Here is a 230,726-nt window from a genome sequence, read left to right on the forward strand (position 1 = left end):
AATTAAAGACACTTATTCATTCACACGTCTTTGAATGTCTTCACATCCACAACACCAACGGTTTGCCTGGCAAAGAATGTATTGTTCATAGACAAATTTTCTTTGAAGTCTTTATTGATCAATTTATATTTAACAGTCACAAAATACATTCTTACATTTTTTAACATTTTATATTAAAAATAAGGGTTTAAATTTAGACTTGAATGATTTTTTTTTATCAATCTTATCAATGTATTTCATTAATATTTGTCTATTTGTGCATTTATAGATCTCATTTACAACTTCAATTGCAATGAAATTTTACAAATTATATATTTTTTATTTCATATTAAAAAAAAATAAAGGGCCGATAATGTCTCTGTTGAAAATCAGAAAGGGGCCGAAACGTTTCCAGTCAATTAAATTAAGTAGGCCGATTTGGTAAGGGGCCGATTTGTCTCGCTCCCCTTTAACACATTATGAAGTAAAAAAAGCAATTAATTTCAAAGATTGAAATCAAATTAAGATATTGTTCTAATGCTTAATCTTTTGTGTTTTCTTCATCCTTATATATTGTGAAACTATAAAGATATTTTTCTAGTAAGTTATACCTCCTTTTTCTATTGTTTTCTCTTTTTTGCTCATGTATTATCATCTATGTTAAATCATACAGTTTCAAGGCCAGACACCTTTCTTTTTAAGCCAGAATTGGATGGAATGTATACCTTGTTCGGAGAAAACATATGCAGGTTCCGATTAAATGTAAAAACGATCGGGTGTAAGGGGTAATTATAAATATTTGGAATAAACATCATGTTTATGTCGAGTTATGTTTCATGTTAATGTTGTATTCTGCAAACTCTGATTATAGTATTTTATGACCTAAAACATATTGAACAAAGTGCTCCGTGTTCAAACCCTTAGTTTCCCTTAGCAACGTTCACAAGAATGCGATATTGTCATGTATACACAATATGTATGTTTTATATGTTCCAAAATATGTGACCCTTATCTTCGAAGTTTACAAACAATCCTTATATAACATTAGGGTCTCTGTGTGGAAAAAAAGAACAATCTTTCGGACTAAAGAGACCACATGGCCATAACCGATTTTCTGTAAAACAAAGCAAATCTGACTTCGGCGGAACCAATTCTTAAAATCCCTTAAGGGCCAAGCATATCGATGGGGTCACCTTCAAAGGCAGCATAAAAGTGGGCTTCGTTAGAAGGAACCTGGAGGATTGTTCTACAAGAGTACGGGCAGCTATTTACATCATGCTACTGGAACTCATTATTATGGTGTAAAAATATGTCCGTATATTTTGGGGGAAAAATCCATGGGACACGAATGTGCAGCCACCATCTGGAATCCTCATATAAAGGCTTCACGGTGAAGAAATTTGCTCTGGCTGGAACAGATATATAAAGGCGTGCCGCTCGTCTTGATGCAGAGACTTTCTAGATCCAGAATCCCAAGTGTTGCGACTCATGTGATGATAAGCCAGGTTGGGAGCACAGCAGTTTGAGAATCGGTAAGCTATTCGGGGTGTTCATTGTACTCTTGGAAAACGATTTAAATCATATTTTGTATTTACTCGTGACACATAAATCATAACTAAGATGCATTCCACTACTAAACTGAACATGCTTTTTGATCTAGTCCAATAACCCGAAACTGTAATACGAGACTCCATATGACAATATCAATTAAGTCTGCGAGCTTAGTTTTTCTGATGATATTTTTGAAGAAACACTTATTACGCTGAGTCCAACTTGGTCCTCGTTAACTGTGCGTCATAAATTAAAATATGACGGAGTTTCAACGCTTAAAATATAATTATTACAATTTCTGATAATTTTAGACTCGATCATATTGCATATTGTTTTCTTTAATAATGCACTCTACTGATCTCGTTATGATTTGTCAAGACATATAAAACATAATTTGATACTCAACCAAAGAGTTTCATAGAGGTTCCAAGTTACTCACCTTTCCTCAGATAACTGTGGATGGGGGTGGTTAATACAACGCAGGTAAGAGTTACTACTTACGGTTTATGAACTTCCGTTATATATATATAGTCTATATATATAGTCTCGTGGGCATCGGTAATAGAGAGGCTCCCCAGAAAAGTGACAATGCGTATGACGGTTTCTTCCGAAATTGCGTTATAAAACTGTGAGGTCTTCATAAACTCTTTTCACCCAGATCCATGTGAGTAGTATAATAATTGGTATTTCGCGGCCATTTTGTTTGGTGGTGCGGTGGTTCTGTCGGTGGTTCCATTGTTTGCGCATGCGCAAGTTTGAAATTGACTTTCGCGGCCATTTTGTTTGGTGGTGCGGTGGTTCTGTCGGTGGTTCCATTGTCTACGCATGCGTACGTATATGTTTTGGCGGACAATTTTCAAAGTTAGTTTAACTCAACCAACATTGAGCGGGAAGACAATGGTATCGATTTCGCGCGTTAGCGGTCATATTTGGCGATTTTCCGCTTTTAGCGGTTATGTTTAACCATTGTTTAAAATCCAAGACAAAGGGTCATTGTTTAACTGGGTCTCCATTGATTATCAGTATTAATCTTTTTGCGATTGAAGTTGGCAGCCATTGTTTTACCGGCTAATATGAGTTATAATTTGACACCATATGACTCAAACAGGAGAATGTTTGATTCCTTTTGGGATGAGAATGGTAATATGTTACCCTGGAACGATAGTGAAGCTCGTTGTATATATTTGTGGGTTAAGGAGAGTCATCAGAAAATGGTATTTCTTTTAAGACAAACTAACAATTTTCAAACCATAGTTGATCAGTACAATAGCCATCAAGAGATTGAAGAATATCCGGATAGATGTAAATTCATTCCCTTTTTTAACCGCATATACAGGACTTAAAGACGAGTCCATAGTACGTGAATAATCAACGTCCAAGACATTTTTTTTTTTTGATTGTCAATAGTGGTATATAACAAACCGAACAAATTGGATATTGTAAGTCTGTGCTTTAACAGTTGTCTAAAGTGTTTAAAAAATACAAAAAATGGCTCAAGCTCAGATACGTTTTTCTAACGAGTTGCAGACATATTTGAGAGGTTTTGGTTTTGAAAATGTCTCTTGGTCACCAATAAGAAGGGAAATTACATGCACACTTGGTGACAAATTTGTCATAGTTGTAAAAGAGAGACAGCGACGCATTAAAATAATATTTAAAAAGGGTCACCAAAGTTTTCAATTACCATTTGATATTTTTGAAACTCTCTGTGATATGAAGGAAAGTGTTCAGTTATTGGCTTCATTCTTACACGGACAGTCGAAATGACAACTTCAAAACTATTAGAGTTTGAATATAGTTCTCCAAGCATGCTATTCTTTCAAGACAGACTTAAAACGTTCGACATGTGGCCACCTCAAATAGAACCAAACAAGTTCCAATTATCTTCAGCAGGATTTTATTATACTGGCAGAAATGACACAGTAGAGTGTTTTTCTTGCGGTTTGCGATTACATCAGTGGCAGAAAGGAGACGAGTCGTTGTTAGAACATAAAACACATTCTCCAAGTTGTTTATTTTTGAACATAATTGGACATCATAAAAACGACATTTCATGGCAGCATAAGGACACCCGATCTTCGTCCTCCAATGACTCATCCCGAGCACCATGGACGTGGACCGAACCTCTGGCGGGTTTTCAATATGGCGATATCCCCGGATGATCTGAAAATTCAAATTTGAATTTTTCCGTTACCATATGTAACTATAAAAGACATACAACACAGCACAAACATTCAGTGTTTCATCGACATTTGGTGTGATCATATCGCAGCAGAAAAACTTAACATGGATTGCAGTGAACTATCTCAAGATATTTATGAAAATGAACATTGTGACTCCAAAACGAATGTTATGGACACTACAGAGATTTATACTCCAGTTTCTACAAGTGTCGCGCTAATGAATTCATACTTTGACTTTGTATATGCGAAGGCACTGTGTGAGGTTATGGGTATGGTGACTAAACAACTTTGCTATGGTTGCCAGATGGATCTCCCATCTCAAAAAGATCACGATTGTATCATGGATACAGACCCTGATGATGATGAGTATAAAATAGAACGTTACTTTAGTGACATGCTAAACGCAGTTAATGAAAAAAATATACTACAAAGTTGGGAAGAAATTGTGCGCATTTCAAACATTTCCTCTGAAATGATTGATTTACACAAACATTTGCTAGAGAGCAATGACTATCTGCAGATAATGAAAACCGAGCGGTGGTGTGAAAAAATGAAAAGAATGGTGTTGACAATCAATCGCATTGAAGATCGACTGTTTCGTCCATCACGTTGAGCAAAAGAATATATACAACACAACAAAATGGACATATTATGCAATGTTGTATGTGTTTTACTGCATTTTTCTTCAAAAAAAGAATTCATGAGAAATTAAGAACTCTGGCATTGTGTGGCGTAAAATGATTTGTTATATTTATTACTTCACGAATTTCCTTTTTTGCATGTTTCAAATAAATATTTAATTCACTTTATGTACATGTATGTCATTGTATGTATATGCTTGTATGATCATATGCTGACTTATTTTATACATGTTTAGTTTCAAATAAATGTATTTATATCTATACATGTTTTCATTTCCTTGCTTTAGTTTAATTAACAACCCATGTGTCCCATAATATAAACTACTAACAACGATGATCATGTTTAATCATGGATAAAACGCAGAAGGAACATATCCTATCACAATATTATTTCGATTCTAAAAACGCAGGCAGCTTTTTGGGTGCAAAAAAGTTACACAGGATATTAAACCAAAACTATCCAAGAGTATTTACTACTTATTTCATACAGAAATGGCTCAACAATCAAGATTCGTATGCCATTCAACGTCAGGCGAGACATACATATAAAAGACCACGTGTTGAAGTGGCGGGTATGAACGATCAGGGTGATATGGATTTAATGGCAGTTGATAACATTGCTAAATACAATGATGGAGTTAAATACCTACTCATTGTTATAGATATATTTTCACGTTTTCTATCCGTTCGACCCTTAGTTAATAAAAAATCTAACACGGTATTGTTAGCAATCAAGGATATTCTTAGTGTTCATAACTTTAAAAAGTTAAGAACGGACCGAGGTTCTGAATTTATCAATCGTGAATTAAAAGCGTTTATGCAAAAGAAGAGAGTTTACTTGTTTAATACACAAAGCACCGCTAAAGCAAACTATGCAGAGCGAGTCATTCGTACCCTTCGTGGTATGATATTTAGAATGTTAAGATATCAGCGAAATTATAGATATATAGATCACCTTCAAGATATTGTAAATAGTTACAATAATTCCCCTCATCGGAGTTTGGATGGATTAGCACCAAGTGATGTTACAAAGAAAAACGAGACACAACTTTGGAGTAAAATGTATCTAAAACCTAAAAAAATCCCCAAAACGCCTCCTCGCTTTAAATATAAAATTGGTGATTTGGTTAGATTAAGTTACACGAAACATCCCTTTAGAAGAGCTTATCAACAACAATATACTACAGAAGTTTTTAAAATAAAGAGCAAGATTTTCAAACAAGGTTTTCCATTATATAAGATCATAGACTTGAATAAAGAACCAATATCAGGTTATGTGAATCAAAATGAAATAATTCCTGTTGATAAAGATGCAGACAGTCTTTGGTATGTTGATAAAGTTTTAAAAAAGAGAAAAGTCAAAGGGAAATTAGAGTATTTTGTTCGATGGGAAGGATTTCCAAAATCATTTGATAGCTGGATTGATGCAGATCAAGTTCAAGAACAATAATAATGGAACGATATGTGTTTGTGAGAGACAGTGAAAGTAATCACATCTTCACCGAGAACAAACCCTATAACTTCAAAGTGCAGTTAAAATTACCTCTATCTTTTAATGGTTACTGGAAGGTTGCTTTGTGTGAAATAAGTATAAAAACTGATCCTAAAGCAAGAAGAAAAACTGTAGATAATACCTTATTTATTTACTCAAACGTTTGCAAAGAAAGCGTTGTTGACGGAGGTGAACGTCCCTTATTGAGAAGAATAGAGAAAAACGAAGAAAATGGTTGGAATTATGTGTTAGAATCTCCTTTTTATTTACCCTTAAACCGATCAGAATTCCAAGAGATTGATTTCAGTATAAAAACTGTGGAAAACGAGTATGCTTCATTCGTAAGTTCACCAGTGCATCTCACACTTCATTTTAAGCGATATCCATTTTACCCCAAATATGAATCAATCTAAGTTGTATGTACCGAACCCACAAATGTGGATAGACTATTTCAAAAATAACAAACCTCAAGTTGGGAGGGGATTTGCCATTCCACACAAGTCGAAGATGGGAAGTAATGGTATGACAATCAGCACAGTTTCCCCATCGGAACAGACAGTAAACCAGGCGAAATGTGAGCTGAAACGAGATGGTTTAAATACTTCAGAAATGTCAACTCTTGTTCATAAATTATCCAAACCTTCAGAAGTAACACATCGTGTAAACAGCGCGAGAAAAAAACAGTTCAGAAACAGGAGTAAACAAACTAAACCGAAAAAAGGACAGAAGTCTACAAGAAAAAATAAACAAACTGAAAATAAACCTGTAAAAAACAATCAAAAATCAAGAAAAGGTGTAAAAGCAAGCAAAAAAGTGGACAATAAATGGAAAATTGATAAGAAAGCGAGAAATAATTCGAAGAAATCTATAACAACGTGGGATATATTTGGTTCATAAAATGTCTTATTTCACAAAAGACGGATTTTCTGAAGGTGTTCCGAATGAATTACTACTATTTGACTTACCTCCTACACAAGTTGCGGTGAATGATGTCCATTATCAAGAGATTCGTCCAATATCCCAAGTGTCGGATGATACTCCCATTGAGTTTCAAATCAGTGGTCAGAATTCGATGGACTATCTCGATCTGAAAGATACACAGTTATGTGTGAAACTAAAAGTAACTAATCCAGATGGATCTAACTTAAAATCGGGTGAGAAGGTGGGACCTGTGAATTTGTTCTTGCAGGCATTATTTTCAATTATAGAAGTGACTCTACAAAACAAGGCGGTTATATCATCTAATTACAATCCATATATAGCCATGTTTAATACTTTACTATGTAATGGAAAAGATGCTTCATTTTCTCAATTGTCTTCTCAACTATTCATAAAAGATGACAATGATCACCCAGAAGACTGTGATCCTAGTGGAGCAAACAATGGATTGTTTTTACGGGCAAAATATATAACAAAATCAAAAACTTTAGAGTTGCAAGGGCCTATATATCACAGTTTATTTACTATTAAACGGTACCTGTTAAACCAAGTGGATGTTAATGTGAAGTTGTATCGTAGTTCTCCAGCATTCTGTCTAAGTTCTGGCGAGACATCCCCAAGCTATAAAGTAAACATTACAGATAGTTATCTTTTAGTAAAAAAAGTTAGAGTCAATCCAGCTCTCATTGTTGCTCACTCTGAGATGTTAAAGATCAACACAGCAAAGTATCCATTTGATAGACTTGAATGTCGGTTACAAACCATTGCTGCAGGTAGTACGGTGTTTACGTGGGATAACTTATTTCAAGGACAAAAACCAAATACAATTGTCGTAGCCTTTGTCAGATCAGCAGCAATTTCGGGAGATTATAAATCAAATCCATTTCATTTCCTAAACTGTGACATTAGGAGTATTTGCCTTTATGCTGATGGGGTTCCAGTGTGGGGTAATCCACTAAAAACAAATTTTAATAATTTAAATGGAGAAAGTTTTATGAGAGTATACGCAAATATGTTTCTAACAAATGGAATGTGGAATAAAGATGCTGGACTTGATATAAACAGAGAAGACTTTGCACGCACATCCTGTATTTTTACATTTCAATTAGAGCCAAAGTTTTCTGATGAAGCATTTCTATCTCTAATAAAAACAGGAAATGTGCGATTAGAGGTTCAATTTGGAACGGCTTTATCTACCGCAACAAGCTGTATTGTGTATAATAGTTCTCCTGGATTTTTTCAAATTAACGCTCAGAGAGACATAATAACAGAATGAATACATCACAGCTTCAGTGTTGTATAGACTGTGATCCAATGTTGCAAAAAACAATTTTGGGGGTGTTTGCGGCTGATCAACTACCAAACGACTTGGTATTTTCATGTGGTTTTATTGCCAATACAGACAATCATTTCATGGAAGGAAGACATTGGTGTACATTTTACTTCCCAAATTCAACCACTATCGAATATTTTGACAGTTATGGGAAACCAATTGACTATTTTAACACTTATTTTCTGAAATATGCTTCTTATTTTTCAACTGTTATCACAAATTCGAGACAGCTACAAAGTAATTACAGTGATGTTTGTGGGATGTATTGTTTGTTTTTCTTACTACAACGAACAAATGGTGTATCTTTTTATGACATTGTACATAGTTTTTTCAATGATTATGACTGTAATGATTTACTTGTATATAACTTCGTTAGAAATATGTTTCCATATTGTTCGCAAAATGGTTGTTTCAAAAACCAAACATGTAGATCACTAATAAAGTAGTGTATTTAAATGGTTTTTGTTTGTATTCTATTTATTGTGTTCTCTGTTATCAACAAGTGTAGATCATGTTGGATGCATTAATTAAATTTGAATGCCCTGCCACTTGTATTGTGGCAGGAACAAGTGGAAGTGGAAAGTCAACCTTTCTATTTGAGTTGTTTAAAAATGCAAACTCTATGTTTACCATGATTCCGAAAAAGATTATATATTGTTATTCTACCTATCAATCCTTATTTGATGATATGAAAGAACATGTGGAAAATATTGAATTTTTTGAAGGTTTACCAACTAAAGACGATATGGACATGTGGACTATGGAAACTGACTTCAAAATATTAGTGATTGATGATTTAGCACAAAAAGCTTCACAAAGTGTAGATATTGTCAACTTATTCACCATTTATAGTCATCACCATAATTTTTCAGTCTTTTTCGTAGTGCAAAATTTATTTACAGGAGGAAAATATTTTCGAACTATTAGTCTAAACAGTCATTATTTTGTGTTGTTTAACAATCAGAGAGATAAATTACAAATTCAAGCATTAGCCAAACAAATGTTTCCCGGTGAAACGCATTATTTTATGGATGCCTATAGAAAAGCCACAAACAAGAAATATAGTTACCTTCTGGTGGATGTAAGTCCACATTCTAACCCGTTATATAAACTTCGTACAGACATCTTTCCACATCAAACCCCCATTGTATTTCTACCTGAAAAGGAGAAAAATGGAAGATAAACTACAGAAGGAGAGACATTTTTTAAAATTTATGATCAACACCAATGAAAAACAACAAAAAATGTTGATAAAAAACTTAACAAAATCTCAATTGGCTGCACTTATAGAGGTGATTTACAATGCTATCAGGGGAAATCTTGTCATTCCAGAAAAGGATAAAAAGAACTTGAAACGATATAGACATGTCATACGTAAAGTAATATCCAAAAGACTCTCTCAAAAAAGGAGGAAAGCCATTCTGTTAAAATATTTCAAACAGTTTTTAGCGTTAATTAAACCCAGTGAATCATGGCTCAAGAATTAGTGTTAATTCCTAAATCAAAGTGTGAATACTTACTCTCTAAATGTGATGGAAGTTTACAAAACAGTCAACCTTCTAAAAACAATAACATGGTATTACAACAAAATGGTAAGAATTCACAGAAAAGGTTGACTCAAAATGGCGGGAAGATACAGAAAAAATCAATTCAAAATGACGGAAATTTACAGAAAAGACTAGTCGTGAAACGTTTAAACAAGTTTTTTGAAAAACCTAAAAAAAATAAGAAAAAAAATGAGAATCTCAAAGAAATAAAGTCAAAACAAAACAAAAGGGGAAAAACAAAGATAATTAACAAATTGAAATGGATTCCCTATAGTATTTGAAATTCAAATGTTTAAAATTCAAATGTTTGGCGAACTTTTTTACCGCCAAATTCACATTTTGGTGGAATATTTTCCCACCAAAACATTTGACAAACTAGTTCATTTACTATTGAGTTTCCGAGTTAGTAACATTCTTTAAGTTTTTACAGAAGGAAGAAATTGATACTTTTGAACCTGAAAAAATACCAGAGGATGGATCTAAGGGGTATATTCTAGAAGTAGATCTAGAATATCCAAAACATTTACATGACAGTCATAACGACTACCCATTAGCTCCGGAACGTAAATTCACACCCAATGAAAAATTATCTCCTTATGCTCAACATGTGTTGAAACATTTACACAACAGTGAGGAACTTCAACCCAGAGCAAAGGTGGAAAAATTACTCACCACTTTAGAAAACAAACAGAATTATGTACTTCACTATCGCAACCTGCAACTGTATCTCCAACTCGGTCTAAAATTGAAAAAATACATAAAGTATTAGAGTTCCAACAAGAGGCTTTCATGAAACCCTACGTTGAGTTCAACACCAAAATGCGACAACAAGCCAAGACTGCTTACGAGAAGAACTTCTTCAAACTCATGAACAACTCGGTCTTCGGTAAGGTTGTTGTTGTTGTTTTTTTTGGGGGGTTCGTGTTAATTTATAACATTGTTATCATTTTTGTATGATCTGCCCGTATGTAATTTATACAATTTATTTATTGTCACTTCCATACCACTAATACTTATCTACAAGAACAACTGTTCAATAATTGTCAGGCGTAGTTTCACTTTTTGGTATTTCATTCATCTTCAATCAGACGCTTACAAGTGCTCATGTACAATTAGGAACCTAAAGTAAAACTGACCAAAACTAACTACCGGCAAGTAAAAAGTGTATTTTTCGGTCCCATTTTCATATCCCTCATCCAAAACACAGGTATCTAAGATAACGACGGATACCATCATAAAAACATATATTGAGCAGTTCAGAGTAAAGATTAACATGATGAAAAGTTACTAACCAAAAATTTTGTTTACTTTCAGGAAAAACCATGGAAAATCTTCGGAAGCATCGGTCCGTAGAACTTGTTCATACAGAAAAACGACTACAGAAGGTGTCATCCAAACCCACTTATAAGATGCACCGGATTTTTTCTGAAGACCATGTTGGTGTTGAATTAAGTCGCAAAAAAATTAAATTAAATAAACCAATTTTTGTTGGAATGAGTATCCTTGATTTGTCAAAATATACCATGTACGATTTTTATTATAATCATTTGAAAAATGTGTATGGTAGCAACGTTGAGCTAGAATTAACGGACACAGATTCATTTTTAGTATCATGTACAACACCGGACATTTTCCAAGATATGTTGGCCTATTCACATTTGTTTGACACTTCAGATTTCCCTAAAGATCATTTTTTATATAGTGACTTCAACAAAAAAGTAATGGGAAAAATGAAAAGTGAAACAAATGAGAAATGTATTAGTGAATATTGCGTTTGCGATCGAAAATGTATGCATTTAAGTGTGATGATATAGACGAGAAAAGAGCAAAAGGGATATCAAAAGCGGTTGTTAAAAAATCATTGACTCTTAATGATTATAAACATGTATTATTTAATAATTCTCAAATGCACTCAACAATGCATTCATTAAGTCATAACCATAAAATTTATCTGGAAACAATCAGCAAAGTAGGATTATCTAGTTTTGATGACAAAAGATTTTTATTAGAAGATGGAATTAAATCATATGCTTATGGACATTATAAGATACAAGAGATATAATTTCTATGTTTTATACCAAATTACATCTAATTTCATGTAATTTCATGTGATGTTATCTACTGCTCTACTGTTGAAATGTAACCTAAAAAAATAAAAAAAAAATAAATAAAAATGTATGATCTTTGTTAAACAAATTGTTTGAATTCAATTATAATCAACTTTATTTGTATTTGCATTGTATTGTATTTATAAGAAAATAAATATTAAAATCTTGTCTGATATTTTATTTATTGATACAACATACCGGAATGGTATAAAATAGCTTGTCAGACATGTCCTCAACTTATAAATCTCAATTTGGTCTTGTTAAATTTTAAAATATTGTATTAATGGAATGAAATAGTTATACACAAAAATAAATAATAAAAAACATTCACGTTTTCATTACAATAAGATCGAACACATTTTAACATTTCTGTAGGGTTGATTTAATGAAATGTAAACGATACATCATACCTTTAAGGTATGAGGTTATTTGATAAAGAAATTGTGTGAATCCTTTACCGATTTAATAAAAATAGTGAAACTCAAAAGAAGCTAAGAGAGGACAAAACTGTTATATCTTCAAAACCTACTTTTGGTGGTCAAAATAAAAGATTATTTAGTAAGTTGTTTGAAAAACTTTCATGTCATTGTAAGGTTCAACGGAGGTGTTCATAATGATAAACAGAGTCCAGTGAATCGAGCGCTGGCATTTGACAATGGTTTAATAAGTGATTTATTGTGATAGCTCACCACAGTGGAAGAGCTTTAGTCACCCTGAATGATAAACTAGATATATGATAACGACAATCTCGTCTTTTGAGCCATCAGCAGCTCATTTAACTGTCTTCACTTTTAAGTTATTACAATGGGTACGTCGGAGAGTAATTGAGTGGCTATTAGATATGGTGTTGTTGTACGAATTGACACTAAACGGTCAGGTTTTAGTCATTCAATTTCTTGAAATCACTTTCGATCACGCGATGGCTGGGTTCTGATGAACTTTTGTTTGTCAATGACCTGTGATCTTACATATAAAAGAATCCGTTTGATCACATATAAAGATGGTGGAGGTTATGATAAGTCCATCGTCTGATGAGGGAAAACAATACCATTAAATAGATCCTAGGTCGATGACCCTATGTTAGAAACGTTGGATGAGTTGTCCTTTGACATACAATACACTGATGTGGTTAGTGTGACAATGCTATTGTTTATATCCCTTCTATTGAAATGAATACTGTTAATCAATGGAGACCCAGTTAAACAATGACCCTTTGTCTTGGATTTCAAACAATGGTTAAATATGGCCGCTAACGCGGGAAACCGCCAAAGATGGCCGCGAGAGTCAATTTCAAACGCACATCCAATTAAAAGACACATGCTAAATTTATAAGTTTAATGATGTATATTAATGTGTGATCAGTTCGTCCTCCACCTCCTTGTCTGTCTGGAGCGTACATCTGACAGGATCCAATTGTCCTATCCACCTAATGTACAGTAGCAATACTGAATTTTATCACCACACTTGCTAAAATGTATAACAATGTTGTTAAATTAGATGAGTTTGACTTGTAATTGCTGAAAGTATAGCTTTCATATCAAATATCTGCTGTATGTTTTAAATTAGAGTATGTCTTGCTATACCTATTTCAGGGACTAGAATTTGTCATTAATGCCATCGCGGATAAAATCATTTGCAAGTGAATAATTGCTTTTTTTTCTAGAACGGGCATAAGTACAATTTTCAATGTTCGTTGAATGCACAAGACTATAGGTACTCACATTACAATAACATAGTTGTTAAATGTTTTTCTCAAGAAGCAAATATTACATGGAACAATTTGAACACCTGCTGAAGGAAAGTCATTTCCCCCTTTCTCCTCTTTAGCCAATATATCATTCGTCATAAATCTGTCAAAACCAGGGTACAAAATCAAGTACTAGTAATACGAAGGTTATTAAGGTACCTCTTTGTAAATTATTGGATCAACCAATCATGATTACAAGTAAACATTTAATATAAAGTATATAATACTGCAAAAGTTTCATGAAATCAAACCTGTGAAAAAGATGATGTTATAAATCTGTTTAATATCAATATGTACAGGATTGCTTGGTGACAGTTAATTAAACTATATACAATAACAATGATTAATTACAAACTAGTTTAATAACATACAAAACAAAATATCGCATGGGGCTTTCTGATTCTAACCAAAGATTAAAACAACACAGTAATGACTAATATTGATCTCAAAAAGAGATTTTTAAAGAGGAAAATTATCATTATCTTCTCACACAAAGGAGTGTGTAATAAATCGAGCGTTGGACAACGGTTTAATTAGTGACCTTCTGTGATAGATCACCTCATTGTACTAGATTTAGTTAGCCTGGATGATAAACTAAATGTATGATAACGATAATAGTGACAGTCCCGTCTTTTGGACTTTCAACACATCATTTAACCGACTTTTCACTTTAATGGTATTACAATGCGTCAATGACATGTGCTTTTTCACCTTAAATAATCAGAAGTTTGATCACTTAAAAAGATAGAGAGGGTTATAATTAGTACATCGTGTGATAAGGGGATAACAATTAAAGGCAATACTATTAAACAAATGATGCGTTAATCATTGTTAGAAACTTTGGAGCGTTGTCCTTTGGCATACATAACCCTGATCTGATAAAGACGATAGTGCTATCTTCGTGTCGTACCATAAACTACATTGAAATGAATACTCTCAATCAAACAATGCACCCGTCAACATTCCGCGGACCTGCCTGTGATGGGACCCGCCAGATTCGTCAAAGATGACCGCGAGTTACCTTCTTTTACCCTATAACCTAGTGATAACTATGGGTTTTTTCCTTTGTAAAAATGGAAAACATTATTATTTTTTTGAACAGAGACATTATAAATCTTTGTGGTAATGAAAAAACTGTATCTGCTGATGAACAAGGACAACAAACGTCTTTTCAAAGTTTTAAAATGAACATTTTGAAACCTTTGTCTTAAACTTTCTTCCAAAACATTCGTGTATGAATCGTTATTCTTTGAAACAAAGAAATCATATAAAATCATTAAAGGGAAAAAAACGTTGTAATTTTCCTAACTAGTGAGATCAAATTTTGTTTATTACTTGTAAAAGGGATTGAAAAAAAACTTTTGAAAAATTTGATGATTGTAGAAAACAATAGTTGTTATCATAACCTCTCAACTGTTAGGTCAGCTCAATATAACCTTTATCAATATTTTATGTAAAATGATCATGAGCCCCTTTTAAAAGGTATCAAGTACAATCATTATAACAATCGTGACCATTTCTATGATAAATGTTATTGTTAACATGTTAAGATTGTTCTCCCTATCGCTCCTTTTGGGAGTTGAATTGATATATAAAAATATTGTATTGATGGTGATAACGGAACTCATCTTGGCTAATGTTATGTTAACGGAAAAATGAGTATGGTTTTGCAAGGTGAAAAGTTCATATCACCGTTCATTAAATTTGAATGTCTTTCACTGTTAACAATGACCCTTTGTCTTGGATTTTAAACAATGGTTAAACATAACCGCTAAAAGCGGGAAATCGCCAAATATGACCGCTAACGCGCGAAATCGCTAAATATGGCCGCGAAAGTCAATTTCAAACTTGCGCATGCGTAAACAATGGAACCACCGACAGAACCACCGCACCACCAAACAAAATGGCCGCGAAAGTCAATTTCAAACTTGCGCATGCGCAAACAATGAAACCACCGACAAAACCACCAAACCACCAAACAAAATGGCCGCGAAATACCAATTATTATACTACTCATGTGACGACTTATATCCGACCGATAGTTTATAGGGGACATCACTGCGTGGGAGAAGGCGTAAATAATTCAAACTTATAGTTTATGTTAACCTATGACGTCGTTTACGCTAGAATGCGTTCCTACTTTCGTTTTAGAAACGAACTTCAGTGAAATTCGTCGCCGTAAAAACTAATTTAGAATATAATCACTATTGAGCAAGACATCATTCTCCAAGAACGTGAGTGATGTTTCAGTTTTACATCTTATCAAATGTATACCCTTAAAATAGTTATATTTATACATAATTACTGTATAATAGTTTTTTTTTTTTATGAATTCTACTTTCGTTTTTAAATTTCAGAAAATTATCAGATTACGATATCTGTATGTAAACTGATGACAGCGCATTTATGTTATCAGTATGCGCTTGTATCGTTTTCCAAAAATGCAATCATTTCTTTATGATTGTGTAACGCAATAGACGAGTAGTCGCCCACACTGCAATCTATTTAGGAGTGATGTGAATTATATTCTTATTTTAGAAATAATTATTAACAGAATAGTTCAATAACATGAAAATTAACTGGATTTTAAACAGGTATGATATCCAAATTATTTTGACTTATATACGTACCAGTCTTTGTCGTAAACGATAGGGCGAAATCAGGAGCTAATAAATAGCTTTTTTAATGGCAGAAATTGACGGAACCTAGTCTAAAATAATAGATGTGTTAAACCGGATTCTTCAAACCCCTAACGTCTAATGCACCAGTCATTTGTAACCACGGCCCCCCAGGTCCTGGGAAAAGCGGGGACTTTGACAAGCCCGGGCAAAATCTCCGCCCTGCTGGGACGATCTGCTGGTAAAACCCCCGCCAAATGACCCCGCACCCAAGAGACCCTAGATAATGCCAATTTCCCGCTTTATTTTGGCGTGAAGACAAAACCTGGAAGGTAAAACACGGCCCATTTCCCCGGCTATCCCCGGTATACCCCCGGACCTTGGGGGCGGTGGTTACAACTGACTGGTGCATAAACGGGTTTGTGCAAAAAATGTGGGGTTTTGAAAGATATTGAAATTGTATTTAGAGAAGTATTTTATGTTTGAAATAGATAATAAAGGCTTATATTCAGAATTTACTATGTAAGTGCAAAGATATTTTGCACAAAACAAGCTTTACAGCTGCACTCTCACAGATTAAACGTTTTGACATTTTTTTATTTTTTGTCTTCGAATGAGCCATTTTTTGTGAAAACCATGGAAACTAGTTATGTAACACTGCTGACAAAAATTAGATCGGAGATTTTTGTTTATTTCAGTTAAAAAATTGATGTTTTTTGCATTTTTCTTAAACCGTTAGTAACAGTTTAAGCCATAAAACATTAATTTTCTAATGGAAAAATGAAAATCTAGGATCTGATTTTTTGTAAGAAATCTTATAACATTGGTTTGCAGATATTTAGGCAAAAATTTGCTTTTTCCAAGACCAAAAATAAAAGTTGTAAAAATGGTAAAACTGTGAGAGTGCAGCTTTAAATGCATTAAAACATGGCCCTCTTGGTTAAGGGGTCATTGGGTCAAAGGTCCAGGTCATAGTGACCTTGAAGGCAAAAAGCTAGTCTGTCTGATTAACAGTCTCGACAATTCCTGCACTCTTGGCTCTCAAACTTGACATTGAGGTATGGGTTGACCAGTAGCAGGGGGTCCAATGTGTTTTGTGTTTGCCAGATTTTAAGTGAGGGAATTGTGTGAAGGGTTTACCCTCCCCCTCCCCCCACACACCAACCCCAGCAGTTGTCTGACAATGGTTCTTTTGGCAACACGCTATATAACAAAGACTACCACTGTTTTAAGACATATTTTCGTGGTAAAATAGTATCAGACTGATAATGTTTGCATTCATTTTTTTCTGTATTGCAAGATGTTTGTGCTGCATCAAGAGTTCTTACATTGATAAAGAGTAATAATTTAATGAGCAAATAAATGAATTGAAATGAGTATACATATGTAATTGGTAATTACTGCATAACACAGTGCTTATTGGCTCATAGGTTGCATTTTGTTATAAATAATAACCGGGTAGGCATATTTATATTGCGAGAAAAGTGATAACACTTACTTACCAGGTGAAAATATTCTCCCAAAACACCAAAATATCTTCAAACACCACCATTTTATTCCGCTTCACACAATTCCTTCACTTAAAATTCAGAAAACACAAAATGCGTTGGACCCCCTGAGTAGATGACCCTGGATTTTGAGTTCATAGAGTCAAAGGTCAAGGTCACAACTCAAATAGGTCATTAAAATTTACGTCATATTTACTTATTCCCTGATACATGTTTATCGGCATATATCAGTCATCATCTGAACATGATTAAAAACTGTACCTACTATTCTCACACTTTGAATGTTCATAATCTTAAGACTGCCTCAAAGGCATCAAATGTCAATGATAAATCAGCTGTCATTTCAGTCTATGCACAGTCATAGAAACTAAAATCTAAAATCATAAGCAAGTTAGGCTAGTAAATCCTAAAAATTTTCTAGCTCTAATGAAAATTCACTAGCCCGAATATTTTTCTGATGCAGATGTCTTAAATCACTGATAATCATGCGTTGTAAACTCACTTTTAACATGGACAAATAATAAAACACAATATTAATTTTGGTTTTAACAATTAATTAATCTCTGGAATACAAAAATATCAGCCTATTAATGGCTCCCTCCTACCCCGTTTTTCCTCATATTTCTCTTTTGGAGCCTGTCTTCCAGCCACCTCCATTTTTTCCTGGCTGAGGGCCTTCCTCAAATTTAACTAGGCCACCATTATTCTTGCGTATGTTTTTTAATTTGAATATATAGTATGATTTCGGGAACCAAATTAATTTGCATTGTAGTTCTCCGACTTGAACTTTATTGCTGCTTTTACTTGCAATAATTTTCATGATTTTTCTTTTATAAAATGTGAATTCCGGGCTATATATATTTATGTCTGTTATACATGTGTATGTATTGATTTTGAATAAGAGTGTGAGAAATGGTCTTAATGGCAGTTAATTGATGAAAAAGAGTATACCATGTTTTTTTGGAAAGTGCAGCCGAACATGCATTTCCTTTATAACTAAACAAACAATATTTTGTACTTTGAAATATAACAACTGGAATTTAGCAGTGTTGATGTGACTTATTAATAGATTATTCTTGATTCTTCTGGTAAGATTAAAGTGCCTTTCTTTTTTATGCCAAAAATATTTAGATCAATGAATTTGTATTTATGGAATTTTGTTTTAAAGATAAATTTATTTTTAATTTTGTTGGGTGATTACTTATTATGAAATATTTTAAGCACTGTCCAGAATTAAGTAAGTGCAAAAATACCATATTTTGGGAAGGGTTCCAGATTTTGCTGATAAGAAAAAATTGTGATAGGGTGATTGTCTGTTTTCTGTTGTTCCCCGATTGTCAAGTCTGTCAATAAGTCTGTCATCAACATTTTCCTTAAAACATTTCCTCCTAAACTGCTCAGACAATTTGAACCAAACTTCAAAGGAATGTTCTTTGGGTGGTTCTTCTTGATTTCTTCAATAAAAGTGGTTTAATGCAGAACTCTGTTTGCCATGCCAACCGAAAGGAAAATCTTTGAAACTCTTCTGTCCAGAAACCGCTGGCCCCATTTCCAAATAATTTCACAGAAATGTACCTAAGGTTACCCTATATCTAATTCCTTCACCCAATATTGTTTCGTTAAAAGATATGGGCACCAGTGGTCAGGCTACTTTTAACCATATATCTGTATGGAAAACTTTGAAAATCTTCACCTTAGAATGCGCTGGCCTGATTTTCAAACGAATCACAGAAATGTTGATTCACAATTAACATGGCCGCCAGGGGTGTAGCTACTAAACTCATAATTTGAAAAGAATAAAAATATATAGATAAATGTTTTTAATTTTTTTTTATAATTACATATATTTTTTTCTTAGCAGGATTTTTCGTAAAAAAATTATACATCATAGAATTGCAAAACCAGGGATGGCGGGCAGGCAATTAAAGAGGCAGGAGAGCTTTAACAATTCTGCGTTAAAGTTTTTATTCCCGTTCATAGAGTCAACAGTTTTTATCAACATGTTATGAAAGTTTTTAAGAATACTTTTCGGCGTGTTGTCTTAATCATTTGTGAAAATGGGTCACCTCAGGTAAAAAAACTAGGTTACTAGGTCAAATGTTAGGACATACTCTCTGATGTCATAATTTCATTTTTTAGCTCACCGAAGCACAAAGTGCTCAAGGTGAACTATTGTGATCGGTCTATGTCTGGCGTCTGTCGTCCGTCGTCTGTCGTCCATCATCTGTCGTTCGGCGTCATCAACTGGTTATAATCATCATCTTCTGCTAAACCGCTTGGACAATTTTAATGAAACTTCATAGGAGTGATCCTTGGTTGGTGTTTTTCCAAAATTGTTCAAAGAAATGAATTCCATGCAGAACTCTTGTTGCCATGGCAACCTAAAGGAAAAATTACAAAAGTTTTTTTGGGAAAAACTATGAGGCCTAGTGCTTAACTATTTGGTGTGTAACATTGTCTATTGGTTATCTACCGGTTTATTCAAAGTATGCCCCTGTAGAAAAATTGGCCTGACCCCGTGGGTAACAAGTTCATTACAAATACATTTTGTTAAAATCTGATAGTTATGTAAAGTTTACTCTTGAAGCAAGGGCAGCAAGTCTTGCTATATGGTCTCCCTTTTTGTTGGAGATTCCACTACTTTCTATTTTTAGTAACAAGGGAATAGATTTTAAATTTTATTAAGTCTTCAACATAGTCACTTCTGACGTAATTATTGTTCTTTTTTTGGTTCATAGATTCAAATAATTATTATACACTTTATTCTTTAGAAGAAACTTCAGTTTTACTTAATGATAAATTAAATAATCAGACTTTTCCATTGAACTTCATATAGATTACTGTAAACTTCATGTAGATTATTCTAAGCTACAATCTTTTCTTCTGTGTGGAGAGTGAATAAGCCTTATATATAAAGAAAAAATTGATCTTTAACATTTGAAGGAAGGTGATGTTGTCCTAGATTGAAAAAGTGATAATATTAGTTGAAGGTGTTGAATGTGATCTGATATTTGATTTTTAGAGCTTAAGGCAGTTTATTGATTTTATTGGATGGTGTTTGTTGTTTGTGTAGCTTTACTAAAAGTTCTTTCAGTGTGCAAGCAATTTAACATAGTTTTGTCAGTGTGCAGGCAATTGAACAAAGTCCTGTCAGTGTGCATACAATTGAACAAAGTCCTGTCAGTGTGCAGGCAATTGAACGAAGTCCTGTCAGTGTGCAGGAAACAGTGACATGTCCTGTCAGTGTGCAGGAAACTGTGACAAGTCCTGTCAGTGTGCAGGAAACTGTGACAAGTCCTGTCAGTGTGCAGGAAACTGTGACAAGTCCTGTCAGTGTGCAGGAAACTGTGACAAGTCCTGTCAGTGTGCAGGCAACAGTGACAAGTCCTGTGAGTGATTATCTAGGGAACATGTTTGACCAGTATGTTTTTCAATATTCTTTGAGAACAAATATCAAGCTATATTGATTACAAAGGTTAAACTCTTTTACTCAGGTGAGTGATTTAGGACCATCATGGCCCTCTTGTTTTATGTAACATTAAGTATAAATATGGTTGTTCTTGGTTAAATATCTAGGTCACTAGCTTAATTCTTAGACTTTCAGAATTGCATCATCAATAAATGTCTGCCGCATTGGCATCATGTTATGAAGCTCCAATTCAAAAATTGTAAGAGTTTTGCCCTTTGTACTTTTTAAACCAATACACATTTTTCATTTTTTAATAATTTTATAAATTGGGAAGTATGATAGTTGGAGGCATCCAGGGTGCTGTTTAATCAGTAACTTAAAAAACTTAAGAAACCTTTGTCCAATCAGCTGAGCAATATAGAGTCATCTGTGCCCTCTTGTTAAAGCTTTTTACTAGCTTGACAATTGAAAGAGTTAGAAGACCTATACTATACTACTCACCCTTGTGTCAGCATGAGCTTAATGCTTGGCCTAAGGTTTTGCATATAAGCCCAGGTCAATATCTCTTGAAATTCTTGTATTGAATTGACATTTTAGGCAAATGATCCCAACCATCCAACCTACTTAATCAATCAAATAAGATAACTCTATCATACATATAATACAACTTATGGCCAATTATTATTCAACATAAAACTTCTGGTTAAGGTGGTGCCTGTAAACACAGACATATCATCAACTCCTTGATATGTTGCATTGTAACTTTTTTATATAATAATTATCTTGCATACTGCAAATTATGTTCCTTTATTATTTGATTTAGATTTTCTGGTTAAAAGCAGTGAATAGTTTCTGTGACAGCTCTTGTTTATACCAATATTTAGCACAGACAAAATTACAGTCTTAGTTATTTCCAATTAAGTGATCAATTAGGATTGTCCGTTTTGATTTGATTATCAATTATGAAATTTGTCCCCTTATCCAATACTTATGTCCTGTCACTGTCTTTTTATGTAGGTCATTGAGTATGTGAGTTATCAGGGCCATTGAGCTCCCTTGGTCTTGCATGTCCTGAAATTCAAGATGTAGAATTAGTTGATTTACCTTCTTGAAGCATTTCATGAGACCCCTCATATATTAATGCGACAAAAGTCGAAGATACTAATGGTCTACTGAAATTGTTTATTTTAAGCTCTACTGGCCGTGCGTCAATAAACGTTTGTTTGTAAGCATTATTAAGTCTCCAGTTTTGATTGTATCTCAATCAAACTTTCACAGTAGTTTGACATACATAAGAGTTCTATTCCTTTTATAAACCAGCTAGATCTGCCCATGCATGACTGGATGATTGCACTTGAAATTGTCAAAATTGCTATTATACAGCTTGTGAAGTTAGTGTTTGCCCTACATTGTCAGCCAATCAGGGGCGCTAGATTTATAATGTTCAGTTTCTTATTTGTGAGGAATTGTTACTTATTGCTGAAGAAAACTCTTGATGAATAAGTAAATTGCTATAACTGCTCGTGTGCATATAGTCACGCCTAATGTTTGTATATGGCTTGATTTAAATGACGTCACACTATCTTGCCGTGATTGACATATATATCTTTTTGACAGCTGCACGGATTCATTTTAAAGCTGATGCAATTTTGGAGGGGCTAACACTAAGTCGGTTAGAATTTATTAAGTAATTTCTTCGTGAATAAGAAACCACGGTGGCTTCGCTTTGCTACGCTCCGCTTCCTTAGGTTACCTATTTACAAAGAAATTACTAAATAAACACTAACCTATACATATAGAGCCTCCATTATTGGATCTTCCAAAACTTGCTAGTTTATATATTAATGAGACCTGGGTTTCTTTTGAAAACAAGCCAGATCTGGCTGTGCATGACTGGATAATTGCCCTTGAAGTTGTCAAAATTGCTACAGTTGAGCTTGTGAACACAATAGAGCCCCCATTTATTACTGGATGTTTGCTAAACTTATACAGTAGTTAGATATTGACTTCATCATGGTTCCTTTTGAAAACAATTGTGAACATAATAGAGTCTCAAGTTTTTATTACTTACATGGAATGTTCCAAGTTAACAGTATGTCGCTTGTAACGTACCTGATCTGGGTAGAAAATTTCCAAACAAGCAATACCAGCAAAGCATAGACCCTCGTGGGCCTTTTGTTATAGGAATCTACCATTTAAAAATAGCATTGTTGTTAATACACTCTATTTATCATCTTTTAACATAAAAAAATAATATTTTTTTGTATTTGTAAAAAATGCAGATTAAATCACAACAATGAACGTCCCATTTTTCAATAAAATTAATGGAGAATATGTTCCTCAACTTACATTTAGACACTTTTGAGAAAGAAATCACATGAAAGGTGCTCATTAAAACAAGCAAGACAATATATATTGACATTCAAAAATAAGGTCTGCATGACCACAATTATACTCCAGTTTTTAGCTCACCAGAGCACGATGTGCTCAAGATGAGCTATTGTGATCGGTCTTTGTCCTGCGTCCGTCCATCCGCCAGTCCGTGCTGTCACGTAACGCCAACGCTCACTTAACTTTCGTGATAGTTTGTTCAGTAACCAACCAACAACTGTTCAAGTGTTCTAAGTCTTTATTGTTCAACGTTCTTTCTAAGTATAATAATCAGTATATAATACAGCATGACATTTAAGGTAATCCCACATCCTAACTGCCGTCCATTAAGGACCCAAGGCCGCGTTGCTTGCCTGGCCTAAGCCAACTCTGTTTTCCCATCCCAAATCATCTCTTTTATACTGATTTGTTGTCTACATATGACAGCTTTACAACCACAGGAATACACGTTTTTGTAATTAACATGACCATTTTGTACATTTGTACCAGGTCGGCTGTCAACCATTTTCATATTCAAATGTCAATCAAATATGCCCTACATTACTAAACATACAGTATGTAGACACATATCCATTTAATTAAATCTTAATTATATCTTAAATATAACGTATTACGTCACATTCTATTCTGTTACGTGACATTCGTCCTTTTTTTATCAAGATTTTTAAGAAAATCTTTGCGTCAACCCCAAACAATGGTTATAATTGAATAGATAAATAAAATCGTAAGTAAATATGTTTCTCAACCCCAAACAGGTAAATAATAATAAAAAAATAAAAAAGTAATTCCGACAAAAAAAAGATACGCAAAAGAAAATCTGTGCCTAAATCCCAAACAATGATGATCAAGTTGTATTTTCGACAAAAAATACGCAAAAGAAAATCTGTGCCTAAATCCCAAACAATGATATCAAATTGTATAGATACGTATAGATACCGTCCCTTTTTAATGCAAGATTTTCTTTTCGTAAGCAATAGAAAGTAAACTGACACGTTATTTGTCAAAATGTCTGACTTAATATAGACTAATTGGTAATTAGCCCTCAGGTTATTAATAAACATAGTTAACAATTAGAAAATAACACTGCAGATTGAGTACAAGTAATTAACACTGACAGAACTGTTGTCAAATTTGGTATTTAGTCAATGTTTGATGTAGCACTGCTTTTCATGTTATCATTCTGAAGACATGGAATCATCGTTGTTGTTGTTGCTGCTGCCTTGTTGTTGTAGATGTAGAGTTTATAGCCAAGGGGTTGTTTGATTGTAGAATGTACCCACCGACTCGAAATGTTCTGCCATTATACGACTGCTAATTCTTGAAGTGTACTTAGATATATGTGTGCAAGTGTTCATGTTATTGAAGATGCTAACGATATCAAGTTGGTGTTGTCCATCACACAGGAATCATCACGGTCCTAAAGACTTGATCATGTGACGTCAAGCCGAGCACAGGTCATACGAGAATGTGTGCTTAGCTCCTCTGGATATTCCGAAGTGTAACCAATTGGTTAGCACATCACATACGCAATACCAGAATATAGTTCGATCCTTTATGAACACCGATGACCACTTAACACAATATCACCACTAGGTATATTATCTCGATATCCGCTGAAGAAGTATGTTGACATTGACTGTTCGTATCACGTGACATATTACCTGTACTTCTAAAAACCTTTCATTGACATAGGTGTTGCTATTACCATGAAATTTTATGTTGATATTTTCAAGCAGGCTTATATTTTGAAAGTGGCCCCATTTATAATTAATTACTGTATCTGCGCGTAAGTGTTCGTATGTTTGATTTAATGAATGTTTGACCTTAGTTTTTTTTTTTTTGTGAAACGTTTTGTTTTCATGAACAACCTTTTATTTTATTAAGAACCTTTTTTATGCAATAGTTTACAAAGCTTATATGTTAGCTTTACCACACTAAAACACCCATTCAACATGTGCATTAAGTTCGTTCTGTCCTGCATGCTTATCAGCTGATAACTAACACAGATATTTAGAACAAGATTGATGATCCGTTATGTTTATCATTTGACAACTTTTAATCTCATAATTAGTCCACTATTTTAAGAAAACTAATACATAAGTGATTCAATTAATTTATTAAATAACTCACACCCTAATGTGACTTCACAGGAGTCCAACAATTTTGTTGAAATTCAATATCTTGAACGTATCATCTCCAATCACTTTTTAAGAAACCTGGTCTTTCTTGACCACTATCTTTGTTTATCTTTGTACAACTTTGTACATCTTCATAGTTATAAGAAAGCTAAACTCTAGCTTAACATGTTACCATCATGCTTATCATCGGATAACTTACAACTTTATAATTGATTCATTAGTTTTACCAAACTAATCTGTGAGTAACTTAAATAATTTAATTAGATTACTTACTACCTAACAAACAATTTAATTAGTGATTTCGAAATTGAAAATTACTTGCCGTATTCAGGCGATACACTGATATAATGACATCTAAGAAATTACTTTTCGTTTTGCACGCTTTCTCTCTCAGACCTTACTGTGATCCAAACAATGATGTATTTATATGATTTTTACGACTTTAAAACCATCACCAATTTACTCAAAATTATATAAAATGATATATTGACAAAATACTACAATTATTTACAAGACTATAAACTTACTTAATTTTAATGATTTCATATCATTAAGGTCAAGTTAATTACAGGTAACATTGCATTCATTTACCTATCTGATGTGTTTGACAATTATTTACAGTTTCATGACAACTGAAGTAATGAAACCTGCCATTTGTCTCCTTCTTCGACATAAAAAATATTTCATTTTGTATTATCTTCAGTGTTTGCACTAAACCCTGAGTATAAGTCATTATTTTTTTGTATTTATGCAACTTTCATTAATGTTAGACCTGCTAAATAAGTTTACTCAAAGTTCTTTTAATTACATTTCTTTCCATGTTAATTATTCAATTAATGTCCTTAAATGACTTAGTTTTCTTTTTCATAGTTATTCAATAATGTACTTAAATGATTCTTCGTTTGCATTTAACAACGTTTTTTTTCACACCTGTTTTACTTTTTTTTTATCGAATTTCTCAATATCTTTATCTTTGTTACCTTAAATACTCATTCTTCAGTTTATTCTTATTTAAATCAAATGGTTTTATTGTACTAAATAATATGGAACGTTGTTAAGTCAGAAATTAGATTGCTTAGGGGTTCTTTCAAAAGAACAGCTTTGCTCTGATTGCATTTATTATCCAAAACTTTAAAATTTTGCCCCGTTAAATATCCCAAAATTATAGCAACACATGTCATATCTAGGCAAGAAATACAAAGTAATAAAACGTCACTAACTTTTGTCCCGTGGCCTGGTCGCGCTGCAATGTCCATAGTCACTCGAACCGCAGTTGTCATCATGTACCTTTTTCTTTCTCATTTCAAATGTGATCCAATAGTTATAAGTACTCCCCCGTTGTGTTCCACGTCAACCCTGTTCTTGAATATCTTCGGTCAGCAGGCGCCAAACTTTTACGTGTCACGTAACGCCAACGCTCACTTAACTTTCGTGATAGTTCGTTCAGTAACCAACCAACAACTGTTCAAGTGTTCTAAGTCTTTATTGTTCAACGTTCTTTCTAAGTATAATAATCAGTATATAATACAGCATGATATTTAAGGTAATCCCACATCCTAACTGCCGTCCATTAAGGACCCAAGGCCGCGTTGCTTGCCTGGCCTAAGCCAACTCTGTTTTCCCATCCCAAATCATCTCTTTTATACTGATTTGTTGTCTACATATGACAGCTTTACAACCACAGGAATACACGTTTTTGTAATTAACATGACCATTTTGTACATTTGTACCAGGTCGGCTGTCAACCATTTTCATATTCAAATGTCAATCAAATATGCCCTACATTACTAAACATACAGTATGTAGACACATATCCATTTAATTAAATCTTAATTATATCTTAAATATAACGTATTACGTCACATTCTATTCTGTTATGTGACAGTGCGTTAATAATTGCTTTAAAACATCTCCTCTGAAACTATCTGGCCAAATTCAATGAAACTTCACAGGAAGCTTCCTTGGGTGTCCCTCTACAAAAATACAACAAGGGGTCACGATTGACAACAACAACAAAAACAACAAAATTGCCGACTTCCTGTTTCGCTTTAAAAAACATCTCCTCTGAAAATACCAGTACAAATTCAATGAAACTTTACAGTTAGCTTCTTTGGGTGGTCTTCTACAAAAATATAAGGGGTCACGATTGATCAACTACAACAACAACAGCAGCAACAAAATGGCTGATTTCCTGTTTTGCTTTCAAAAACATCTCCTCCAAATCTGCCAGTACAAATTCAATGAAACTTTACAGTTAGCTTCCTTGGGTGGTCCTCTACAAAAATATAAGGGGTCACGATTGATCATTTACAACAACAACAGCAACAACAAAATGGCTGATTTCCTGTTTTGCTTTCAAAAACATCTCCTCTAAAACTACTAGTCCAAATTCAATGAAACTTTACAGGAAGCTTCCTTGGATAACCTTGTACAAAAATACAACAAAGGGTCGCGATTAATCAACAACAACAACAACAACAATCTGGTGTTAAAATCTTGACAGTTGCTTCAAGAGTAAACTTTAAACAACTGTCAAGATTTTAACACCAGATTGTTGTTGTTGTTGTTGTTGATTAATCGCGACCCTTTGTTGTATTTTTGTACAAGGTTATCCAAGGAAGCTTCCTGTAAAGTTTCATTGAATTTGGACTAGTAGTTTTAGAGGAGATGTTTTTGAAAGCAAAACAGGAAATCAGCCATTTTGTTGTTGCTGTTGTTGTTGTAAATGATCAATCGTGACCCCTTAAAACGTTGCTCTATGGTCAAATCTTGCTCCTTTCTGTTGAACAGTGCATTGTCTATTTTTAGTTTTCCTATTTTAGTAACAAGGAATTATATGTCCGTTCCGTCCGTCCGTCCGGGCTGTAACTTTCCCTTGTATGGACAGATTTTAAAATAACTTGCGACATGTGTTCCACATACCAAGACAACGTGTCGCATGCAAGACTCGTGTCCCTACCTCTAAGGTCAAGGTCACACTTAGGTGTTTATTTACAATGGAATGCTGCGTATATGGACATAGAGTATAGGTTGTCATGTCCCGTCATAACTTTCTCTTGTACAGACATATTTTAAAATAACTTGCCACATGTGTTCCACATACCATGACGACGTGTCACGTGCAAGACCCGTGTCCCTACCTCTAAGGTCACACTTTTGTGTTATTTACAATGGAATGCTGTATATATAAGGACATAGAGTATAGGTTGTGGTGTCCGGGCTGTAACTTTCTCTTGTATGGACAGATTTTAAAATAACTTGCCACATGCGTTTGACATACCAAGACAACGTGTCGCGTGCAAGACCCGTTTCCCTACCTCTTAGGTCAAGGTCACACTTAGGTGTTTATTCACAATGGAATGCTGCATATAAGGACATAGAGTATAGGTTGTCATGTCTGGGCTGTAACTTTTTCTTGTATTGACAGATTTTAAAATAACTTGCCACATGTGTTCGACATACCAATACGACATGTCGTGTGCAAGACCCATGTCCCTACCTCTAAGGTGAAATATACACTTTGTGGTTATTCACAATGGAATGCTGAATATAATGACATAAGAGTGTAGGTTGTCAAATATGGGTGGTATTTTTATGTTTAGAGGCAATTTAAAATAACTTGCCATATGTATTTGACACGTAAAGGCAAGATCAACTAGGTCAATGTCACATTCGGGGGCATTCGTCACATACTGTGACAGCTCTTGTTTTTCATAGGTTTATATGTTAGGAAATATAATATCTCTTTATTTTCTAGAAGAATTTCATATTTACTCAGTGTTGAATTAAATGATCAGACTTTTCCATGTAGACCATTGTAATTGTACAATCTTATCTTTTACATGGTTAGTGAATACACCTGATACAAACAAGACTGTAACTCACACACATAGATGGGAAGTCATGCTGTGTTGGATTAAGATTGAGACAATGTTACTGTAGGTTCTTCATAAGTATTTTTATCAAATCCCCATAATTTATAGTAGTTATATATTATATTGGATGGTGCGATTTCCGTCGTTCCTGTGTCTTACACAATTGCTTGTGGAAATCAAATTATGCCTCTGGGGTCAAAACTCGCTATGCCATGAGGTTTTCTGTGGACTTATCGAAAATCTTCTTGTCTGACACTGCTAGGCCGAGACCTTTAATAATTTGTTATGAGCATCATATAGTGGTCCTCTACCAAGATTGTGCAAATTACGCCCCTTGGTTCAAATTTGGTTCCACCCTTTTTGACCTACTGTCTTCTTTTTAAAACTAAAGCGAAGAAATTTTGACCATGTTTACAATTCTGTAAACAAATAACAATGGGCATTTTTGTTGGTAATGAACTGGTTTTGGTTTTATTTCGGTTTCACAAACTGTGTATTTGTTGTTACAGTGTCCAAATAACCGAAACCAGTTATATCGTGTTTTTTTTAAGAAAAACCAAAACCAGTTTTTGAAACCATCGAAACCCCTACTGGTGGGGGTTTCATCGGGTTCATCGGTTCCTTCCATCCCAAAACTAGTTTACTTTGAAAACTATATGGCGGTAATTGATCAACCATGTTTGTTGAAACTCAAATGTTTTGAGCTCACCTGTCACATAGTGACAAGGTGAGCTTTTGTGATCACAATTTGTCCGGCGTCCGTCTGTCGTCCGTCCGTCCGTCCGTAAACTTTTACTTTAAACGACATCTCCTCATAAACCGCTTAGCCAATTTCATCCAAACTTCACAGGAATGTTCCTTGGGTGGTCCCCTTTGAAAATTGTTCAAAGAATTGAAATCCAAGCAGAACTCTGGTTGCCATGGCAATGGAAAGGAAAAACTTTAAAAATCTTCTTCTCCCAAACCACAAGGCTTAGGCCGTTGATATATGGTAGGTAGGATCACCAAATGGTCCTCTACCAAGATTGTTCAAATTATGGCCCTTGGGTCAAAATTGGCCCCGCCCCGGGGGGTCATGGGTTTTCTCAAAAAAAAAACTTAAAAAATCTTCTATTCTGAATTTACTTGGCCTAGAGCTTAGATATTTGTCATGATTCATCGTCTAGTGGACCTCTACAAAGTTTGTTCAAATTATGGCCCTGGGGTCAAAATTGGCCCCGCCCCGGGGGGTCATGGGTATGCTCTATATGTTTATAGTTAAAACTTCAAAAATCTTCTCCTCTGAACTTACTTGGACTAGAGCTTAGATATTTGGCATGATTCATCGTCTAGTGGACCTTTACAAAGATTGTTCAAATTATGGCCTTGGGGTCAAAATTGGCCCCGCCCCGGGGGGTCATGGGTTTTCTCTATATGTTTGTAGTGAAAACTTCAAAAATCTTCTCCTTTGAACTTACTTGGACTAGAGCTTAGATATTTGGCATGATTCATCGTCTAGTGGACCTCTACAAAGATTGTTCAAATTATGGCCTTGGGGTCAAAATTGGCCCCGCCCCCCTGGGGGTCATGGGTATACTTGATATGTTTATAGTTAAAACTTCAAAAATCTTCTCCTCTTAACTTACTTGGACTAGAGCTTAGATATTTGGCATGATTCATCGTGTAGTGGACCTCTACAAAGATTGTTCAAATTATGGCCTTGGGGTGAAAATTGGCCACGCCCCGGGGGTTAGGGTATTCTCTATATGTTTATAGTGAAAACTTCAAAAATCTTCTCCTTTGAACTTACGTGGACTAGAGCTTAGATATTTGGCATGATTCATCGTCAAGTGGACCTCTACAAAGATTGTTCAAATTATGGCCTTGGGGTCAAAATTGGCCCCGCCCCGGGGGGTCATGGGTATACTTGATATGTTTATAGTTAAAACTTCAGAAATCTTCTCCTCTTAACTTACTTGGACTAGAGCTTTGATATTTGGCATGATTCATCGTCTAGTGGACCTCTACAAAGATTGTTCAAATTTTGGCCCTGGGGTCAAAATTGGCCCCGCCCCTGGGTGGTCATGGGTTTTCTCTATATGTTTATATTAAAAAAAATCAAAAGTCTCCTCTGAACTTACGTTGCTTAGAGCTTAGATATTTGGCTTGATTCATGGTCTAGTGGACCTCTACAAATATTGTTCAAATTATGGCCTTGGGGTCAAAATTGGCCCCGCCCCGGGGGGTTAGGGTATTCTCTATATGTTTATAGTTAAAACTTCAAAAATCTTCTCCTCTGAACTTACTTGGACTAGAGCTTAGATATTTGGCATGATTTATCGTCTAGTGGACCTCTACAAAGTTTGTTCAAATTATGGCCCTGGGGTCAAAATTGGCCCGCCCCGGGGGGTCATGGGTATGCTCTATATGTTTATAGTTAAAACTTCAAAAATCTTCTCCTCTGAACTTACTTGGACTAGAGCTTAGATATTTGGCATGATTCATCGTCTAGTGGACCTTTACAAAGATTGTTCAAATTATGGCTTTGGGGTCAAAATTGGCCCCGCCCCCTTGGGGGGTCATGGGTTTTCTCTATATGTTTGTAGTGAAAACTTCAAAAATCTTCTCCTTTTTACTTACTTGGACTAGAGCTTAGATATTTGGCATGATTCATCGTCTAGTGGACCTCTACAAAGATTGTTCAAATTATGGCCCTGGGGTCAAAATTAGCCATCCCCGGGGGGTCATGGGTATGCTCTATATGTTTATAGTTAAAACTTCAAAAATCTTCTCCTCTGAACTTACTTGGACTAGAGCTTAGATATTTGGCCTGATTCATCGTCTAGTTGACCTCTACAAAGTTTGTTCAAATTATGGCCCTGGGGTCAAAATTGGCCCGCCCCGGGGGGTCATGGGTATGCTCTATATGTTTATAGTTAAAACTTCAAAAATCTTCTCCTCTGAACTTACTTGGACTAGAGCTTAGATATTTGGCATGATTCATCGTCTAGTGGACCTTTACAAAGATTGTTCAAATTATGACCTTGGGGTCAAAATTGGCCCCGCCCCCTTGGGGGGTCATGGGTTTTCTCTATATGTTTGTAGTGAAAAGTTCAAAAATCTTCTCCTTTTTACTTACTTGGACTAGAGCTTAGATATTTGGCATGATTCATCGTCTAGTGGACCTCTACAAAGATTGTTCAAATTATGGCCTTGGGGTCAAAATTGGCCCCGCCCCGGTGGGTCATGGGTTTTCTCAAAAAAACTTCAAAAATATTCTCCTCTGAACTTACTTGGCCTAGAGCTTAGATATTTGTCATGATTCATCGTCTAGTGGACCTCTACAAAGTCTGTTCAAATTATGGCCCTGTGGTCAAAATTGGCCCGCCCCGGGGGTCATGGGTATGCTCTATATGTTTATAGTTAAAACTTCAAAAATCTTCTCCTCTGAACTTACTTGGCCTAGAGCTTAGATATTTGGCATGATTCATCGTCTAGTGGACCTCTACAAAGTTTGTTCAAATTATGGCCCTGGGGTCAAAATTGGCCCGCCCCGGGGGGTCATGGGTATGCTCTATATGTTTATAGTTAAAACTTCAAAAATCTTCTCCTCTGAACTTACTTGGACTAGAGCTTAGATATTTGGCATGATTCATCGTCTAGTGGACCTCTACAAAGATTGTTCAAATTATGGCCTTGGGGTCAAAATTGGCCCCGCCCCCTTGGGGGGTCATGGGTTTTCTCTATATGTTTGTAGTGAAAACTTCAAAAATCATCTCCTTTGAACTTACTTGGACTAGAGCTTAGATATTTGGCGTGATTCATCGTCTAGTGGACCTCTACAAAGATTGTTCAAATTATGGCCTTGGGGTCAAAATTGGCCCGGCCCCGGGTGTCATGGGTATACTTGATATGTTTATAGTTAAAACTTCAAAAATCTTCTCTTAACTTACTTGGACTAGAGCTTAGATATTTGGCATGATTCATCGTCTAGTGGACCTCTACAAAGATTGTTCAAATTATGGCCTTTGGGTCAAAATTGGCCACGCCCCGCGGGGGTTAGGGTATTCTCTATATGTTTATAGTTAAAACTTCAAAAATCTTCTCCTCTGAACTTACTTGGCCTAGAGCTTAGATATTTGGCATGATTTATCGTCTAGTGGACCTCTACAAAGTTTGTTCAAATTATGGCCCTGGGGTCAAAATTGGCCCCGCCCCGGGGGGTCATGGGTATGCTCTATATGTTTATAGTTAAAACTTCAAAAATCTTCTCCTCTGAACTTACTTGGACTAGAGCTTAGATATTTGGCATGATTCATCGTCTAGTGGACCTTTACAAAGATTGTTCAAATTATGGCCTTGGGGTCAAAATTGGCCCCGCCCCCTTGGGGGGTCATGGGTTTTCTCTATATGTTTGTAGTGAAAACTTCAAAAATCTTCCCCTTTTTACTTACTTGGACTAGAGCTTAGATATTTGGCATGATTCATCGTCTAGTGGACCTCTACAAAGATTGTTCAAATTATGGCCCTTGGGTCAAAATTGGCCCCGCCCCGGGGGGTCATGGGTTTTCTCAAAAAAACTTCAAAAATCTTCTCCTCTGAACTTACTTGGCCTAGAGCTTAGATATTTGTCATGATTCATCGTCTAGTGGACCTCTACAAAGTTTGTTCAAATTATGGCCCTGGGGTCAAAATTGGCCCGCCCCGGGGGGTCATGGGTATGCTCTATATGTTTATAGTTAAAACTTCAAAAATCTTCTCCTCTGAACTTACTTGGACTAGAGCTTAGATATTTGGCCTGATTCATCGTCTAGTGGACCTCTACAAAGTTTGTTCAAATTATGGCCCTGGGGTCAAAATTGGCCCGCCCCGGGGGGTCATGGGTATTCTCTATATGTTTATAGTTAAAACTTCAAAAATCTTCTCCTCTGAACTTACTTGGACTAGAGCTTAGATATTTGGCATGATTCATCGTCTAGTGGACCTTTACAAAGATTGTTCAAATTATGACCTTGGGGTCAAAATTGGCCCCGCCCCCTTGGGGGGTCATGGGTTTTCTCTATATGTTTGTAGTGAAAACTTCAAAAATCTTCTCTTAACTTACTTGGACTAGAGCTTAGATATTTGGCATGATTCATCGTCTAGTGGACCTCTACAAAGATTGTTCAAATTATGGCCTTGGGGTCAAAATTGGCCACGCCCCGCGGGGGTTAGGGTATTCTCTATATGTTTATAGTTAAAACTTCAAAAATCTTCTCCTCTGAACTTACTTGGCCTAGAGCTTAGATATTTGGCATGATTTATCGTCTAGTGGACCTCTACAAAGTTTGTTCAAATTATGGCCCTGGGGTCAAAATTGGCCCCGCCCCGGGGGGTCATGGGTATGCTCTATATGTTTATAGTTAAAACTTCAAAAATCTTCTCCTCTGAACTTACTTGGACTAGAGCTTAGATATTTGGCATGATTCATCGTCTAGTGGACCTCTACAAAGTTTGTTCAAATTATGGCCTTGGGGTCAAAATTGGCCCGCCCCCTTGGGGGGTCATGGGTTTTCTCTATATGTTTGTAGTGAAAACTTCAAAAATCTTCCCCTTTTTACTTACTTGGACTAGAGCTTAGATATTTGGCATGATTCATCGTCTAGTGGACCTCTACAAAGATTGTTCAAATTATGGCCCTTGGGTCAAAATTGGCCCCGCCCCGGGGGGTCATGGGTTTTCTCAAAAAAACTTCAAAAATCTTCTCCTCTGAACTTACTTGGACTAGAGCTTAGATATTTGGCATGATTCATCGTCTAGTGGACCTCTACAAAGATTGTTCAAATTATGGCCTTGGGGTCAAAATTGGCCACGCCCCGCGGGGGTTAGGGTATTCTCTATATGTTTATAGTTAAAACTTCAAAAATCTTCTCCTCTGAACTTACTTGGCCTAGAGCTTAGATATTTGGCATGATTTATCGTCTAGTGGACCTCTACAAAGTTTGTTCAAATTATGGCCCTGGGGTCAAAATTGGCCCGCCCCGGGGGGTCATGGGTATTCTCTTTATGTTTATAGTTAAAACTTCAAAAATCTTCTTCTCTGAACTTACTTGGACTAGAGCTTAGATATTTGGCATGATTCATCGTCTAGTGGACCTTTACAAAGATTGTTCAAATTATGGCCTTGGGGTCAAAATTGGCCCCGCCCCCTTGGGGGGTCATGGGTTTTCTCTATATGTTTGTTGTGAAAACTTCAAAAATCTTCCCCTTTTTACTTACTTGGACTAGAGCTTAGATATTTGGCATGATTCATCGTCTAGTGGACCTCTACAAAGATTGTTCAAATTATGGCCCTTGGGTCAAAATTGGCCCCGCCCCGGGGGGTCATGGGTTTTCTCAAAAAAACTTCAAAAATCTTCTCCTCTGAACTTACTTGGCCTAGAGCTTAGATATTTGTCATGATTCATCGTCTAGTGGACCTCTACAAAGTTTGTTCAAATTATGGCCCTGGGGTCAAAATTGGCCCGCCCCGGGGGGTCATGGGTATGCTCTATATGTTTATAGTTAAAACTTCAAAAATCTTCTCCTCTGAACTTACTTGGACTAGAGCTTAGATATTTGGCCTGATTCATCGTCTAGTGGACCTCTACAAAGTTTGTTCAAATTATGGCCCTGGGGTCAAAATTGGCCCGCCCCGGGGGGTCATGGGTATTCTCTATATGTTTATAGTTAAAACTTCAAAAATCTTCTCCTCTGAACTTACTTGGACTAGAGCTTAGATATTTGGCATGATTCATCGTCTAGTGGACCTTTACAAAGATTGTTCAAATTATGACCTTGGGGTCAAAATTGGCCCCGCCCCTTTGGGGGGTCATGGGTTTTCTCTATATGTTTGTAGTGAAAACTTCAAAAATCTTCTCCTTTTTACTTACTTGGACTAGAGCTTAGATATTTGGCATGATTCATCGTCTAGTGGACCTCTACAAAGATTGTTCAAATTATGGCCTTGGGGTCAAAATTGGCCCCGCCCCGGGGGTCATGGGTTTTCTCAAAAAAACTTCAAAAACTTCTCCTCTGAACTTACTTGGCCTAGAGCTTAGATATTTGTCATGATTCATCGTCTAGTGGACCTCTACAAAGTTTGTTCAAATTATGGCCCTGGGGTCAAAATTGGCCCGCCCCGGGGGTCATGGGTATGCTCTATATGTTTATAGTTAAAACTTCAAAAATCTTCTCCTCTGAACTTACTTGGCCTAGAGCTTAGATATTTGGCATGATTCATTGTCTAGTGGACCTCTACAAAGATTGTTCAAATTATGGCCTTGGGGTCAAAATTGGCCCGCCCCAGGGGGTCATGGGTATGCTCTATATGTTTATAGTTAGGCCAAAAAAAAATAGGTTCGTTTCCGGTCTCCTTCCCAAAAAAAAGAGGGTAGGTAGGTAAGCATTTTTTTTTTTTTTTTTTTTTTTTTGGGGGGGGGGGGGAAGTGATCTAGAATAGAAGGCGGCTGACTTTTATTAAAAAACAACCATATTAACTGCGTATGAGACAATTTTAAAAGGTACTAAAGCATAAAATGTAAATACAAGTCCATTCATTTATTAAGAACTGTATAATGTGTATTAATTATAATGTATAGATATACATTTTCTAGAATATAAATGCATGTATTGTTGAACATGTTTGTCTGTATGATAGATGTCGAAAAAGAGTGCCTCAGATTTGTCAATTTTTCATATTTACCAATTTCACATTTGTGCTATAATGCTATTCTTATATTTGATAGAATATTAAAATTCCAAACATTGTCAGAAGCTGTTTTTGTCACTTCAATGATCTCCGAAGTACACCTGACCCGTGTTCACAAAGCGTTTCCATTCTCAACTGAATTAAGAGTATGAAACTTAATTTCTTATTTAAATCTCAAAAATATGTTTAGTACTAAATTTAAGACACTAACTATTTGAAAGTGATAATTAGGTACTGGTTATCTGACTTATTTGGAGTTTAAACCTGAGGTTTGGTAACACTGATATCAAAATTTCATACTCAAACTCAATTGAGATCCATAAATGTTTTGTGAACAGTTATTCCAAAATTCTGTACTAGGGTCCCAACTGTCATACTACCTTTATAAAAGCAACATTAAAAACTTGTTTATTTTTAATTCCTTTTAAGTGGAACTCCTTTAAAAATTGTACCAAGGAAATTTAATACAATTTGGGAATTATTTTAAATTTTATATTAAATAAAAGTCCTTCTACAAGTGTTTTCAGGCCGAATAATTTCCTACCGAAGCTCATTCCAACGAAGTACCAGAACAAACTTATTTTCACAAGCTTTGCAGAATTAACATTAATAGCAGAATATGACAGTGACAAAAAGACAAATACAAGTTTAGTTGATAAGACACAGTAATTCATTGCAGGTGATATCTTAAAAACATGGCCATTATTTTGAAATTTGAACGAAAAATATATGGTTTGCCAAAATACAAACACTATACCTTCAACATCAAAGTTTGTTGCACCCGACATTTCCGTAGAGCATTTTATCGTCACGCTCGATTTACCAACGTTCGTATCATGGTAGATATGCCAAACATCTTCAATATTTTTATTGTTTGGCAGGCTTACTAAAATATTTTTATCGGTTTTATTGTGGGAGCAACGTTTCAATTTCAGTCCCAACACTGACGAACTCCACATGGGTGCCGCCATTTTAATAGACTGCTTATCAAATTACCGAATTCGAAATGAGACCAAAGATAAGAAAATTAACGGAAAGAAAGTACCGAAAAGTACTAAATATGCGCGCAGTTAACTTTTACACCAATAAAAAGTATAGGGTCGGCGCGGAAATAAGAGGGTCGGTCGGGCGACCGGAAACAGACCTATTTTTTTTTTGGCCTTAAAACTTCAAAAATCTTCTCCTTTGAACTTACTTGGACTAGAGCTTAGATATTTGGCATGATTCATCGTCTAGTGGACCTTTACAAAGATTGTTCAAATTATGGCCTTGGGGTCAAAATTGGCCCCGCCCCCTTGGGGGGTCATGGGTTTTCTCTATATGTTTGTAGTGAAAACTTCAAAAATCTTCTCCTTTGAACTTACTTGGACTAGAGCTTAGATATTTGGCATGATTCATCGTCTAGTGGACCTCTACAAAGATTGTTCAAATTATGGCCTTGGGGTCAAAATTGGCCCCGCCCCGGGGGTCATGGGTATACTTGATATGTTTATAGTTAAAACTTCAAAAATCTTCTCTTAACTTACTTGGACTAGAGCTTAGATATTTGGCATGATTCATCGTCTAGTGGACCTCTACAAAGATTGTTCAAATTATGGCCTTGGGGTCAAAATTGGCCACGCCCCGGGGGGGTTAGGGTATTCTCTATATGTTTATAGTGAAAACTTCAAAAATCTTCTCCTTTGAACTTACTTGGACTAGAGCTTAGATATTTGGCATGATTCATCGTCTAGTGGACCTCTACAAAGATTGTTCAAATTATGGCCCTGGGGTCAAAATTGGCCCCGCCCCTGGGTGGTCATGGGTTTTCTCTATATGTTTATATTAAAAAAAAATCAAAAGTCTCCTCTGAACTTAGGTTGCTTAGAGCTTAGATATTTGGCTTGATTCATCGTCTAGTGGACCTCTACAAAGATTGTTCAAATTATGGCCTTGGGGTCAAAATTGGCCCCGCCCCGGGGATTTAGGGTATTCTCTATATGTTTAAAGTTAAAACTTCAAAAATCTTCTCCTCTGAACTTACTTGGACTAGAGCTTAGATATTTGGCATGATTCATCGTCTAGTGGACCTCTACAAAGATTGTTCAAATTATGGCCCTTTGGGTCAAAATTGGCCCCGCCCCCTTGGGGGGTCATGGGTTTTCTCTATATATGTTTATAGTGAAAACTTCAAAAATCATCTCCTCTGAACTTACGTGGCTTAGAGCTTAGATATTTTGCATGATTCATGGTCTAGTGGACCTCTACAAAGTTTGTTCAAATTATGGCCCTGGGGTCAAATTGGCCACACCCCGGGGCCTTAGATATTTGGCATGATTCATCGTCTAGTGGACCTCTACAAAGTTTGTTCAAATTATGGCCCTGGGGTCAAAATTGGCCACACCCCGGGGCTGATGGGTTTTTATGCCCCCACAAAGTGGCGGCATATAGGGTTGCCCTTGTCCGTACGTACGTCTGTCCGTACGTACGTACGTACGTACGTCCCGAAGATTGTTTCCGATCTAATTCTTGAAAACCGTTTGTCCAATCCTCACCAAACTTTAAACACATGTTTGTGATTATAATATCTTGATCAAGTTCGATAGTCATGGAAATCGCTTTAGTCATTTAGGAGTTACGGCCCTTTTTTGCCAAAAATACTTCAAAAATATATGTTTCCAATCTAATTCTTGAAAAGTATGTGTCCAATCCTCACCAAACTTTACATACATGATTGTGACCATAATATCTTGATCAAGTTCGATAGCCATGGAAATCGCTTTTGTCATTTGCCCTTTTTTGCCAAAAATACTTCAAAAATATATGTTTCCAATCTAATTCTTGAAAACTGTTTGTCCAATCCTCACCAAACTTTAAACACATGTTTGTGACCATAATATCTTGATCAAGTTCGATAGTCATGGAAATCGCTTTAGTCATTTAGGAGTTACGGCCCTTTTTTGCCAAAAATACTTCAAAAATCATTATGGCTTATTTTCTGTGACAAAAAACCGAAGTGGGGGCATCCGTGTCCTATGGACACATTTCTAGTCTCTATATGTGTTATAGTGAAAACTTATAAAATCTTCTCCGAACTCACAAAGACAAGTAACGTCTTAATTTAAACTGGATAACATATTTAGTACACATACCAATTTTCAATATGGGCCACATACAACAATTAATAACAAATATACATATATAGATACACACGTAAAATCAAGTAGTGACAAGAGCTTAGATATTTGGCATGATATATCATCTAGTTGACTTGTACCAATATTGTTCAATCTTTGGCCCTGGGGTCAAAAAATGGCCCCACCCGGGCGGTCATGGGTTTCCTTATATATGTATATGATGAAAACTTATAAAATCTTCTTCTCCGAAACCAAAAGGCGAAGGCCTTAGATATTTGGTATGAAGCATTGTTTATCGGACCACTATTAAGATTGTTCAAACTTTAGCCCTGGGGTCAAAATTGGCCAAGCCCCGTGTTCATAGGCTTAGGTTTTCAATATTTTTATATAGTCTTATATAATAAAACTTTAAAAATCCTCTTCTCCAAAATATAAGACCTAGAGCTTTCATATTTGGTATATAGTGTTACCTAGTGGACCTACACCAAAGGTATTCAAAGTATTGTCCTGGGGTCAAATTGGCCTTGCTCAGGGGTCATTTGTTTTTACATTGTCTTGTCACTTAAACGTCTTTTCCTCTGAAAGTAAAGGTCAGAATGACTCCATACTTGATATGTAGCATCCTTACATGGTCCTCTCTCAACTTTGTTCAAATGGTTTTGTTTGGCCCCTTTTAGGGGTCACCAGAGCAAAAAATAGAAAAACCTTTAAACAACTTGATCTTATTAACTGCTTGATGGATCTTCAAGTCTGAAGCATCCTAGCATGGGCCTCTGTCAGGTCTTTTCAAATAATTTTGTTTGGCCCCTTTAAAGGGCCACCAGAGCTAAAATTAGTAAAAAAAAACTTAACATTTTCTTCGCATGAACCCCTTGATAGATCTTCAGCAAATTTGGTTTGAAGTGTCCTTGCATGGACCTCTCTTAAATTTGTTCACATAATTTTGTTTGGCCCGGTTGCCATGGCAACCTAAAGGAAAATGTCAACAATTGGTTATAATCATCTTCTTCTCCTAAACCGCTTTGACAATTTTGATGAAACTTCATAGGAATGATCCTTGGTTGGTGCTTTTTCAAAATTGTTCAAAGAATTTAATTCCATATAGAACTCTGGTTGACATGGCAACCTAAAGGAAAAGTGTCAACAATTGGTTACAATCATCTTCTCCTAAACCGCTTGGACAATTTTGATGAAACTTCATAGGAATGATCCTTGGTTGGTGCTTTTTCAAAATTGTTCAAAAAAATTAATTCCATGCAGAACTCTGGTTGCCATGGCAACCTGAAGGAAAATATAGGCTGTCGTGTCCGCGCTGTGACTTTCTCTTATATGCACAGATTTTAAAATGACTTGCCATATGTTTTCGACATACCAAGACAACGTGTCGTGTGCAAGACCCATGTCCCTACCTCTAAGGTGAAAGATACACTTAGTGTTTATTCACAATGGAATGCTGAATATGAGGACATAAAGAGTGTTGGCTGTCATTTAGTATGATTGTTTTTTTTTCTATGCTCAGAGGCAATTTAATATAACTTGCAACATGTATTTGACACATAAAGGCAAGATCAAGTTTGGTATCAACAAAATGCCAAATGTTGTGGTTAAATAACCTTGACTGTGACTGCCTACTTTCTTATCTATGAAGCTACAGCAATGAAATTTGGATCATGTGTAGAGTTTTGAAGACAAATATCAATATTGTCGTCGGATTACCTTGACTGTGACTTTTTGACCTACTTCCTTTTTTTTAAGGTGCAGCAACAACATTTTGACCATATGTACAGTTTTGAAAAGAAATATCAATGCTGTGGATTAACTTTATTGTACCTTTTTGACATCTTATTTTTGAAGCTACAGTTTTGAAATTTGGATCATATGTACAGCTTTGAGAACAAATATCAAGCTATATGGATTACAAAGGTTACACTCTTTTACTCGGGTGAGCGATTTAAGGCCATCATGGCCCTCTTACTCATATGTGTCTTGATTCGAAAAAAAAATGTTGCAATTTTTATTGGATAAGAATGAACGTATTTATTTCTTGAGTTTGGGTTCAGTATTTACATATATATGTATTTGAAAATGATTGCATTGAACTAAAGGTGAGTGTAGAAGCTTTGTTTGGCTGAAACTGGGTGGGGGGGGGGTCATGCAGACAGTTAGGAGAGGCGGGCAGATGTTGTTTACATTTCTGTATTTTTTGGACAATAATGAATATGGTCACCTCTGGTAGAAAACTAGGTTAAAAGGTCAAATCTTAGAAAAATTATTTCCCCGAAACTTGGTCAGAATTCTTGATTGCATGTTGTCCCGTTTTAAAATTATTTTACAACGTTTTGCTAGATTGTCTCTCTCCTAATTCAGGATGTAACAGTGCTTGTACATGATGAAGAAGTGTTCCAACCCGGTGTGTGGGTTGGAGGGGGAGTGGAAGTTGTGTCAAGAATGTGGAGACAAAATGATTGATCCTCCTACGAAACCTATCTTGTCATCAATCGTCATCATTTGTGATGGAGAGGATGAAAGCGGCTCTCCTTGTGGGGAGGAACTGAAATCAACACAGAAGTTCTGCAGCAGTTGTGGAAAACAGGTTGATATCAAGTTGTTTGAAGTCCAAACACCTGATATAGAGAGATGTGGGGGCTGTGGAGCTGTGTGTACACCAGGCAAAAAATTCTGCCCTGAGTGTGGATTCAAGGTCAAACCAATGGCAAAGCAAGGTATGAATTAACTTTTTGCAGCTTCTTGAGTAGAATTTAAATAGTTGCTACAATATGACCAATTTGAAGCTAATCAGTCAATATGTCTTCTCATGAAAATGTGATATTTGATTAAAATAAAATATTGTTTTCAGCTACTGATACTCCACCATCTCTAGAAAATCAGGCAAGTGTTGTTGACAAGTCTGACCCTGTCTCTATGGCAACAACTGGTGCTGGGGAAAGTCAAAAATATGTTCAACATGATCAAATAGCCTCTAATCAATCACCACCTTCCAACCCACAACAGGCAGAAGGATCAGATTTATATGTTGAAGTTCAAGAGTCAGCTACTGGGGTTGAACATTTAGATGTCAAAGATCCAGATCCAAAAGACACATTACAAGATAATACTAGGTCAAGAGAGAAGCAGCAAGAGCCAGATACAGATAAACCAAGTGCAGCAGATGTTCAACAAGGTGAAGCGTCACGTCCCGAACCAATGGAGGAACATTCCAAACCCAGTAAACTAACAGAGGAAGAAGACACAAAGACTAATAAACCAGAAGCTAAAGAAAGTCAGAGTCGAGAACAGGTTAATTTGGTCGGTTCAGAAACAACTCACAATATTGAACATGATGCAATGGACACATCTGATCTTCCAAGGAACAATAAATTATGTGTTGTCAACATGGATGATGGAAACGATGAAAGAAAACAGGAAACACTAATGCAAGTTGATCCTTGTAGAAATATAGATGACGCAAATGCAACAGCTAACATAAATAATAATAACTATGTGTCATCAGATGTTTCCCAAGGGGGAGATTCGGTACAACACTCACTTATTTTCGAAGAAAATGGTTCAGCTGAAGTTGGGCATGAAAAAGCAGGAAATGCTACAACTGAAAGTCAGTTGGAAAAGTCTATAAAGGATATAAACATTACTAATGATGAAACAACGAACAAGGCTTCAAATGGTGAAACATTAAAAAACGATTTATCAGATAAGGATGGAAATGGCTCTGAAGATGACTCTGCTGATTCAGACAGTAGTGAATCAGAGGTTAATGATGATGACAAAGAAGAGACGAAATATGGTGGAAAGAGATCTAAAAAGAACCATAAGGGAGGGACTAAAGCAAAAAAGGCTAAAAAGAGGGAAAGGAAGAAAGAAAAACAGAGAGAAAAGCAACAGAGTTTGCATTCTGATCCCAAGGAAGAAGATGATAAATCTGAAAGCATAACAAAGTCAAGGACAATTGAAGAGAAACAGAAGTCAGGACAAGTTGATATGAATTCTAAAGAAAACTCTTTAAATCAACAAGATAAAGGCACTCCAGAACAGGAAGGATTTGTTTTTGGGCAACGTAAAATGAAGTCTGACAGCGAGAAGGGATTTGAATCATCAGAGCGGACTACATCTAGTTTATTTCCAGACAATACATACAGCAGAAATTCTGCAGAGCAGAACAATCTGGGCAGTTCTGCCAGTGAGAAGGTTGGAAATCCTGACAAAACTTATAATACTAGAAGCAATGATGCAGCGTTCAAATCAACTTCTTCGTCGGCAAACACACAGACAGGTGTGAACACTTCCTCACATGAAAAGTCCAAAACAAAAGATAAGGTAGGAGGATTCAATTTTATGAACTGACTTGAATATTTTTAGAAATATTAAGTTAAGAAATTATTATTATTATAATTATTATTATTAATTTATTTACTATTTTATTTTCATTTAATACTTTCATAAATTGGATACGCATAATTGAAAGTTGGAAAATATTTGTTTTAGCATTTAACCACACCAAAAACTCAATTATTCTTATTTGTTAGTGTTTTAACTTGAAATCGATTTAAATGACAAACATGGGCATTTATAGTCTTACTCAATATGTTTTTGGTATGCAAGGCATAGTTATAAATGATTGAAGTTTGTAATGCAATCCACTGACTTACAAGTATTTCAATAACCACTACAAGACAATGAACTAACTCTTTAACTTTGTATTTTATTGAAGCAATGTGATGCACTTAAGGCCAGAGTTTTTTTATTTTTCATTATACTGGAGCACTGTACCTAAATATTGCAAAACCCAAATAAGAAAAAGATTCAAATTTTATTTTTATTTTTTCCGCCCCCGTTTCTTCGATATATAATAAAATAAATTTTTATGCTAATGTCACAACAACGAAAAATTTACATGCACAATTTTCAAGATGGGTCATACCGTTGCTTATTGCTTATTTATCATCATCTAAGCATTTTTAAGGAAAATTGCCACCCCTTACGAAATTTTAAAGTTGCTTTTATTTAAAGACTGATATTGTTGTGCATAAAATTGTGGCGTTTGTCATTTTGTGATATTTTGAAATGGAATTGTATTTTCTTTACACTGAAGCATACAATCACTAAAATATTTCTGTGTGTAGACATGTTTACACAGGGACACATTGAACTGGAATTTGCTGTCCAGTTTCCGACGACAGAAAAAAACGAGAATGGGACATTGATTTTGTCTTGTTTGTCTGAAGACAATATAGTTATACCAACATATCGCATACCATTTTAAAGGGCATTGACTCCTTTTTTGATATCACCGTTTTTTGAAATGGATTGTTTGTGAAAAAATAAAACTATGTTGATTTAAATAAACTTTAAAAACAACTGGACTCTACCGTGAAATCTGGTAAGACATTAAATTTGTTCATGTGTGTTGTTTATCTCATTATTTGTACCCAAAAGATATTAATGAACATTTCAGACACAAACAATAAGCCAGATGTCACTGGTTTTGACAGTGGGAGTTTCAGTGAATATTGAAAGCACTACAAAAGTATAGAAGCTAATATTAAAATCATGCATATATAAAAAAATATACAGAATTGATTTAATAATCATATTGTGAAAATGACAGTTTGTTTTGCCTTTATAATACGGAACTATTATACAACAGGCAGCATTGAGAACAAAACAAGTGTGCACAACTTCAAAACATACATTCTATAAAGGTTTCTGAAAAAAAACCCCGAAAATCCATCTTATTTTTATTATTTTTCGACGCTCATTTTTCGACTCCTTTTTTATTTTTATTCCCCCCTCCATACTTTTGAAAAAACAAAACAATCGTAAAACAAAAAATAAAAAAAAACTCTGGCCTAAGTGGTTTGCTTTAATTTCAATACCAATTGACAGAACAAGTGACTATTTGAGCCTGCTTTCTTTGGTATCATTTGTAATGTATAATGTCTGTTTGCAGAACAATCAGGGCAACAAGGATCAGAAAACTAAGTATGAACTTTAAATATAAGTATGTGTTATTATTTTGAGTGTAATTGTTTCAGTCATGATTTCACTATATGTCTCCAAGGATATCAAAATTACTATGAAATAATCAAATACATTTAAAAGCTTCTAGTTGATATAATTGAATTATGAATACCATTAACGATGGTCTTGCTTTAAAAACTGTAATCTTTTTCGTTTGTAGGCAACAGATAGTTATTGTTTTCCATGTGTTAGTGGCAAAGGACTGTTTTACCAGTGGAAAGGACTTGCTGATTTTAAAAATGCCAGACAAATCTGGAAGGTGGGATTCCAATCAGCACCAACTCAGGTAATTGTTCAGTTGGGAACTGTTTTTTTTTCCACTAAAGTTGCATTTGTAGAAAATTTGGGTTAATTGGTCATCTCATTTTTATAATTTTTCAGAAATTATTGTCAAAACAAAGTCAACCTTCTCTAGGTGCCTTCAAAGCAGGTCATCCTTATGGCACTATTGTTATCACGGCAAGAAGAATAAACGTCCTCAAATTATTTTCCTGTTGGAAATCACTCAGTCACTGCCATTATGGTTTCTTAGGCAATTCATTTGTTTTTGTAATTAAACATACCTGAAGTTATGGAATGCTCCCCTTGTATATATGTGGACTGGAATTGTCAATGTTGTTTGATGATGACTTTGTCTGTGACCTTTTGACATACTTTCTTATTTTAAAAGTAACAGCAAAGAAATTTGCAGACTGTACAGTTTTGTAAACAGATATCAATGTTGTCCTTGGATGACCTTGACTGTGACCTTTTGACCTACTGTTTTTTAAGCTAAAACAAAGCAATTTGGACCATGTTAAATTTTGAATACAAATAGCAATGTAGTGCATGGATGACCTTGACTGCGACCTTTCAACCTACTTACTTTTGAAGCTATTGCAGTACAAATTTGGTTATGTGTAGAGTTTTGAAAACAAATACCAATATTTTCCAGTTTTGGATGAACTTGTCTGCAACCTTTTAACTTACTTTTTTTTTGTTGAAGCTAATGACATTTTGACCATGCGTACAGTTCTGAAAACAAATATCAATGCTGTGTTTGGATGACCTTAATTTTAACTTTTTGTCCTACTTTCTTATTTTTGATGTCTCTGTTATGTATTTTACATTACGAAAACTGATTTAGTAAACTGAAAATTAATACCGGAAATGAATAACAACAGTGCGTCCTGCAAAATATTCCCGACAAAAAAGACTGTCAACAAATATCAGCTGTTTTGCAGTTAATCGGACCTGATTTTGTGCTGACACGGGGGCATGTTGCTCGCGAAGAATGTTAAGCATGGAAATACCTTCAAAAAAATCCGACGAACAAATAATCAATTTGTTGTGGCTAGCTGAGATGAATTTTTTGCGTAGTGTTTTTTTCTCATTTTTAACTGCTTGTATCTTTTCAAATTGCGAATTGATAAGGCCAAATGGGACATTTATAACATGGCCATTTTGCTTATGAAAGATTTTATTTACAAATGATATTATTTATAGAATATGTGTAAATACAAACTATTTCAAAAACATGCACGATAGAAATTAGAAGCTGGTCTGACTTTTTTATGTGTTTATAACACTTATGATTAATATGAATTTCATTTTTGAATTAGTAAAAAAACACCAAAAAACTCATGACATCATGTTTGAAATGGTTGTTACTGTGTGTCAATGTATTTGAAGATAAGTGTTGCACTCAAATTAGTCATTATTTAGAGTACAAAACATTGAAATACTTAAATAATTGTAAGTGAAAGAAATTCACGAAGTTTGGGATAATCAATTTATCTTTTTTGAAAAAATGTGGATCCTTTTTTGAAAAAAAAGGTGGTTTTTGTGGGGGGGGGGGGGGGTGGAGGGAAATGGAGGCTCTTTGACAAGGGGAAGGAGTCGATATTCGGCCTTAAAATTAGCCAAAAAATTCACTTTGTTGGAACAGAACTTGGCTGTCTGGCTGATGAAACATGGATTTCTTCAAAAATAACAGTGCAAAATTTTAAAGCGAGTGAATTTACTTAGGAGAAACATAACATACCTTTTTTATTGTATGGTTGTCTTATACATGAAACACTAATAATGGATTTTTTTCCAATCTAAAGTGTGTCTGTTTGCTTTAAAATGAATAGGGAAATTTATTTAGTAGTGTATGACCCTTATAACAACCTTTTAAGAAAGATTGTAAATTGTGAAATAATTTATTAAATAGAAAAATGACTCTCTCCACATTTTCCCTTGTGTTGCCTTTTTATTATGCCCCCCTTTGATGAAGAGGGGTATATTGCTTTGCACATGTCAGTCGGTAGGTCGGTTAGTCGGTAGGTCGGTCGGTCCGTCAGTAGACCAAAGCTTGTCCGAGTGATAACTCAACAATTCCTTGATGTATGGTCATCAAACTTTACATGAAGGTTGGGCCTGACCAGTGGATGACCCCTACTGATTTTAGGGCTCATTGGGTCAAAGGTCAAGGTCACAGTGACCTTTAATTGTAAAATAATTTTACAGCTTTTCCGATTGATAACTCACCAATGCCTTGACCTATGCTCATCAAACATGATATGGAAGTTTGGCCTGACCAGTAGATGACCCCTGTTGTTTTTGGGGATCAACAGGCCAAAGGTCAAGGTAACAGTGACCTTGAATGGTAAAAGGTTATCCGTGTGATAACTTGACAATGCCTGTACCCATGGCCCTCATACTTGACGTGGAGGTTGGGCCTTCCCAATAGATGAACCCTATTGTTTTGGGTGGTCGTTGGGCCAAAGGTCAAGGTCACAGTGACCTTGAATGATTAAAGGTTGTCCGTGTGATAACTGGACAATACCTGCACCCATGGCCCTCAAACTTGAGTTGGAGGTTGGGCCTGACCAGTAGTATACCCCTTTTGTTTTAAGGGGTCTTAGGCCAAAGATCAAGGTCACAGTGACCTTGAATGGTTAAAGGTTGTCCGAGTGATAACTCGACAATGCCTACACCCATGGCCCTCTAACTTGACCTGGAGGTTGGGCATGACCCATATTGTTTTGGGGGGTCATCGGGCCAAAGGTCAAAGTCACGGTGACCTTGAATGGTAAAAGGTTGTCTGAGTGATAACTTGACATTGCCTGCACCCATGGCCCTCATATTTGACTTGGAGGTTGGGCCCGACCAGTAGATGACCCCTACAATTTTGTCGGGTTATCGCTCAAAACATTATCACATTCAATGTCACTGTGAACTTGACCTTACACTTGATGACTCCTAAAATCAATAAGGGTCATCAACTGGTCAGGCCCAACTTCAATGTCAAGTTTGATGATCATAGGTTCAGGCATTGTTGAGATATCACTGGGAGAAGATTTGTTAACTTTTTTGCATTAAAGGTTACTGTGACCTTCGCCAGGTCAAGGTCACAGTTACCTTTAATGGTGAAAGGTTGTCCGTGTGATAACTACCTGCACCTATGGCCCTCAAACTATAGCTGGGGGTTGGGCCTGACCAGTAGATGAACCCTATTGATTTTAGGGGTCAAAGGGCAAGTTCAAAGTGACTTTGAAAGCAAACTCGACAATTCCTGGACCTATGCCCATCAAACTTAACATGAAGGTTGGGCCTGACCAGTAGATGACCCCACTTGACTTTTGGGGTCATCTGGCGAAGGTCACAGTAACCTTTAATGCAAAAAAGTTAACAAATCTTCTCCCAGTGATATCTCAACAATGCCTGAACCTATGATCATCAAACTTGACATTGAAGTTGGGCCTGACCAGTTGATGACCCTTATTGATTTTAGGAGTCATCAAGTGTAAGGTCAAGTTCACAGTGACATTGAATGTGATAATGTTTTGAGCGATAACTCGACAATACCTGCACCCATGGCCCTCGAACTTGACTTGGAATTGCGTCTGACCTGTTAATGATCCCTTATGATTTTAGGTGTCACCGGGTCAAAGGTCAAGGTCACAGTGAACTTGAACGTAAAAGCTTTTCTGTGTGATAACTTGTCAATGCTGCACCCATGGCCTTCAAACTTGACATTTTGATTTTTGGTGACCAGCTGATGACTCCTATTGATTTAGAGTTCATAGAGTCTAAGGTCATGGTCATAACACACACTATCCTCACACTTTGAATGGTCATAATCTTAAAACTGCCTCAACGGCATCCAATGTCAGTGACAAATCAGCTGTCATTTCTGTCCATGCATATTTCATTCAATTGTCCATATAATCCTGACAACATGGCGCTCAGGGGGGGCATAATGTTTGACAAACATCTCTTGTTAAATAAGAGATTCCTAGCACTGTAATTACATAGAGTGGACTATTTACAACACATCAGGTTGTTAAGATGTGTTGTAAAAAGGGATATTTCTGAAGATTTTAAGTGTTATCTTGTTAATCAATTAATCATAATTTAAAGACCGATTTGACTATTAACATTAATTGGATCACTACGCGGATATCCATGACAACCACGTGCTATCGCATATCCATACGCAATTATTTTCACTAAGCACAAAAGAGTTCAAGCAAAAAATACATTTTTACTTAATTTTGTTTAACTGAGGTGGGAGACAAAGCATCTACCATAGCCGCTCTTGTAAGATAGGTTCATCCCGACCCTCGCGCAGGGTGTTTTGTGGAAACTCTGTAAACCTCTTTTCCGCAAAACACCCTACGCTCGGGTCGGAATGAACCTATCTTACACTCTCGGCCATGGAAGATACTTATAATCTTACACGAGCGGCCATGGTAGATTCTTTTTCTCCCACCTCAGTTAAAAAAAAAATAAGTAAAAATGTATTTTTTGCTGGAACTCCAAGATGGCGTCAAAAATGCTATTTTTTATTGTGATAAAGATGACTTTTCACATGAATATTATTTCTGTCTAATTGTACTTCAAACTTACATACAACATTGACCACTATAAGGCCTGGGTAATGGTCATGTCAAGCAAGACCAGAGTAGGAAAAATACATCAAAATTTTCCCGAAATCCTTGTATTTTTGGGGTCTTTTTATTTTTAGTTTTTGTCAGATAGTATTTTCCTTCAATTGGAATAATACCTAGGGTAAAAAAAAATATATATTTTTTTAAAAGCCAGGGTTTCACAGCATTACAGCATGCCAAAGGTGGTGTCAACATTGCTATTTCTGTAAGAGTCTTATGGGAAATTGTGCTGGTGTCAATTAAAAGAAAATCTAAATAAATGGTAGCTATCTATTTCATACTGTTTTTCATGTTAACATAAATAACTGACATCTTCAAAATCAAGGTCAAGGTCAATGCAAAAAGGCAAACTACTGAAATTTTTGTTCATTTGATTACTCGAGGGTCTGTAGAAACTGACAAGTTATGATGTTCTGTACATTATTCTATATTCGGTTAATTTTAAATGAAATGAAAAAAAGTGTTATCCATATAGATCCCAGGCGAAAATGATGGATCCAGGGACCATGGACTACCATGTTTTGTTAAATGGCATCATGGTTTAAGACCATGTTAGACCGTGGTCCCTGACCATGAAAGACCATGCTACCTGACCATGTTAGACCATGGTACCTGACCATGTTAGACCATGGTAGTAAACCATGGTGGACCATGTTCATATGCCATGGTTAACCATGGTCTTCAATTATTTTATTAAACAAAAAAAGTAATCCATGGTTGTTCATGATTAACCATTGTAGTTCATGATACACCATGGTTAAACATGAAATACCATGGTTTGTGGCATAAAATCACTGTTAACCATGGGCCATGATGGCTCCTGTAAAAAGGATAGCACACCAAATGGTAACAAACAATTTTTTCAAAAACAATAAAGATTTATTTACCTAACGAAACATACATGAAATAGGGTTAACCTATTTAGAGTGAAAGATAAACAGTTCAAAACATTTTCAGTATAAAATCATTTTTAGTTCAACTAATTAATCAATGAAGATGTGATCTCAATTCCTACATAATTGCAAATGACAAGAACTGTCATATTTCTTACTGCTTGGTACCCTTAATAGCTAAGGGCTTCTTTTACCATAAACTTCATGAGTACAATCCAATATGAAAAGGTAAGAAACAAAAGACTGAATGAATAGTGTTGCGGCAAACCAACAAATTTTACCAAAAATGTAATCATAAGTAAAACAACACTTTAACAAGTAAAACCCCAGATCATTTATACTAAAACCATCACATTAATTATGTACACATAATAACAAAAATATAAGGCCATAGCTTTGCACTAACTCAGCCCAGCCAAACATGAAACCCTAAAAGCACAATTTCACAAACTTATATATGTTTTCCTGGAAACTGTTTTGACTCTTAGCTCATACACTTTCGGAGACATGCGCAACACGGGATTAAACACACCATATGCTTCATTTCAGTGGGTAAGATCTGCCTTTTATGCTCCAACTGTCACTTTCAGCTCTTGTTTGAGCATGTACATGATCTCCATCGGCATTGAATAGGAAAGTCATCTATAAGTATTTTAAAAAGATTAACATACACATTTTTTTTTATTAAAACCCATAATTTCACTGTCAGACTTGTCACTAACAGTTTCTGAAGATGATAGTAATTTAAATACTTAAATGTTCATTATTCAATGTGATGCATGTGCATTTATAGGGCTAAATATGATACACTCAATTTAAACATTGCTCTTTCGAAATACATTGTAATATTATGATCATGTTTTCAACACAGTCCAATCTGAAATACCTTGTGTCATGAAATGTGTAGGAAAAGGCATTATTTTACTTATCTATAATATCATAACCTTTTAAATAACTCATAATGTAACAAATACAATGAATGACATATAATTCAAGATACATTTTGAAATATGTGTTTACCTTCAAACCATGAGAGATACTGATTATATCCAGCAAAAGAATTAAGGAATCTTCAAATCTACATGGCTGTGTTTACACCAAGAAAACCGCCTGAATATTTGAAATCCACAGATTGTATTGGCTATTGAGCCTCGATTCTCTGCATACTCACTGAAATGTTCTGCCTGACCTGAGATTAGCTGATAAGCCCAGGCAATGTGTAAAAGATAAAGCTTGGTCAGTAAACTCAGAGCACACTGATAACGATGTGTATTTCTAATGAATACAAAACTGAATTGATGTTCATGTTTTGCTTAAGAAAAGTGTAAAGTGTAGAAGGAAGAACAAAATTATTAATATTCATATGTTAAAACAATATTTTTTATATTTTTGTATTTTCTTAAACTTATCAATTAAATAATAATAATAATAATAATAATAATAATAATAATAATAATAATAATAATAAACATGCAATTATGATTATACAATTGATACAAGATGATAATTTCATAACAAACAGATTGATATAATAATTAAATAATCAAAAGTATACTTCATCTAATTTACTCTTAAATTTTTTGCTCGCACTTGGTTTACCATGGTTCAATTTTTATCATGACATAGAAAATTATTAAATACAGTTTTGACCATGGTTGAGACCATGGTCATAATAATTGTCCATGATATACCATGGTCAATTCCTTAACTGACCATGGTAATTCATGTTTGACCATCAAAATCCATTTTGACCATGGTTGGCCATGGTTATCATTGTTCCTGACCATGGTCTACCATGGTCGAGACCATAACTGACCATGGTCTAGGTCAGGGTTTTTGATTGCCTACCATGGTAATTCAAGTTTGACCGTCAAAATCCATTTTGACCATGGTTGGCCATGGTTATCATTATTCCTGACCATGGTCTACCATGGTCGAGACCATAACTGACCATGGTCAAGGTCAGGGTTTTTCATCATCAATCATGGTAATTCGTGATTGACAGTCAAAAACCATGGTGACCATGGCTGACCATGGTCTTCATTTCGCCTGGGTATGATACACAAGACCATCACAAAAAAGCGTTGTTTTCAAGAGATTTAGATAAAATTATAATACTGTGTGACTCTAAAGTAAAACAAAAATTGTTACATTTATACCAGTGGATACAAACATTTTATTGTGTGTATTTTTTATATTTTGCATGGGTTTACAGTAGAATAGTAAAGAAGGAAATTAATATTAATATAATTTTGTTTACCCTGTAAAACCTTTTTTAATTTTCTCAGAAGACAGTTTCTACAAGTACTGAAATATCGTGTTAATTTTTTGTTTAAATATATTGTTTTCAAGTTAAGCTATTTGGTATTTCTTGGAGACTCAAATTGAAACTTTCAAATATATTTATTGCTAAACGCTATTGTACTCCTATTTCAGCTGATACTACTAAAGTTACCAACTAAACACATTCTTGATTTTCTTTTAGAATAAAATAAACATGAATACGTGCAGTAAAAATAGTATGTCATTTCTGTTTTTGAAAACAGATATATTTTTTGCTTTCCTTTTTTGCTTTCGTTGATCTGTATCTGCTTTTTTTAGCAAGTGGATTTTTTTACAGACTGAATGTCAACAATGACATAGTTTCCTAACTGGGTATTATGTTACACAGTTCACCTTATGCTAAACTTGCACTGACACACACCTTAAACAGTTCCAAAACGTTAGTTTAAACTTATTAATATTACAACGATTGTGAAAGATATAACAACACTATATAGATAACTCTTGTTGGCACGATTTTGTGTGGTCTTGTGTTGTGGGGCAAACTAGAGTTCCCCGAGGAAACTTAGTAGTTCGGCTTGGTGACCACAACCCAAACTTACATATCCCCAGGTTGGAAATCGAACACATGACACCTTGGTGAGAAGTGAGTGCGCTAACCACTGGGCTAACCAGATAACTAGATGATCAAAAATATTACTTTTTGCAACTTATTTTGAGTTGTCCTAAAAGAGAAGACAAAACTATTTTAAACAATTTAGCCAGCATCCTATTTCTTTCATCTCATTAAACACTTTATATGGATTTCTTTTCTTATTTAGTTCTGTGAACAAGGTGTTCAACGATTACATCGAGTATGAATATCGGATGACCTTTGACCGTAACCTGCTTTGTACAAGAAGCACAGAATACAAATATTGTGTGCTAAGAGAAGATGGGAAGTACAAGTATGAGCATTATGAAGATGGCCAGTACCAAGGAAACCATAATAGAAGACTTTTTGTGGATAAACACTTGATTGTAAAAAAGGGTAAGTCTTTTATGATTCATAATTTTGGCAAGTCCTCGTGCACAGGTCATTTTAATTTATTCTCAGTGTGGCAAATACAAAAGGTTTAATTAATATCAGTTGAATGTCTAAATACTTTTACCCCTTGCCTATTGTTAGCTCATGCATTGGGATTCAACATTCTAAATCACATGCAGTGATAGCTCTTGTTATCCCCCGCCTATGAAATAGGGAGGGGGATATTGAAATGGCGTTGTCCGTCCGTCCTTCCGTCCATCTTTCCTTCCGTCCGTCCTTCCTTCCGTCTGTCCGTCACCTGCGTTTTCTCAGTAACTAGCCGGTAGAATTTCATGAAACTTAAAATAAATATGAACCACTATACTGGAATGATGCTTGTCCAAAAATAAATTTGATTGGTCAATTGTCCTTGGAGTTATTGCCCTTCATTTTTTGAAAAATGCACATTCACAGCCATTTCTCAGTCACTAGTTGGCAGAATTTCATGAAACTTAAAATAAATATGAATTACTATACTGGGATGATGCCTGTTCATTTTTTTTTTGGATTGGTCAATTGTACTTGGAGTTATTGCCCTTGATTTTTTGAAAACTCTCATTTACAGCCATTTCTCAGTAACTAGTTTGTAGAAATTCTTGAAACTTGAAATAAATATGAACCAACATACTGTGATGATGCCTGTTTATTTATATTTTGGATTGTGTAATGTCTATATGAGTTAATGTCCTTGATTTATTAAAAGATCCATGTTTGCAGCCTTTTCTATGCAACTAGGTGGTAGAATTTCATGACACTTGGAATAAATAAGAACCAACATACTGTGATGATGCCTGTCTATTTTTCTTTTGGATTGGTCAATTTTCCTTAGAGTTATTGCCCTTGATTTATTAAAAAATCATTGTTTGCAGCCGTTTCTCAGTAACTAGCTGCTAGAATTTAATGAACCAATGTGCTTATCTTATTCTTTCTGAGATTTTTTTTAACCTTCAAGCACAAACAAGCCATCAAGCACAAACAAGCCATCGTTGGCGGGGGATATCTTTTCACTGAAAATGCTTGTTTAATATTGATCAATTATGACCACATTGCTTTCAGTTTTGAAAGAGTTCTTTCTTTCTATATGTTTGACAAATGAGTAACTCAAAAGGGATTTATTATAATTTATCTGTCCCTTAGAATGAGTGTTCCAGCCATAATTAAACCGTTTTCATTTATCCGTTCCTCAATGTTCAACTTCCCGAAAGGATTATAAAGTATTGTTTTGTCTTTGGTTATACCTAACCTGAACAGTTGTACAATATCGGTTAACCATAATTTAATGATTAATTATTATTTGTAAATTTGCATAGTTTAATTGATTTACTCAGCCGGTTATGGTTAACATTTCAGATGAATGGCATCAGTATGATGGGATGGTACTTCCAAGACCAAAGGATAGTCTTCTACGACGAGGATTCGATTATTTCAGGGGTACTGGAAAGAAAGAAACTGAAAAAAGGGCTTATGAATTTGCTGTTGCATTTGTCCCTTACTGGTTTCAACCTTCATTTCATTTAGAAGACTTGAAAGAAAATTTTCAGACATCACTAGATCACTTGGACATGCTGATAACCGGTCTAAGAAAGGTCTACCAACGAGATGCTAAGTGCTGGGGTGGAATTGAACAGTATAAATACCAGGTACGATACATGGAAAAAATGGTTCGAACCATAGGTTCTGATAGCGGAATCTTTTTTTAAATTGATATATAGTTAACTCACTTTTTGACTGTAAGTGTATTTGTTTTCAGCTGTGTGGATACTTGTTTCATCCTCTGATTGAACAGCTGTCTAGTGAAAAGTATGGTTCAAAGTCGATTAGGTTTGTTAGAGCTCTGGCAATAATCATTGCCTGCAACAGACTTCAAGTCGGCTTGGACCAGAGGGCATGTCAGATTCTTTGTTCAAATCTGATGGTAACACCAGATCCGACAAACAAGACATATGCTGAAGTGCATGAAATAAGGAACTTTCCTGACATTAGGTATGTCTGTAAATTACTATTTTGGTATTCATTTTAACATTGATGTTGTCGCAGTAGAAGGTATCATTTACATCAAATTAAGTTGAAAACTATATACAAGGATGTCGAAATTGGATCTTTTTATCAATGTTATCTTTTAATAAACCAAGCAATCAGTAACAATTTTGTTTTTAAAAAAACAAAGCTATTTCTTTAAAAGTCCTTAAAACACTACATTAAATGCTTGTATATATCGATACTTGCAAATTGTTTTGAGAGAGTCATTATTTGTATTAATGTTTCAGTGTCTTGATACCAGCCCTCATCAGTATCATAAAGAATGTTGTGATTTTTGACAAAGATCCCTCCTGGATGTTTTGCTTGCCATTGCTGCATTTTGCTTCCAAACTGTGTGAACCGTTTGAGGAAATGGGGGCAGATTTGTCACATGCAGCAAAGAAACCAAAGTGGTGGGGAACTGAAGATATTGAATCTGAAGTGACAGCATTTCAGAAGAACACTTACAAATGGGCACTGTAAGAAACTTGTTCATTTTCATAATTGAGATGTGGGCATGTGTGTCCATTGTATATCAGTCGGAATACTTTTATGTTGACCTAATTATAAGATTAAGAACAATTAGTACACAATTTTTATGGAAATAAATGTGACTATGTGTTTGCCAGCCAGGATTAAAGCCATGTTTTGGTTCCAGAATACTTGTGAAGCCAATGGTTTCAAAGTGTCATGTCTCATAGTCAGTTCATGTTTATTTTTCACTTTATTATATTGTCATAGTCTTTGTTAAATTCTTCAATAAATATTTCACCAATAGTAAAATTTTGAATTTTATTTTACAAATTACGATCCATTGTAAAGAAATAGCCGATATTGTGCGCTTTAAGCCGTGGATGAAAATTAAAGTTTTTTTTGTTTGTTATACTTTTCCAAGTTTAAAACAATATGACTACTTCAAACATGTTTTACATGTCAATGCAATGTTTATCGGTATCTTTGACCTCTACCGTATTTCTTTTCTAACTAAAAAACTATTGTTTTCTTCCATTCTTCAGGCAATTGGAATACATGTTTCAAAGGCTTGGACCACTTTTTGAAATGGACTTCTACCTGCCTAGGAGTATAGTTGCATCACTGACTGTTGAGGAAATTTATTTTGTAATTAATTATGAAGGTATTCCAGTGGAGGTCTGTTGTGCAACCCTACTTCATTGGATGAAAGCTTCAAATCCTGACAATAACCGAAATTATGCATACAGTTACTTGGAGGAAGAAGGATCAGGTAGAGAACAGGTAAACTCTTTGTTAATAATTTTGGTGTAAGATGAACAATATTTAAAAGATTTTTTAGGCCAAACCAAATGATTTTTTTTTGTTTTCACAGATTTCTGAATTTTTATTGACGTAAGCTCTTTATATACACAAAACTGAGCGAAGAGCGGAAATATTAAATTAAAGAGGATATTTTAACATATTACACTTTAACTCATTTCATCACAATCTATTTATTCAATACTTTTCAGTAAGCACAGAAATGGATCTACCAAATTCTTATTTTAAGTCGAATCTACCTGAATGTATGACTGAGCATTCATTACAACCCTGATTTTGATTAATTGTGGATATTTAAAAAAAATGTAAGCCTGTTTTAACGGAGGTTGCATAGACATATTTAGGTTTCATTTCTTGATTGTATTTTTGTTTTGAATATCACTGTAATGGCAATGGCTTCTGCCTACCGAAATTGACAGTATGATCCGAATACATGATGGTCAGAGAGTGGATATATATTTAACCCCGATTACATTGTTAATGTAAGCAGATATCAGAATTTTGGTATGTCTGAACAAGTGTTTCTTTCTATAATTTTCGCTATTAATGGCGAGATAATTGTTGTTTATTTGGCTATTATTATAAAAAATAACTAAGGGTAAGGGCTAATAAAACAATAGCCTTTGAGCAAAAAAGACAAGAAAAATCTTGCATAAGAGGCAGCTTGTCAACTGATAGACCACAACATTTTACTTTAGTTTAAAATCATAAAACATATTTACTGGAAGTCGACATTTTGTTGGTAATGATTGATACCAGTGCTGAACCGGTTTCATGCCAACCTGCAAGTAAAGAGAGTTGATGTTTAAAATTGATCTTTCTTCATGTCCTTATACAATTGAATTTTGCACTGCTCAATTGTAAAACAGGTCATTGCTATTTTAAGACAATTTTAACTATACTCATTAATTTCATTACTTGCTGCAAAATGTTAAAACCTGTATGATATCTCCCTTTGAATCACTACATTTCAACTTTTTTTTCAACTTTTTGCACATTATACTGGTCCTCGTTTTAGTTTAATTTAATTGAGACACAAACAAACACAAGCATAGTATATGCCGCTTTAGTTTATATCTTAAGAGATGCTCTTCGTAGAAATCCCCTGCAGACTTGAAGATTTATCCAAAATGACCTCCACTTTGAGAGCAATCAAAATTTAATCTAGACAGTTTCAAAGATTAACATTACAAGGGTAGAACGCTTAGGAACACTTTTTATAGAAAATGACCTCTTTGAATTAACAATGTGTTCTTCATCTGAAAATAAAGCATCATTAATATTAGACAACAACAATTTACATTTTCAGATGGTGACACAATGCTTGGCAAAACTTCTGAAACGTCTCCAAACAATGAACGATTCTACACAAAATCTCAGGTATGTTATAAAGTTCCTTGAAATGGTTTCAGTTGACATATACCTTTAATACCTTCAAAACATTGACTCGAAATCAAACTATTTCAAAAGTATTTATTATAATCTTAAAGCGTTGTGTCCAGTGTATATAGGATGTCAAGTTTGGTAAAAACTTAGGTCACTTGGTTCGATGAAAGAAATATTTCTTTTGATTTAGTCAATTATGGATGAATATAAAGTTTGTAGAATATTCAATTTCGAATTCAATTATCTAAGTAATCATATATTGTTAAACATAAAACATTTTTACAAATGTGTTATTTCAGATTACATTTGAACTTTTAAATCAACTTTGCACGTTGTTGTTTTTTAAATCAATTAAATGCAATCTTTAATTCTAAATTCTAAAAAAAATACACTGGGTCAGTTTCCAGCACTGGTTTACACATTATTTCGGTTAATGATGAATGGATTTGATAAACTCGACGTCGTAATAGATATTGCTCTAAACGAATTCATAAACTCAATTTGTTCGAATCGTATCAAAATAAAATGCCATAATTCAGTAATGATATAATCAAACAAGAGAATAAATCAAGGTCTGAAATCCATGATCAATTAAAACTGCATTCTTTGGTAATTCTCGAGTTCGGAGAGAACACATGCTTTCAACAGCTGTTAAACTAGGTCATGTCACATTTGATTTAATTATAATCCGGGTATTCATAACAAAATACTAACATTTTTGAAAACAGAAGTGACAGGTGACATGTGTAAGTACAAGCAAGACTGTTTACACCATCGTAAATCTGCCATTTTGACTTGGTTCTGAACCATGACCTGTGACGTCATTTGTGCTTGATCATAAGGATAAACAAGTTTTATATGACACTTAATATTGGTAGTTAAATCTTAAAATAGTAACATAGTTTCTAGATATATGTAAATAAATGACCCTAAACAATGATGGCACATTTTGGCGCAATTATGTGGTTATGGTTAAAAGGGCCATGCAGGATGATAAAAGTGTATTATCAAGCAATTTTGCGGTAAAAGGTTAATCTTGGATTTTTGCACATTAAGTATTATGGTGCTCGTGTCCGAACTTAGTCATGCAACAAGGGATTTTCAAATTACAAGGCACATATGTTCTGCAAATATTGTCATGTACAACACGCAGGTCCTTATCTCTGGATATTTCGCTTTGCAAGTCCCATGACCTTGCTTCACAGCTAAATGCTCCGCCACACTCGAAGTTAAGAATCATGGGATCATGCATATGAGCTTAAAGTTTATGTTAGCTCTTCCTGAATATGCCATTGTTATGGCGGGCTTTTGTCATTTACAGTGACAGCTCTTGATTTATTCTTTTGTTGCTTTTTAGAACAAAAACCAGCAGAAGTAGTGAAAATTAGAAGTCAACAATTTGATAATATTCCAGTATAGATGTCGATTTTTGGTCCAAAGTTAGTATGGTTAAACAATGATCATTACGTAATTTAATTTAGTCTGTTAAAGAACAATCGTATTGAAAATATACCAAAAACCACTGTTGCTGACGATTGGATGAATGATATCCTTAACTGTCTGGTTTGCAGTTTTGTTGACCACTCTTAGGGATGACGGATCTTTTTCAAGTTTCAAAAATAGCAAAAAGCAGTTGGATGAATGTGAGAAGCGAAAAAACAAGAACAAAAGCAAAACTCCTTATGAAGAATTTCAAAAGTTACAAAATAGTACCTGTGTGCGAGTTGTTTAAAAATAGCCTACTAATTCTTAAAAATATTCATTTTGCAATATGATATACTTCTGTAACTTTCAAAAGGTAGTTAACATCACTCGTCGCTGTAAAAATACATTCCTTATGAGTAAATGTTTAAAATATAATTTTGCTAATAGTGTGTATATTTTTGGATTACCTACATATACTACAGAATATATAAATTTAACATTTCTTAACTCATTTAAAAAAGGAAGCATTATAATATGTATACAGTCGAAGTACAACCAATTTTGTGCCACACATGCCAAAATAAATTAACACATCAATTATGTTTTTCTGAAAATATTTTTTGAGTTATATCAAAAGGTTTTTGAAAAGGGGATTTATTTTTGCTACTGTTTTTTTTTTTTGGGGGGGGGAATTGTAGAAATTGTTTTAATTTGTTTGAAAAAAGACAAATGCAGTGATGGAAATGTTCAAAACTTAAGTTTATTGCCCTATTCTTTATCAAACATGGTAAAAAACAAAGTTAAGCATGTTATACATGTGATCAATTAATGGCTATGGCATTGCCTTCTTGTTGTTCATACATTGATTCATTCTTGCAGAAATCATCGGCATTGTTTTAACTTGCAAAACACGATTTCATATTGAATGAATGCGAAATGGATTTGTTTTGTTCTTATTTGGATTTTTCAGGCAACAAACAAGTTTGGAAATGGCTCTCTGCATAGCAAAACAACTGGTTGAAAATGCTGCATCAAAAAATAGAACCCTGAAGCTGATGTACTCTGTGCACATTTTCCTACAGTGTGTATCATCTTACAGCAAACTTGGAATCAAAGGCAGTAAGACTGAAAGTGACGTAAAGAATGCCATTGAAACTGTTGGAAACAAGGTTCTCAATTGGCTTCAAAGCTATGCCAATTCTTCCTGGAATATGAAAATGCTGAAGAACCTGAAGGCAAGTGTTTTCCTAATAAGATTTTTACGAAAAAGCTTTATTCAAATTGGTGAGAAATTATTTATCTTCTACTGACACAGGTTTTAATAGTACATTTGTCTGATCATGCATTGCATCCATTTCTCTGCAAAAAAGTTCAGTTGCTCTTTTTTGTTGCAATTCATAAACATGCTGTTTAGGAACTTTATTTGAACACATAATTTGTGATTGCTTTTGGGGTCAGTAGGGCCACTAACGTTAAAATAGTATCCTCTCAATAACTAAGATATAATTGATGTAAAGTGATATATAATGCTGTACCTTGGTGTGTTGGAAGCTTGTTAACAATGTCTTCAAAAAGTGATAGCAAGTTATAAGAATGACAAACATCGGGCGGGATGGTAGGCAGCGTAAACACATATACAGCATTGGATCACATTGGTTAAGGTTGACATATTGTCACCGAACTTGGTATGTAGATAGAGGTTATGGAGACCATTCGTTGTATTGCCTTTGGAGCCCCTAGGGTTAAGGTCAAGGTCACTATGACTAAAATTAGAAAAATGGTTGAAACTGAATGACTTTAGTTAGGGTTGACACACATTTGTAGTAGGACCAGACTTATTGTATAGAAATAATTTATGGAAACCACTCATAGGTGTGCTTTTGGGGCCCTTGAGTCAATATCAAGGTCACTGTTAATTCAGAAAGATGAAAAATGGTTGAAACTGAATGATTTTAGTTACAGTTGGCATATTGTGACCAAATTTGGTATAACATTATGGATACCTTTCATGATAATGTAATTGCGGCCCCAAGGATCAAGGTCAAGGTCACTGTTTTTATAAATAGAAAAATGGTTGAAACTGAATATCTTTAGTTAGGGTTGACATATAGTGACCAAACATGGTATATAGGAAGAGTTCATGGAGACCTTTCATGTGATTGTGTTTAAGGCCCCTAAGGGCGTGGTCAAGTTCACTGCAACTATAGATAGAAGAACAGTTGGAACTGAATATCTTTAGTTGTGGTTGACATATTGTCACTAAACCTGCTTTCTAGGAAGAGTTTATGCAGACCTTTGATGGTATTATGTTTGGAGCTTTTGGGGTCAAGGTCAAGGTCACTGATACTTAAAATAGAAAGATGGTTGAATGTGGATAACTTTAGTTGGGGTTGACATTTTATGAACAGACATAGTGTATAGATAGAGTTCATGAAGACCTTTCACGGGTTTGCATTTGGGGTCCTAGGGTCAAGGTCATTGTTACTTGAAAAATGAAAAACGGTTCAACTTTTGATATGGTTGACATATTATGACCAAACTTGGTATATATTTATGGAGACTTTTCATGGGATCGCGTTTAAGGCCCCTAGGGTCAAAGTCAAGTTCACTGCTACTTAGAATATAATAATGGTGGATCATCTTAGGTTGGGTTGACATATTGTGACAAAACTTGGTATATAGGAAGAATTTGTGGAGACCTTTCATGAGATTGCATTTTGGGCCCCTAGTATCAAGGTCAGGGTCACAAAATATCACAATCATTTAAAGACTAGGAGGATGAAATCATCATTTGGATCAGATCTAAATTTGAACTTTTTGAAGCCAGTGATAAAATTGTTATGACTTGGACATGGCAGATGTTGAAAAATGTTAATAAAAAAGAACATGACACTATGGATTGAATCAAGAACAATATATTGTAGCAGTATCAAACATCTGCAGATGTGGCAACAGTCATAATATTAACTGCAGTTAATGGAATTCCATTTCAAGACCTCGCCTTGACAAAGATTAACATGAAGGCTGCCATTGGTCCAATGCCTTTATGTACAATAAACAAACAGACAACTTTAATACTAATTGATCAGTGATTTATATTTAAACATAATTTTACTGCCTGTGGCTTTTCAATTAAGAAAATTTAAAAATTATTATAGAATATTTTGAAAATCTTTTCCTCAGAAACTATAAGCCTGATTTCAAAATAATTTCACAGAAATATTCCGTAGGTGACCGTGTATCAAGTTTCTTCAACCCATATTGGTTGATTCATAATAAAATTGCTGCCAGCGGGCAGGCTACTTTTCTCTATATGTCTATTTTGAAATTCTTCTGCTCAGAATGCACATGTATGCCTGATTTTAAAATATTTTCACAAAAATGTTCCTAATATGGTGACCCTCTTATCAAATTCCTTCACCCATGTTAATACTTAAAAACACATGGCCAGTGGCCAGTGGGAAACTTTCGAAAATCTTCTCTTCAGAAACTGTTTGCCCCATTTCAAAATATTAACACAAAAATGTTCCTTATGTGACCATTTTATTGCAAATATTGATAAATATGTAATATATTTAAATTTCTTTATTGTTTTACAATCTTTGAAGATACCAACTACAAACTTCATGAGCTTATTCACAGTAACAATGTTCTCTTTTGTGACAAGTTGTATCACTTCAAGTTAAAATATAATTAGAATTCTATGTCTTTGGCATTTACCCAGTGCCATTAAACCGGGTATATGTTTAAACTTTTTGCTACTGAGCTTGTTTCTGTAGTTTTTCGCATATATATTACGACCCTTAGTAAGTTTTTAAACAAATATAAATTTCATGTTTCAAAATGCCCATTTAAAAAAGGGAAGTATTATAGTTTCACCTGCGGCGTACAGTCGGGAGGCTTCCAGTATGTTATCCGATCAATAACTTTATTATGCCCCTCTTCCAAGAAGAGGGGTATATTGCTTTGCACATGTCGCTCGGTCGGTCGGTCTGTCTGTAGATCAAAGCTTGTCCGAGTGATAAACTCAAAAATTCCTGGACATATGGTCATCAAACTTGAAATGAATGTTGGGCCTGACCAGTAGATGACCCCTATTGATTTAAGGGCTCACCGGGTCAAAGGTCAAGGTCAGTAAAATAAATTCAAAGCTTGTCCAAGTGATAACTCGACAATGCCTGCACCCATGGTTCTTATACTTGACTTGGAGGTTGGGCCTGACCAGTAGATGATCCCTATTACTTTTGGGGGTCACCGGGCCAAAGGTCAAGGTCACAGTGACCTTGAATGGTAAAAGGTTGTCCATGTGATAACTTGTCAATGCCTGCACCCATGGCCCTCAAACTTGACTTGGAGGATGGGTCTGACCAGTAGATGACCCCTATTGTTTTTGGGGGTCAAAGGGCCAAAAGTCAAGGTCACAGTGACCTTGAATGGTAAAAGGTTGTCCGAGTGATAACTCAACAATGCCTGCACCCATGGCCCTCAAACTTGACTTGGAGGATGGGCCTGACCAGTAGATGACCCCTATAGATTTTGAGGGGTCATTGGACCAAAGGTCAAGGTCACAGTGATCTTTAATGATAGAATGTTGTCCGAGTGATAACTCAACAATGCTTGCATCCATGGCCCTCAAACTTCACTTGGAGGTTGGGCCTGACCAGTAGATGACCTCTATTGATTTTAGGGGTCAAAGGTCAAAGTCATAGTGAACTTGAAAGCAAACTTGACAATTCCTGGATCTATGGTCATCAAACTTGACATGAAGGTTTGGCCTGACCAGTAGATGACCCCTCTTTACTTTGGGGGTCATTTGGCCAAGGTCAAGGACACAGTAACCTTTAACGCATAAATGTTTCGAGTGATAACTCGACAATGCCTGCACCCATGGCCCTTGACTTGGAGTTGCATCTGACCTGTAGATGACCCCTTATCATTTTAGGGGTCATCGGATGAAAGGTCAAGGTCAAAGTGACCTTGAACGAAAAATGCTTGTCTGTGTGATAACTTGTCAATGCCTGCATCCATGGCCCTTTAACTTGACATTAAGGGTTTTGGTGCCCAGCTGATGACTCCTATGGATTTTGAGGTCATAGAGTCAAAGGTCATCGTCATAACACACTCTATCCTCACACTCTGGATGGTAATAATCTTAAAACTGCCTCAACGGGATCCAATGTCAGTGACAAATCAGCTGTCATTTCGGAACATGCATATCTCATTCAATATTCAATATAATCCTGACAACATGGCGCTCAGGGGGGGGGGGGGGGGCATAATGTTTGACAAACATCTCTTGTTACCCATTGTCCACTCAGGTGAGCGATAGAGGGCCATCTTGGTCCTCTTGTTTCTTTGGGGAAATTCCTCTGAAGCACCACTTACGAATCGCCACATAGTGAAAAATTAGACATTGTGAAAATGTTCTCGGTAATTGGCCGAACGGAACCGGTCTATTTTATTTTATTGGAAATAGTGTCATTATTCATTAATTATTCATAAAGTTAAGGCCTGACAGTGATCTTAAACACCTTACTATCACGGCAAATTTAGCGAAGACTGGCTTTCTGTATGCACTTAATTAACCAAATACTGCAGAAAGTGCTGACCGTGTCCCGTTTTCACTTGTCTGGGGCATATCTTGTAACCTATATGTGGTATTAACTTGATATTTCATATGTAGATAGATCTCATTGAGGGAAAGTACAGAGTACAAGAACTGTTTCTCTTGCTTCCATATTTTCAGAGTTATTGCCCTTTGTAAATTTTCATGCTTAAAGTTTTGTCCGGGGCATATCTTGTAGAATATAAGAGTTATAAACTTGAAACTTCATAAGTAGGTAGATCTCATGGAGGGCAAGTGCAGTGCACAATAACAGTAACTCTTGCTATCTTAGTTTTAGAGAAATTGCCCTTTGTTAATTTTCATGCTTAAATTTTTGTCCGGGGCATATCTTAAAGAATATAAGAGGTATCAACTTAAAACTTCATACATGTAGCTAGATAGATCTTATTGAGGGCAAATGCAGTGCACAAGAACCATAACTCTTGCATCTATATGTTTATGAGTTATTGCCCTTTGTTAATTTTCAAGCTTAAATTTTGTCAGGGGCATATATCTCTGACAGTGAGAGTGATTTAATATCTAAGTTTCATGAAGCAATGTATCAATTAACAAACTTTAATTTAACAAACCATTGATTGACCAGCGACTTCCTGCTCCTGAAACAAAAACTATGACTAGGCTATCAAGGCCATAAGATTCTATGAGTAGGTATCAGCATTGGCACTGAAAAAAATAATTCTGTTTGCTATGAATTTGTTACAACTTTTTCAGGTTTGGGAAAGTGCCATTACAGAAAAACTGAGTTGTGATGACATAGCCTCCCAGTGGAATGAGCGAATCATGAGTTCTTTGCAATTGAGCATTGAGAACGAAGTAGGTTGATGATCAACTAAAGATTGATAAACGATTTATGACATGATGAGTGCATATTATGATACCAAGAGTTCAAATGCTTAATTTCTGATATGGCAAATATTCAATAATTGTCTCTTATATTGGCATGTTTTACCCATTTTTTCAACGAAAACCAGGTAATTAACACAGGGATGTTATTACTTGGGCGTGCGGTAGGGCAGGCATCAAACATTGGTTTCCACACAATAACTTAAGCCAGCATTGATGGATGGTGATGATGTTGGTGTGAAGGTAGCTTATGGGAAGAGCAAGCTTGGGATTGTTTTTGAGGAGGGTGGGGTCAAGGTCACTGTTATTAAAAATTGTTATTTCCGCCCGATAACTAAAGTGAAAATTGATTAATTGTAATGAAAGTTGGTGTGTTGGTAACTTATGTGGAGAGCTAGCTTGGGATTGCTCTTAATGGGGTGGGGGTCAAGGTGAGGGTCACTTTTACTAAAATTAGAAAAATGATTTCTGCCCAAAGTAAGAATTGATGGATAGTAATTGCATTTGAGGGGGTTGGGATCAAGGTCACTGCTACTGTTTTTAAAAATGGAAAAAATGGTTTCCGCCAAATAACTTTAGTAAGAATTGATGCATAGTTGGTGTGAAGGAAGCTTGTGTGAAGAGATAGCTTTGGATTGCTTTTGAGGGGGTCTGAGTCGAGGTCAAGGTCACTAGAACTTTAAATGGAATAATGGTTTCCACCCAAAAACTAAAGTGAGAATTGATGGATAGTAATGAGTGTTAATATGTAGATAACTTATGTAAACAGCTAGCTTTGGGTTGCTTTTGAGGGGTATGGGGTCAAGATCAAGATCACTTTTACTTAAAATAGAAATATGGTTTAATAACTTAAGTAACTTTGATAAAATAATGGATAGTGATAAAGGTTGGTGTGTAGGTAGCTTATGTGAAGAGCTAGCTTGGAATTTCATTTGAGGGAGGTGGGGTTACGGTCAAAGTCACTGTTACCTAAAATAGAAAAAGTTTCTGCCCAATAACTTCATTAATAATGGATGGATTGTGATTAAAGTTGGTTTGTATGTAGCTAATGTGAAGAGCTTACTTGGGACTGCTTTGGAAGGGGGGAGTCTAAGGTCAAGGTCACTGTTACTAAAAATAGAAAAATATTTTTTGCCCACTGACTTAAGTAAAAATTGATCTTTAGTGATGACAGTTGGTGTGAAGGTTGCTTTAGTGATGACAGTTGGTGTGAAGGTTGCTCATGCGAAGAGCTAGCTTGGGATTGCCTTTGAGAAAGTAGAGGTCAAGGTCAATATCACTATTACTTTAAATAAAAAAAAATCCACCAAATAACTGATAATAACTGATGGATGGTGATGACAAATTATGTGTAAGTAACTTATGTGAAAAGCTAGTTTTGGAATGCTTTTGAGGAGGTCAGTGTCATGGTCTCTGCTACTCAAAACAGACAAATGGTTTAATAACTTCTGTAAGAACTGATGGATGGTGATGAAAATTGTTGTGTATGTAGCTTGTGAAAAGAGCTAGCTTGGGTTTGTTGCTGATGTGGTGAAGTTAATGTCAAGGTCACTTTTACTTAAAATAGAAAAATGGTTTTTGCCCAATCACTTAAATAAGAATTGATGGATAGTACTGAAGGTTGGTGTGTATAGGTAGCTTTTGTGAAGAACCAGCTTGGTATTGCTTTTGAGAGGTCAGGGTCAATGTCACTCTTACTAATAAAGAAAACTGTTTTTGCCAAATAAATAAGGTAATAATTGATGCATAGTGATGAAAGTTGGTGTGATGGTAGCATTTGTGAAGAGCTAGTTTGGGATTGCATATGAGAGGGTGGATGTAATGGTCTCTATTACTTTAAACAGAAAAAATGTTCTAATATCTTAAGTTGGAATTAATGAAAAGTGATAAAAGTTGGTGTGTTGGTAGCTTGTGTAAAGAGCTAGCTTGGGATTGGGAATGCTTTTGAGGGTTGTGGTCAAGGCCGAGGTCACTGTTACTTAATATTGAAAAATGGTTGTCACCAAAGTATTTAAGTGAGAATTGATGAATAGTAATGAAAGTTTGTGTAATGGTAGCTTATGTCAAGAGCTGGGTTTTGATTGCTTTTAAGGGGGGGGGGTCATGGTCAAGGTCACTGTTATTCAAGATAAAGGTTTCCGCCAAATAACTGAAGTCAGAATTTATGGAGAGTGAAGAAAGTTTGTGTGTAGGTAGCTTATCTGAAGAGCTAGCTTGGAATTGCTTTTGAGAAAGATGGGAGATATACTTTCTGATTGCCAATATTTTTATTCAATTGTATTATTCAATAAATATTATATATTCATGAACAGTATCTATGCGCACTAAAAGACATCTTTCATAATTGCTTTTATATGCATGTTTAGAAAAGCTGGACTTTAAATAAAAGACAGTCAAGATAATTCGCCTGCTATTGCTGCTACTAAATACTTCTACTCCCCTGTACACTTTTAACAATCACCAGTGTTTAATAAGACTTAAACATGGGACCCCTATTTAATGTCCCTCACGATGACAGTAATTTTATGTAGCCTGCATAGCATTGCAGACAAATAGAGATCATGTTGTCATGCAGCAATTTCACACTTTTATGTCTGCTTTTCGACTTACGTATTGACTGAATAACTTATGCATTTGTTATTAAATCTTAATCTAACTTTGGAAAATGTTAACTGGCATAAATTTTGACCATGTTCCATCAACAGACAAACCTTTAATTTGTCAAAATTTAATCAAATTCACTTTGGCCGCTCTCTTACTTGAGAGCATTTCTTATCCAATCTTTACCAACCTTGGTTACAATGTTTATGGGCCTAACTTTTTCCACTCTCTGACTATTTCTTTTCCAATCATTTAAATGCTTAACTAGGCTATACTGTTTATGAGTGAAATAGATCAATAGCTGTATAATGCATGGATGTGTGGATAAAAGTCCTGAGGCAACTCACAATGAAAGTTTTTAAAGTTTTAAAAATCTCCATGATGTAAACACATGTATGCAGTTCTATGCATGTATGGAACACCAATAGAAATAAATCATACAAAGTTATCAAAATTGTCTTGTAATACAAGTGTATTTAAGTATTATAAATTTGTAACACAAATTTAATGCCTAATTAAACTGTTACTAATAAAAATATATTAGTTACACAAATTAAATGTCCATACTTTGGTAACACACAAAGTCTAAATTAATGTAAATGGAACACCATACAATTCAAAGTCTTTTTTTAATAAAAGTGACCCTTAAAAAGGCTTTTATATTCAACATATTGTTGTTTTAAAAAGTTAAGAAATAACAGGAATCTTTGAAATGTCTCACTCAGGCTTAGCTATCCAAACCTGTCTAGCTAAGCCTGAATAAAAGATTATCTAGAGCATAATATAATAAAGGTGCTAAAATCATAGGAAACATAAAGACACAAGAAATAACAGTTTGCTTAAGAATAAAAAAAACATTATGAAACCCTTCAGATGGAAAAATAAATAACGAAAATGTATCTAATACTGCATATAATTTAAAGGTACAATATTATAAAGAATATTAATGAAATCCTTAAAAGATGACAATCATTTTCATACTAAATATGATGGGTTTATCCAAAATTTTAGAAGTTAAGATACTTATATACTAAAGACATTTTTATTATTCAATATTTTGCAATAAAATATATGCAAAAAGAATGATCATAATAGCTTGATCATGATATTAACTTTGGCTCTTGAATCAAATCCACTTACTTGTTCGAGCGTTTGTTATTCAATTATACCGTGGGTCACAATGTTTAAAGGCTTGATATCTGAGTCAAGTCAGAACATACTATTCACTCTGAAGTTTTGGTCTTTTTATGGTAAAAATTTGACAAAATTCACTTAGATTTCTTTGTGTTTTTAAGCATAAGCAGATTGCATTATTTATTTTAGAGTTATAGCCCATCAAATTGTTAAAACTTGACCGAATTCACTGGGTTAATTTTAGTAGGCATTGCCATGCCGTCAGTTAGTCCCTGATTCGATTAGATCAGGTGATTTGGTTTCGCATGAATGACCTACCAAAGACAAAATAACTATATATTTTAAGTGTTGTACTTGCTTTTCTTGAAATATCTGGGGAATAAAAAACAATCTGTCATTGATTTAAAGTAATACTGGTCTATATTTAGCATATGCAATAAAACAATTATTGATTAAATATGAAAATATCCAATTTGTGGAATTCTAGTTAATGTATTAGGCTGGGAAATTAATTGAACTTGGGAACCCTGGGCTGACATTAACTGTCTTACCATTAGATTGCTACTATGAGTGGTATTACTGCTACTGATCCTACTTCTACTTTGTCTTAAATGATGAGACTTTCTTCAACACAACCTCCTTAAAAGTTGATAAACCCATCAATTATCTCTGATAGCATTACACCAGAATACATGTTTTGTACATTTTGTTCTTCAATTATTTCTAACAGAAAGCAATTTATAATGTTTTTTATTTCATTTATGTTTATTTTTAGCTTAGCACATACAGTCATCGGAAGAAGGAGTTCATACATATCTACTGCGCTGAAGTTGAAAAGTTTAACACGACAATGAAAGGATGTCTTACCAACATTGCTATGAAGGTATTTAAACTTTTCTAAGTGAAGAATGAAATACTTCATTTAAAGTTTAAGGCATATATTAGTGTCCTATTAAATTCATAGCTGATAAAAGCTTAGGGCATGTTTTCTTACATGATTAGGCCATAGATGGTGGATATATGATTGAATACTGGCACCTGGGCTTGACAGAAAAGGAAAGGTTTCGATATCTCCTCTCCGACTTGTTTCGACGACAGTGGCAAACTCACGTCACCAATGGACCACAAGAAGAAGAATTCATGCGTATTTTCAAGATGGCTATATCTTGGCCTCCCATTCAACTTTTTGTTCGAAACCTAAGTAAGCCAATAGTAATTTTTTTCTAATTTGTCCAATTAAGTGAATTTGCTTGTTTTAAGGACTGGTTGCTTTAATATGTGTGTATATTAGTGTTTGTATTTACACTTTATTTGGAGATTTCTGTTAGATATTCTTAAATTATAAATTTAATGTTAAGTCCTGCATAATTCAAGAAAGGGTTTCCCTTTTTAGCACCTTCCATTCAAAGAATAAAGAGGCTTTACTACTTGCCCCAGCTCCGGCGTTGGCGTTGGCGTCCGGTTAAAGTTTTATGGCAGGTTGGCATCTTCACTTATAACTCCCAATACCCTTCACTTAATTCACTTAAAACTTCACACAGTTGTTAAGGAGATCATTCTATGAGGTTACATAACTCCATAATATCCTAGATACAAATCATGGCCCCTGATTGATTAGGTTTTAGGGCATATTGAGGCAGGTTGTTTGGGGGCAAGTTGGGATTTTTACTAATTTACTTCTTAACCCTTCATTCAATTGACTTATACTTCACACACTTATTGACGACTATCTAACAATTAGGTAATATATCACCATTTCATCTATATACAACTTATGGCCCCTAATTGACTTAGGAACTTAGTGGAGTTTTTTTGGCACATTGTGTCAGATTAAAGTTTAAGAGCAGGTTGGGGTTTTCACATATTTCTTCTATACTTTTCATTCAATTGATTTGATACTTCACACTTTTGTTTCCGACCACCAAACAATTAGGTAGCTCCAAATTAAATACCTTAAATAGAAATTTGGCACTTGATTGAATTTATTCTCTTCTTTCTTTTTTTATTGTGTTTGACAGGCACATCTTTTTATATTATCAACCAAAGTCAAACCTGGTTATTAGTGTGATGTTCGCCATTGGTCAGGCGCGGTGGCATGAAGGCAGCATCAAATTCAAATATGGTATAGAATAATTTTACTTAGGGTTGATTTATTGCAACCAGACTTATTATATAGGTAGAGTTTATGGAGACCTTTCATGGAATTGTGAATGGGGCATCTAGGGTCAGGGTCAAGATCACTTTAACTGAAAAAAGATAACCGTTTGGTACTAAATAACTTTAGTTTGGGGTTACATATTGCAACCAAACTTGATATATAGGAAGAGTTTATAGGGATCCTTCATGGTATTGTGTTTGGAGCTCCGAGAGATATGGTCAACGTCAAGGTCACTGTTACCAAAAATAGAAAATGGTAAATACTGAATTAATGATTTGCATCAATAACTTTTTTAAACATAGAGAAACATGCACACTTATTGCAAAAATGAAAAGAGGAGAATGATTTGAAAATTTCAATCCTATATCTTATTTTTTTTTTAAATATATATGACAAAATAGCTAATAAAGATTACAAAAAATGTTCCCCGACGTGTCAAACCGAATAAGTGCTTTTTGCATGAAAATATACCAACAAAATTATGTCCATAATTCCGAACTTTAAAATTCCATAACTTTATTTCAGTTAAGATATTTTCACAATTAAAACGGTTCTGTAAAAAAAAAATCAAACTCTTTCTGTATGTGTTATTTTCTGTCATGTAAATTAACTTTTAAACAAAGACTGATGTTGCTACTGAAAAACTTTAGAACGGGTTGACATATTGTGACCAAACTTAGTATATAGGAAGAGTTTATGGAGACCTTTCATGGAATTGCAATTGGGGCCCCTAGGGTCAATGTCACTGGTACTTAACCCTTTAGCGCATGTATAGGAGATTGGCCGACATAGCTCATTAGTAGATGTATACTAATCTGGCGGACTGTATCCATTACTGGATGTAAACATATCGGCCGCATATTTCAATTGGTTCATTTCAATATAATAATTTCAATTTTGCATCTTTCTTTTTGTAAACATGATATCCCGGATGTTTATAAAAGTAAAGTTGAACCTTTTGTGTATTGATTTTTCCTTGAAAATATCGTCTGCTAAAATCAGAAGGTAATTATACTGCCAAGCGCAGGTGTGATATTCCATTGTGACGTAATAAGACCAGAGGCCGAGTACTGTATGGCAAATCCCCCATATTCATTAATGCCTAAATCATTAAATATATTACATCAGTTCAATTTACCATTAAAATCAATAAAGATTATAATTAAAATCAATAAAGATTATAATTATTTGAAGATAATACTTTGTTTACAAACAATAGAAACAATAAGTAGCTCAGAAAAAGGATGAGTAAATGATGAGTAAATTTTCTGTGGAGCTGATTAATGTCTAGCATGGTTCCGGCCGTAAAAAAGGCCAGGTAAACACATTTGTGCAAGCATTTGGAAGATCTAGGTCTTTTTATTCAAACCGGAAAAACATTGATCATCTTTCTTTTGGTAAACAGTTTTATTAGGGGGTAATAAATTTAAACAGACACCCTGGACTTGATCTCTCAGCAGGATGACACTGGATATTCCTGCCATATTTCTGTGTATTTTACACAAGAACATCAATTGTCGGCTTTTTAATCCAAATGGGTCTTTTTTAAGATGGGTATTACAATCATCCCAGCATTTTTTTAGCCTTTGATTAAATGCAATTATGACATTTCAAAGAAATGTTAAAATTCCATCTTGGAAATGCATTCACAGATGAAATAAAATAATTTAAAATTTCATCATTGACACCATTTATTAGACAATTTAATTATCTATAAAAAATGTATTCACATAAAAGAGATTTGGCCACAATTACTTGGAGTAATATTGATTTTAAGGTCATACTGCTGTATAAATTTGCTCATTTTCATAACCCCTAAAAATGCCTATACAGATAAGGACTGCTTATCAGTAAGTTGGCTATGACTGGGAGGTGTAATCTGGCCACTTAGCCTAAGGGTTAAAATAGAAAAAAAAAACTTTGGAACTGAGTAACTTTAGTTAGGGTTGACATATTATGACCAAACTTAGTATGTTTCCCAAGTTGTTTCTATGCATGCAGCTTTAAGCCCCTCCCCCCGAAACAAAATTGTCACAGTGGTGGTTTCCTTGTATGTGCATGTGTCAGTGTCCGTCCGCCCGTCTGAATACATTTAGACATCCTATAATAAGTTTGAGCCAACTGATTTAATTGCAAAATTAAAAATTATCTGGTATTTATGAATGTTGATAATAGTTTATTTAGAACCAAATTAAGAAATGATTTTTCAGTACATGTGGTAGGTAGAATTTAATACTTTATGTACAAAAGGATTGAGCACTGAGGACAAAAACTGATTGACCTTTTTGTGAGTTGGTTTTACCGCAAACAAGTAATTTTTCCATTTAGGCAATATCAATGATCATTAATATTAGTTAACGCACTTAACTGCTTCCTTTTCATAATTATAACATAGCGGTCATATATATATATTTTACATCTTTTTTATATAAAATAAAAAATGTGCAACATTAATTAGTACAATTGCATGATTTTTCCCAGTTACTTTTTTTAAGAATTGTTATGCTTATGTGTAATAATAAAATCATATTACTGAGACAGAAAAAGGAAACTTAGGACTTAGAGCAAAGCCTTTAAGTGTTACATTTTAGAACTTTTATGTAAGCCTGCATTATTGAACAGAAATTAAGCTCGTAAAATAAATAGCCCACAAATGTCAAATGTTGGTCCGTCTGCCCATCTGTCCGCCAATTCGTCCTTCCTTCCATCCATCCATCCATCTGTCTGTATATTGAACATGCATTACAGATTTTTTTAAAAAGAACTTGCCATGAAGGTTCGCCATGATGGGGTTGCATGTCATGGACAAGACTAATATTTTTCCTCAAAGGTCAGGGTCCCGCTTTGAGGTAAAAAGTTGAAAAGACCCATGTTTGGTCTGTATTTTTACGATACATTCTAGAATTTTCAAAAAACTTTCCATACAGGCTCACCATGATTAGGGGCAGTGTCAAGGGCTACAAGTTCGTCCGTCAGTGTGTCCATCCGTACTGCATCGTTACCATCAATGCAATAATAATAATAATCTCCTTATTGTTGAACTCCATGTTATGCTGTGTTTCAATTGCATGAAAGAGCATTATGTCCGTGTCAAACATGTCACAATTTAGCGTCTAGTGTTAATAGAAATAAGTATTTGTACCCATCTCCCAAAAACTACACTATCTTTATTGTATAGACAAGAGATACAACACAAATTGTACAATCATGACAAGGGTTCACAAAGTGAAACAGCATATGTAAAAGTACCTGTATAAAAAAGATGAATAGTAAATGCTGTAAATCGTTGAAAATTAAAATAACATAAATTATTGCGTACGCATTTCCAGGCCGTCAACCAATTCCTATATTCCTATATTTTCCTATATTTTTGAGAAATTTCCTATATATTTCAAAACCTCCTATATTTCCTATATTTTCCTATATTTTGGATTTTTTTCCTATAGGTTTCTTAAAAAGTGGTGCTGGGATATATTTGAAATCATTCAAAGGATTGATACTGCCTTAAGATATATATTACAGTTTAATACTGTCTTTATCCTCTTAACCATCACCATCATTCAGAATTGCTGTTGTACACACATGGTTATCCATCTGAACAACTTTGATGAAGAGTATGACGAACATCAAATCTTAAAGGTGTCCACATTGGTGACCACAGTTGTGTTGCTGCAGCATAGTCTGCCTTGATGGAGAGGTTTAAAGGGGCAGTACTCCGTATGATGAAATAGCGAAAAAAAGAGAAGAAAATTGTCGAAAACTGACATAAACTTGGTATTGATGGGTACAATGCATTGAAACTTACTAACTGAAGTACCAAATAGTTTACAATTAATTTATTTTTCGCAGTTTATTGGTATTTTTCCATTAAAAAAGATTACTAGGTATGTCTTCCTAGTAGAATTCATTCCTTATGCGTGATTGGCTAGTCGATGTTATCACGTGATATAATCATGTTAGGTATATAGCTGAAATATTCCACCGTTAAGGGTAAGTCTTCTTAGCACAGTGAATACAACACTGGACTGCAATTTCGAGGACCCTGGTTCGAAACCAGAGGCCAAAGGCCAGAAAAGCTTATGCGATAGTAATGTGTTAGTATGTTTGCTGTGCGTCTGTAAACAATTTCTTGTTAACACGATACAGTCTTCAGTTTTGATTGTATTTCGGTGAAACCTGTACAGTAGTTAGATATCCATTAGAGCTCAGTTCCATCTGTAAACCAGCCAGATCCGCCCATGCATGCCTAGATAATGGGCCTTGAAAGTATAAAAAATCAGTGCTTCTGTAAGCAATTGCTTGTGGAAAACATACAGTCTTCAATTTCGATTGCATCTCGATGAAACTTGTACAGTATCTAGATATCCATTGGAGCATGGTTCCCTTCGAAAGCCAGATCCGCCCATGCATGCCTAGATTATGGGCCTTGAAAGTATAAAAAAAGTTTTTGCTTCTGTAAAGAATTGCTTGTGAACATGATACAGTCTTCAGTTTTGATTGTACATGTATCTCAATGAAACTTGTACAGTATTTAGATATCCATTAAAGCTTGGTACTTTTTGAATTTCTATTTTTAGCCAAGTTTACATGTAAAGTTACAATTGCTTGTAAATGTTTGTTCAAATTATGCCCCTGGGGTCATAACTGGCTATACCCAGGGTTCACAGGTTTGGTATACTGAAATTGGGAAATGTTAAAAACCTTTTTGTCTAAAACAGCTATGCAGATCCTTGCTATTTTGAACATGGCTTTATTTCGTGGTCCACTACCATGGTTGTTCAAATTATGCTCATTGGGTCAAAACTGGCACAGCCCAGGGGTCACAAGTTTCCTAGAGACTTTCAAGAAATATTTTCTAAATCTTCTTGTTTCAAACCACCAGGCCCATACCTTTGACATTTGTTGTGGAGCATCAACTGACTACCGTCTAGCAAAACATTTGAAATTATGCATCTTGGGCAAAAGCTGGCCCCACCTTTTTTACTTACTTCTTATTTTTTCAATTAACAGCAATGAAATTTTGACCATGTGCATCAATGTTGTCCTCAGATATCCTTGACTTTGAGCTTTTGCCCAACTTTTTTTTATTTTTTTAAGCTACTGAAATTAAATTTTGACCATGAGTACAGTTTTAAAAGCAAATATGTTTTACCCTAAGATTACCTTAACATGGCACGTATTAAAATATTCATGCAACTAATCTGCTTACAACTCTTTCTGTCCTCAGATGTTGAACATGCAGCATTTTTTAGCCTTACCAAAACACAAAAAGTGAGCTATATATTTGTTACCTATTACTCATATGTACATGCTCTGGATTGAAAATGACCACAAGAGCCATGCCAGTAGAGCATAGGCCCTCTTGGGCCTCTTGTTTTTATAATTATGATATTGAAGAGTAAAAAAAAAATTAAATAATTGTCCTGAGATTTGTTACAGAAAAAAACTTTTTTGGTGTCAATCTGGTGTACAGTCTTTTTAAGGAATGTGGATTAAGTGAAACACAGATTTTATGATTATAGCCAAAAATCAAGTGAGTAATTATGTTCACTTAACATACCTCTTAATGTCGATTTTTCAACCTTAAAATTCCTATATTTTGCCCAGAGAATGCCAAAACCTCCTATATTTTTGGGCAAAATTTCCTATATTATTTCCTATATTTTCACTAAAACTTGGTTGACGGCCTGCATTTCTTACCATTGCATTCCGAAAAAGAACACAATGCCCGAATTGTTCACACAGCACTATTAGTTTGTCAAACTTGCCATTTTCTGTGTATGCAGTCATCAGCCAATAAAATCGCACAATACAACGAGTCTGCTTTGAAAACCAAATGGCCAATGAAAAAAAACTGGCTTTCCCCAATGCTAGTGATGAACTTTGCACACAACATGATTTTACTAAGGTATAATTTCATAATTTGATATTTTAGATTTTTGCAAATGTTTGTCCAAATGTCATCATATTTTATTTATTTATAACTCAATAGTGGTGTTTTCGGTCATTCAAAAGTCTTCTGTTGTTTTAATTGTTTTAACTCTTATACATTTTTATTCGTTCTTTTAAGAATTGAACAAATATTGTCGTAATCCTTGTCCATACAATACGTTTAGAGTAATTTTGTTTGCGAGAAACCCCTTTAATTGCAAGTTGTCATTTAATACACACTTTTATTTAACCAGAATAGGAAAATTTTAAGTAAGTGAGCATCAGGAATCAGAACATAAACAATATCTTTGAATGAAACTGCTTTTATTTAAATGATGATGTAACATCCTGTTTAAACACAGAAAATGGTTTTTAGAACGTTTTTTTTATATGAAATCAAGAGGAAATGCAGTTAAACTGCGGTTGTTCGAACAAGCGGTCGTTCGAGAACCGGCGGTCCCTCAAGGTGTCAGACCTTGGTCCCGAAAAATTTTCCTTCTTATTTCATATATAATATAACTATGCTACATCGAAACCTAAATAAGTCGAGGAGTCGAGCACAATAGTCGGTCCCAAGTGCATAAATCATGCACAAAATTTCACACCTTTTCCGGAATGCGTGTTCCAAAATTAACAAACAATTGCTAGGTGTAAAATATTTCGCAAGTTGTAAAAATTGCAATGACAGTTGAAAGGTAAGGTGTTAAAAACTGTTTATCACTGTTTACGCATGACCGATAGAAGTTGATAAGGGCATTTAAGAAGATAATTATGAGAAGGTAATGAAGCTCTTTGTAAAAATAAACATTTCTATTTATATACGGCACCCCTTGAACATATGAGCAAATTCCACAACGCAACACATAATCGGTGTCTTAGTAAACAGTCGGTTTGACGACTTCAAACTAAAAATACACTGATACCAGATATTTCATAACAGACTGGAAAATTGAAACTCGGGTCGTTCGAAACATCGGTTCCCTCGAGGATTTGGCTCCGTCCCCGGCGTCCTCGAGTGATCGCAGTTTTACTGTATTATGTTTTCCTCTTACGATTTAAAAGAAAAATTAACTACTGCGCTCAAATAAACCATTACATAAAACAAAGTGAGCAATAATGTTCGTCATATTACCAATTAAGCAACTACTGTTTTCAATTAAATTGTTTACAAACATGCGGTTTGTTTTATTACCTTTGTATAAAACATACATTTATGTGACGGCTTTAATATATTAAACCAGAAATAAGGCATAGCATGATAAAAATAAATACAATAACAGAATGTAGCATTTTGTATTGCATCTCCCCACTTTATTTTAAACTTAACCTTCAAATCTACTCTATCTGTCATAGATCCAGATGCTATAATTCGGGGTCCTTACCACCTCCTATTATGAAATGTGTCTAGTTTAAGTAGTATCTGAGTTATTCTGAAGATATATAAATCAGAATGCAAACTTTCACTTAATATACAGTTTTTAGTGAGCAATTTTGATCGTTTTTTGTCGGTCTTCCGTCCGTCCGTCCATCCGTCTGTCCGTCTGTCCGTCCGATCATCTCCTCTGATTGATCAACAACAACAACGTCAACAAAATGGCCAACTTTCTGTTTTGCTTTAAAAAAACATCTTCTCTAAAAGTACCAGTCCAAATTCAGTGAAACTTAACAGGAAGCTTCCTTGGGTAACCTTGTACAAAAAATACAACAAGGGGTCAAGATTCATTAACAACAACAACAACAAAAAGGCCGACTTCCTGTTTTGCTTTAAAAAAACATCTCTGAAACTACCAGTCCAAATTCAATGAAACTTTACAGGAAGCTTCCTTGGGTGACCCTCTACGAAAATATTACAAGGGGTCACGATTGATCAATAACAACAACTACAACAACAACAAAACGGTCAACTTCCTGTTTTGCTTTAAAAAAAAAATCTCTAAAACTACCAGTTCAAATTCAATGCAACTTCACAGAAAGCTTCATTGGGTAACCTTGTACAAAAATACAACAAGGGGTCAGGATTGATCAACAACAAGAACAACAACAGCAACAATAACAAAATGGCTGACATCCTGTTTTGCTTTAAAAATACATCTCCTCTGAAACTACCACTCCAAATTCAATGAAACTTTATAGGGAGCTTCCTTGGCTTATCCTTTACAGAAATACAATAAGGGGTCACGATTGATCAACAACAACAACAACAACAAAATGGCCAACTTCCTGTTTTGCTTTTAAAAAAACATCTCCTCTAAAACTACCAATCCAAATTCAATGAAACTGTACAGGAAACTTTCTTGGGTAACCATCTACAACGCGATTGATCAACAACAACAACAAACTTCCTGTTTTGCTTTAAAAACACATCTCCTCTGAAACTACCAGGCCAAATTCACTGAAACTTTACAGGAAGCTTCATTGCATGACCCTTTTCAAAAATACAACAAGGCATTGAGATTGATCAACAACAACAACAACAACAAAATGGCCGACTTACTGTTTTGCTTTAAAAAAAATCTGAAACTACCAGGTCGAATTCAATGAAACTTTACAGGTAGCTTCATTGCATGACCCTTTACAAATATAAAACAAGGCATCGTCATCAGTAAAGATATGTTTAAATTGCAACATTTTTATTAATAAGCTTTATCACAGACTTGTGGCCCTTTGCTTAGGTGAGCGTTTTAGGGCCATCATGGCCCTCTTGTTTTGAATTCCTTTGATTGTGATAATGGTGTCCAAACAGCCCTATAAGAAGTATTACACGAGAAAAAGTAGTGCACCCTGCTTGATGCTAGCTCTTGCCAGACATAGCTTTTACTCTACAATTCAGCTGAAAATACTGGTATATCATTGCTGATGGACGATTGTAAGGAAAATCTCCTGATTGCAACATCGATGCTTGAAAGTCACTTGGATACACTAGAAACCGGGAAAATTGAAATCGGCATTTTACAAGTGATCAGTGGTCATTCCGAAGGATTCTCGGAAACACTTTCTCTAATCCGACCAAAGGAGAGTGGATTGAAGGACAAAGTGTTATTGACTATCAAGATTCGAATGCTTGAACTAGAAGCGTTCAAGAACCAAAGTAGACAGATGACAGTGTTTGTGAATCTTTGTCAGCATTTGGAATCAGGTAAGGCTTAATATTTAAGCACCTTTTTTAAGATGGTTCATGTGGATTAGCAAAAATTGATGAGGTATTCAATCTGTTGGATGGTCTGTCTGTCAGTATGTTAATTAACCAATTTTAAGCTCTACTAGCTATTCGAAGAATAATGAGAGCTATTCTACTCACCCCAAAAATCAGTGTCAAACATAGGTTAAGGTTTTGCATGTAAGCACCTTAAGAAATGTATTCCTAACTATCCAACCTACATGTTAAACCAAGTAAGATAACTATATCTTGCATATAATGTTAATTACTGGCCTATTATTTGACTTAGAACTTCTGGTTATGGTTGTGCATGTGAGCTCATTTAACATTTAAGTGAATATCATCAACTACTTGATGAATTGCATTGAGATTTGGCACAATGGTACTCAACTATCCAACCTACTTGAATAACCAAGTTAAATAACAGTATGTTGCTTATAAAGCAAATAATGACCCTTTATTATTAGACTTAGAACTTCTGGTTATGGTTTTGCATGTAACCACATTTAGATCAATATCTCAAAAAAATCATCACGTATTGCATTGAAATTTTAGACATGTGTTCCCAACTATTCAACCTTCTAAATCAATGCAAATTGTTGCCCTTAATTCTGGTTAAGGTATTGCATGTAAGCATACATAGTTTAATATCTCGGGAACTACTTGATGTCTTGCATTGAGCCTTTATACAGCGGTACCCAACTATCCGTCTTACTTGAATAACTCAGAAAGATACTTGTTTTTTGAATATAATGCGAATAATGGCCCTTTATAATCTGACTTAAAAATTTCTGGTTAAAATTTTGCATGTCACCACATTTAAGTCAATATCTCAGCAAATGCATCATTTAGTGCATTGAAAATTGTACACAAGGGCTCCCAAACATCCTTCCTTATTAATCAAGTTTGATAACTCTATCATGCATTTAATTGCCCCTTTATATTTCAACTTTATGGTCAAAGTTGCATGTATGCAATAAGCAAGTCAATAAGGCAGCAAAGTCTTGATGTATTGCATTGAAACTTTCTATCAAGAATGATTACCTTTTCTTGCATATAATGCAAATTTTTAGCTCGACTATTCGAAGAATAGGTGGGCAATACTACTCGCCCCGGTGTCGGCGTCGGCGTCTGGTTAAAGTTTTATTGCAAGTTGGGAATTTCACTTATAAGTCCAATACCTTTTATTCAATTGAGTTAATACTTCACACAGTTGTTCATGGACATCACATGATGAGGTTAGATAACTCCATATTATTCTTTACACAGATTATGGCCCCTGATTGACCATGGAACTTAGGTTAAAGTTTAAGGGCAAGCTGGAATATTTATTAATAACTTCTATATCCTTTGTTCAATTGAGTTAATACTTCACACAGTTGTTCATGGACATCACACAATGAGGTTACATTACTCCATATTATCCTTAATACAAGTTATGGCCCCTGATTGGCTTAGGTTAAAGTTTTAGGGCAGGTTAAAGTTTAAGGGCAAGTTGGGATTTTCACTTAAAACTCCAATACCATTCATTCATTTACTTCACACAGTTGTTCAGAGCCATCACATAATGAGGTTAGGTAACTCCATATTATCTTTTATACAAATTTTGGCCCCTGATTGACTATGGAACTTAGGTTTAAGTTTTAGGGCAGGTTGGGATATTTATTAATAACTTCTTTACCCTTCATTCAATTGACTTAATACTTCACACAATTGTTCAGGACCATCACCCAATGAGGTTACATAACTCCATATCCTTAATACAAGTTATGGCCCCTGTTTGACTTAGGTTAAAGTTTTAGGCAAGTAAAAGTTAAGGGCAAGTTGGGATTTTAATAAAAAAAACTTCTATACCTTTCATTCAATGCACTTAATAAAATTCAAAATTATTTATGACCATCTTACAACAAGAAACATAACTCCATTTTAACCCTAAATACAAATTATGTCCCTTGAATATATATATATATATTAATTTCTTTTGACAGGCACATTTTTACACTCTTACCCAGTTTTTTACCAAGGAAAACAAGGAGGGCTATACTATATGGCCCTTGATTTTTTTTTTGATTTTTTTTTAATTTCTTTTGAATGGCATATTTGTATATTCTTAACCACATTTTCATAATGGGAAATGAAGTTATTTGAATGACTTGCGTCATTTTTCGGTTGGTGGGAGGGCAGCATCAAAGTCACCTTTTGTATTTAATAGTTTTAGTTAGGTTTGACATAAATAGACCAAACTTGGTAATATTACATTGTTATTGTATTCACTTCTATGTCAAAGCGGCGAAGTCGAGCGCGCTGTCTTACGACAGCTCTTGTTACTCTTTATTGTCTTTGAAATTCTGGTTAAGGTTTTGCATTTAATCTAATTTACAGTGATCCATGCATGTTTCACCAAACTGTCAATCATTAATTTTAAATGTGGCGTAATATTTGAGCGCGCTGTCTCTGTGACAGCTCTTGTTGTATGCACAATAGCTTGAAAATGGGTTGACCTAGTAGCATTAAACTGCAATGCTAGGTTAATGTTGAACACTAGATCCCACTTAATAATTTTGGTCGAAGTCACATTTCATGTATATCTTCTTAAAAAATATGAATGGCGTCTAGCATATGTTATAATTTATTAAATTAAAAATGTATTAAAATTGATTCAACAACAAACAGGTATTATCATTTTGTTTAATGGTTGCAGAATAACATTTTGTTTACAGTTGATACCAGAGCCATTGATGAAGTTCTGCAGAAAACTTCTAAGCTGGAAAAGCATTCACTGGTGGAATTCTGTGAACCAATCATAGTGAAAGACTTGGATAAAACCAGTAAACCAGATCTAAGAGCATTCAATGTTGAATCTGATGTTTTGGATATTCTACCAAAACTTGAAGGCTTGACTGAAGGACAGGTGTTCAAAAAGATATGGAAAGACACCTGTTCGGGTACAACAGGTGGTTGTAAGACTCCTCTTGATGTTATCAATGTGGTGTGGAAGCCTGCTTTTAAAAGGTTATTGAAAACTTTGTACAATGCGTAGTTAGTAACTTCAATGTTGAGTTCTTGTTAGATGTTTTGATAAATGTCTTAACTTCTAGATCAAATTGATATACCCACGCAAACCAAAATTTGAGGGTTAATGTTGGACAACGATCATGTGTTTTAGCTCAACTATTCGAAGAATAAGGAGAGCTATACTACTCACCCTGGCGTCGGCGTTGGCGTCGGCGTTGGCGTCACACCTTGGTTAAGGTATTGCATGTAAGCACCTTTAAGTCATTAGCTCAGTAAATACATCAGTTATTGCATTGAAACTTTGGATATGTATTCCCAACTATCTTACATACTAAATTAATGAAGTTAGATAACAATTATTAGAATATGATGCAAATAATAGGCATTTATTATTCGACTTAGAAATTCTGGTTAAGGTTTTGCGTGTAAGCACACATAGGTTAATATCTCAGCAACTACTTGAGGTATTGCATTGATACTTGATACAATGGTACTCAACCATCCAACCTACTAAATTAACCAAATTAGCTAACTCTAGTTTGCATTTAATGCAAATAATTGCCCTTCATTATTCGACTTAGAAATTCTGGTTAAGGTTTTGCGTGTAAGCACACATAGGTTAATATCTCAGCAACTACTTGAGGTATTGCATTGAGATTTTATACAAGGGTAGTCAACCATCCAACCTACTTAAATTATCAAGTAAGATCAATCTAGTTTGCATTTAATGCAAAATAATTGCCCTTTATTATTATACTTAAAAAATCTGGTTAAGGTTTTGCATGTAACCACATTTAAGTCAATATCTCAGCAAATATATCATGTATTGCATAGAAACATTAGATATGTTATCACAGATAACACTTTTTTGAATATAATGCAAATTATTGGCCTTTATTATTTGACTTAAAAATTCTGGTTAAGGTTTTGCATGTAAGCACACATAGGTTAATATCTCAGCAATTACTTGATGGATTGCATTGAGACTTTATACAATGGTACTCAACCATCTACTTAAATAACCAAGTAAGATAACTCAAGTTTGCATTAAATTAAAATAATGGCCCCTTTTTTATTTGACAGAAATTCTGGTTAAGGTTTTGCATGTAACCACTTTTAAGTCAATACCTCAGCGAATACATCATGAATTGCATTGAAACTTTACACACAGGCTCCCATCTATTTAACCTTCCTATTTAATCAAGTAAGATAACTCTATCTTTTATAATATATAATATTTGCCCCTTTATTATGCGGCTTAGAAATTCTGGTTAAGGTCTTGCATGTTAGCACACATAGGATAATATCTCAGGAACTGTTTGATGTATTGCATTGAGACTTTATACAATGGTATTCAACCACCCAACTTAATTGCATAACCAAGTAAGATAACTGTATTTTGCAAATAATGGCCCATAATTATTAGACTTAGAAATTCTCTCGTTAATATTTTGCAAGGAACCACATTTATATTTATATCTCAGCACACCATGTATTTCATTGAAATCTAATCTAACAGTGATCCTTGCATGTTTCGCCAAAACTTTTCAATCCTTACATTGCAAAGCGGCAGAATAGTCGAGCGCGCTGTCTCTGTGACAGCTCTTGTTTAGTTTGGCGGTCTGTTGGCAAACGTTTGCTGAGCTCATAGTTTAAGAGATATCTATCTGTCCACATTGCCTCCTTGATAAAAGGTAATGCCTGTTGTAATTTGTGTTACCCACGACCATCATATCTTTGAGCTACATGCACTTGATAATGTTATTTTGTCCAACCACATGCAGTCAGGGAGACATTTTCATCACAATGGCGGACCTATTATTGTGGGTGCGTGTCAGACACAAATCCCAGGTCTGTACCTCAGGTCAAGGTCATGCTTAGAAGTCAATGGTTAAAATAATCCTTGTCAGGCTGTATCTTGACTATGCATTATAATATTTAAAATTTGCAATGAAGGTTCACCATGACCAGATGGTTTTCCGTGCAATACACCGAGATCTGTAACTCAAAGGTCAAGGTCACTCTAAGAGGTCAAAGGTTGAAACGATAATTGTTGATAGAACTGTACCTTTTCCGGGCCAGTTAGTTTCCAAGCATTGAAGAATTTCCTGAAAATTTGAATGTTCATCGTGATAAGGTGGTGAGTAGGGCACAAGTCCAAGGTCTGTACTTCAAAGGTCAAGGGTACACTTAATCTAACTTTACTATACATTGATTGAGAATCAAGTTATAACCAGATTATATTAATAACTCTTGTCGGCTCGATGTGAGGCGAGAGTGTGGTCATGTGTGATGAGGGAGGCATGAGTTCGCTTCGCGGAGGAAACCCACTTGTCCGACTTGGTGACCACACACCAGTCTCACATGCTGGGAATCAAACCGGGGCCACCTTAATGAGAAGCAAGTTTGTTTATTACTGTGCCAACCAAGTAACCAATGAAAGTCACACTTAGATTCTAAAGTCATAACGAGACTTATTCATAGTACAGGTCCGGACTGAACTTTGTCCGGGCCGTATCTTTATAATTCATTATAGGATTTAAAGACACTTACCATGAATGTTGACTATGATGGGGAGGTGTTACCAAAATCAGTACCTCAAAGGTCACCCTAAGAGATCAAGGGCTGAAATGATAACTGCTGATAGAAATGTTCCCTCTCTGGGCCTTATATTTCAAGCCTGTGTGCAGTGAGTAAGTCATAGCTGTCACAATGGCAGTTCTGTGTATGTTCGTGCATGCGACAGTGTGTCCGTTTGTACAGACTGAACCTTTTCTAGGCTGTTTCTTGACCATGAATTAAAGGACTTTCAAAACTATTACCATGAAGGTTCACCATGATGAGATGGCATATTGCACAAAAAAACCAGGTCTGTACCTTAAAGGTCAAGGTCATCGGTAGAGGTCACAGGTTGAAATATATTTGTGTCAAAGGCTCGTTGGATGGGCTCTACATATCGTCTGTTTTTTTCTAGTTAAACTTCTAACTATATTGCATTTTGTGTAGCAAGCTACTACGGCAGAGCTATCACTCTGATACTCTGATACTTGGTACACATAGCTCCCATGATTGGTAGTAGTTCTTGGCTTTTTTATCAGCCAATCCAGATTTTTGGAGCACACTATCACCATAAAGTGGACTAGTGTTTGACAAATGTGCCCTTGCCTTGTAGTCTTAAGAGTTTTTTTCCTTTGACTTATCCTTAAGCACCTATTATACCTTATATAATGTATTATAATGTCTGCCTTTTAAAGATACAACCTGTGTCAAGGCAGCATGCTGGGGATGTCATTGCTCATGTGCTAGTTCTTATTATAGTTATCCTTAAACCTAAAACTAATAGAAACAAATATATTGCAGTTATTTATTATTCTTGCAGATGGAAAGAATTCTGCGAACAACTGAAGACAGGAGAATTGATGTTTGAAGATGCAGAAAGAATGTTTGGGATTTTCAAAAATGACGATGACAGACTTTTGTGGGAAATGATGCATTTGGAGATACCGAGCAAAACAGCTAATGAAAGGATCAAACAAATAAAGCAGAACAGGCAGCTGTCTGATTGTGTCACAGGCGCAAAAGTTATTTTGAAATTTCAGCAACAGTACCGGCTACAGGGAGATTATCAGGCTATCAAGACTATTGTCTCAGTATGTTAAATTAGAATTTTTTGTGCTTTTAACATAAATCAACAACACATACTGACATTTCCTTGATATCTTCATCCTTGTCATTGTACTTGTCCATGCAGATGTGGGAGTCTCACATTCACTTTATTATTGGTCTTACAAAAAACTGTAAAAGATATGAAAAGGTCAAACTCGCCTATGAAACTGAATAATTTCAGTAAAGGTTGACATACCTTGACCAAACTTGGTCTATAGTAAGAGTTTATGGATACCTTTCATGGGATTGCGTTTGGGGTCCCTAGGGTCAAGGTCAAGGTCACTGTTACTAAAAATAGAAAAACGGTTGAAACTGAATAACTTTAGTTAGGGTTGACATATCTTGACCAAACTTAGTATAGAGGAAGAGTTGATGGAGACCTCTTATGGTATTGTGTTTGGGGTCCCTAGGATCAAGGTCACTGTTACTAAAAATAGAAAAATGGTTGAAACTGAATAACTTTAGTCAGGGTTCACATATCTTGACCAAACTTGGTCTTTATGAAGGGTTTATGGATACCTTTCATTGGAATGCGTTTGGGGTCCCTAGAGTCAAGGCCAAGGTCACTTTACTAAAAATAGAAAAACGGTTGAAACTGAATAACTTTAGTTAGGGTTGACATATCTTGACCAAAATTGGTATAAAGGAAGAGTTTATCGATACCTTTCATGTGATTGCGTTTGGGGTCCCTAGGGTCAAGATCACTGTTACAAAAAATAGAAAAACAGACACAGGCTGAAGTTCTTCTGTGAATCATTGAAAACCTGGTTTCGTCGCATTGCCGCGTTTCTTGCTTTTTTTTGTTACAAAAACCAATGTTGCTGTTTTCTATACTAGGTGATGGCCTTGGTGTCATTCATGGCAAAGAAGTCAGAGTCACTGTCCAAATGTATAATTGATGTTTTGCTTGTTGTTACAGCATTCTGAAAGAAACTTCAAACTTCGAGAATTTGACAAACATTTGATGAAAACCTGCGAGATTTTAAAGGAAATCACAAAAAAGCAATCAAATTGCCTGGATGCTTTTGTTAAGTCTGCTAATCTTGTTAAATGGCTGAAGGAATCCATGCAAACATGTATGTATTTGTCATATATGACATGTCTTTAAAACAGCTAAATTTAATATATATATTATTTTTATAGTTATCTTTTTGAATACTTTTTGCATATTGTATACAATAACAAGGATATCAAGTCTTTTTTTCACAAGTAAATACATCTGTTTAAGCAAATTCTTTCTTTCAGCGGGTCAAAAAGAGTTGAAAGTGTTTGTTGACCTTGCGATGATGTCTGCTGGGGAAGAACCATTGAATATTGCCAAAGTCCAGTGCTTGCATTCAGCCGTTCTTGGATACTCTCCCCTCATATTTGATTTGGATGAGACAGATTGTAACTACATACGTCTTTTGGACATGTGTAAAGTGGTCTGGAAGGAACTTGCTGCAAATCCAAATTTGCCAAAACAGCTTGTAAGTTGATTTTCCAGTGTTTCTGTGAAAAAATATGAGGTAGAAATATTATACGGTAATTAATTAGGAATTAAGATCACATATTTTATTTAAATATGAAATAGCTATTACATTTGTCCAATATGTTGTCTGACTGTCCTTCAGAAATGAATCAATAAACTCCTTAATTGTTAAAGCTGCACTCTCACAGATTTACCGTTTTTACAACTTTTTTTTATTTTTTGTCGTGGAAAGAGGAAATTTTTGCGTAAATAGATGGAAACCAATGATAAAATATTGCTGACAAAAGATCATAGCGCAGATTTGCATATTTCCATTCAAAAATTAATGTTTTATGGCTTAAACTGTTACTAACGGTTTAAGAAAAATGCATAAAACATAAATTGAACTTAAATATGATCTAATTTTCTGTCAGCAGTCTTATATCACTGGTTTCCACAGAGTGAAGCTTTAAACACATTTTATGTTTTGTATTTCAATTTCCTTTTCCATATCCAACTGTATAAATACAACTCGCTGTAGTAAAAGTCTGTATCACCATGCTGTTGTTTTTTGTGATTCCGTTATCATGCTAGGTCAGTGTGTAGTCTAGGAATTACTTTTGTGGCAGTAAAACAAGCGTGTCAAAAATACCTGGTAAATCCTGTCCTATATTAGATACATAACATTACACATTTACTCACAACACCAGTAGCATATAAATAAAAGTGTCCTGTAATGGTATTCCCTATGTACATACAATATCTTCACATGTGATCAACTTGTTTTTGATACAGCTGGATACAAACCGTGAGATAGAATGGCTGAAGGATATCAAGAAAGCGCACGGTTCGGTCGAAGTGACTTCTCTCATGCAAGCTGAGGCCATCAATACAGATGGTATTTACACGGTGGGGAAAGGAGCATGGAAAGGTTCAGAGTTGTCCGACATGGTAATTATTGATATTTTCACGCAAGGTTTTAAAAATGGAAGACACCTGTGTGAGAAGTTATTTATTGCGTGTTTAGAGATATACATGTGTTATGAAGTTAGAAAGTACTAGTAACCTTTTGTTATGATTTTGCGTTCATTTTAATTTAAAGAAAGTATTTCATGTCATATTTTGTATGTGAATTTTGAGAATCTCTAGTACCGAGAACCAAAGATGTTTTTATTTTGTAAGGCATATGTCCTGAGTACAGCCTTATAAAGACCTAAATTCAAGGTGGTTAGGGGTCACCAAAATACATGTAGTCAGTGATAATACACATGCATAGCAAGGCCCATAACTATAGCTACAGTAATTGTCAAATTATGTTCCCAAATCAAGTTAGAAAAATGAATGAGTGTTGACATCCATTTGAAGTGCTCTGATTAGTTCAAACTATTTTGTTTCTTTTCTGGAAGATGGTTAAAGATATGATAAAGCTCACAGTGCCTGGAAAAGATGGCCAGCGTCATCAGAAGCACTATACATTTGACCAGCTCCAGGATTTACAGAGCCGATTGATGCTTGTTGCTGGCAAATCTGACTCATCCACCGTCAAGTCCACGGACAAAAAGAGTGAAGTTAATGTTGACAGGTTTACAATGGTTTGTATTCATTTTTCTGAGGGCTGCTTGTCTTATGAGTTAAAGTTAATAAAGTTTTATCAAGGTTTTCATCAGAAATATTTATTTGAACAAAGATGTTGTTGGATGGGTAGGCAGGCATCAGACTGGTGATTTCTGCTCCATACCATTACTGCATATTATTGAAATATGGTTTGAAGTGTTGTATGCAGATGCATTAGGTTTGATGGAGTCATGGTCAAGGTCTGATTTATAAAAGGTTCCTCAAAATAACTCTAGGATGGATGTATTATTGTAAAACTAGGTATCTAGCTCATGTTGAAATGTACCTTAAGATCATATTTGGGATCAAGCTAAAAGTTGCTATTTCTAGAAATAGAAAGGCTTTCTTTCAGTGGCATCAGTTTGGAATGATGTAAAATGAGGAACCTTATAAAATGATGAACCTTGATATAAAGCTCATGTATAGATTTACATTTGGCTTTTATGGGCAAGGTTGCTGTTATTTGAATTAAACATTTATGAGAAGCATAAAATGAAGACTCTTGTATATAGTGTATATATAGAAAGGACATGTTGTTATTTCTGAAAATGGAAATAAATGGTTTTGCTGAAGATCTGCAGTTAGGATTGATGTAGTGTGATAAAGATATCTTGGGTTTACATTTAGGATTAATGGGGTCAAGGTTTATGTACATAAAAATAGAAAAAAATGGTTTTGTACACTTTAGTTGTGAAAAATAGCGAATAAAAGTTGTAATAATATGCCTTCTTGTCATTGGGATTTTTTTTTATGTTTCTTTTATCTATTGTTCAGATCTTTGACAGCATAACACGTTTGGGCTCTGTTTATCTGAAACTGTGCTCATCTGGATGTGTACTGTTTAACGGCTGGAATGCAAACTTCATCTGTTCCTTGGTACAAGAAAGACCAGTGTGTGCGACACTGGAATTCGGGAAGGGAGAAGATATTCCAAAACTGAAAGTATGTTTCAAATAAACAAATGCCTATAAAAGCTGTTTGTTTTTTAGCTCAACTGAGTACAAAGCGCTCTGCATGAGCTATTGTGATTGGGTGATTGTCTGCCATCTGTCGACGTCCGTCGTCATTATTTTTCATCAAACAACTTCTGTTGATACCTGTTGAGTCACTTTTGAATTATGTCTAATCAATCACTTAATAAGCATTTGTACAATCATCAACACATTTGGTCAAAAAGAATATGGGCATAATACCTCAGATGAATTCGCTAACTAGCCAAATTGCTGTAGTCACCTTAGAATTATTGCCCTTTTATCATAGAAATATTTATAGCACCATTTAATTATACTCAGGTGAAAGATATAGGGGTATCTTGGACATCTTGTTTAACTTGCTATTTTCCACACTTGCATTTTGCCTTCTTTTAGTAATGAAGTTTTTGAGACATGTATTTACTTATGTACCAGGGTCGGAAGTCTGATACAGAAGGGCTTGAAGATATGGTTCCAAAGATTGCTGACTTTATGGAGAAGTGTTATGGTGAATGGCTTGATTTCATCAAACAGAAGAGGAAGGATTATCTTTACCTGAACTTCTTCACAATAGATCAGCTTGTGATTCTGCAACGAGAGCTCGTAAAAATGGGGACAGACGAGGAACCATCACTGAGAATTTACCACCTCTTGTCTGCTGTGAAAGAAAACTGCATGCAAGGTTCGAGGCCATAATTTTTTTGTTATCAATTCTTTTAATTGTCATGTTTTGGGTAAAACAACTAATTAATTAGGAAAAAAAATGGCATTTTCTGATTGAAAAATTAACATTATTTGCCTTGTTCTGATTAATTTAAAATTATTTAGAAACTATCATTGTTATCATTTCTAAACATTTATTGACATGTTCTTGAGAAATATAAAAAAGAAAAAGAAAATATGTTTGTAAAATCCTAGTGGCTTAGATGTGAAATTATTTATAATGACATTCCATGTGTTTTAGCTCACCTGAGCAGTGGCTTAGGTGAGCTTTTTTACTCACCCACCTTCCGGCATCCGTCAAACGACATACCCTTCTAAACCATCTGTCCAATTTAGATAAAAACTTCACTTGGATGTTCCTTGGATGGTGCCCTTTCAAAATGGCTATTAGAAATTAATTCCCTGCAGAACTCCGAAGTTTGTTAAAAGTGCCCCTGGGGTTGAAGCTTGCTATGCCCTGGGTCTCACATGTTTCTTACATACTTATATAGGGAAAAACTTATTGCTTGGCCGAGACCCTTGATACTGTGCATGTAGCATTGTACAGAAGTATTCTATCAAGTTTGTTCAAATCGTCTCCTGTGGTCAAAACTCGCCCAGCCCCCGGGGTCACAAGTTTCCTTCAGACTTATATTAGAAAAGCTTTTAAAATATTCTTGTTTTAAACCGCTAGGCCCAGACCTAAATATTGTTTATGAAGCATCATACAGTGATCCTTCACCAAGTTTGGTCAAATTATGTACAGTTTTGAAAACAAATATCAATGTTGTTCTTGGATGACCTGACTGTGACCTTTTGTCCTTCTTTCTTATTTTTGAAGCTACAGCAATAAAATTTGGACCATGTGTACGGTTTTAATACTCGATCAAAGTTTAATTCTTAGTTGCATTGCCATACACCAAGAAACTCATTTATTATCATACAAAGGTTTAAAACATTATCTCAGGTGAGTGATTTAGGGCCATCATGGTGCCCTTATTATTATGAACTAAACATCTTTTATTATGAACTAAACAGCTTAACCTGATACTACTTCATCTACAGACGATGTAGTACTGGCCATGGAGAAAGCCAAAAAGGAGTTATCTGTGATTGAAGAAGAACCTGGAGAGACCTCTGTTGAAATTGATGATGAAGAAGAAGAAATAGGTGACCAAGCGGAGGAGAAGATTGCTCTATTTATTCATGAGTTGATGGAGGCTGGCTGTGATGAAGTAGTGGCCAGGCAATCTGTTGGTCATGTGAAACAGGAAGATATTGACGATTGTGATGTGACTGAAGGTAACAAATATTCAGCAAATTTGATATGTTTAGAAACACCTTTTAACTGGTACTAGATCAAAAAGAAATAAGCAAGATTTTGAGGATGAAATTATTAAACAAAAATATATATGGACATTAGCTGGTAATTGGAAATAAAATCATATTTCACCAGCTATTACTTCTTATGCTTTGATATTTTATTATTGTCATTATTTTCTCCAGCCATGCTCTGGTGCATGGACCAGACAGGGGAAGAAAATGAAGATGCTGAGATGAATCAAGACGATGTAGAAGGGACAGAAGATATTGGTCCTAGGTTTTCTGGGTGGAGCCAATCCACGACATCAATCAGCTCACTTATCAAGCAATCTGTGACCAGTGTTGGACACAAAGGGTAAGCAGTGTAATGATCTATAACAACTGATTTTAAACTGCATAGCTTGCATTCAGGCAAATACCACTTTACAATGTTTACAAATTGCTGTGTCAAAGGGTGGGAATGCTAGATTCTTGGTACAGTATTAATTTGAAAGCACACATGAGTTTGTTACACGTCCTTTTTAATATACTCGTTTGAACACATTTTAACCCTAAATAGGTATTGTTTTGACGTTGAAAAGCAACAGAGGGGCCATATTTCGCAAACCTCTAATACTCAATGATTTTAAAGTTAAACCCTCAGCTTTTAATGATTGGTTAGTTATTTTATATGCCAATAAATGTGCCATAACCTGGTGGGGAGCTAAGTGACAACCTAGTATTTCCAAACAGCACGCATTTACCGATATACCATCTCAACTCTTTCTGTTTTTGATAAAATAGGCAAAGTTCAAGATGTTATCGAATGGTACATAACTTTCAACTCGTCAATACATATGTAAATTATAGATTGTTTAAAGAACATTTCGAATTTGAAAGATATCTTGTTAAAACACCGCCAAAACTTTTTGGTTATATTGTCATATACATGTATATGTCTTTGTTGAAATTTGGAATTGTCTCCTCATTGTATGGTTGAATTTCATACTATCGCTCATACTTGTTAATCCATACATAACCTGATACTTAGAGTTGGAGTTGAAGTAATTATTTACTAAAGCTTTTCTAAAGTAATGCTTGTTAACAGTAAATTGATTTAGTCATTCCTGAAGTTGTCAAGAAACTGTCATCTTCACTGTATTGTTTAAATTGGAAACTGCAAAGTGCATCGTGATACATTATTGTAATTTCAAAACATGAACGTTATTTCCAGAGTCTATTGAAAATAAATATAAAACTATATATAATAAATATTTATATGAAAAACTACAGAAACAAGTCCAGTAGTCGAAAGTTTAAATATAAACTCTGTTTAATGGCACAGAATCAATGCCAATGACAAAAAACACAAAAACAAACAATCTCAAACCAGAAACATGGTACAACAACACAAAACGCCACAAACAATACACAACATAATTATATAATATGTAAAAGTAGTTTTTTTTTCAAGGATATGATAGGTTCCGTCTTGGAACGGTCAGTGAAATGTAAATTTTCTGGAGGGCTGGGGTTAACTAGTTTGAATATATTGTCTTTTAAGTATGCTACGAATCCTGAATGAAACTTGTGTGTAGGTTATTGTTAGCCAATTTTACTTCAGAATATAACATACTCCTCTTCATGATATGATGCTAGGAGTGATATTTCATAAGTATGATATGCTCGTTGCTCATATGTATGATATGTGTTAACTGAATAAACTTTAAACTTGGAAGACGATTTTACCTGTGTTATAGATTTGGATGTTTTTGGATTTTCAGGAATATCGGTGTGAAACCTCTGATAAATGATCTCAAAGAATTGTGGATAAACTTCCTTGGCTCGATCTCATCGAACATCAGTGATTATTTAAGTCTTGAACATTTAGGAATCATCCTCAATGTGCTTGCAAAGACAGGTGAGTAACCAACATGACAAAATTAAGTTACACCTGAGGTAGCGTAAACAAATTGCAAAATAAACTGTAATATATATATATATATAGGAGCAGATATTAACAAGCATTAAAGGTTGACTGTTGATGAAAACGCGCTAGTTATGCAAACATCCTAATACCATGCGATTTTTTATTATTAATTGTGTTTTATTTCACTGACAACTAACGTCGATCATACCGAATTTGAGATATATTTCGCCATTACTAAATTCTTCTTTATTTATTATGTCATTGTCATAACATTGTCATCTGCGTGACTTTTCGGACGTCGTCACTCATGACTGTGAACGATAGCAGATTTATTTAAACTTTGTGTCCAGTAATGGGACGGTATAGATCCCTTTTGCCATGACGTTCAACCAACTCGTATCATGGTATCCCGTGCTTGTATATCGATACGTACCGCCGACTGCACGTATCGATACAGTAACTATACTGTACAGTATCGTCTCACCTCTAAAAAGTAAGGTTACTATGGCTTATCGATGCATAGATGGAATCACGCATGCTTCGGCTATAAAACTATCACAGTTTACATCATATCGAATTTGGAAAATTGAAACGAAACAAAAACACTGGGGTCGAAAAAACATGGGTCTAGTGGATATCGCCATGTAGAGTCGCGTTGTCCAGAAATACAGATTCTTTTCTTTAGGTTTCATTTTTCAAGTTACAGATGAGCGAAATATCAGGAGAAACATGCCGCCAGTATATGTGGAAGAGGAACCAAACCTCGTGGTTTGTCCAAGTGGTAATACTTCTTTCTATGTATCTAAGATGCCTTACATCTGTACAAATTGCCGTTGTTAAAAGTTATCTACCTGTCTGTCTGTCTGTTTACTTATCAGGTCTTCATGAATTAATATTATATTGTTATTTATACTGTATGTTTATTATTGATCAAATTTGACCTTTGCCTAAATTAAAAGTGGTTTGTAACAGAATTAAAAAAACAACTTACAAAGTAAATGTACTTGGAATTGGTTTATGGCGCAAACAATAGCGAAATAAAGCTTAAACTGCAAATATGTAACAGGCGTTCAATCCCCATATAAAGCATCGTATTTTTATATTTAATATAGATGAAGTTCTTAGTGTCGCACTGTCAATCTACATGTACGATCCTGACCAACCCCTGCCGCAGTCGGATGAAGTCCTCGTGTGTACTTCAGATACAACTGCTGATGAGGTAAAATGCATGTAGTGGCATAAACTTAATATTATGAATATATAAAAAATAAAGATGTTTACATTCCTTGTGAAGTAAGACTAAAAAAAAGAGGATGATACGTAAATTAACATTTGTTTAACATGGAACTTATGTTTGTTAAGGTGATTTATTTGCGTATTTATATGAATAGTTAGCATAACTGTAAAATGATCTCGTTTTGGCATTTACCTTTCAAATGTTTTTAATCATCAGGTGTGCATATTTTGGCGAAGGGCGATATATGACAACACTGGTAAAATTCACTGCCTCCTCCACGCAGACCTGCTGGATTTTGACGTCAGCGAAACAGCAGAACAGTGCCTTGAAGAACTATTGTTGGACATTAGGCACTATGATGGTAACTACGGAACACTTGATAGAAAGTTACAGTACTTTTAAGTGGTTGTCTGGAAATGTTACCATTGGAGTAATCATTGCAATATGGACCATCTAAATGTCATCAAAAGCATTCAATAAATTGCTTTAAAGTATAAAACACATGTTAGATTTGTTGAAATCAATGTTTGGTATTGAATTATTAAAACTTATAAAACATTTTACTAGATATCAAATACCGCCTGTTTGTGATATGCGGATCAGACAATGAATATCGTTCAACGATTGTATCATCTTTGGAGAAGTATGTGCGTCAAGTTGGCCCGGTCAATGGACTCCAATTGAAGAAATACGTGACTCGTCATCTGGAGGCTCCGGTGTTCCCTGGCAAATCATATGCAGCAATGGTTGATTTCAAAAGGTATTAAAGACTCAAAATATCGTATTTGATTGTGCTGAAATGATGTTAATTCCAAAAGGTAATACAATCTTAAAATACATATGGAATGTATATTATTAATTCCACCGTTTAAATGCTTCTGGTAATTATAATATTTTGAAAATGATTCAAACAATCGCAAAAATCTTTAATAACGACTAAGAAAATAATTCATAAAATTTGCATACTTTTAGATCAACAGTACGTGTAATAAAATCAACAAGAGCTGGTGTTGGGAAAACATTGTTTGTGCACCGAAAAGATGAGGCAGTTCAAGCGCAAATACATCGTAAAAACAAGTCAATTGACACGCAAAAAGTGTCAATACCACTGCAAGAAAAAGTAATCAACTTGCATAGTTTCATACAGAGACTTTTGGAGCATACGCCCGACCCACGCAAACAGTCCGCACGAATATTCCATCTGAATATGAACCATGAGGTATGGCAAAAAATATGTATGCCATAATATGTTGTATGATTTTCACTAGAATATGAACGAAGCATGGCGTAAGGTTACATGAAAGGTGCAAAGTATTGATGGTTCAAATGTTTGTATGTATGCAAGAAATGTTTTATGTACATTAATTCCAATATCAAATTAATAAAATTCCTGTTTAGATAAGGTAACATTCTGAACCATAAATATACTTATAATGTCTACCTTACCACAACATAATGATACTTTTTAAGTGTATCCGTTGGTGCATTGTACATGTCGTTCTAAATTGCAGGTCCAGGAAGGTGTGGACTACCTGTTGTTCAACTTGCTGATACTCAACTGTTTGGTGGACAGGTCGGGATACGTCTGGCGGAGATCCGAGCATGATTTGTATCTCATAGAAGCAATGCCGATTATGGTTCAAGCAACAGATGCAAATGTATGTACAAAATAGGTTATTGAAAGTAACAAACATTGAGAGTGGGTTTATTGTGATGCGAAATTTAAAAATGTGTATATTAAAACAACTGATAATGTGTAAAAATAAATAATTTTTACATTGATTTACTATGTTTTTAGGAAGAGGCACGCTTCGTACATCCGGTGTTCACATTATTTCCGGATTCAACCTGTCGCTCTCCTGATGAAAGCCTGCAAATATATTCTGACAGAAATTCTGTCCATGGTTGGTTCCTTTCAAACCATGTGTAGTAAAATAGATAAGTAATCATATTACACTAGAAATATTTAAGAACACAAATATTTTTCTGTGAATATAACCCAGCGTGTTATATTGCTTTAGAATATATTATAGTGAGTCTAAAGCTTGTCTTGGTTTTAGAAAGAGACGGTATTGTTCACAATAACACTTTCTAAAGATATATAAGCTATTTTATTTTGAACGCAATTTCAGATTTTATGCCGACTGACCAATTATTCGATGAACAGCAGTTTCGGAGTCCTGTATTCCAGCGAACATTCCAGTACCTGTTAAGGCTTGATCAGCGGCAAACACTGGAATCTGTCAGACCATCTGAGCCGGAAGGCGATCCTAAAAACTGCCTGGATGTCCTGCTAAGGTAGGTAGTGCTTGTCTTAAGTTTAATACATGATTTAGGCCAAAGTTACAGTCTTCTATATTCAGTATTTGTTGGCTAGTACCTTTTGGCATTAACCTTCCAAATTAAAAAAAATCTTTATTGAACCAGTCATTGGTTATTTTTTGTTAAATGAATCTGTACTGAACCAATCATTAACCATTTTGATATGTGAATCTTGTTTTGAACCAATTATTGACCAATTCTGTTAATTGAATCTTCATTCAACCAATCATTGATAACTTTTTGGACGTAAATCTTTATTGAACAAATCATTGCCCATTTCTGTATTGGCGATGTTCTTTATCAACGACTAAATAAATAATGTTGATTCAAATTTACCAGGGGTGATATCACTAGAGATGACACAAATATATTTACTGTTTAATGCTGATGATATTTATCTTTTTGCAAAATCGCCTGAATCATTAAGTCTAATGCTTAAAGACGTGGATAATTATTGATTGTATGTAATATGTGGGGTCTAAATATTAATGTAGCTTGACAAAGGCTATGATCTTTTAAAATGGTAGATAAACGCACATAAACTTAAAATTTACAACCAGGCATTTATTGAGAATTAATTTGTTCCAGAACTGTAACTTAAATAGGTCCCAAAAACATCTCGCTTAACATGCATCCTTATGAAATAAACTATACCATATATTAAACAACACTGAACGTCTTATTTATCAGAAAAAACAACACTGAACGTCTTATTCATCAGAAAATATAACTTTAACGCCTTAGTGGGCTCATTACTAAATTTCTGCTCAGGGTATGCATCAAGTCACTGACATAGAAATGATTGATGTAAGATTTCTGCGCTATTAAGTCAGCGTAAAACAAATCGACAAACCTAAATTCTTTGTATGGTGAACTTGTGGAGTATCAATGTCAACACAATGGAAAATCAATCTTATTTAGTACTGGAAAAAGAAAGTTACTTCAAAAGATAACAGTCTTATCAAAATGACCTATCAAGTATTAGGAGCAGATGATTCAAATAATAAAACATATAGAAATAAAACTTGTGCCTCTCAAGTCAAAACTATTTTAAATGACCATGGTTTTCTCGGATATTTGCTTAACAGAAGCTATTTATAATTACACGTTGGATATAATAAAATGAGAATATTAGATACATATTATCAAAGCTGTTACGCAGGCATCAACAATTCTACAATTTTAAGAACATACGCCTTATCTTAACACACTAACAATAGAGAAATATACTTACATATTATCCATGAAAATAAATTTCGTATTGCTCTCTCAAGATTTCGAGTTTCTGCTCATAAACTAGCGATTGAGATGGATAGATGTGCTTAATACATATATAAATGAAACAATTCGTGTCACATGCAACATGAATCAAGTATAATCTGAGTTCCACTTTCTTTTTGTATGCACAAAATATAGGGAACTTTAAGGTGCAAGTTCTTTAAGTCATACTTCTGCCATTGGCCAACATTGAAAAATTCGGATACCTTCTCAATTCCTCCCCCCAAAAGATCCTTTACAATCTAGCAAAGTATATTTTCTTTGCTAGCTCCAGATAAGAGAGGCTGATCTGAATTGATTTCGAAATTACGTTATTTATATTGATTAATGCAAAAACAATTGATATAATCATGAAGATTTGTTGATACATTTACCTGAATACGCATACTGACTATAATAGGATGTTAAAACAATGAATTCAACCATTAGCTTTAGAAAATGTGTTTGTGTACCTTTTCTCCATTTATTGATTAATTTGTTTATAATGTTTGTTTAATAGTTTTATGCAATAAACATATCGTATTGTGAATCTTTACTGAACCAATTCTGTTAATTGAATCCTTATTAAAACAATTAACTTTCATGTATTTTTGTAGAAACGTGTGATATTGGGATTTTCAGCATATAAATGAACAAGTATATTGCATCTTGAAGATTTCATTAATATTTGGACTATGATTAATATTTTGTTATTCCTAAACCACGTAGTGCTGTTGGCTATCAAGAATCACTTAGTCCCTACCATCCATCCCGTAGGTCTGTCCAACTGACCGTCCTAAGACAAGTCTACTTTCCTCAATAACTCCATTTGTTTTTGAGGTATTGACTTCATACACAAATAAACTGTGTTTCGGAAAAGTTGTGTGCAAAAGTAACATTACTTGTGTATTATATATTGAGTATTGCCCTTTGATTATGTGAATACTTATTTTTTCATTTCTCTCTACCGGTTCTTGACAGGAGAAGAACTTGAAAGGTCTTTGAAATATTTGTACCCGTGACAAACGAAGGGGTTGTAGGGAACCATAATTGTGACTGCAGTTATTTCTTAGTCTTTACCCTTTGTTTATTTTAAAATCATCTGACTGCTCAGCGTTGGCTATTGTGATTGGTTGTTTGTTCGGCGTTTGTCTGTCCGTCGTCAACATTTTCCTTTAAAAATGTTCTCCTAAAAAATTTGGTCAATTTCACCCAAACTTCACATGAATATTCCTTAAGTGATCTTCTTACAGAATATTTCATTAAAAATTGTTTAATGTTGATCTCTGCATGCTTGCCATGGCAACTGGCGCGATTTCGAAAAAAATCACTATGAATGAATAAAAATGAAAATCTTCTCTTCAGAAACTATTGTCCTGATTACAAATTAATTTCATTGACCCTTTGTCAAATTTCTTCATTAACAAAAACATGAAAGCCTGGGGCAGGGCTAGTTATAATTATATATATATTCTTGTTATTTTTTTTCTATTCTTAATGTTAGTCCAGATTATAACTTGAAAAGTCTTTGAGGGTTTAACGTCAAACTCGATATACAGATAAATCTACTTGAGGAAAGTACACTGCTTATAAATCGTAACCCTGGCTGCAATATGATTTTCATACTGCCCTTTGTTAATTTGCGTATTTTTTCATTTTTGTCCGGAGCTTAGCTTGAATATTTGTTGTGGTATTTACTGATTTACTTATAGGTCTCATTTAAGAAGAATGCAGTGCATACGACCCAGAGCTCGGGTGCAGTATTTGCTGTCCATTGTTTAATTGTAATTTTTTGTCATTAGGCGAAGTTGATACTGTTCTAATTAGGCGGGAGATATGGCAGTCTGTGGCTGCCCTTGTTGTGCTATTGGTCTTACTTTCCTCAATAACTTTATATGTGTTGAGGGTAGTGAGTGAAACTGTAGATAAGAATCGATATTTTGTGATTGGTCAATAAATAAAAAGTACGCAATGCTTTTAAAATCTAAAAAGAAAATTTCATGACTTATTCCCCAGTGTTCATATTTATATATAAAAGAAGCATTACTTTAATTGATGCGTTCTCACCGTCATATGGCATTCAATCAGCATACATCACTCCCAGTGATACTTCTAATAACAGGAATATGGTGTAGTGGGGTATAATCACATCCATTGATAACTCTAACTAACTCTAACTTGTCTTAAATTGTGTCAGTTATTTTAACTTTACTGTGCAGGCATTGCGGGGTGCGGGACCCGTCCTGGTCGGAGTTGCATCACTTTGTCTGGTTCCTGAACACCCAGCTGGTGGACTTTGAACAGAACCAGTTTGTTTCTGTTGCTGCAGCCGAGGACCTTCCTGGATTTGCAACATTTGTCTTGAGGTTTCTGATTCAGATGTCTCGGGTAAGTTGAGAGATACATGTACTACTAATAAATGGCCTAAATTGTACAATTATAAACTTTAAACTACTTGCACTTGCACTTACAGTCATGTGTTGATGTTGCATTTGTATTCGATCATGTGACTTTTATAACCAATTTTGAAACATGAATGCTTAGGACTTTTCCACACGATCATTGAACATGAGTGAGGAATCCCCAGGAATGATTCCTCAAGGTGCCATGGAAGCTGAGGATGAAGATCAGCTGGAGCTATATCAAATGCGTCGAACTTGGGAGTCTAGGTAACAAATTGATAGCATTTAAGGCTAATGTTATTATTCAGATGTCTGTTTTTAAGTTTGATCATATTCATGTGATCACTAAAAAATAGCCAAAATTAAAATTCATTTCAATATATAAACAAGAAATTTAGTGCACACAGTTTCAATGACTATGAAATTATGATAAGCAAGTTTGATTAAAGGTTCCTTGAATTATGCCATTTGACCAACAAAGAAAAACAAAGTATTTGTGCTACTGTTATTTTAAAACTCATGTTATCATGTACAGCACACGAATCTTAGTTGGAACAAAATAAACATAACTTTACCAATCTTATTATGTTTCAGCCCTCATCCATACTTGTTCTTCAATTCGGACCGTTTCTCTTTCACGTTCCTTGGGTTCTATATCGACCGGAACACTGGCAACCTTGTTGACCAACAAACAAACCGCATACTGGAGCAGGGGATCATGGGCCAGAACCTGTACGATTCCTTGGTACGAAATCAAGCACCAATCAGGGAAGACTTTGATGCATTGCCAAGGTAATTATGTGATTCGTATATAAAATGTACAGCTAGACTGGGGTTCAAATCCGGGATCCTGGCTGACAAGTGAGTGCTCTTCCGCCTGGGTTACCGGGTCGCTTACACACCTTCACAACACCTGTTTAGGTACCGAAACCTTGACATACTCCCATGCCAAGTTGGAATTCGCCCATGAATTTCTAGGACAGGAAACAAGGAGAACATGATCTTGATAGAAACACAGGTAGGATATTGAGTACATATACAGTCACGTTCCCTTGTTTGGCCTAGACTGGGGCTCGAATCACTGACCCTCGCTATCAGGGTAAGTGCTCTTACTACCAGGCCTAACACACCTTCTGAACACATGAATGTGTTATGATACTGTGGCATGTGCAAAGCTTTTAGAAACATGTTTGAATTCTTTTTTCAGAGACCAGAAAATCATGAAGCTGTGCAGCATTATGGGCGTAGATTTTCCTCATGACCCGGATTCCACGTACGAACTGACCACGGACAATGTGAAAAAAATCATGGCAATCTTTATGAGATTCAGGTAACACCAAACTGTCGTTTAACTGATAAATTTTATTAATAAAAATACATGGTCCGATGCGCTGTTTAATATTTTAAACAAATTATCACCTGACTATGTTATTCATTGCAGATGTGACATCCCTGTGATAATCATGGGTGAGACAGGTTGTGGGAAAACACGCCTCATCAAGTTTATGTGTGAACTACAGTCACCGCCAGGTGTAGATGTAAAGAACATGATACTCATGAAGGTATTTTTCATATAAATTTGCAGACTGCAATTTTACCCCATTTCGCTACTTTTGTTCTCCAAATTACTGTTTGTTGTATTTTACTGTGGTTGTGTGTGATTAAATTGAGTTTTGTTTGTTTTATAGGTGCATGGAGGTACAACAAATGCAGATATTAAACGAAAGGTGAACGACGCGGAGATCGCTGCAAGAGTGAATATTGAAAAATATGGCCGCCATATGTACACAGTATTGTTTTTTGACGAGGCTAACACAACGGAAGCTATCGGACTTATCAAGGAAATCATGTGTGACAAATCGATTGCAGGAAAGCGTCTGACTCTATGTGAAAATTTGAAAATTGTGGCTGCATGCAATCCTTACAGAAAGTAAGATCGAGGTTACAATTGTTTACCATTTAATTAATTATACCCCCGACAAACGAAGTTTGAAGGGGATATATTGGAGTCACCCTGTGGTCGGTTTGTCGGTCGGTCCGTCGCAATTTACCTTGTCCGGAGCATAACTTAAAAACTACTGGATGGAATTGGATTAAACTTCATACAATGGTAGAGCATAATGAGAGGAAGTGCAGTGTACAATAACCATAACTCTCTTCTTGCTAATTACTGAGTTATTGCCCTTTGTTACTTTTTTTGTCCTGAGTATAACTTGAAAAGTACTCGATGGAATTCATTGGAACTTCATACAATTATAAAGCACAATGAGAGGAAGTGCAGTGTTCAAGAACCAAATTAACTAAATTACTGAGTTATTGCCCTTTATTTGTTTTTTTTGCTGTAATTTTTTTTTCAAGCATTAACTTGCAAACTAAATGGAATTTATTAAAACTTCATACAATGGTAAAGCACGATGAGAGGAAGTGCAGTTCATTGGAACTTCATACAATTATAAAGCACAATGAGAGGAAGTGCAGTGTTCAAGAACCATTATTCTTCTTTAGCTAATTACTGAGTTATTGCCCTTTATTTGTTTTTTTGCTGTAATTTTTTTTTCAAGCATTAACTTGCAAACTAAATGGAATTTATTAAAACTTCATACAATGGTAAAGCACGATGAGAGGAAGTGCAGTGCACAAGAACCATAATTCTATTTTAGCTAATTACAGAGTTATGGCCTTTAATACTTTTTTCTTGTCCCGAGCATAACTTGAAAACTATTGGATGGAATTTAAGAAAGCTTCATACAGTGATAGATCATAATGAGAGGAAGTGCAGTGTACAGAAACCGCAACTCTATTTCAGCTAATTACAGAGTTACTGGCCTTTGTTACTTTTTCTTGTCTGGAGCATAACTTGAAAACTATTTGATAGAATTTAATAAAACTTCATACAGTGATAGATCATAGTGAGAGGAAGTGCAGTGTACAGGAACCGCAATTCTATTTCAGCAAATTACAGAGTTATTGCCCTTTGTTATTTTTTTCTTGTCTGGAGCATAACTTGAAAACTACCGGATGGAATGTTATAAAACTTAATACAATGGTACAGCACTATGAGGAGGAGTTCAGTGTGCATGAATCATTACACTATTTTAGCAAATTACAGTGACGATAGTCCATAAGATAAAGTCATTTATAGGTTGGCTTTCCAAATAGTTGACTGCAATTTCATATTAGGGCGGCGTTCGGGGGTATTAATCACCTTCAGTGATAGCTCTTGTTTCACTGGCCTTGTGCTACAGATATAAAGTTAAGTGTGTTTCATATTTAAGTTAAAAAGCATACACATATTTGCCATATTGTATGTGCCGTATCAGAAGAAATAAGTTATTGAATAATTAATTTGTTGTAACAAATCTTCACACAAGTTCATACAAAAAGAGAAATATTTGAAAAAGTGTAATATTTTTGCAGGCATTCCGATGAACTGATAAGAAAGTTGGAGCAAGCTGGCCTTGGATATCATGTTGATGCAGATGAGACGACTGACAGACTAGGGCGTGTACCGATGAGGAGACTTGTAAGACCTCTTGTTATATTTATAGTAATTAAAGTATTCATTCTCAGGTCATAATTGTCTATTAATTGTTTGCTAAATTATGATCAGTATCATTTTCACGTTGTTAAAAGTCTTGCTAGTGTCGTCAATTATGCAAACTTCAACAGCAGTTCTTTAAATTCAAAGTCCTCATTAACTGGGATTTGGGATGGCCCTATTGTTTAACTAGGGATACAACTTTCCAAAGCCAATCCACACTGTTTTGTACGGCTCCAATCAATGAAATGTCTTCCTTAAACTTTTTAGGTGTATCGTGTGCAACCACTCCCACAAAGTTTACTGCCCCTGGTCTGGGACTTCGGACAACTCAACACACAGATCGAGGAATTGTACATCAGGCAGATGGTCCGGAGATACGTACGTGCCTACTGTCATTGCTAAATTATTTATTAGCTTCATAACAGACTGATATTGCGCTGGTTTTAATATAAGTGGCATCATTGTTGTTTGTTGTACCATTTAACATTAACTTTAATTTTGCACTTACAGATAAATGATGACAGACTTCCAAACATTCCAAACTTGATCGAGGTCGTCAGCCGCGTTTTGACAGTGTCTCAAGACTATATGAGGGCGCAAAGGGTAATTACTTCATAAGATTGATTGTGATGTCAACGTGTCATTTCACAACTTCTTTGTGTCGCATCATCAATAGGTCACGGATATATGATTGACATACACAATGGCCTATTAATTTGTATTGATCTTTTGCTTAACAATTATTTTCAGGTGACATCTCCCAATATACATTTTAACATTCCCTCTTCTGTAGGATGAGTGCAGTTTTGTGTCACTGCGGGACGTAGAGAGAGTATTGACAGTGATGGCGTGGTTCTATGATCAGGGTAAGGATAGGGGCTGGCTGTTCGGGGAAATGGACAGGAAGGTGGTCGGGGTTGAAGAACGCCAACAGGATGACAGTGATGAGGAGGAAGAAAATGAGGAGATATATATAGTGCAGGTAATTTGGCTACTTATCATTGAATTTTGAACAAATTGAGAAGAGATTTAGCCAATCGTTGTTTGATGGAATATTGGAATGTTTTTAGGAGTAGTGTTAATCTTAAACCTCTAATTTGAAAAATGTACAAGTATGTATTTTGCCTACATATTACATTATCAACAAAGCTTAACATACCATACATTTTAGGGACTTAATAATATCACGAGAGCTCTCATCCTGGCCATTGGTGTGTGTTACCATGCCTGCTTGAAAACGAGACAACAGTACAGACAGGCTGTTGCAGGGCATTTCCGCCAGCCATGCAACCTACAGGGCGGAGAAGCTCAGATATTGGACGAAATTGAACGGTAGTATCTACATTGAATTAATTTTCAGACCATACTGCCATAATACAAACTTTAAGAAAGAAGCAAAACGAATATTGAAGACATTGGCTTCGTTGGAGTACCAAATTCTTTGGAATAAGTTTGGGATTATAGCGTGATTTGTTGTACTTTTAACTGTAATTGAGTGTTTCACTTTATAGATGCCAGGAGATTTTTTTGGACAATGTGTCTTTGGAGGACAACATTGCACGAAATACTGCTCTGAAGGAGAATGTCTTCATGATGGTTGTTTGTATCGAGCTCAGAATACCCCTGTTTCTTGTCGGGAAACCTGGAAGTTCAAAGTCATTGGCAAAGACGATAGTCTCAGATGCCATGCAAGGGAACAGCGCTAAACATGATTTGTTCAAATTGCTAAAGCAGGTGGTTTACCATTTTAAGTTAATATCAGTAATTAAACTTAATTACATCTCAAACAGAAAAGTTTCAACATATTAATGTAATGCAAGAAAGTGCTTATGTGTTGGTAATATGCATACAAAACTAACTTAATTAGGGCGTGATTATTCAATTTTCTATTGCAGGTTCAGATGGTATCGTTCCAATGTAGCCCTCTGTCGACCCCAGATGGCATTGTTGGAACGTTTCGACAATGCGCGCAGTTCCAGAAGGATAAAGATCTGCAGACATTTGTGTCAGCTGTTGTTTTGGATGAGGTTGGGCTTGCTGAGGATAGCCCAAGAATGCCATTGAAGGTACATGATATTTAAAAATAGATTGCCTCAGCGGTTCTGAATTGTGGCAAAACCTTTTTGTCCATAGCTCCTGAATCGTTCAAGGGCTGAGTTGTGCCCCTTGGACAACCAAGGAAAGCATGTGCATATATTTAGGGAAGCAATAGGACCACCACAAAGTGTTTTGGAAACAACTCAGCAATTTTACTGTTTAGATTGCTTAACGTTTTGTTCAGTATTAGACAACTTTCTACCACTCAGAGTCATGTTATTATTTTATGCATTCTTAAAGGAATTCCTTGGTGCAGAAATAATTTCGTCAAAAATCTGACCAAATAGAAATATAATTGGAATTAAGATCGAAGAAACTGAAAATAATTTTTCTCAGTTTGCTCAGATTGGTCAGAAAAGTTACTTAACTGTGATTTTGGTATGTAATATTCCATCTCCATTTCTTTAGGCTTATAATTTAAAGAAATTGTTTTTTGGTAAGGGTGTTACAAAAATAGTACATGTACAAGGGAAATTAAACAAAATGAAAATGAGGAACATGTTCAACTTCTATGATTCTTTAAAAAAAAAGCAAAACAAATATCACAAACCTGAAAAAAAATGGAATCTCACTCCTAAAGGAAAAATTAAAGTATTAAAAACTCTTCTTTGACCTTTATTTACTAACATATATACAAATTTATCAAATCCACATGATATGATATTACAAAACATTAAAAAGTGTTATATTTTTGTCGGATTTTGAAAAATAACGTATAAGCTTGATAAAAATATACCCTGAGTATGGATTTAAGATGGTAGATTAAGCGGCATCTATGGAGAAATGAGCGGATTGTTGGATTGAACATATCTTGAAAGTATAATAATCTCAATTTGTGGATGACACGTCACTTCTGCTAGATGGGTAAAAAAGTCACTCAATTGGGACCTTTATAAACTCAATGGAAGAATAACACCATAAATGTTGCCGTCTTGTTTTTAGACACTCCACCCACTTCTTGAAGACGGTTGCCAGGGAGATGAGGATCCAGAACCATTTATGAAGGTTGGTTGTAAAATTCAGCATCCCTCTTATATGCTGGATCAACCTTTGAGCATTTGAATTTTCATTGGAATAACTCCTTTACTATCTGAGCCGCATTGCGCGACTTTAGGCCTTTGGACATATGTTTGCATTAATTGTGTTTTGAGTGTTTTATAGTTAAAGGATTATTTCAGGAAGCAAAACTGAACTTTTATGATGAATTATATATAATTATTATTGTAGGATACATGTTTACAAGTAGGACGATGGGTTGCACATTTAGTATACTAAATTTCACTTCACCAATACGACGTCTTAACAAAAGTACCTGATTGTACCTGACACGATGTTTAATTAATCAATTTTCCAAATAGCGTATCATTTCATAATACAACGGAACCCTTATTGAACTCAAACATTTAGCAAAGTTTAATGATTCACACTATGAATGCAGTGAATGAAAAGAAAGAAAATGATGCACCTATGACAAACCCTTTATGATGGAAAGTTTTAAATATTTGGCAATTCAAATCAATGATTATATTATTTTGTAATAATAATGTTTGTATTCCAAAAATCGTGCGATATGGTGCATATTGGAATTATGACAAACAATTGTCACTGTGGCCCAACATAGCTTTGATGAGTAAACACAATTGTAAATATCTTTATGTATATTATACCAGACACTTTTCATTACAAGACAACATTTTTAAAGCGATTTAAATGTGTTTTATTTAACAAACCTGATAATGTTTACTAGCGACAAATTTTCGCCATTGTGAAAATAGCAAGCCGCACTAACCAATCTATGATGTCAGTGGTCCATATTACATTTTTTGGCGAGGTCCGGACCGGCCAAAATTATAATATGGACCGCTGACGTCATAAAACTGGATTTTCATCAAAATACAGTGATATAAGGACTGATCGAGATTATATATATAAAGAAGGGACAAATTTATGTGAGGCATAATATTATGAAACACTTGCTGAAAAGTTTGTGGCCTCAGGCAACGTTCACGTCTGGTGTTTCCCAAACCTAGGAAAACATGTTAGGGCTGTTGACTGACAAGCCATACAATAACTGTATTTTGTTGTCGCAAGGTTGCCTTCATTGGGATATCTAACTGGGCATTAGATCCAGCCAAAATGAACCGTGGAATTCTCGTCCAGCGAGAGGTCCCAGACCTGGAGGAACTCCAGAACAGTGCTCGGTACTCTAATATTTCTTAAATAGTTTTGTTTCTTATATTTATTTTACAACCAGTTTTGTTCTTTTGTATTTTATCAAGTATTTGAAAGTTGACCGTTTTATAAATAACATTATGTGTAACATTTTGTGTAATGATATCATCTTCACATATAATTATGACAATTGCTATTTATTTATAAGCACCATATTTATATTTTCCTTCTGCTTGAGTCTTTGTTGAAAAGTGTTTTGTTTCTGCAACTCCAGTGGTATCTGCGGGAGTTCTGAAGACTTAGGACACTTGATGGAGCCTTTGATAGAACCTTTGTCGATATCTTACCTTGAAGTGTTTGCACAGGCAACACAGGAAATGAGAGAGTTTTTTGGATTAAGGGACTTCTATAGGTAAATACTTTAACACTAAATACAAATCTTATGTCTCTGCCAGTCTGTTTCTGATTGAGTTAAGAATGAAAACATTTTTTCTGTCATCACTAGTGAATTAAGATATTTATATTCACAAAAACTCAACAAAAATGTTTCTTTTTATGTAAATATTTAAGAAAAATGTCCTATTAATTGGTGTCGCATGAGCACATATGGTTATGACTTCTTTTGGGCAACTTTCTTTACACAAACTTGAACCAGGCATACCAGGTATTGAAGTCTACTTTGCTTTTATTGAGCAATATGGGATCCCAAATTCAGCAGTGAAAATACCACATATTTCACCCGAAAGCATGTAAGAAAATGGGTACATATAATTTCACTTGTTAAGGGATTTAATTAACAATTTCAGCTTGGTAAAAATGGTGTACAGCTTTGTAGAGAATTCTCACCAGCCACCAACATGGTATGAAATGCTGCATGCTATACGACGCAATTTCGGTGGATTGGAACAAGTAAAACCAGAGGAACTCTTCAGAAAGAATTTGACACGCGTGCTTACATGCACGACGGGGGTATATTTCCATTTTTAAGTTGACTTATGTAATCGCGTTACTCGTGTCAATAACCAGAAGACAATTGTGATTAATGAATTATCACTCGCTGACATAAATTGGCGAGTTTGGCATTTACTTGCATTTTTCTTGCCTCAAGTTCTTGAACAATCTAACGTACCTATAACAGGTTTAAGCTTACCTCACTATTTTCCGTTTGGTAGAATTTTTTTTTTTTCTCATTTTGTTTTAAGAGTTTGGGGACTATTTCAAAAAGTCATCCTATAGATTATCATGATAGACTTCATTTTTGTTATGTAAAATCAAGTATAAGCAAGTCATTTGTCTAAATAAATTAAGAGACTTGAACCTGTTATGCTTAAAACCATGAACTAATTTATAAGCACTTTTCTACATATGACCTTTACATTATCTTTAAAGAGACGCAGAACAAGAGACCCCGACTGTTCACCTGATGGTCTTATTCGGGCCTGTTTATTCGACACGCACAAAACAAAAAGGTGATTGACTCTTTATGTTCATTTTGGTTTAAATAGTAAAGGCACATGTAGTGTTTATTGGATAGGAGCAACCCGAAGCTAGCGCAGTCGGTAGATTGTCATGCTGGTGTTAAATTGCTTGAGGATCTGAGCATTCCGCTGGACACACTTAATGCCAAATTTACTTATGTAACTGCTATTCTATTCACTTTGCAGTGAAAGTCGATACATGCTTCTGCTGACCGAAAACTTTGGAGCGCTGTCTATCATCCAGCAGCTCCTCCAAACTAAGGGCAATGAGATACGACCAATCACAATCTTTGGGAGCAGTTTCAGGAGTGATCAAGAATATACACAGGTATTGGGATTGTAGTTATTTAAAGTCCCATATGTTTAAGTGATGTAAGCTTAACTTTTTGAATGTATATCCAAATGACTTCGTTCAACCTTTTTTTCTTTACATTTGTAACCCCCCAAAAATGCATTTATCGCAATTACAAAATGCATCAAAACTGAAAGTTTCTTATGTATAAAATAAATTAAGCGCGCACAAAGTCATTACAAAAGTTACATATCACGTGACTTTCTGAATTCTTAAAATTATATGTAGCTTTATACATATTTTGGGTTTAAATAGTTTCCCCAGTTATGCATCTGAATACACTCATTTTATCATTATTTTACTCTATGATATCGACATTGCAGAAACATAACAGTTGTAGTATAAATAAGTATATTGGTTTTAGTGGAATGCGAACCCACGTCAGTAAAGTCAAGAAAAAATAATCCTAGTTTATCAACACCTGACTCTCTAGATGACCAGGACTTTTATTACATCTTCAGATATTTTGACATCTTAACCATACATTGATAAAATCACATGATAATGCCAATTAACCAATAACGCTACAACAAAGCTGCTTACGCTTGTATGAAAAATGTAGTATTAAAAAACGATACTTGAGCAAATATCAACATTGCTGAAGGTTTCCAGCTTTTGGTATTTTAGTTTTAACAATCCCAATGATTTGCCACACTTTATTTCGTCATACACAAAAAGTGCAATTTACAAAATACATAAGCGAGTACAAATCTGCGATTTTTCACTTAACAACATCTTTTCATTTGAAATTACTTCCATCACATTTATTTTAGAAATAGGAGCTTTATTTGTTTATGTGAAATTCAATTTGAAAATGTTCGGTATTGCTCTAGTTATTTATCCGGCATCTCCTAAGGTATTGTTTGCAAAGCGTTATGTTCCGCCCACTTATCTACCTCATCAGCGTGTAGTGAGTTAATGATCCAGTTCGGAATTTCCTTGGTATTTTGCACACATATCTTTTTACTAAAACATTGCGTGGACCTCGAAAATTTATCAGACATGAGACTCTATCTATGATATACTCACCCTTTTCTCTAGTTATTATGCCCCCCTGCGAAGAAGAGGGGTATATTGCTTTGCACATGTCGGTCGGTATGCCGGTCGGTCGGTCGGTCGCTAGACCAAAGCTTGTCTGAGTGATAACTCAACAAATCCTGGAAGTATGGACATCGAACTTGACATGAAGGTTGGGACTGACCAGTAGATGACCCCTATTGATTTTAGGGTTCATCAGGTCAAAGGTCAAGGTCACAGTGACCTTTAATGGTAAAATATTTTTAAAGCTTGTCCGAATGATAACTCAACAATGCCTACACCTATGATCATCAAACTTGACATTGAGGCTGGGCCTGACCAGTAGATGACCCCTATTGTTTTGGGGGTCATCAGGCCGAAGGTCAAAGTCACAATGACCTTGAATGATAAAAAAGTGTCCGAGTGATAACTCTTCAATGCCTGTACCCATGGCCTTCAAACTGGACTAGGAAGTTGGGCCTGACTAGTAGATGACCCCTATTGATTTTGGGGGTAATCGGGCCAAAGGTCAAGGTCACAGTGATATTGAATGGTAAAAAGGTTGTCCGAGTGATAACTCAACAATGCCTCAACCCATGGCCCTCAAACTGGACTAGGAAGTTAGGCCTGACCAGTAGATGACCCCTATTGTTTTGGGGGGTTACGGGCCAAAGGTCAAGGTCACAGTGACCTTGAATGGTAATAGGTTGTCCATGTGATAACTGGACAATGCCTGCACCCATGGCCCTCAAACTTGACTTGTAGGTTGGGCCTGACCAGTAGATGGCCCCTATTGTTTTTGGGGGTCATTGGGCCAAAGGTCACAGTGACCTTGAAAGCAAACTTGACAATTCCTGGACCTATGGTCATCAAACTTGACATGAGTGTTGGGCCTGACCAGTAGATGACCCCTCTTGATTTTGGGGGGTCATCGGGCCAAGGACAAGGTCACAGTAACCTTTAAAGCAAAAAAAATAACAAATCTTCTCCCGTTGATATCTCAACAATGCCTGAATCTATGATCATCAAACTTGACATGGAAGTTGGGCCTTACCAGGAGATGACCCGTATTGATTTAAGGAGTCATTGGGTCAAATGTCAAGTTCACAGTGACCTTGAATGCGAAAATGTTTCGAGTGATAACTCGACAATGCCTGCACCCATGGCCCTAAAACTTGACTTGGAGTTGTGTCTTCCCTGTATATGACCCCTTTTGATTTTAGGGTCATTGGGTCAAAGGTCAAGGTCACAGTGACCTTGAGCTAAAAAAAGCTTGTCTGTGTGATAACTTGTCAATGCCTGCACCCATGGCCCTCAAACTTGACATTTAGATTTTTGGTGACCAGCTGATGACTCCTTTGTATTTTGAGGTCATAGAGTCAAAGGTCTTGGTCATAACACACTCTCTCCTCACACTTTGAATGGTCATAATCTTAAAACTGCCTCTACGGCATCTAATGTAAGTGACAAATCAGCTGTCATTTCGGTCCATGCAAATCCATGCGCTCGGAGGGAGGGGGGCAAAATGTTTGACAAACATCTCTTGTTTAATCCTGAGGCTTTAGGCATACGGGTATATAATTATTCAAGATTATTTTCTGATGTTGTTTTTAAGAAAAGAGATTTATCATTGGCTATTACCTTTAGAAATTATTCAAGGTCTTCAAATATTACTAAGTATACATATTGCCAAAAAAGAAGAAGCACTCGCTCAGCAAGTTTTATACTTTGGCTTTAATTTTTTTTGAGTAATGACCCTAGTGCATATGAGAGAACTCAAACAACTTTTGAGGGTTGGCGTTTGCCGTCTTGTTGTATTATTTTGGTATATCATATTTGAAACCTGTTGAAAAGTTGTCACTGATATGTTTGAGAGATTTTAAAAGATTTTCAATTATATATCTCATTATTGGTCAACTGTTTTGGTGTTGACAATTAAGACTTTTGTTTATAGATTTGCTATTTGTATTTTATTGTCTAGTTTAACATTTTCTTGATTAATATTTTAGGTGTGTAGAAACATCAACAAGATCAAGGTCTGTATGGAAACGGGGAACACCGTTGTTCTGCTCAACCTTGACAACCTATACGAGAGTTTGTATGATGCCCTCAACCAGTACTATGTCTACTTTGGCGGTGAGAGATACGTCGACCTTGGACTCGGGACACACAGAGTAAAGTGTCCTGTTCATAGAAACTTCAGGTAACATTCTTAATTGTGGATCAATATTTGGGTCTTGTCATGTTAATAATGATTTTTTAAACAACTATTTTGTTCTTTAACATAAATTATTAAAGTGACCATTCTCATCACGCTGTTGGCAACAAGTCAGACATTACAAAAAAATGACAACTTTGACAGATTCCTTCTGCTAACAAAATTGGTTTAAACGATAGAGGAAGACGCTTAAAGTTAATTTGTTTTCAGGCTGATCGTGGTTGCTGAAAAACAGACGGTGTACAAAAAATTCCCGATCCCGTTAATAAACCGCCTGGAAAAGCATTTCCTTACAGTGAACACCATTTTGAATGACATACAGCAACAGCTTGTTTTAGAGCTGGAAGAGTGGGCCAACGACTTCGCCAGTCAGAATGATGGCAACAGTTTCAATCGAAGGTAAACCTTCATTGTAGTCTTATGGTTTTTTTTACTGAATTTGTAAGGTAAACATGATAAAAGGTTAATGTGTGCACACATAGTTCGGCCTTTGGCGTAATTTAATAAGGAACAAACTTTCAAGTATACGGTAGTTTCATTTATTTAGTATGAGGTTTGTCCGTAAAATTAGAGGAAAATTTAATAAAATCACACAAAGATGTATCAAACTTCAAAAGATAAACAGCCTCATGACTTTATTCCAATACATACAGGCAGGTCTTATTCCAATACATACAGGCAGGTCTCAATGTACATTCATCACTCTGTTAAATCGGACACTTATTTTTTTTTTATAAGCATATTTGAGCACAAAGTGCTCAAGGATGTGCAAAATGTGGTAGATGGGTTACCCGCTCGAGGTCATCCGTTTGTCGTCAAAAATTGATACAAATGATGTTTCCTTTTATACCTCGGTCAAACTTTCCATGAATGATCCTTAGGTTGCACAATTTCAAAAAATCATGTTTTCAATTCAGGATTTGTTCCCATGAATGTGAAAGCACTTCGAAATTACAAGGCCCAGAGCTTTTACATATATCATGCATTGTCCAGTGGGTCAAGATCATTTAGTGTTTGCCTCAGGGGTCAAACTTGGCCTCGCCCTTGTGGTCACTTGATATACATTGACTTCTATAAGGAATATATTTACAAATAGTCCTCCTTAAAAATGACAAGTTCTATAGATGTAAGATATTAGGGATGTAGGAGTGTCTAAAGTGTGTCTATTAACATTGATCATATCATGCAAATGAAGAAAACATGTTCAAGTTGTGTTCTGGGGTCAAATGTTTTGAGTAACCACCGACCATTAATTTTCATGGTTATTTCGCTTAGATGAACTCCTTTCATAAAGTGCTAAAAATTCACTTAAGAAATTTTACCAATTGCACTATTCAAATGCTAAATTAGTTTTGGACTTCATTTCAAAGTATATCAAAAACATGAAATCTGCCACAACTAATCCATATAATTATGTTATATATTATAATGATTTCGTTTGTTGTATTATTACGTTAACATTAATATATTTCAACAACTTTACGGACACGCCTAGTATTGTGTTATTTTCAGAAGCTCCAACCGTGTAATGAAAGTAGAAGACGTTTTCATTGGTTTCCACAAGGATACATGTTCAGCTATTATACTTGATGTGTCACAAAAATACCCAGATAAAGAAGGAGACGAGGTCAGTAAGACGTCAATTAAGTCTTGTTCAACAATCGATTGTATTCTTAAGAATTTTTGTTACTGGACGTTTGATACAATTTTGGTTCAATTTCTTTCCGTTTTCAAGTTCTCAAAGACATTAACATTGCTTTTTAAAAGAATTAAGGCACAAACGATAATTGTAAGTGTGTGTAAAGTTTATTTTTAAAGTTTTGACTATTGAGCTTGTTTCTGTAGTTTTTCTTATAAATATCTATACATTCATTAATGGTACGGTTTTCATTTTTCAAAACTGGATAATAGATTTGGTCTAATTAGTCTAATTATAATTCGTTAAAAAGAAAGCAATGTGAGAGTACTGATAGTAGTACGATGAACTTACTTTCGGTCAATTGGCTAACAATAAAACATTTGTGTAATACATATTTATAATTGATAACATTATTATATAATTATATGCTAACTTTCGTTCTCATTGTTAAAGCTTTTAGAAGCCGGCAAACTGCTGCTACTTTGGTGTGCAACTCCGGAGAGTGTAGTCCGAAGAAACAAATTGGACAAACGTCAACAACAGAGGTTTCAGACATACTACCATGAACGACAAGCACATGGGAGCCTGATTTCATACCTACAAATGAAGCTGAAGCAAGAGAAAGTTGAACAAATATTTGCACAGGTATGATTGCTCTTCAACTTAATCAGAGACTCAGTGATTTTTTTTCTCTTTTTTGTGAAACAGCTCATGCCTTTTCTTTTGTGAAATTTTAGCGCGTTTAAGTTCCAAATTGTGAAAAATTAAAACCTTAAAATTCTAATTCTAAAATACAATAGTGTTATACTCGTACATACAGTCTGATTTAGTGTCTGTATTGACAATAAAATGAAAATAGACAACAGTGAAATTTTGATAATTGCATATTTATTAAAGTGACACTCTTATTCAAAATCGATAAATACACGTGTATAACAAAGTTCAGTTTTGACTGATAAACCTTAAACTACTTACTAGAATAGATAATGCACTAATGGAAAAGACTTAATTGATAACAGGATAGTAACCGTGTATTTAAAAGCAGAAAGTGATTGATGAATGCTAAAAGATTTACGGTGGTCTACTATATGTTAATAAGGTAGAAATGCCATGTTTTATGCTTATTTCTATCAAATTAAACTCGGTATCCTTCATAAAAAACATTGTTTTAGACATTAATTCGCCTTTACATCTCAAATTGTTTAAAAATTTGGCTGAGTCATTTTGCTCCGCGTGACTGAGCGCTTTACGGCCAGCGCTTTACATTAGGCCTGTGTCTACTTGATCGGTATCAATAAAAGCCGTCATTCGGTATTCAATATGTATGCGAATTCGCAATCGCCGATTTCCACGTAAATCTTCAAAGTTTTACACAATTTTTACGAGTTTTGACGCCGATTTAATAAAAAAAAACACTTTGTTCACAAGTAGCTATTGGGAATTGTGAATTTTTATTCACATTTTTGGGAATTTTAGCGTTTTTTGGCGATTGTGAAAAGGCCGATATTCGGTGTCAAATTGTTAGTAAAAAAAATCAATGCAGAGTAGTTTGTTAATCCCCACCGATTAGAAGTTTTCAGAAAGAGGGATATTATTTTTGCCTTGTCCTTCCGTCGGTACTTCACATTTTTCTTCTGGAACCATATCATGCTACGGATTGGTCAGATGATATTCAATCTTAGACAGAATGTCCCCCTTCATAAAATCTACCCCTTGTAAATGTAAATCACATGGGGTTAAAAACTAGTTCACTATGTCAAATTTTATGAAAATGTTTGGAACACACTAGTAACATTATATTTTGTCCAATACTCATGAAACTGTCAGAATATTATCGATGAAACTAGGTAATTTGATATCAACTAGGTCACTAGGTCAAATCTTAGAAAATATGTCTGGTGATATATTTATGAAACTTAATCAGAATGTTTTCCTTGATAAAATCAATGACTAGTTTGACACACGAAGTCAAAAACTAGGTCACTATTTAAGTTATAATTTGTTTTAGACATTCACCTAAACTTTAATGTTACCCTGGAAAATACGCAAATGTGTAGGTACATAAAACTTGCCGTAAATTTTGATGAGTTGTGCAAGGCGACAATTGTTTTTCTGCATACAATTCCCCTGCTGTAAATATTTTAAAAAATACGACAACATGTATTTAATGAATACTAGATAATTTCTTTACACAGGTGACAACTCACAACAAGCTACTTGCGTCAGTTCATAAGCAAGATATCAGCTTAGAACTTGGCATAGATGTTGACAGAATAATCCTTCTGGAGACTCTTTCCTCCTTTGATACAGAGCAACAGTTTACAAACAGAGTTCAGTAAGTACATGCAATGATCAAAACGATGGAGTTTGTGTATTAAAAAATGTTATTGTATTGAATAACAATGAATATCACATTAAATAAATCTAAATGTCACAGTGAGTTTTTTTGCTCATTAATTAATTGAAGCATGTAACGAATGTACGTTGCGTTTTATCGTGCACATTTCAGGCAACACTTGCAGACAGCCGGAACTGGCGAGAGCTTAATGTTGGTTCAATGTGATTCCGGTGATGTTCATTCAAACCTGATCGCTTGTGCCCGTTACATTGTTATGGCTGAATATGAAAAAGCACGAGAAATTTTACAAGCTCCAGTGCATGTCATCTTCATTCTACAGTTACCTCGAAAGGCGGGTGGATGCTTCACAGGATTTCAGGTAAAGTTGTGAAAATCTTCTGTAGCGGATAGTTTTCACTAGGTTTTCAGTATCTTTATGCGTATAAGAAAATATTTTCTTGCATACATGTATCTAAAACTTTAACTATGAGGGCAAATTGACGTTCTAAATGCTTTTTGTATACATTTCACTAAACAGTGCATGCATGTATGTTTACCGACGTTACCGCCATGGTGCGCAGTTATTTGAAGTCAATGTCAATTAATCCCCGAGAAATGTTGCCGTTTATTCCTTGTTTTACGATTTTAAATTAATATATCTTATATCGACTGTGCTCTAAAACACCTCACTTATAATGCTTATTATTATCTATTAAAAAAGTATTCTGAAATGGCGCATTGTTGCACTTAAAGTGTTTTAAAAGGGTTGGGAAGAATTTTCCAGGACTAATTTATGGCAACGCATGTTTATAATATAAGAATTATTTGTATTTTCAAATTAGAACTGATTTCTGACACATAAATTGCAGGTAATGTATTTATTAAAGCATAATAACTTTAAAATATCAATTTATTTTATTGATTCAAAAACATCTTTGATTTATTCAAATATATATTAATTTGTTTAAAATCTACACTACAGTGCGGCCGTTGGCATTCAGTCCACATAGATGATTTATGGCCGGAGAATACCCAGATGCCGGATATCCAAGACCTGCAGGGGAAAACTGTCAGCGGCATCTTCCACAGCGTGGTCAGGAAACATAGTCCACCTAGTGACATAGAGGAGTATGTTTATTTTGTGGATAAAATAATGGCCGCATTTTTCTGCTCGATTGTTATTGAAAAGAATTCGCAATAAAACAATATTCATTCACTTCACTTGAAGAATATTTACTTGCATACACATATTTAACTCAGATTTGCAGTTGTACATGTTTTAGAGTGTTTGCCGACGAAGTTATGGGTCATTGGTTAGAAACCCACAAGATGCCATAGCTACTAGTGCATTCAGTTACTTGCACATGTAAATGACATTTATTTACAAGTTGGTAGTCTTGCCAAATGTCAGGACGGAGAGATAAAAGAAAAAAATGTAACATGCCGTAATATTGCAACGGCGGCAATTGCTGTTCTATTAACGACTCGCTTGATAAGTCAGTTTGAATTGTATTCCTTCGTCTGCAGATAGAGTAGGGGTCCATAATCATTGAAGTTCTTGGGGTGAACCTATTTGTTAGTTTTTGTGTTCTATACTTATGTGAAAAGCTACAGAAACAAGCTCAGTAGCCAAACGTTTGAACATAAACCCCTTTTAATTGAACAGGGTAAACGCCAAAGACATAGAAACACCTGGAAATTTGGTTTAGTTAAAAAATTCGTTATTATTTTATTCGGGATTGTTGGGATAAGAGTGAGGTTGTGCATACTAACTGTTTGAAACCCCCAGTAAATTTATATTTTTACTGACCGTTCCAAGGCGGTAGCTAACAATCCTTGACAAACATACCTAGTTTTTCATATACTAGCATATATGCACTGTGTTGTTTGTGGAGTTTTGTGCTATTCTATGTTTCTTGTTTGTGATTATTTTTGTGTGTTCTATGAGTTTTGCGTTTACCCTTTGGTATTAAACATGGTTTATGTTTAAAACGTTTGGCTACTGAGCTTGTTTCTGTAGCTTTTCATAGAAATATTGGTTCAATCTCTTAACTTCGAAATATTTCAATTAAGACATTCGTTGTGTTTCATAATATAGGGGACAAGGAGAAGAAATGGATTGGACTGAAAATGGAGGAAATGGCAGGCAACAAAAGTATCTAGATCCGCATACGGTTGACGGAGTAAATGAAGAAGTGGATATGATGGACATAGATGCCGAATTTAACACACCAATTCCGGATGTGCAAAAAGACCTGGCTGAACATCAAAGACAACCAGTTTTGAAGGTTACTTTATGCTTCATATGTATATTTTGGTCTCTTCTAATTACGACTTATAATTTTGAACTGATAAATTCATGGAAAGAAAATGTAGAGTTCATGTTATCGCCTTAAAGGCAGTCCTTTAGGCATTGACGTCCTGCAAAAAAGTAATATTGGAAACTGCTCAAGATAATCATAGATTTAAATCATGGTACATATTTGTTTATTGCCACTTTGCATGTGTTTCGATTTAAATGACTATGAGTGAAATCATTTTCCGGTCCTGCCCTTAAACAACTAAGAGGAATTGATGAGCCCTGGCCTTCAGTTACCATGCTCTGATTCCTGTAATGATTCCTCTATAATGTTTCAGCTTGATGGGCTAATCATGCAGTGTGTTCAGTCGGCCCTTGCGATGGTCAAAGACAAGGAGGGTTATACACACAGAGAAACAGAGAGAGTCGATATCGTATTGAAATGTTTAAGACATGACAATAAATCAGAACAGGGTATACATACACATGCACTAACATAAAACAATTGTATACTCATACTTGCTTAAATTAGTGTACACATGTTATGTTATATTTGTCATACAAACGTGATTTCAGGTGAGATGTCAAAACATATTCTGATTAAGAAAAACTACTGAACATTGTCACAGAACAACTGCCTTTTTCACTTTTCATAGTCTACATGTTTCCATTTAAATGGTACACTTGTACGAAAGCCAGAAATATACATTTGTGTTGATATCTGAGATTGTCAATGATTAATGCAATGAGAAAAATATACATTAAGGTACTTGTTATAATTGCAGGGGCAGACACTTTCTTAACAGGGTTACAAATACTTATTGGACAATTGTTGAAGGAGAAAGAGAAGACGACAGAAGGAGACGACATTGCTCGTTTGTGGATGACACGTGAGGCTGCAGCAGCCGAAAGCATTAACAAGGCTGGCACATTTAGGTAATCAAATTATCTTGCTTGCTTCGTGGTGTATAAAGAAATATGCTTTTTGGGATAATGTTTCTAGGTTGCATTTTATATAATTATAATATTGCATTAAAGGGTACCAAAAAAAATCGATAGTAACGATCTCAAGCATCCATAAATATTCATCATTATTCTGTGAATTAACAGGGATGATGCATAATTATTAACCACGTTAAAAAAGAAATACCCACCAGGCTAGAAGCATTCTAACATTTTACACTCTTCCTAGGCGGTCTTGTCTGCAGACTATTATCTCAAAAGTGTCCCCGATCCTGGCTGGAATCATTGCATACCTCGATACCAACAGGAATCTTGACCTCATTCACAGTGATGTAGGTTGGAAACAGATACTGTGGAAATCGGTCCTCAATACTGAAGGAGCTGTTCAACTACAGGTTGTTATGTTTGTAGGGTCAACAAGCATACATCAAGTTAAAATTGAATTAAAATTTTGACATGCCAATATACTGGGTCTGACATTTCTAGAATTTATTCAAAATATATTTGATTACAGATTATATTGGATTATGACCAGAATAAACAATTACAAAAATCTACAAAAATAATTAATAATTTCTTACATATTGTTTTACAACTGTATGTCTTAATTTTAAATTGCCATGTCAATTGTCTGTCTGTCCATCCGTCTCTCTGTCCATCCGTCCGTCTTTCGTATATTTGCGACGCCATTTTCTTCACTTTGATAAACTTTAAAGCTATAATACTATGAAAGGATTTAAAATAACGATATTTGTGAAATCAAGATTCCCTTGTAAATTGAGCAATAATGATCAATGATCAAATTTTGTGAAAATATATGGTTAGTTTGTTGAGAAAGGATTAACACACAACAAAGAACCAGTAAAAGGCTGTTGGATATTATTTGAGCATTCTTGTATGTAGTTGTATACTTGTTATTTCTGTTCACACAGTACTCAGATCTCCAATCTCCAAAGAGACGCAGTGACCTTGGTGAGATGCTTGTTATGACGACCGGTCGTGAAGGTCACATGTTCTCCGCATGTCTGCCCTTCTCCTGGACGATGATCCAGATGATTGCGGAAATACTACGTAACATTTTACCCTCTGATGAAGGTTTGTCGAATATCTTAATAACGTTAAAGTACAATATTCGAAATTTTAAATCACTTGACAATATGTGACTTTATTTATGTGTTTGCAAAGGTCGCTTGACCATATCTTTGTATTCTTGCTATTTTTGTCTGTTAAGTATTATTATAAGAAAATGTCCAATTAATTTATCTTAACAGAATTAGAGGATGAACAAAGCAGAATAGTGGATGAACAAAACCGGAAAGTAGTACTATGTTCAAAGATAGTTGCTGCAAGGCCGATAGGAAAGATATTGAATCAACTGGTGGATGGTATCCAGGAAGGAAGTGCAGAACAGAAGCATGCCATTGTTTTGGAAATCATAGATGAGTACATACAGGACTTCGTGCATACGATGTATTATCATGGACAAGATGATGAATTCAAGGTAAGAATTGTTAGCTAGTACAAGATAAGCAGATGCCTAAGTATTATTCTTGTTATAAACCGCCTATGTTTGATAATAAAATGAAGTATATTTATCTTGCCCTGAAGCAATACAATGTTTACATTGGTTAACTTCTGCAATGTGTATGTTATGCTGTATATGACTTGATTCTATGTTTGTTTGTTTTTTCGTTGAGACTCATTTCATTCTGGAACTAGTAAAACAAAAATCTTTTTGCAGCTTGTGTGTCAGACAGTGTATTACAAGACAGTGGAAATATGTGAGACTTCAAATTCTAAGGGATGCTTGATTGAAAATCTTACTTGTGTACACATTGCATACGAGAGTCTCGCACTGAGACTTGCCTACTTCAGAAGTATGAATGGAGTATGGCCACAGTGTAGCTCGGCCATACTGGAGGTCAAGAAAACCAACCCGGATCATTTCATGTTCAAGGAACGAGAGTTTGTAGGTTTTTCTTTACTTTTAAGCTTGACTATTCAAAGAATAAGGAGGGCTATACTACTCGCCCCAGCGTCGGCGTCCGGTTAATGTTTTAGGGCAAGTTGGCATTTTCACTTATAAGTCCAATATCCATTATTCAATTCACTTAATACTTCACACAGTAGTTCAGGCCATCACATTATGAGGTTCATTTTAACCCTTAATATAAATTATGGCCCTTGATTGACATTTCTTATTTCTCTCAACATGCACATTTTTATACTCTTTATCAGGTTTTCACAAGGGAAAACAAGTTATTTAAATTGCTTGTGTCATTGGTCGGGCGGGATGGTTTGAGGGCAACGTCAAAAGCACCGTATGTATCGAATAATTTTAGCTAGGTTTGACATTTAGTGGCCAAACTTGGTATATAGGAAGGGTTTATGAAGACCTTTCATGGGATTGCGTTCGAGGCCCCTAGGATCAAGGTCAAGGTTTACGTTACTATTAATAGAAAAATGGTTGGTATTAAATAACTTAAGTAAGGGTTGACGTATTGCGAGCAAACTTGGTATATATAACGAGTTTGTATAGACCTTTCATGAGATTGAGTTTTGGGCCCGCGAGTTATGGGCACTTTTTAATATATTTTTTATTGTTTTTGACAGGCACATACATCATTATTGTTTTTACTTCTAAGTCAAAGCGGCCTAGTCGAGTGCGCTGTCTTACGACTGTTGTATCATATATAGTTACGTTTTTAAGCAGAGAGTAACAGATATATTAATACAAAATTGGTGCTGAGAATTATTAGAGTTTACCAGAGTTAGATCCAGGATGTTACTTGTAGATTTTAACTTAACAACTTATTTAGAAGATGTATCAATGTATTCATTGACTATAGATGTATAGAATTGTATTGTCAAGATTAAGAATGTCTATGCACAGATTACAAGTAGAGGCTGGTATATGGTATTATCAAGCTGCTATACCTTATCAAGAAAGGAAATGTCATTTAAATGAAGTACTAGAAGATGAATATCATTTTTGTTCTTGAATGTAAATTATAAACTGATATTAGAAAAGCTTACAAAGATCGTTGATACTATGATGAAAGATCGAATATGATTAAATTGATATAATTATTCAAGTCTCAATATACCACTGTAGATAGAAAATTATCGATGTATGTATTCAAAGCTTTTGAGTTGAGAAAGACCTACTATATTCATTACGGATCACATTTATGTATTCCTCTCGCCATGTTTATTTTGTGCTATGGTGTATTCTGTAAGTGTATGATTTATATGTTGAATGACCATTAATATTATATGCATAAATCTATTTTACTTTGTGTACTCATGGACATGTATTGCATTTTGTATTCAGAAATAAACACTTAACACTTTGTAAGATTTTATGTAAAGATTTGTGTGGACATTAAACTTTTTTGTAGAAAAACTGTGGATGAAAAATGAAATTTAATGTAAAATGACAAAACAATGTACGTATTTACCATTTCAGACATTCTCTGCGTTGTGTCTGTTGATTGAGAATTTAAACCCAAAACCTCAAGAATTAAATGAAGAAGTACAGAGAGGGAAATGGCTTCATAAAGTCCATTTGTATAGACCTGTGGTCGAGAAAGTGCTCAATCTTCATTCAGAAGACCCGGCTCTGTATGGAATTCACAGTGAACCATCTGTACGAAAGGCCAAGTATGTTGATTTTCTTTCGGTTTAAAAATATAATCCTTTACAATTTATATATATATATATATATATATATATATATATATATATATATATATATATTTTGTATGTGTGTTGTAATGTTGAATACAGGTAAATTTTGAAATCTTACTTCCTCGATTATTATAGATCAACCTGGGGTCGTGTGATCGTAATGAAGCTTTTTATCGAGCATGTGTGCATCAAGGATGAAAGAGAAGCAATCACCATCAAATATTGTATGCCACTTTGGAAGGTAGGTGATATTTATACCCCCGACAAACGAAATTTGAAGGGGGTATATTGGAGTCACCCTGTGGTCGGTCGGTCGGTCGGTTTGTCGGTTGGTCTGTTGCAATTTACCTTGTCCGGAGCATAACTAAAAAATTACTAGACGGAATTTGATTCAACTTCAGACAATGGTACAGCATAATGAGAGAAAGTGCAGTGTACAATAACCATAACTCTATTCTTGCTTATTACTGAGTTATTGCCCTTTGTTACTTTTTTTGTCCGGAGTATAACTTACTGGATGGAATTCATTGGAACTTCATACAATGGTAAAGCACAATGGGAGGAAGTGCAGTGTTCAAGAACCATAACTCTACTTTGGCTAATTACTGAGTTATTGGCCTTTATTTTTGATTGTTTTGCTGTATTTTTTTCCCCAGACATTAACTTGCAAACTACTTGATGGAATTTATTAAAACTTAATACAATGGTAAAGCACAATGAGAGGAGTACAGAGTAACTGCCCTTTGTTACTTTTTTCTTGTCCGGGGCATATCTTGAAAACTATTGGATGGAATTTAATAAAACTTCATACAGTGATAGATCATAATGAGAGGGAGTGCAGTGTACAGGAACCGCAATTCTATTTCAGCATATTACAGAGTTACTGCCCTTTGTTACTTTTTCTTGTCCGGAGCATAACTTGAAAAGTATTGGATGGAATTTAATAAAACTTCATACAGTGATAGATCATTATGAGAGGAAATGTAGAGTACAGGAACCGCAATTCTATTTCAGCTAATTACAGAGTTACTGCCCTTTGTTATTTTTTCTTGTCCGGAGCATAACTTGAAAACTATTGGATGGAATTTAATAAAACTTCATACAGTAATAGATCATTATGAGAGGGAGTGCAGTGTACAGGAACCGCAATTCTATTTCAGCTAATTACCGAGTTACTGCCCTTTGTTACTTTTTCTTGTCCGGAGCAGAACTTGAAAACTATTGGATGGAATTTAATAAAACTTCATACGGTGATAGATCATAATGAGAGGGAGTGCAATGTACAGGAACCGCAATTCTATTTCAGCTAATTACAGAGTTACTGCCCTTTGTTACTTTTTCTTGTCCGGAGCATATCTTGAAAAGTATTGGATGGAATTTAATAAAACTTCATACAGTGATAGGTCATAATGAGAGGGAGTGCAATGTACAGGAACCACAATTTTATTTCAGCTAATTACAGAGTAACTGCCCTTTGTTATTTTTTCTTGTCCGTAGCATATCTTGAAAACTATTCGATGGAATTTAAAAAGACTTCATACATTGATAGATCATAATGAGAGGGAGTGCAGTGTACAGGAACCGCAATTCTATTTCACCTTATTACAGAGTTACTGCCCTTTGTTACTTTTTCTTGTCCGGAGCATAACTTGAAAACTACAAAACTTCATACAGTGATAGATCATAATGAGAGGGAGTGCAGTGTACAGGAACCGCAATTCTATTTCAGCTAATTACAGAGTTATTGCCCTTTGTTACTTTTTCTTGTCCAGAGCATAACTTGAGAACTTTTGGATGGAATTTAATAAAACTCATACAGTGATAGATCATAATGAGAGGAAGTGCAGTGTACAGGAACTGCAATTCTTTTTCAGCCAATTACAGAGTAATTGCTCTTTGTTACTTTTTTCTTGTCTGGAGCATAACTTGAAAACTATTGGATGAAATTTAATAAAACTTCATACAGTGATAGATCATAATGAGAGGGAGTGTAGTGTACAGGACCCGCAATTCTATTTCAGCTAATTACAGAGTTATTGCTCTTTGTTACTTTTTCTTGTCCGGAGCATAACTTGAAAACTATTTGATGGAATTAAATAAATCTTCATACAGTGATTGATCATAATGAGAGTAGATCATAATGAGAGGAAGTGTAGTGTACAGGAATTGCAATTCTATTTCAGCCAATTACAGAGTCATTGCCCTTTGTTACGTTTTTCTTGTCTGGAACATAACTTGAAAACTACCAGATGGAATGTTATAAAACTTTATACAAAGGTTCAGCACAATGAGAAGGAGTTCAGTGTACATGAATCACTACACTTTTTTAGCAAATTACAGAGTTATTGCCTTTTTCTGTGTTTTTTGTTGTCAAACTTTTTGTCTGGACAGTAACATGAAAACAACTAGATGGACTAGCATAAAACTTCATACAATGATAAATCATAATGAGAGGCGGCGTTCGGGGGTATTAATCACCTTCAGTGATAGCTCTAGTTCTACTGTTATCAATTTTTTTACTTATTTTGAAAATCATGTTAACCTTGTGAAAGAAATGGTGTATTAGATGACGAAGTTGTGCAAAAAGTGCATGGGCGCTCGTGTTGGCTTGTTGTGTTCTTGTTGTGCTCTTCTTTTATTAACCATACCTTGCCTTTCCGAATGCAGATACTGGGAGAAGAAGTTGACATGAAAGAACAAAAATCCTTAGAAGGCGTTGAGAAATTTTTAAAAGCGTGCAACCAAAATGCATTGAAGACATTTAATGGGTAATTTATAAAGATAATGAATAATACCACCATTCACATAAAATGCATATGCTTATAAACAGGGTTGTGCCTAATGTTTCTTTAAAAAACACCTTTGTTTATGAATACTGGATATCTTTTCTTTGCAAACTGCATTGAGGTTCTCAACGCTGTTTCTGAGAGCATTTTACTATTGGCTTGTCAATTTCCAGAGCGGAGATTAAATGCTGTAGATGTGAACAGAAGCTAGAAGGCCCGCCAGTTACCTTACCTTGCAAGAACAAAGATGTACTTTGTGATGCCTGCCTTCGAGAAATGAAAGCTCTCGACCATGATGTGTGCCCTAAATGTCACGAAAATTTAGGGCAAGAGTGGCAACCGTTACATATGAAAGAGAAAAGGTAAAATAGATGTGTAGTTTTACAGTTTTTAGCTACAGTTTAATGCGTAAAGTTATGATAATAACTTAAAGTGAAACAGTCGAGTTTCAACATGCAAATTATGGCTAGATTTATGACTTACCATTTTATAATTCATATAGGGGATGTCATGCATTAATATCATGCATACATTTGTCAATTGTTATGGCCTCTTTTTAGTTTAAATTTGAAAGTGCGTGTTTGTTATTCTTTTGAATGCAATGTTCTTTGGCTGAGAGTGAAGAATAATTGTTGTTTGTTGCTGTAATCCAATGCCAATGGTAATGGAAGTTAAACATGCATATGGAAATTAAAACACCCAACAGCTGTTTCCAATCATGTTCTTTTAAACAATAATTTATTTCTATTATGACAGCAAAGAAAGAGGGCAGCTCATCCAATACCAGAAGAGGTGTAACACCTTCTTCATGGATGTTGTCGCTCAACTCTGTTTTTCTGACGGACAACCACCGTCACGCAATGTGTTGGACAAGTTGCTTGGATACGTCACCTGCTCGGCAAGAGATAGTCCTCTGCGGTTTACAAAGAACATGACTATTTTTGAGACGGGACTGGACCCTAACCCAGTCTTTAGATCATTCCTTCTACAGTTGATGCTGAAATCTAGGTAAAGCAAAACGTTTCTCATATATTCGACTCAAAAGTAATATTTCTATACATCTGGGATCGTATTTATGAAGCATTTTAGTAAACATTTTCAACCGATTGCAAAGGTCTTTTTTATACTCCTCGTTTACCTCTTGTTGATTCATAGTAGTAAGCTTGTTCTTCGGTTTGCCAAAATATCACACACGTTTTACAACGCAGTAGGCATATCTTTGTGTTAAGATTCACTATGTTTTGATTGGGGGAAATGTATAACGGTTTTCAGAGGTATAGGCGTTCCCTTCTTAGATTGTCTCGGAGTTGTGGTGAGATGTTTGATCAAATTACGGGTACGCAAAGGACATCAATCTTTCAGTGTTTTCAATTCTATTTTAATTTTAAGTGTGTACCGGATCCTCTATAACAACATTGCTTCTTGTGAAACCAATTTCCTGACAAGTAGTTTTGTTGTTCAATGGCCGTTTGACCCGAAAATATATGTTTATTTTCTTCGCATTTTTGCATGTTATTTTTTCCTCTTAGTTTTTGAAGGAGTTCTAGTTGTGTTTTGACTATTTATAACTTAAAAAATGATATTATGTATTTACAGTGAAGAAGAGTTTGTGAATGAAAGCCTGAAAATATACATCAAGCAGGCTCAAATTTTTTTCCGAAAAGAACCAACCGTACAACAGAATCTGGTTGACCTTAGTCTACTAATTATTCAGTGTTTAGAGGTATGAGCACAGATAAAATACTGTTTTGGATATTTACAGGAACGTTTATGTCATGCATATCTGATCCATTATGGCACATTCACAAATCACTTAAACCTATTAGTTTCTTGTACTACAATAAACTTTCAGGATACAATGCTTCAAAAATGGCTCGGACAACACATGCATAGTTGGTCTTATGTTATCCATCTTCTGGAAACTGCTGGCGACAGCCTTGTTGACAATCAACTTACGATCGAGAAACTGTATAGTATCGCCAGAACACGTGTTGGCCTTTCCCAAGCTGCGAGAGTGATTGCCGACATTGTGAACGCAGGAACTGAGCTTCAGACACTTACCAATGAACAGCGAAATGTGATTGACTCTGCGAAACAACTTTGCACAGCTTCTCAGTTGAAGTGGCCAAAGTAATTGTTAAATTTACGTTAAATAAATATATCAATTGGGCAACACTTAAAAGGTCTAAGTGATGCTCGTGTTACTTAATGTATTTATGTTTTTATGGTATGGACCAACTTTTTCAAGTAACATTGCGATTTATAATTAAGAATTTGTATGTTCTGATGTCCCATCTTCAGGATATTTCTTGCGAAGCACCTGTGTCGCTACTACGGTATTGACGTTTACCAGTCCATATGTCGACATCGTACCACGCTGCTGAGGTGGATCGTGATTGAGGAGTTGGAAAGAGATCAGGTAACAAAGACATTATATATAAATAATCAGCTGGCCTTTTTCGAAAATACTGTCATAGCCATTATGTTGTCTTTGTCGTTCTGCTTGTTGGTGTAATGCAGAAACTGGAATGTCGCACACAACCAGAGACGTAAGCGCAGGTACATTACAAGACCCGTCACTGGCTTAAATGTGCGTCGTTATATAAAAAAAATGGATAATAATTTACATGTCTTCGTGCTGATGTGTAGCATTGTTGATAATTATAAAGTTCTATAAGTATGAAATACAATAAGGTAGTTGGGAGACATTTGTTTTTTCTATCCACTCCTTGAAATGTCACAATGTTTTTTTTTGTAGACGCAAGAGGTGTCAGACCGCTATGTTGTGTGTGGAGATGGCTATGTTGAGATCAGGGAGGCACTGTCACAAGTTATCCTGGGAGAGGACATCGGCATCCTGGAAGATCAACTACAGGTACATGATGGTTGTAGCTATATGTTATGGAGTTGTTTGGGTTTGGTTTAGTCTCAATAGTATGGCTTACATTGTTGACTGTATATGCGATTATGTGTAGCCCAGTAGTGACTACTGAGACTGAGTCAGTTTACTACTTAGACGGAGTCATTTGTCTACTTGACTACTTTGACTGAGTCTGTTGACCACTAATACTAAGCTAGGCATTTCGTGCTTGTGATTATTTTATATGAAGCTTAGAAATTAGCAGATTTTAGCATAAATCCAGATTGTCATTACAAGTATGCCTATTATAATTACAAGTGTGACTATTATTACTATTAAACATGGTTGTTTTATAGGAGCTGCGCACCACAGGAGGTCGTGTCGATACATATCTACAGCTAGCTGTACATAGAGAGATATCATGCTCATATGTCCGTTCAATAGAGAAAAGAACGGCCACTCCAAAGGTAGAAGTTGCAAGATATAATTTAAATTAATATATGATATTTGTCTAATAGAATGAGAATTTTGTACAATACAGGTAATATATAATCGCTTTTTGTTAGATGACTTCGACTCATAGACCTTTTATTTTGATAAAGGTACATCTTAAGTTAATCAAAATTTAATACTATGTTTTATTTATGCATATGGAAATGAATTATTTAAATGTTTGGTTGTGTTATGTTAAATATTATATAAATCTAAACTGCCTTTTAATACAAGTCTTCTATACCATGTATGATAAATAAAAGAAATAATAACCAAATACTTGTGACTTTTTCGTTTAAATATTTTAGTCACTCCAAAAGATCGCAACGTTTCTTGAAGCAACGCAAAGTCAACGAAATAAGGTAAGTTTGGTTCAGTCGCAATACTTCTTGTGTCATAAGACATGTCAAACAAGGTTATTCATCTCCACACAATAACCAACATGCTTTAATGCTGAAACTCTAGCGCAGTATGTAAAAAACATAACCTGTTGCCAAAGTGGTTAATTCTATAATGTTATTTAGTTGTGAATATCCTATTCTACAGCCAATATTACGCCTCATGATGAGTAATGAACTTGAACCCCGACACTTGGTGACAGTTCAAGGATCTGATACAAGACGACAAGGCCTTCAATGTTTGATCGTACATTTTATGACGGTGTTGTCACAACTGAATGGAGCCAGAACCCTTCTTCATCTGCTTCTTGCAATGAGTAAAGGGGATCAGTCTATACGGGTATAGTTTCAGATTTTGCTCAGTACTTAATGCTGTCAATGCATCCAAATTTATCGTCAACAAAAGCAAAACGATGTATTTTGAAAATAATTGTAGAAGCCATGTTGTACAACTGTTTAAAATCTCTCAAAGGTACGGAAACGCTTTTATGAATGTTGAAAAGATAATACCCTGTTCTAAAAAATGCATATCTTTTTTAGTTCCTGGGCATAATAAATGACTAAGTTTCAACGTTTATCATAATGGTGAATGTCCGTGTTACTCAACGAATAAAAATGTTTGCCGATATAACTTATTTACTATTTTCTATAAGGGTATGTTTCTGCCGACAATGCCACAAGATGATTTTGCTGAAATCCAGGAAGTTATAATGGCCAATCCTGGAGGAGAAAATCCAGTATTTTATCGTATGTATATTGCTTGGTTTATGTGAAACATAATTACCTCCTTTTTCTAATTAGAATTAGGTTTGCAACTTCGGATTAATGTTTAGGATTAACCCTGAAATCAGGATTGAAAGGTTAAACTTCAGACCATCGTACAGTTGTAGATATTGTTGTTTGCTTACACAATTCCATAAAAAAAGTAAAAAGTACCTTGAAATGAATATGATACAATTAAGAAAGGGATCTAAGTCCCTTAACCCTGATTTGTTCATGAATCCTTCATATTCAAACAGACTCCACTATCTATCAAGATGGACAATTATCCACTGTTAGAACCTCTATGAAACAAAGTTTTGTGTCTTGGTCGTTAATAGGATGACAACTTAGGGACATGTTCAGTAGTCGAAATTTAAAAAAAATAAACCCTTTTTAAGGCAACAGTAATGAACACTCTGTCTTTGTCATGCCATAATAGCCTTTAATATTGTTTTTTATGTTTTCTTTCTGTTTTCAGGTTGTCCAAATGGACACCCGTATGTGATTGGAAATGTGAGTAAAGTCATTCGTAATGGTACTTGACAGAAATCTATCGTTTAGAAGGTTATACATATATTATTTATTCCTGTCAAAGAGGCAACACTTCTTCATTTTCAAATTAAATTGTTGATGAAAATTTGAAAACCATAGTGCAATCTTTTGCATTCTGGGCGTTCTGGGCGTGCTTTATTTAGTACTGGAAAATGGGCAGTTTTAGGATCATGAAGTCAAGTATGCATACTGCAACTTTGGCTGATTATCTGGATTTTTTAGTCAGTATCATGTAGATTCAAACGCATACTCGCGTAAAGGGAGCTACCCGCTTGTATGTGATAAATAAATGGTGTTAAATTTAGGTAAATGCCAATGGTTATTGCTATTTTTTTAAAAGCAAGTATTTATGTTTGGTATATTTTGTATTGGCAAAGCCATAGTTAGTTCGTTTGTTGCTCTTACCACAAGACCTCCATTATTATGTCCCCTTCGAATAGGTGGTGGTATATGTGCTTTGCACATGTTGGTCGGTCGGTCGGAAGGCCGGTCGTCGGTTGGTCCGTCGGTAGACCAAAGCTTGTCCGAGTGATACCTCAACGGTTCCTGGAAATTGAACGCAAAAAGCTTGTAAGTGTGATAACTCAACAATGCCTGCACCCATGGCCCTCAAACTTGACAATTAGGTTGGAGGTGACCAGAAGATGGCCCCTATGGATTTTGAGGTCGTAGAGTCAAAGGTCATATTTACTTATTCCCTGCTACTAAGAGGAAACATTTTTATCTGCAAATATAAGTCATCATCTGAACATGATTAAAGACTTTATCTACTATTCTCACACTGAGGTTCCTGTGTCTAAACATTTTACAGTGATTGAACAAAAACAGAATTTCATTACCACGTTCTTGAATCTTGACCCACTGACTTTAAAATCAATAGGTGTCATCTGCTGGTCATTACTAACCTGCTTACCCAATTCAGGGGCCTCAAAATTAAAAGGGTTAATATGCAGATCATTGCCAACCTGGCCTTGAACGTATCTTAGCCTAAGTTTTATTCAGTTATTGCACTTCGGTCCGCGGGGACGGACGGATTGATAGACGGTATGAGTACTATATGCCGACCTTCTGGGGCATAAACGTTCAAGATATGTTACTGGTCCCCCTTTTTAGTGAAGAAAAAACAGATGAGGAACAGTCTTGTTTTTATGATGATGTAAAAGCATTTTTAAAAAATATATTTAAGCTTATTTGAAGCATTTCCAATCATTTGATGTATTTTAGTGCGGGAGACCATATCAAGTTGCAAAATGTAAAGATTGCGGTGCTGATATCGGCGGTCAAGGTCACGTGGCTTTACCAGGGAATGCTGTACATGCCGGGTATTGAACATCAGTATCATATTTTATAAGATATTGAGACATGAATCGTGTAAATTTGATTGCAAATATGCAACATAATTATAACATTTATTTAGATGATTTTTTTTATTTGATATTTTATAAGTGATTCCTGTGTTACAACAATAGGGTTTAGATAGGAAATCTTATATTTTGAATAATCATCTGTCAGCCATTATAAATATGTTTGTACTTGAACATTAATGTCTTGCTTTCCACATCATTGTAGTGGAGACAACACAATGCATGGCCACATTTTGGGTCGGGCGGTACCCAATGCACCCCTACGACCAGAGAGGGAGCTGTCAGCTCTACACTGCTGTGTGATCCGATTGTTGCTACACATGTCCATGCTCATCGGTCCTCCTCAACACGTTCGTTTTTCAGTTTACTAATAACTTTTTGTATCTATTCAGATTATAAATTTAAAAAAAAAAAAAAAAAATAGGCCACATTGTCATCATGGTTTGCCTAATCCAGAGGATGTGATGCTAATTGAATACTTAGTCTCCCCAAATGCTATGCTGTGGGTACATTTTGTTTTTACGTGTGTATCTGGTGTCAATCCGTATGTCCGTCGTTTTGGGTGTCCACCCCTTGACAGATTTTCATGAAACACTGGTCGAATATTCACTACATCCAGACGACTTTCGGAACCTATATTCAAGGCAAGCCTGGTCAAGATCAAAATTTCAGACCATATATTTGGTGTCTGCTCCGTTTCTCCTTAACCCCTTGAGGGATTTTCATGCAACACTGAACAAATATATGAGATCGTTGGAACTACAGTCCTCCTTGGTGGAGAGGTTGGCTTTGACATTAGATTACCACTCATTTATTCATTAAACACTGGATAAATTGGCTGCTATTAGTAGGCTTATATGTTTACAGTTTGTGGTCTTATAATGGTTACTCGACCGACAAGGCCCAAGGCCTGACATATCTTGTCAAACTTTGTTCATAGATGGTTCCGATTGTCCGCCCGGACATTGAGGAAGACAAAATCCGGCATTTCTTTTGGGAGCACATTGAAACCAGCATCGGTGACCTACAGCGAGCTCTAAATAGGAGTGTAGATGACGTCCTACTGCTCATGCATTGTGTCATCCAGAATATCATGGTCAAACATAATGAAGGTAAATAACTGTCAAGAAGGTTCATTATGCTATAAATGTTTAATATCATGAAACATGCATAATATTAATTTAATGACGAATATTTAGATACTGATTTACGTAGGCTTTGTTACCATTGGTTGAATTATTTATAACTGATCTTTAAAGAAACCACTGTTGGCGGACACATCACTCACCTTCAAACCAAACAAGGGAGACAAGCATGGGAAAAACAGTTTGCTGCGGTTTACTTGCAGGATGTTTTTCAGGTGAAAATAAGTTTGATTTAAAGATCATTAGATTTTAGCTAAAAAGGTAAGAGTAAGGTCATAGCCTTAGGTATCGTTGTCGGTTTCTTCGTATTCGGCATCGGCGTTATTGTGCAGAAGTTGAATCTTGAACACAACTAAAAACAACGTTCAAAGTATCCATATAAAACTTGATGCACATGCTGTAGGAAATAATGCACACGTAGAAACGCACATAACTGTGGATTAAATATGTTTTCAGCTATGCCCCTGTTCGACTACTATCGTACTATTGTGTGAATGCCAACTCTCCTCTTCGATAATTATGTGAATATTTATTATTTAAATGAGACTTTAACTGTTTGAATCTTAAATGGCTAATTTCTACACATTAGGCACATTTGCGAATAAGTGTACAAAAGCAGTGGCAACAATGGCTAGTTTATTGACAATTGATGCTTTTAAATTTTCAGGGACTTGATCACCACCTGAAGCGTTTCAACCAAGTTATTGCTACTGATCAGAGACTAGGTGAGTGTTAATTACAATACAATATGTATACACAAACTAACTGCTACAATGGGCAAATAAATAGTCCTTAAACTATGGCTAACATATAAGGCGAATGATGTCCCTTGATCGATTGAGAAAAAGGGGCATGCATTGGCATCCGCCTGCTTAGCTTTTGGTCAGTTAGTTAAAAAAAAATGTTCTGTATTAGATTAACATTAAATTCTTAAACTCTTCCAAAATATGATTTCAGGTTCCAATCCCTTGATGTGCATTCTATATGAGACGGATACACAGCAGCAGGCCGAGGATCCCCAGCAGCTGGAGGACATTCCACGTGTATGGCGATACAGAACGCCGATATCCATAGAGCATATGAGACAAGACCTTGAAACTAGGAGTTCGTCAGGAAAGGACAGACTTTTAGTGCTGAGATTGTTCTTGAAACAGGTATTTATATTTAATGCTGAATATAGTTTACCGCAATTTATGCGTTTGTTTGTCCTTTTTTCATGCAATGGGAACATGTATGGTGCTAAAGTCTAATATATCTGAGTAAATATCAGGCATTGAAAGTTGTGTGTTTTTATTATTTTGTGAAAAATAGGTATGTGACCTTCATAACTACATAATCAATTAATTAATCAAATGAACAAACCAATTTTCATTAAAAAGAAACTGCACTGCTGCACAGGAAAACAAATATCATGGATTGTTACACAATTTCAACTGCATGTGCATACTTCATTATATATATACTTTCATTTCAGGACCACATTCTTCAGGCAATACAATACATTCCAAGCATTCTAAGTCTGCAGAGGATATTGCTGCAGAAATTCCAAAAGAAACTTGACAAAGCTGAAGCAAACACAATCCTTATGAAAGACATGATAAAAGGTTTGTTTTTCTTTTTTAAAAGGTAATAGGTAAAAGGCAGGTACATGTATATATTATTTGTTTCATTGATATCAGAAAAAAAACAATATGTTTTTTTTATGAATATGTAAAATAGATCATGTTCTAGAACTTTTCATTCATCCATCTGTGTTTCTCCATGGGATTAAAACCAAGGTTTGATGTAAAACAAATGCAGGAACTTGACTAATAATGCTTTATATTTAATTACAGAGCAACATGCCGGACCTGACACTGAAAAATGGTTGCAAGACTTTGCTCAAGCTTGGAATATAACTCGCAAGCTACTTGAACTCTACGGTTAGTCTCTCTTATGGACATATCTTGACCAAACTTGGTCTATAGGAAGAGTTTATGGATACCTTTCATGGGATTGTGTTTGGGGGTCCTAGGGTCAAGATCAAGGTCACTGTTACTTAAAAAAGAAAAACGGTTGATACTGAATAACTTTAGTTATGGTTGACATATCTTGACAAAACTTTGTATATAGGAAGAGTTTATGGATACCTTTCATGGGATTGTGTTTGGGGTCATATGGTTACGGTCAATGTCACTGTTACTAAAAATAGAAAAACGGTTAAAACTGAATAACTTTAGTTAGGGTTGACATATCTTGACCAAACATGGTCTATAGGAAGAGTTTATGGATACCTTTTTGGGATTGCGTTTGGAGTCCCTAGGGTCAAGGTCAAGGTCACTGTTACTAACAGTAGAAAAACAGTTGAAACTGAATAACTTTTGTTATGATCCACATATCCTGACTAAACTTGGTATAAAGGAAGCGTTTATAGAGATATTTCATGGGAATGCGTTCAGGGTCCATAGGTTCAAGGACAAGGTCACTGTAACTAAAATTAGAAAAAAAAACAGTTGAAACTGAATAACTTTAGTCAGGGTCCACATATCTTGACCAAACTTGGTATAAAGAAAGAGTTTATGGAGACCTGTCACGGGATTGTGTCAAGGCCAATGTCACTTTACTAAAAATAGAAAAACGGTTGAAACTGAATAACTTTAGTAAGGATGGACATATCATAACCCAACTTGTTTCTATTTTGAGCGCATGGAATTTGTTTGTGATTGTGACATTAGAAAAATCTTATCATTACATGTCAACAAGCAACAAGTGAATAGTATAAAATAAGATAATTATTTACCTATGTTTACTGTTTGTTGCAGTCTGTACAACAGAATTTGGAAGTATTGTGGTTCCAAAGCATCAGTGTGTTGAGCCAGTTTCCATGAAAACGCCTTTGTCAGTTTTCCTCCCAGCAAGCACTGAAAATGGACTTTGCTCATATGCAATGCTAGATTTGTTATTCAGAAAACAGAATGAATTCTTAGACAGCTATATGAAGGAATCTGGGAGGTAATTACATTTGATATCTATAAGGGACTGGAAATTGTTGGCACTTGCAACTTATGTTAATTAATACATATTGATACATTTGGAACTATATTTTACAAGTTTGCTTTATACTTCTATAAATGCATGTCTGCTTGAGACTGCTACTGGTATGTATGACTGCTTTGTTGTCGTATATTTAAAAACATATTAACATTAAATTATTCTGTTTTGAGGAAGCGCAACTCAATCCAGACAGTGGCTCCGATGGAGGTAACGTCGGCCCACCTGATCAGCTACAACAACGAGCAGGATATCCTACCCCTCGTCCTAGCCAACTGTCAGTACACTTTTGAGATGGGTAAGGGTACAAAGATAGAGTACGACTTTGCTGGGCTCGAACGTCAGATCATGGACAGGTTCCTCTTCTCAAAGTCCAGAATAGACATTGGATATTACTTGCAGGTATATTTTCATGCAGTATGATAACAGTGTATTATGTGTTTATTAGCGGTTGTTACTTGCTCATATTGAAAATTACTAGCAAGATTTTAAATGCATCTTGTATTTATTAATAAATTTGATAAATATTTAATATTTGTTGATAATTACTTTGGTAGTAACTTTTAACAGTTGACTATTAAGCTGATTTCTGTTATATAATTGTTTATGCATGTCGTTTGTGCTTTTTAGATTGACCAAATGGTATATCGGACAGAGTTTACAAATGCTGCAGTATTCGAAAAGTTGGAAGAAAAAATTCCACAGGTAACAGTTACTTTTATTTGTATTACATGTACAACTCAAACATTATTTTGTAACGTTATCTGACTGGTGAAGAGCAGAAACAGGTATAGTTTCATATCTGTCTGCCTTAGTTTATGCTTATATACTAGTATTTTCAAAAATTATTGTATTACATAAGTATTTCATTTATCTGTTCCCTAATTTCTCAGCAAACTTTGGGATTAGCTGTAAAGACACAGATAAGCGAAGAGATAAAGAGACTACCAGACTTGTGCCGATTTCTTGACAACCTCGACATAGCCATTAGTTTCCTCAAAACTGCAGGCGGACAGCAATCAGAAAATCTGAGCACCTTTATGGTCGAGACACTGCAGATGGAACATGCAATGACAAGTCAGAAGGTTTGTATGAGTTTTATACATTTTTTATTTGAATCGTGAAGACAGCTTTAAGATGACGTTAATTTGAAGCTGAAGTGATCGATTTACCTATGTTAAATTTACCTGTGTTGCAAGTGAAAGTAGAAAAGTTCTTTTTAAAATGATTTTTTTAGAAGTCTGGTTTGTCAATCTTAAAGAATATGACAAGACATTAAAACAAAAGATGTAAAACCTTACGAAAAAATAGAAAGAAATCTAATATCAGAATGTGTGCAAAGAATCAAATAGAAAATTCCGTCAAAACAAAGCAAGGCTCCTAAAAACAAAACCCCTTCTTAGCAGGTTATTGTTTTTTTATACCCCAATTCAAAACGGGACATACAGTGCTACCTGCGTCGGGCGGGTGGCGCTTAAGAAGCAGTTCTTAATTCAACACCAATTTCGTCACAATATGTATGGGCATAATGTCTTGGACAACATCAATAACAGCCATATCGATAGTCACTCCAAAGTATCGCCCCAAAATTATTGAAATTACCTAAAATGGGTCTTGTCCGATCAATAACTTTAGAAGCCTTTGTCCAATCATCACCAAATATGGTCAGAATGTGTATGGGAAAACTGTCTGTCAGACTCGTTGATCAGCCATATTACTAGAGTCACACAAGAGTTATCGCCCTAAAATTATTGAAATAACCTAAAATGGGTCTTGTCCGATCAATAACATAAGATGTAATGAACAAGTTTGATAAACAGCCATTTTGCTATAGTAACTCTATAGTAGGTGCCCTTAAATTATGGACATTGCATAAACTATGTATTGTCCGATCGATAACCTTAGAAGCCTTTGTTCAGTCATCACCAATTTTAATCAGAATATGTATTGGCATAATATCTTGTTATGTCTCCCCCAATAGGTCGCGAAAACATATTGTTTTTGCCCTATCCGTCAGTCCGTACGTTGCACTTCGTTTTCGCTCAGTAACTAATGAACGTTTGGGTCCTGAAGCTTCATACTTGGTATACAGGTGGTCATGTCAAGTAGAAGACCCCTATACAATAATGATTTTGAGATCAGTACGTTAAAGGTCAAGTTCGCGATGACCTTGAGGTGAAAAAACGGCTCAGTAACTAAAAGTTTCAGTTTATTTTATGAATGACATCACAATGCATCTGTCAGATAATTTCTTCCAACAAAAGTAAATCCAAGCCTAAAATACTTCAACTTTTATAGGCGTTTCTAATGCTTTTTTTGCAGAGTATATCGTCTTATGTTACAATGTAGGTTTAAAATAATTATTACTTATTAGCAGTAGTGCTCTAATTTGCAGTTTTGATGATGATATGTTATTGAATTAAGAATTTTCTTCACATTTCACTCTTAAATAAAACTTTTCGATAGCTGACCTTTAAAAAATGTGAACAAGTCCCTAAAGGCTGATATGAGCTACGCCAATGTTCGATTTCGTGATAGGAACAGGTGTCATGTTGTGAAGATTGAGATCTTAATCCCGATGGAGATGAAACCCACGACCTGTTTGGTGAGAAACGAACAAAAGATGAATATTATGAGTGACAAAATACCTGTATGTGGTTCTATAAAATAAGCATCGTTTCGCAAGAGCTGTACGCGTAAATCACTTAAATGTTTGCTGAAATTGTTCAAGTATGAATATTACATAGAACGGGATGTGAAAATTTTGACAAGAAGCGTTACAAATAGAATTTAGTTTTGTTGATCAAGAAAGGATATTTAGGGTGTACCTTTTTGGGCAAATGTATTCAACTATAAGAAGACTAATGATAACAGTTCCAAATGGTATATTGTTTCAGTCCATATTAACCATTTTTATATTTCCAGGCCCGACAGGCGTGTGAGTTCCAGCATGCCAAGTCTCTGTGGTTACTGTTGTCATACTTGAAGTCCAAGTTTATGGTCGAACATTTCACGTCAAAACAGGTACACTTTCACAATGTATAGTACTTGGGGTTCTATTGGTCAGGATTAATCTTGAAATCTGGATCGCGAGCTTTAAACTTCAGACTAGTGTTCAGATGTAAATATTGATTTTTGCTCGGACATTGGCATAAAACCGTAGGACGTTAAGAAGAAACTGATATAAATGTCATTGGAAAATTCAACGGGGCTTACGTCCCTTAACCCTGTTTTACCCGCGGCTATTTTGAATATTGTGGCTATTTTCAATACTGTTTGAACCCCTTTAGTTCTTTTTTAAAGAAAACACTTGTTAAATACAACTTATATAAATTTTGTCTGTGTTTGTGGGGTTTCCAAGGAGCAAACTATAAGAAGTTTGAAGACTAAGTATTAGACCAATTGTTACATGGTGGTTTCTGTGACCATCCTGCGTTTAACAGATGGTGTGTTTCGCTATTTTTGTCACATGGACAGCTATTTAAAATATTGGCATAATCATTTCTTTACTAAATCCTGATATTGTCATTATTTGAGTCATACAAACCTAGAGTTAATTATGAAACTAAATTATTAACTGAAAAATGGTTAACGACTGTAGCTTAATCCGCTTAAGTGCATATGCACTTACGTAAAATGAGAACAAATATGTAGGCGCAGTTCTAATGGACCTCTCAAAAGCATTCGACAGCCTGCCCCATGATCTCATCTTAGATAAGCTTAATGCATACGGTCTCTCAGCCCCAGCATGTAAACTTATGCACAGCTATCTTACAAACAAAAAGCAACGTGTCAAACTTGGTCAAATTAACAGTGAGTGGGACTCCATCCTGAAAGGCGTACCATAAGGATCAATATTAGGGCCTTTGGTTTTCAACATCTTCCTAAACGACATCTTCTACTTTATCAATAATGCAGCTTTGTATAATTATGCAGATGACAGTACTCTTTCGGTCTGTGATAAAAATCCTGATGTTGTTAAGACCACTCTTGAAAAAGAAAGTAACATTTGATAAACTGGTTTACTTCCAATCAAATGCAGGCTAACCCTGACAAATTTCGGGCAATTTCAGTTGGCTCAAGGTCTGTTAAAGAAATCAAACAATTCAATAAACTTAATCACACCATTGTTTGTGAAGAGCAAGTGAAACATTTAGTAGTTTATTGTGTCGCCTGAAAAGACGACATATAGGGGTTACTTTTGTCGGCTGCGTCGGCGGCGTCCGCGTCCCATTTTCGCTTGTCCGGGGTATATCTCCTAAACTATTAGTGGTATCAACTTTAAATTTCATATGTAGATATATCTAATTGAGTGCAAGTGCAGTGCACAAGAACTGTTACTTTTGCTTCCATATTTTTAGAGTTATTGCCCTTTGTTATTTTTCATGCTTAAAGTTTTGTCCGGGGCATATCTTGTAAAATATAAGAGTTATCAACTTGAAACTTCATATGTAGATAGATCTCATGGATGGCAAGTGCAGTGCACAATAACAGTAACTCCTGCTTTTTTAGTTTTAAAGTAATTGCCCTTTGTTAATTTTTATGCTTAAAGTTTTGTCCGCGCATATCTTGAAGAATATAAAAGGTATCAACTTGAAACTCCATAGCTAGATAGATCTCATTGAGGGCAAGTGCAGTGCATAAGAACCGTTACTCTTGCTGCCATATTTTTAGAGTTATTGCCCTTTGTTAATTTTCTTGCTTAGGTTTTGTCCGGGGCATATCTCGTAAATTATAGGAGGTATCAACCTGAAACTTATTCCGTAGGTATATCTGATTGAGGGAAAGTGCAGTGCACAAAAACCGTAACTCTTGCATCTATATGTTTAGAGTTATTGCCCTTTGTTAATTTTCATGCTTAAAGTTTTGTCTGGGGCATATCTTGAAGAATATAAGAGTTATCAACTTGAAACTTCATAGCTAGATAGATCTCATTGAGGGCCAGTGCAGTGCACAAGAACCGTAACTCTTGCTGCCATATTTTTAGAGTTATTGCCCTTTGTCAGTTTTGTCCGGGGCATATCTTGAAGAATATAAGAGGTATCAACTTAAAAACTTAATAGCTAGATAGATCTCATTGAGGGCAAGTGCAGTGCACAAGAACCGTTACTCTTGCTGCCATATTTTTAGAGTTATTGCCCTTTGTTAATTTTCTTGCTTAGGTTTTGTCCCTGGCATATCTCGTAAACTATCAAATGCCACCTACACTTGAAAGTTAAATGGCAACATCATTGTCTATAAATGAATAAAATGCCAATCTAACAGCTATAATGTCGACAGTAAATAATTCGTCAGGCGACACATCCGACTCGCGGAGTTCTAGTTAAATTTTAATGCCAAGATTTCTAAAATGTGCAAAAAAGCTGCTAAGCAATTGAATATTCTTCAAAGATTAAGCAATTTTTTGACAACCAATACTTTAGCTTATTATCTTTAAATCTTTTATCTGATCCAATTTTAACTACTGTCCTGTCGTTTGGCATTTTTGTAGCAAGACCAACACAGAAAAATTGGAAAAAAAATCAATACAGAGCTTTAAAAGTTGTTTTAAATGATTACACCTCAACTTACGAAACTCTTCTTCATAGAGTTCAGTTGCCAACATTACATTTGAGCAGGGTAAGATACATTGCTATTGAAACCTACAAATATCTGTATGGTATCTCACCAGAATATGTTCAAAACCATGTAACTTTTAAGACATGTAATTTTAATAATGAGATACGAAAACTGTGTAGACGTTCCATCAGTAAGAACTACTGAATATGGGAAAAAACACATTCCACTTTGAGGCCAATCAGGTATGGAACAGCCTCCCAAAGGAAAAAAGGGTCTTCCAAAACTACCTGGAATTTAGAAGGCTGATCCGCACCTGGACAGGTCCCTCTTGTAAATGTTTAATGTGTAAATAATACCTTTTTGCTTTAATTTTTTTTAGAAGAAATTGAGAAATATAAGATGTTTCACTGAATATCTTTTATCCTTTGTCTTAACGGAAAAGGAGTTTCGTTTTCAATGGGATGGCTTACACCCACTGGACAAGATATGGCATTCAAATACCAGAAAAGATTTCAGCGTACTTCTTGGACTAAAATAACAACTTATTAAATTAAATTACATGGGCACATATCTAATTATGATTGTTCAAATTTATATAACATCTGTCGAACACATACAACTACTTGTGTTTTTCTTTCGGCAAGTATTTTGTTTAGGTGTTATGACTTTACTTTTTTCAATTAACATTCTTTTACAGTGATTGGTGTAATATCAAAATAACATGATACATATCATACCTCTTCTAAGCAATACTTTTAAAGGATTTTTCCTATCATACTAGATTAATTATAAGGTGTTTTTTTACAAACTACACATTGATGTACAAAGCTTATATTCCCTTTAATATTTTGCTACTTACAATTTTGCTACTTCAATGTATATGATTACCCTTTAAGTTATACTTTTGAAATAACTAACCATTTTACAGTGGTATATCAACTAGTGGAATTGTGCGTGTGTGGACTGGTCGTACAGCCGGGAAAACTAGTTGGTGTTATCACTGTTCTTGATGCTCTAATCCTATTTTCCTATTTGTATTTGTTAATGCATGCTCCAATATGTGTTCATTTTAACATACATGTATATACTTTTATTTCCAGGTCACAAGCTCATTGTTATTTTATTTGATATGTTATGTATGTCTGTTATTCATGTCGGAAAATAGCTCATTGAGCTAATGTTTCTTGTTAACACATACCCGACTTCAAATAATGATTCTTGTATCTTGTAACCAATAATTTATCTTTTAGGAAGTGTTTGAGACTCTTCTGGAGCCTTACCATGACGAGCTGTCCGAAGAGCTGCAGAAATCACTCGGTGGCTACATGAAAACTCTGAGTGTTGATAAGCTTTCTGGCATTCTAGAAATATTGCACGAATTCATGCTCCTACGGATTGCAAGACGAGAAAACACCAGTGACGAAGATTACATTGACAATACGGAGAACAGGTTTGTTATTGCAGTCTGTTTGATATTTTACCGTTGTTAGAATATTACTACATTTCCATCAAAATGAAATTGCCTTTTAGCATACTTAATCATAAAGAATTTTATAAATACACCATCATTATTTTGATTGCAACTGATGGAAGACATGTTAAATTTGCTTTTCTTTATAATTACAATAATTAGGATTACATATATTATGTTCAAACTATTTGTAGAAGTTAAATGGTTTTGTCAGAGATGTTCATAAAAACATATGTTGTAATATAATATTTTTCTCTTTTCATTATCAATAGTATATTAACTATTGATTGCTACTTTTTTTACATCATATCTGTTTTGCAGGCTTGGTGAAGAGCTTTTAGCCTTTGTAGAATTAATGGAAACTACATGCCTAGACACAGCAGTTTTGGTGGAATTCCCACAGGAAATACACTTCAAACATAGCGTGTGTACATGGATTATGGGATATACGACTCTTCGAAAGAAAATGGGACGAAGGCGACACTGATAAAGAGTTGTATATGAAACATTATAGATCAAAGACAAACTTGTCTGTGCTTTATGCGACTCTAATAAATGAAACCCCCTTTTAGAGGTACAAACTTTGCAAACTGCTACATTTTCATGGTTTTTGTATACTAGATATCTTGTTCTTAATGTACATGCCATAATACTGTTTAACGAAATGATTAATTTGAGACTGTTCAAATAACTGATATATTTGACCTTCAATCCGTTTTGTGTTGTTTTGCATTTCTAAAACTCTTTTAGTCTGTGCATGGTGGTTGTTTCATATGTGTTATGGTATCAGTTGTTGTTTATTTGTCATTGAATATTGTTACTGATTTGAAGGATTCTATTAGTTCTTGTGTTATTGAGATGTATTTTCGTTTCTGTCCTCAGCAAAAACTTGAATTCAAAGCTTTGAATGTGATGTTTGCTTTGGAGTATTAATTGAGGTTTATTTTATAGCATTTTTTTGCGTTAATCTATAGATGTTTAGTATGCATGAAAGTTGAACATGTATGTCTACAATTTATTTTATGTTTTATGTTTATTTTTTTCAGTTACAAAACCCATAATGATATTGTACTGTATATACATTCCTTAATTTATTTATTAATAGTATGGTGTTCATTACTACTGAAATATTTTTGTTCCAAATAGTCCCATTTATTTATCATGTATGTGAATAATACAGCTTAACGTGTTATAACTCTCACTGGACCAAAGCATAGTTTTTCCAAGAAACTCTATTTCTTATTTTAGTTTCAATACTGATCATATCAAAAACACAGTTTAATGGTTTGTGCTTTGTTATGTACATGCATTCTCAAACCGTGTTTTAAGTATGCATGTGCACGTGCACAATATATGCACATGTGCCTGCTATTTACCAATGACCTTATTTCAAGGATCATGGTAAGCTTATGACGATAAGCTTTATCTTAATGACCATATGTCTATATGTGTGTGCTACTGTGAAATTTATTTGGTTTATTTTTGTTACTGCTTATTTTGTATGATTCTCCTGATCTAAGTAGTATGCGATTATTTGTGACAATGTTCTTATAGCTGTCATTGTGTTTGTATGACTACAAAAAGCATTATTCTATAGATGAAAGTTGTATTAAGTGTAATGTGTTTTTTTATGATTTATGATGTATTTAAACAGTACTAGTGTTGATGTTTTTAAGTCTGAATATGCATGTTCTATTAATTTATGTACATAATATTATTTTTGGCAATATGTGTATCTGTGATGTTTTATGCAATATTGTTACCTTAGTCTTTTTAAATAGTGTTTTGTTTCCTATGTAGAAGAACAGCATGCAAACATGCTTTTCCTATTATAAATAGTGGGAATGGTAGTAAGATTGTTGGCAAAAATGAGACTGTTACTTGGACGATTTGGGCACTTTGTGTTTATATTTATCCTTACTTTTTTAAAATGGAGAATGTCGGCTGTAAACCCTCTGTAAGTCTACATAACAGTAGTATACATAATGTGTGTGTACATTTATTTGTTACGGCTCACTTACACCCTCTTGACAATCATGTCTGTTTTATTCATATAATACAATATGGTAAGTATAATATGCTACTCTATATATGTGCACATTTAATGTATATTTGTATAATGTTTAATCAATGCATAATTGCATATTTTAATGATTAAATTACACACTTTATTTACGTACCAAGGGAGTACCTTGTGTTTTACATTGGACGGCGGCCCTTTAAATATGTTTAAACTAGTACATGTAATTAAACTAATACTAAATATGTTATGATTTTTTATGTTTCTTTCATCTTAATGTTGATTATTAATAATTTTGTTTGGACAGGTTAAGAAATCACATGAGCTTAATTCAGTCATATATCTCATTGTGTGTGTACCACGTGATAAATAACGTCAAACATGCTACGTCGGAAGGCAGCATTTTCCTTCGGATGGAGATTAAAACAAAGATAACTGTTCTTTTTCTTCCCTATTTTAAATGAGACAAATGTCTCAAACTGTCACGTTGTATAGACACACTGTACCTGCAGATACATTTATTGTTAATCTTTTATCAATATATTGAATGAAGCCTTACTATGAGTAGGTTTGTTTACCATTCCGTAAGTGTGAACAAATACTACTCATGTACGTGAAAGTCATCACATACATTCTGTTTGTGATCTTGCTTCTATATAAGATTGGTTTAGTTCTATTATGCTTTCTAAATTCAGAAACATTTTTTTTTGTATTTTGTTAATATGCATATATGTCTAATTGAATGCATGCACATGTATGTGTGATTTGTTTGTTTGGTTTCAGACGAAACTGTTTATGGATGCAAAATGCTTGTTGTATGTGTGAATAAACCATATATCAGACACATTCATCTTCGTTTTCTGTTTTTGATGTATACAGTACGCGTATACTGTTAGATGACGAAACGTTGCCAGACGGTTGGTTTTAATTGGAACGCCCACTATAAATGCTCCCTTTAAACACTTCTTGTCATTTGCCTGTATACGGCGAACTAGTTCAGAAGAATCCAGGTAGGGTGTCGGGTGAGCTTTCTTCGGGTAAATGCCATTCCCCCGGCATTATTTAGAATACGACAGTGAAATCTACCAAACAGGTGCGAGCTGGGGGTGGGGTGAAGTTGTGTATGTCCTATAAACGGTTAAAGCGATATTGGGCATGGCCACTAAAACTGAAAACGTAAAAGACGGTCTTCGAGTTGACCCAGATGTCGTTCAGGGTCATTATATAACAACGTATAATTGTTATGATATGCCTCTTCATGTGGTGATTATTTTATGAAATACATGTAAGGCAAACATTCTGAACAAGAGTCTTACAATACGACAAATAAAATTATTTGGAGTGATTTTTTCTAGTGTTTCATCCAGTGACCCATTTGTTGACCCCTTATATCAACTTATCCGAATTCACCGATACAAACGTGCATTAATTTTCTTTATAGCTAAGTCTCCCGTTCGTTGTGTTTGGCAATAGACAATAAACACTCATATGGTGTGAAATTATTTTACTTATCATGTGCCTGTTGTGAATGTATTCCGTTCTTGCACCAGTCTTATGTCATTATTTTACCGAGGCCCCTGCTCTTCCTGACGAACGTAAACGATATATCCATAAAGACATTAAGATAAACTTCGCTGGCGATTGCTTGCTCTACAGACTTGGCCAGGCACATGACTGATATTTGGCATTCGATCCTGATAAGTGTAAAGTGATTCATACATCGCCAACACGCAAACTACTTCAGCCTTGATACTTAATCGAAAACGCAAAATACCTTGAAATAACCAAAGTTCCTGGAACAAATGTCAACATCATTACAATTACAAAACAGCAAACTCAATATCATTTATAAGGAGGAAACATCTAGCCAACTACACGCCAAAGCTGAAGCATACAATACCTGTATTCATCTTATCTAAATGGCCTCCTAAGCTGCCAGGTGTGTGAAGAAGGAAACATATGGTGAACTCACTGACGGTTAATTTGTCAACCAATAGTAACCTGATGCTGAAATGTAACTGTCCCATGTGTCCACGTAGCCACATTTATTTGTTGTATATTTTGGGAAGATTTCTCTCATAACGTTGTTGACGCTCCTGTTGACATTGCTCTAAATATATATAATTCGTGATATTTGACAATTATTTTATCAATACGTGCGTAGCATATGCTAAAACATTGTACGTGTAAATGGGAAGTTAAAAACCAATGTAGTTGACAGGCAGTTTCTTGTTATTTTTACTAGAATGAATCTCAGGTCTATGAGATAAATCAGATATGAGCTGACCAAAAAGCATTTTGGACGGTTATAACTTCGCTGACTTTGTATTAATGGTTAACTCACACGCAAAGGTGCAAATTCTATTCACGGCCTGTAAAGCATTTTACCCTTATAAACACGAGACCTTCCATAATGTCAAACTGGTCTCTGTAATATATAATATTAAATACAAAAAGTATTAATTTTTACTTCTGTGACAAATTAAATATGTTATTTCATGCAATATGACAGTCTTTATATATGTTAATAGATTTATAATGAAAATTCCGCTGATCTTAAAGAGAACATAATGTATTTTTTCACACTACGTTACCTACTGATTTACAATGCATGAGAACCATAATCACGCCGGCTATATTGTAAGGGTCGACCAGCAGCGCCTCCTACAGGGCCTTCGGCGGTATGTGTCGATGCCTTCTGCTCCAGGATCTCATCAAGCGCCATCACATCCAGTTACTTCCCCTAAAATCGGACATGCACAGAACGCATTTCCTGGTGTTTGTTTAATATATGAGTATGATAGAATTGATATGTCTGAACTAAACATACATAGCTACATACAGGTTTCATGTTTTAAAATAAATCTGAATTTAAGTTCACATATAAATATAAAGTATGCAAAGAGAAAAAACACACAAAAGGAGCTTGTGCTCTAATTTACATGAACTAAAACATTATTAAAGAGATTAAAAGTGTCTTAAGTTCATGACAATCTAGCAGGTCAGATTTTTATCTAGGGATTTTGTCTCCGTATTTCAGAATTGCAAAATTGGTTTCAATGGTAAACAGCAGTGTCATGACGTATTCATTACATTTGTTGTAATTTCTTGAAATAAGTATTGTTTGTGGCTTACATATTAAGTAATTTAGGTTCTGGGAACCTGATAATGGCGGCATTCAGGCTGGGTACCGGAGCCAGGCGGCAACCCGGCCGGTTTCCGGAGACATGCGGCATCCAGGCAGGATACCGGATTAAGGCGGCATCCAGGCTTGTTATCGGAGCAAGGCGGTATTCAGGCTGGGTACCGGAGAAAGGCGCTATCTTAGCTGTGTACCGGTGTCAGGCAGTATTCAGGCTGGAAACCGGAGTGAGGCGGTATTCAGGCTTGGTACCGGAGACAGGCGGCATTAAGATTGGGAACCGGAGTAAGGCGATATTCAGGCTGATTACTAGATAAAGGCGGCATTCAGGCTGGGTATCGAAGTAAGGCGGTATTCAGGCTGCGTACCGGAGTAAGGCGGTATTCAGGCTGGGTACCGGAGTCAGGCGGCATTAAAGTTGGGAACCGGAGTAAGGCGGTATTCTGGCTGAGTACTATATAAAGGCGGCATTCAGGCTGGGTACCGGAGTAAGGCAGCATACAGACTGGGTATCGAAGTAAGGCGGTATTCAGGCTGGGTACCGGAGTAAGGCAGTATTCAGGCTGGGTACCGAAGTAAGGTGGTATTCAGGCTGGGTACCGGAGACAGGCGATATTTAGGTTGGGTACGGGAGAGGGATGGCATATATGCTGGGAACCGGGGAAAAGAGATATTAAGCATCGTCAGATGCCCAGGTTAAACTTTTTAATTTATTGCTGAATCGCGTTAAGCACGAACTAGAAGGTTACTGTTTTAAAGTCATACAACAACGTTGATTTAAACAAAATAAAAATATCAGAGAAGATTATTAAAATCTCACCAATACAACGTACAGTCGAGCCTCGTTATATCGACTTTTTCGGGACCTAGTGAAAAAGGTCGAGATAACGAAAAGTCGACTCATCCGAATTACAAAAAAATATCACCAATCCCAACACGTTTGAGTTGGATTGTATGGTGTTTACATCCACAATTGAACGGTCTTGTTAAATATTTTCGTCGTGGAAACAGCAAACTTATTATTGAAAAATAAAGTGAAACAAAAGAAGAATTATTTGTGTCAAATGTATTTCTTTTACGTTTATGGATCACACAAAACACATAAAACCACAATTGCATACATTTTTACATTGTAAGATTTTATACCGGGTCCTTCTCTGAAATGGTCGACCAGAACAGTGGAACTAACATTTGACATTTTGAAGTTATTCTTTCTTTTCCCATTCGGGATTGATATCTAATCAATAAATTGTTCATGTTTTATACAATACCAAAGAGGTTGAGCAATAAATGTCTCTTTAATTAAATACATAAACAAACAACTTTAATTATTCGCACTTACCAATTACATTTTTGTATCCCCCAATTATGACAGTTTGTTATATTGACACGCACGGTATTTTATGACATGACGCAAACGGTCATGAATATTTTCACACCTACGTCTCGATCTACAGTTCTACATAAAGAACATAGGAAATGTGTGAAATTCGACCACTGGGACTGAAAAACGAGGTCGACATAGCGAAAAAGTCGATATAAAAAATCGACACAAACAGATTTATTTCATATAGAATTAGAAGGAATAACTTCGGGACCGGAATAAAAAGTCGACATAACCGGAAAGTCGACTTATCCGACGTCGACATAGCGAGATTCGACTGTATATATATTCCATAAAAAACAATAATAGCAATTATGTTTGCATAAATATAATTCAAATTATTTGCTAAGAAATAGTTTTACTTAGCTACATGATGCCGTTTCTAAGGCATTCGGATACATTTGCATGTCACCGTTATCAAGGTCACGTGATTTTATTCATCACGTGACGAGATCTCGCGATAGTTCTTTCTCTTTGGCGATACTGTAGCGGCCGCTACAATTCAAAAACTCTTAACAATATCTAAATTAATCGTAGTATTTTGACAAGCATTCAGCGATGCCGGGACGCGGAAGAGGTGTGAAGAGAAGACGGCACCAGGTCGACCCGGACAGGACAGCTGACGTGCCTGAACAACGCGATGACGGAGGTAAAGATATCAATGTAACCGCCCCAAGGATCATTGATTTTGAATCCATTATAAGGGAATCTAACATAATAAATGGGTGTGGTGAGGCAGTTTGTAACGTACAACCATTACAGGACACTGTGTCTAACATTACCAGTAGCGTCGCGCAATTAGCACAGCAAACGAACGTCCCTACTATCATACGCCTGGCGGGCGACGATGTCGCCGCACATGTGCCAGAATCACTTAAACGCCAAATTATCAACGGCGACTATGTAAACCTTGCGCTTCTGTTGAAAGGCTCAGTCGAGCTTTCTGACCTTTGTGGCGGAGCCACTTTACATCTTTCTAATGACGGCCGGCTTGAGACGCGCCCGAAAGAATGTAAGGATAAGGTAACGAATATCGAGAAATAGACTGACGCGTTCATCATATATAGTGCAGTGTACATATCGGCCCATAAAGATGCAACACAGGGTTTGTTCAAATATATGCGCGACATAAGAGAATGCGCCGCACGCCAAGGCGGCTTCGCGTGGCGCGCGTACGATGAGCAATTTCGGATACGGCAAGCAATCGAACCAGCCTCTTGGGCACGTATCAACAACGATCTCTGGTGGCGTTGTCTGTTAGTCCGCGATACCGCAACTCCCACAAATCCCACCCGCAAAACTCTTGTGTGCAATTATTTTAATGCGGGTCATTGTCACTGGGCGAACTGCAAATACTTACACTCATGTGCTAAATGCGGGGAAGACCACCCGGCGGCCCATTGCCCTAGGCCACACACGATACAAAATATCCCCCGTTACCCTGCGGGAGCGACATTTCGTGCCCCTCGACCGAGGCGACCAGATCAGGCCCAATATAACGGTGGTCGACACCAGATTCGGTATTCTTCCATGTAATTTGAATGCGACTGAAATTGCCCCATCCCCCATCAACCTTAACACACTGTCAAAACTTCTTTTAAATTACAACGAGTCTGAGGCCGAATATTTGTTAAAAGGTTTCACACAAGGTTTTAGCCTACATTATCAAGGCCCTAGACAGGAGCGTATGTCAAAAAATCTAAAATCAGCAATGTCAAATCCGCATATAATACAGCAAAAAATTAACAAGGAAATCACGGAAGGACGAGTCGCGGGACCGTTTACATATCAGCCACTGCCAGACTTTATAGTGTGCCTATCGGTTTGGTTCCCAAAAAAGCCCCGAATGAGTTCAGAATGATCCACCATTTATCTCACCCTCATGGCACCTCGGTTAATGATTTCATAGATCGTAATCTGACATCTGTGCATTATACCAATTTTGATAAGGCGGTGGAGCTAATACAAGAGCTTGGCCAAGGTTGTCACTTGTTTAAGATGGACATAAAAAACGCATTCAAGCTCATTCCAATAGAACCTCAAGATTTTCCGCTATTAGGTTTTCATTTTCAGGACTTCTTTTATTTTGATAAAACTTTGCCTTTTGGTGCGTCGATCAGCTGTGCAACATTTGAACGTTTCTCAACGTTTTTAGAACATTGTGTTAAAAGTCGTTTATCATCGGGTTCGTTGATACACTACCTAGATGATTTCCTGGGTGGTGATAGTTCAAAATCCGCTTGTTCGCAGGTGATGAACACATTTGAAAAGATCATGCATCAACTTAATGTACCCATGGCTTCGGATAAGACGGAAGGCCCAGCGGAAGTTCTGGTTTTTCTTGGTCTGGAATTAGACACTAGGCAAATGGTGGTTAGGATCCCAGGGGATAAAGTCAAGGAGGTCATATCCAAAATCCAGGCTATACTACAGAAAGATAAGGCAAATGTAAAGGAAATTCAATCCCTCATTGGCTCTCTCAATTTTTGTTGCAGGGCCATTGTGGCCGGGCGCCCTTTTTGCAGACGTCTCATCAAAGCGATCTGTGGTTTCTCCAAGCCATTTTATTATGTCCGAATTAAAAAAGCAGTGAGGTTAGATCTGGCGATATGGCTCTGGTTCTTTGAGAGATTTAACGGCGTATCGGTTTTTCACGACCGTTTTTGGTTGTCGAATGAGGACGTTCAGTTTTTCTCTGATAGCGCAGGAGGGCCAGGGCGTGGTTTTGGTTTGTTTTTTCAGGGTCAATGGTTATCAGCGGCTTGGCCTGAAGAATGGCATAACGAGGGTATAACAAAAGACATCACAGTCCTGGAAATATTTCCTATTTTAGTAGCTACATGTATCTGGGGCCCACGCCTTAGGAATAAGCGCATTAGGTTTAATTGCGATAACTCGGCCGTGGTACACATTTTAAACACGCTAACATCGAAATCTGACAGAGTTATGTCCATTGTTAGAACGATTACTCTGAAATCCCTCCAGTTTAACCTTCTTATTAGGTCCCAGCATGTAGCCGGCAATAACAACGGAATATGCGATGCTTTATCCCGGTTTCAGATGGACAGGTTCAGACGCCTAGCTCCGGAAGCAGACCTGGAACCGCAGCTTCTTCCGGTACATCTGTGGAACGTCTTCAGCGTGGAGCCGTCGACCTTTTGCGACATGCCATTGCCCCTAACAAACAATCAACATATAGAACAGGGTTAAATGCACTAAGGGGTTTCCGTCGGAAACTCAATTTCGACGATGTATGGCCAATTCCCGAACATCATATAGTAATGTTTATAACATACTGTTTTCAAAACAACTGCAGTGCAAGTACGATCAGGACATACATGGCCGGCATTAATTACTTTCATAAGGTGCAGAATTTTAAGGATTTTTCTACAGTTTTTGTTGTAAACAAACTGTTAGAGGGATGTAGCAGGGCAGGTCGACACCCGGAAGAAGCCGACAAAAGGCGCCCAATCACACTCTGTATTCTCATTTCAATAACGGAGGCACTTCCTTTGGTGTGTTATGATGCATTCGAATCTAAATTATTCAAAGCTATTTTTTACGTTGGCATACTTTGGGCTTTTCCGCATTAGCGAGCTAGTCGCCCCTGCAAACGCATGCGCAGGTAACCAAATACGCGGGGGTGATTTGTTCTTATTTGAGGACGGAATAAGAATAGGCGTACGCTTGGTCAGATCCAAAACTAGTCAACGCGGTCCGCCTATCACCTTTAAAATACCCAAACAAAGCATTGGGCCATGCCCGGTTAAAGCCGTTACTGATTACCTGGCTGTAGCGCCAATGTCCCATACTGCCTTTTGTCACATGGACGCCGCACCCGTTACTAGGCAACAAGTTACTGCAGTCTTAGAAAAATGTATTAAACGCGCGGGACTTGACACAAGCGTTTACAAAACGCATAGCTTCCGTATAGGTAGGGCTACTGATCTCGCGGCACATGGGTGTCCTCATGATATGATAATGAGACTTGGTCGGTGGTCGTCGGATTCGTTCAAGCGATACATAAGAATATAGACACGCCGAACTGAATATGCCATTGAGGTCATTACTTGAGTATATGTATTTAATAGTATGAGGATTAGGCAACGTTGAATTAGACGGCCCGGGGAAATAGGTTAGGAGATAAAACCTCATATACATAAATAACATTACGGATACATATATAAATATATATATATATATATAGAGAGAGAGAGAGAGATAAATATATTTCGCAGACATATGGGTCCTGGGAGATTCAATCCCGCGTCGGGCCGGCGAGAGAGCACGATCGAGGGGTATACCAGATCTGAAGCTTCCCGCGTCAATTTCCTGGTGGGGAGTCGGCGGCCTCACCTGGCCTAAATTCAGGAGGTCGTTCGAAACGCAGGTTCTCTTGTGTTCTCCACCTAAGATCATAGTCATACATCTCGGGGGAAATGACTTAACCCAGGCTCCCTGTAACGTAATTTCAAACCAAATCGCAAAAGAAATCCGGTATCTTAGAGTGGCCTTTCCAAACGTAATAATAATTTGGGTTGACATTTTGGACCGCATGGACTGGCGCACACAGTCTTACCCCCAAAAAATAATTAAAGCCAAAAGAAACCGCTTAAACAGACATGGTAGGAGCTGGGTTAGGCTTACGGGCGCGTTCGATGTTCTGTCGATCGATATTGACTCTACTACACCGGGGTTTTATCTGTCCGACGGGGTACATCTCTCGGACGTCGTACTAGAGTTTTATTTAGATTCAATGAAGGACATCCTTAAAAAAACATTTCTAAAAACAACCGATCATTTGCGTGGCCTAGGCATCAGAATTTTGGAGGATAAATTTATTTCATTAAATTTATTGTGGCGTAAAATTCTGTCGGTTGGTTGACCGTTGGCACATAAATATTAATAAGTTTAATATAATAAATCATTTATTGTCTATAAAATAATGACTACTGGATTTTTGACCTCTACCAGCGTTTAGCGTGGCTCCGGTCTCATGTCCTTTACAATGGTTTAGAGGTTACAGTCCACCAATTTTTAAATATAGTTAGGAAACATGTTGTACAAGTTAGTTTAGTCTTGCATGGCCGTCGGGAAGGTCATTCCTGATATTGTACCATGTGTCAAGGCTAAAGTTGTTTTGTCAGAGCCAGTGCCGGCTACCGAGCTAGTGCCAGCTCGCATAATTATTAGTTTGAGCTAGTGCCAGCTCGTGTACAACTGTTAGGTTTAACATCTGTGAACAGTTTTTCTTATTTTACATTTACAAGCATTTAGGATGCTTCAACCGGCGGTCTTACGACCGACGGGATTTTACGTCACGCTGCGGCCAAAACTTGCCACTACTTAGGTTTTTGATAAATATGGTTCATACATATGTATATATGTATATGTCTAAAGGTTTCCATCAATAAAAGTAAACATATACCCACGTTTTGTTAGTTTTTATTTCGCATGATATAAAAAATAGCATGTTATTGCCACTGAAAGCATAAGTTGTTGAAGACTTTAAAACACAATTATCGATACTATTACAACAAACGAGTGATACACAAAAACATGTGGAAATGTACTTATTTTGTGATATATTGAGTAAGTTTACACAATTATACGCTAGGAACGAATGGTGATCTTGGTATACAAATATATTAAATGCATTTGGAACATTTGAAAACATTGCGTTTTATGATGGATGTAGAGTGAAAGCCAATATCTCATTATATTATACTTTTAATGTTTTGTTTCAGTTACATGACGGTCATTTTACCACAGCACTAGGTCATTTTACCACAGCACTATAATTATATTCTTTTCGAAGGTATGTACATTGTTAAAACAGAAATCATATATAACACTTTAGTTAAGGTAAAGAAAAAACGTTATAACTTCGATCCCGACTATGCCATCAGTTCTACCAAGATTGCAATTTAATTCCAATGGTTAAAGATTCCTTTTTTAATATGCCCATTTTATAAAGAAATTAAGAGTAAAAACAAGAATAGTAAGTATAACCATATATGTACCCATATCTTATAATGAAGTAGAGAGATGGCAGATAATCACATTTAAATTTAAGCGACATCAGTACCAGCGTGCCTAATTCATAGTTAGTAAATTAATGTACTTAAAAGTCGTATCACTTTTTGTTTCATTTTCGCTTAAAAGCTGTATTTTTGAAAACACTTGAATGTTTCACTTATGGGGAAATGCCGCTATTTTTTAAACATCTTATAGTTTTAATCAATTAAAACGGTTTGTTGTAAGTGTAAATCATGTATTTGATTGAACGTTGGTATCTTTTAATTATACAAGAAATAGGGATTTCCTTTTAAAATGTGAACAAGTCGCTAAAGGCTGATATGAGCCATGCTAATGTTCGATTTCTGGATAGAAACTGGTGTCATTTTTGTAAAGCGTTGAGAACATTATCCCGATAGGTATCAAACCCACGACCTGTTTTGTGAGAAGCGAACAAAAGACACATATTATGCATTACATTAAGTATTAGAAACTTAACATAAGACTGAAAAATATCTGTATATGTTTATATAAAATCAGCATTAGCTCGCGAGAGCTGTGCGTCACTAAAATGTTTGCTGACTTTGTTTAAGTATGAATTTTACATAGAACGGGATGTGACAATTTTTACAAGAAGCGTTACAAGTTGAATTTAGTTTTGTCGATCAAGAAAGGATATTTTTGGTGTACCTTTATTGAAAAATCAATTTAACTAGAAGAAGAATAATGATAACAGTTCCAAATGGTAAATTGTTTCAGTCCATTATGATGCCATTTTGACAACCATTTGCATATTTCCAGGCTCGACAGTCGTGTGAGTTCCAGCATGCCAAGTCTTTATGGTTACTGTTGTCATACTTGAAGTCCAAGTTTATGGTCGAACATTTCACGTCAAAACAGGTACACTTTCACAATGTCTAGTACTAAGGGTTCTGTTGTTCAGGATTAATCTTGAAATCTGGATCGCGAGCTTTTAACTTGAGACAAGTGTACAGATGTAAAGATTGGTTTTTGCTCGGACATTGGCATTAAAACTGTATGACATAAAGGAGAAACTCATATAAATGATATTGGAAACAAATTCAAAGGGGGCATACGCACGTTAACCCTGTTTAATGCATGAGTCTCTCGTACTTATACCCCGGCTATTTTCAATATTGTTAGAACCCCTTTAGTTCTTTTTTTTTTATCAACTTATACAAATTTGGTCTGTGTTTGTGCAGTTGCCAACGGAAGCATCCCAAGGTTAGATATTAGTCCAATTGTTACATGGTGGTTTCTGTGACCATCCTGTTTTTTTGCAGATGGTGTGCTTACCTATTTCTATGGACATTTTATTATTTTCAATATTGACATAATAATATATTTTTTAATAAATCCTGATATTGTCATTATTTGAGACTGCATACAAAACCTAGTGTTAATTATGAAACTAATATTTAAAAAAATGGTTTACGACTGTAGCTTAGTCCGCTTAAGTGCATTACGCGTAAGTAAAATGATAACCGACATTTTATCATTCAGGTGTTTGAGACTCTGCTGGAGCCGTACCATGACGAGCTGCCCGAGGAGCTACAGAAATCACTTGGTGGCTATATGAAAACTCTGAGTGTTGATAAGCTTTCTGGCATTCTAGAAATATTGCATGAATTTATGCTCCTGCGGATTGCCAGACGAGAAAACACCAGTGATGAGGATTACATTGACAATACTGAGAACAGGTTTGTTACTGCTTTCCGTTTTATATATAACCGTTGTTAGATTATTACTTCATTTCCATCCAAATAAAATTGCCTTTCAGCATACTTAATCATGAATAATTCTATAATTTCCCTTACTCAATTATTTTGATTGCAACTTATGGAAGACATGTTTAATTTGCTCTTCTTAATAATTACGATAATTAAGATTATGTACAGTATGTTCAAGCTACATGTATTAGTTAAATGTTTTTGTCAGAGATTTTCATAAAAACATAAATTGTAATCTAATTTTTTTCTCTTTTCATTATCAATAGTATATTTACTATAAATTGCTAAATTTTAGCATCATATCTCTTTTTCAGGCTTGGTGAAGAGCTTCTAGCCTTTGTAGAATTAATGGAAACTCCATGCCTAGACACGGCAGTTTTGGTGGATTTCCCACAGGAAATACACTTCAAAATTGTGTGTGTACATGGATTATGGGATATACGACGCTTCGAAAGAAAATGGGACGAAGGCGACACTGAAAAAGAGTTGTATATGGAACATTTTAGATCAAAGACAAACTTGTGTGTGCCTTATATGACTCTAATAAATGAAACCCCCTGTTAGAGGTACAAACTTTGCAAACTGCTACATGTTCACGGTTTTTGTATACTAGATATCGAGATAGTTGTTCTTAATGTAAATGCCATAATACTGTTTAACAAAATGATTAACTTTAAGAATGTTGAAATAACTGATATATATTTGACCTTCAATCCGTTTTGTGTTGTTTTGAATTTCTAAAACTCTTTTAGTTTGTTAGTGCATGGTGGTTGTTTCACATGTGTAATGGTATTAGTTATTGTTTATTTGTCATTGAATATTGTTTCCTAATTGATAGATACAACTATTTCTTGTGTTATTGAGATGTATTTTCGTTTCCCTCCTCAACAAAAACCAGAATTCATAGCTTTGAATGTGATGTTTGCTTTGGAGTATTAATTGTTTTGAAGTATATTTTATAGCATTTTTTGTGTAAATCTATAGATGTATAGTATGCATGCCAGTTGAACATGTATGTCTACAATTCTGTTTATTTTTTTCAGTTACAAAACCCATAATGATATTGTACTGTATATACATGTGCATTCCTTAATTTATTTATTAATAGTATGGTGTTCATTACTACTGAAATATTTCTGTTCCAAATAGTCCCATTTATTTATCATGTATGTGAATAATACAGCTTAACGTGTTATAACTCTCACTGGACCAAAGCATAGTTTTTCCAAGAATCCTTATTTCTTATTTAAGTTTCAACACTGATCATATCAAAAACACAGTTTAATGGTTTGTGCTTTGTTATGTACATGCATTCTCAAACCGTGTTTTAAGTATGCATGTGCACGTGCACAAAATATGTGCATGTTCCTGCTATTGACCAATGACCTATTTTATAGAATCATGATAAGCTTATGACGATGAGCTTCATCTTAATGCCCATTTGCTAAAGATTCAAAAGTAAAATGATTTACACATATTTGTGATGTAGCTGCAGGTGTGTCTGTATGTGTGTGTTACTGTGAAATCGTTTGGTGTATTTTTGTTACTGCTTATTTTGTATGATTTTCCTGATCTAAGTAGTATGCGGTCATTTGTGAAGTTGTTCTTATTGTTGTCATTGTGTTTGTATCACTACAAAAATATTATTGTATAGATGAAAGTTGTATTAAGTGTATTTTTTTTTGATGATTTGTGATGTATTTAAACAGTACTAGTGTTGATGTTTTTAAGTCTGAATATGCATGTTCTATTCATTTATGTACATAATATTAATCTTGGTAATATGTGTATCCGTGATGTTTTATGCAATATTGTTACCTTAGTCTTGTTAAATATTGTTTTGTTTCCTTTACTATGTAGAAGAACAGCATGCAAACATGCTTCTCCAATTATAAATAGTGGGAATGGTAGTAAGCTTGTTGGCAAAAATGAGACTGTAACTTGGACGATTTGCGCACTTTGTGTTATTAATTCTTACTTTTTAAAATGGAGAATGTCGGCTGTAAACCCTCTGTAGGTCTACATTATTGTACATGTAGTATACATAATGTGTGTGTACATTTATTTGTTACGGCTCACTTACACCCTCTTGACAATCATGTCTGTTTTATTCATATAATACAATATGGTAAGTATAATATGCTACTCTATATATGTGCACATTTAATGTATATTTGTATAATGTTTAATCAATGCATAATTGCATATGTTAATGATTAAATTACACACTTTATTTATGTACCAAGGGAGTACCCAGTGTTTTGCATTGGACGGAGGCCCTTTAAATATCTTTAAACTAGTACATGTAATTAAACTGATACTAGATATGGTATGATTTCTTTATGTTTTTTTTTTTCATCTTAATGTTCATTATTAATAGTTTTGTTTGGACTGTGATTTCGGTTTGACAGGTTAAGAAATCGCATGAGCTTAATTCAGTCATATATCTTATTGTATGTATACCACGTGATAAATAAAAACTACGTCAGAAGGCAGCATTTTCTTTCGGACTGAGATTAAAAACAAAGATAACTGTTCTTTTTCATCACTATTTTAAATGAGACAAATGTCTCAAACTATCACGTGGTATAGACACACTGTACCTGCAGATACACTTATTGTTAATCTTTAGTTAATATATTAAATGAAGCCTTACTATGAGTAGGTTTGTTTACCATTCCGTAAGTGTGAACAAATACCACTCAGGTACGTGAAAGTCATCACATACATTCTGTTTGTGATCTTGCTTCTGTATAAGATTGGTTTAGTTCTATTATGCTTTCTAAATTCAGAATCATTTTTATTTTTTATTTTGTTAATATTCATATATGTTTAATTGAATGCACGCACATGTATGTGTGATTTCTTTGTTTGGTTTGAGACGAAACTGTTTATGAATGCAAAATGCTTGTATGTGTGAATAAACCATATACCAGACACATTAATCTTCGTTTTCTGTTTTTAACGTATACAGTACGTGTATACTGTTAGATGACGAAACGTTGCCAGATGGTTGGTTTTAATTGGAACGCCCATTATAAATGCTCCCCTTAAACACTTTTTGTCATTTGCCTGTATACGGCGAACTAGTTCAGTAGAATCCAGGTAGGGTGTTGGGTGAGCTTTCTTCGGGTAAATGCCATTCTCCCGGCATAATTTAGAATACGACAGTGAAATCTACCAAACAGGTGCGAGCGGGGGGAGGGGGGAAGTTGTGTATGTCCTATAAACGGTTAAAGCGATACTGGGCATGGTTACTTAAACTGAAAACATAAAAGACGGTCTTCTAGTTGACCCAGATGTCGTTCCGAGTCTTCATATAACAACGTATAACTGTTATGATATGCCTCTTCATGTGGTGATTATTTTATGAAATACATGTAAGGCAAACATTTTAAACAAGAGTCTTACAATACGACAAACAAAATTATTTGGAGTGATCTTTTCTAGTGTTTCATCAAGTGACCCATTGGTTGACCCCATATATCAACTTATCCGAATTCACCGATACAAACATGCTTTAATTTTCTTTATAGCTAAGTCTCCCGTTCGTTGTGTTTGACAATAGACAGTAAACACATATAGTGTGGAATTATTTTACTTATCATGTGCCTGTTGTGAATGTATTCCGTTCTTGCACCAGTCTTATGTTAGCAGTTTACCGAGGCCCCAGCTCTTCCTGACGAACGTAAACGATATATCCATAAAGACAAAAAGATAAACTTGGCTGGCGATTGCTTTCTCTACAGACTTGGCCAGGAACATGACTGATATTTGGCATTCGATCCTGATAAGTGTAAAGTGAATCATACATCGCCAACACGCAAACTACTTCAACCTTAATACTTAACCGAAAACGCAAAATACCTTAAACTAACCAAAGTTCCTGGAACAAATGTCTACATCATTACCATTACAAATCAGTAAACTCAATATCATTTATAAGGAGGAAAAATCTAGCCAACTACACGCCATTTTGCACCCAAATTCAGTAATAGGACACAAATAAGTGTAACAAAACTGAAAAATATAAACTTTAAGTTAATGAAAAACAAGGTTTACCACTTGAAAGTATAGTCATTTCTTATTAAGGTATATTAATAATAAACAGCACCATAGTTTTCGCTTTTTCGGTATAAACAGCAAAACAACAGCTGTCACAGTAACGAAATATCCTGTTAATACATACGTTATTATGATACTTGTGTCTTATTATCACGGGTTAATAAAAGTATAATTTGCCCCAAACTTATGTTTTTATCTGTTTTCCAAAAAAATAGATATTTACCATGAATATTTATCTATGACAAAGCATTTAACGTACAACAGATCCAAACAAGGGTATATGCAGAAAAAAACAATTTTAACGTTTTATGACAACTTTATTTGGCAACTAAGAAACGTACTGACAACTTTATCAAACATACTTATTATAGTCAAATTTATATTATTTGTTTTACAACTTTAATTGATATGATCTATATTGCTTTATATAAACTAAAGTATCAGTTAGTCAAACATTGTTTTTATAAGGTAAAAATCACATTTTCTACGAATGTTTAAATGTAACGTAAGTATCAGTGTAATGTTATATTACACAAATGATGGAGACATGTTAATAAACAGTTAGATAATACTGGTATAACGTTTTTAACGTGGGATATTTGTTTTAAATTATTTATCATTCTTTTGTTGACACATGTTTAGCATTACTAGCATTTTATTTCATGAAAATATCTTAGTTTTGATAACAATAATTGTACAAAACATTGTAAACGAAGAGTTAAACTAGGTATTTAAAAAAAAACTGTGATTAAACTATGAAAGTGAAACACTGAAACAACTGCAAAAGACGAGGTTGAATCTAATATTAACACAAAATCAAAATAAACTTGCTTAAATGAGCATATACAATGTAACGTATGTATCATAAGAACCTTCACTTAATACTTAAATGAAGTGCATATGTTATGAATCGCCAATAATTCATTCCTATTTCATGAAAAACTTCACATTAGCTGATCAATACTGTTGATATGTTTTAAACGTGCAGAGTTGCACATGGTAAGCCATAGCTAACAGTCACGTTTGGTGGTAACGTATGTATTGTTCTGTAAGTCACTCTTATCAGTTTACATGAAAACATATCCTGTATCTTCTCTGCTTCTTCTGTGGAAAGTCTGAACAGTCTTTCCGATTTCCCGGAAAGAGAAAGAGACTGTACACGGCAAATTATGTCATTTGGTTCAATCCAGATACAGTCTTCATGCTTTGGCCATTTGTACATTTGCTTCGCGCGTGTCATAAAATTGATTTCTAACTCAGCGTTGTCAATATCATTATCAACGACCTGGCCGATGTACCATTTGCTCTCGTATAATACAGCAACAAAGTCGCCCACTTTAACAGCAGGAACTGTTTCTTCATTTTGAACTGCTTTTTTCCGATTGATCTGTTTCTACAGTTGTTTACCTTACCCCTACTGTGGTTTTGGTCTCTGGTTCATTATCTTGCGTGACACAATCTATGGCATTGTCCTCGTTATCATTCTTCGTATGATCATGTGTATCTGCGGTTGTATGTGCGAATATTTGTTTTTGCCATGTGGAACAGTAGTTGCCTGAGAGTCAAATATGACAATAACATGATGTTTCCCTTGTCATTATTATGTTTGCTTCTTTGGACATACCGACTGCATGCATTTTCATGGTCCCTTTCACTGGTTTTGCAGTGATTAATCCCATTGCATTTTGTTTTTTCTGTGTCTCTGTCTTTGAAACATATATAAATTTGACACCTTTCATGCTTGACATTATCCCCCATTTGAAGAATTCTTCAGCGTCTTGTATGACAGTGTGTCTTGTTTTATGGCATCGTCTGCCATACGCTTGACTGTGCCGCCTAATCCGTCACAGGGGCCCTTACCATGACCTACCTCAAAGTAGTTCCACCTTGCCCCTGACTGGTATATGCTTAGATGGTTTACTATGGTGTAAAAAATGAACCTATTTCTGTATTGGCTTGATGGGGAATCTGTCCAATAATGAATGGTAGTCAAGTTCGGTTTCATCAATTTAAGTAATGGCATCAATTGGTCAAGGAAAGCACACACTGTGCTTGCTGAGTGGGACATCTCATCATTGACAACGACGAAACTTTGATGTTTGAGGTCACCGGAAGCCTTGTAGTAAGCCACTATTGGATGTAGTGTAACAGTTGCTTGGTTCCAATAGGCTGTTTGAACCTCATTCAGTGATCGGCAGGCAAAATTTTCTGCGAAATCCATTTGAAGCATGATTTCGTCATCACCTAGGTTTTCCTTGCTTGTACTGTTCCTTGACACGTGCTCAACAAATGCCTTTAGCTGCTGTTTAATGTCCTGTCTGAATGTATTGCAATCAATGTTTTGTTCGATCACTTTCATTCTCATCTTTCCTTCGCTCTCAACCTTTTTCCAGGTTTTAAAATTGACATTTTCTGGCAAATTCTCGAGAATATTATCTAATTCATCTAGTCGGGCAATAAGGTGTTCTGGATTTTGTCCAATTTTGATATCAAGTTTACGGAGAGACTGGATCTTTAACGCCATATTTTGATGATGGACACACTGGCATGTATTTCTTGATATGAAAGATGTGAGCAAAATATTCTTTGGGCGCAGACGTTGAAATGTTGTTTTGTTCCAGGGTTTTCTGACAAGAACTTGTCATACAGATTCCCAACATAATCTGTCAAAACTCTTGTTTGCTTCTTTTCTCCTGACTCTGTCTTCTTAGCATCGGCCTTTCCTGGTTGGGAACGGCTGTTATCATCCCGACTTAGAAACTCGATTACCTGACTTTTCAGATTTCTCGCTATGCACAGACGACTTTCACTGTGCGTGATATTGACCAATTTTTTGTCCATCACTTTAGCCAATGATTTTCTAGAAAGACCTGTCTGTCGCTGTATTTGATTCAGACACCTATATTTTCTTGCTATTCTACCGGATACAATACAATACAGCCCTTGTCGCCTTTTTGCTGATGTTGATTCTTGTGCTGATTTAATTTCAGACATGACAGTGTTACTTAACAATAATTTTCTTCTAATAGCTTGTTTGCTTTTAGGTGTAAGTTTCAAACTTTGGAGGTCTGCTTCTGTCCGTTTCTTTGGTGTACTATTCACAGTTGTATTGTGTTTCACTTCATTTAGTTTCTTGCTTATGCGTGATATCTTGCGATTCCGGACTTTAAGTTTCTTTCTCAGACTCGCATTCAATTCCTTAAGTTGTCTTACTTTCTTGTTAGACCTTGCAAGCGCTCTGGCTTTCACTGTTTTTATACCCCTTGACTTATTACTATATGTTGGTAACCTAACGATAAGTCGACTTAGTTCTTGTAGCTCTTGTTGTGTTCCTTGAGGAGTACCGCTTTCGTATCCACTAGTTTCGTTCACTTGAGATAAAACATCATGTTGTTGTTGTTTACGCATTCTGGATAATCGGTTCCTTAATTTGTTTTTTGAGTTTCTTTCAACCCCTTTTCTCTCTAATAGTGTGAATGCAGGTTTATAGTAACCGCGCTGTCGAACCTTTTCTTTCTCTAAAAACGCTGACCCTTTAGCCTTTTGTCTCTCTCTATACGCCTTTTGTATTTCACTCCTTGATTTCGCCATTCTGAAAGACCAATATAAAAGTAACGTAAGTATCGATACATACGTTACCAACATGTTTGGCCAAAAGTGCCGCCTGTAAACCTTTCTTTGAAAGTTTTACTTATTCTAATATGATGTCAGCAGGTTTAATAAAAATACTAAAACTAGGTGTGTGATAAAGAAATGCAAACAATTAGAAAAATGGGCTCGATCTGTCAATATTGTACTTCACATATTTCTGTACAAACTACTATCAATGAAACAATCAAATTTAATTCAATTATAATCAATGACGTACGTTTTTTCATCACTACTGCATATATCAATATGTATATACAATAAGTATTACTAAAAATAAAATAAATCACTATTTTATTACTTATATCAGTGCTTTAACATAATGATACATACGTTACTACTGGTCACGTATGTATCACTATATTGTCATGCTTAGCTCCCCTTTCCTGTAAGCTTTAGACTCCACGTGAGTTGAAATCATGAAATATCATTGTTTTCACATTTAAAAGACAGTTTTTATATAAACTAAATTTTAAAAACAACAAAATAGTTCATACCTGCAAATCAGCCTCTCTGCTTCAAATTATGTTAAGACAAGAAACGTCCGAAAAACATACAGCTAGTAAATATGACCTTCCATATTTAAATCATGGCGGTCTACAAACTTCAAATCGAGTAAAGCTAGGTGATATTATGTTTTATCGATTGTTTCGAATTAGTTTCGAATTATTTGGTATCGTAACCCAGCAGACATTTTATATGGGACCCATATGGGTCCTATATGGGCACCTATATGGGACCCATATGGGTTGCCCATATGGGACCCATCTGGAAAGTGCAACCGGGCCCCGTGTGGGTCCCATATGGGCAAACCCATATACATTCATATGGGACCCATGTGGGTCCTATATGGGCAGCCCTTATGACCCATATGGGTCCCATATGAAGTAAATGGGCTACCCATATAGGACCCACATGGGTCCCATATGAATGTATATGGGCTTGCCCATATGGGACCCACACAGGCCATTTAGGCAATATTGGTCCTACATATGGGACCCATATAGGTACTATATGGGCAGTCCTTTCAATCCATATTGGCAGTCCATTCAAGTAATATTATACCCATGTTGGTCCAATATGAGCAGCCCTTCCTTGTGAGTTTGATGTATTGTTCGAAGGGTCGAGGTCTGAAATACTTCGGCAAGTCTGAACTTTTTGGACTACAACCTGAAAGCATCCACTATTTAATCAAGTTACAAACCAGTACATACAAGGCATGGGTCACTTGTTTGAAAACTAATGACCAAGCATTGTGTACGGTGATCCTAGGAAGATGTCATTCCTTTGTGATATATAAGCTTATCTTTGACAAAGCCACACTGATTGAATTACATGTATTAACTAGAAATGTTAGACACAATGTCCTTTTGAATTTGGATAAGCCAAACAAATAACATACAGGTTCTGTAAAAATTAATTCATACAAAATCACTATGGCTTAGTCAAATTCTAACAACAATTTCATAAAACAACAAAATCTCATCAAAGGTTTCAATCCCTGCCAATTTATTCAAATTATCTGACTAGATTAGGTATACGACTGCATAAAAAACATGTAAAAATGCATTAACAAAGTTAAAAGGTATTAAAAAACAGAAAAATGAAAATGTGTTTCACCACGCAAAAGGGGACCTTATGGATGAACGCCATTGCGATAAATGAACTCGCTAAGTTTGTTGTCATTTTGACGTCATTGTATTTTCTACATTGCCTTCATATATAGGATGTTTTTTGTAATTCTCTGTCATAATGGTTGAAGTTGTTGAAAGTAAATGTTTTAACCACAGAACAGGCACTATTCTTATATGATTTTAAGAAACAGGTATGTCATAAATCCACCCACAAGGTCCCTTTTTGGGTGTATACAATTGGTATAAGATATTCTTTATCAAACAATGCAGGAGTAAATAAAATAAAACAGCTCATCATTGTTTGCAAAAAGCAACAAAACAAAAACAATGGACAAATATTTACAATAGCCAAATTTTGAATCAGTTTATGTGGACACAAGATGTAGAATTCCAGATCGCATGTTGGATGAAAGAATACAGAAACGTACATGATCAACAACAAAATGTCGATAGAACCGATGGATGCTCAATGTGAGCTTGAAAAACTACGTAGACTAGATTATACAGATTTTAACAAATAAATAATTGACTAGATAATACAGAAAAATTCTCTAACAAATAAATGGTAACAAATAAATGATTGGCTAGATAATCAGGGCTCCCACTGCCATTCGCCAATGGCTCCATTGGCTACAAAGACTAAAAATTGGCTACAAAAAATGATGGAATTGGCTAAAGTGTCTAAAATGTATGACTTTCCATATAAAAATAAATTAATTTTAAAATCTATATATCTTAACCAGTTTCTACTAATTCAAGTAAATGAATGTCTAGTTACAGCATGTTTAAAATTGGGGCTATAAATCAATATGTAGATTTGTTTAAACCTGTGTAATTAGGGGGTCAAAATGATGCTTACTGTATACACAGTGATATGATCAGACATCATGGATTGTTCCTTGTTTAAGATTAAGTTGAGTCTGCAAGATTTGAAATATTATATTAATTATTAAGTTTAAATGACTCTGTCAGTACATACTTATGAAACTGATTTTGTAGATACAAATGTTGTAATTTTCATATTTAAATATATATATCACACATGATTTTGCATGGTCGTCTTTAAGAATAAATTAGAGCTGTATTATTTATTATGATGAAATAAATAGCTTTTGTGAAAACAAATAAAAACATGAAATCTTAAATATTGCCTCTAGTATATATTCAAAAAATCATAACTTGAAGAATTGTACTATTTTTGGGGGTTATCAGGTTGGGAAGCTGATGACTATGGTATTTCTAGCAACCCCGTGATTTTCAGCGCGAGTCAATTGGCTAAAACTTTTTTTGACCCAGTGAGAGCCCTGATAATACAGAAACATTCTAACAATTAAAGGATTAAAAAAAAATATAAAGAGCAACGAATCTCATGATGGCAGCAAATACAAATAAGGACGGACCAAACAATAAAGTCACATTTATGAAAAGAAATAATGCGAGTTTGTTTATTTGCACACCTCTGCTTGGCCAGATTTTTGCAACATGCATATCAAAAGCACTGTTTAAATGCTTCCAAAACTTATTGTTTTGGTACAGATGGTGGAGTAACATGTGTTAATAAGAAATGAAATTGTGGAGGTGCCAATTTACATTAATAACTACAAAAATATCTAATTGAATATTTCAAAAATTGCCTTGACATTGTAAGTTTTATACTAATTAATAAGAAAAACCTACTGTGAGTACAACCAGTCGCTATGTAAAACTTTACAAGAATTTTAAACGACAATATAAGATCACTTATTGGTTGGGTTTTATGTAGCACCAACACTGTTTATAGGTCAAATGGCCCCAAACAGGACTGGAATTTTTAATTCCAACATTTGCAGTCCTGTTCGGCCCCATACGACCTATAAACAGTGTTGGTGCAACATACATACTAGCAACTGGTTGAACTCACATTTCAAACACGAGGTCCCTACAAACAAAATGTTTTGAGGCATGCTTTTATAAAGTTCAAAAACAATTTCAGTTTTCCTCAGCATTGTCTGAAGAATTTCCTTGCGTTGGTCTCTTTCTCCGGTTTGTCCTCCCCCCATCACGGTCTCTTGAACCTGTCAACCATTTGGAAACTTCCAGTTCAACGTCCTTCAATGTCGATTGACGGGTGGCTGGGTTCCTCTGGACACATCCTAGCAACAAAGATTATAAAAGGATTTAGATAGCTTTTTATAAATATACAGCAGGGTAGGACGCAGGTCTGCAACTGGCAAGGAATGATAAAATCTGAAATGCAGGCTAATTCTTGTTTTGTTTGTATGTGTGTTACGACTGTTTTGACAGTATTTCAGTCTTTATTACAATGTCTGTATGGAAAACAATACATAAAACCAAAATTGTTCAGATGTAATCATTTGACGTTTGAAAATGTTTTTAAATTTGCTTAATGTGTGTTGCTTTGAAACATCTACTTAAATATAAATTGTATCATGCAATTTTCAGAAAATGATCGACTAGCACAAATATTATTTACAGTTATTTTCTGGATTGTTTATGTCACAAGGTCCATTTTCTAATTTAGCATGATGCTGGCCATATATATACTGTTAAATCTTTTTCTCATGTCTTTCTGATAAATTCTTCAAGGATTAATCAATCACAAACAAATTTTCACAATCATCAACTTACGGAACAGGATTTTCAGCAGTGACAAGTCTCCGAACTTCTGTTTGCCCTTCAACCCCTTCATGTTGTACATTTTTGCAACATTGTTGGTGAGCGTCTCCTTCATAAATCTGTCAACCATCTCTCTTATATCTACCCCACCAATGGTATACATGTATCTCGCCTTAAATGGAACATGGCAAATTATGAATCCATATGCTGCCAAAGTTATTATTTATTATAAATCCCTAACAGTCTATAGTTTAAGATGTCTTTTCACAAAAAACATTTAATATCATTGTAACATCAGTCTAACCGCTAGGGAAGTCAGATGCATATATTAGTAAACCCTTGTCATGCTAAGGGCGAAAGTAAAAGGCTTGCCCTTCAGTCTAACCAGGCTATATGTTCTGTTGACAGTATGGATTTACATTTTCAATGAAATGTCTGCTGCTCGACTTTTGATCAGTTCATTATAAATACTCAGTGTTTTAAGGTTAAAATGAACCGATTCTCCCTGTTATCTAAGAAGATTTCAAAGTTTATAACAGTATTCATCAGTCTAACATTTCCTTCTAAATGCACAATATGCTTACCACAGCTGTTGCATTGTTGGCGTCCTGAAGTAGCTCCTCCAAGGCTTCCATTGCTTCCAGGGATGACACTGGGAAGGAAATTCCCTCCGGAAGAGCATTCATGTTGTCTGGGACCGGGCCTCCTTTCAACACCAACTGATTAAGAAGTCTCTTAATCCCCCTTTGCTCTTCCCGCATTTCCTCCAAGATTGTCAAAATCTGTGTGACCGCACCTAAAATATATATGTACTTAATATATCATCTGTTTGTCATATAAGACCATCCTATCCCATTTTTACACTTTAAAACATTATATCTACATTTCTATTTCTTCTTGCAAACAAACTTTTATCATTTACAATTTTACACAAAAATAATAAATAAACAAGGGATCAGTAGGATCACAAAGGCTTTGTATTTTAGTGAACATTTATCAGGTGATTTGGCACATTGCCCTGAGATAATCTTAGTTTTTAAGGTTTTGGGGTCCTTCCGCCGACATTCTGCAATCGCCAATCTAATAACCAGTTTTCCTTTGGAAAACCTGGTAAAAAAACCTGCAAATCTGTATATACTGTGATACAAACATGACACATGCAAACTAGACTGTGTATAATAAAGTGGGCACTGAACAAATATTACCTGTTCCAATGGAATGTGCCAGTGGGGCCTGCACTGGACGAACTGGTGTACTAGAACAGCCTCCTGCTACAGGACTGGGTGTTGCTTGTGGTGGCCTGTGGGAAACTGATGGCGAGGAAACAGCAGACATATGCAGTGATGGTAATGGTGGTGGTGTGTAGGTACATCTTGTAGCAGCAAACAGTGACTGCGATCCTGGACTGTCAGAAGTCAGTGCGGATGATGAGGCTGGCTTCCTCTTTGGTCCTTCATTGTCATCTGACAAGTCAGAATCAGAGTCAGATTCATACAATTTTTTCGCTGGCCTATAAAATAAAAATAAATGTGATTTAACCAAATGACCTTAAATATCATTCATAATTAACGGTGTCTTAAGGGTACTGTACTCAATATTTGTAGTATTTGATTGATTGGACTTTACTGCACAGCAACACACGTTTAAGCCATATATAGCGCTGAAAAAAAATTAAATGGTAAAAAGACATAAGGAAAGACTATATCACAGGAGAAGTACAAAGCTGACAGAAGACAAAAATGACAGCTGTTCAGAACTACATGCAAGCAAGAGTTTTCTCACTTGATTAATTTAGTAGGTTTGATGACTGGGAAGCCTTGTGTGAAGTTCCATTGCAATTCCCCTGATGGTGAAACTGCGCTAGGGTCAGAATTTTTATTATGATCATCATGTGCATTGGAAAGGTCCAGCTGAATTGAAGATAAATGTTTAGCAACCTTTGATTTTACACTACGATAGTCCTTATAATATTTAGCATCCTTCATAATGAAACAAAAAAGCTAAATAAGCAGCAAAAAATGTACTAAAAATTTGAACAAGAAAGCTCAAATTCAACTAATCACAACGGTTTTTGGGATTCAAAACTTTACACTGCTTACATTAAGCAGAGAAGGGCATATTGCATTTCTACCATATCATGAAATCAAAGTCCAAATTTAGAAAGGAGAGCAAGCCAGAAAACGTGGATTAGATAAAAAAAAATGTGTCAATTGCGTAAATATATATACAAGTGGTAAACGGTAATTTAAAACAGAAACAAAATTTCAAAAAATAAATATAAAATCTACTGCAATGCCCAAAATCTCGTATTCAACGATGGATTATTCAATTTCCAGAATCGCGAAAATAGGTTACAAAAGGTGAATCAGATTAATTACCATTCGTTCGTGATATTTCAACAATTAAAATATTGTTTAAAGACGTTGGTAATTATAATAGGGAATACCTCTAATACATAATTATGTCAGGACTTCCCGGGAGCTTGGTTTATTTATAAAAACGATTTGATTTTCGAAACCAATATTTACCGATCTTGTTTCTGGCGGCACAGGAAATTCGTGATACGCATGCGCGGATTTTGTATTTTTTTTGTATTATAAAAAATTTAAACGTGCCATTTATACACGCAATGAGTTGGCAGAATGGGAAACTATTTTTGTCATAATGCCTACGAAACGAAAAAAAGAAAAGATAAAATATCTTTTCTTATACACCCGTAAACATTTTGTATTTTCATATGGGCTACCCAAATGGGTCCCTCATGGGTCCCATAAGGATACACGTGCGTTTTTATCTGATCCGTGTGACTTTAATAAACAATGAAAACACATTAAGCTATGTTTTTACTACATGCAGCAGTATGAAGGGACCCTCGATCATGGGTACGACCCATATATATATATATATATATATAATATATATAATTATAGGCCTAGCCCAGATGGGGCCCACATGGGACCCATAAGGGTAACCATAAAAATTATTTTTCGTTTTTCTCATCGATCTCGAGATTCTGTGTCAAAAGAAAAACATTTTGAAATAATATCAAAACTTATATTTCTCAAACGCATTGTCCTTGCAATGATCAGGTTTTTTTCACTATACATCTGTATAAGGGACCCACAAGGGTCCCATATGGGCATTCCCATGTGGGCCGAGCCCATATGGGACCCACATGGGGCCAATATAGGTACATGTACAAACAATGTGTGCATTTTTTTTTCACCCGAGTGCCTCGAAACAATACAAAAACAACATAACTTTGATAACTGCAAGCAATACTCGGGATGAGTGTCAGAAATATCATTTTTATACTACATAGCAGCATATGGGACCCTAATGGGTCCCATATAAGCCAACCCATATAAGCAGAGCCCATATGGGACCCACAGAGGACCCATAAGGGCAAACAAAAGAATACTATCTGCGTTTTTCATCATCTGAGTGACTTACACCCATCTCAAAACATATAAATATCTATTTCCTAAACACATATTTGTTGCATTGGTCAGTGTTTTACTTCATATCGACATAAGGGACCCTCATGGGTCCCATATGGGCGTTGCCCTTATGGGACCCATATTGGTCCTTTATGGGCAAGCCCATATGGGCTTGCCCACATACAGCCCATATGGGACCCATATGTGCATGTTTGCTGGGAAGTATCTGTCACGTATGTATTATTTTATCATTTTAATAACAATATATCGGCTGTTAAATACCAACCATGAAAATGTGTTGGTTTTAAGACAATCACTTTGCCATTAGCTATTCATTGGAGCAGAAACGTTTAAATAAATACTTCATGTCTATTAGAAAATAGTCAGTAACGTATGCATTACTCAGTATAATTTTTCAAACCATTGAATTGCTTGTACAAAATCGGTTCCATATATGTTTTTAACACACTAAGAACTAATTTAATCAAATTGAATTCTATTTGGTATGCTATATAGGAATTAAATACTGAATTTATAGTGTATTCTTACTGCCTTTAGATAACTGAATGACGTGCTGTATTTTGTGGTAACGTATGAACTGATATACTGTCGTCACGTTTTTACAACCTTTTACAATGAGAATTATATGATGTATCAAAGATTTCTTATTTTGATAACAATGGAAATGTTTATTTCTTTTGAAAACTGAGTTTAAACGTGTTTTATATGCATTTGTTAACTGTTGCTTAATGTCAGAAGATTAAAAATCACAACTGGCGTCAGTAACGAAGGTATCATTTTGGTGCAATTAGAAAAATAATATTCAATTACCAGCAAACTGATACAAACAACATTAGTTCTCCAGTAACTGGCCTATGGTCCCCTACATGTGTGACTTGTGTTATCAACACTGTAGACCTGTAGTAACCTTAGAGACACCAGAACACCTGTTTGGGCCCTATAAATGAATCCTCTTATCTAAATGTCCTCCAAGGCTGCCAGGTTTGTGAAGAAGGAAACATGGTGAACTCACTGGTAATGACGGTTACTTTGTCAATGGTCACCTGATGCTGAAATGTAACTGTACCATATCACGTAGCCACATTTATTTGTTATATATTTTTGGAAGATTTCTCTCATAACGTTGTTGACGCTCCTGTTGACATTGCTTTCTATATATAATTCGTGAAAATTGACAATTATTTTATCAATACGTGCGTAGAATGTGCTAAAACATCGTACGTGTTAATGGGAAGTTGAAACCCACTGTAGTTGACTTTTTAGTCAAGCTTATAAATGCTTGGTGTGTTTGAACGGCAAGTGTCATCAGGACATAGGTTCATAAATAATATTTAACAGCAACTGCAGGCAGTTTCTTGTTATTTTTACTATGATGGATCTCAGGTCTATGAAAGTCTATGAGGGAAATCAGATGTGAGCTGATCAAAAATCATCTTGGACGGTAACAACATTGCTTCGCTGACTTTGTATTAATGGTTAACTCACACGCAAAGGTGCAGTTTCTATTCGCGGCCTTTACAGCATTTTTCCCTTATACACACGAGACCTTCCATTATCTCAAACTGGTCTCTGTAATATATAATATCAAATACAAAAAGTAATAATTTTTCCTCTGTGACACAATCAATATGTTATTTTATGGTGTTTGTTAATATGAGTAGTATCATAGAATTGATAAGTATGTACTATACATACATACATGCATACACGGGGGTGAACAAAAAAGTCACGTGGCCACAAATGCAAACGCAAGTAGTATTTTGGCTCGATTGATCGTCAATCCAGGTAAGTTTCTTATCGATATTTTTGTTATACGCGAGTTCGTTAAAGTGACAACGCGCAAAAAAGAATAAATTGTTTTGTCTTTCGATAGTAAATTCTACTTTCGTTTTTAAATTTCAAAATGTGCCCATGGATACCGTTTTCAAAAGATGAAACGATTTTTGTGCTTGCGGGATGCAATTGTCGCCTTGACAACAACAGACAGATAATACCGTTGCGATATATCCTGCTATAGGTCGGTTTGGTACAGAAAAAAATATATACCTATTTACCCTTTTTGGAGACGATAGTGGAAACAAAGAATATTTTTATCTTCTAAGATGTTTCAGGGAAGGCTCTGCTTTCCTGCCTGACGTAGTATGAGCACAAGCTAGAGCCCTTGCAATACTACAGTGAAATAATATGTATTTGTGGTATTTTCCCCTTACTTTAAGAATGTTGAATTTCTACTGAATTCCTTACATTATGCAAGTGTACATAAGTGGAATATATGAACGTGTGTGTATATTTACTTGATAAGAACTATTTTTGGCACTTGCATTTTGCATGTTGAGACTGCTCACTTATACAATGATGGCAATGTATGTTTTATTCATGTAGTATGTTGTGTTCATTAAAGACGAATGTATATATGCTTAATTTATACTAGTTTAATGTTTCATCTACACATTCTAATAACGAACCTTCAAGGGAAATCTTTGCATTGGACGGATGCCCCTTCACCATATATAATATACAAGTTTTCTTACTGTTCACTTGTACACTGTTGACAATGTATAAATTATTCATAAAATTATATGAATATGTTGAGTATAATATATAATTGCAAGTAATGTATGTTCACATTTAATATATATTGGTAAAATGTATTGTTTAGATGTTTAATGTATATAATGTATAATTGCATATTTAAATGCTTTCTTAACCAAGGAAGTATCCAGTGTTTGCATCATTGGATCGATGCCCTTTTTAAATATATAACAGTTTAAATTTGTTTTAAATGGTACTAGATATGCTATGATTTGTTTTGGGGTTTTTATATGATGCTTATTAAGAATTTTGTTGGGATTTGGATTTGTTTTGGAAGTTTAAGTAACGACATGAACCGTATCCAGTCATATGTCTGCATATATATTTTTTTGGTTATTCTTAAATGATGATATAAATTGATAACTTATTTATGAGATATATTGTTTACCTTATTTTTTTGTGAAAACATACCATTCAAGTATGTGAAAATCAGCAAATCTACTCTGTGATCATACTTCCATATATAGTTTTAGATCCATTATGTTTTTCTAATTATATATTTTATTTTGTATTTTGTTAATTCTTGCATAAATTTACCTTAAAGGGACTGTACTCCGTATGATGAAATAGCGAAAAAAAAGAAGAAAATTGTCGAAAACTGACATAAACTTAGTATCGATGTGTACAATGCATTGAAACTTACTAACTGAAGTACCACATAGTTTACAATTAATTTATTTTCGCAGTTCTTTCGTATTTTTCCATTAAAAGGATTACTAGGTATGTCTACCTAGTAGAATTCATTCCTTATGCGTGATTGGCTAGTCGATGTTATCACGTGATATCACAAAGTTCGGTATATAGCTTAAATAGTCCTACTGTTTAGAGTAAGCCTTCGTAGCACAGTGGATACAACACTAGACTGCAATATTTGCGACACCGATTCGAATCCGGTCTCCGACTTGATTTTTTTTACATTTTGGTATTATTTTTTTACAATTATGATATCAAAGAATAAAACATTTTATTAAATAATTGTCCTGAGATTCGTTACAGAAAAATCTTTTTTTGTGCTAATCTGGTGTACAGTCCCTTTAAATATTACAAGTCATCTGCCTATATACTGCAAATAAGATCGCGTTTGAATATCCTGGAAGGATATGGGTTTTGCTCTGCAATTAACGCCATTGTCCAAGCAGCACTTCGAGTACGGCAGAGGAATCTACCAAAGGGGGGAAAGGCTTGATGTCATATAATCGGCAAAGCAATTAATAATGCGATATAAGGAAGAAAGTTTTGACTTATTGCATACAACTGTGATTATCAACAAATACCCCTACCTCTGGTCATGATTCTATCAAATACATGTAAGACAAACATTCTAAAGAAGTATTTTCAATTTGACAAAAATGTTGCCTTTGAAGTGACTTTTGTAATGCTGTTACTTGCAGTGACTTAGTTGGTGACCCCAGTTATCAAAGTATCAAACATATGTCAGATTTCACCGAGACAAACGTGTGTCACATGTCTTAATTGCTTAGCCTCTCGTTCGTTATTTTGTGATTAACCATACAAAAATAACATTCCTATGGTATGGAATTTAATAATTCATGTTGACCTGTTGTCAAGGAATTAGTTTCTTTCAACTGACTAGTGTTATATTTGCAGTGTACGTGGGCCTTTGACCTTCCATGCTTATATAAACGATATCTCCATTGAGATGAAATCTAAAGCATTTTCCGTACTGCTAATTGCCATCTCTACAGACAGGATAAGTGCGAGGTTATCCACGTATCCACAACAAACACACTTTTTCAACCTAAATACTATACCCTGCAAACGGGGATAGTAATGTATGACCGTTCTAAGCACAGTCAACGATATATATATATATATATATATATATATATATACATATGCTTACACTGAATGTCGTAGAAATCATTTCTTACTCGTATGTCCTAAATACAAAATCCTCCGACAACAATATCTCAAACCTTATTATAACTCGTGGCCGAATCTTAATTAATTTGACAATCTTTTGTCATCAACATCTGTCCACTGTATTAACAACTTAGCGAAGTTTATCTATTTCGCATTTTGCCTTAGAACAAATGCTTCAGCAATAAGACTTCATTATTGATCATTTATCTGAATGTAAATCTTAACGTATTGAAATATGTAAATTGTTACTATATGTCTTTTTGTAACATGACACCTACTTTCTTGAATGTTTGACCTCTCTGTAAATAATCTGTGTCTTCATTGTTCCATATTGTACTTTATTATATTTCTATAAATGTGCACATGCCGTTTAATGCTGAATAAAGATATGTTATGTTATGTTATATATATATATATATATATATATATCTACTTAGGGCATTAAGGAGACCGTATATTTTTTATGGCATTAAGGAGACAATTTGTATATTTTTTGTTTTATACTTTATTTTGCTTTTTTTGTTGATAATTTAGTATTGAAATGATCATTTATTATGAGTACAAAATTTAGGCTTCTTAAATTAATTAACAAAAAATATACGTAATTTGCGGTCTCTTTAATAATTTGTATGTTGCAGGTTTTAAGGGGACAGGTATATATGTAGAAGGGTTAATGGAGACCAGTGTATATATAATATTATTTTTGAGGCATTAAGGGGACCATCCATATTTTATGGCATTAGGGGGACAAATTATATATATTTAACTTTTGACAGTATAGGCTCCCGTAACCTTAAGAGACAACTTGGTAATAGTATTTTTTATAATTGTGTATAATAAATCCACAAACAATGACCAGTCGAAACGGGAGGACTGCAAATTTCATAGGATATTCATCGGAAATCTTTTACAGACCATCTCATTCATTAAATGCAAGTCAGATTCAGTCACTTGGTCTCTGTACCGTTTGATAAACAAAATATATAATGACCAGGGGCGGATCCAGGAATTCTCGTTAGAAGGGGGCGTTACTTAGGGGCGTTTGCAGGAGGATTGAGGGTTACTCAATCAAGTAATTTTTAACAATTTGTAGTCGGAAATGATGCATTATGTGTATATTTTATTATTTTCTTCTCATATATTGACACAAAAAGTAAACTTGGACGATTTTAGAGAGAGCGCACGCCAACTGCACCCCTTCTCAATCCGCTAGTGAATGGTGACTTAATATTTGATATATTATGGTTAAATAGAACTTTCAGTTGAATTATATAGAAACTGTAAATGCTAAATACAAGTTCTGTGCTTGTAAAAACAATAAAAGTTTCGTCTGCACACGAATGTGTCTGTTAACGCTTGAACAGTTATATAGCTCATGATTAAAGAACATTGTTCATTGGGTTCATTGTGACCCATGGAAGTTTTTTTTATTAAATTCCAACTTCCCCTTAAATTTTACTTGCCTAAAAGTTTAACCTAAGTCAATCAGGGGCCATAACTTGTATTAAGGATATGGAGTTATGTAACCTCATTGGCTTATGGTCCTGAACAATTGTGTGAAGTATTAAGTCAATTTAATGAAGGGTATAGAACGCCTTAACCAATAGGCTACGGAGACGGTTTTAATGCATGTACTCAATTGCAGATTCAGGGGGCGGGTTGGGGTGGGGGGAATCGGTCCCAGCGCGCGCGCCGTCCCCCACCCCTTTGAATCGTCCGTTTATAATATGTTCTCAGTCAATATCGGGAAAAACACAATATTAAGATAAAAATGCACTATTTCGGACTATAAATTAGGGGAGTCTAACCCCCACCCCGGTCCAACATTTTAAGCCATTCAATTTCTGTTCTGAGGGAGGGACGGATGTGGAATGATTAAGCCCATGAGTTTCACTTACCCCTTCTTAAGTCAATTCCTGGATCTGCCACTGATATCTGTAATCAGATTTGTTGTTTCATAATGTTATTGTTCCTTTAAACAGTTTAAACCTTTTATGTCATCAACATAAACAGACGCATGTTCAGTAAAAAAATACTCTGTATACAACGTTCTCGTACTCCAGAGCGATGATGCTATGCATTATATTTATCACCATCTGACTGACTGAGTAACTGCCAAAACTTTTCCGTTAAAGAGACTCTCTCATGTTTTGGCACCAAACATATTTTTTCTCGTAATGCATCTGAAAACACTTACATGTATATTTATTTTACTCCTTGGTACTGAAATTGCAGAAATAATAGTAACCAGGTTGATTTTCTTACTTCAATTGCATTTTTAAAAAACGATTGAAGTATTAAAAATAAAATATAAAAATAAGTATCTTGTTCAAGTTGGGAGCAAGCACATAGGGGTGCAGATAACACATAGAATAAAAAACGGATCGCTTATCCACTCGCCCACACGGACTCATACTAAGGTGTTGAATATTTTAACCTTAATGGAAGTTATTGGTTTATCACGTGATTATGTCAATCAACTGATTGTGCAACAGCCTTTTGTTGAATCGGGTTAGTAACGCATTTCCAAATATTGGACTTCAAAGACTATATGTTAGCACATATCAACATTTATTGAAGGGTTTCAGCCATCAATAGCTTAGCTTTAACACTTCGTTTGATACGCCATACTTTATTTCGTAATAACAATCTAAAAAATCCAAGTAAAAGATGCATTTTTAAAACCCTTAACGCTTCGCTTATATTCACTCAAAAACTCATGTTCGAAAGATTAAAAAAAGTATGTCATAATCATATCCTCTTTAGCGGCTGAGGAAGCCGGTCCAAACCATTCACATACTTTCCGAGTTTCTTAATACGAGGGTATAGCCAGAAGTTCGTGGAATTCCTTAATACAATCAACACATTTTGATATTTTTCAACGAACGTCAGCTCGCTATAAAATCTATTTCAGCTGTAAATGACATAGAAAACTTCCAACTGATACATAAAATATAAAGGAAACTACAGCTTTTTCATTAACATGAGATCAGTATAGCCCGCGCAGTTCAAACGTCAGAATCTGACGTCAACGTCATAACTTATCAAAGTAAGAGCCGTTCGCCGCAATACAACGTCGAAGTCTCGCTACCCACTGCCGCTAAATGTCACTGAACCACTCTGACTTGTAAAAATACAGGCGTGTCTGAGCTTCACTCTGTAGTGCCTGAAAGTCATTGAAGCGTTTACCTTTAGTTCACATTTAAGTTTCGGAAATAGGGCAAAATCGCATGGTGGTAGGTCTGGCGAATAAGGGGGGGGGGGGGGAGGATCTCCGCTTCAAGCTGGATTGTCGCGGTAGTCGGTGCCTCCTCCGATCTATGCGCTGATGCATTTTCCTGGTGAAGAATCCACCCATCATGCAACGCCAGTGGTCTCTTAAATGCCATCGCCCTCTACAAGTCACGCCTCAAAACCTTAAATGGAGAACATAACTGAGGCTTTTAACATTTGTCGCGTTTTGCGTACTTCATCAAATATAATTAAAACTAACACTTATTCAATCCCATATTTTTAATCATAAACTTTTTAAAACATTGTTTTATGCAGATTTTATCAAGTCCTAAATATTGATAAAAATGAATTTTGTTATATATCACTTTACCTTTTAGTAGGAAGCACTGTCGGACCGTATTTGGTACAAAAACGAATATGGTACAAATTTGTACCATATTCGGCCGAATATGGTACAACTGTCTAATTGTACCATATACGTATCTGCAGTTTTGGGGTAAAATGCCTGACCAAATATGGTACAAACTTGTACCATATTCGGATGAAAAATGTACCACATTCGTTCCGAATATGGTACACACTCATCATCGTCATCGTCATCATCATCATCGTCATCATCATCATCATCATCATCATCATAACTACAATTTGCATCAACGTCATCAATACCATCATGAAAATAATCATCATCGTCATCATCATCATCATCATCATCATCATCATCATCATCATCATCAGCATCATCATCATCATCATAATCATCATCATCGGCGGCCGGTAATCATTGGCGTCAACATAATAAAAAACTTTTTTCATCATCATCATTATAATCATTATCATCGGCCGATAAACATCGCAGTTATCATCATCACAATCATCAAACCCCAATCATCATCACCATTGTCATCATCATCAATTACATCATCATCGTCACCATTAACGCCATTATCATCATCATCGTCATGATGATGACAAAAGTTTTGATGATGATGACGACGATCAAAATTACCGTCATCATCATCATCACAAACTTTTATCATCATTGTCATCATCATCACCATCATTATCACCACAATCATCAAGGTCATCATCATCATCATCAACACCATCATCATCATCACCATTATCATCATCGTAATGAAGATCACAAAAATGTGATGATGATAACTGCGATGTTTTTCGGTCGATGGTGATGATGATGACAAAAGTTTTGTAATGATGATAACGACGGTCAGCACATCATCATCATCATAATCTACCGATAAAAATCGCCGTCAGCATCATCAAAACACATTTGTCATCATAATCATCATCATTATAATAATCATCATCGACCGATAAACATCGCTGTCATAATCATCAAAATACGTTTGTTATCATCATCATCATCATCATCATCACATCAATTATCAACACCCCAATGATCATCATCGTTGTTATCTTCACCAACACCACCATCATCATCACCATCAAAACCAACATCATCATATCCATTATCATGATCGTAATGGTGATCACAAAAGTTTTTTTTGTGATGATAATGACAGCGATGTTTTCGGTCGATAATGAGGATGTTGTGATGATGATGACGACGATGAGAATATCATCATCATCATCGGCCAATAAACATCGCCATCATCATCATCACAAATATTTTGTTATCATCATCATCATTATCATCATCGTCGGCCGATAAACATCGCCGTCATCATCATCTAAAATCTTATCATCATCATTATAACCATCATCATCGTCCGATAAACATCGCTGTCATCATCATCCCAAAACGTTTGTTATCATCATCATCATCATCATTATCATCATCATCATCACCACAATCATCAAACCCCAATCATCATAACCACTGTCATCATCATCACCACCACCATCATCATCACAATTTTTTTACCATCATCATCATCACAAATGTTTTGTCATCATCATCATCACATATTCATTTTACATTTTGTATTTTATAATTTGTTTCATTCAAGAGATTCAACAAACTTGTACTTTTTTCATTTATTGGTATACTGACAGGATTTTTCAAAGTAATATTGAAGAACATAGAACAGCATTTAAATTTTAATCCAACTGTAGCATTTTGACCAGACATAATATACATATATACATTCATTTTAGTAGCAGCCAAAATATCCCAAATGTGCTTCGTAAAAAGTTACCATTAAATGAGCAAATGACAACAAATTTCCGGTAGAAGAACATAATCATCAATCACAAAAATAACATAACAGGTTTCCAAACACCGATATACATGTATATTTCACCTGTAATGTCTGTACATGACATCTATGATATCATACCAACCGATTCCACTAACACGCAAACGCAGCCATGCGTTTGCCCATTTTGGCCCCTTGATGATTTCTTTTATTGCCGAAATAAGACCGCTGTTTCTGCCCGCTCTTGTTAATAGGAAACGAACGCTAACAGGATTTCTGTTACTAGTATCTAGTCCAATATCCGGCCGAATGTAAATTCTAGGTGTTTGCAAACTCATTGACCTTATTAAATCTCTAAAGGGTTTGCCGACCTTCGCCAACACAAACTGGATTGACGGGTTTGATTGTATGCAGAACTTAAAAATTTCAACTTGAATGTGAAGTGGTAACATCAGAAATGGAAAAGTCGTTCGCCTCTGTGCCCTCCTATTGTTTATCATATCTTGAAGCTCTTTCAGGGCTGAACACACAGAGAAGTCACCGTTGTCGCCAGAGTCACCGTTGTCGCCGGAGTCACCGTTGTCGCCGGAGTCACCGTTGTCGCCGGAGTCACCGTTGTCGCCAGAGTCACCGTTGTCGCCGGAGTCACCGTTGTCGCCGGAGTCACCGTTGTCGCCGGAGTCACCGTTGTCGCCGGAGTCACCGTTGTCGCCGGAGTCACCGTTGTCGCCGGAGTCACCGTTGTCGCCGGAGTCACCGTTGTCGCCGGAGTCACCGTTGTCGCAAGAGTCACCGTTGTCGCCAGACGCAGCGTTGTCGCCAGAGTCATCGTTGTCGCCAGAGTCATCGTTGTCGCCAGATGCAGTGTTGTCGCCAGACGCAGCGGTGTCGCCGGAGTCACCGTTGTCGCCAGAGTCACCGTTGTCGCCAGACGCAGCGTTGTCGCCAGACGCAGCGTTGTCGCCAGAGTCATCGTTGTCGCCAGAGTCATCGTTGTCGCCAGATGCAGTGTTGTCGCCAGACGCAGCGGTGTCGCCGGAGTCACCGTTGTCGCCAGAGTCACCGTTGTCGCCAGACGCAGCGTTGTCGCCAGACGCAGCGTTGTCGCCAGAGTCATCGTTGTCGCCAGAGTCATCGTTGTCGCCAGATGCAGTGTTGTCGCCAGACGCAGCGGTGTCGCCGGAGTCACCGTTGTCGCCAGAGTCACCGTTGTCGCCAGACGCAGCGTTGTCGCCAGACGCAGCGCTGTCGCCAGAGTCACCGTTGTCATACGACTGTTCTAAGCGTGATATTATGTCCTTGTACACGCGTTGATTGATACGGATACTAACGTAATGCATGCCAAATCCTTCTGGGAAATACCCCAATGCAATTGTTCCAACATCACCATCGAACTTTCCATCTGCTGACACAATTGATGAGTGTTCTAGTCCTCGGGTACAAACTACCAGGCACTGCAAATTATATTCTCTCATAAGTGCAATGAGCGTGAGGTTGTCGCCGTATGTCCCATTCTTAGACATATTCTTAACGTATTCATCAAATGTTTCATCATAGACAAAAGTTTCATAGAAATATCTGTTTTCTACAATGTGATGGACTGCTTCCTTACGTAAAGCATCTACGTCTTTGTATATACCAATTTTACCAAGTTGATGCGATATAGCAGCAAATTGACAATTTCCATCCGGATTTGGGTCCATGGCAATATTCACCCCATCCAACAACTGCAGATTTTCATGGTGTGTTGAAACATGATAGTACTTAGTTCTGTGATTTTGTTTCTCTGAGCGGTTCTGTTTTAATGAATGTTTTTTAATTTTTCGTTGTTTCTCTAACGCAACAGTTAGGCTAGTCATGTTTTCGACCCCAACCGATTTGCTTACGAATCCAAGTTCGGGTTTGTTCGGTACTTGAAATGACACGATATAAACACCATTTCGTTTTACTTTTTCTACCTTGCCTTCGATAACATATCTTTTGGTTGGCACCCTGGATTTTCGAAAGGGATAGCGAATTAATACTGTCTCTCCTACTTTGTACTTGCTTGGGGAAGTTGCGTTTTTCAACAGCGACCTGTAAGCCTTTTTATTTGCTCGCCGTATGGTTTTCTTTATTTTACGAGAACTATGACGTTCTTTGGTAAAAACATGAATTCTTCCGTATTAGGCTTCAAAGGGCGTGAGACCCCCAAGAACTCGTTTGAAACTTGTGTTTATGGCATAGGCTAAATCTTGAAGCCCTTCGACCCAGTTAAATCCACGTTTACTTTTTGTTGCAAATAGAATCTTGGCCTTTATAACACTGTTTGACCTTTCACACTTGCCCTGTGATTGAGGATGATACGGCCTACTATTGATCATTTTGATGTTGTACTTGTTCAACAAAAGTTTCATACTAGGGCCTTTAAATTCCAGTCCGTTGTCACATTGGATGATGTCAGGGGCAAGGTTAACCATCAACACGTCCTCTAATGCCTTTGCAACTTCACGCGAACTCTTCGTTTTCAGGGGTTTTGGCATAACGTACCTAGAATAAACGTCCACGACTTGTAGAATATAACTGTATGTGGACCCCTTGTAGCTAACACTTTGATTTTTCATGTTAATTAAGTCAATCTGCCATCTTTTGCCTGGTTCCTCTTCTGTAATTGTCTTTGGCGTTGGCTTGTTTGTAAATCTCGGATACTTCTCATGGTAATACTTGCTATTGTACAGTATTTCAAGGATAGCTTGTTCCGAGAACCCCGTGTAATTTACTTTCAGTTTGTTGTAAATAACCCTTGCTCCACATCCTTTGTTTTCCATGAACATCTTCTCAACAAATCTAGGAAGATCTTCTTTCACAAGGACTTGCTTTCCGCCACACAATAAAGAACCCCGGTCACCAAGCTCGAAGTCCTTACGTTTTCTAATCATGGCCAAACAATTATTCTCTTCAGGTGTCCGTTTCTTCACAGGGACATCGAACGATCCGTTTAAACATCTGACAATAATGTCGTACTTCGACCTGGGCAAGCACCCTAATTGCTTCCTTTTTCTCCTAATTGCTTCCTTCATCTGAAATAATATAATAAGTTATTATACATTTATACTTCATTAGTTAATAGAGCTTGTATTGAACACCGCGTGTCGAAAACGAATGTCTCACGACATGAGCTGAGCTAAAATCACTCGTCTGATAGCTCCGCTAAAATTTACAATCCGAACTTCCGGGCAATATGCGCAATGAAAGTAGCAAGTACTTCATGTAAAGTTTCATTGAAATCCAACCGAATTCAAATTCAGGGGAAAAATAGCGGGCAAACTTATGGCGGTCAACGGACAAACGGTCTGTAGAAACCAATGCTACGTGGATGGAAGGGATATAAAGAAGGGGCCCTGGGGGCCTAGGTCGCTCACCAGAAGTCACGACTAGGCAGGGTTCGAAGGTCAAAGACCTATAAACTCCATAAAATTTAAAATGTTCAAATCTACAGATTAAAGGAGCTCGATCTGATTTTGGTGGAAAATACACTTTCGAAAAAAATTGTTTCCAAAAGTCGCTATTAATGATTTTGTGAATTGTTTGGGTTAATCTAAAAATACTGACCAGAGGACATTGCATGACATCAAATACAATCCGAAAAAATAACAAGATTTTTTTATTTTTCAATTAAAATACACCAAAATTGGTATTTTTGTCCTATTTATTGAATAGGAATGGAATAGGCCGAAAATATCGCGTTAGTAGATCTAACGCGAAATCCATTTTCCATGCATTTTCAGTTGTTTTACGATAGAATTTCTTCGATATAATTCAATATCCTTTGGTCAGTAGTTTTAGATTAACCGAAAACAATTCACAAAATCATTAATACTTTAATAGCGACTTTTGAAACAATTTTTTTCGAAAGTGTATTTTTCACCAAAATCAGATTGAGCTGTAATAACTGTAAGGAAAATAAAGGCAAAAGCTTCAAAATTAAGTCACTTGGTCAAGGTTTAATTCATCAAAAGTCGAAAGTTCAATAGAAAATGTCACATAACAAATATCAAAGCTCTGGGCAAAGTGGTTTTAGAGAAAAAGATATATATTTTTAAATTTCTCTATATAATAATTATATAGTTAAACTAAGCGTTTTTGTACCAAATACTGTCCGACAGAGCAGTATAAGTATTTCAAGTATGTTTTCATTTATTTTATGCTGCTTTTTACTTTAATTTTCATTTTACAGTGATTAGCGTTTATTTTCTGGGTTATATGGAAATCCACACAGTCATTTGAACGTAAATGAACTAAAAAAGCATTGCAATTTGAAATGCTAACGTCTGACAAGCTTTACCAGTCGGTATATAATTTATTTATGAATCTTTAAAATAAATGTCTGTTTTCATGGGCAAATCTTGCCCAATGTTTGGCTTGGGAGTTCGTGCATTTTGTTTTCAGAAGAAAAGTTAACAAAAATGAAACAGTAGAAGTATGCAGATGTATATTATGTAAATATTCAACACAGGCACGGGACGGTGCCAATTTTTACCCCAGGGGCATAATTTGAACAATCTTAGTATAGGACCCCAAAATTATGTCACATACCAAAATTATGTCACATACCAAATATCAAACCTCAAGGCCTTGCAGTTTCGGACAAGAATATTTTTAAAGATTTCACTATGATTTGCCTTTTCGTTGCCATGACAACCAGAGTTCTTCATGAAATGGAATTCTTTGAACAACTTTGGTAGAGCTTGATGCAAGGACTATTCCTGCCAAGTTTCATTGAATTTGGCTTAGCGGGTTAGGAGGAGAAATCGTTTGAAGAAATTGTTGACGGACGCACGTACGGACGCACGCACGCACGGACGATGGACAACTTGCCATCACAATAGCTCACCTTGATCACTTTGTGCTCAGGTGAGCTGAAATGTATCTTGAGAGCTGATGATGGACAACATTTTTCATGAAGTTTCATGACTGTAGCTTAAATATTTTAGCAGTTTAGGAGTTACGCACCCGGAAGGAATGCCACGGACAATTGGATAGACGGACGGACAACTGCAAATGCACTCTGAGGGGGGGGGGGGGGCATAAAACATAAAAATCAATGCATGTTAAAACATCAATGCATATTAAGACAACTGAAAATTAAAATTATGTACAGTACTTACTGTCAAGAATTCTTTTGAAGTTTGAAGAAAGTTTGGATTTCAATTCTTTCTAGTCGAAAATCACAACTTTTCTTGCCGACCGCCAAGTCAAATATGGTTACTGACTTCTGAGTAAGACTCGTGTGCAAAATTCCCGCCTTTTTAAAGCGGCACGTTATCAAAGAAAAAATCGGAAACTTCAAAGCTTTGTCGGCTTCTCAGCAATATGACGTCGGAACGACAAATCAACTTTACAAAGTAAGGCCAAATAAAACATTATGTCTGGTTCCGGTGACATGCCCCCAAAAAGTAGGTAGGGTAGGTCGGCATTTCTTTTTATTTTATTTATTTATTTATTTTTACTGATGCTGAGTGAAAGGTGATATAATAACGTTATTTTAATGTATATTTTGTGTGATTAAAGTCTTCTGTGCGTGCAACACTAAGCTTTTTATGTACTGTAAACATGCATAGTGTGCAAGCTGGAGGAGTTTTATGCACATTTAACCCTATAGGTTTAATAATTGTTTCTTTCTGTACGTGTTATATTTTGAAAATATAATTCGCTATAAACGAGACCATTTTCGGTGCTTGCTATGACTAGTACAGTATTTATGCAATTATATGGCAAAATCATGGGTTGTAGAACATTTTAAATTGACTGAATATCAGCGTAAAAAGAAGTCGCAGGGAATGCTTTACGTTGAATGCTTTAGTGCTGTGCAAATTCGTACATTTATTTAAAAATATGAGGTTTTGATTCGAACCTTGCCACAAGATCAATGTATTTCTATTTTCAAAATTTACTTTCCCTTAATCAAGACAACATATTATAGATTCAAAACTTAAACTAAAATTATTAAGTTTTGTTTTATTTTTAGAATGTTTACATGAACGCTTTAAAAACGTTCTTTACAATTCTCTTGAATATTGAGTAAAAAATCGGACCAATTTTTTCGTATTCAAATAAAAAAAGTTTAGGGTCGGGCGAAAAAAATAGGTAGGGTCGGGTCACCGGAACCAGACAATTTTTTTCTTTTCGCCTAATGTTTAGGAATACAGTCACACCTGTCTAAAGCAGCCAGTCAAACATCCTTATTTTTGGAGAGATATATTCATTTAAAAGAGCTCAAAATCTCTTAAATCGGATTTTGGTGAAAATACACTTTCGAAAAAAAAAGTTTTAAAAATTTGAAAATTGCTATTAATGATCTTGTGAATTGTTTGGGTCAATCTAAAACTACTGACCAAAGGATATTGAATTATATCGAAGAAATTCTATCGTAAAACAACTGCAAATGCATGAAATATGAATTTCGTTAGTTATTTTTTCGGCCCAATTTCTTGTTTATTTTTCGGATTTTCTCATGCAATATCTTCTTGTCAGAAGTTTTAGATTGACCCAAACAATGCACGAAATCATTAATATGGCTGACGCGACGTCATTCGACCAATCGAATGCGACGTCGACATTCCTGCAACGACGTTTGCTTAAAGCAATCATATCTGGACAAAACCTACCAATTATTATTAAAATGTATTAAAATATAAGCATTAATACCGAGGGGTATTAAACGATCAAATTTTCCAAGAAGCGCTGGCGCGCTTCATGGATTTGCTCGCCTACCTTTACCCTTACAAGTTCACACTCTATGAACATAACCAAAATGCGATAATCCTCAAACTTTTACAGAGTTACCTGGAGCAAGCACGTCTCTAGTCTTAGAGTACTAGTACTTAGTAACCAGTACTAAGCAGATACATTCGCCAGTAATTGACAACTGCCCTACTTGAAACAGCGGTAGGGGAAGAATGGCCGTAGAAATCATTTCGTGACCAATCTCCACGAAAGTATCTGGCCCGCCCGGGAATCGAACCCAGGCCGCCTGCGTGCCAATCTGACGCGCAACCGACTGAGCTAGCCGGCGAAACAGTTACACAACCAGCAAAATCCATGTAAAGTGTGGTTAGGTTAGCTGTTACTGCTAGTTACGACGACGACGACGACGACGACGACGACGACGACGATGATGATGATGATGATGATGATGATGATGATGATGATGATACTTTTGTCACTTCCAATATTAGGTTAATACAATGTATTTGAGTTTGAAAAAAAGTTTACACATTGGCAGACTATTTCATTTATTAAGAAATACATAATTTATGTACCATATACGTAGGCCATTTTCATTTTATGAGTTTTTTTGGTATGTACCAAATACGTTTTGGCGAGCATAGAAAAACTTATTCCAACCGAATATGGTACAATGTTTGTACCATATTCGGTCGAAAATTGTACCATATTCGGTCCGAATATGGTACATTTGTACCATATTCGACCGAATATGGTACATTTGTACCATATTCGTTTTTGTACCAAATACGGTCCGACAAAGCACCCGTCACAGATTGGCTCTGCGGAACTGCATGGAGTAGGATAACACCGTGCACATCAAAGAAGAAAATGAACATATACTTTCCTATCGAGCAGGATGGTCGTGCCTTCTTCGGAGGCGGGGAACTGGTAGTCTTCCATTGACTGCTTTGCTGTTTTGTCTCAGGGTCGAAATAAAACAGTCAGGTTTCATCGCAAGTGACTATCTTCTCAAGAAAACGGTTTCCTTCCTTTTAGTACCGAGCTAAGAATCGGCGTGATTCCCGTACTCTTTTGCTCATCTCATCTTCTGTCAGCAGCCGTGGAACCCAACGCGCACTCACTCGACTCATTTTCAAACTGTCTTTCATTATCCTCCGTACCGACCCATAACTCATGTCCAACATCTTGCATATTTCATAAAGAGTGACTCGACGATCAGCGTCAACGATGTTTTTCACGGCCTCGACGTCACACACCGTAGTTTGTGAAACCGGTCGCTCAGACCTCACGTCGTCACAAATGCTTTCCCGCCCCTCACTGAACCGCTTGTGCCACTTGTAAACGAGCATTCGTTTCACTTGAGTTTCACTCGATGCTTCATTCATCAGTTTAAGTGTTTGCGATGGAGTTTTCCCTAGGTTTACACAGAACTGTATCACTGCCCGTTTTATCAATCTGTCTTCTGGCGTCATTTTAAACAAAATTTAACTATTCCGTTCAAGCTAAAATGTTTCCTTTGAAATAAACAAACAAACGCACTGAATTAAAACTTCACTTCATCACACGTTATTAACGTCACGTCAAATGTGCAAACCTTCGCGCCGTTTTATTGGTTTCAATGTGAGTGGTCAACAAAACAAGATATTGTCATGGGTTATTTTAGCAACTGCGGAGGAATGCGCGACCACCTGTTTCCATAGTGATCACTACGTTGTCGTTATAACATGCTTTACGATGAATCTCGCATTCTTAATTTCAAATTACCTGATTATTATTGTATGAAAGTTTAAAAGATATGCTGCATATTGTTTTCATTTTATCAAGCTTTTCCACGAACTTCTGGCTATGCCCTTGTATATAAATCTCTTATAAATTTGCCAAATAAAATTCAACATGGGTAAACAATTATAAAAAAATAACGTATTTTATGTATTGTAACATATTTATAAAAAATAGTCACTTGAATCAAATGAACATTTTCAATGTACTTTCTTTCTCGCGGAAAGTGGACATTTCATCTTACTCCAACAAGTGTGGGGTATGGTTGATTCTCTTCGTGACTGAAATCAACTTTTTTAAACACTTGGTGCATTTCAAATGTAGTCCATATAAACATCCTCTTCAGATTCTTTGACGATTGCATTTCCATGGGAGATCACTGCGTAGGATAAACATACAAGTGTTGTTTAGCCACACTGTGGTTTCAATTATGTCAGGGGCGTAGCTACCCCTCTATTCATGAGGATTCATTAATGTGCTGGGGGGTTCGGGGCAAACTTGAAAATTTTGAAAACCATGGTGCAATCTAGTGCATTCTGGGCGTTCCGATGTGCATTATTTAGTACTGGAAAATAACCAGTTTTAGATTCATGTAGTCAAGTTCGCATACTGCAACTTTGGTTGATTTTTTTGTCAGAATCATGTGGATTCAGCCGCGTATTCACGTATAGGCGGCTACACGCCTGTATGTTGTGCATATGAATGTATAATTTGGTTTAAATGATGCATCCTTAATATAACACCTCCTTGCTGCTACACCAATAGAAACTTCATGGGATGTTAATAGTAAAAGAACTAGCACTGACGTTCCCATTTTTGTCTGGGTCATTTAAATAATAGAAAACAATTTACAAGATAAACAAATTTGTTTTGACTTCTTTAATGAATTATATAAAAACATTGTACAAAGATATCATGACACTTTTAAACAATAAGTATGGTTGTAAATTAAACAGTATGCTAGCTTTAAAGATTTAGGCAAACCATTGGAATTTTACAGCGGTCTTAAAAGGTGTATTTAAAGCTGCAATCTCACCGATTGATCGTTTTGACTACCGGTACTCTTTTGTTGTTTGTCTATAAATGGACAATTTTTTTGCATAAATGTCTAGACCCAATTTTAAGTGATAGTAGACTGCTGAAAAAAGATCAGATAGCAGTTTATCATATTTATGTTAAAAAAATGATGTTTTATGGCTAAAAGCATTACGAACAATTTAATGTATATGAAATTTTCGGCACTTTTACATTTCTGATGGGTTCTATTGTGAATTATCTAATATGACTGAATTAAAGGAATGATAACCAAATCAGCAGATTTTGAGACAATTTTGTGTCTTAACTGACAATCTGTAAGAGTGCAACTTTAAGTGTTGATCTAAAGCTTCATATACACATTGTTATATTGTCAATAACTGTTTAAAAGGTCTCATGTACTAAATAAGATAATAATTTTTATACAATATCTAAAATTGATCAAAATAAATAAAGTACCATTATACCTATTTCTTAAAAGTGCCGTTTCTCATCTGACAATACCATTCAAAGCCATCATTTCAACTATGAATTTATTTTTAACTTTCAACTTTTCTATAGCATATGCAACAAAATATACCAAAAATACAAGCCATGAACAATTTGATTGTTCAACTTGCACTATCTTTAACCTTTTGAAACGACCATTTTCCAGTTTTGTCTATTTGTAAGTTATGCCTTGAGGAATAAAGAGTGACTGTATGAATCATAAAAAGCAATAAAAACACTAAAAATATGCCCCAACCCCTGTAATTTCTAATACAGTAGTAAAATCAAGAAATTAAACATTTAGAGCTGCACTCCCACAGATATACCGTTTTCACAACTTTTTTTGTTTTTGAATGAGCAATTTTTTGTGTAATTATCTGCAAACCAATGATAAAAGATTGCTGACAAAAGATCAGATCACAGATTTTAATTTCCGTTCAAAAATTAATGTTACTAACGGTTTAAGAAAAGTGCAGAAAACATCAATGTTTTAACTTAAATAGAAAAATCTGCCATTTAATTTTTCGCAAAAATTGGATGGTTCCAATCCAAGACATAAAATGAGAAAAGTTGTCAAAACGTCCAAAATGTGAGAGTGCAGCTTTAACGTTTGAAAGTAACTCTGTTTGCCTCGTGCCCCTAAACAGGGTTTAATTATATTATATGCCCAGTGGGTTTGTCCCTGTATATTTGATTGTATGATTGCAGTAATGGATACTGGTCTAATTATCTTCTGACAATTTTTCACCAATTTTAAAGAAACAGAAAACACATATTAAGCTCATATAACGCTGTACAATTTAATCTCATTCATTAGGATGAGAAAAATTCCCTAAAAATATTAATTGTGGAAACATATCTCATTTAAATACATACAGGAAATGGCGACATCATTTACCCTTTAGTATGAAAAATGCAGTTTCCTGATATTTGAATAGCGGTTCTTTATTTAAGCATCTCAATTCATTCAACATACACATAGTATGTATCAAGTTTCAAAGGAAACCAAATCATCGTAAGGATGGTTTTCAAAGCAAATAGATTCACACTCTTGACAAACTTCTTTTCCTAGTTTCAACTTTTGAGACTTTTTGATGAGCCTGCACCTTCCCCCTCTTATGCTGTGGCTTCAAGCAATAAAGCTACCAGCTCAAGTTGCACAACTGGTGAACAAGACTGCTGATAGTCGACAAACTGCACACCTGATGCCATGATAAATCATGTCCATCGACTTCCAGAATGAAGAAATGACGCAGCACAGAATTGATTTCAATTGGACCTCTCTGTACTTTCATCCCCTTGTTGTAGTCAAAGACTATATCTAAGTGTGCAGTGCGGGATCTTGAGAAGCTTTCTGCTCCTCTGATGAAGTAAGTTTGGCAGAGTGTGAAACTCCTGTCTACTCATATGCCTGGACACATGTGATCTATGTCTTCTTGTGTGTGCCCAACCATCACCTGAAATTGTTTTAGAGGAAGTTAGTGCTTGATTACAAGTCAATGTGACAAAACAAGGTCTTTCATTTATGCCACCAAGAACTAGTATTCCAAGTTTCATAACTCGTATGTTAACTCAAAGCAATTGAGCAGAAACTGTTTGGTAATTAATTTTAAGTCACTGCTTCCACTTATACTATCAGTAATATTGAACGTGAACCAACTGACCCAAATGCTATTCTAAATAATTTTTATGTGCAGAAACCTTAATCCTATTGACACAAAAGTAATCCAATAGTATGTCTTCACAAAACATTTTACAACAATATTTTGTCAATTTAACTTAGACAAACACAGAGATGGCCCTTTATCGCTCACCTGATTTGAGAAAGGATTCTAACTTAGTTATTGTTTGGACACTAACTGGACACTTTGGGTCTGACTTTATAATGCTGCTGGTGAAAATATTAAAAGTCCCTAAATAATGGGCTTACAAAAACATGAAATAAAATGTATTTGTTTAAAAATTACAAAGGGCCATAACTCTTACAATATTTAAGTTTGTATTGAGCAGAATAAAAGGCTTTGCCTAAAATACAAACTTAAAACTATATTTACAAGTAAAACAAAACAAGAGCACCGCGAAACGGAGCATTATACGCCCGAAATCGACCCTTCGGGCGTATAAAAATCTACAAATATGTTTTTTTGTATCTGGTTTTTGAGAGAGAATGATCGGAAGAAAACATCACACATTCTTCGAAGATTCGGCTCGAGGTCCTTTTAATGTAGTGATGATTTGTATAAAGTTATTTGAAAATCCCTTTATTAGTTACCAAGTTATGGCCCGGACACGGAATTGCTAACGGACGAGTAACAAAGATGTGGCCCGGACACAGAATTGCTAACGCCCCCCCCATGGTGATTCTAGTCTTTGAAGTATGGACCTGGAAATTGCGCGCGACACATCCTTTTAATGTAGTGATGATTTGTATAAAGTTATTTGAAAATTGCTTTATTAGTTACCAAGTTATGGCCCGGACACGGAATTGCTAACGGACGGACAGACGGACGGACGGACGGACAGACGGACGGACAGACAGACAGACGGACAGACAATGGAGGCCATAACATAATACGACCCTTCGGGCGTATAAAAATCTACAAATATGTTTTTTGTATCTGGTTTTTGAGAGAGAATGATCGGAAGAAAACATCACACATTCACAATCATATTAAAAAATAATTTAGTTTTTTTTTAAATTATATTCTATTTCAAAAACACTGCAAAAGAAAAGACACTTACGTTTCAATTTCTTGATTTAATACATTGATGATTATCAATTCTTATGAAGCGAGATGGGTCTTACACTCTGACCAGTGCAACGTGCATGTTCTTAGTTGCTAAGTTATTACCTTTCTTAAAATTCTCCTCTTGATCTGAGCCAAGCCAAAATGATGGGAGATGCTTTTGTTGTCTTTTCCATCGGAATGTATAGCACCTCTGTGTTTCTGTTTGTCTCCTGAAATAGTAAAAGTTTATTAATAATAATCACAATAATAATAATCAGTGACTTTTACTGAAATTATTTTCACCGATTGTGCCTTGCACATTGGGGAACAAAGTTGACTTCTGAGGAGAAGATTTTTCCATATAGACATATAACAAAAAGTAGCTCCGCAACCTGGAGCAATGTTTTTTATGAATCAATATCCGGTGAAGAAAATTCATACAGGGTATTGAAACATTTTTTTGCTTCAAATGAAGACTTTTAAAAAAGATAACTTAACTAGCTCTTCATCATATTAAATAAAAATTAGCAGTCTATGCCGCACACGGAGCCCCGCATTTGATCTTTTACCATAGTTTGATTGAGAGTTAAGTTTCACATCGACAAGTCTTTACAGGTCTATTAAAGCTGCACTCTCACAGATTGAACGTTTTGAAAAAGGTTATAATTTTTATCTTGGAATGAACCAATGTATGCAAAATGCATGGAAACCTGTGATATAAGACGGCTGACAAAAAATGTCTTTGAATTCCCGTCAAACATGTCCGAACCAAATTCAAACTTTAGATAATCACTGTGATTCACGATGAAATTCAGCACTTCTTGCCCAGTATATATACGTTTACTTTAAGCGGAAGGCAAATTAAAACAAACACATTTGTCCGAAAATTAATCAAACTTTAAATGGTAGTAGAATTATCATTTGTTCATGTAATTTTCAAGAATCAGGAAAGGAAATAAATGTTCTCATGTTGCCAATTTAGTCTCGATCATCTAGATGCTTGTATCCAGATCTATATCGTTCATTGACTCTAATTAGAGCGGCTAGCCGGTTCTTTGATAATTGTTACGATCGAACAGTGGTTGAAAATGTAAAGTGAGACCAGTTTTTTACCTGTTATTGAACAACCTGTTATGTTGGCAGGACTGTCCTCCTCAGCAATGCAAAGAACAGCAATGACTGGCTGGCACTCTGTAAAATGGCGATTAAAACATTATGTCCAATTAAAACTGTCCCATTCTAAACAATCCATCAGCAATATATATAAATGAGCTGCGCCATGTGGAAATGTGTCTTGGGAAGTTGACATCATTCCATGTAATGATGTCATAAAGATGAGCAGAAGACATTACTTACTATGCAGTAAAAGTTCTTACTTTAACAGTAAAGATATCTTTTTTTGAGAAAATAAATCAAAGTGAGCTCTTTTATGTCATGTTTCTACAGTACCGTAGGTCTTGTACACATCTATGTTACATATATAAATAATAAACAGGAATAAAATGAGGAGTTGTGTACACACTTAAATTCCTCCTTATGTACTGTGTAACTCAAGAAAAACAATTCATAATTCTAGTAAAAACAATCCATAATTCTAGTAAATCTCTAGAATTCCCTTACTTTTCTCGCTGTACAAAAATGAATGAGGAGTTGCAAACAAGCAGGGCAATAAAACTTTTGCCATTTAAACTGTACCACAACAGCAATTTAAAGACAGTGATACTCATTGATGGAATAGGCACTTAGACAGCTACATTTTCTGAGAAATGGAGATCAGACTAAATTCTCCAGAGATAATTTATAGCTTTATTTGAAATAAAGAACATGTTACAGTGTTTATGTTAAACTTGTTACTTATCCCTGATAACACAATCATTACCTTCAAAATGGTGATAAAATAAAAACAAATATACCTTTTTAAACACTGTTTACTATCACATCTGTACCCCCCCCCCCCTCCCCCCTTCTTACATACAGGTAAGAGTGAAAGGTCCACAAGGCCAATTATAAACCATGAACCATGAGAATCCTGTTTACTAATTTGATTTTAAATCACCCAAAAGGCTTTCTACACATAATGGTTCCTTAATTTAAATCTAGCCTCCAAAGTTGTGATTTCATTGAAAGACTTGAGATACCTTATTTAAAAAAATGACGAAAGGAACGCTTAAACGCAGAAGTCTGGACGGGTATACGAGCCTGGAAATAAATACACAAAAGCTCACCATGCTGCTAAGGATTCTTATATAATTCCCGGCCCAAGTTCAGCTGGAGATGTTGATTCCACACGGCTGGATAACCGGCCCAGTGCACCCAAGCTTGGCAGTATCTGCAAGAGGACTGGGTGTATATCTGGGAAAACGCATTTATAATCAATTTGCGAAAGTTCTTATCCGCCATAAGTAGTGAACATGTATTTGGCTTATAGATTATCTGAAATGAAGTTTAATAAAGGAGACAAGGTTCGGTCTGGGATCTCAACCTGGATTTTGATGCTGAAATTGTAAGTTTTGTTCAAATGAAGTATAAACTTAAAGTGAGTACAGAGATATCTTGAAGCCCAGATTTATCACTTACCTGAAGTTTGTAGGGCTACAATTTGCTGTAAACTGCAGGAACTGTCCCCATGATCCTTTTGTCTGTTAGGTGATTGGTGGTACCACTCTGCATTTCTTATCCACACACAACACAGTGTATCTAAAAATGACAGAGAATGGCCATGCACTTATGAAAGCTATGCTAGAAATACGCCGTTATGAGTGTATCAGATGACATTTCCACACAGAAATTGTGAGGCCACCAATACAGCAGTACTGACATCAATGACGAAAACATATATATCTGTCATGGAGCTGTGCTGGTTCTGTGGCGTCAAAACCACTGCAACTTGGCAATTCACTAGAAACATCTTTTCAGAAAAAAGAAACAACCAATACTGGGTAGCCTTTGTCACCCAGTGAACACCCAGAGCATCTTGTTACTTTGAGCATCTATTTACTTAGAAGTACAATGTAGCGTCATTAAGATCTCAAATTAACAAAAAAATGTATCCGAAAGCTTTAAATACTGAACGAAGTGTAACTTTGAGGCGGGCTGCGAGCAAATACTTTCAAGGGCAGAAATCTCCCAGAAGTTTGAAAAAGATTATGCAAAGCTCTAGCTTGATGATTTTGGCCCAATTTCAAATTGTTACTCAGTAACACGACGGCGTAAATTTAATCAAACATCAATATGGTTACACAGGAAAATAAGAAATAGCTTTAAACTCTCTCACATTCATGGCAGAGTGTCTGGTGACGGTTAAACATTCAGCCTGGTGGCTGGGGTAACATATCTAAATCCCTAAATGGATGATCTGATCCCAGCCAACAGATCAGCGAAACACAAATTGTATTGCGTGTCTGGGGGGGGGGGGGGGGGGGGGGGGTCCCAAGGATATCTTGACGCAACTTACCATAGCCGCCTTGCGTTTTTGTTCACAAAGCCGGCACACACAGTTCATTCTCAGTTTGCATGTTGTGTACTTAAAAGTTCCAGCTTTCCATGACACTCGCAATAAACCTATCCATGAATTAAAACAAATTAACAAATAACTACCAGGTAATTATGGAAATATAAATGTCATTTTTTACTTAAATTATTGATAAATACAACTTATATTGCAGTCAAACTAGATAAAAAATCAGGAAAATGTGTCCTGTTCCAAAAAGTGTGTTTTGAAGTTGCAGACAATAGTCCAAAGACCAAGAACTTAAGTGTTCAGACAGGGGCAGGCAAATCTTAAAAAAAAAATCAAAATTTTAAAACTTAAATAAAACTAAAATTATACAAACCTTATATAAATCATGTGTTAACTTGAAAATACATACAAGAATACAATGTACACATAATCAAATGCTACCTCAGAGAATCATTTTTTTCAAGAACTACTTAAAGGGGTACTGCAACCCGCAAGCCTTTCATTGTGGGCCGACACCTTTAAACCTCTTTCCCGCACATTAATTAAACATGTCTTATGTTTTGTCAGTGCCGGTTTTGATGACCAGTATAAATCCAAAAGCAGTTTTTCTGCCAAAATTTACCCAAATGATTTGGATGAATGCTTAACAAGAAAGTGCAGTGTACACAATCAAATAAAGTATTTAGTGTTCCAGCAATAATGAGCAATCTGAAATCTGACCCCTTACATTCCTTAAATATTCACAAAGTGTTAAGTTCTTGTGTTTGTTATCTTTTTATGATTCAAATGGTAAAAAAATGGTGCAAATGTTAGAAGCCCTGAAGAAGAAAACTGATATTTTAATAGAAATAGTGATGAAATCACTGACATTATGTTTACTTAGCAACTAAAGCAACAGACCAACCAGACCTACCAGTGTGCTAATCTATATTTAACTGCTAAATTTTAAAAACCCAAAACATACAGATAAGATCTGTGGCGCAGTTGTTTACATTGTGTGATTTAAATGCATATATTTTTGTTGGTGATTAGTTTAAATCCAACTGAAGCAATCTCTTATCAATATTAACCTTAGTTCATCCAACAAATTAAATATTTGAATGTTAGAAGATTTGTTTTCAGAAGATCTGCAATAATGTTTTTTCTTGAATTGTCTCAATGAAAAATGTAATGTTCAAGTTTATAGGCACTGTTTTATCTGAGAATTTCCCTGGGTGTAAACTGCTTACTGTGTCCAAGTTATCCAAGCTGGATCTAAGACATTACTACAATATGGGCAATTTGCTCTGCCATTTTTATAGATAATACCCGGTAGTGTATTCCAAAGGTATTCTTTTGGTACATTGAACTCACAACAATATTTGAACTCCTGACGTCCAGCACCGCTGTCAGATTATCTAATCCAACCACTATGCCATTGCATGCTCTTTACTGAACGAAAGATAAATGAATACTCACAATTTTGAACAGTATTTTTTGGTCACAGATAGCAACCTTTTAACCCCACTTAAACCTGTCTTCCCTATTTGGCAAACAGAGAATTTTTAGAAAATTTGTTATCTGATGATCCTGTAAATTTTGTGTGGATTGACTAAATACTGTTCGAATTTAGCAAATCAAAACTAACATTTTGGGTTTATTCAGTGTAGACCCTAAAATATCAATTTTGATTTATAAGTATGGAGGTTTGTTTAAAAGCTCAGTACAGTTTACTTTACTTGTTAAGTTATCCAATTTCTGTAAAACAATATTACTAAACTTGACTATAAAATACTGTAGGGGGGCGTGTCGTAAAGTTAAGAAAAAATCCAAATAATGCAACAGTCAATTGCAGCATGGGCCCCCAAGGTCCTGCTAATAGCGGGGACTTTGACTTTCGGTCCAGCCAATCCCAGGTAAAATTCCCGCTCTGCACAGACAAACAGCTGGTAAAAGCCCTGTCAAATGAATTATGATCATTTCGTAATCGCTCATTGTTGGTCATTTCGTAACCATTGTGTTAGTCAATTCGTAACCGTTAAGAAATCGAAAGGTCATATCTTAACCGTTGACTCCTATAATTATGAGGAATTAATTTAATACCATTTGAATTTACAAAATAGAGTTTACTGTAAGTATAAAACATAAAAATAACAACATAAACAAAGTTAAATCTAGTAGTTGTATTCCTTCTTTATTCCTAATAGTGTAGTGCGATTTGCCAATAAACTCTGAAACTATGACAAATAGAAACATTCACACTAGCTATTTTTTTATGTTGCGAAGGAAATATTATAAGCAGGCTGAATATTAAATGTAATAATTTTTTAATTCATAGATGTTCTACCATTGAGAGGAATTGTGACCTTAAGCCAATATTTTTTAAATATATAGACCATATAACTTTAAAATTTCTTTTTTATTAAATTGCATAGAAGTATTGTAAAATGTAGTGAGTTTGCCGAATGAGATTATGCGCTTTTTATATGCTTATAATATTGTATTAAAAATGTGCCGATATGTTTAATTTTGTATCTTGTTATTGGAAATTAATACCATAAGGCCAAATAAAAAATAGGTGTGTTTCAGGTAACACTGTTAAAAAAAATAGGGTAGGTAGGTCGGAATATTTTTTTTATTTTTTTATTATATTTTTTTGATATATTGATTTCAGTAACTGTTGACTCAGAAAGTAACAAAAATAAAAGTCATCAATTTTCAGGTTTATCAGTAGTTTTTAAACATGTTACATGCTTCAAAGGAAACATTCTTTATTTGTCTGGTTAAATACTTTTGACAATGATGGTTGGATTTCAACTAAGTTATGGTACACCACTCTGCTATTATTTGAGACTTTCCAGGAACGGTTTTGCTTTTCTTTATGCACCCGTTTGCTTTCAATCACCCTCTGTAGAATACTAACCTCCCTGAAACATAATTACATGAAGAGTGGGACAGCAAATTTACCATTTAAGCCATTAGCCAAGGAAACCTCAATGCTGTCAAGAGGACCTGGGGGTTCAGGTTTGAAGAACAAGTAACATGCAGGTTTTATTGCCAAAATTGCACACTTAAGTCTGACATATCAATCCGAAAGTCAGTATCTGACACATTTGTATCTGACAAGAAAATATAGTTCAAGAATTGAAACATACCTGCCACACAAGCACAAACGTAATTCACCTTAAGACTTCGGACATTCTATAAATTCGGACATCCATTATTATTTTCAAAAATAATTTATTTTAGGTACCTAATTTTCGGACACCCAAAGGACATCGACTGAACTTTTACAGTTACTAAGTCTCACAGACAAAAATTATTGATCTTTATCTGTTACAATGCCTGGCTAGATTACCTAACCGTATACATCACTGTGATAAGTTAGTTGGTTACTACCCATCCTAAACGATTTATTGCCTGGTGAAAAGGATGTGTGATATATTCAATGGAGGATTAAAGAAACAACAAGGGCAATGCAGAGATTAAGAAAACACAGACATGACATGTTTGTAAAACGATCCGCCAATTAACTTTGAAACTTGTATCACACTTTTAATATAGACTTTATGAAGCAATAATCGTACAGTAATACTCATTGAAACATCAATCATGCCAAGAAATACCAGCCAATTTTTCCACTTTTCATTTCTACACAAGAGCCAATTTCAGCTACACATTAACCTCTAATTGACCGAGAATCTGACCATGTGTTTAATCATGTTTTCATATCTAGGGAGTTGCTGTAGTTTGGGTCAAGATTTGGAAGAATGTATTTAATTTTGCCCAGAAAGACGTGAAGAAGTACCAAGTGTTAACTACAATTAATTAAAATTACAGAGTACTTAATTTAGTACAAAAATATGATGTTTTTAATGAGTAACATTATCGTTTTAGACATACATGTGTATGACAGATGTTAATGAAAATGGTATGCTTAACCAACCGTTTTATTTGGAATGAAAATGTAACCTATATTACATTATATATGAATCTGGCCGTCTCGTAGGTAGAATTATATTTAAGGGTATGCTTTACTAAGCGTATGGATATTGATTTTAAAATGTCAGATTTATTGGGTTCACATTTTTTAACAAAAACACACACTCTTATTGTTCATTTTTAAAGCTTTGTTGTTGTTTTTTCACTGTAAAAAATATTGAGTTCGTAAGTATACGTATACACCATGGAAAATGGGAAATACAAACGAAACTTGAAAAAATATATCACATTGGCGAAACTGAATCTCCGAATGTTAAATTTACTTAAATTTTGTTCATATTATCATGAACACATGAGGCGGTTAAAATGCATTTTCGTATAGCTGATTGGGATTTGTTTTTGCAATGTTTCAATCTAAAAAATTGCTTAGTTTTGTGTTCATCTGGCATTGTCTTCATACCGTGACCTGTGAAAGAACATGTTTTGACCGACATAAACTCACAACAATGGTCGCTGTCCTTGAGTGACTCCTTTTCTGTAAAATATTGACCCACCCCCACCCCAAATAATAAGATGACTCAGAACGTTACTGTAAATAGGTATTTAACCCCACCGAATAGAACCGACTATGTTGGTCATTTAATATGTGTGCTCTTAAGTCTTAGTAATACAGGTGGTAATGCTGCAGCTATTGTTGTTGATACTGCCACTACTGCTTCTGCTATTGCCAATGTCAACACCACCGCCACAACACCACCGTCAGCACCACCACAACCACCACCACCGATGATGATGATGATGATGATGATAATGATGATGATAATGATGATGATGATACCCCTAAAACTACTGCCGCTCCTGCTGAATTGTTGTTGTTGTTGTTGCCACTTCTACAACAACAGCTACTACTATTCCTTCTACTAACTATCATATAACTTCTACTGATGCTGCTAATCTTGCGTTAATCAATTATATGTTGCTGTGAATGAAGGAACTAAGCTTTTTGTATCAATGCGAAGACCCTTCATTTATCTATTTATAATGAGCGCAAAGTACAATGAATCCTTAAAGGGACTGTACATCAGATTCGCACCAAATTTTTTTTCTTCTGTAACGAATCTCAGGACAATTATCTAATGGACTGTGTTACGCTTTATCATAATTGTAAAAAAAAGTACCAAAATGTAAAAAAAAACTGTGTCGGAGACTGGGTTCTTCAGTTAGTAAGTTTCAATGCATTGTACACATCGATGCCAAGTTTATGTCAGTTTTCGAAAATTTTCTTTTTTTCCGCTATTTTATCATACGGAGTATAGCCCCTTTAAGCAGATTTTCGACATCCACAGATAAACAACTCCCCGGTATCATTTTATTAAATATACATGAGTCATAACATTTTGAGCCGGAAGTTGATAAGTTTGACTGGGGTTTGTGATTCTATTTGTTTCAAAAAACTTCTTCACCCTGGCCAAATCCTAAGAGCCTCTTATAGAACAATACCGTACTCAAGTTGTTAAATTAAACGACTTGATTACGGTATTGTTCTATAAGAGGCTATTAGGATTTGGCCGGCGTGAGGAAAATATTTAGCTGTCGGGGAACTAAGAAATATAGTTAGTACATTTGTACTTGATGTTTTCAATCTTTAAACATAATTAAACATAATAACAAGAGTGTGGTTTAGATAGTTAAATATTGTTATCAAGGAGATTGTTCATAAACAATATCAAAGATGTAATGCTTAGCTTAGTTAATTAATAATTATACTTTTTATAGTTAAAAAAATCATGTCAATACTTAATAATAAACTATTATTGAATTTTTATTTTCATTTTTGACAAGTGTCGTAATCAACAAAATGAGATGAAGCGTTAAATCTAAGAACCATGCACTATAGAAAGATTTTTCCGAAAAATGACCAAAATTATTGCTCCCCTGAATTTCATGCTGGTCGTAATGGCCATTAAATGAAATGAATTAGCTGTAACAGCAGATAACTGATAAAAATTTCATGGAGAACCAAGTCAGTCCTTTAACCCTTAGCACAAAACCACTGAATGGAACATAATGCATTATATGCTGCTAAAATCCAGGTATATGCTGGCATACAGGGGTTTCCTTCTTAATTGAAAATTGGATAGGATTTCTTGGCATGAAAACAATAAAGTCAACACATTCAATGATACAGGTAACTATTAAATGTGATGAATTAAAGTTATAAATGCAATACTCAAGTTACAATAAAAAACTAGAAATGTGTCCATAGGACACGGATGCCCCCACTTCGATTTTTTGTCACAGAAAATAAGCCATAATGATTATTCAGGATAATCTGAGGGCCCTAACTCCTAAATGATTAAAGCGATTTCCATGGCTATCGAACTTGATCAAGATATTATGGTCACAAACATGTGTTAAAAGTTTGGTGAGGATTGGACAAACAGTTTTCAAGAATTAGATCGGAAACAATCTTCGGGACGTATTTTTCAAGTCTTTTTTTGCAAATAAAGGGCCGTAACTCCTAAATGACAAAAGCGATTTCCATGGCTATCGAACTTGATTAAGATATTATGGTCACAATCATGTATGTAAAGTTTGGTGAGGATTGGACACATACTTTTCAAGAATTAGATTGGAAACATATATTTTTGAAGTATTTTTGGCAAAAAAGGGCCGTAACTCCTAAATGACTAAAGCGATTTCCATGACTATCGGACTTGATCAAGATATTATGGTCACAAACATGTGTTTAAAGTTTGGTGAGGATTGGACAAACGGTTTTCAAGAATTAGATCGGAAACAATCTTCGGGAATTTTTGGCAAAAAAGGGCCGTAACTCCTAAATGACTAAAGCGATTTCCATGACTATCAAACTTGATCAAGATATTATGGTCACAAACATGTGTTTAAAGTTTGGTGAGGATTGGACAAACGGTTTTCAAGAATTAGATCGGAAACAATCTTCGGGACGTACGTACGTACGTACGTACGTACGGACAAGGGCAACCCTATATGCCGCCACTTTGTGGGGGCATAAACACCAGACATATTAATCCTGCATAACAATATCCATGCTCTCCATGAGATCCTCGTGGGTATAACTGAGTTATGTGACGTCACACAATGGGACTGTTTGATCTAAAGCCGATAAAAGGTGTTTATTCATTTCAATGCATGTATAAAATGGTGTTGAATGGGATTTTAACTATCTTGATGAAGGAGCTACAGTGACTTATAGGCGTAATAACCATTGATAACTACGGATAAATTAATAAGTGGTAAAATGCAGACATGAAGAAAAAAGGCAGGTTTACCATACATGTAAATAAAATGTAAAAATGGTTATTTTCTATGAATTCGTAGAGCGAAAAATTAATTATTTTAAGGTGTCCGAACTCTAAGGTGAAGTACGGTAAATACATTAAAAAAATCCAACTCTAATATTGTCAACTTTACGTACATACATTTCGTAACAAATGCTTTTCGTACCCAAATCACATTTTTTTCAGGGAAAAATAGGTTAGGGTCGGCAGGAAAAAATAGGGTCGGTCGGGTAACCTGATACAGACCCATTTTTTTATTTGGCCTAACAAATAATTTAAGGTTGTTTTTTGTAGGTTTCGGATATAAAGTATGCAGAATATGAATCAATTGAGAAAAAAACAGAACAAAATTTTATTCGTTTTAAACAATTCAAACAAATATAGTCAATGAAATAGGTCAAGAATGATCATTTATGTAAACGTAATTTTACTCAAAAATACATCGCGATCAGTCTTTAATTATTGTTTATAAGTAAGCAAAATGTAAGAAAATAATTAACATATTTTGGTAGTATAACAAATCATTTCTAATTTAGCATGATATATATATCTAATAACTATTGAGTAACATAAATTATTGGCTTGTTCAGGGTTCGAATTTAGACTCGCATACTCGCAAAATGCGAGCGACATTTACAAATTGCGAGTGACTTTTATTCAAGCTCGCAAAATTCTGCAAGTGGCTTTTTCTAGACCACAAAATGTTAAAAGGAAAGTAGAATAAACATGAACTTGACTCCGCTACGTAGTCGAGTGTAAACAGCCTACAAGTGGCATGTTTACACTACCGGTATAAAGAAGACACTACGGAGTCACGCTCTAGTAAGTTTCCAAAAATAGAACAAATAGGAAAAGGCCGAGTTTTATCTCGGAACTTTCCGGGATGCTCCGAGGCGTGCATTATACAAAGTCAATACGAATGAAGTAATCACCTAGCTCAATCATTGGCTAAATTTAGCGCTTTCGCGCATTCTCCTTTGAATATATTTTCGCCCAATTGTCAAAATGAATAGACTTCGTCGAACGATATATTTCATGGTCCAAAGTATCCAAGCTACATTTACTGTTGCTTTTTTTATTTCAAATTTGTATTGTTATTGATTTTAATACTTACATACTTAATAAAATCTGTAGCATGCTTGTCGAATGGGTATTAAATTACCCGATGGCGAGGGTAAATATACAAAGTGAACAATGTCGTCAAATTATTGGACAGCTTTGTTATCAAAAAGTTGCCAGCATCAGATGAGTCTTTCCGTACCCCCCAAATAGAATAAGCCATCAACAAGTTCTAGTAGTTGAGTCACTCAAGATTGATAAAATTTTGCGAGTGCTCCTCAAAGTTAAATTCGAACCCTGTTGTTACTAGTAAGAATTTGAGTAATGTCTCCCAATTGGTGTCTTGGTTGCTGTGCCATATACATCCAGGTTCGAACAATACACTTAACGAGGTGCTAAGTGTACTATTTATCACCTTGTTAAATGGTGGTTATTATATGAGCAATTGATTACTTGACGGTTACGAATTGACTAACAGAATGGTTACGAAATAACCAAGATCAGCAGTTACGAAATGGTAAGGTTACGAAATGACCAGATCCCCGTCAAATGCCCCTGGGGACATCCTAGGTTAGGCCCATTCCCTGTTATCAGCGCAAAAACAATAACACCGCATTCACTCAGCACTGCCGGTCCACCTGGAAGGTAAAAACATGGCCCATTTCCCCTGCTATCCCCGGTATAAACAAGACCTGGGCGCCATTGTAACAATTGACTGGTGCATAACGGTGGCAGAATAAGGGAAATATTTTATTGTTGCATTTATTATCAAATATGAGAATTTAAGACACATGCAAAAAGCCACAATACGAATTGGTGATAGTGTTCGTTCTGTTCTGCTATTCAAAGGTGATGAGAATGACTAATGACATGACATTGACAAACAAAATGTAAGGCATTTGTATCCTTTCGTCTTTTATTTATTAAAATCTGCGATGTTAAGGGAGCAAATCACTTTTTAGATTGGAACATACCAAATAATAATAAGCGACGATGCACAGTAGTGGTAAACCAAGTTTGCTAGAAATCAATCGAGTTTCTCCAAAATACAAGCAAAAATTACACCGGATGTTGATACTAGTGATTTAGTTTCGGATGAACAAAATCCGGATAAATCATTTGCTTTTCATCCAAAGGGTGGACGATTTATACAACTGTACAAAAGTCATAAAAATAAACGAAAAAACGTTGAATATGTATTTTAAACACTTACCAAGTTAATATTCTCTTTCCGTAAGAGATGAACGCCATGAGAGGCCTGTTGTAAGTTTTTCGGTATCGGAAGTAGAGGATTACCTTATATGGAAAATGCTTAAAATAGCACATGACATATTGCAAAGGTTACGATCTACGCACACTTCTGGAGAAATGACCCGGAAACTGATGCTTTCTGTCAAGGAAAGCTCACGAGAGAGATTCGATTCGAATTTCTTGAGATTGAAACTGAGATTTAAGCTTGCTTAGATATCATCGCTGACCAAACTTTAAATCAAAATACTACTCGCGCCTTTTTTTTGAATATAATTGTGACTGAATTAAGTTCCTAGAATTATTTATCGTGTTTTCGCTTGTATTGTGAATCGTCATTTGATTTCGCGACTTTATTTTAAAAAAACAGCAGTATTTGTCTATATTTTCTTTTCTTTCGAGATGCACATCCAGGTCGAGGAGGGTGTGTTTTCTTCCATTGCAGATTCAAGTGGATGTCTTGGTAGTGCGCTTGTGGCAGGTGATTCCAACGTACATCGTATCCAAGCAGCGATTCCAAATTGGTCCACTATTCGATGCCTCCCAGTATCAGGTACACACATTTTTAAAAGGCAAATGGATGTTATTTAAATGATTATGGCGAACTATTTTGCTTCAATATTGCATAAAGATGTTAGTGAATGTATTATGACCCAAATAATCTGCCACAATATTCAACTTATAGTCTCCTTCAGTTTTGCAGACGACATATTTCATCAACCCGAAGACCTTATTCCTTATAGTATCCAATTTGCCCTGATATATTTGATGGTTATTACTGTAAACGCTATGTTATGCACCAGTAAATTGTAACCCCCCCCCCCCCCCCCCCAGGTCCGGGGGAATACCAGGGATAGCCGGTGAAAAGGGCCATGTTTCTACTTTCCAGGTGGCCCCGCAGGGCCGGGTGACTGCGGTGTTTTTGCCATAGCGCCAAATTAAGCCGAGATTGGGCTTTATGTAGAGTGAGAGAGTAGAGACTCTGAGTCTCTGAGGTGCGGGGGCATTTGGCCGGGGTTTAACCATCAGTTCGTTCCCGCAGGGCAGGGATTTTACCCGGGGTTGGCTGGACCGAAAGTCAAAGTCCCGGCTATTCCCCTGACCCTGGGGGCCATGGTTACAATATTGACTGGTGAATTAGCGTAGCACTATTATCTCAAGGGTATTCTGTGAGGAAAAGTGTGTCCATGCAGTGTTGGCTTTCAACCCAGAACTGCTCGAACCAACTGAGCTTTCCGGACATGTAGGATTTCGTATCCAAACACTCTCTATTTACATTTAAGGGTGATTCTGGCACTCGGTTCTTTCTTTTCTGACACCAATAAAGACATCTGTGGAGGTAGTTAAAGTACCCAGTGTGGTGGCTGGACACATGAATACCAGAACAATAGCACAGCCCTCTAACCAATTGGCTAGCTGGGCAGCTGGTTTTTACACATGCACACACACACGCATATACACACGCTTCATGCCTTCCACCAATAACCTTTTAGGCTGATCCAGAGATTCTTGCATTTTACTTTTGATATATCAGTATATAAGTAGTTCTGCGAGAAAGAGTGCATCCTGTGTGTGGCTTGAACCCATGATTGCACTAGCATGGCATTCCAGTGATTAATTTTGTGCAAAGGCTTCTCAAGGCTGTTTCACTGGACCATAAATTTTATTTTTACTGTTTTTTACTGTTTATATTTAAACTGAATAATTTTTTTATGTATATGGACAAACAAGAACTCCACACGACCACTTTTTAAACAGTGTATTATGTGAAAAGAAAAGGAAAAATGTTTTTTTATTTAATACCAATTAAATTCCATGCGCCAATCATATCACAAGATATGGTACTGCATATTCCATTCCATATTAATTATTGAATCAAATGTTTCTTGATTGATTTGAACCATCCAATACCAAAATAATATTATTAATGCATCAGTCAATTGTAACCAGGCCCCCCCCCCCCCCCCCCCCCAAGAAATGGTCCTTACCGGGGTTAGGGTTAGCAGTTTGTCCCCACAGGGCTGGGGTTAAACCCGGGATTTGCTGGACCGAGAGTCAAAGTCACCGGTATTCTGGACCCAAAGGGGGGGGGGGGGTCGTGGTTAAAGAAAACATAAAAACAAAAGCTACCATTGTTCAGTTTACCTCAATTGTAGGAGCCAAGTTTGTGAATGACAAGAAGGGATTTGTGGCAGTTCTGCAGCTTTCATTGAAGAAGGAGTTTTACCCATGTGTCTATATTCATCTTGGCTCCAATGATGTTCAAGCCAGAGAGGATGTGTTTTATAGGTACACATTAAATATGTTTGATTCTATTACGTACGAAGCAGTCTTTTCAATAAGCTTCGTCAAGGTACCAGTTTTTAAAAACTCCCTTTGGCGTACTCTAGTTCTATGACACACATTTTGTCTACTAAGTAACAAAACAATTTATGAAATTTTATTTAATCTCCTTTTCCTCAAGTTTTAATGTTATGAAATATGCCTGATTCAAGAAAGTTATGACAAAGTGTTATTACGACTTTATAATGCCGGTGTTTGCCTTATTTCTAAACAACATTTGCAACAAAATGACAGCTAAAGTAAACAAACAATAATTACAGAATAAATTGATTAAACTTGAAAGTTGTGTTATGGTAAAAATCTTATATATCATGTATATAAATGTAACTGTGTTCGGTATAATAAAATAAATATTGCATGGCTTCCAGTGTGACAGTACATATTGTCAACATTCGGGTAAATACTGTTACCCTCGGCTTCTCCTCGGGTAACAGTATTTCCCTCATGTTAACAATATGTACTGTCACACTGGAAGGCATGCAATATTTATATAATATTCACCAACTTTTTTAAAAACAGTATATGAGCAATATCATTATTTTTGTTTCTGTATCTCGGTTAACAAGATAGTATATTGAAGATAGCAAAGATGAAGACTTAATATTCCAATGATTGAAAAGTTTGTTAAACCATGCATTCTGTTTTTATATACAATTAAGGAATGTGCTGATGTGTTGGGTCGTGATGGACTTCATCTGAGTCGTGTTGGTGGTAGACATTGTAGTCAGGTGATTGAGGAGGATGTGTATTCCTGGAGTGAAATAGCCTATCAGCAGGATGTACATTGGAATGAAGACATACGCCAACCACATTCAGCAGAGATTGATGCATCAAGCTTTGACCAGTGGTATTTGTTTCAAATATATTTCAATTCAGCTGAGTTAATTAGTTTTTTGCCTGTGTAAAATATCCGAATATTGTCATTACCTCAGTGTTGTTTAAGGGTATAAGATGAACATGTCGTGTTGATGAATTAACATGAAATATTTTACAATGATAAGAATTATATTAAATGTTGGCATTGTTCGATACTGTCTCACTTAATTGCTTGTTGTATGATGCAAGGTTAAGTATGACTCTTGTTCGGTTTGTAATATGTTAGTCAGTTAAAAGAAGGATGTCCATTTAATTATAGTTCATATGGTGTTCCTAACTCCCTACGTCTGAGATACTAAAACAATATTTTCCTGGTGCCTTATTTTTAGCTCTGACTATTTTCAAAGCCTGGCAGCTGCTGTTGAACCAGTCAGTGACCAGAATGTCCAGGCCAGCAAGCAGCCTCTGTACTCGGAAATAGTCCGTTTGGTAAATACAACACTTGCTCTAAATGGATGGCATTTGCTAGATGAATAGTTATAATTTATCAAAAGCATTGAATTCTCTGATAAGATGCTTGTGTTGGTTGGTAGATATAGGATGTTCATTCATAAGTTATCATTTACAGGTAATTCAAACAATTATGAACCTTTTCTAATTTGATATTCGTAACATTTGGTCAGTCATCAAGTTAGTCTTTCGGATGAACAAGCCCGAATTCATGTATAAATGCTTGGCATTTGATTTTTTTAACAAGCCCTGCAGTATAAAACCCAGAAATTGAGGAAGCCAAAACACATTTTACCAGTGCAGGGATGGGGCTTGTGCTAATATATATTTTATCTATTTTGTGTCGAAAGTAAATTAACACTTATTTACTAAGGCAAAAGTGGTCAATGTCAAGTGTTTTAACCTTAGCATGGAAGAATCAAATATGTTGTGTGTTTTTTTGCCTTAATTCCTATTTTGTACCACTGTTCTTTTTATTTTGAAAATGCCTCTATTCAGAGGAGATAACAAAGGTTATTCTTAATTATAGTGACTTCATAAAACAGATGAACTGAACTTCATATTATGACCGCAAAAGGAACATTTGTTTTATTCTTACAGCCAGCAGCTGAAGTTCCAGATGTTACCTCAGTGCAGCATAATGTGAAGTTACCAAGGCGCAATGTATTGAAGGTCTCTGTTATGTTTGTTTTGTACTTAAAATATATATTATAACATAATTATTTAATAAATATAGGTAATAGTGCAAAAAAAACTTATGTCAATCTGAGATTCCTGTGCTGGTGTTCTTTTTGAAAGCCTGTTAAGCTGTTTCAGATGGGCAATGCAACAATTTTAATAAAATTTAATGAGCATTTACATAACTAAACTTAAATACATTCATTGATGAAAACATTTAAAGCATGTCTGTTTCTTGTCTACCTTTGGTAGGGACAAGGGTTAAACAACCTGAAACATTTCCATATTTTGCTATATTTTTATATATCCTGATTGACTTATACCCAGAAGGTAGCCAACGTTTTTTGTCATTAATATTAAGGTTGATGAATGTGCTAGATCAGCCAGACCATGTAACCACAGATCAAACAAACATCGAAGGGCAAGGCGAAGAAAATTTACGCAACACAGACAGCTGAAAGTTCAAAGGTAAATGAAATATATTTACTGATGTTAAAGCTTCTGTTTAATTTACTTGTCAAATCAATTAATTGATGTTACAATTATGTTTCCACATGTATATTTGTAGATCTGAGCAGTATAAAGATCACGTTGAAATTCCGTTGACATCTGATGTAACGGTAAAGGTGAAGGCAGACAATGTACATAGCATCTGGATGGTAAGTTACAATATTCCTGTAGTGATGTAGTTTCTTCAAAGAAGATTAAAATCAACATAACTATCAAAGTTAATCCTAATCATTTTCTGAGCCATAACAATGTCCTAGTGTTCTGATGTGTTCTTGAAATAGAGAGAAGAAACACTTTTGATGGTGGTTATGGATAATAAATGCTTTGATATCTTGCATATTTAGTGCCCGAAAGAAGACGCCATTACCACAAAGAAGCGCCTACCTGTCTGCTCTACAATGACCGGAGTTAAGAAGATAAACAAGGTAAGAACATGCTACATGAAATTGCAATTTGTAACAAATTGCAGCATCATTTAAATTAAATACAATTCAGTTTTCCAATAATTTAATAAAAAAAGGGTAGGCAAATGCAAAACCAATGCCTTTGTTAATCTATGAGGATTTCATTCCCAGCTTCATTTAGTAAAACCAGAGTTATAGCCCTTGAGTTTGCATTATTATTATTATCATATTTTTTTTTCTATTTATTTCTAAGAATGTTTTGGTGTATTGCTTTGATGCTTTCTGTTGAAATGTTTTAACGTGCAATATTACGAAAAGTGTCGAAGTGAATTGTAAAAACCTCATTTTATAACTTGAAGCAAGAAATATTGAATGCATTGTGTCCGTTAACTGTAGCAGACATGGTTTGACTGCCCCCTATGCCCAGTGAAGTGTTCTAGAGAAGATTTCCTACTGGACCATTTCTGTCGACGCCATGTACCTGGAGGGACCAAATACAAGAAGAACACTGACAATTCTTTCTGTCATCGGGTATGTTAGATATTTACTGAGTAGTACGGTAAACAAGTTTTTTTTTATTTCAGTGAATGAGTTTTACCTCTTAGTTTATAATTATACATTGTATAATAAATTTTTCATAGTCCTTGGCATCTTCATTTCTTACATGACTACTTTGTAAGTTTTAATAAGGTGGCTATGATTAAATTGGTATATTTTGATCCCCCACCCCCTCTTCGGAAATTTCCCCCTGGCCCCTTAAATTTATTGACTGATATAAAAATGCTCAACACGGGTCTAACCGTCTTGCATATTTGTCAGGTATTGGAAACAGCTTAAATTGATACCAGCTGGTGTTGATGTAAACATTTACATGTAAAAAGGGAGGATTGTTACATTGTGTTATGCAATAAGACAGAGCATGAACACATATCCAAATGTGATACAGTCATTGATAAAAAACACACAACCCAAACCACTATTTAAAACAAGAATTTGATGAAAATGTGGCAATAAATTTATATTGGCGTAAGATACATTGGATTGTCTACTTTCTCTATGTGACATTCCCCTCATCCCCAGTGAAAGATATGTTTATAATTGTATATATGCATTAGTTTTGTTTATTTACTGAATCTTAATGCTCATTAGATAATCAATGATTCTTGCTTGTCAATAATTGTCAATTCATTGTAATGTTAATCAAATTTAATTGAATTGATGCCAAAAATGACAGATTTATATGTAATATTCATTATGTGCTTTCTGTCTAATAAAAGAAATTTATCAGTAAAACAAAATGGTTATTTACACTGTTCTGAAATTTTAGTCAGTATTAATGTCAAAACCATACTTTAGTGCAAACAGGGTCCAGGAACTCAAATTATAAATTTATGATATCCTTTCTGAAATGACATTTATCTTGCTCGTTCAGTGAAATAAATTACAATATTACTTTGAAAAACAAAACAAGCATCATCTATATATAATGAACTTACCATTAGGGTAATTTTAATGTTAAAATAATAAAAAGGGATATTAATGTTTAATGAAATTATTTTATTACAATTTACGAACAAGAAATCAACGAAGAGCAGCAGAAGTCAGCCAAACTCGAAGAGCACCATTTCAACATCCAGCCTGAACCCTGTAGAAAAAACTTCACCTCCCAATCAATGTTTAATTTCTTTCTTGGGTACTAAATCAAACATTGTTTATATAATTTTTTCATGTTATTCATGCTTCTTTTTGTCAACACTTACTTTAATATCAACTTAATATCTGTGTAAAAATAAAAGTTATTAAGGCTCAAGTGTACATGAATTCAGAAATTTGTGATTTTCTTACAGATGAATTGGATATCGCAGATCACGCCGATTTCTCCAAATTAAAATTACTTTTATCAAATGATGTTGAGCAAAATCCTGGACCTGTGAGTTATAAAATATGTTAACAAGAAAATAATGAAGAGATCAAAATTTGTGAAATATAAAGTTACTATTATTAAGTTAAGTGCCAACCTTCATCTTCTGCATGTTATCCTAAAGTTTGTTTATGACATTTAAAAAAATAAAACAGTTTAAACTGGTCTTGCTTTAATGACTAATATTAAGAAACATGCAATATAACAGATTTGTAATAAAAAATTTGCATTTTCTATGGTCTGAATAAAGGTAATAATTCAGAAAAAGATTAAATGATGTATTTACCATATAAACAAATTTCTTCTTTTTTTGTCCCCAAGACCTATCACTGTGAATGGAATAATTGTGGATTCATCGGGCTAACAACAACTAGAATGGGACAACACCTGCGACAACATGGACGAGAAGAGGAATGCAAATGGGCGCAATGCAATGGATTTCAGCGAACGAGCTACGAAGACCTGGAGTTACACATTATACACGACCACTTCTTTGATGTATGGTGCAAAAAAAATATTGTAATGTTTAACTTTTTTGCATGTTTATAACACTAAATAGAAAATTAAAAATGTAATGACAGGGTTTATCAATAGCCATGATGATCTCCTTAACCTACTGAGCAATAATAAATTAGCTGTGGCATTCCCTTGTGTTCATGTATGACACTGTTAAACATCTTTCTGTCAATTTTATTTCCCAAATGATTTTTTATTTAGGAAAGAATCACCTTTCCTTCCCTAGATGATTGGCTGGAATATCTCCCAGAAAAAAGAATCGACCCAGAAACCACTGATTTACGCTTCTGTCCAAAACACCTGGTAAGACCTTTTCAATAGTTTCCACATTTGAACTCAATGTGGAAATAAAGGAGTCGTTTTTCAGCAATATTTCACTCACAAATATTCAATGTCTTTTACAGAGAAGCAAGCTGAAGTTGTTACTGTTTGATGAGGACTACCTGGACATGCCGACAAACAAATCCTACACAATGAGCGACCACCTGTGTACACTGGATTTTGAAAGTAATCATTATACTAAAAATTTCTTAAATATTGAGAAAAAATTTATTGAAAAAAGACTTTTGTTAGGTGAAGACTGGTCAGATTATAATGGTAAATTTGAGGAAAATGACACTGATTCACTTTTAAGTCCAGATCCAAAAGTCCGCAAGCACAGGCAGTTCCATGGTGGAAAATATCAATTCCACTTTGTCCAAACTTCACGTCCTGAATTAAGTTCAAATTCTCATTCTGGAACTAAGTTAAAGCCTGTAAAAAGAAAAGCTTCCTGTACATTTCCAAATGAATGGTCAAGTATCTTGCTGACAAATTTACAATTCTGTTCTCATGCCATAACTATGCAGAACTTATTTCTGAATTTGATTTTAGAAGAAGGAATTGTTGATTGCAAAAAACTAAGTTTTCTTAAGTTAGAATATGACACTGCTCTATTAGCATCAGCCAAAACCTGCACCAAAGGTGTTTTTGTTTGTCATGTATTTAAAATCATTGTAGACAATGCTGAATATCTGTACATCCGCTATGTTGAGTCTGGAGTGTATGCTGGCCTAATGGAACAGAAATATTTGCAAGAAATCAAAGATACATTTCATTACACTGACAATAATATGTTTTTGCATAATACATTAACAGTGGAAGATATACAGAACATGGAATCTGATCATATAAAAGATAAAAAGGAAAAGCCGAATACATATAAGCCCAGCAGCAGACTTAATGATTTCTTTAAGCAAAAATTCATTCCAGGTATTGCTGATACAAGACAAATGAAGGACACTGATAATATAAATTGTTTATCCTTTGCAGTATCAATTTTGCCCTTTTCTTCAACCTCAACTGCCAAGTTTATGGATGCTTGTACTGCAGGAAAGGAAGCCCGTCTTCAAGCTTTGCTTTTAGATTTTAGGCACTCAAAATTGGAACAGGTTCCTCGAAACTCGAGGGAAATATTTCAGCAGCAATATGAAGGAGAAGAAACCCTTTTAAGTCAGTCAAAGGCATTAAATTGTTTACCAGGTGACGTCAAAAGAAAAACCGAACTATTCCAAGGTGATCCAAAATTTGCATCCAACTTCATAAACAAGAAAAAACCTTGACTCAGAACATCACTTAGATATCTTACTTTCAGTCTCTTTCTGCAGAATGAAATTAATACAATTTTCACTAAGTATAGAACATATTACCCAGATTTAAATGCGGTTCAATGTGAGGTTTTAGAAATTCCTGCACTAGAGAGGCCATCTAAGAAGAGGAAAAGCACAGCCTCTGTGAAGGTGACAAAAGATGTGGAGCCATTGGGTGTTATGCAGGAATCAAAAAAATCTATGTATGAACAATTTTCTATTGATTTAACCTGAATTCTTCCAATCTTTGCAGACATTTATTTGTGCTGAAACATTATCCAGAATCCTGAATTGATTTGCATGAAAGAAATGCCACTAATGAAACTTTTTTAGATGACCAACTACTAGATGATGAAACAAATGATGATGCTGGTGATGGTGATCCTGTTGATACTAATGACAATTTTGATCCTGAAACAGGTCTATGGAAGTATAAGTGTGAGAGCAGCCATCCAGCAGCAGCTAGAGAGAGTGATATGTTGAGGCGTAACATCATCAAACGTGACGGATGGAATGATTTGACCTTAAGTAGGCAGGCTGATGGTTCATTGAAGGGTCCCAATTTCTATCCAGATATGCCAGACAATACATGCTGCTGTGGATCTGGATGGTTGAAGCGAGATGATGATCCAGATTACTCTGAAAATGGGAAATTGATTCCTTTAGGTCGAGTTCTTACAGTTTACACACAGTTTGCGCCTGTGCAGTGTGATGTTTACAAAAGAGTCTGTTACAACCCGATAGACGACAGTCGCTGTGAACTTGCATGGAATGAAGGCCAGAGTGAATCAATTCATGTTTTTAGTAGTAAAACTGCTGCAGGTGACGAAATAGGATGGGAGTTTACATCATCAGTAATGAAAACTGGTTGCACTTTTTCAGCATACTGTCAGATGAAGGATGAACTTTACAGAACTCGTGACCCAAAGGCCAAGTTTATGGATGCAACAGTTTTTTTAAAATGGTGGTTTAGTTGGGCAGCTAATATGAACATTGATTTCAGACAACCATGTGACATTTGTAGGTATGAGCCTAATAGACTGTGCTGTGATGGAACCAGAGTAGGCGTAGGTTTCCGTCATTCAAATTTCACAGAAATAAGTACACCTGATAGTTCTTTACAGACACAGCAAACATTGCATCGACGGATGGACAGATGTTACCTGAAGAATAAGCCTGGAGTTGAAAAGAGACAGATGATTGCTTATCGTGAAGCATTGGATAATATAGCCCGAACTACAGTTGCAGAATTTGAACCGTTAGATATTCCAGAAAATAATGATAGAATTAATTTACTTATGCAGGCTCTACCTGAGGAGGCTCATCAATCATTCCAGCGATTTACTCGAGGGATGTCAGAATTTGAAAGAGTAGCTTATGCATCTGTCCTTAAGATGTTGGCTACAACAGCATCTGTGACAAGCATTTTGTCACCAGAATATGCACTTTTCTTGCAGGAATTTCTAACTAATGAAAATCTTTCAGATTTTGAGTTTAACAGACAGATGTATGAGATGAGATCATTTGCTCCAGAAATACGGGACTTGATTGCAGAATCGATGTTGAACAATAACAACATTCTACCTGATGACATTAAACTTTTTCTAGTTCATCTTACTAATGAGTCTCTAAACTTACCAGTTTATGCCCCAGAGGATGCTACTTTTCAATTCGGAACATACAACCCTGAGAAGCTGGGCCGGGCTTATTACTTCAATGAACATGGTGTTAAACTGAGGAATGTACGCAAATTTCAGATAGATGAGGACCGAGCAGGCAGAAACAATGACCATGATGATGAAGCTATGGACTTTGAGCGATGCAGAAAGATTTACTCAAAAATACAACAATCAGCACCCGGCACATCTAACTTGTTTCTTTGGTTTTGTCCAGATCACGGTCATTGTTATGGATTCCACATGACAGTGGCTGAAGGCAGAAAAGATCCATCAGCTTCATTATACTCTCATCTAGCCAAACCTCCACAAGCAGTGTTTTATGACTTTGCCTGTAACTTACAGGAATATTGCCTCAACAGAGAGAGTGGGTACTACAAGAATGATAGATTTTTTCACGATATTTTTCATGGTTATTCACACAAATGCTCTACTTCTTTTAGAAGCTCTCGACTTCAAGGATTTGAAAGTGTGAACTCAGAAATCTGCGAACAGTTCAACAGCTTCATCCAGATTCTGAAGAAATCAGCAAGACAAATGACACAATCTCATTTCTGTTTCTATCTTCAGTTCTTTATTCATGAGTGGAACAGGAGAAAAAGAGTTGCTTACAAGAGGAAAATCAGCACTGCACTAGCTGGGCTTTTATGAAATGTATAACAACTTTGATTTTCAGAGAGCTGTGCATCATAAAATGATCAAATGAACTATGTTTAATTTATATTTCATTCACCTCTTATATATATTTGTTTGACTTTCTCATTTGCGTATACTTTTGACTAGTAATTATCACTGCATCTGCAATTGTTTTCGGTTTCTGCTGTGTTTGTTAGTATGTTTCAGTTTGAGCGAACAGACTCCAACTTTGGCTTCCAGCTTTGCTGTTGAGAAAGGTCAACAAGTTCCACCAGAAGTTCCACCAGAAATACATCACGTCTTTGATTTTAATGTATGTTAATAATTATTTACATGGTTGTAAACTAAAAGTTCAAAGCATAAATATCTTATATATATATATATATATGTATAATTACATAAAGAAAAATGTTGATTGTCTATAAAGCTATGAATTAATATGTTTGTTATAGAAATTCATATCCCTCTTTCAGGTTTGAGGCAGATTTTCCACAGCGTCTTCATCCAATCTACTTGTGTCGGCATGTGCAACTACTTAATCTGAAGGCTTGGAGGGAATTGTAGCTCAGTGCTTCATCCTTTATGTGGATAAACAAAAGGGAACCAGAAGGATCGATCTAAAGACATTCTTTTCATAAATCTGTTGGTGTCAAACAATATAATTTTGATTGATCAGTCTTCTTAGTGCCTGTAGTGAACAGTATGTATTGTATTATATGTAGTATAATAATCAATTAAGTGTTGATAAATGTCTTACAATTATCGTATAACCCTTTATATCAAGTTTTGTTATTTAATTGTAGAACAGCAAAAGAAACATTTGTGGATTTTAAAAGATAAGGCAGAGACTATGTTTACACTGTAAATGTTCAACTGGTGAATTCCATTATTTGTTGCAATATCTAGATTTTGATAATGTAAGGAATGATTTCTGATTAAAGTATTACAATAGGAATCCAATCTCTGTTATGCTTAAAGATGCACTTTTACTCCCAAATTAGATATTCCACAGTTTATATGATTGTTTTTTATATAAAAAAATAAGATTCTTATGAAGGATACAGAGTTGAATTTGAAAGAAGGTTGCAGGAAACATAAAGATCATAATCAATCTTTTAGCACTCACCAATCATTTAATATTTTTAATTTTAGGAATTAAATACACAGTTACAATATTGTTATCAGGAATCAATATTTTCCATAAATGCATTATTTAGTAAGTAGTTAAAGGTTTATCAGTCGAAATGTATGTTTCATACATGTGTATATTTTGATTTTGAATAAGAGTCACTTGAAAGATTTTAGCTAAAAATGTTAGAAGAAGAAACTGAAATTGCCCAATTCTGTACAAATAATTAAGGTCATACATTCGCTTATACACATTTTATCAATGTGGAATGTTAACTTAAATTGTTTCTTAAGTATGATATAACAATCTATATTGCATAAGTAATTGAAGATATTGTTAAATACCACTTGTATGTGTACATGCTGGGTACCCCTTGCACATAATGAAAGCTAGGTATGAATAATATACGATTTTAAAATAATTGCAGTAAAAGACGGCAGTAAACTGAATGGAAGCTGTACACACACTTATAAGTACACCTTCACGTGCTGTTTCACAACATCTCATGTAACTACTGAGAACACATGTTTACAGTACATATATTACACTGTTTTATTTGAACTCATTTTATAAAAAAACATTTAATTCCTGTTTTGTTATTATTTGTTATAAATCAAATGCTTGAAGTCATGTTTTATGATCTTATAATAAAATTTTATTACGGGTCTAGTTGTTCGTTGTAGCATTGTTGAGTGAACGTCTCTGATTTTGCCTCATAATTAATGAATTTCACACGAACATGTGTATGGAACCTTCTGTAATGTTTGTGATGTATGAGATTTGCTGTTTGGAGACTTTCAGACGGAATTCTTTCCTTAGAATTAGAATGTACCATTGTTTATTATCGCAATGTCTGTTAACATTGCCAGCAAAGCACAATAGTTGAATATGGAGTCGTGCAAAGAAACTGGAGCGAGTAGATAATTCTAGGCTGGCTAACATCAAACGTCATTGCCCCGATATGTTCATTATTGAAAGAAAATGAAATGCTAATTATTACAAACTTTCAGTCGTTTATGGAACAAAATGTAATAAATGCCTCATTGGCCAAAGTCAAAAGCTAATACACAAAAAGGTAAAAGGTAAGCCTGATAGATACTTTTTATTCCTCCATGAAATGAAGAGCAAAACATTGATATATATACTAATAATGACACATATTATGAATTACATTTAACACAATAATATTCAAACAATACGAGTAAACCAAACATGCATATTATGTACGCAAGTAGACAAACAGAATAAAATATCAAGTACTCTCGAAAGATAACAAAATTAAGCATTGGTAAGAAATATTTAGATTTAGAGCAGCCCTCTATTCCTAGGTATAATTACACACATAAATGCAAAGCTAGTACGAAAAACGAAATAACTAGGAAAGCAAAGTGTGATTTTACAATATACCTAATTCTGGATCAACTTAATTCAACAAGTTATTGACACAAGCTACATATGATTTTAGCAAGGTACAAATTCTGAAAATTGATATCCCAATATCCGTTTTGATCAGTCTGTTCCCTCGAGAGATTGTTTTGAAACTTACCATAGGGAGGTAGATCTAGGGTTTCTCGACCCTTAAAGTCACGCAAATCACTTCGATCCGAGTAAACTTCCCGCTTTGTGGTAGATTTGTCATATTTGACTAACTCCTTTTTTTTAAACTAGACCCTCGATCAGATAAAGTAATGGCTGTGGTCATGCGTGAAGGTCAATATAACCTGACCATGACAACATTCGTGACCCTGACCAACTTCCATATTTATGTTAAATATCCCACGTTAAAAAAAATCAGACTTCGATCCAAGTGTATATTTTGTACTAACTAAATTCTGCTGGTTGGAAATTTGTTCACCTATAAGGTTTGCACTGTTCAAATATGGCCATTTTGATCTCAAGACTTGTGGACGGACGCACACTCTTGATCCGTGTCATCTCAGGTGCCGCCGCTTTAAAATATTGAGAAAAAGGTGTTTTTTACGTCTTGTGTCGGTATAATTGACATACACGGCAAAGTCCAGATAACGGTTTTTACCTTTTATGGCCAATTTGAGGGATAAACACACGAATTAAATGGGCTAAAGTATGGTCTTACAAGATGCTTCGAATGGTAGATTGCTAAAAGTCGTGAACACCCGGATCGTGCAGAAAAGGTTCAAGAGCGGGTTCTAAAACCTGGCCAATAAACGGGGGAATGGGCATTTTGGAAATGTATCGTTTAACTCAAAGAATTTTAAGGCTAATCAGTCATATGCTATCGGAATGGTTACAGCTATAACAACTGAGTGAGGGCTATCCGCTTTTCCTAGGCACAAGCTAAAGAGTAGAAACGGTTTAAACCGATGTACCATCTCGGTGCGTATTCAAGAGCGGTTAAGAACACATTGGACAAAAGATGAAAGCCCAAATAGCCTTAAATGCTATAATATTTGGCATTTTCTCTGAGAAAAAACAACATCATGTTACAAAAACGTTCATGTCTGCTTAATTGAAGTGCGGTCGTCCGTCTGTACGAGTAAAATAGGCTTTCAACGCTGACTGCGGCTGGTGAAAACCCTTTTTGTAATATTGTTCACTATTTTACACCTGGATTTGGACAAACTGCCAGGTCTTAATAGATATGATAATCCAATGCCGACAGAAAGGTCATTTGGACGCTAGAAAATCCGCCGTTATGGATTTTGCAGAAAAAAAGTGCAATGAGTTTTACCATGAATGCCACTTTCTCTTGGAGTAACAACTGCTACCGGGAACCGGGTTATACACATTTACCGGAAATCCCTATATTTTTCGGTGTCAAAAAAGATCATGAAAATCTGTTTTATTCTGTTCTGCTGGAAATTTCAATGGAAAGGCTGTGGTCGGTCAAGCAAAGATTATACAAAATATTATTCCACGTTAGATCGACCCTCAGCGTACTCGCATGATGAATTGGCCGACAGAAATATAAAATGAGGTTCTGTATACACAACTTTTCACAAAGTTACATTACATTACCTTATTTTTTAAATAAAATATTCTATTAGTCTATGATTTGCAAATTGTTATTTGTCAGTCAAATTCGTACCTATAAGTAAAAACGTTCGACTGCCAAATTCATGTAGCCATAGGTACAATATTGCTTTCTTACATTGAAACGGGGGTTTAAGTTGAATGCCATTTAATCACTTTTATAGATAAAGGCAGCAATTCGTATGCAGAAACTGTAGTGTCATTTCAGAAATTATGTCATCGACATTGTGTTTAAGCTCTGTGCTTACCTCTCTTCTTCTTTCAATAATGTGTGTCACCAATTAATAGGTATCACTGCACTGTTTAATTGTCACTGAGGGGATTGAATTTCATAAAAATGGAAATATTTTTTTGATATTGTCACTTTCTCAAACAATGAAATATCATATTCAAATGATATTC

At 35.3% G+C, this 230,726-nt stretch overlaps 4 protein-coding genes and 2 long non-coding RNA genes across 17 annotated transcripts; 2 read left to right on the forward strand and 4 right to left on the reverse strand.

The window, feature by feature from the left end:
- Nucleotides 1-3,525: 3,525 nt before the first annotated feature.
- On the reverse strand, nucleotides 3,526-10,739 carry LOC128237276 (uncharacterized). Of its 8 annotated transcripts, none has more exons than XR_008261557.1 (7): nucleotides 10,725-10,737; nucleotides 10,338-10,404; nucleotides 9,639-9,677; nucleotides 9,188-9,275; nucleotides 7,324-7,406; nucleotides 6,812-6,933; nucleotides 3,526-3,693 (listed from the first exon to the last, which is right to left on the reverse strand). It is a non-coding gene; the product is annotated as an uncharacterized LOC128237276 (long non-coding RNA). The 8 variants fall into 8 exon arrangements; XR_008261556.1 differs by lacking the exon at nucleotides 10,725-10,737 and adding an exon at nucleotides 10,512-10,528; XR_008261554.1 differs by lacking the exon at nucleotides 9,639-9,677 and having other exon boundaries at nucleotides 10,725-10,739.
- Nucleotides 10,740-15,643: 4,904 nt separating this feature from the next.
- Nucleotides 15,644-152,007, forward strand: LOC128237277 (E3 ubiquitin-protein ligase rnf213-alpha-like). 3 transcript variants are annotated; one of them, XM_052952649.1, is made up of 97 exons: nucleotides 15,644-15,754; nucleotides 42,651-43,006; nucleotides 43,141-44,615; nucleotides 46,249-46,280; nucleotides 46,480-46,605; nucleotides 55,233-55,441; nucleotides 56,828-57,117; nucleotides 57,228-57,460; nucleotides 57,745-57,975; nucleotides 58,513-58,750; nucleotides 60,099-60,169; nucleotides 62,571-62,835; nucleotides 67,938-68,039; nucleotides 72,580-72,687; nucleotides 72,807-73,005; nucleotides 82,724-83,029; nucleotides 85,771-86,062; nucleotides 89,445-89,715; nucleotides 90,651-90,807; nucleotides 90,977-91,200; nucleotides 91,977-92,132; nucleotides 92,588-92,773; nucleotides 93,570-93,737; nucleotides 94,202-94,448; nucleotides 95,534-95,770; nucleotides 95,975-96,146; nucleotides 97,555-97,691; nucleotides 98,401-98,481; nucleotides 98,813-98,919; nucleotides 99,154-99,298; nucleotides 99,505-99,697; nucleotides 99,910-100,156; nucleotides 100,449-100,595; nucleotides 100,736-100,841; nucleotides 101,070-101,235; nucleotides 104,736-104,904; nucleotides 105,061-105,185; nucleotides 105,513-105,710; nucleotides 106,126-106,248; nucleotides 106,360-106,480; nucleotides 106,607-106,848; nucleotides 108,336-108,441; nucleotides 108,727-108,837; nucleotides 108,970-109,062; nucleotides 109,253-109,441; nucleotides 109,631-109,791; nucleotides 109,971-110,193; nucleotides 110,355-110,525; nucleotides 111,499-111,561; nucleotides 112,648-112,757; nucleotides 113,003-113,140; nucleotides 113,535-113,697; nucleotides 114,118-114,197; nucleotides 114,393-114,534; nucleotides 117,585-117,778; nucleotides 118,004-118,192; nucleotides 119,306-119,420; nucleotides 119,886-120,077; nucleotides 121,628-121,767; nucleotides 121,942-122,149; nucleotides 122,753-122,898; nucleotides 123,869-124,058; nucleotides 124,408-124,543; nucleotides 124,855-125,005; nucleotides 125,262-125,427; nucleotides 125,965-126,127; nucleotides 126,304-126,533; nucleotides 126,774-127,001; nucleotides 128,502-128,695; nucleotides 128,858-128,963; nucleotides 131,390-131,490; nucleotides 131,682-131,870; nucleotides 132,265-132,516; nucleotides 133,105-133,231; nucleotides 133,361-133,638; nucleotides 133,810-133,927; nucleotides 134,267-134,383; nucleotides 134,725-134,835; nucleotides 135,169-135,222; nucleotides 135,407-135,598; nucleotides 135,912-136,005; nucleotides 136,499-136,533; nucleotides 137,797-137,894; nucleotides 138,142-138,286; nucleotides 138,877-139,048; nucleotides 139,196-139,296; nucleotides 139,749-139,806; nucleotides 140,039-140,235; nucleotides 140,556-140,685; nucleotides 140,917-141,003; nucleotides 141,883-142,072; nucleotides 142,285-142,513; nucleotides 142,742-142,816; nucleotides 143,005-143,196; nucleotides 145,037-145,135; nucleotides 148,921-149,120; nucleotides 149,463-152,007. In XM_052952649.1, exons 2-97 carry the CDS (start codon nucleotides 42,670-42,672, stop codon nucleotides 149,626-149,628), a joined length of 16,944 nt encoding a protein of 5,647 aa, XP_052808609.1. In that variant the 5' UTR covers nucleotides 15,644-15,754; nucleotides 42,651-42,669; the 3' UTR covers nucleotides 149,629-152,007. The 3 variants fall into 3 exon arrangements, with proteins under 3 accessions (XP_052808609.1, XP_052808608.1, XP_052808610.1); XM_052952648.1 differs by lacking the exon at nucleotides 15,644-15,754 and adding an exon at nucleotides 15,976-16,114; XM_052952650.1 differs by lacking the exon at nucleotides 15,644-15,754 and adding an exon at nucleotides 15,976-16,114 and having other exon boundaries at nucleotides 98,407-98,481.
- A 20,649-nt stretch (nucleotides 152,008-172,656) lies between these two features.
- Nucleotides 172,657-176,122, reverse strand: LOC128237278 (uncharacterized). The gene is made up of 3 exons (XM_052952651.1): nucleotides 176,004-176,122; nucleotides 175,432-175,591; nucleotides 172,657-174,935 (listed from the first exon to the last, which is right to left on the reverse strand). Exons 1-3 carry the CDS (start codon nucleotides 176,103-176,105, stop codon nucleotides 174,772-174,774), a joined length of 426 nt encoding a protein of 141 aa, XP_052808611.1. The 5' UTR covers nucleotides 176,106-176,122; the 3' UTR covers nucleotides 172,657-174,771.
- A 14,816-nt stretch (nucleotides 176,123-190,938) lies between these two features.
- LOC128237578 (KRAB-A domain-containing protein 2-like) lies at nucleotides 190,939-196,974 on the reverse strand. Its single transcript, XM_052953171.1, has 2 exons — nucleotides 196,759-196,974; nucleotides 190,939-191,832 (listed from the first exon to the last, which is right to left on the reverse strand). Exons 1-2 carry the CDS (start codon nucleotides 196,972-196,974, stop codon nucleotides 190,939-190,941), a joined length of 1,110 nt encoding a protein of 369 aa, XP_052809131.1.
- An 871-nt stretch (nucleotides 196,975-197,845) lies between these two features.
- LOC128237279 (uncharacterized) lies at nucleotides 197,846-214,593 on the reverse strand. 2 transcript variants are annotated; one of them, XR_008261559.1, is made up of 6 exons: nucleotides 214,511-214,593; nucleotides 204,112-204,231; nucleotides 203,760-203,863; nucleotides 202,648-202,725; nucleotides 201,658-201,764; nucleotides 197,846-200,262 (listed from the first exon to the last, which is right to left on the reverse strand). It is a non-coding gene; the product is annotated as an uncharacterized LOC128237279 (long non-coding RNA). The 2 variants fall into 2 exon arrangements; XR_008261560.1 differs by lacking the exon at nucleotides 214,511-214,593 and adding an exon at nucleotides 214,272-214,346.
- A 2,500-nt stretch (nucleotides 214,594-217,093) lies between these two features.
- LOC128237281 (uncharacterized) lies at nucleotides 217,094-227,978 on the forward strand. 2 transcript variants are annotated; one of them, XM_052952652.1, is made up of 15 exons: nucleotides 217,094-217,127; nucleotides 217,548-217,735; nucleotides 218,112-218,193; nucleotides 218,815-218,886; nucleotides 219,254-219,360; nucleotides 219,461-219,551; nucleotides 219,747-219,827; nucleotides 220,203-220,337; nucleotides 221,385-221,481; nucleotides 221,654-221,736; nucleotides 222,049-222,225; nucleotides 222,445-222,546; nucleotides 222,648-222,750; nucleotides 226,381-226,496; nucleotides 226,657-227,978. In XM_052952652.1, exons 1-15 carry the CDS (start codon nucleotides 217,116-217,118, stop codon nucleotides 226,660-226,662), a joined length of 1,452 nt encoding a protein of 483 aa, XP_052808612.1. In that variant the 5' UTR covers nucleotides 217,094-217,115; the 3' UTR covers nucleotides 226,663-227,978. The 2 variants fall into 2 exon arrangements, 1 of the variants encoding a protein (XP_052808612.1); XR_008261561.1 differs by lacking the exons at nucleotides 217,094-217,127; nucleotides 217,548-217,735; nucleotides 218,112-218,193; ... (8 more) ...; nucleotides 222,445-222,546; nucleotides 222,648-222,750 and having other exon boundaries at nucleotides 223,861-226,496.
- Nucleotides 227,979-230,726: the final 2,748 nt, after the last annotated feature.

This window comes from Mya arenaria, chromosome 6, assembly GCF_026914265.1.
Source record: "Mya arenaria isolate MELC-2E11 chromosome 6, ASM2691426v1".
NCBI classification, from domain to species: Eukaryota; Metazoa; Mollusca; class Bivalvia; order Myida; family Myidae; genus Mya; species Mya arenaria.

Coding starts and splice junctions, on each gene's coding strand:
- LOC128237277 (XM_052952649.1), top strand. CDS start 42,670: ATGATGAAGAAGTGTTCCAACCCGGTGTGTGGGTTGGAGGGGGAGTGG. Junction 55,442..56,827: donor ACACTTGATTGTAAAAAAGG/GTAAGTCTTTTA, acceptor TTAACATTTCAG/ATGAATGGCATCAGTATGAT. Junction 118,193..119,305: donor GGCAACAGTTTCAATCGAAG/GTAAACCTTCAT, acceptor TGTTATTTTCAG/AAGCTCCAACCGTGTAATGA.
- LOC128237278 (XM_052952651.1), bottom strand. CDS start 176,105: ATGAATGCTCTTCCGGAGGGAATTTCCTTCCCAGTGTCATCCCTGGAA. Junction 175,592..176,003: donor CCAACAATGCAACAGCTGTG/GTAAGCATATTG, acceptor GTTCCATTTAAG/GCGAGATACATGTATACCAT. Junction 174,936..175,431: donor ACTGCTGAAAATCCTGTTCC/GTAAGTTGATGA, acceptor CTTTGTTGCTAG/GATGTGTCCAGAGGAACCCA.
- LOC128237578 (XM_052953171.1), bottom strand. CDS start 196,974: ATGACGCCAGAAGACAGATTGATAAAACGGGCAGTGATACAGTTCTGT. Junction 191,833..196,758: donor GACCGGTTTCACAAACTACG/GTGTGTGACGTC, acceptor ATATTATTTCAG/ATGAAGGAAGCAATTAGGAG.
- LOC128237281 (XM_052952652.1), top strand. Junction 221,482..221,653: donor AACTTCACCTCCCAATCAAT/GTTTAATTTCTT, acceptor ATTTTCTTACAG/ATGAATTGGATATCGCAGAT. Junction 221,737..222,048: donor TTGAGCAAAATCCTGGACCT/GTGAGTTATAAA, acceptor TTTGTCCCCAAG/ACCTATCACTGTGAATGGAA.